This window comes from Canis lupus, chromosome 13, assembly GCF_003254725.2.
Source record: "Canis lupus dingo isolate Sandy chromosome 13, ASM325472v2, whole genome shotgun sequence".
NCBI lineage: Eukaryota > Metazoa > Chordata > Mammalia > Carnivora > Canidae > Canis > Canis lupus.
In genome coordinates, this window is record NC_064255.1 from 22,353,698 (window position 1) to 22,570,407 (window position 216,710).

Here is a 216,710-nt window from a genome sequence, read left to right on the forward strand (position 1 = left end):
TAGCCACCTCTAGCATATATGTTACATGGTGCCTTACTTAAGTGGTAGCGGGGATGACACATTAATATACTGAAAAGAGCCAGCCTTTATGAGTGTTCATTACCTCCCAAGGTCCTTTAATTCTTGCAATTAAGCTACAAGTTAATGGATCAAACTCCTTTAACAGATGAGAAAATTGAAACCCAGAAATATCAAGAAACTTGTCAATGTTAAAAAACAACAACAACAACACAAAAGACAAGTAAGTCCTGGAGCCAGGTTAGAGCCCTCATCCCCAGGTATGTTTGGTGCCAAAGCTGACATTCGTGACCAACACACACACCTGCACTGCACCTATGGGGCTTTGCATCTATGGAGGTGGGGGTGGCTGGGAAACATAGGTGAAGTCTTTGCCTTCACAAAGTTTATAGTCTAACATGGGACACAGCATTATTAATTATAATATTTTGTCTCAGAGACAGCATTGACTTTTTTCCCACCAGGCATCTTCTACGAGATTTATAAAAATCATCTTTAATTTCTCAGCTTAGCTATGCAATGAATTTTAAGTCCCATTTTACAGATAAGAAAACTTAGACTAGGAAAGACACCACAAATTGCTAAGCATTCTGTAGTTAATAAGTATTAGAGCCTTGATTCAGTCCAGGGTCATAGTCATTGTTGTCAAGTTCAAAATACATAAGTAAATAAAATGCTATGGGACTCCAAAGGGAGAAGCCTGTAAAGTGGAAAGCTAATTACACTAAATCCTTAGAACTGACTTCAGTAGATTTTCCTGCCAGCCCCAATGATGTAGAACAGTCAGTGTGTGAAATTGGAGGCAGCATGGTGCAATTAAAATAGAGAATGAGAGTCAGAGAGCCGGGGTAACATATTTCTCTTCTTTGCTGTGAACTTGGTGGTCACTGTAACTGAAGAGAACACCTTGGTTCTTTCTTCTGCGTCGTGCCTGCTGTTACTGAAAGGGGCTCTCAAATGTGATTTATTTTTAAGAGGTCATTTTTGTTTTATTGCTTGTCTCAGAAAGGATGCCCATAGATGCGAACGAAGACTGAGGAAGCTATAAAATATTCTGAAAAATCTCAAAGCTCTTGAATTTCACTGAAATAACAAGAACCAAAACAAACAAACAAACAAACAAAAAACAAAGAACTAAAAAAAAAAAAAAAAGAAATAACAAGAGCTAGTTCATTTCCCTCACATCTTCTTCATAGGAATATTTATGTAATTATTCATCAGTGAATTTATTTTTAATATTGCAAAAGTCTGCTCCTTCTAGTTCAAAGTTCCCAAGAGAAAGAAAAGCCAAGAGGTATTTTCAGTTTAGCCAGCTCTGTCTCCCTTGTGAGTCTCCAGCTCAGCTTTTTTTCTTTGAGCTTGTGGCCAAGTGAAAAAGAGCATTGATCTGGCTGTCAGGCTGACTGTTTCTTAGCTATGTGATTTGGACAGATCTTCTCCTTTCTTGGGCTCTGTTTCTCTCTCTCTCTCTCTCTCTCTCTCTCTCTCTCTCTCTTAAACCAGGGAGTTGAACTAAGGCTTTGGTTTACACATCAAGCTGTGCACTCCAGGGAAAGGCAGCCAGGGGCTGTGAGTTGTGGGAGAGGATCTAAGGACCACATGTTGGACAAGTCTGAGGGCTGGATAAAATCATACCTCACATATATCTGTTACATGTGTATATGAGGATGCTGTTGTAAGTAATAAAGAGGAATTTAAAGTGTTGTTGAATTTTTACTAATTTTGGTCATTATGCTTTTCTTAATTAAAATGCAATTAAAACGGTTATTGAATCACTAAGTTTGATCATCAAGATTTCCTTAATTAAAATGTAATTTAAAATGTTAGTGAAATTTTGCTAATTTTGTCCATTATGATGTTCCTAATCAACAGATACTAAATGTTAATATGGGGAAGGTCTGAATATATCATTGATATTAAGAATGGGTCTTACAGTTGTAAAGGTTGAGAATTACAGGTCCAGTTGATTTCTTGGGTTCTTTCTAGGTCTGACATTTTGGAATTCTAAACTAAAGTGTCCAAGACAATAGCCATTAGTCACTTGTGGTTAAAAAAAATCCATTCAGGTAAGCTAGCCACATTTCAAATGTTCAGGAGTAGTCAGATGGGTTAGGCTACCATATTGATCAGTAGAGATGATGGAACATTTCATCATCACAGAAAGTTCTATTAGACAGCCAGATGAACAAAATGATTTTATTAATGTGTTTTCCTTGAGATGAGATAGTCTTACCATATAATTCTCGGAAAAAATATAAGTTTGAAGCTGAAGGCATTTAGCCTTTAGTCCTGTCACTGAAGAGAGTGGGAGGGTGATTGGCTAAGAAGCCTAATATACTGACCCACTCTTCTTGCGACAGTTTGCCTTTGCACCTTTGATTATAGTAGGTAACATGATGCTCAGAACAGCCATGCACACCAATGAGTGTTGATTCAGCCACACCCCCAAATAGTTTCACCCACTAGATTACTGTGAAACTCAGAAACTTGTGTCCAGGATCTGGATACAGCCAGACACCAGGATTTTGCTAGTTCCTAGGCCAGAGGAGCCGCTAAGAAGAGGAAGAATGGAGAAGCCGTCCAAAGCCAAGTAACATATTTCCTTCTCCTAACAGGAAGGCTTCTCTGGGTGTGGCTGGAGCCAAAGGGCTGGGAGCTGGGGGTAAGGGTCTCCCTTCAAAAATCCCCAAGGGTTGTTAACTGAGACTTAAGGTTTAAGTAGGCAAAGGTCATGAGCCAGGAAGAAGGATATGCTTAAGAGATGCACTTTTCCCTCCTGATGAGAAAATATGTACTACTCAATGTTGAAATTTTAGACAATACAGGAGCTATGGAGATTTAAAGAATCCCTCATAATACAACTGGAAATAACCCTTATTAACATTTAAGACAATTTCCTTAATTCCTTGAGCTGGACTATAAACAGTTAATGTTAAATGCTTTTATTTTCTGAAGCCAGAGCCTGTCCTTACTTAATTACACTGGCCATTAAGCCAACTGAAGTCTGGTTTCATTTCTCTCTCTGGCCATCTCCTTCTGCTCCAGACTCTCTTCTCTCTGTTTGTAAATAACAGGCGAGGTCTTTTTAGTCATTTTGCAAGAATGATGTCCACTGGCCTCATTTGTAGACTTGCTGAGGGAGCGCCTCTGGGATTCAAACTGTATCCTGGTGACCATGGTGGCCTTGGGGGTTAGTTGTGTGGTTCAGAGCAGGCCTTGGCCCTTCATTTTGTTTGGGGTTAGATAAAAAGGGTCTGGGCACATTTGTATTTTTCATCTGCAAAGTGATTTGGTATAATGACATGAGCTCATTGGCTCAGACTGGGGACAGGTTTGGGGTTCTGGTATAGGACTGCTGCTGAATCATTTTAAAAATTCAATCATTTGATAAATATATCTGTTTTGAGAATAGTGCTTTCCTAGGCATGGGCTCACAAAAATGCATCTAAACAGATCATTCTCTCAGAGTGCTTACAGATAAGTATATTGAACAATAACAACGTAGGTGATTGTGACTGAGGTGTTATAGGTATTAGGGTAGGGGTCTGCTCAGGGTCCTGTGGGGGCCCAGGTAGGGAAAAATATATCATCCATTTGAGGAGATAAAGGAAGGCATCTTAGAAAAAGTACATCTAAGCTGAAAAATGAAGGATGAATAGGAAAGAACATGCCTGAATGTGGAAGTAGAAGTGAAGGTGAAGGAGAATCTTCCAGATAGAAGGAACAGCTCGAGTAAAGGTTGGGACATGAGAAAGCATGACGCATTTGGAAATGACACGGTCAGTAAAGTGTCTACAATGTCCATGTTGTATATTTTGCTGGCAAATGTCTTGGACAATAGTGTTTCCTTCAAGACTGGTCTGTGTTGATCTCTAATGGCACATTTCCCTTCCTCCCCAAGTGCAAATGCCACTGGTATTCTGAAGACCAAGGTCAAGGCCACTTTCCTCAGGAAAACTTCTTGGATTTCCTCTGTTGTTAAAAAACTCTCACTCCTCTGAGGGAGAAATTCCACAGAATTCTTATCCTCTCTGAACTTCACACTTTATACCTTACTGATGCTTCTCCTTCTGCCTTGACTATGAACAGATTGAGATCAGGGACAGTCTTCTTGCCTTCCAGAACCTTACCTGGTGCGGAGAGCAAAAATGTACTTAAACAACATGTGTGTCTTCTGAGAATTCTGGGTTCCTGACTAGAATTGGTCTTTTGTGTTGTGTCTCATGCATTGTTTTTGAGATTTTAGCGCATTTTCTCCCTCATTGCAATTATTTTATTTTGCTCCAAGCACCTACCCTGATACCCTACCGTGGTTAGGCTCAGGATAATTTTCAAAAGAAAATAGTGGCATTTGATTTTGTTTATTCATGCAGATTGGATTCATTAGGATGAAGGTTTTAAGTGGCATTACAAATAGTGCCTGGAGGGCTCTCCTATGAGTGGACAGAGAAGAGAATTTCTCACGTGAGTAGCAAGACTTCTAGTGTTGTAGAGGGGTTGTAGCAAGGCTTATAACCAACCATTATGCCCTTGTAAGGCTGCATTTGTTGTCAAATAATGAAATGGTTCCATATCAGTAGTTGAGTAGCTCTTACCTTGAGTCCACTGAGTGCCCTTCTGCCACCCAGGACCCACTCACATCCAGCAATTAATGGGTTACTGCTTGGCATAGTGGGTGGTCTCCAGGATCCTGTACTAAGTGCCATGATTGGTGATGTTTTGATAGGTCAATTCCCAAGCAGCTGATATTTTGACTATAACTCCCGATGATCATCGAGTATATGTCTCAGTGATTTTGAAGTATTTCCTCCTGAAGAAAACAGATTCTGGGGGGTATTTTGGACAAAAGAGAGCTGATTAGGAAACCATATAGGGTAATGATTCCAAACACTGACTTCATCATTTATTCACTATATCACATTGGCACGTTACTTCACCTCTGCTTCTCTATTTTCTTGTCTATAAAAAAGGAAAAGAGGGGATCCCTGGGTAGCGCAGCGGTTTAGCGCCTGCCTTTGGCCCAGGGCGCAATCCTGGAGACCCGGGATCGAATCCCACGTTGGGCTCCCGGTGCATGGAGCCTGCTTCTCCCTCTGCCTATGTCTCTGCCTCTCTCTCTCTCTCTCATAATAAATAAATAAATAATAAATAATAATAATAATAATAAATAATAAATAAATAAAAATTTAAAAAAAAGATTTTAAAAAAAAAAAAGGAAAAGAATACATTTTATTGGGATGCCTGGGTGCTCAGTGGTTTAGAGCTTGCCTTTGGCCCAGGGCATGATCCTGGAGTCCTGGGATCGGGTCCCACATCGGGCTCCCTGCATGGAGCCTGCTTCTCCCTCTGCCTGTGTCTCTGCCTCTCTCTGTGTGTGTCTGTCATGAATAAATAAATAAAAAATCTTAAAAAATAATACATTTTATCCATCCACCCATCCATCCAACCATCCACTCATTTATTCATCCAACAAACAACTGTGCCAACCCTAACCTGGAAATGTTGCCTAATGGTGACCAGAGAGACACTTAGGGACTTCTGTCTGGGGGACTAGTCACACAACTAGTTTTGAAGGTCAGATGAGACATTGAAAGAGAAAGCCTTTTAAACTGTACAGGAAAAAAAACTGTACAGAACTTCATTAATGTGTGTTGTCACATCAATAGCAGTATCAGTTCCTTGGTGCGTACTCAGAGAATGGGCTAGGGCATGTGTGTGCAATATAACATTTGTAAGGCCCTTTGGTTCTTCACTTTATTCATGGCATTTGTAAAAATCCTGCAAAGTTCTAAAAGGACTGTGCACCAATTTCCATTTACTGGTATTTGATGAGAGACCCCTTGTTCCACATGCTAGTTTTCTCCAAAACAAAAAGAGCTTTGCAGTTTTGGCTGAATGAAAAATAATATACAACCTTTATATAAAGGAAAGACAATATAGGAAAGGCTATAACAAAAGTAAAATGAATGCTAAATCCTACCTGACAATCTTTTTGATGAAAAATCCCTTCAGGGATCTTTCTATGCATTTTTTTACATAAACTGTATCATATTATACATCCTGTTCTGTAGCCTACTTCACTCTGAACATCATCAGTATACACTGAGAGCTGTCTTACCAGGTGGGTGACTGAAAAGTGTTTAGCATTAAAAAGTGCTATGACCCCTGTGGTTCGTTCCATCACAGCATTCTAGAATCCTGTGGGTTGAATCCTTTTCTTGCATTTTTCTCCCTGAACTACTAGAGCTTATGTTTAGGTCTCATCTGGTGGTATTTTCTCAGTTCAACAAATAAATACTTGTGCTGTCATTGTTGATGAGCACAAGGGATCTCATAGTATGTACAAAGTTTGTTTAGTCCACAGTTGATGGGTTTTTGAATTATTTCCCATTTTTGACTAAAGTAGTAATTTCGTAATAAATATCCTTCTATACTCAACTGTGCCCATTTGCAAATTTTTGCAATCCCACCTTCAGGATAAATTCCTATAAATGAGAAGGCTGGGGTCAAATCTAAGTTCTAATTCATATTTGTATTGGGGTCTATTAAGGAACAAGAGGAGTGTACGTTGTGGACGCTGGAGGTTCAGCTGGGGTGGTGTGAACGCTCACGACATAACCTGAGGACAGACTATAAAAAGTGTTTAGCAGAGAGTTGAAGAGTGAATGCTGTTGAGTGAAGGGGTCACTGACCATTGAAAGCAGTTTCTGAGAAAGTGAAGGGACCTTGCTTTGGAGTCCCTGAAAATACACAATGAGTGTATCCCTAAGAGAGAGCCCTGCCTAAAAGCAGAGAGGGGGACTAGCTTCTTTTCAGCTCAACAAATATTTCAAGAGCGCCCCTTCAGTGCCGGGCATGGGATAAGGCCTGGGCATGAAGGGGCTCTCATTCAGGGCAGGACACATGGTGACTAACAGGAGTGGCAGTTCAGAGTGGATGTGTTCCAGTGGGATCCTGCTCAAGAGTCAGTGCGATGACCCTGGGTGGACAGAGGGGGCCATGCAGATGGAAAGAACACTTCTCATTAGAGCTGAGGGTTGAAGGATGAGCAGGGACTCCTCAGGCAACCAGGGAGGGCCCCCAAAACTCTCAGCTGTGTAGATGCTGGAGACTGGGAGAGTGTGTGGGGCACCGTGGTACACTCCGGCAGGAGCACAAAGCACAGAAAGGAAGGTTGGTCCTTAGAGGCTATTTTCCACACCTGGAACCACCTATCTTATCTTATCCTCTGGACTCACTTCCTTCCTTTATCCCGCCAGGCTGGGCTTCCTTGTGGGGAGGATTTCTTTTGCATCTATTCTTTATGTAAAGTAATAGTGTCCAAGCAGCATATGGTAACTGTCAATTGTAGAACCTGGCTCTGTTTCAAGAGCAGTCAAGCACTTGCCATTTGAATAGGTCAAATACAATTGAATACAAACAACTTCATATTCTTCAGCTTAATACCAAGGTTCCCCAAGGTCTGGGAAAAGAGTGCAGAAAAGATGAATTATGATTATGAGAAGCCTAATCCACTATTTTATATTCTTTTTAAAGTCAGATATCTCAGCATAATAATGATGATGGTGGTGAGGATGATGGTGGTGATAATGATGGTGATAGTGGTGGTGGTGAGGGTATTGATGATCATGGTGACAATGAGAGCTGCTAACTCTTGTGGAACACTTAACACATGCTAGGTACTATGCTAAGCACTGCCCATGCATTGCTGCATTTAATCCTCCCAACTATAAGGTATGAAGTAGTATCATCCCCATTTTACAGATGAGGAAACTTAAATTTGAGATTAAGAAAGTGAAAGCATTCAGTTAATCAGAATGTTCAATTGATCAAGACATGCAACCAGACAACCATGAGAGAATGAAGTCCTGGTGCTCAGAGGCAGCCATCATGTATAAAGCATTTTTTCTGCTATGCATCTACCATGGTACTAGTTATATATCATCCCCGTGAGAATTGAAAACATCACACATCACACAAATAATTTTTTGTATCTCATGGATTTGGTGATGAACACTGAACAAGAAAGACAGCTAGATAGTGCAGGTACCTACCTGTTCTTTCCTCAGTTCTCTGTCCCATTCTAACTGTTCTCTCACTATGAAGAACTGTCAAAATTGGATGAATTGTGTGATATGGTGCTTTTTAGGTTGTTTCTTTCTTTCTTTCTTTCTTTTCTTTCTTTTCTTTCTTCTTTCTTCTTCTTCTTCTTCTTCTTCTTCTTCTTCTTCTTCTTCTTCTTCTTCTTCTTTCTTCTTCATGCCTATTTGTATAAGATAAACTTTTGACTCCGATTTAAAATTCAGTGAGATGTCTAAAATTCAGTTCTCTCAAAGTAAAATCCTTAGGTCCATTACTGTTACTTGTTATTAATAAATTCTATTCCTGTTTTAAGGTACTAATATATTATTTAGGATATTGGTTTGGCTGTGTGTAATAGACACTAAGAATGGTGGCTAATATAGATAGAAATGGACTTCTCTTACATGGAATAGTCAGGGGGGAGGCAGTCCAGGACTAAGATGGCAGCTCTGCTCCATGAGGGTTCCCAGGGACCCTGTTTTTGTCTCCCTTGTAGTTCTGACATCCTGACAGTGTTTCACTCATCTGCAGGGTCTGCTGAATAATTCATTAACTAAGTAGCAGAATGCAGGAAAAGACAGGGCATAGCGTGACCGCTGTCTTTAAGGATGGAGCCGGGTTACAACATCACATTCATGACCCTCCTATTGGCTAAAGTTATTACATAGCCGTATTCAGCTTTAAGGCAACAGGTTGCAAGGGATGCTGGGAAATATAATTTTGTAACTTCTATGGCTATAACCCTAGCTAAAAATCAATTCTATTACTATGAAACAGAAGAAAAGAATAGCAGGAGACAGTATTCAAAAATAGAGCTGAACAATGATGAGAAAAAATATATAAATAGAAGTTTTATTATTTTTTTTTTCTGCACTGCAATGGATGGTTTGCCCAAACCCTGGAGTGTATTTCCTCTTCCTTGGAAACCATTGTCCTATGGGATTGTCTGATTTTCCAACACATTGGAATGCCCTCTCTGAAAATAATAGAATGCTGTTCTTAGGATCACAAGCTCCAGGACCAGGTACATTATTTGTGGGGTATAATGCAAAAGAAAATATAGGATCTCTTGTTCAAAAATGATTAAGAATTTCAAGATGGCAAAACCGGAGCAATAAAGTTAGCATGGGGATCGTCTGAGAGTATGGCACTTAGTACAATTACACAGGTCACATATCCATGATAAAGCTGGCCCTGCTCAGCTCTAATGGGGGAGGTGGTGGCAGAAAAGGTGTTAAAGTTCCAACTGACTTCTTGCCATTGCCACATAAGTTCTGGCCGTCAGGAGTTACAACACAACATGGTGTAAATCAACACTCAGAGTAGGACTTCAACAGCTAAGTGTTAGAGTTTGCTAGACTGGTGGGGTGACCACTGGTGGAAGCTTTGGGATGCCAGTCATACATTTCTGTAATTTAGAGAGAATGTCTTGTGACTTCATTAAATGTTCTTTGCGTGACTTCCACCTGAAGGTAGGTTAGTACTATGTTTAGTAATCTAGATGACCTACTTTCCTCCAGGTTCTGGGACAAAGACTCTGTCCATATGCCTTGGAAATTGTCGGCCCATTCATTTTACCTGCTTCTGGGCCTGGTGACCAGAATGTACACTGCAGGAGTGTTGAATTGGGGCCAGCTCTGGGAAGTCATCACAAGGAGGGCTAGACTGGTGGGATGTAAGTTCAGGTTATGGCCAGGGAGGGAAGTCTTGCCAACTATTAGGTCAAGGCTGTAAAAGGCAATACAGGGATAGATCAAAAACCCAAGAGATCTGGAAGACTTTAGGCAGTGGAACAGATATGGAATAAGGCAAACGGTACAGAATAGAAAGTGTAAGTAGTTACAACCTGGCTCACAGTACTGTATTCACATCCCTAAATCCATACAGTTCTGAAATCTGACAGTTTTATCTAGGTTTGGCCCAGAGTCTTTTGTTGTAGAACTTGACATGAGGCTATTGCTTATTATCTTTATCCCAGTTAATATGAATGGCCACATATTTTACTATAGAAATTTTAATAAATTTAATTATGGAATGCCGGCCCAGACTCTAATGGGAAATTATTTAATACTCTCTTTCTTTCTAAAATCAGAAACATTTTGAATTTATGAGGGATAAAGACCCCCCCACACACACTGCGATCTCAAGATTTGGGGCTTATAATATATAACATTTGTTGAACATATGTTATGATATATAACATTTGTTGAATATATATTGTGCCAGACACTGTTCTGAGCACTTTATATGTCTTAATTTCTTTAATACTCATGGTGCTCTATGAGATAGATAACCAATATTTTCTCCATTTGACTGGAAAGAAATATGGAGCCCAAATAAGTTTTGTAATCTGCCTATAGTCATTGATAATTGGTAAATGGTAAGCAGTGAGAAAGGTGAGTGTCTGGGGGCCCTAGTTTTATATCATGGAGGTGAGTCACATGGGGCTCATCTGGGGGCAAGATGGCTTGGCTGAATGATTGGGCAAATCAGTCCCAATAGTGAATCTATTTGTTGGGTGACTTATGAAGCTTAATGAAAAAGTGTTCTTTCTATTATTTCAGCAGCAGTCAGACCTGTACTAGTCCTTTGGGAAAATCAAGTGACCTTTGAGTGGGTAAGACTTCATTGATAGAAGTCATACTTCTTTATTTAAATATCCAAAGGGCAACCCAAGTTTTATTTGTTAAACTGGATTTTTGGCTTTGATTGTAATAGATATACTGTGTTTAAAAAATCTTTGCATTGGCTTTTGTGAAAGCACTATTTGTCTTAGTAGAAATCTTACTTTAATCCTTTTCTCAAAAATTGTACTTCTGGTTAAGAGCTGGGTGGGCTGACTGATAGCATCTTACTTTACTGAGGCCCACATTATTCAAGGCAGAATCCCAAACCCTGACAAAATAAAAATAGATGACATTTATTGTTTCTTCTAGATGTTTCACATTTGTCTTGGTAAGAGAGCTGAATTAGATTAGTTTGACAGGATTTGTTCTTTAGGAACCTTTATGGACTGCTCTTTTATACCTCTATACATCATCGTGTTTCTACCCAAAGTTTTTGTCTGATAATTTCTTTTCACTTTTCTTTCTTTCTAGAAATGGATGCAATGTGTGTATCATAAATAGTGATAGTGGATGGCTTTATTATATAATTGTTACAAATGATGATAGAAGTTAGACAGGAGTATTAATTCTTCCATCAGTACTTGAATATGAATCAAGGATTTTGTTGATAAGTAAATTACCTTTTTTTTAAAAAAAGATTTTATTTATTTATTCATGAGAGACACAGAGAGAGGCAGAGACACAGGTAGAGGGAGAAGCAGGCTCCATTCAGGGAGCCCGACGTGGGACTCGATCCCAGGTCTTCAGGATCATGCCCTGGGCTGAAGGTGGCGCGAAACCACTGAGCCACCAGGGCTGCCCAAGTAAATTACCTTTTAATGAAATCTGAAGAAAATTTCTTATCATAGTTTCTCGACAGATTCTTAACAAATCCTTACTTTTGCTTACAAAAGCACTAATATTCCAAGATGTTTAATGTTTTGAAACAAAAACGACTCTTGGATTAACTGATATCACAGTAGCCTGGTAATGATTAATCGGAATTACTTTTTAATGCTGATAGAATGGGACTTTTTCTTTTTTGATTACATCTGCATCTTTAAACTTCCTTTCTCGTTTGTAAATTCTTCCCAAGTAAAAACCATAAATTTGCCTTCCCAGCTTCTCTTGGCAGCTAGGATGCAAGCATGTGACCAGGCTGTACCAGTCAGGTGCTTGCATTTGAGGTTCTGAACTGAACGTTAGTGATATGAATAAACAGGTGTGGCATAGAACCATTTTGGTGTGGAAAAGGGCAAATGGGTCTGTTTACTCAGAGAGGGCAATACTGGCAGTGCCCTCTTGTTTCCAGTGTGACAGATGAGCTGAAGTATCTGGGTCCAGAGGTGGGGTCTCCTAGGGGCCGTCTGTGGTGTGAGATGGGCATAGTTCCTTGCTTTTTTGTCTTCAAATCTGGTTCCCTGAAAATCTGGAAAGTGTCATTCCATTCCTATTTAATCTAGTGGGCGAAGGGGGTTCTATAATTTGCAACTAAGAAATGTAATTGATATAGCTGTGATATGAGGATAATGACAAGGAAATGGGATTCTTTTATGTGTATCTCCTTTCAGCTGTTAAACAAGACAATTTGGCAGGCCATTCTTACTGCAGTCATCATTCATTTGAACTCATTCACTGTTAAGAACAGCAAGCTGGAGAGAGTGATGCATATGCAGGCAAAGTGTTTCTGAGGAAAATGGAGGATGACTTAATGCCAGTGCAATGATTGTCTATGAATCTGGAATTTACCTTTGGCCTTGGGAAAAAGAGTTAAAAGATGAGCCATGAAGAGGTCCTGGATAGAGATCTTCTGGAATGTTCCAGGGTCTTGGCTTCAGATGCATTAAGAGCTGGTTGGAACAAAGAATACATTTCACTAGAGGCCCATGATTTGATTTTTCCATTTGCTTATTCAACACGAATTTAATAAGCACTCTGCACTCTGCACATACAAAGTATTGGGAGACAGTGGTGAATTAGGACAGAGCCAGACACATCTTTGTTTGGTAGGTACTCTGGGAGTTTCAAGTGCCCTCATACAGACATGAGGAAGGATAACAGGCTTTGTTACTATTTGTAACCCAAGACACTGGACACTGGAGAGCTTAAGTGATTTATCCACAACCACACACAGTAAGTAGTGGAACTAAGAACTGAGTTTGAGATCCTGTATTTTTTCTAGGATGCCAGCTACTTCTCACCTACCAGAGTTCATATCAACTCTGTGAGATAGGTATCAAAATATGACTACTTCTTTCCACTTCTAGGAAGGAAGCCAGAGTCAAAGAGGGCTTAAACTGGCTAATAAAAAGGTGGATCTCCACTTTCTAGGGCTTGTAGTCCCTTTACCATCCCTCATTTTTACTAACTCAGGCTGTCCTGTCATTTATATGTGGATTGGGAACATGTATCGAGAACTGTTCTTGTTGGATGATATGCAGGAAAGGGAAAATATCAATAGTACATCAGACATCTTGAGATGAGGGTCGAGTACCATAGAATATAATCAAATGTGGGAAGTGGGGAGTGGGTGGTAGAAGAAAGGAAACTCTACATACTTGGCCATTTTTTCCCTGATGGCTGTGGTATTATAAAAGACACAGTCCCCACCCCTACTTGATACCACAATCTAGTGGGCAAGATAAGTATGTACACAGCTGAGTTATCCCTATCATTAGACCTGTGCCTCTTGTATTACATTTATCCTACTAGATGGCATGAGTTTCTTTTTGTTTAACTGAATATTTTATTGAGATGATTCTAGGTGATAGAGAAATGTAGAGAACACACAGGTGTAAAAAATAATACAGAGATCTCCTGTACCTTTTACCCAGTTTCTTCAATGGTAACATTTTGCAGAACAATAGTACAATATCACAACCAGGGTATGGACATTGATAACATCCACTGATCTTATTCAGATTTCCCAAATTTTACTTGTCCTCATTGCACTTGTGTGTATGTGCATATGCATGTGTGTATATTTAGTTCTACAAAGTCTTATCACCAGTGTTGGTTTGCAAACCCAATACCATAGCCAAGGTACATACAGAACACAAGGATCCCATGTATTGCCCTTTAAAAAAAAAAGGTTTTATTTATTTATTTATTCATGAGAGACACACACAGAGAGAGAGAGAGAGAGAGAGAGAGAGGCTGAGACACAGGCAGAAGAAGAAGCAGGCTCCATGCAGGGAGCCCGATGTGGGACTCGGTCCCGGGTCTCCATGATCACGCCCTGGGCTGAAGGCAGGCGCCAAACCACTGAGACACCCAGGGATCCCCTACCCTTTTATATTTTTATGACCACACTTCCATCCCTCCCTAGTTTTATTTATTTTGTCTCATGTGTCCTTGGTATCTATAAAGTTACTTAATTTGTATCATATGAATAAAGCAACTAACAGTACCATAAGAGATTAACATACATAAATAACATCCACTGGAGGGGAGGGGAAAGAGCTATTCATTTGACCTGGACCTTATAGACAGAGAAGGAGGAGAAGCAGAGTGTAACAGTGAGTGTGCTGGCAGCACTGTGGTTAATTTTGAGAGGGAGTACCTGGGTTGGAATTTCCCTTCTACCACATAATGTCCCACCTAGACCTCTTCAGTTTTCTTACCTTTTTTTTTTTTTTAAAGAGGGAGGTGGGGGAGGGGCAGAGGGAGAGAGAGAGAATCTTACGGAATCTTACGCAGGCTCTACACCCAGTGCGGAGCCCAACTCGGAACTTGATCTCCCACCTGAGATCATGACATGAGCTGAAATCAAGAGTTGGACACTTAACTGACTGAGCTACCCAGGGATCAAATTTTCTTATCTTTAAAATAGGGATGACACTAGTGGCCACCTCAAGGGTTGCTTTGGGATGAAGGCAATAGCAGGTGTACCATCTTTGCCAGGGCCTGGCATATAGTGAGACTTACCTCAATAAACAGATGCTGCTCTGGATAGTCTTGGTTCTAGTTGTTTGAGAGGAGTCTTCACTGACCTTGAGTGGAGGTCTTATCTCATTCTGCCGTGAGGACACATGGACTGAAATCTTCTCCTCGAGGCTGCTATGGGAGAAGGGTCACTCAGCTAGTGGCCAAGCATAGCTGATACCCAGCCACGACCCCACTGTGGTTCTGTCATCCTTGCCCCTGTGGTCATTCCTACTGAGGCTCCAGAGACACTACTTGCACTTTTCACATATTTTATTATGTTTTATGGGTGAAATAATATATCAACCAGCAGTTGTGAATCTGTGGATTAGTGAAGGTTCTGGGAAGGACAGTGTTCTCCTGAATAATCAAAATCTGGAGTACCAAAAGCCCTACCAAAACTTTGCACAATCAGTGGATGAGCTTTATCCCAGTCTGAGCTGTTCCTAAGAGATGTATAGGAAATCATTTATAAGAATCAGCTTCCCTTTCCTTCAACTTCCTCTTTGTGAGATTGAGGGAGGGTATTTACTGTGGGTCAGATCTGCGGTGTTTGGACCTCTCTTGGGTCCACTGTAACTCCCTCACTGTTCACACACCTGTTATGAAAAAATAAATCCCTGCAGGTTACAAGGATGAAGGCAGTTAGAGCAAGATCCAAGTTAAGAAACCTTCACAAATCCCCCTGACAACTATCAAACCCCCTGCAACAGGCCACTGCAGCAAAGGCCTGTCCGGAGGGCTGCAGAGACTATATGGTTTTTTCTTTTTCAAGACTGAGGTTGAACAGAGCCTGACAAAGTTCCTTCCATCCACAAATTTCTTTTCAAGTGGTGCCATCATCAAAATGTATTGTGTGGTATCAAATATTACTATCTCCATCTTTATTTGGAGATTTTAAAAAGATTTTTATTTATTTATTCATGAGAGACACAGAGAGAGAGAAGCACAGACAGAGGCAGAGGGAGAAGCAGGCTCCATGCAGGGAGCCTGACGTGGGATTCGATCCTGGGTCTCCAGGATCATGTCCTAGGCTGAAGGTGGCAGTAAACTGCTGAGCCACTCGGGCTGCCCTATTTGGAGCTTTTTATAATCTCAACAGGCCAGGGATTTAACACGTTACATATGAGCAGTGCAGGGTGGGGTGTATAGTGAACTCTTTCCTAATTAACAAACGTAGGCCTTACACTGCTGTTCCCATAGGCAATGGTTCTACAGGGCAGGGGACACGACACTAAATAATATTGGGTCATGAAGAAAGCTATTCTCTTTAAAATTATCTTCCATTTCCACTTTTGTCAAAGAAAATGTCCTTAACAGCTCCCTGAAAATTGCCAATTCTTTTTTAAAATGAGAACAAGTCTTATACTCAGAATTAGTTACAACTATGATTTAGCAATAGTGTTTCTCTCACAAAATTTATTTTATTTATTTTTTAAATTAACATATACTGTATTATTAATTTCAGAGATAGAATTTAGTGATTCATCAGTTGCATATAGCTCTCAGTGCTCATTATATCAAGTGCCCTCCTTATTGCCTGTTTCCCAGTAACCCCATCTCTTACCCATCTCCCTCTAGCAACCCTCAGTTTGTTGCCTATAGTTGAGTCTCTTATGGTTTGCCTTCCTCTCTGTTTTTGTCTTATTTTATTGTTCCTTCCCTTTCCCTATGTTCATCTGTAAAACTTATCACACTCAACACCCAAAAAACCCCCAAAAAATCCAGTGAAGAAATGGGCAGAAGATATGAACAGACGTTTCCAAAGAAGACATACAAATGGCCAACAGATACATGAAGAAATGCTCAGCGTCACTTAGCATCAGGGAAATACAGATCAAAACCACAATGAGATACCACCTCACACTGGTCAGAGAGGCTAAAATTAACAAGATAGGAAACAACAGATGCTGGTGAGGATGCAGAGAAAAGTGAACCCTCTTACACTGTTGGTGGGAATGCAAACTTCTGCAGCCACTTGGGAAAATAGTATGAAGATTCCTCAAAAAGTTAAAAATAGAGCTACCCTGTGACCCAACAATTACACTACTAGGTATTTATCCAAAGGATACAAACATAGTGATTCGAAGGGACACATGCACCCCAGTGTTTATATCAGCAATGTCCACAATAGCCAAACTATGGAAAGAGCTCATCCAGTTTATTTTTGAAGTTACTTTGTGTGAAGGCATCTGTTACTAGCTTACCACTTAAAATAAAACATAGAGTTTTATTTTATTATAAATTTATTTGACTAACAAATGGCAAGTTAATTTTAAAAACTCAGTTAATGATAAAGGAGAGATGTGGTTTTGGCATTTTCTGAATGTGGTGTTCCAATAGCTGAAAGTGGGAAAACATTAGTGGTAGGACTCCTGAGAGGAGAACTGATTTTAGAATTAGGTCCTTCAGGGTATAATAGGACCTTGGGCAACTGACAGTTTTGCTAGGCTTCCATTCCTTTATCTTTATCAGTTAGATAAAATGGGTTAGAGTCTCTGAAACATATTATCAAACACTTGTTGTCTGCAAAATGTTGTGCTTATGAGTGTGAAGCTACTATGATGAAAATAGGATGAATCTTGCCCTGGAGGAGTTTACAGACCAAAACAAAACACAGCATAAGTTAATGTATTAGTGGAGGAGGCAAATAGCCAACTATCAAGGAAAGTGGGATATGGCTGAGTTCTGGCCCTGGATCTGTCACTTATGACCTGATTTCCACCCATCATTCAACTTCTCTGAGCCCCAGGTTCTTTGTGATTAAACCAAAGGCCGTCCTACACCTGCTCTGGCAGAGGTTTACTTTTTTGTAAGGAAGAGGAGCATCTCCCAGCAAAGGGTGTAGGTCTGGCTGCCCCAGCCTGTTGACTTGGAGGTCTCTGGACAACTCTGAAGCCCATCACCAAAGGTTGTCCCCAGAGCCAATAATGGATCCTGTAAACACAGTATCCCAAACCAGAGCACAAAGTACTTTCTCCTCTTGTCAAAGTCTTTCAGTCCTTCAAAACAACATGAATTTCCATGGCTTTGGAGAAGCCTACTTTCTCCTCTGTGTTCTATTCTGATTGCTTGATCACTCTATCATGACATGTCATGTTGTATTATATCACATCATATCATATCTGTGTGTGTGAGCTTCGCACTGACCTATGAACTGCCAGTGCGAGGGACCAGATTTTCACTCCTTCTGTCTCTGTAGCACATAACTCAGTGTCTGGCACATAGTAGGCAATACTCAGCTCTTATGTGAATATGTGCACCTGTGCATGTGTGTGTGTGTGTGTGTGTGTGTATGAATGTACTGGTGGTAAAAAGAGAGTCATAAAGTTTGGAAGATAGTTGAATAAAGATGTTTTTTTAAAATCAACTTCTTATAGAACAACATGAGGAAGAGTACACAAAGCAAAAATAACAACTCAATAAATGATCACTCAGTCTGTAAATAACACTCAGATCTAGAGCTAGAACATTGTGTGCTCTGCCCGCCTCCTTTCCTCTCAATCTTATCCAAATGCAATTGCTTTCTTCACTTCTTTTTTCAGTTTTTTTCCTGTAAATTTTTATTTCAAAAAATTTCAAGCCTACAGAAGAGTTTTAAGAACAATGTAATAAACACAGACACTTTACTTTGATAGGGTACTTAACATTTTGCCACCTGTTTTCTTTTTTCAGTTGTAGTTTCTGCCTTTTTTCCTCTTGGAACTATTTGGGAGTTAGTCGTAGACATCATGACGCATAACCATGAAATAATTTATCATTCAACATTTCCTAAGGGAAAAGGTACTCTTTTACTCAACCACAATACAACCACTACACTCAGGAAATTGATACAGCACTACTGACACTATTGATATAATACTATTGTCCAATATGCTACAAGTTCAGATTTCTGCAGTTGTCCCAACAATGCCCTTTATATCTATTAGAGGCCTTTTGGTGGTGGTGGGGTGGGAGTAGAATGTAGACAAGGAGTCTCACACATTGCACTTAGTCATGAAGTGTCAGTCTAAGTTTAGCATAGGGTGGTTTCCTGACCTTTTTTATTTTGTCTTTATGAAACTGACATTCATAAAGACCAATTATTCTGCATATTTTTCTCAATTTATACTTGTCTGATTACTTCTTCATGATTAGATGCAGGCTGGACTTTCTTTTCTCAGAGGAGTACACAGATGATGTGTTCTCAGTGTATCACTGGGGAAGGCACGTTGTGATATCCATTGGCTCATTATTTTTGGTAAGTGCAGTTGGTTTAGTGATGTCCACCAGATTCCTCCTAAAAAGCCTTTCATCCAATGGTTTTATCCTCCATGGATGATTCTCAGCTAATTAAGGATCACTATAGGGATTGCAAAATGGTGATTAATGATCTTTTTTTTCTAATATTACCTCTGTATAAAGAGAGATTTCCCTCTTCCTCTTTTCTCTTCTAAACCCCTCCCCCTCTTTAGCATCAGTATGGGTTTATGGATTACTTATTTAATGTGCTATGATACATCCTTGGGTTATTTATTTTGATACTCAAATTTTCCCATATTTTGCCAGAGGGAGTTCCTTCAGGTCAGCTCCTGTGTCTTTTTGACATGTTCCCATCAGCTTTTGAGCACTTTCTTCCTTTCTGGCATAGTAAGATTGTCCAGGTTCACTATAAGAGAGGAATTGGACTGCCTATCTAACTTCTTATAATTAAGATGTTAGAAAAAACAGAAAGGTGAAAATCAATGTTCAACTTCAACACTTGCAAATATAGCCTTGAACTTTGACAAAAACCAATAGGTTCTAGACTGGTCTTACTGATCACTGAAGTTCCAGAAATGGGTTATGGGAAAGGCAGTTGTCTGTGAGAAGCTACGGGGTATAGACCCTGTTGGTGATGGGTAGGCCCATGGGCTCATCCAAGTACAGTTTCATGAACGCCTAGTCAGCACAGTTCCTTGAGTGTATCCATGGTAATTGGAGATAGGAACCATATGGTGATTAAAATGACAAGTAATTTTAACTCTTGCTTCATGAACAATATGAGAGCAGCAAACCAATTATGAAATTATCTATTTGCTTTGCATCAATTTTAAGTTCACTTGCCCTCTCATCTATAGAGATGAGGATGCTCAGCAAAAGGGGCCAATACAAGAAAAATGGAGGTGATGAGGTTAAAGATCCTCCAAACTGGCTGATGCAAAAAACAAACAAACAAACAAACAAACAAACAAACAAACAAAACACCAGATGTGAAAATGATCCACCAAAACAGAGACACTTAGGGTCAGGGACTTCTAGATGGCTTGCATTTCACTTGGCAGGTATCCCTTAAACAACTGTGCAATGCCAGATGAGTATGTGAAAAGAATTAAATATACCTATGTATTAGAAGGGGAAAAAAAATAACCTCTTGGTTAGAGGTGGTCATTGGCCACATCGCCAGGATCCTGATATCACAATAGGATAAATACCACTAGGGATGTCCCCAGTAAACTATCCACATGCTTTAAGGTTGTTCTGCATCCACCCAGTTATTTTAAGTACAGAACTCCAGAAGAGAGCCTACACTCCTTATGGGGCAAGTTCAATGAGAAGACCACATCCTGGAGATGATTTGAGGAGCAGCTGATTTCTATCCCACAGTGTGTTGCCCTACTTTTTCACCATAGATTTTCCAGGTCCTTCAGTATTATTTACTGAGTTAATTAAGATGTTGCCCTCTGAGTTTGGAAAGTGCATTGATATTTTTAGATAAAAGATGGTTGCAGGCTGACCTTTTAAATAAACAGCGCTGAATTTTCTAAGGCAAAATAAGAGTACTGTGATATCTCATCCACTTGCACCCAACCACCCAGCATTTTCTGGTCTTCTGCTTGTTAAGAGAAGAGGGTGGTTATTAAAACAGAGGTGTAGTAGTCAAACTTTAAAAAGTGAACTTCCAGGGAATATTCAGGCACTGAGTCAGTGAATGCACATACCACTGTTCTCTACCCATTGCAGACGTAGATAATGTACTCCAGCTTCAAAAACTTCTGAATCACTTGTCTAGGGAGCCACTGGCAATTGATGAGAGCTTAAATTTAATGTAACCAGACCAGAGATGAGCTCCAAAGTATTCCCTTACCCTTTCTTATACCTGCTCATTGTTGGTTGAAATGATGGCCCTGGTACAAGATTCGTATCTGTCATAGGACATTTGTTAATGTTCACTCTATCCTAATTGACTGAACCAAGAAATAGTCTAATCCAAATAACAATTTTTAAAAAACACTCTTCCATTCAAGAAAAAAGACCATATGATCAAGTAGAAGCAGTGCTAGATTGACAGGCAAGGGTCTTGGGGTCCACTCCAAGTCTGATCCAAGTTTGATCTGTGTGACTGGGGCTGACCTGGCCCTCAGCTTTCCTGCAGAGGGAAGGCGTTGGACTGAATTGCTAAGCTTTCTCCAGTGTACATTCTGCATTTTAAAAAATTTTCAGTGCATGCTGTATATTATTAATTGGATACTTACACTGGATGGGATGATGGGGGCAAGAAAAATTAACTGTATCTTGTCTGTCTCCAGGAACTTTCTGGGTGCTTGGGAAGACATTGAGGGTGATGGTGATGGTAATCCTTTCAGATGTGCCCTCAGTCTATCAGAATATTATAGGCACTTGGGATTGAAATCATCTACTTTTTGCTGTGCAGCAATAGTTGCATGAGGGTGTCCTGTTTCTCTGGATCTTTCACAAAATGACAGTACTTTCCAAAAAGAAACTTGTCCTGCAGCCAGTTTTTGTGATGATTCTCCTGTGTGGTTCAGTGTTAGTGTGATTTGGGTTCTTTGAGATTGCACAGACCAAAATAACATGCAGGTTAGCCCCCCCAGTAAGGGAATTTTATTCTATGGATACACTAAATATGGGAGAATGAAACAAGGAAGTGTGGAAGTTAAGAGCAAAGGTATGGGGGGCACATCTTGGCTCCATCACCTGTAGGGTGGTTGATTCCAGATAAATCACTTAACTTCTCTGTATCTGTTTCCTTGTCTGTAAAACAGGGATAATAGTAGCTACCTTACAGAGTTGTTTTGAGGATGAAATAAAATAAGAATATAAAAATGTCACGGTTCCTGGCATCTCATTAATGTTCAAATTAATAATTACCATTCTGATTATGATTATTGTTACATGTGGAATGGATTCCAGCAGGTAGCCTTGTAGGTGAGCAGAAACCTTAGTATAGCTCCACTCTTGGGATGGGAACATTGTTTAGGAACTGGTATACTGTTCTGAATTCAACTGGTATACTACTCAAGAGGTCCGATTATCCCAGAATCCCCCTGAGTACCAGGCATCCTTTCATTCTTTCTTGCTTGGTCATATGTAGACTCAGCCCCTTTGTCTCTTCTTTGACTACTGCTACCACTACCAATTAATTTCTTTCTACTCCTTTACTAAATTGTGACTTCTATTGATTCATAGCTTTTGAAGCCCTATTGCTATTCCCTCCTTGTGGCCTCAGCAGGCTGTCTTTCCCTGTGTGAGTTTGGCCTTCTGCCCCTGCTACGAGCATCTCAACTCTGACTTGAATTTAAATCCTTTCATCCATCACTTTTATGACAAGTCACCTTCCAGATTGCTGAGCGACTAAGGGTTGAGGTCACATGGTTCTGGAATGTCCTGACCCCTGAGAGAAGGCCTATGAGGGTCACAGGCAAGCTCAGCCCAGGCTTTCCAACTCTGTGGGCACAAAGATGAGCAGATACTACCAAAGCTACAGCGCCCTTGCCACCCAAGTTGGGAAATAGATAGGAAGCAGTGTTATATGTGTTAATACATGTATTCATATAAATGTTAATAGATGTTAATGATGTTTTAATCATTAACATTTATAATACTGTAATTGTATATATATAATATAGCTTTATTAATGCTTTTCATTTTTCCTTCTAGAATATTAGCAACTTTAGGAAAGGCATTTAATTCTTTCTGGTTCTTTTGTGTCTGCTTATGGCCCAATCTGGATAACTGATCAGTAATACAAGACTAATATAACTGCCCTTTCAACAAATATTTAGTAATAATGAATTTGCCTTACTTTTCCTGTTTTAAAAAATTTTTTCTACTATCAAATTATTTTAAAGGTCTTGTTGAAAAGTTACAGAGGGGAACTTTTGGAAACTTCTTATGGGAAAGAAGAAAAGAACTAAGAGATGACAGAAACATAATTCTAAGAGATGTTAAGAAATGTCACTTGCAATGCCTATGATCTTGAGCTTACCTTCCCTGGGCCTCTGTTTCTTCATCTAAAAAGAAATTGGTAATAGTCCTACTTACCTCCAAGATTAGGAGGGTTAAATGACACATTCATAAGGTGCCTGCTATGGTATTTGTCTATTACCTAGTGGGTGACAAAAAAAAGCAATTGGTTCCCCCCACTGCATCTTACCAAGAACATGTTTTCATTACTGTACATCTCAAAGAGGGAGAAGAAGGAAAACCTGTGAAGTTAAAGATTGAATCTCATATAGACTCATTTTTAGGTCTCTTGCCCCTGAAGTGACCTCAGTTTACTCTTTCAAGTGACTCTCATCTAGCTGTTTACACAAGGAACACCTCCTTGGTACACAGAAATGCATTTTTCCACTAAGCTTCAAACATGCTGAGCTTTCCCAGTACCAGGAATTTTATAGAAAAGCTGTAGAACAATTTGTATCATGGATTGTTCCCTTTTCATACAAGTATTGAATCACAAAAGTCCAACCACTGATTTTTGACATTGAGTGGAATCCTTTTCATGTGAATTCACTAAGAAATGCCTGCAGTAATAATAGGTCCAATATTAAAACCTGTAGACAATTAGTATCCATTGCTTATGTTTCAAAGCTTTTCATTTTACCCACCTCTTGAAGTTAAACCTATTTTCAATCATTAAAATCAGGATGCCTGGGTGGCTCAGTGGTTGAGCTTCTTTCTGCCTTTGGCTCAGATAGTGATCCTGGGGACCTAGGATCGAGTCCCACAATAGGCTCCTTGTGGAGAGCCTGTTTCTCTCTCTGCTTGTGTCTCATGAATAAATAAAATAAAAAATATAAAATTATATAATTAATTAAAATCAGACCATTTCTAAAAACAGGAATAGAGCTTTAATGTAGAGGATAATTAATTTCCTATTCTTCCAAGGAAGATTACATCATTTGAGGGTTGCCTGGGTGGCTTTTTCGGCCTATTTTTTACAGTATTATTGCACATATATTTGAGAGTAGCAAAAGAAAAGAGATCAAACCACCATTTTGAGGCTTTTTAGCAATGCCAAGGAAAGAAGGTATTTATTTGTTGGAGAATGGGGCTTAACAGCATTTCCCAAATTGTGGTCTGTGGAAAACCAACATTCTAGTCTCTAATTTGGGAGAACTGGATAAAAATTCTTGTCAAATCAATTTGAGAGTCACTAGATTCTGTGGTACTTTGTACTTTTGAGGAGTCAAATACACACTAGTATTTTGTTGAATCTAGGAAGTTGGGTAAAACTGGGTTTACTCCCGTACTTTCCAAATGTATTTTATTCTTTTTTTTTTAAAGATTTTATTTATTTATTCATTAGAGATAGAGATAGAGAGAGAGAGAGAGAGAGAGAGAGAAAGAGGCAGAGACACAGGCAGAGGGAGAAGCAGGCTCCATGAAGCCTGACATGGGACTCAATCCCGGGTCTCCAGGATCACACCCTGGGCTGAAGGCGGTGCTAAACCGCTGAGCCACCCGAGCTGCCCTCCAAATGTATTTTAAAATGAAATCTTTATCGGTGGAGGTCCATTTGTGAATAACAAGGTCTGGATTCAAGTTCTGGTAGGCTGGGTCCTCCAGAAAGCAGATTCCAAGATAGCATTGGCCTGCTCAAGATTTATTTGAAGAAATACACGGGAAGGATCAAGAGGTAGGAGTAGGAGGAAGCAAGGTCTTTGGACCACGATACAGGTGTGACATCTGTGACAGCAGAAAGGAAGGGAAATTGGAGGGAGAATCTTCTTGTGGCCCAAGTCATCCACTGGAAGAGTTCTGAGTCCTGCAGAAAGGGCCTGAATTAGTTTTCTCATTGTGATTAGTCATTAGCTGGGAGTAGTCCATAGGCAGTGTGGCCTCAGTGTGGCACAACTGGTGCTGTCAGTTAACATCACCTCCTACTGCTGGAGCTCTGAGTGGCACTTTTTCACGACTGCCACGATTTCTAGTTGTGCTCCTTGTTAGCCAAGCAACCTTGAGTGAATCAGTCAAGGCCTCTGGAACCTAATGGGTTAATCTACTAAATGAGGCGGGGGATGACAGATCTGTCCTTCTGCCTCAAAGAGCTGCTGTCACACATAGCCACATATGAAAGCTGTTTCCATTCTATGAAGTATTCTAGAAATAGAGAAGATATTTATTATTATTATTTATTATGGCTAATAAATATTAATATATTTATTAGCTGTAAGCTTTTCAAGTATATTAGTTGCTAGATTGTCATTGTCTTGCCATCACTGATCTGAAATTCCCACAAGCCTACTACCATGCTGGGCATCCTCAATAGATACTGAGTAAATGTTTGTTGAATCACGATAACGAGTGTTGTGAGTTCTCCAAGGAAACAGTCCATGACTCTGACTGTACGTGGGATAATGATTGCAGACACGGCAATGTATTTCCTCTGGCAACAGACCACATGGCAGAAGGCAGAGCATGCGGGAGGGTGGGGGATGATTCCTGTTGATCTGATCTGTGCTTATATCTGGAACCAATAATAGCAGCTTCATGATCAGGGTTCTATTCTTCCCAGAGTGGAGAGGGCTGGAAGAGAGTTGCTCAACCTTCTTGCTTGGCAACATATTCTCTCTTTTGCATTTCTAAAATAACTCTGAAGCTAATTGAATTGTGAAGATAATTCCCCGACTTCATTCTAGATAATTGTACAGCATCACTCCCCTGAAGTTCATTTCCCAGGACTGTTTACCAGTGACATTAGTGACTGCTTTGAGTTTGGCCAACTCATCCTGTGGCAAAGTACTGGTCAGGCCTAAATGGTTAAGAAGCAAGCACAGGAAAGAGGGTAAGTGAGGTAGCAAAGGTGATTTCTTACTGGGTAATTTCTTAGAGTCGACCGTAGCTCATCTGTTTGACTCCCCTCTCCTAGGGCTGCTGGTGGTTTTCTCTATTCCTTCTTTGCACATTTCCTTTCACTGGCTCAGCATTTTGCTCATTAAATGTTTATGGAGTGAAGCAATGAATGAATTACATGTGTGTACTGTATGCAAGGTGCTGGGGAGAACATGGTGAAGCAGCTAGACAGAGTTCCAACCCTAATGGGACCTTTTATCTAATGACAGTGATAAACACTAATGAAAACGAATCACATAAAAGTAAAATTAGAAACAAGGATACGTTATGAAAAGAAAAAGCACTAAGAACCCGGGGATCTGCTGAACCTGGGGAAAGGCCTCTGACAAAGTGACATTGTGACCCTGGAGGAGGGGACAATGTGAAACCAACAGAGGTGAGTGAAGGCATGTGGATGACAGATATGAGAGGAGCAGGTGCAAAGATCCAGAGGGAGAGGCGTGGTCCCATCAAGTCACTGAGGGAAGATGGTGTGGCTGGGGCAGACAGCAAGCAGCCGGAGATGCAGCGGAGAAATGAGGCTGCGAGCATGGGTGTTGACTTGGCATCTCCCTGCAATGAGCAACCAGCCTACCTTTGCTGCGGAGAGTCTCCTGTGCAGCCAGATGGTGTCTGCTGTCACGATGTGCTCTGCTATCCGAGTGAGACACAAGCGCCTCAGGGAGAGGGTATCACTCTGTAAACAAGGAGAGATAAGTGTAAATTTTAGGAGAAGGGATGTGAACTTCAGCTGGAGCATGCTTTGGGCTCAGGGCTGCTTAGCTCTGCTGAGAGCTGCCGCAGGATCTTTGTGAGAGGGGATCAGATGAGAGGAGGAGGTTTGGTCCCTTTGGAAGGATTAGGGGTCTAGAGACAGGTTCCAGTTCTTTTTTAAAGATTTATTTATTTATTTATTTATTTATTTATTTATTTATTTATTTATGATAGACATAGAGAGAGAGAGAGAGAGAGAGGCAGAGACACAGGCAGAGGGAGAAGCAGGCTCCATGCCAGGAACCCGATGTGGGACTCGATCCCAGGACTCCAGGATTGCACCCTGGGCCAAAGACAGGCGCTAAATCGCTGAGCCACCCAGGGATCTCCCAGGTCCAGTTCTGACAGGGCCATGACTAGCGGTGCCACCTCAGACGACTTCAGCTTTGTGGCCTTGGCTTTCCCCATCTGTGGCATGTGAGGCTGGGACTCACTGCCTTCTGATGACCGACCTTTGCTTCTGATTGGGATCAGATCTCCCATGATCCAAAATGGATGGGAGAGCTGCTCTCTGTGAGTCCCCAAGCCAAGGCTCATTTCTTTGGGGACAATGAGCCCTCAGTTGCACATTTTGAATGATGCTGCCTTGTGAGCTCCTATTTAACCTGCTTAACCCTCACCCCCTGCCCCATATTAGGGATGGCCTTCTTCCCTCGGTGTCCACACCTTAAAGGCTCTTACACCACTGGATCGCCCACAGGCCCTAACGTCCCAGCCCTCGCCATTACGTGCTCGGTGGAGTGAGCCAACATCCCTTCCTTTCCCCTGGTGCTGATATGCAAAAGAAGAAGTGACAAAGAGTAGGGTGCCGGTTTCCTAGGGCTGCCATAACAAATGGCCACACACTTGGAGGCTGAAAACTATAGAAATCTATCTTCTCACAGGTCTGGAGGCCAGAGGTCTAAAATCAAGGTGTTGATGGGACCGTGCTCCCTCTGAAGGCTCCAGGGAAGGATCCTTCCTTGCCTCTCTCTACTTCCTGTGGCGCCAAGTTCCTTGCCTTGTGTCCACATCATTCCCATCTCTGTCTCTGTTTCCACATGGCCTTCTCCGTGTGTCTTTTCTGCTTCTTGTGAGGAAAGTTTTCTTACTGAATTTAGGCACCACTCAGATAACCCAAAATGGCCTCCTCTCAAGATCTTTAACTTAATTTACATCTGCAAAGATTCTTTTTTGCAAATAAGGGCATATTCACATTTTCTACAATGTGGGTATGTCTTTTGGGGCGCCAACATTCAACCCACTAAAGGCAAAGGTTCCAAGGCATTTGACACCAAAATTTCTTCTTTTTTAATTTTATTCATTTTTCTCCTTTATAAACTTGACCTCTCTGAAATAGCATCGGGACACAAGTCCCAGTGAAATGCCACAGAGGCAGCAAGCCAGTAGGCCTGAGAGCACAGGCTCTGAGTCAGGGTGGCTTCAGTTCAAATCCTGGGAACTACCGACCACTCCGTGGCTCAGTTTTGCCATCCACACATTGGACACAATAACAGTTTCTACCTGAGGGCTGTTGTGGGTCTTAAATAGGTTAATATTTGTAAAGGCATCTAGAACTAGCCCTAAGTAAAGTATTTAATAAATGTTAACTATTATTCTTATATTAAGTGAACAACGGATGTATTATAAGTGAGCAGGGGGTAGTGTGAAAGATTAAAAGGCCAGGCTGGTTGGCTGGATGGTGGCTGGAAGGGACTCAGGGCTTTGGCACCGTCTGGAGCTGGAGTTCTTCTGAGTCCTGTTCCATCTGGGCTACCTGACTTGGAACAAAACACGTCAATGGCCCCTCCTCTCAGGACCTGCTTTGAGCTGCTGTGTTTGCTGATCAGAGTCTTGGGCTCTGGCAGCCAAGCCTTAAGGAGGGCCTGAAGTTCAAACAGAGATAGGGAGCTGCTGGTGGACACACGTGGAAAGACATTTCCCAGGAGGCACCTGCCCCTCACAATGGGGCAGCCTTGTGCCTACTTGCCTTGGTCGCTGCATTCTAGAGAGAAGCTTCCGTCTTCCCAAAACTAGTGCTGGACACTGTGCCTCGTGCCCCACTGAACTGCCTCGGTTCCAAGAAGTTAGTGAGTACGAGTGCTTCTGGGCACTATTAGGAGCCCTCGCTGGTCAAGGTGAGGCTTGGGTTCTTATTGCTGAGCTTCACTACACCCTCTGCTGGATTCGAGCCTCTGGAAGCCCACAGGGATGCCACTGTTGTTGCTCCTCTGCTTGTTCTTAGAGAGTTGAGCCGCCAGAGGGGAGGCCCCAAACTGAGAGGGGAGAGCTCAGAGCATGAGCTTTGGTGACAAGACTGCTATGTGGCTGTAGGCAAGTTACCAAACCTCTCTGAGCTGTGATGTTCGGCATCTGGGAGGTGAGGATTGCACAATATTTACCTCTTATTCAGTGCTTGAAAAACTGTGGCTCTGACTGATATTTGGGAGGTAGCATAGAGTGGAGGTCGGCCAGGCCAGAATTCAATTGCAGCTTATGGCTGTGGGATCTAAGGGATACTTAACCTTTAGATTGCTTAACCTTTTAGACTTCAATTTCTGCATCCCAAAGGGAGATTGAATCCTTCTATCAGATGGTTGTTGGGAAGACTAAATTTAAAAAACTGTATATAGAACCTTAACCCAATGCCTGGCTTATTCTACATACCTAAGGGACAATAGCTATTCTGACTGTTCCAGAACACTTGGAATAATGATAATAAAATGGATGAGTACACTGAATAAATTATACCTTATACAATGGGTAACCAAATATTGGCTCAATCTCGTTGTGGTCTAGAAAGAAAAGCATTCAGCTAGCCATGAAGAGATAGTCTTAGAATAGCCTTAGCTCCTTTCTGTCCAATATGATACATCTTTGAAGACAGCCTAAGAACCTCCAGTGAATTTTTAGGGAGCTTTCTGTATCTATGCTCTGTCTGTCCATCTGTCCATCCATGTGTCCAAGGGTCATCAAGCCCTACTCTGTACCAGGCATTATGCTGATCACTGAAGGTACAGACATAAACTAGACATGGTTACTGGCTTCGGAATCTCAGCACGTAATGAGAGAGAATGATCTTTTTCAAGTAACTATTATGACCCATGTGATAAAGGCAATAATAAGGATAAAAACAAAGTGCTGGAAATCCAGAGGACTGAGTGACTTGTTCCTCCTTGCGAAACTGGAGAACCCATTATATAAAAGTAGGTCGCTAAGCTGGGCCTGAAAGATATGGTGTTGGTAGGTAGGTAGGTGAGAGAAGTCATCTGCAATGGGTGGCCTGAATGTAAGAAAGTTTCATGGGCAAGAGTGTGATGAATTCAGAAAGTCATTTGGGCTAATGGACAGAGTTTGGGGGTGTCAAGTGCTGAATTGGCGGGCTGAGCCTGTATTGTGGAGAGCTATGGGATATTCATAGAATGTAGATCTTGTTTTTTAATTTAATTAGCATGTGCAAGTCATAGCACCTCAGGCAGAATGTTGCATTTTTTATATTATTTGATCATGACAGCCCTGTAAGAAGAGTGTAACTTATTTTATTTACAAGAGGCATCTTACAGATGAAGAAACTGAGGTGCAGAACAATTAAGGATTTGCTCGAGGTCACATGTAATTAGTAAGTGGCTGAGTTGATTCCCAAAGCGAGGATTTTGGGTCCTTCCTTGAATCAATGCTTTTTAAAAGTTAAACATTTTGTTGGAACATGACATATACACAAAAACACAAGTGAATCATAAATGTCTAACTCAAAAAATTTCACAAAGTGGAAATAATAAATAAACATCTCCAAATCAAGTTGGGGAAGTTTGACATCTTTCCAGTATTGCATTTTCTAGTCCATGAGTATGGAATATCCTTCAATTTATCTTTTTTTTTTTTTTTTTGTAATTTCCAGTGTAGGGGTCAATTTTTAATGTTTATTTAATTAAAAAAATGTTTTAATTTTACTTAAAATTTTTTTAACAAACACTCTTTTATTAGTTTCAGGTGTACAATATAGTGATTCAACAATTCCACACAGAGGTCAATTTTTTAAAAAAGATTTTATTTATTTGTGAGAGAGAACAGAAGAGAGAAAGAGAGCACAAGTGGTGGGGAGTGGGAGAGGGAGAAGGAGAAGTAGACTCCCCACTGAGTAGGATCCCAGGATTCCCTAGATCATGACCTGAGCTGAAGGCAGATGGCTTAACTGACTGAACCACCCAGGTTCCCCCACAGGTCAATTTTTTTTGTTTTGTTTTTTGTTTTCTGTTTTTTTTTTTTTAATTTTGTCTTTAATCATATATTTCAAACACTATCAAGGGAAAGGGATTTGGAGTCTTTTAGGTGGTGAACCCCCAGAGGTCAATTTTTTTAGAATGATTCCTAAGTTGTAAATTTTTGATACTGTTATAATACTTTTTATTTACAGTTTTAGTTTATAATTCTTTGTTTTTGGTGCAGAGAGGTACACTTGACTTTTTTTTTTTTATTTACCTTGTTTCTAGATACTCTGCTAAATTCGCTTAGTAATTCAGAGTCAAACTTTATTGACCTAGTAAAGGCCTCCAGCACAACATTGAATAGAAAGGGTGTTAGTGAACATCCTTGTCTCATTTTTTTCTTTAAATCTTAGGGAGAAGTCTGTCAATATTTGCTATTGATAGGACATGAACTCTAGGGGGTTTTGGAGGTTTTCTTTATCATGTTAAGAAAGCTCTCTGCTCTTCTGTTTTGCAAAGGTGGCTATAGAATGGAGACTAGTTTGCAGGAAGGAGAGAGAATAGAAACAGGAAGACTGGTTAGCTGCTGCTCTACAACAGGAAACATATGAATGGATGCAGAGAAGGGATGTGCTAGGCTCTCCTGTTTCCTCAGTGGTTCTTACTTAACCACTGCTCACCTCATAAGAGTTTCAAAAGAGAAGAGAGCACCAAAGATTGCCAAGGCTCTCTTTCTTTAGGTGTTGCACAGAGTATTCTTTAAGATGTTATTAGGTGTTTTGTGATAAGGGTGTGGTCAAGTCAATTTAGGAAAATCTTAATGCTGTGCCATCTCCTTGGAGAGTCACAATGAACATCAGTATTATTAAAGGCTCCGAGACCCTACAGCAAAGACAGCTATTTAATATAGCACCCATCCTTCTGTCTTCAATGTCTGTGACACCAAAAAATGAGGTTCAGAAGGAATTTCTTAGGTCAGTTTCTTTACCCATCATGGAATTAATGACTCTCATTTGTGACAATATCGTTAAACGTTACTGTATTGGCATCCCTGAGGTTATAACCAAGCCCTTCTCTTTCCCTGTTATATTCAAAACCCATTGAGACATAGGCTTACACATCAAATAGGGATCAGAATATTACACCTATTGCTGGTAAAGCTAGATTGAAGGAAGCTGTATGGACTGGAGTCCAGATAGGTTTCCAGATCTTTGACTGAAAATCAAATGAAGTCACTGTCTAGCTGCAGGGAGGAGAAGCCCTGCATCAGTGACTTCTTCCACTTGACATTAGGGGCAGAAAGTAGAATAAAATATTCTGTGACAAGGTAAACCCAAGACCACATGGGAATAGGAATTCTGGACCTTAACCCAACCCAAGAGAGGAAACTCAAAGAATAGATGCCATACTCTGACCATTCTGCCCAAAGGTAATCAAGTAATATATGGAAAGAGGAAGGTTCTGGAAATAAAGATAAAGAGAAAGCCTGGGAAGAGTAAGCGTTCGAAGACTCCTTAATGCTGAGACACAGGGAAAGAGAGAGAGAGCTGCTTGTTCCAAATGTTGGGAAGCTGCAAGTAGTCTATTTTTGGATTAGAAGTTGATTCTTTTATCTTTAGGAGAACTGAGATCAGGGCTCTAATTAGCCTGGATATAAAGAGGATGGAATAAGACAAATGAACATTTTCATTTTCATAGGGGCCCAGGCAAGAGAAAGTTTGGGGCTGGGAAGAATTCTGCAGCTCTAACTGTACCACCTGCCAATATTTATTTCTGTGCTTCCCTGGCACTCTAACCAGGCTGGTCATGCTGATCTCAGCTATAGAGGAGGAGGAGGAGAGGTTGGAGGCCAGTGGCCACAGATTGAAAAAGGTGTCAGTATTGGGCCCTGTTGGCATGTTGCAATCGAGATGCATTTGAGGGAAAAGTCCCCTTTTCCTGGGGGCAGTCCTACCATCTTTCTACCACCTTGCCCTTAAACATTTGGCAAAGCTGTCTGAAGGGCTGTCAGAGGCTGGCTGAACCAGTTCAGCTCTACAGGATGTGGCTCCTAATTATCCCTGAGTCATCCTTGGTCCAGAGAAACCACAGGAGGAGGGATTCATTAGCATCTTTGGAGGTGCATTTCCTAGACTCAGCTGATTCTTGCAGGTGCAATATTGAGGTTCTCAGGGACTGACTGTGGAGTCAGTAATATTTGAATCTCCTTATGATGGCCACTGAGGCTGGAATGTACAAAGCAGGGCTTAACAGAGAAACATTCATTTACTGCTGCAACGAGGTGAAAGATTGCAAATCGCAGTAGGCCAGAGCAAACTGGTTCCTGTGAGATTGAGAGCTAGGCTCAATCTATTGAGGCCATTGTCTGGGACACTTTGGACCCCAATAGAGAACTGATCCTATGCATAATAGAGAAGGCTACCAATTTGGTGGGCTAATTGCCAGGTTGAATGGAAGAGGAGCTGGGGTAGGATGATAAAGTCCAACCTACCAAATATATTCACCAAGTGCTCTGGTGAATTTCCTAAGCTTCACCACTCTCCTTTGGGTAAAAACTTGTCTTTGAACTTCCTTTGAAAACCATACACCTTCTCTTTGGGAGGAGAGCTCTTTGGCACTAATTACTTAAGCAGAGGGATTTGCAACACTGCTGCACACTAGAATGACCTTGAGAGTCTGAAAATTACCAAGCACTGGCCTCACTGCTGACCAGGGAAATCAGACTCTCTGGGTGTAGGATCTAGACCACAGTGTGGGAGACAGTTTTAGAAAGTGCCCCATGTGAGTCCGATGTACGAGCCAAAGTTGAGCATCATTGCCTAAAGAAATAGGGGGTAAGTACATCCTAAAGATATAGGGCAGGTAAATTGTGATTGAAAGTTAATGGGGAGAGAGGAAGAACCATTTCAGTCTTGGCAAGTCAGGAGGCCACATGGGTTTATATTTTAACAATCTTTAGTCAAAACCCACATTAAGGCTATTTTTATATTTGATTGTTTGCCTTTACTGAGTATACCTGAGTCTTAAAAGTAAGATGAGAACAAAGATCAGATAGTCCTTAGTGGGCAGCTGGAATTTATCCAAGGCTCTCTGATGAATAACCTCAGAATGATGGTAAAGCTTGTTTTTACTTTATCTTTGAGGTAGTCCCGATTATATACAAATCCATACTTTTAAGAAGAAATTTTCAAGTTTTAAGAGTTTACCATCTAAATAAATTCACAAATTGAATTTTTTTTTTTGTTTTTTGTTTTTCCCCACACTGGATGTCATGATTCTAGGTTTAGAGGTTCAAGTGTACGGATGACCTGCATTCCGTGCCCTTTTAGGTGGGAGGAGAATTGCAGAGGCTAGTCCTGGTCACACCCATCAACTCAGTTAACTTAGTGTTTAGCTGCTTGGCCTGAGCTGCTTCTATTCCACACTGAAGGTAGAAAAAGTGATTCTAGAAGGGGAATTTTGTGAGGCGACTGGAAAACCATGTGGAGACCCTAATTGTGAGTCATTTCTTAATCCTAGCTCCAGTGAGCCATGGGCATGAGATGAAATTAGTTATTTGTAGAACTCCTAACAGTTCGGCATGAGCACTCAGTGAGGTCATATATATAACATCCCATGAGAAAAGCAGAGTTAACTTTATTGCCACTTTCTGCAGAAGAGGAGCCCAAAGCTCCGAGAAGTCCCATGGCCAGCCCCACTGGCATAGTTAGAGATGGCAGAGATGACACCCAAACTCTAGTTGTCGAGCCCTTCTTTCTATGTGCCCGGCTGGCTGCCTCCTGTGGGGCTTCCTGGAGTGACGTCACCTGGAACAGATGTGCTAAAGCGAGCCTAACACATGCACTGTTTAACACTCTCATTGTTTGGATACAGATATCGGAGTCATGGTAGCTTTCACCCTGAGGAAACCAGGTTGGTATGGGGGTTTCTGTGTGTCTTGACTTATCTTGGGGTGGCCCTGGGAGGATATTCAAGTGATCTGAAACCAGAGAGCCCCATTCTTTTTATGAAGTGAGAGGGGTTCCCATGCTGGAATCCTCAGAGCACTGAGTAGGGGAAAGGGGTTTGATGGCCTCTGCCCTGGAAACTTCCTTCCTAATTTATTGGCTGATCCCAATATACTGGCTAGAAACCCCTTGACAACCTCTCATTTGTAAAAATGGGAAATAACAGCGTCTGCATGATGGTATGTTATGAGAATCCTGGGAGGTAGCATGTGTCAAGTGGTGCTCCTGGCACATAGAGAGTTAATACAGTTTAAAAAATATTAAACTAAAAAAAGTATTAAACTTAGGGGACTATTGTAGCACATTTCCTTATCATCAATGTTGTAATACAGCAGCTTGTAGCATGTTTTATACTTCCAAGCCTTGTTTCCTGCTTTGATGCTTCCCTCTGAATTGGGTAAGAAATGCCCTCGTATCACATGGTAATGAAACATGCTCATCTGGGTTAAGTATCCGGTCCTAAATTCGAGACCTAGCAAGTGGTACAAGCAGGCCTGTGAGCTATCTTCTCTCGTCAGCTCACTCTCTGCTGCCCAATCTGCCAGTGGCACGGTTATTCTGGGCTAGTGAGCCATGCCTTCTCTCTACTGCAGATGTCACGGGGCTGAGGAGGAAAAATCAATTTTCATCAAGAGGCTTTTCATGCTGGGAATCATGCTGGGAGTGCCCTTGATGACTGACTCAGGGTTTCAGGCAAACAACCTTGTGTGTTTGTGGAACAAATATCAACCCATCCAGGAGAGCTGAGCTGGTGGTAAATCCATTGGGCATTACTGGAAGGCTCTCTGGCTTCCTTGGTAGCTGAGTCTGAGCTGTGCCTACGGCAGGGATTCTCAGCACTGGTTCTTCTCCAAAGCAATTACAAATCTCTGAAAATGGTTCCAGACACCAGCATCTTTTAAACTCCCTGAGTGCCCCTAATGGTCAGCAGGACAGAGGTCCCGGTTCCAGAGAGGCAAGGGTACCCAGTTTTCTCTCTGCCTCTGCCCTCACCAGTAACCTGTTACTGGCTGTTCAATGGGAGACTCAGAATGCTGAGGCCATCCCACAAAATTCATGGCATGGAGCCTTTGGACACTACAATGGCAAGTCAGGGTTTGGAAGGTTCTGGACTTGGCCTTCTGTTTGGTAACGGTCTTTTCAAAAAAGGAAAGTTACTGGAAGCTGCCTTTAAGAAATTTCAGAAGAGGGAAATCCTCCTTGTGTATGTTCTCCTGAGATTCTTGGGAAACTTAGAATGATTTGCATCACAGATGATGGCAAATCAGAGGGGGAAATGGTACCTCCAGAAAGGACACATTCCAGCACTTTCTATATATTAGGAACTGCCTTCAGGGCTTTGCTTACTTCACCTCATTTTATCCTCATAATTCTGTAAACTAGGTACCTTATTATTTATTTCCATAGATTTATACCCATGGGGAAACTAAGGCTCAAGGAGTACTGTGCTTTGCCTAATCCATCCATGTCTGGGGGCTTCCAGAGCCCATTATTTCCATTCTACAGTATCTTGGAGTTTTAAAAGATTTCCAAGATCTCATAAGCCAGTCCCCATCTTCTGATGTTTGTTTTCTCTACAACATCCTTTTCCCAGTGGTCCCCAAGCCTTGCTTGTACACCTCCAGGAACAGAGAGCTCACTCCCACTCAATGCAATCCATTTCACTGTTCAGACAATACCAATGTGGAGGGCTCCTTAATTCCTCAGTTGAATTAAGGCAGGACATAAAAAGAATAAGTCAACAGATAAGGAAAGAAAGAAATGGAGTGAACTTCTGTCACCTAGTAGCTTCCACTCATTGGTCCTAATCTTACCCTTTACAATACTAACAAGAATAACTAACATTTATTGAGCAACCAGTGTGTTCCAGCTACTGTGCTAAATGCTTTACATTTCTTATCTCATCTTATGTGTGAAGACCCTAACATGCAGAAGGTTAAGTCTGCATAGTTAGTACTGGGACCAGAGCCCAGATAGACTGCTATGGAGTCCCCTGGTCTTAGCCCTTCATGAGTCGTATATCTGTAGACACCCTGGATAAGTTCGATGGCCTTCCACACTTCCCTCACATTGTTCCGGGACTGCAGAAAGTTCCTGGGGAGGGTTTGCTGCCCTCCCCTCTGCTCTGTCCTTGTTCTTCCTTCTCCATTCTCCAAGGGCCAGCTCACCAGCTGCCTGACTCAAGGCCAGGACTTTCTTCTGTACTGGGTCCATCCATCCTTCCATCCAATGTTCAGTCCCTCAACTCCAGAAAAGGATTCTCTCAGGAGGAGTGTCCAGAATGCTTCTGTTGTCTGTCAAGACAGAGGAGCAAGGCCCTTTCCTGGGGTAGAAGGAGGCCCCAAGTAGCTTTAATGACAATAATAGTAGTAGTTGATATTCTGGGCACATACCATGTGTCAGCTGAGCAGTGCACTTGTGGGTCCTCAGTAAGTCCCAGGGTCTCTTGACCTTAGAAGTGGTCTGAGAGCCTGGCTCTAGAGAGGGTGTTCACTCCGCTCACAGGAACCTACTCAGGGCGTCCAGTGATTAGAGCCTAGGTTCCTGTGGTAGTTAGTTCTGATATTCAGAGCTGTGGGACCTCAGAAACACTACCTACCCTCTCTGGGTCTTGCCTTTTTATCTATATGATGGGTAAAAGAGGGTTGTTGTGCTGATTAAGTGATGTCATTAATTTTGAGTACCTGGTACAGGTAAGTGAGAAGAAAGAGCAAAATTCTAGCTGGAGCTATTTGTATTCATATTCTGGCCCATTTAAGTTCTAGGTGGGCCCCATGATTTCTGGTGGGGCTTTATGGTTTCTGCCAATGCAGAGCTATCTAAAGAGTTTGTTGGGTCATCCTGACTCTTGTCTTTTGATCCCCATCCAGGGTGGAAGAGGAGGCTGGTCAGCTTCCAGGAGAACTCAGAGAGAGAGAGAGAGAGAGAGAGATGTGTGTGTGTGTGTGTGTGTGTGTGTGTGTGTTTATTTTCTCCTTCTATCTCTGAATGACTCAAAGTTACTATTACAGTATTGTTTAGTTTTCTTCTTCTTTTCAGAAAAGGGATGTTTGGGCTCAAGCTGAAGAAGAGGAAGAAGAAAGCAGAGAAGGGGTTAATCCTAGCAAATAAGGCTGCCCAAGGTGAGGCTTTGGGGGTGGGGATAATCACTACCCTGGGGCCTACAGGTCTCACAGAGCTAACCCCTCTTTGGCTGAGAATGGAGCTGTCCCTCTGTGGGAGTGAAGTGGGAAGTGTGCTGCCTGCTGGGTCTTCAGGGCCTGATGGTCACAGGTACAGCACCCGCCCCAGTGCAGCTGGTCACCTGGTCACTGGACCCAATAGGAGTGGGGTGGATACCTGGTGGGCCATGGAAGAGGACCTCAAGGGAAGGCAGTGGCAAGGTTCAAGCTCCCGTTTCTGTCCTAATTTGCTTGGGGTCCAGGATAGTCACAACACAGTTGTGATTCTCAGCTTCTCCCTCTGTCAAGTGGGCATGATGGGAGTTTCTGGGCTAACCTCAACCTGCCACAGAGAGGATCCAGTGAGATTTTAAAAGATAAGAGTGAGGACAGCAGCTGCTACAGGAGAGGCTTTACATTTATTGTCTCATTTGATCCCACCATCATCCTACCAGTGGGTGTTTTTGCAAGTGAGTTTGCTGAGATACAGAAAGAGTAAGTAAAGGGTGGGAAGGACAGCTGCCAAATTAGCAGGGCACAGTGAAAAATGAAAATGCAAAGCCATTGTTATGAAATTATTAAATTTCTGGATGGCAATAGCAGAGTATTGAGCCAAGTGCAGTGAAGTCCTTTAGATCGCAGGACCCTGTATGGCTACATGGACCCAGAATCCCCCCCCAAGACTGGGAGCACAGAGCCAGAGGCAGTGGCATTGGGATGTGAGCCCTGGATGTCTGACTTTTTGCCCTCAGAATGGGCTACTTGCTTCTTCAAAAGAGCAAATGAATCCCCAAGTTACAGTGTGAACTGTGTCAGTGGGGCTAGGCCTGGCATCAGGTAGACACACCTGTTTGTTGAGTCAAATAGGATTAACCACTCCCGATGGGCAGTTTTGTAGTGGTCTTCTAGAGGCTTCTGCTGAGTGGCTCTGACAACAACCAGTTCAAGGCCAGCTTTCTGAACCACTTCTAAACCAAAATGGTGCAGTGGGTTTGCTTTATCTTCACCCTTCTTGTCTTCTTGCCTCCTCCACTTTTCACTGCTGTCACTATGGGTGTCTTGTAGTTACATGTCTATCTCCCCCAACTCCACTTCCTGCCCTCACAAATAACCTAGTATTACAACAAAAACCTGTGGAAACTTAGTCATACTAAAGTGTTGGTAATAACGATGAAGACATCCTTGGATGGGCTGAGAGAGGCATTTTAAGTGAGGACAAGGCTTAAAGCTTAATAGAAGTACTTGTCTGTTCAGTCAGATTGAAGGTATCAGGGAGTAATTGGGAAAGGCTTTTTAGGTCTTTTCTGGCATCCTTGAAATTAGGGGGATCCCTGGGTGGCGCAGTGGTTTGGCGCCTGCCTTTGGCCCAGGGCGCGATCCTGGAGACCCGGGATCGAATCCCACATCGGGCTCCTGGTGCATGGAGCCTGCTTCTCCCTCTGACTGTGTCTCTGCCTCTCTCTCTCTCTCTCTCTGTGACTATCATAAATAAATAAAAATTAAAAAAAAAAGAAATTAGGCCACTGGAGTAGATCCTGGGCACAAGTTTGAATAAGACAGTCCTTTACTTTCAGGATGTCATGAAAAATGATGTTTATGACACACTTAATAAGTCCCTGCTACTTTTTAGTTGACATGCATCACTCATGACTCTGAAATGTAGGATCCTTTGCCCCTGTTTTACAGTAGAGGTGCAGAGAGGTTGAGTGCTTGCCCAAAGTCACTTAGCTAGTAAGTGGAGAAAGTGGCTCCTGAGCAGAAGTCAATCTTACACAAGAGCCTGAGTTTTCCTACTCCATGGGTCAGCCTCCAGTTAGGAGCCTCTAGTGACCACACAGAGGAGGAGAGTACAAGCTGGTGGAAATTTAGATCAGTCAACCTGAGGCATTTCAGAAAAGCTGGTTCCCATGGCTCATTCTGATTAGTCTTTAGCCCACAAGGCAAACAGGGCAGAGGGGAATCAGGCCCCTCCTAGAAAGTAAATAGCATTCATCCTGCTGGCCAGGGATTTCCACTGTAAGAGACTGACAAAACAAAGTCAATAGAACTGAGTACACTTTGGTCTCTCCTTTTTGGCCTGGCTTGGGAAGTTAAGGCTTTGCTGGACGAAGCATTTGGAGACTCTCAAAGTGGCTCTCATATCCACGTATCTGAGGCATAGTGGCTATGTCTTAATTTCATAAAATCCCAATGGTCCTAACCCATCCATTAATTAGTTACCTAACAAAGTTATTGGGTATCTCCCAAGATCAGCCATTCATTCATTTACTCAACAAATGCTGATGGACTGTCCACTGAGTACTGGGTCCTGTGCTAGATTCTGGTATATAATGAACTCAGGTAGTTTAGAGGGAGGATAGCCCTGTGTAGAACTCTTCCGTTTGCCTTTCCAAATCAATTCTCCACTCTTTTCCACCTGTTCTTGGTCCCAGGAGGCTGACCTGTATTGACACAAAACCCAAGTCCTTTCCCCAGGGAGGACCCCCCAGCAGGAAGTATGAGGGAGGGAGGAGTGTGAGGTCAGGTCCAGTGGTTGGATATGTCCTTCCACTGAAGGGTGGTTGCTGCTCTTCGTAAGGAAACCAAATGAACCTGACTTCCTCTCTTCCCAGGTTCTGGTAACTGCTTTCTCACCTCATTTTGGAGGCCTCCAAACAGAAACAGCTTGGCTGCTGTGAGCCCTGGAAAGCTAGCTGCACAACCCTTTGTGATTTTCTGGCATCCACACCTTTTTAAAAAGTCCTCAGGGGCACTTGGGTGGTGTAGTCGGTTAAGCCTCTGACTCTTGATTTTTGTTCAGGTCATGATCTCAGGGTCAGGGGGTTGAGCCCTGCATCAGGCTCTGTACTCAGCAGGGAGCCTGCTTGAGAGATTCTCTCTCCCTCTCTCTTTGCCTCTCCCCACTTTCTTTTAATCAAAAAAAAAAAAAAAAAAAGGGCTTCAAATCATCCTGTTCTGGCAGGAGCATCTTTTATCTCTGCATTACAGGTTGAGAAAAGTGCCATAAAGAAAATAGGCAATAGAAAGATAACACCTCTGTGAGGTAGGTGACATTGGCTTTGCCTGGCTTTATTGATGAGGACAACAAGGCTGAGAAGTTAAGTAACTTGCCCCAAGCCATAAAGCGGCAGAACTGGGATTCCCCCCTAACTTTTGGAGTCAGAGTTTTGAGCTGTACCATGCAGTCTCTTAGGTCATAAGAGTATTCCACTCCCTCTTTGGTTTTTGGCAAAAACCTGACCGAGAAATGCTTCTTAGGCCTTGCTACACATTAGAATCACCTGGGGAATTTAAAAAAAAACTGACATCCAGGTGAAATCCCAGATCAATTAAATCAGGATCCCTCAGTAGAGGAAGAGGAGGTCTAAAGAATATGTTTACTATCCATTCATTTAAATTTTCTAGACACTAGTGCATTCATTTCCTGTGGCTGCCATAATAAATGGCTACAAAATAACCCACATTAATTTTCTCAGTAATGGAGACCGGAAATTCATAATCAGTATCACCGGGCCAAAATCAAAATATCAGCAGGGCTCCAGCCTTCAAGAGTATCTGATTCCTGCCTCTTCCATCTTCTGATGGCTGTGGTGGCATCTGTCCCATCTCCATCTTGTGATCACATTGCATTCTTCTGTTCTCTGCCTCCCTCTTCTAATGATACATATGATTGCAACTAGGACCCACCTATATAATCCAGGATAATCTCCTCATTGTAAATCCTTAATTTAATTACATCTGCAAAGACCCTTTTCCAAAGTAACATTTACAGGTTCTAGGGACTAGGACCCAAGGTCTTTGGCGAATATAATTCAACCTAGGTGTCCTAGGTTTTACTCAAAATTGGCCCTCAAACAATCAGGAACAGACCTACATGGGACATTGCTATTAGAAATGCAGATTCTTTGAGCTTCACCCCAGACCTACTGAATCAGAATCTGCATTTCAACAACTTCCCAGGTGATTCTTTTTTTCTTAATATTTTATTTATTTATTCATGAGAGACATAGAGAGAGAGAGAGAGAGGCAAAGACACAAGCAGAGGGAGAAGCAGGCTCCATGCAGGGAGCCCGATGTGGGACTCGATCCTGAGTCTCCAGGATCACGCCCTGAGCTGAAGGTCAATGCTCAACCACTGAGCCACCCAGGTGTCCCTTCCCAGGTGATTCTTATGCCCATTAAATTTTACCGATGAGGTTCAGAGGTAATAAATGACTTATCTCAAGGTCCACTGTGGCAAGGTCATAACTTGAAAGCCTGTCTTTAAACTCCTAATCCAGTTTTCTTTCCACAATACCATGCATATAAGTCTACTTTTCTTTGGAAGCAGAAGATGATTTTTTTAAAGAAAAATTAAAGTATGTGCCTGTCTTTTCTGCCAGTGAGATATTAAGTTTCATGCTGGCAGGATCATGGCATAGTGCTGGACAGTTGAGGCCCAGATCATCACTGTATATCATAATTGACAGAGTTTTCTTCCTGTGTTTGCTTCTCTAGATGGCGAAGGTGAAGCAGAGGCACCACAGGAGGGGCCTTCTCACCAGGAAGGAGGAGATTTTATTTGTGATCATGAATCTGCCACTTCTATCCCTTCAGCTCCTCCAAAGAGAAGGTACAGTGTTGCTGCATGCAGCCAGCACACATTACTGAGCACCTCCCTTGTGAAGATACCCTGTGGGATCTGAGGAATAGAGAGTAAAACCTGGTCATTGTCTGCAAGGAGCCAAAGATGGGAAGACAGAAGTCTGTGTTTACTCAGTTTCCTCTATGGCAGTGCTGGCCCCTAGATACTGGTCAGCCTCCAGCAGGCCAGGGGCCCAGCTCTACCAGCTTCTGGTCTTAAATATCCTGAGTTAAGGTCCTCTTGTGCCTCATAATTCAAGAATGACAGCAACACCAGGAGACAGACTCAACACCTGTCCCTCACCTGCTCTTTCATTCATCAAGGTGCCAGATATCTCAGCTTTGTGTTTGTTCAAAATGTTGATACTACCCAACAAAAAGTTGGAATAGACTGGCCTTATGCATGTGATTTGCTGTTATTTACCAGTGCTTGATGTGTAACAAGCCCAAAATCAGAGGCTTAATACAAGAATGTATTATTACTTATGAATCTATGAGTTAGTGGGTTAGTTTTATTGGTTCCAGACAGTTATAGACCCATCACTCATGTGTGTGTCTGGTCATTTGGTAACTATACTGATTTTAGTTTGAGGGTTGGCTGGTGGTAGGCTGGTCTAGGATTGCTCCAGTTGGAACCACTGCACTCTCCTCCATATGACATCAGATCCTCTAGCAGGCTAGTCCAAGCTTATTCCAATGGCAGTGATGGCAGAGTTCCAAGAGAAGGAAGAAGGAGTGGAAGTATACAAAGTCTCTTGAGCCTATGCTTGGAACTAGCAAAAGTCATTTCTGCTGCATTCTATTGGCCATTGCAAGTCAGAAGTCCAGCCCATGCCAGAATGAGAGACTGCAAGTTACAAGGCAAAGAGCATGGATCCAAGGAAGCTAATAGTTGTGGCTAGCAATGCCTCCAGTCCACCATATTTGTTTATGTCAATTTCTTACTCATGGTAATTCCTCATTCACTCCCTTCTATTTCCACTCAGAATCTTACTATCAATAAAGCAAATTAGTGCTTCCCTGTGTGGCAGACCCTGAATTGTTATAACTGGGCTGCGACAGGATGGTACATAGTAGATATGTGTAAGGGGCAGAGGACTTGAGAAAGACCTGGAAATCAGAGATCGTGATAGCTGAGAGGTTGCCTCTTAAAAGGAGACATAAATTTGTATGCATATACTCACTGCAGTATCCCTTCCCCCTATACTGCACCATGACAATCATGGCCCCCGAAGTCCCCTGAATCAGGATTTCAATTATTTTTAAATATCCTTAAAAGGATCCCTTGTGATTATCTCACCAGAATAACAGCACTGAATGGAGGAAGGCAGGAGAAAAAAAGGAGTAGACTTTTTATTTTTCATTCTGCATCAGTTGAAATTCTACCCACCAACTAATGCTCATGACATCCTGATCACTCATAACATCCAATCTCTGCAGTAAAGTCTGTTGCTTACCTGGATCTCAGGAATGTCTCTCTTCTTTGAACCTGTATCACATTTTTTTCTACAACACATTTTACATTTTCTAGTTCTTTCTTGATATGCTTTGGTCCTCTCTCTTTGGGTTGGGTCCTCTCTCTTTGGGTTGCTAGGTTTATAAGGGCCAGGTTCCTGGCCATTCATCTGTACTTCCTCTGAGAACACAGGGCTTTCTCTGTGTAAAATGGTCAGTATGAATTTGCCATTTTATTAATGGATATATATACCTTTTGAAATCTACACTTCCCTAGAAGCATTATCTCCTTTAATCCTTAGAGCAACCCTATATGGTAGGAATTGTTATTTCCACTTTCAGATGAAGAAATTAAGGGTAATATCATGAAATTGGGAAAAATATTTTAATTTTTAATATTAAAATATTTTAATTTTATTTTAATTCAGTCTGACTCCAAAGCTTTGAGATTTTTTTACTAGCTTACTCTGTTCTCCACTAGACTCAATTATAATCAGAAATGGAATGAAGTCAAATTGCAAGATGGTATTGTCAGAAGGCAAGAGAATAAAATTCAATAGGAATGCAAGCTCATTTATTTCCCACCCATTGCTGCCTTGATGATGACAGAAATTCTTTACCTCTTTTTACTACTACCCAGTTTTTAAATACCCAGGTGTTGCACATCTGTTTCCAATTACTTATGATAGTTCAGATAAATGAAATCCCCTGGAATGTGAAATCTCACCGAGATGGTATCTTGGTCATTCTTTCCAATTTTCTCTTTTACTAATTTTTTTCATAAGCAATCACAAAACTCAGGGTTATTATATCTACTAGAAATGGCAAAGGAGGGCAGCCCGGGTGGCTCAGCGGTTTAGCGCCGCCTTCAGCCCAGGGCATGATCCTGGAGTCCCGGGATCGAGTCCCATGTTGGGCTCCCTGCATGGATCCCGCTTCTCCCTCTGCCTGTGTCTCTGCCTCTTTCTCTCTCTCTATGTCTCTCATGAATAAATAAACAAAATCTTAAAAAAAAAAAAAAAAGAAATGGCAAAGGAGTCTTGCAAATAGGATGAGACAAGACATAAGGGAGATCTTTATATAGACCTAGCTCTGCCACTGACTTTCTGAGGCATCTCAGTTTCTCATTCTGTAAAATAAAAAATAAATGATACTGATAATCATACTCACCATACGACTTGACGTTTATTCTTGCTAAGCAGTGGGTTAAAACTTTACATGCATTATATCATTCAATTGTACCAATTACCTCATGTGGTAAATGCTATTATTAGCTCCATTTTGAGGATTGAAAAACTGAGTCATAGAGAGGTTAAGTCACTTGCTCATTTACATTTATTTCCTCTAGAGATGGAGAGAGAATATATGATACAGTATAAATAAAAGCACTTAGATGTGGGATGCCTGGGATGTGGTTCAGTGGTTGAGCGTCTGCCTTTGGCTCAGGGCATGATCCCAGGTCCGGGGATGGAGTCCCACATCTGGCTCCCTGTGAGGAGCCTGGTTCTCTCTCTGCCTATGTCTCTGCCTCTGTCTCTCTGTCATGAATAAATAAATAAATAACTCTTAAAAAAAAAAAAAAGCACTTAGATATACCCGGGAAAATATTATCATGGCTTATTGGATCTAAAACATGTTCTTACTTAATGAAACAAATATGTTAAATTTTCTTTTAATAGATCAAAACTGTTGACTAAGATCCATGATGGGGAAGTCAGATCCCAAAACTATCAAGTAAGTGAATGATTCCTCCTGCCCAACCTCCCCCGTTCTTGTGTGAATGAGCAGCAAAGTCCATAGTGCACACATGCTGCTTTGTGTTGCAGATTGCCATTACCATCACTGAGGCTCGACAGCTGGTGGGTGAGAACATTGATCCAGTTGTGATCATTGAGGTCGGGGATGAAAAGAAGCAAAGCACAGTGAAAGAAGGAACCAACAGCCCATTTTACAATGAAGTAAGTTGTAGAGGCCACTAAAATCCTCTGAACCAACACTCTCTCCTGTGGTATTCTTCAGCCAAATAGAAAAGCTGTGGGCTCCTCACTGCTTCCCAACTCTCATCTAAGCCTGGGCAAACTCTCTGAGCCTCCTTACAAACAACTCCACAGAGTTTCACAAAAAGATAAAGAAAAGTAGAGGTGATGAATTCCTACTGATTTTGAATTCATTGCTGTGTTTTCAATATACTCATTTTCCTAATTCTCGTATGCTCATCTTCATCCATTATAAGCTCTGTTTTTATATTCAATAAATGTATTCAGTGTTGGTTATGAAGAAGATAAACATCTTTTTCATGAAAGAGACACTAGAAATTTCATCATTAATTTTAAAATAGGCATGTTGCATTGGAAAGTAAAGCCGGTGTATTTTTTTAAGCAGTAAAGAAGTTGTGAACATCAAAGAGAGGAAAACATCAGACAGGAAGCTTTTAAATGTTATACACACGAAGTTCTCTTTTTAAATAAAAAATTACAGAGTAAAAAATAGTAAAAGATACAAAGAATATAAAATGATATATGATGAAAATTATGTGTCCCTCTGATCTTTGATCCCTAAGCCCTCACCGCCCCCCTAACCAGTTCTCACTAGGCATTTGTATATCCTTCCAGAGATATCCTAGGTATGTACAAGAGTACAAATAAATATTATAACCAAATAGTAGCATTCTGTCCATACTGTCTTAGATCTTGATCTTTTCACAAAACAATGTATCTTAGAGATTAGTCTGTGTCAAGATATATAGTTCAATCTCATTTCCCCCTCATTGGTGTAGTTTCCCATTGCATTAATACACCATAATTTACTAAACCAGTCAATATCTCATTGATGGATATTAATTTTTCATCTTTTGGCTACTGTTTATAGTAATATGGAATAACTGGGGCAAAGAGTATGTGGACTAAAAATTTTGATATCACAAAATTGTCCTCTAAAGAGGTAACAATTTGTACTCCAAATAGTAGTGTATAAGAATGCTTGTTTCCCCACAGGCACTTTGACACCATGAATTATCAAGAAATGCAGCAAACTCTTAATTATTTTTCTAATGGGAGTAGTAATTGAAAAGGGAGACCACATAATGAAATCAACAGAAAATAACAAAATCCCATTTGAACTGTAAACTCCTTTCCTCATTATCCATCACTTCTGCCTCTGAACCTTTTACCATGAGTTTTTTCCTTCCTGTCCTACCCTTACCTCCATAACAACTTTTAGCATGGATGCAATATGAAATATTGTGATGAAATGCTTTAAAACTGCAAAGATCTACAGATTTGTTAAGTGCTGTAATTAGTATTTTCTTTATGCAAACAAGTCCTGGATCTAAATGACATGACACTGGGCCCATGTGTCATCAGTAGGCACTCAAGAAAAAAAAAAAAAACATAGAAGTTGAACTGAAAACCTTTATTACAGCTTTTGATTTTAATTTTCAAGCTCTGGGACAGTCAGGTGTTGAAGGAACCAGTTAATAGGGGCTGGGGAATATTTTCCAGCTACAAAAATGTTTTGGGCTCAAAGGTCTAGGGAGTGTGAGGCAATTGAGTTTGAAATCTGAAACTCAGCAGAAAGCAGTAGACCTTGCAACTAATTTATTGGTCCAAGGAACCCACAGCATCTCATGTATCAGGATAAGGAATTTTATGTGAGTTTTCCACATAAAAGAAATTCTGAACAACAAAACTCTTTAAAAGTTTGAACATATACATGAAAAACTTCCTGAAATGTCATGCCAATTTTCTCATTTTCTTAAACAGAAGACAATGAATGTAAAGTGGCTTCTCATTGATACCTAGGGATTGACATTTTGAAGGTTTCTTTATTATGATGTATAATGGCATCTTTTAATTTCCACATTTTGGTTTTTCAGTTTTGCCCTCTAAAAGCAGGATGTGAGCAGTCAGTTCTCCCTTTCCGCACTGCTGTCCTGTCATCTCTAAGGTCCCTTTGTTGTTCCTCCACCTGAAGCTCAAAAACAAATCCAGGAAGCAACTTCCTGATCCTGCCTCCCCCATCCCCACCAGTCCTCCCCAAGACACAACCCACAACAAAACACCACTCCAGTGTTTTACATCTTAGGAAAATATAACTTCACATTTGTAGAATATAGAGACTGGTCTAGAGAATATCTTCAAGTCTAAAATTCAATTCAATTTTGATTTTCTCAAAAATCCTGAGAAAACTAGATTTTAATCGAGTTCACCCTGAATTAAAACGCTGAGATATGATTTTCACCCATCAATATTAATAGCGAAAAAAATTAAAGAAATTGACAATATCAAGGGTTGGCAGGGATATAGAGAAATGTTTTTCTAGTGTGCTGCCAGTGAGGATGTAAAATGGCTTAGCCTCTTTGGAAAGAAATTTTGCTGTACCTACTAGAAATTTACATGCACATAAGCCATAACCCAATAATTCCACGTTTTATATTCATTTTAGAGGAAAATTCACATATATCTTAGTGCAAAGATGGAGATAACAGCATTTTTTTTTTTTGCATTTGAAAAAATTGGAAAGAACTTAGGTGACCCTAAATAGGGGATGGCCAATTGATTGACGGTATATCAATGCCACCGAGGACCATGCAGCATTTGGTTAAAATGATAGAAATCTACAACTAGTCCAGTAATAAGGTTCTTAGATGGAAGCCTGTAATTTACGGTCAGAATGAATTTTATGTTTTTTAGTACTTTGTCTTTGACTTCATTGGACCCCAACTAGCATCTTTTTGACAAGATCATCAAAATCTCAGTAAGTATATCATTGATGATGGGAGTGGGAAGTGATGGGAGAGATTCTAGGTATTGGGAACTCCCTAAAACAACTCAGCCTGCTGAGGGGTGAATAGGTTGGGAGGGTGAGTGTCAGATGGTGAGTTTAAAACCAACAGGTTGGAACATGAAATAACTAGTGCAGAGGAATTTGGGAAAGGAAACCTCCTCAAAGAAATCTGTGCTTCCTGGAAACAAATCATAAGCTACTCTCAAGCCATCATGAATTGAATCATGGAGTTTACTAATGTGGGAATGTGCAACATGTGCTTCAAATGCCATCTTGACAGATTGCCATTTTGAGTTGATTTATTTATTTTTATGAGATGAAATGTGTTTCTCTTTTGGGATGATATCCACACTAATGATAATTAATTACATGGCTCACTCCTTCTAGTTGGTAATAAATAGAGAAGTAGAAAAAGGCACCAGGAGGAACCAAATATATCAGTAATGCTGTATCAGAGAATGTGATTCGGAGCAAGTGGTTGCCATTTGGTCTCTTTATCGCTGCCTCTGAGTGCAGCCTTTGGACCTGCTCATGGGGGGTTGTGTCTGCTGCATAAACCCTTCCTCAGTCCTGCAGGTGAATTCTTGTCTCTACAGATCATGTCTGAATAGTAGAGACAGAGAAGCTTCTTGGTCTAGACAGGTTGTCTTATCTGGGTTGCCCACCATGTAGAGGATAGGAACAAGGAGGGGAAATGCCCATACTGAAGCTGTACTAGCCCAAAGAGAGAGGATGGGGGCCAGACAGGAGTGATATCAAACTTACATCACTCAGTAAAAGCACAGAGAGACCAGTGGGTGACAGACTGCGTTTATTTCACCAATCTGGGAACTCACTCTTTCTCCCATGAAGAGGGTAGCGTGGCTATGCATGCCTGAGAGAGGTGGAGTGGGTGGTGGAGGGTAAGTGTTCTTCTCTTAATTGTTCTAAAAAGACAGACTCCGTACTTCATGTGCCAATATAAGACATGTGGAGAATGAGAAAATGTTTTCCTCAGCAGTGACACTAACTCTAATTAGAATTTTGAATATGGAAAAATTTGTCTTGGAGACTTCCTTACCTGCTCTTATCACCCACCCATTTCTGTTATATTAATTATATATCTTATATTACATATGTACATAGTAATATATATTATATATAATATATAGATCCTGCATTAAGTCCTAGGCAATAGTGTAATTTTTATATTCTCTTTCTCAAGGTCATTTGAAGAATGTGACTCTTGAAGAATGAGAAGGTTATCAAGAGTCAAACATTCTTTAAAAAAAAAAGAGCCATTCTTCCTTTCTTTTCTTTTCTTTCTTTCTTTTCTTTCTTCTTCCTTCCTTCCTTCCTTCTTCCTTCTTCCTTCCTTCCTTCCTTCCTTCTTCTTTCTTTCTTTTCTTTCTTTCTTTCTTTCTTTCTTTCTTTCTTTCTTTCTTTCTTTCTTCCTTCCTTCCTTCCTTCCTTCCTTCCTTCCTTCCTTCCTTCCTTCCTTTCAAAAGAGAATCTTAAGCAGACTCCATACTCAGCATGGAGCCCATTGCAGGGCTTAATCTCACAACCTGAGATCATGACCTGAGATCAAGAGTCGGATGCTTAACTGACTGAGCCACCCAGGCGCCCTGAGCCAAACATTCTTAATTTGAATTTCAGGCATGATGACAAGTGGTACAGAAGGTATTTTGGGACCTGGGGCATCGTCTAGGACTTTGTTACATTGCATAGCTCTGGCAACCATCTGTTTATGAGATGGGCAGTGTAGTTGAGTCCTAAGGAACTGTCTAGATTTCAGACAGTTAATAGCTAGATTTTTACACTGTAGCATAGACAAATGTCATGACTCTCTGGACAGTGGATTTTTAAACTGAGGACCAGAGCTGGTATTGCCTATCTTTCTTCCTCTAACTTGTAAAAAGAGAACAGTTTGGGCTTTCCAAATGACCCTTAGGGGCAGAGACCAAAGATTTTAAAGGGAAAATTCCTTTGGAGGGAAATGTTTATTTATTTTTTTAAGATTTTATTTATTTATTTATGAGCGACAGAGAGAGAGAAAGAGAGGGGCAGAGACACAGGCAGAGGGAGAAGCAGGCTCCATGCAGGGAGCCTGATGCGGGACTCAATCCTGGGTCTCTAGGATCATGCCCTGGGCTGCAGGTGGCGCTAAACTGCTGCACCACTGGGGCTGCACTGGAGAGAAGTGTTTAATACAAGTTTTCTGATGGTCCATGAACTAAAAGTCAATGTGCCCCAAATAAATTCAACATGGGATAAGAAGGGGGGAATACAGCAAGCAGATGCTATTAGGATAGCAAAGCTGTAGCAGAGTTTGGTGGTGCCAATGATGGTGGTACTATCTCCCCTTGACAGTGGCCACAGGCATGCAGGGCCCCTAGCTCTCTGAGTGTCATCTCCCTGAAGTTCCTATGATCAAATGCTTGCCCACACCAGAGTTACCTGGCTCTCAGACTGTGTGGATGGATGATTTGAGGAGGCCTCTTGTTTTATTTAAAGCTCAAATGGGCTCTTACCCCATCATGCCCACAGGGATCCAGATGCCTTTGACCTGAGAAGAGAGCCTGAGTCAGGCTTGTGTTCTTGCTGGGGCCTTTGGGAAGCCACCTTAGCAGCCACAAGCATGAGGAGGTTTGGAGTGAGCTTTGTATGCATGGCCTTAAATAACTCCTCACCTCAAGGCAAGCTGTCCTTACTTGCCCTCAGTTCTCTTAACTCCCTTGCAAAATTTGGGCAAGGGAGTAAGGGTAGATAGGGAAATGCAAAGGGCTGTCATTTCTTCATTTCCTAAAGTCAATTGAATTTATTTTTACTGATTGCCCCCGCCAAAAAAAGCTATTTATAAACCACAAAAGCCTCCCCTTCATCCATCATTCAATCAACCAATCATTCATTAATTCACTGAATGTCTATTGAATACCTATTCTGAACAAGGCCATGCATGTGGTGGGTAGAAGAAAGTAGGAAACTGTCTTTGATTCAAGGAACTCATATAACGTCATAGAAGGAAGCCCAGAGACCCTCTAGTCTAACTTCCAGCTGGTGCTGGAATCCCTGTCACCACCTTCATGACATGGAGTTTTGGTGCACTGCTTGGTTATATCCAGTGATGGAAGGTTACTATCTCTAGAAAAGTCTATTCTTTGCTGGGAAGTTCTGTTATAAAACCTGTCCTTATAGTAAGTCTCTCTTCCTGTGACTTGGATCCATACAGGGAACTTACTCCTTCTTGTACATGGCAGTGTTTCCAAGATTGGAAAACACTTAAGTTACCATTATCCCTCCTCCACACACCTAGTGTTCTCCTTTCTGAGTTAAGGGTTAAATCACTCCTGCTCCTTCAGCAATCTCATACAGTGCACCTTCTGGACCCAGTGCCAGCTCTGATGCTTTCCTTTAGAACTTCCTCGATAGCATTGCATTAAAGTGTGTTGCTATCACCAGCCAGGCACTTTGCTGAAGACTTCTAATCACACAAAATATTGGGGATGACCACCTCCCTTGTTGTGACTATTGTACATTCCCAAACTGCTCAAAGCCATATGTGATGAGTCCTCTGGGTAACTTGTGAGCAGAGTGTTGTGGAAGTTTAGGAAAGAAAGGGGACTTTCAGCTGCAGGGGGCTCAGGAAAGGCTGCTTGGAGGAAGTAACATTTGCTTTAGACATTGACAGATGGGTAGAGTTTCAATAAGTAAAGATGAGTGTTGAAGGGTGGTCTGTCCTAGAGCTCACTTTGGCTTAAAAAGGTAGTTTTTCAGACAGTGAAATATGTTAGATGTCCTTCAATAGCTGAAAACCTGCTAGGAGGAAGAGACACAGGTGAGATACTTCTGGTTGCCCTTTCACTTGATGACTAAATGTCATTGTGCTCTAGACAAGAGTGAAGGGCAGACAAGCATCAAGGTTTAGAATCCTTGCTGAGGTGTCATAAACCCATTTCACAGATTTATCCTCAAAGAGAAATCTAGTGCAGCCAGATTCACTGTTCCATCTCTCCTCAGGTTTTTCACCACAAGCTGATAGGCAGCATACTGATTGGCTCCTTCAAAGTAGACCTGGGGACTGTATATAACCAGCCTGGTAAGAAATCATCACTTCCCAATCTCCCTTACTGATCCCTAGTTTGCCACACCTGGAGGTCACCTCATTCATTTACCCATCCACTTACCCACTCATTCAATAATATGAGCATCAACTACACAATTGGAGCAACACCTGGCTCGTTTCCTCAAAATTTACAATCTAATGACAAAGTTATCTTCTATGTCCATAATTCTGAGCAGTTTTTTTTCTCCCAACAAATTTTGTCTATAATTTAGTGCTGTGACGCTGTGAGACACAGGCAAGAAAGGTTGCCTAGCAGTTGCACATATGGATTCCAGAGCCAGCTTGCCTGGCTTCAAATTCCACCCTGCTCTTTCCTGTTATACAATCTTGGGCAAATCATTTGACTTCTCTGCGCCTCAGTTTCTTCATCCGAAAAAAATGAGATAAAATAGTATCTCCTTTCCATGGTTGTTGGAAGATTAAGTTGATAATTATATATATAAAGTGCTTCATATAGAACCCAGCACAGAGTAATGACTGTGGCATGCCATCTTAGGGTTTGCTGTGATAATTCTTATTATCCCTGATATATAGGAAAGTGAAACTCAGAGAAGGCAGGTAATTTGTCCAAGGTCAGGAGCTGATGAGGAAGAGGGCCATCAACAAATATAGGTCTCCTCAGGAAAAGCTCCTTCTCTTCTAAGCAATTCTAACTTGCATGAGTCCAGGGGACCAGGCCATGGGCATAACTGAGCACTGTGGGTGGGGTTGATACACTGAGTGGTGCTGCAGGCTGTGGGGAACAGAAGAGCTCATAACCCACATGAAAGGAGCAGTGGCTACTCAGCTCCTTTGCTACTTGCTGATGGGTGGAAATGTGCATCCTGTATTGGCAGATCTAATAATTTTTTGGGGGGGTAAGCCAGAGGTCTAGATTTTCTAAGACCTTTTAAAGTTTGGACTGATTCACTTGACGGGTTGAGCACTGGGTGTTATGCTATAAGTTGGCAAATTGAACTCCAATTAAAAAAGGAAATAAAGTTTGGACTGACAGAAAGATCCATGAGCCCCATTGACAGCCTGTGAAATAGTATGTGACATCTCTACTCCATTAATGTCCTTCCAAGCTGCCAAAGCTAAGAACCTGTCTAGGTGATTAGAACTGGGTTGAAGGCTTTCCAAACACCTGTGGCAGTTTGGAGAAGACTGAGAAGAGGGTGGAAATGAAAGCAGAGGAGGGAAAGAGGGGAGGAGCTGCCGCCTCCTAGGGAGCAGAGCACAGGAAGCCTGGGGTGTGGGACAGAACTGGGTGCACCTGCTAGATCCAGCTGTGCAGGGGATCTGAGCTGTCAGGACACTTTTACAGGTCATCAGTTCTGTGACAAGTGGGCCCTGCTCACAGACCCTGGCGACATCAGGACTGGCGCGAAGGGGTATCTGAAATGTGACATCAGCGTGATTGGGAAAGGCGACGTCTTGAAGTCCAGCCCCAAAACTCCTGATGCTGAGGAGCAAATAGAAAAGTGAGACAGGCCCATCCAGGGTCATGCAAGAGAAATGATATCTCCCAGGTTCTATGTCTCTTTCCTCTCTCTCCTCTTTCTTCCTCCCTTTCCTGTGGGTACATGAGAACTGCCAAATTCATGACTTGTCTACCTGGGACTCTGCTCTATCAGAGGCACCAAGATGTGTCTTATCCAAGGTGTCACAAGCCTTTGGGAGGTCAGCTCCTAGGACAAGGACAGCCTGTCTCCCTATAACAACACAAAATAGATAAGCTGTTCTTGAGCTTATCCTATTTATCTGAACTTGGCTGATTTTTCTTTGAAGGAATTATAATTTCAACCACTGGTTTGTGAAATGAGAAGACTTAATGCACTTCTTTTAAGGTGCAGAGTGGGAGACAGTGTTTATTCTATAATTCAAGGACTTGAATGAATTTGCATTCAGTGTTATTCATACCCCTCACTGCCATTTACACCACAAAGAAAACTCATTTTAGCAATGAATCCTAATCTTTTCAGCCTTTTCCTCCTATATTAGGATCCTCTTTCTGTCTCCAAACTGCTTCTACCTTTTCTTTCTTCTTTCAAATGAGAGAGCTTTTTTATTTTTTATTTCTTGTTCCCTCTCAAGGAACCTTTTGATCCCTCAAGGGTTTCCATCAGAGAGACCCTGGGCCAGATTCTATGTGAGACTCTACAAAGCAGAGGGGTTGCCCAAAATGAACTCCAGCATCATGGCAAATGTCACGAAAGCATTTGTGGGTGACAGTAAGGACCTCGTGGACCCCTTCGTGGAGGTGTCTTTTGCTGGGCAGATGGTAAGGAATGTCATCACTACCAATAATGGGCCAGAATGCTGCTCTTTACCAGGGACATTTCTAATCAAATGATATCAAGCTAAAATAAAAATTAGGAAGTACCTGAGAGAGAAAGCTTTTCAGAAAAGCTGTTGAGTCACAAGCAGGAAAGTGGGGGTGATGGTGTCCCACTCACTCTCCTTTTGAGATCATGGAGAAGAGCTATGGGGTATTGGGATTTAGGACTCAGGCAGACGGCCTCCTTCCTCACCTCTGGCTACTTCTCTGAGCTGTTACCTAGTTCTTAGGCTCTGTAGCATTGCCACCTGCCTCCTGACCTGCTCCCCAGGCTCCCCACTTGACCCTTGTCCTGTGTACCTTGGACATCTCTGTTCCCTGGTCAAGAGCCATTGGAAGTACCAGGGCCTGGGCACATGGTCACAGCTTAATCCTGATTGGATGGACTTGGAAGCTTCAGCTAACGCATATTGTCTCTGCCCTTACAATGTATATGCTACTCTAACTCCTCCTCTTGGCAGAGGGAACGCTGGAGTATTTTTTACTTGGACTCCTTGAGTCAGATAGAACATCAACTCCATTTTATCCTATTTATCTGAACTTGGCTGATTTTACTTTGAAGGAATTATAATTTCAACCACTGGTTTGTGAAATGAGAAGAACTTAATGCACTTCTTTTAAGGTGCAGAGTGGGAGACCGTGTTTATTCTATAATTCAAGGACTTGAATGAATTTGCATTTGGTGTTATTCATACCCCTCGCTTCCATTTACACCACAAAGAAAACTCATTTTATCAATGAATTCTGATCTTTTCAGTTTTTTCCTCCTATAGTAGAATCCTCTTTCTGTCTCCAAATTGCTTCTACCTTCTGCTTCTACCCCATGAAGCTGGGGTCCAGACGACGGAAGTGATTTGCCTAAGGCCCTACTTTTATAAGACACAAACTCAAGGTCTAACTATATCTGCTGTATTCCTGGAGATGCATGAAACAACTCATGTCCACAACATGCATGTTGTGTGATTATGAGAACTTCCTGAGGGCAAGACTCATCAGTTACTCACCTTGTCCCTGTTGCCTGGCATGGTGTCTGGTGCAGAGCAGGCTGTTAGTATAGTATTCCTCCCTTATTTGTTGTTTTGCTATGGTTTCAGTTATTCATGATCTACTATGGCCTGAAATTATTAAATGGGAAATTCTAGAAATAAACAATCAATGACTTTTAAATTACACATTGTTCCAACTAGCAGGATGAAATCTCACACTATCTTGCTTCATTCTACCTACATGTGAATCATCCCTTTGTCCAGCATATGGGTACGGCCAGTGGTTAGTCACTTAGTAGTTGCCTGGGTTATCAGGTGCGCTGTGGTGCTATGGCAGTCCTTGTGTTCAAGTGACCCTTAATTTACTTGATAATGTCCTCTAGATGCAGGAGCAGTGGTCCTGGCAATTTGGGTACACCAAAGAGAAGCTATAAAATGCTTCCTTTAAGTAAAAAGGTGAAAGTTCTCAATGAGAAAGGGAAAAAAAAATATACACTGAGGTTGCTAAGATCCATGGTACTTTTATTACAGTATATTGTTTTAATTATTCTATTTTATCATTAGTTATTGTTGGTAATCTCTTACTGTGCCTTATTTATAAATCAAACTTTATCATAGGTAAGTATGTGTAGGAAAAAACAGAGTATATGTAAGGTTATTACTATCTGTGGGCTCAGGCATCCACTGGTATCTTGGGATACATTCCCTGCAAATAAAGGGGGGCGGTTACTGTAATGTTCTTGGGTGCAACAGATTTCTATTTGTATTGGGTGGAAATAGGTTCATTACTTCTGGCAATTTACTTTCTATTTCCAGCTGGTTTGAAGAATTATCTTTAGTCAGGTCAAGGCACCTCTTCTTTCTTTCAACAGCTCACGTCTTGTTGGCTTTGTTTTTAGGGGCGAACCGCAGTGCAGAAAAACTGTGCTGATCCTGTATGGAATGAACAGGTGGTCTTCAAGGAAATGTTCCCTCCTTTGTGTCGGAGAGTGAAAATCCAGGTGTGGGACGAAGGCAGCGTGAATGATGTAGCACTGGCCACCCACTTCATCGACCTAAAGAAAATCTCCAATGAACAGGATGGAGATAAAGGTAAAGCTTCATGTGTCTGACTTGGAGATGGGGTCACAAAATGACTGATTTGAAGCCCTCATTTTTTAGAATGAGAAGATGGAGCAATGTGTTGCTCCACACATTTCCATGCTCTGTGTGGTTTGTGGTTTGGGTTGGTTCAGGGCAGTGGGTGGAGCCGGCCCCTGAGAGCTGGGAGGCTTTGTTCTGGTCCCAGGTCTTCCATGAACATTGCTGGGTTCTTGAGGTAGTCACTATCCCTTTCTGGGCCTTAGGTTTTTAAATGAAAAACAAAGAGTTTAGATTATATCAGACATTGATAGGCTATGGTCCATGGGCCACATCCAGCTGGCCAAATATGTTTGTATGGCTCATAAGCCAAGAATGGTTTTTACATGTTTAAATGGTCCAGAAAATATTGTGCCCCAACTCATTGTGAGGAGCACGTGGTCCTGAGTATTGCACGATGTGCTGCTGACTGTGCATTCAGAGAGCCAGGGAGGGAATGAGGAGTCCCAGCTAATCCACCAGTCAGGGGAAAGAGCTTTTATTCTTTCTTTATTTGAAAAACCTAAATTACCAGGTGATAACTTTCTAAATATTCCAACAAACCCTCCTTCTTTAAAAATCCCAACACAATTTTTCTCTGCACTACAAATTGGTGTTAATTGACAAATATATTTATGAATGTATGTGTGTGTATGTACATATACTGAAGGCTTAGCTTAAGCAGAAGACAAGATTTACATATTTTTATGCCTCTCACAGTCTGACACCACAGAAAGATCTCAATAAACACTTATTGTTTAAGTCTTTATATAAATTGTGGAAGGGTTTGCCACAGGATTGCCTTATACAGAACACACACTCCATTCACCCTCAGAATTTCTCAACTTGATGTAAGCATGTTTTACCCCAACTTTTCAGGAACATTTTGATGGTGTTCAAAGAAATGTAGAAACGAGTTTTAAAAGTTAGATGTCATGGGGCATAAAATCTTTTTATCTCCTTTAACATAATATCCCTGCTTCTTAAAATTGATGCTCCTTTGGGACAAACTCTCTCTCTGCCTGACTCCTCTCCATGCCTCCTCAACTTGTTTTTTTTTTTTTTTTTTTTTCTGCAGCATAAGGCAAATCTCCTGCGTAGCACTTAAAATGTAAATATTTACTTGTTTAATGTTTGCTTCTGCTTCATTCGCCACTGGGCTCCATGTTTAATGTCTAGAGCAATACTAGAAGCATTAGATGTCAATAAACATTAGACGAACAGACAAGGATGCACGTCGGCATTCATAGTATCATCACAGCTGTGAACAAGTGTAAATGTGTGCATGCAAGAAGGACTGGAAGGAAACACAGCAAATATAGCAAAATGGCAATTCTGGCTCTTTTGGGGATGGACTATTTTGTAAATATTTTTTCTTGTCTTTTCTGTATATTTTACATTTTAAATGAATGTGAGCAATTTTCATAAAGCTAGAAATAATCAACTTGGAAATGTTACTGGGCAACTAAAACTTGGGGCTTTTGCAGGCTTTCTACCAACCTTTGGACCTGCCTGGATTAACCTGTATGGCTCACCCAGGAACCACAGTCTGATGGATGACTACCAGGAACTGAATGAAGGCTTTGGAGAAGGTGTGTCATTCAGGGGAAGAATCTTGGTGGAAATTGCTGTGGAGATCCTTTCAGGAGGGGCACAGGAATCTAAATTTTCCAAGGCACTCAAGGAACTCAAGTTGTCTTCGAAAGACAAAGACTCCAAATCTTCCAAAGGCTCCAGTAAAGACAAGGGTGACAAAACTGATGATGGAAGATCCCAGCAGGCTTCAGACAAGACCAACTCAACGGAGGTTGAAGTGGAACGCTTCGATGTGCCCCCTGAGGTAGGTCTGAGCACTGTTCCACAGCCCCTGCCAGGCAAGCCCAGAGTGGAGGCAGCACCTGCCAGCCCAGCTCCCACAGGCTCCCACAGGTATGCAAAGGTCTTATTCCCCCTGCAAAATGTGTGTTGGCCCAGCCCTGTATTCTGGGCTGACCTGCTGCCTCTTCCTGACATCACAGCCATCTGTTCATGATAAATCCCTCCAGTGTCACCCCAAAACACAAAGTCCCATGAGAACCAAAGTAAAAGGAAAATAAAAGTGTTCCAGGGGAGCTAGTGGAAGTGAGTGGTGGGGGATAGACTGAGCTCTGTGTCCTAATTTTGTTTAGCTTTATTAGCTTAGTGTATGTTCTGGATGTAAGGTAATGTGGGATGAGGAATAAAGAGGGGCAAGAGAAGGTGACACACTGAGATGAAAGAATGTGAGAACATTCCCCTGTCCAAGCCTGAGGGGAAATCACAATTCAAAGGAATGCCTATCACTCAACATAAAACATGTTAGCATTTTTCTAGCCCAGTTCTTCTGTGTGATGGAAAAGAAATCCAGGTCTCCGAGATGGATACAAGCTGTGAATATCCCCTCAACTGTTTGTTTGAGAGAGAGAGAGAGAGAGAGAGAGAACATGAACGTGACTGGGGGAGGGGCAGAGAGCAAGTGAGAGAATCCTAAGCAGGTTCCACACTCAGTGCCCAATGCGGGACTCAATCTCAGACCCTGAGATCATGACCTGAGCCAAAATCAAGAGTCAGAACTCAACTAACTAAGCCACCCAAGCGCCCCCCACATCCCAACTGTTTAGATTAGCAAGACTGCTTTGTAGTTAAGCAAATGAAGGAACCTGTGTTTTGTTAGTAACAGAAGTGAGTGGATTCTGGCTCTTAACTTAGATGATTCTGCCTCTGGGAGTGTGTTTCCTCAGGTCAACCAGACAATCATTTGGGGTGGGAGGTGATGGCTGGTCTGGGTCACCTTATAGTCTTGGTAGAGCCACTTATTTTTACTGATTAAGAAACAGTGTGGGGGAGAGGTGGGAGCTCTGTTTCCAAGGGCTGGAAATCTTGAGGGTTGGTTCTATTCATGGCTCTGATACTAATACCTCTCCATGTTTTAGTTTACTCATCAACAGAATGGGGGTAGTAATAGTCTCTTTGTCATAGGCATCTCCTGGGGGAAAATGAGGGAATGCCTATTAAATAGGCATTCTTTGCACATTCATGGTAGTTAGGCAGTACATTTGCTGTTGCTATGACTGGCTGTTGCTATAATTTATTCGGAATTCTCCACTCTATGTTTTGGACCTACTTTGGATATTTTGTGGACCTCCTCAGCTCTCCTCTATGAACTTGTATATTGGGAAATATTCTCTGGAAATGTGTACTGCCAATTTGTTATGGTTAGAATTGACATTGCTTTGATGTGATTGTATTTATGTGTATTTTTTCAGAATATATGCTAACTTTGGAAACATTTTTTGGACTTTGCCAGGTACCTTAAGTAGCCACCTATGCTAATAGCTGACTGTATCTGATTCTATAGCAATCTTTCCTACTGTCAAAACAATCCAATCTTTTCTAGACAGGAATTAGCCAAGTAGAAAGGGCCTAATAGAAGATTTTATTAACTCATGTTAATATCTTCAAGATATTTTGCTGAGGCCCCTTGAAAAAAAAATTCTAGCAGAAAGCAAGGGTAGTTGGGAATATATGTAGAGTGTACATTTCTTTTTCTTTCTTTCTTTCTTTTTTTTTTTTTTTTTTTAGAGTGTACATTTCTTACAAGACCAAGGGCCCATCTTGGCTCTTGGATAGAAGGTGGTAGGAGAGGAAAAATGCATGTCTCATTCAAACCTTTATTTCTCCTTCTTTGTCTCTTCGTCTTGGATTCTTGTTTGTGGTCAGTTTCTTGCTGAGCTTATTAGTTATCTATTGCTCTATAACAATTACCCCCAAATTTAGCAACTTAAAATTACAACTGATTATTTTTTCTGTGGTTGAGGAATTTGGGAATACCTAGCTTGGTGGTTCTGGCTCAGAATTTTCCATGGTATTTTTTTTTTAAGATTTTATTTATTTATTCATGAGAGAGACACACACAGAGAGAGAGAGAGAGAGGGAGAGAGAGAGAGAGGCAGAGACACAGGCAGAGGGAGAAGCAGGCTGCATGCAGGGAGCCCGATGTGGGACTCTATCCCGGGACTCCAGGATCACACCCTGGGCTGAAGGCAGGCACTAAACTGCTGAGCCACCCAGGCATCCCATCCATACGGTTTAATTAAGATGTTGGTAGAGGCTGTAGTCATCTGACAACTTGACTGGAACTCTGGGATCTACTTCCAAGATGGTGCACTGTTATGGCTATTGCCAGGAGGACTTGGTTCCTCACCACACGGACCTTTGCTTAGTATCTTCATGGCAGTTGGCTTCTCCCTGAATGGAGTGGGTGATCCAAGAGAGAATAAGGCAGAAACTTCAATGTCTTTTACGACCAAACCCTTAGTAGTCACATACTGATATTTATGCCACATTCTAATTGTTAGAAGTGAGTGACTAAGCCCAGTCCACATTGAAAGGGAGGAGTATTAGGCTTCATCTTTTGAGGGAGGTTTTTCCAAGGATTTGTGGACATATTTTAAAACCACCACCCTGGACTTCTACCTTCTTCAGTGCCTCAACAGCTCAGACCTCACCCTTACCAATATGGTAATGGTAATATCTATCCTTGCAGCATCTTCTTTTTTAGCTCTTCGGGGTCCTGAGCTCCTATCTCCCTTGCTGCAGCCATGTTTAATTGCATCCCTAGACAAGTGAGATCCCGTGACATTGGCTTTTCCAACTCACACCATCACCACTGTCAAAGCTTATCTTGCTATGCCGAGCTTTCACAGAGCATAGCCAATCTAGTAGATGTGTTCATTTTCAGATTCTGTGAACATGTACTGACCAGCTTCTTTTTTAAACATCATCCTCAATATTGGTAGGAATACAAATAGAGTCTGACTCCATGGAAATTATGATATAGAAAGGGAGGTAAGTCATACAAAATAAATGTGCAGGAAGTAAAAAGTGGTATGTACAATAAGGAGCTACAGATAAAGACTAATATTTCCTGGAGTGGGTGAAATATTATGATTAAAATGTTCTCAAGTAAGACAGCTGGATTTTAGATGTGGCAGTGGTTACTGCCCAGCCTATAGAGAGACATTGCCTCTGGGTCTTAGGGCAAGTGACATAAGCTCCTTACACTTATTTCCAATAATAATCTCTGCTTCATAGGCTCACAGTGAGAATTTAATTAATTAACATACACAAAGTGCTAAGAACGGAGCCTGGCACATATTAGGCTTATTTAGTAACTTTGGACAGATGTTTTAAATTTTCACAATTTGCATTGTCCTCATCTTTTAAAAGGTAGAATAAAAGCATCTCCCTTCTAGGGTAGTTTTGAGAATTACATGAGATAAAGTAGGTAAAGGTCTTAATACCACATCTGACGCATAATAAGGGCTCAGGAAACATTATCATCATAATTTCTCCAACTCAGGAAGTCAAAGTATGCTTCCAAAAGAAAAGGCCATTTGAGTTAGACTGCAAAGGATGGGTAGAATTAAGAGATTAATTTTATCCATTGAAATACTTGCCACAACTACCATTCTTGTGACATTTGTATGTGTAGGCTTTATATGAGGTGCTCCACGTGGATGGTCTCATTATTCCCCCCTGTAGGCCCTGCAACAATGTTTATTTCACAGACAGGGAAAGTGACACCCAGAGAGTGGACATGATTTTCCTTAAGTCAACCAGCTTGGAAGTAGCAGCACTAGGGTTTGAAGAAAGGTTTATCTGGCTAGGAAATCTGACATCTCTCTTCCTATTTACATTGACCATATTCCCACCAGGTCTCCAAATACTTTTTGACCTCCTCCCAGAGAGTAAACTTGGCCCCAAGAAGGCAAGATAAGTGGCTTTACAGCCAGTGGATACCGTGGCAGCAGGTGGGAAGGGTGTGTGCTCTGTGACTAAGAGCTAGCCCTGGGGCCCCACCCTGTCGAATATCTTCTGATCAATAGAAACATTTCCTGCTGCTGTCAAAGGCAAGGAGGCTACTGTGTGAAGGAAACGTCACCTTTTTGAGATCTGTTGGCTCTCTGAGGGATAGGATTCAGAGCTCTTGATTGAATGGGGCCCTTAGCTCTAAAGCCACAACTACTTATTTTCCTTAAACCAACCTTATTGCTTCTCCATGGAATTTAATAAATCCAACTGGGAAACCAGGAAGCATAGACTATATGTAGCTCATTAAGCCTCTTTGCTCAGAAATGTGATGCTGTGTCAGTGTGTCAGCTACATTTCAGCTATATCTGCTCCCTGGACTATCATCAACCTGTTTCACATCAATAGGAGTCACCTACAAATAGTAGTCCTGTCTTCCACAATGTAAGCTACTTGAGAGGGCAGCCAAGCCTCAAATCTTGGCTGATTTCAACATGCTTTGTGACCTGGGGTAGCCCCTTAGTCTCCCTGAGCTTTAGTTTATTCAGATAGAAGGAAGTTGAAGCAGAGGAACTCCAAGACCCTTTTCAGTGTAAAAACAGATGTGATCCTGAGACCCTACATACTTATAGCTCATCCTGGATGCACTGGATTGGCTGATGTTCATGCAAGTGCCTAGCCCTCCTGTCTCTTTTATCCAGGCTTGCATTGTTTCAGGAAGCAAGATCTGTCTTTGAGCAGCAGCAAGGTGTTGGGTTATGACGTAGGAGCCCAAAGAGCACCGGCGTGTAGTCAGAATATTTAGGAAAGTTACTAAACTCAACCTTAAGTTTAGTTTCCTTAGCTCCCTTCCCTGTAAAATGGGAATGGTCCAGATTTGACCTCTTAAGGTTTTTGAGGAACAGATATAATGGATGTGACCATCCTGTATAATCCATAAAATAATGCTCCAATATAAGGGTTTGATCCTGTGACTGTGTTTTCTAAATGCCTGCTCACCTGAAGGCCATTCCAGACCTGTGTTTTGCTGGTAGTACCATAGAAGCATACACATGCCAACCTTTGTCTTTAAAATAAATTAAAAAAAAAAAAAGATTTTAATTGCAAGGTAGAAACTCGGAAGATTGAGATTACATCATTCTAGATAAATGGCTGAATCTAGATTTGTAATTTGTAGGTCCTGGTTCCTGCCTGCCTGATTGATTAATGGGGAAATGATGTGCCATTCTAGGCTGACACCAAAACTCCAGTGCCCATAAATCATCCTGCACCAGTTAACATCACTAATTCAGCTTCCTGGTAATAAATTAAAAAAAAAAATAGAGCCAGGCTTGTCTAATATTTTCTTTCTTCTATAGATTATACCAGAAAAATATGAGGAATTTTTACTCTTTGGAACATTTTTTGAAGCTACCATGATTGACCGGAAGATTGGAGATAAACCCATTAGCTTTGAAGTTTCTATTGGTAAGTGCAAACAAGCACAGTACTTGGCATATGGCATTGGCTTTACACCTGTTTCTTGAATGAATAAGTTAGTGTCTTCCATAGAAGTGATAGCATTCTGGCAGAGAGTTGCACCTCAGAAAGAAATGAACAATTCTTTGTTCACTTTAGTGTTAATATATGAAGGATAGATTTATTTTCATACTTCATGAAAATAGTGGTAACTCCTCATAGAGTTATTGCAAGAATGTAATGAGTTAATGCATGTGAGGTCTTGTGCATATTATAAATGCTGTTATTATAACTCCCAAAAATCTTCCTGAGCTGTTGTATGACTGGGAAAACCTTTCCAAGAAATAGCATTCCATTAGAGAAGATCTTGATTCACATCAGGAGAGTGCCTAAGGAGCAAAGGAAGTAGAGATGGAATCCAGTTAATTTGTGACTTAAATAGTTTTTACATAAGAGAACATAAGAGGTATGTAGATGATGGCTCACCATCATTGTCAATCTTATTACTTTGGTTTGATGATCACATTTCCCATCTTCATACTGAGGTCTTATTTCTCTGCCCTGGGAGGATATGACCTTGGATCCCTACTGCCAAATAGCCAGATTCTGCTTGTTGACACCTACCTGGCCTCTCTCCCCTTGCTGTGATCTCTATAGGTAATTTTGGGAACCTGCTTGATGGAGGTTCCCATCATGGAAGTAAGAAGAAGTCAGCTGAATCAGCTGAAGAAGACAATCTCCCACTCCTGCAGGAAGGAGAAGGGGATACAGCCCACAGTGTTGCCATCCCTATGCTCTCCACCACTCACCCAAAGAAACCACTCGTGACAGAAGGGAACAGGTAGGAGACACAGGAGGGGAGAACAGCCAGGGTTTTGACAGTGAGAGTCTGATCTGTTTCTGGGACTGTTTGATTCAGATCTTCCCTAAAACAAAAAACATCATTTTTTAATCTCAGTTATGGGAGCAAGGCATGAACAGGGGCAACATGGTCAGTGACACTCTACTGAATCCTAAGTGACAAGTTGACAACTCTCCAAATGTCACATCCGGTTATTCATCTAAGGGCAGACCAATGATGATGGCTATTATTACCATATCTATAACTTTGAACATAACAAGGTAGGAAGGTCAGAATTTAACATTTCAATCCAAGCCCTATTAACAGTTGCTATATTCATCTGAGCTCTGTGCCGTTATGTAAATGGGATTATTGGATACATCATTTCTTATCTTGTTTTTGCTGCAAACTAAAGAACTCAAAAAACAACTGTCAGCCAGTGGAAAAGACCATTTTGGGAAAAATCTGGGGTACCTCCATGCACACTCACTTATCCTTAACCTACATGAACTTTCAACATCCAAAGAAAAGTAAAATTCTAGACCTCTGTTGTAAGAAATTGATATTGAGCATCAACCACGTGATTTACAAGAAGAAGGCAAAGCCACACACAGGGAGAGTTTTCTGTAATCTGAGCTTTGTGCTATGAGAAAAACCTTTATCTTCTCATTAGGTTCTCATAAGAGAACATAGTTCTCCCCCTTTGTATGTGAGGAGATTGGAACTACACTGCTGGTGCTCTTCACTCTCTCCACTCTTCCTGACCTAGACACTCTCTCTGGGCACAGGCCCATAGCTTACTGAGCACTGTCAGGATAATAAGGACTCCCAAACACGTTTCCCCAGAAAGCCCTCTTCTCTGAGCAGCAGATGCAAACACCCCTATTGGATGTCCCAAGGTTGTAGCAGGTTCATCGTCTCCATAGACAACTTTGCTCCTCTTTCTATCTTTCCCATCTCATGGACTGGCCCTACCATTCTCTGTGTCCTCTGAACCACATACCAGAAAGCTGGCAGCTGCCCTCTTTTCCCTTCCTTCCCACATCCAGTCAACAATGAAGTCTGGTCAATTTTGGTTCTCAACTATTTCTCATATTGATTGCCATTTCTTTATTTCTGGCCATTGGCATCTTTGAACTGGATTATTCTAAAAACTTCCTATCTGACTCAGATCTTCTTCAAGAAATTCACCAAACTATCTATCAGAGCCAGTTACTCTGAAATCATTCATTGGCTGCCTGTGGCTTTCAGGATTATTTTTAAAGGCCACACCTTGTTGTCTCCATCCCCATTTACTTCTCTACCGTCGTCTCCAGTCACTCCCCACACTCCGCCATCCCTTCAGACACTCAATGTCTCTAGTGGTTCTCCAAATGTGTCCTGCTATTTGCTGCTTCTGGGCCTTTGACTATGCTCTTCCCTCTGCCAGTCAACAAGCCTCCTTGTCAGAACTTCTGGTTCCCATCACCCTTCAAGGTTAAGCTTACATTCTTTTCCTTGAATCCCAAGTCTGATTGGACTTCTGGACTCCCCTCCACCAAGTACCAATCACACTGCATTAGGATGTTTTTATTTGTCTGTCTCCTATGAGACTCTGAGCACTCTGAGTACAGGGACTGTGTCTTATTAACCTGTGTATCTGTTCTTCTCTAAGCCTGGAATGTAATAGGTCCTCATAGATGTTTTTGAATGAGTTAAGGAATTACCATAACTGGATTTGGAACAGGGTACTATAGGGACGGAGAGAGGAGGCGAGTAACTTACTTTCCCTGGGGAGGAGGTGAGGAATTGAGAAAGGTTACGGAAAAAGTAATATCCTAAAGGATGGGAAGGGGTTTAAGCAGTGGAAAGAGAGTGTTTGGGACAAAGTATGAAGGAGTGAGTAAAAATAATCTTAGCTGTTTATTAGCTCATTTTTGAGTGTGTCCTATATTTTCTAAATCCTGTCCCTCCCATAGACCACCTTCCTTGAGATGTTTTTTTGCTCCCTGGAAGGCATATTGTTGTCCATTCTTGTTTCCACACCCAACAAGGAAACCAAACTTCCAAGTCTTTTGATGGTTTCTTTGTCTATTCTCAAAACTGAGTTGATCAATGAGTCAACTTATTACAGATCAATAAGTTGATCTTATCACTGGATGTGAAAACTCAGGGATACTTTTCTGAGACAACTCAGAGATACTGTTCATCCTTTTATTGGGACCAGGCAGGGAAAACCTCCCCTCCCTTGTTGGACTAGCCCATTTTTGATGATGGTTGAAAATGTCAGATCTAGTGTGGGAATGTTTTGGGGAGGAAATCAGAAATATCAAAGCACTCCTGGATGGACCTCATATTAGTGTTGGCCAGCTGGCTCAAGGAGACCAAGATTAATCATGCTGTTTCTTGGACTTTCTGTCTCTCAGGAATATTTCTCAGTCACTATATTGAGGTTCTGTTGACATAGTGGCAAACCAGAGTGGCAGGAGCTGCATTGGAAGATCCTATGTCTATGATAGACACATGTGTGCATGGATACATGGACACACAGAAGCATGCACATTCATGCACACACACATTCACGCATATAATTGAGTTGTGTGTTGCCTTCATTAAAATGCTTCCTTGAGTTTGTTCTAGGCTTTACAGTTTTACAAAGCACATGCATTCACATATGATTTATGTGTTGGGCTGGAGTTCAGAATGAGATGAAGCACAGAACACTCATAGCAGTTCATCATTTCATTCTCAGGACTCTAGGGCTACCCTTGCCCAAAGTCACAAGGCTGGTCTTGTGTCAGGGCAGCCATTCAAACTGGCAGCCTTCTTTTCCCACTGGCAGCACAGTGCCCTCATGGTGTACTCCCATCTGCTGTGCTCCATCTGTAGTGAGTTTGCCTGAGACCCACAGCATCCCAGTCCCAGATCCAGTATGACTAGGAGAACTCTGGGAATCCAAAAGACAGAGTCCCTGAACATCATTAGCACAAAATAATCTGAACCATAGAAACCTTAGAACAAAAGACAATTTTGGGCCAAAATGTATCTTGTTGGGTTCTCAGTACAATAATTTTAAAAGAAATGGAAGCACAGTTTGATTTCTAACTTACTTATTTATTTATTTATTTATTTATTTATTTATTTATTTATTGTTTCCTGCTATAATAACAACCTCAGGTTCTGCCAAGAATTTATTTGGCTTCTCTTCTAAATGGATGCTTCCTGATTTATTTTTTGCAGAATAGACTATAGGACACCTTTGCTAACTTTATGGTCCCCAGAAGAAATTTGGGTTGGAGAGCTAAAAAGAACAACCACCCATTCTTTCAGGCTGAACTTCTCCTTAGTTTTCTGGAATGAAAACAAAGCTTTTCTCTCCCTCTGCCTCTCCTTTCTCTGCCTCTACATATATGTGACTCCAAACACCATCCACATTAATAGAGCCACACATCTCACAGTGCCCATTCAAAGAACTTTGCCTTGGCTTTCCTTCCCTGTTTCTCTTCTCAGTCCCAGCTGTTTGTAGGAAAATTACAGGAGGCTTGAGGAAAACCTAGTCAAGGATATAGCTGTCATTTGACAGAGAACTTCAACTTTTTGCCACACTTCTCCCACTTTACTGTCTCACCCCATTCCCTTTTTCCTGGGGGAGCAAAACTGATGAATTAATTCCTTCTTTTGTGTCTTTAATCTCACCATGTTGACTATCTTTTTCTCATCAGCTTTTAAGCATATCCAACCGTCATCCTCAAATGTTTCTTTTGGCTCCAAATCTCCCCTTTAGCTATGTTGCCATCCCTTTTGTCTCTTCTTAGCCAAGTGTGTCACCTGCATTATCAGCCCCAAAGCCTGGCAGCGGTAAATTTTGGATACATGCATGAATGGATGGATGGATAGATGGATGAATGGATGGACGGATAGATGCATGGATGGACAGAGGACAAATAGATGAGTGATGGATGGAGGGATGCATGGATGCATGGATGCATGCATGCCTAGATGGCAGCATGGTTGCTCCAGTTTAGATTGCGGAACATGCTTCATCATCATTAATAATATGTGACGCTCTTAAAGTTCATTCACATGTTATCTCAATTGATTTTCACACAGTGTGTATCTTGTAGACATTAAAGGGAAAATGTTAGTTTTTCTCCTTCTCTTCTCTTTTCAACCGGAAAGAAAAGTTCCTCCTTGCAGAAGGTTTGCCTGATAAACCCTGCCCCCTGGTGCTCAGCTCTAGGCTTTGCCTTGGGTCTGATGACTGTAGCTGTTAGTATCTCACCATTATCACTACATATCTATTCATTGTTTATTGTTCGTAGGTCCCCAGTTAGAAAGGAGTTAATAGTTTGATTGTTTTGCCACCGCCTCCTTCATCCCATTCAGAATGTAAAAAACATGAACATGTGGCTGGAATTGCCTGAAAAATACCAGTTGCCAACTAATGTCCAGACCAAACTTGTTTTCACAGGAATTACAACTATTTGCCTTTTGAAGCCAAGAAGCCCTGTGTCTATTTCATCAGTTCTTGGGGAGACCAGACCTTTAGGCTGCACTGGTCCAACATGCTGGAGAAAATGGCAGACCTACTGGTAGGTGACTCTCAAAGGTGATGGATTTGAACACTGGGTGGATGGAGGCAAGGAGAGGGTGCCTCCTTTTCACTTAGGAGAGGGCTTTGACCTCAATTTAAATACAAATAAATTGCAGCTGCTGCATTGGAAGGCACAGAGTTCCTACCCTGTGGATGTAGGGGAATGAGAATACATTTTTACTTTAAATAGAAATATCTGGATTAGAATCCCTGCTCTACTTCTTAACGTTATAGGACCTAGGGATAGGCTGTTTTCCTTATCTTCAAAAGGCAGGAGATTGACAACTTTCTCACAAAATTGTTAGATCAAGGCTTCAACTCATAAAAAATTCTAAGTCCTTAACATGGAGAATCGCCTACACGGTGAAGTCCCGCCACCTCTCCAGTCCTGCCTCTCACATACTCTCTCTTTTGTCCCAAGCACGTTGGACTTTTAGTTTCTTGAAGAACGAAGTTTCTGCATGCCTGATTTCCACCTCCATGCTGTTCCCTCATCTTGAGCTACTTTTCCCCTCCACGCTTCTCCCATATCACCCATCCACCTCCACAGCTCAGTTTCAACTACTTCCTCAGAAAAGACTTCTGGCTTCTCCCCCTTTTCCTCTCTTGCAATACTCTGCGCTTTACCTTCAGAGCTCTCTGTACTTTACAATTGATTTGTGTGTTTATTTGTTCAATAACCATTTCCCACTCTTCTTTGGCAACTGGCATAAGACCTGACACCTGAAAAGGGCCGAGAGTTATTTGAGGGATTGAATGTTTGGGAGTATTTATGACAGAGCCAATATGCAGTGACTGCTGGCTTGTTCTACTCAACCCTGGGGAGGAAGGCACTCCTGGGAACTCTGCTTCTTTGGGCTCTTGAGCCTGCCTTTTGCGGCTCTGCCTCTCTCACATTTCTCTTAGTGCATACACAGCTCCAAGGAGCGCCCTCTACTTTCTGTCCCGCCATGCCTCACCAGGTGACCCTCTCATTCCATGACAACCTATTCTAAGGAAAGAACAAATTTCTCTCTCTCATTTGCTTTGTCATTCTGTCTTTAGTTGTGTGAAACAGAGAATCGCTGCTGGCCTTGGGGAATCCAGGCATCATGGAGGTAGAGCCTAAAGGGGGTAGAGGACCTCCACATTATGTGGAGGTGTAGACTCGCTTTGTAAGGCTGATTTTGCTTCTCCTTCAGGCAAAAGAGAGAGTTTATTTCTAAAAGTCCTGACAAAACAAAGCAGAATATTTCCCTAGAGACCACAACTGCCTTTTCATTCATTTCTAATTCCTTTCTCAGTGCCAGGATCCCTGCCACACTTGGCATATCGTGGCTAACGTGATTGAATGTTTACTAAGCACTAAGTAGTGTTTGAAGAAGTCCACACCTCTCTATGGTGCTATAGGTAGCCGCTATTATTATCTGATTTTATGGGAAACTGGGCATAAGGGGGTTAGTTCACTTGTAAGAATAGAGCCTGGATTTGAACAGAGGTAGTTTGACCTACACATAAATTTTTAACCACTCTGCATTTTGCCTTGGGGAAAAAGGGAAATGTGTGTCTCCAGACATCAAACTTTGATGTGTAGTAGATAATGTGGTTTTTGTAAATTTTAGAAAAGCATTGATAACATACATATTTCCTTTTAAGTGTCCTATCCCTCCAAGCCACTAAATGGAATACAGCCTTTAGGCCTAAAAAAGAAAAGTATGATTATTAAATACACAAGCATATAGCAATTATCATATGCAACCTGTCCTCCTCCTCTATAACACTTCACCCCCTGCTCAAACCCCTATAATCAGAAGAATTGATAACCCTTGAAATTCAGGATTATTCAGTATTACTATATTCCTATATAACCAATCAACTTAAACACTGCTTTTGAAGTTTTTTTTTTTTTAAATAATTGTATCTAATTTACTCTATTTTGTTAGGTATTTCCTGACATGAGGTTTCCCCACAGGATAGACTAAGTAAATGGTTCCCCATTAGGAAATGATCTGGATAGACATTATGAATTTGAACAACACAGGAGATGACTTGTATTTGGAACGATTCCAGTTAAGAAAAACAAGGTTCAAAGTTAGAATGCAGTAGCATTTCCCAGATAGGGCATAAGAAAATGAGGAAACTCTTCATTCATTTCTAAAACACAAAATCAGCAGAATAGTATGTCTGAGATAGTACAATCAGTGTCTCTGCTAGAGTGTCTCCTTCTGCCTCTCATCCCTCCACCTCTATGATTTGTTTTCAGGAAGAGAGTATAGAAGAAGCAAGAGAATTGATCAAGATTTCAGAGACAGCATCAGAAGAGAAAATGAAGACAGTGCTTAGTGACTTCATCAGTCAAAGCAGGTACTGGGAGAAACAGCTGGCATATGAGTTGCTGAGCTTATATGGAATCAGCTTTTAATTACCTTAGAAAAGAGTTGATTTTCTATGCATTCAGATGGCCATTTTATAGAGCTCTATCCATCTTTACTTTGTTCAGTAATTTAGTGGCACTTCTGGCTTCACTGTTGCTTCCTGACATTTAACTAAAGCATAAAGCAAAGGGGGAAAAAAAAAGAGAGAGAAGAAAAGAAAGACTCACTGCAGAGACTTTTAAATGAAACAAGAAAAATGCTAGGAGTGTTATGCCCAGCATGCTTCCTAACATTTGGTAGCTACTCAGCAGCTATTTGACAATTAGATGGATAAGTTATATCAAATACCATTTTTTAAAAGATTTATTTATTTATTTATTTATTTATTTATTTATTTATTTATTTATGAGATATACACAGAGAGAGGCAGAGACATAGGCAGAGGGAGAAGCAGGCTCCCTGCAGGGAGCCCTATGTGGGACTCCATCCCAGGACCCCGGGATCATGCCCTGAGCTGAAGGCAGACACTGAACCACTGAGCCACCCAGAAGTCCCTCAAATGCCATTTAATAGAATTTTTTATATAGCACAATAAGCACCACATAAGGACTCTGATTCCAGGTGGCAAACAATATAACAGAAGATTTAAAAATAGAGTATATTAAATGCTTTTTAGAAAGTAACAAATAATTCCCAATTTTAGTGGCTTAACATAGTATTGATCTGAGTTTGTGTGAGTCAGGAGTCCAGGTGTGGCTTAGCTGGGTCACTTGCTGAGACCCTCTCAGAAACTCCTACAGTCAAGGCATTGACTGAGGGAGGCTGCAGTTACCTTGAGGCTCCAGTGGGCAGGATTCACTGCCAAGACCACTCATATGGTTATTTGCAGAATTCAGTTCTTCACGGGCTGTTGGGTTGAGGACTTTCAGTTCCCTGCTGGCTATTGGTTGGAAGTTAGCCTCAATTCTTTACCATGTGGGCTACCTCTCATGACATGGCAGCTGACTTCATCAGAGTGAGCAAACTGAAAGAGTCAGAGAGAACATGTCAGCAAGATGGAAATCATGGTCTTGTATAACCTAATCTTGGAAGTGACATCTCATCACTCTTACATACTCTACTATGAGCAAGTCACTAGGTCCAGTGCACATTCAAAGAGAGGGAACTGCCCAATGGCATGAAGAGCAGAAGAAGGAGGTCACTGGGGGCCATTGTAGGAGCTGCCTATCACATAAAGAAATGACCTAGACTAACACTTGAAATTAATTAGCTCAAGACTTAAGCAAAAATGAGAATTTGTCATAATGGCAGCAATGAAGTGGCAGAGATTTATTTGATGGAAGGCAAAAACTAGTAGATAAGGGGTAGCTAAGTAGATAAATGCTAGTGTTCTGCTTTATAAGTTCTATCCTTCCTAATTTCTCAATTACCTGTCATTTTTTGCTTTAAAAAGGATAAAAACCAAATAAATATATATATTTTCTTTCTATCAATCTTACTTTTTCATTTCTCATTATAGAAGCAATGTGTATCGGTGCTATTCCTGCTGTGAGCTAAATGCCACCTGCAATTCTCTTTAAGCATCTTTGAAAAGCTTCATGATCTCATATTTTTAGAAACCATTTGTGGGCAAATTATAGCTCAATAATTTCTATATTAGGGGGTTATTTAGGATGATAATCATTGCCCCTTTTTTTCAAGTTTACAAGCAACTGTCAACATATTTATGAGGGTCACACAGAGCTCAAAATGTTAGTTTTATATTTGGTAAACTTGGATTTGAGAAAGCATCTTGGATCTGAGGTCAAGGTGGTCTTCCTGTTCCCTCCCCACATTTGTGGTTAACCACATTTGTGGTTGAGCAGCTGGACTTCTGAGTCCCTCCACCCTCGCCACTGCCTCAGAGGAGACAGGCCACTTGCCACATGAAGGTGAAGAGGCTGTCCACAGGCCACAGCAGGCTGAAAGATGAAGAATGAACAGAAACAGGTGTCATGGTCATTTACTCTGATTCTGATGAGGAAATCAATGATTTCTCCCCCTGTGAGAAAGGGAGAGAAATCAGAAATCAGAAGTGCCTACCTTGTCTCCTTGAGCTGGTCCATCCTGGGAGTGGAATGGGATTTCTTGCAGCTCTCAGAAAGGTAGACATGTGGCAACAAGATGCCTGCCTCAAAATAGAATCCATTTTATTCTTTTTAAAAATTAAGAGAAAATATAACTTGACCAGTATGTCCACAGAGGATTTCAGGTAAGGTTTCTAATTGCTCTGACATAGGACCCCTCACTGTGAGGTCTGGCATCTTAGACTTCCCCTTTTGTTTCCTTGTTTGCTTTCATTTCTCTTTGATTTTCCTCATCACAGTATTAAATGTTCATCTTACAAAAAAAAAAGTAAGAATATATAAAGAAAAAGTATTCTCAATTCTCTCTCTAATCCCACTCTCCAGAGACAAGTGATTTGTCATCCTGGATTTTTTTCCTGTGCATTTGCAAACCCACACATTCCTAAAAACACTACATTTTTTCACAAATATTACACACTTTGTTCAGCAAGTTGCTTTCCCACTATACAGCCTATCACTGGCATATTCCTACAGTAGTCATGATAGTGCTCAGTATTTAATTGTGTGATATGTATGACATATTTAACTGGTCCCTGATATATTAGTTACTTCTATTTATTTTCCTACTATAAACAATGCTACAATAAACATTACTATATGAACATCTTCTTGCAAAATTTTTCAATTGTTTTTGAAGGACAGAATTCTAGTTTAATTTATGGATCAAATTATTTTGATAATAATTCATCTTTAAGGGCTGCCCAGGTGGCTCAGCGGTTTAGCACCTGCCTTCAGCCCAGGGCATGATCCTGGAGTCTCGGGATCAAGTCCCACGTCAGGCTCCCTGCATAGAGCCTGCTTCTCCCTCTGCCTGTGTCTCTGCCTCTCTCTGTCTCTCTCTCTCAAGAATAAATAAATAAAATCTTAAAAAAAATAATAGTTCACTTTTAAGACATTTAAATTTTGGCAAGTACTATCAAATTGTCTCTTGAACATTGTAACAATGATTGGAGGAGAGTGACTATTTCCCCCACCAGCCTTGAATATTATCCCGTTTTTAATAAGTGAAAATGGTATTGATTTTAATTTGCATTTAAGTTATCACTAATGAAGGCAATATATTATTTTCCCAAGTTCTAAAGCCATTATATTTCTTCTTCAATTGCATTTATAACTTTTATCATTTTCTTATTGAGCACATTTTAAACATCATCCCTCAAAATGTTACTAATCAGTCTTTTGTAGGACTGTGAGGACATATCTCAGGATTGAGTAAAAATATTTTTTACATACTACTTTTCAGGAAACTCTTGCTGTGTGTTAAATGTGTAAAATGATGAAAAACTGTTTTATTTTGTGTTTGTTGTTATGATCTTGGATAGCAATCATAATATATATGTATATGAAAGAAAGTAGGAAAACAAGCATCTATTCCTCCAAACTAATATAAAGTCTGGGCATCATTTCCAATCCTCACTTTGTCTCTTAGAAAAGTTAGCACACCATTTCTTAATTCTAAATGAGAAATCTTGGTTCTGCAGCTTTATCAACTTTCCCATTGTATTGCAGAAAGTATATTTGCAAATCTCTGGAATTCCATAAATGGATTTTCACTAAGTAGATTTCAGAATTGTTATTCTTCTCTTATAGTGCCTTTATCTCTGAAGCAGAGAAGAAACCCAAGATGTTGAACCAAACCACTTTAGATAAGAAACGACTTACGCTCTGTTGGCAGGAGCTGGTATGTGAAAATCTATTTATACTTTGAACAGAATTAAAACATGTGCTTTAAAAATAAACCTCACAGATGAGGCATAGGTCATAGACCAGATGAGGATAAGGTTCTAAAAGTTATACATTTGCATGATGTAGAAGCATGAGTGAGAAGGGTAAGCTGGAAAGGAACAGCATTTATTGACCATTTATAAGAATGATCTAGAAGCCCACCAGTCCTACATCTTATTCTGATGGATTTCTCCCTTGCCCATTTTCTCGACATCTGTATTTTGTCAAAGACTATATACTCCTTGACTTGACCTTTGCCTGACAAATGGAGGGACCAGAAAAATAACTGTTCTCTTGCGTTTCCTTCCATTAAGGATTCTGTTTTTAAAAAATTAAGAGAAAATTTAACTTGACTAGTATGTCCACAGAGAATTTCTGGTGAGGTTTCTAATTATTCTGACATAGGACCCCTCATTGGGAGGTATGGCATCTTAGACTTCCCCTTTTGTTTCCTCTGTAATTGATTTTCTTCATCAGAGTATTAAATGCTTATCTTACAAAAACAGGGCAGGAGTGCTGTGTCCTGGAGAACCCACACAGCAATGCATGCCTCACAGATCCTCAGTCCCTGTTGAATGAGTGATGGCTGAGAAATACCAGACCAAGTCAGACTCTGGATTATCTTACCTCAAAGCTTTAGTTCCAGCTGTGGCACCAAGGGATGCTTTGTATGAGGCCATGATAATTCCACAAAGAAAAATTACTCAGTGTTTGACTGGTCAGGGACATTTAAAAGATGTGAATGGGTCCCAGAGAAATTAAATGATTTTTTTAAAGGTCACGGTTAATTAATCATAGTCTAGACACTAAAACCCAAGTCTCTAAAGTGGTTTACCTTTCTTTCCAGGATAATAAACAAAGGTTTGTGTATTCCTCCTCTGAACTCCAAGGGAGGCCAGATTTTCACTATATAGAAGATCTCCCTCCTATTTCATTTCTTCTTTAGCATCTCTGACTGCCCTTCCCTGCTTCTACAACATCCATATACTACATATTGCCCTCAGAATGCTAATGTCTTCTCAGAATCCAGCAGTCCTTGGCCCTGAACAAGTCCATGAATTTGATATCTTGTAGTGGCCCACCTTTCCCTCCTCATCTCTGGACCTCTACTTCCACCTTTCCAATGGACACGTCACTGCTTGTCTCACAGCACCTCCAACTCAACCCATCCTATTAAACCCATCAGCTTCCAATCTAACCTTATTCCACATCCTGGATTAGCACCACTAGCTATACTTGCTGCTCCAACCAGAAGCGGAACTCAACTTTGAATCTTCATTCTTAACCCTCAACAGTCAATTCAACCACTGGCTCTATTGATTCTTCCCCTTAAAGACTCTGGAACTTGCTCCACTTCTTCATCCCCAGAATTGTTGCCTATACTGAGTTCCATAGCACCCACTAGGCTTAGACTACTGCCGTAGGCTTCCTCCAACCCATCTTCCATACTATAACAAAATGGTCTTTCAAAAACACAAACCCGATTAGATCACTATTGCTTCAAAAGTCACTGGCATCTGTCAGCCCTACATACCCTCCATCCGTAACTGTTTCCTCTGTCTGGACTGTCTTATTTCTTCTTATTATCTGATGAATTCTGTTCATTGTTTAAGACTCAGCTCAAATGTCATGTCATCTATAAAACCTAGCTCTGCCTCTCTCTGGTCCCCTGGTATTTTGTACATATGTTGCTTTCAGCTCACCAAGCTATCGGAGTCTCAGGGGGAGGAAGCCTGTGTCTTACTCTGTCCTAGGCCTTGGCTCCTAGTACAGTGCCTGCTACATAACAGGTATTCAGTCCTCCCAGTCAACACATACATAGGGCATCCTATGTGCCAGGCCCTATGCTAGGTCCTGGGAACGCAGAACCATGAGGACTTGGCACTTGCCCTTGAGGAATTTATTAATTGACTGGCTTGTTCATTCCACAAACATTTGTTCAACACCTGCTATGTGCCAGGAACTCTGCCAGACACTGAGAATATAAGAACAAAGTAAGACCAAGTCAGAGGAGGTCCCTCTCCAGTGAAGTTTATATATTTGTTACCTTTGGAAAGGTATGCAACAAATAAACAAAAAATGATTACAGATTATGATTGTGAAGGAAATTTTGTAAGGCTACAGTGATCAGGAGAATGTGGGGGACTTGGTGTGGTAGTGACATTTAAGCTGAGTGTTGAGAAGGAATGATCCATGCAAAGTCCAAGAAAGAATGTTTGAGCAAGAGGAAAGCCCATGCACACCAGTCTTGAGGATGGACTGAGAGAGGCATGTTTTGGGTCCCCTTGAGGACCCATGTGTCAGGGACCCAGCCTAGGAAGCAATATGAGATGAGGCAGAGAATAGGCCAGGGGCACTCATGCCATTGTCTCAGAAATCACTGGAAAGAGTTTGGGGGCTTCCTAAGCACAAAAATGTGGCTGAATGAATGAATTCAAATAAACACTTTCAGATGTTCCAAACACTTGTATGGAGCTCACTGGCAACGTTTCTCAAATAATGCCAGCTTGGTCTGGAAGCAACCCCCAAGCCTCTAGAAGAGGTAGTAAGAGCAGTGAGGAAGGACATTGGTTCTGGACCCTGCTGGGGCTCCACTCCAGCTCAGCCTCTCAGTACTGCATTACTCTCCTTCCTCTGCTATGGTACCCACCTGTCAAACAAAGGTGAGAGGACTTTCACTGCCTCCAGATGCCTATGAAATTTCTGTTAAATGGACAGCATGCACACTGGCAGATCCTGACTCAGGCTCATGAGTGGCTCAGGGTGGAACTTACAAGCCCCTTCAGGATCCTCCAGCAATAAGATAGTCCTTGTCCAGATTTCTAGAAAGATCTACACTGACCCTTATCTTGTTTCAGGAAGCAATGGCCAAGGAGGCCAAGGGAATCATTCAGCAGCAGAAGAAAAAGTTATCTCTTGATGAAATCATCCACGAAGCAGAGAACTTTGTGGAAAAAATACGCTTCCTTGTTGATGAGGTAATCAACTCTAAAGGCAAACTTCCTTTGGGAGATTAAACCAAATGTATTCCTAGTGAGGTTTGAATGTTTGATAAGAGTGCCTGAGCTAAGCAGGCACTATTAGTTTAGGGGTGGAAAGGAGATTTTTAAATTAAGCCAAATATGTACAGCTTTGTTGATTTTTAAATGAAGTCTGCGTATTCAGCAGAAATAAAAAGCACATTCCTTAATGGAATCAAGAAAAGTCAAAATAAGTATGGGACCTTTGATAAGCTTTCAACTGTCAAAGGATTTAAACTCATATTCAGCAAAAGTCAAAACAGCTTCTCATTTTAAAGTTAGTTGTAAACAGTATCTTCTGTGACTTCTAGAATGATCTAAAAAGATCCTCCTATTTGCTTCTGTTAGATACCGGGTTTTGTGTCGGAAGGTTTCAAGGAGAGGTACATACCTACTGCTTCTGTCAGTCTCAAAAGTTGTATTTCTTGGTGCAAATCTATCACTCCCTGGGGACCAAATAAGCAGTGAGATAGGAAGTCATGTCAACAGAGGCAGGAATTTTATTAAGCACCTAGAAGGTTCAAACCAAGCATCAGGACTTTAGGTCTGTGCCTGACTGACCCTCTAGGAAACCTCCTCACTGATATTTCTGTTTCCATATCAAGAGAGAAGGCATGTCCTTTTTGGGAACAAAGGACACTAGAGGATTATAGGGTTAAAAGATAGAACACCTGCTTTGAGCCTAGGAAAGTCAAAGCATAGTTTATGACAATGTACCTCCCTTTTGCTTTGGGCCAGCTATGCTGGCTCAGAAATATGCATTTCAAACACTCACATCCTAATGGGCCTCTTGGCAGGGAATTCTGTAATTCCTATCTCTATTAGCTCAATTTTAAAGTAGAATTTTATGTGCAATTTAGTCAAGTTTCTCCTGAAGAACCACCTAAAATGGAGCTAAAATACTTAGCAGCCATATTTTAGGTCATAAGTCCCTTGTAGAATTGTTTTTTCCTTCCTTGACAGTAAACAGAAAGACATTCAAAGACATTCATGGATTTTTATTTCTGCTTTTTCATTTGAATATTCTGGAATGTTACCTGGCTCTACGGAGCACCCATGTTTGAGGATAAAACATTATTATATGATTACAAAAAAAAGCAAAAACAAAGGGGAAGATGTTTTATTTTATAGGCAGACATAAGTAGGCCACCAGGGGTGCCAAATCGTGGGTACGCCTTGCATATCAGTAAAGCACAATAGCACAATTGGGTATATGGGGTTTGCACTGTACTTGTAAGTCATGATATAAGACTTTCTCAAAGAAGCTGCACTTCACTTGCTTGCTTTCATAGATGGGTAAGTGTCTAGATGGTTTAAGTCACAGAATTTGTTTTACAGAGGGGGACTGTTTCAGGATAGGGGAAATCTGGAAGGGTACCTGTTAAACACCAACTCATCAGATCCATTCCCCTTCATTCCCACAGCCACAGCACACCATTCCCGACGTCTTCATCTGGATGCTTAGCAACAACAAGAAAGTGGCATATGCCCGCATTGCCTCCAAAGACCTGCTCTATTCCCCCATCAGGGAGCAGATGGGCAAACACTGTGGGAAGATCAAAACTCATTTCCTCAAAGTAAGTCTGCACTATTTTTGACTCAAAGACAGGAAATCTCCATTTTTCCCAAGTCTCTCAGTATTCCTAGTGTGTGTCTATATATCTGACTCTTCCCCCAAACTTTCAAATGTCTGAGAACAGACAGCAGAAACACCTAGTCCCCTCTTGATTCAAACTGTGATTCGGTAGATCATCTTGAGGCTGAATATTTTTCAGTTTTCCAATTACTATGTCAACAGACATATATAAAGGTTTTTTTTTTTAACCTAGGGGGTGTACCTCAAGATTGCTTTAATTTTTATTTCTTTGATCACTAGGAGAAAGAAACATTTTTTCTGTTAGTTTTTTATCTTTTCTCTTGTGCAATTTGTCTGTGTCACGGTTTCATGTGAGTTCATCTATATTTTAAAAATAAATTACAAGAGAAAAGATTCGTATTTCACAGAACTGGTAGCTTAGGATTCCTGTGGCCTTCAGTTGTTAAATTCATCTTGGGTCCATGCACCCTTCATGAAGACAGGTCACTTAATGCCTCATGAGTGGACAATCATAGATACAATCTCTGGATGGATGCTGCTGCTGACTCTAAATCAAAATTTGAGCTTTCTTAGAGACCCTGCGTAATTTATCTCTACTACAAATTTATATCCCAGAAGTAGACTTGAGCAAATCTGGAGAAAGAGTGGTCCAGAGGCTTACCACTCACCACTGATTGACAAGAATGTGTAATTTGGCTGATTAGCTCTTCCTAACTCATCATAGACTTTCCTAGCAATTCCAGTTCTGATTTCTTGCTAGAGGGAGGGTGAGAAGGCTCATGAACCATGCCATATGAAGAATGGGTGAAGAGAAGACTGCTTGACTGAGAAGAGTCTTGATGGCATGAGAGAGTTTTGAAGTGATTGTAGGGCTACCACATGCTGATGAGTTGAGTGTGTGTGTGTGTGTGTGTGTGTGTGTGTGTGTGTTTCCATAGGATAGAAGCTGGCACCATGATAGCTGTTGTAGGGAAATAGCTCCCTATACAGAGGTCCATATTTGTTCTTTGTCCCCTTGATATAAATACAGCAATGGGCAGCTAGGTTAGATAGCCTCTAAGCACCATCCAAACGTTAGAGTCTACCTTAGATGTGATTGTTAAATGTTGCAGACAGAAGAGGCAATAGGGATAATGGTTTAATGCTTGGGCTTTAAAACAAGGTGAATCTGGGTTGAAACTTGAATTAGTTGGTCAGGGCTGCTATAACAAAGGACCACTGAGTGGTTTAAACAACAGAAACATCTCTCAATTCTGAAGGTTGGAAATCTGAGATTAAGATATCAGGCAGAGCCATGCTCCCTCTGAAAGTGCTAAGGAAGCACCTGTTCTAGCTTCTGGTAGTCCCTTGGCTGGTGGAAGCATAACTCCAATCTCTGCATTATGTTCTCTCTTTGGTGTGTATCTCTTCATATGAAGTCCTTTTTGTAAGAATCATATTCCAGTTAGACTTCATGTCAACTATATCTGCCATGACCCTATTTCCAAATAAGATATCGGGGATTATGACTTTAATGTATGAATTTTAGGGAGATACAGTCTAAACTACTACAGAATTCTGGGGCTAATATTTATAAGGTGTGTGACCTTGAGCAAGTCACTTAACATCTTTGTCTTTCCTATTCTTCACCCATCGAATGGAGATGGTACTGAGGGTTAAGTGGGTAATTGCTCATAAAGAAGGCAGAGTGGAGTCATCCTGAATAATCACTCAATAAATGTTGGCATTCAAACAAATGGCATCTAACATCTAGAGAACGTTTCTGGAATCGTGTTCCCGTTCATATCTGGTGAAGTACCTGTGGCTCTGTATGTTATTTTCTATCATGTGTGTCTCATGATTCTGAAACTGATCCCTGTAAAATTGTAACGGAAAAAAAACATTCACTCTAGTTATTTACCACAAATGTCAGGGTTTCTCTTCAAATTTCTCCATCCAAGGAATTCTGGGGTCACAAGAAACATTTGTCTTAAAAATAGCAAATTGTTTCAGACGGCTCTATGCTAAAAATACTAGAAAATCAGTGTAAAGTTCCTCCCTCCTAAATATTGTGATGTATGCTGTCTTTATTTAAAATTAGAACAAAGAACAGCTGTCACATGAAGCCCAAGGATGGACATAACAGAATTTAGAAGCTTCACCCTGTGGCCTTGGCTTACGTCTGTCTGTATTTTCCTTTTGCTGTTGGAATTACTTTGGGTGATAGCTTTTTAAATTTTGTTGAATTCAATTGCACCGACTTGATGAGACATCTTGATAAGATGACTCAGCAAAACTATTTTCATATCAGTTTTGATTGTCACCCTTTCTTTTCCTTTCCTCTCTCCACTTCTCTTTATGTCCCTTTCTCCTCACTGAAATGGTAAATCTGAGAAAAGCAAGAGTGGCACCAGGGAGGGCAAAGTGTTTACCCACCTACCAGTTGCTCTGGTTTCTTAGCTGGGAATTAAAAATGCAGGAAGACAGAGCAGAGAATGCAAAAATTTCCAAAATCTCCAGAACAGAGTTTCCTCAAAATTTATGCTGTGGAACAGTTAACCTTTGAGTGGCTCCATGAGCTTCCATGGTCAAATTCATCTAGGAGGTTGCAAGTGCCCACTAGCCAGTAGAGGGCTCCCAGAAGTTCTGCTGTCAGGAAACATCTCTAACTTTTAAGACCCACGCTTGCCAACATTATTCATCTAGAATAGTTATTTACAAATGTTAGGAAACTACTTTTACTAGGGGCCCAGTTTGGGGAATATTAATCTAGAGGAAACCAAAGTGCCTCATCTGAAGGCACATGGCCAAATAAATAGTAACAGTAAATCATGGTCCCTAGTTCCATGGTCTTTCTTGTTTTCTAATTTAAATATGTTCATAATGCTTTAGTGAACAGGATAAAACTGCTGGAACAAAATTTTCTGAGCTCAGCCCCGTCCATCCTCCAAAGGAGCAGAGCTTTCCTGTTTGGCTTAGGTCTTATCACCACTGTAACCACTGTAGCTGTAGGATAGAAAAAGACATTCATGACCAAAAGGAAACTACTTGTGGGAGGAGATAGATGCAATCAGAACCCAGATAGAGGGTGGCATTTCACCTTCCTTTTCTCTTCACCTGTGTGAAGTCACCACTCCGTGTGAGTCCACCCCAGCTGGACTCTAGGGAGCCCCTCCTCCATCTCGCCTCCATCTGAATCCCATCTCCTGAGTCCAGTCAACTTCTCAGGACCCCAGCCTTCAATCCAGCCTTCCCTAGGATGCAGCACCAAGTGGTGGCTGGGTCCTGCCACAGACTGAAATCTCTACAAGGCAAGCACACCCTCTCTTTCTAGTACCAGTTGCCAACTTCAGCACGGTTTGTGTGAATTACCATGTCTTGTCCACATAATGAGCAAGATTCCTCAGCCTTGTCTGTGTCATTCTCTTTCTCCTCGAAGGCTTTTAGCAAATCCCTTCTTGGCCCAGAGTAAGCACTCATTAAATGTTAGCCTGTATCACCACTGTTAGTTCCCAGCCTTGTATCTTGGTTCTCGCCTTCCCTCTTCCTGGGATGCCGTCTCTCTACTGGTCCAACTCCTGAAGTATCCATTAAAGCCCAGTGAAATATTTGACTCACAAAGAAAAGATGGAAATACCTGCTACTACTTCTCTGCTCTCTTAGCATTTTCTCCCTTACACCTGACCTTCCACTTGAATAAATGAACGAAAGTCGGCCTCCTTGTCTAGATGTGAGCTAATGACAGGGGGCCTGGAAGTGTGTCTTGGTCATTGTGTTGCCCTCCCCACCCCACTGCCTCGGGAAGGCCTAGTGGCACTTCAGGTAGTTACTAAATTCAGTTGCTGAAAATCCATTTAAGAAACCCACAGAGCAAGATAGAAAGGTAAACAACCATGCTCAATTTTGGATTCAGGTGCTCTCCACCGGTGCCCTGAAATCTGTCAGAGCAAACTGTAGCCTCTCATGTAGGATTTTGTGATTCTCTCTGGAAAAGAAGTGGTTTGGAAGGAAGGGGAAAATATGGACAGGAAATCTGAGGAAACACTAAGAGACACTTAGCTGAGTCAACAAGATCTGGAGAGATAGCTACTCTCAGAATGAAAGTCTTGCCATCAATCCTAAACACAGCTGAGTCTGGGGTTTGGGAGTCCTTAGTTGGGGGAAGGAGTCCCCTAACCCTGGTGACTAGGAAATAAAGAAGCCATACTGCATTGAGTTATATCCTCCACACCTTGAGAGCACATGCACCTGCATATGCACATCTGTATGTGCAGACACATACTATTTACACTAAGACACACAGATTCAAACAAACATAAATAGAAATCCAAATCAGAGTACATTCAAAGGAGAGCATGCAGGGTAAAAAGTGAACTTGAAACCACGCTGCATCAGGAAGGGATGAAGAGACTAGAGATGGTTAAGAAAGGACAACAGTAGACAGGTAGGTCTCTTCAAGCACAAGGAGGCCTGACTTTTGGAAGAAGCACATGAGTCCTTCTGAATGAAGCAAAAAGGTAGAGAAGCTGTGGTTGGAATTCCAGGTGCCCAGAAGTTCTGGGAAAGGAAGTTTCAACTCAGTGTTGGAAGAGGCAAGCAATGGGGGTACAGAAACCAGCACCTTGCTCTGGAACTGTCTCTGGTCGAGAAGCCAGCACCTGGCTCTGGAATTATCTCCCCTGGATTTGGGTGCTGGCTTTGTCACTTGAAAGCTGAGCGATCTTAGGGAACTTCTTAAACCCCTCTGAGCCTGAGTTTCCTCAAATATAAAACAAGGGGCAATAATCATACCCTCATGTTAGATTTAAATGATCTAGGGCTTGGAAATACCTACTTGAACTTCAGGCCCCACTAAACCTGGATCCTCCTCTGGAATGGTACATGGTGGCAACTGGGGTCACTGGTCTCATTTTGATATAAGATTAGGTCCTGAAAACTGTTCTCTGAATACCTACCCTGGGTGTGTCCCCAGATCCACAGAACCTTTTTTTCTCAAAGAGAGGCTCCTACTAATGAAGGGGTCTTCCTTGTAACCTTTCCCCAGCTTCCTGGAAAACGGCCAGCTGGTTGGTCAGTGCAAGCAAAAGTCGATGTGTACCTTTGGCTGGGCTCCACCAGACACTCCAGTGCCATGTTGGACAACTTGCCGGTAGGCTATGAAGCAGAAATGTCCTCCAAAGTGGCTGGCGCTAATCAACCCCCAGACAACCTGCTCTACCAAGGTATGATGTCCACTGGGGGTCATTAGGTGTCTCTGGTGGACTTCTGAGAAAACGGTGAGGAGGGTGGCATGTGTGAGCTGTTTGTACATTATTTTTGGATCAATTTATTAATCTTTTCAAAACACAGTTTCTAAATTTTCTTCCTTACTTTCCAATGTCCCATCTCAAAAGAACAAAGTGAAGCCGTTAAATACATCTGAAGTAAAATTTGTTTTTCTGCTGATAGAACGCAATTTGGGTTTCTTCCTTGGCAGATTATATAGATTGAGCTTACATTTGAAGCAGAAGATGTCTTTTAAAAACACATTGTAAGTTCTTGCTCTGATATGACATGTGGAGTTCCTTTTCAATAGAACTAGGATTTTGACCTATAAACAGCATTTACATTTAACAGTAATGACCTAGTGGGAACTGGTATCACTGGGATCATTTGTGTTTCTTTAGCTTGGGTCTTGATTGGCTTTAGAAATTCAGCATCCTTTTGTAATCCTTTCTTCTATGTAGATATTTTCTACTAGTGCTGTTATTTACATTTTCACATAATTTTGGATTATAAATATAATAAACTGCCTTACAGTTGCAATTTGCATTGTTTCCAAATGGCTTCAATTTGCAGGATCTTCAGACATAGTAGACTGCAGTTTCACCTTCACTTCAACTGAAGATAAATTTTGAACTGAGCCGGTGCTGGAAGCATAGGAGAGCTTCCACAAATCCAGGTTTTCTGTGTTACACAAGGCTCCTCTGATGTTGGTTGACCTTGACTGCCAGTGGAATTTAAGTGGCTCACTAGTTGGAGAAGACAAGGTTCTAGGGATATTTATCCAGTGGTTCAGCTCATGGCTTCCATGCCCAGTGTCAATGCATAAAAGCAAGGAAAGCTCACCCCTGTCCTTTTGGAAAGTGCATAACCCTTACCATGTGCCAACCGTTGTGTCCTCTGCTTTATACATTAGATTGAATTTATTTGTCACATCAACCCTGGGTAGTTTCTTCATTTTACAGAGAGAAAGAGGATGTATCAGAAATGCTTAGAAATTGCCCAAGATCACATAGTTAGTAAACGTTGAAGTGCACTTCTCCCAACCCTGCTTTATTTGCACTGCTTTCCATCCTTTCTTTAAAGAGTTTTCATCTTTGAATGAAAGATACCCACATCAAGTTATCTTGTTATTTCTGTAGATACTATCTCTAGAGATCTAAGCTACCTGGACATCCATTGCTGTCCCAGCTACTAACAACTTAAAGGAGAGGAAAGATTTTTTCCAAAGCTTTCTGACCCTCTGCAGTGTGTTATTTTCATGGAGTGACCTAATAAACTTTCTCGTCTGTGCACTGACTTTGATGGCTTTGGCGGCCTTCCAAGCCCACTGGAGAATTTTGCTTCTTCACTTATTTTTGTGCTTCAGAAAATATCCATCCAACCAATAATTAATTTGCACCTACATATGGCAGGCGCGGTGGGAAAACTAGCAGGGGATGCACAGATGAGACAGGGGTCGTTCTGCCGTCTAGTGGGGGCGATCAGACTTGTCTCTACTAACCACAAGTGTGAAAAGTGAACTATAACGGTGGGTCACCAAATCGTAAGAGTGAAGAGGAAACTGAATTTATTAGTCTAAGGGGCAGAGCTGATAAGGGGTTTTAGAAAAACAAAAACCTCAATTAAATAAACTGGGTCCCCTTAGAGTTGTGCGTTGTACTGCCTATGTGGCTGCAGCTGGGGGCTCTGAGGGACACCCAGGTGGTCCCCCAACTGTTATTATCACAGATAATGAGTAATAGTAACAGCCACACCACTAATAAAGTTCTTCCCATATGCCAGGCATCAAATTCTTAGTCCTTTGATCTATCAATTTGACTAGCTCTACTTAGTTAAATTAATAATAGTTCTTCATAGTGTTATTATCCCCATTTTGTAGGTGAGGAAATAAAGGCACAGAGAGGGGTAGTTACTTTGTATGAGTCCATGTATAGACCTGTGTGACATAAGTCTAGGAGTGGCATGGTCGGGGGAGGGTATTTGCACCCTTAATTTAACTAAGTAGAGCTAGTCAAATTAGTATATGAGGGTTCCTGTATCCCAGTCCCCACATCAACACAAAACACTCATATCCTGAGCACAGTATAATGTTGCCTTTGGGGAGATGGGGAACAGGAATAGGGAAGGGGATAAGAAGAAGCAAATGGACTGTAAAAAACAAGAGGGGCCTTACAAAGTCCCATGAACCTAGGAATATAAGCCAACTCTCACTTGGGACTCCACCACCAAACTCTGGTCTGCCCTCACCTGCAGCCCTCTCTCTGCTCCTGTCCTGTCAACAAATGTGCTCACTTCTGCGTTTCACATCCATGTCCTCTGCCTGCATTTCTCACAGGATGTGAGTCCCTGGCCTCCTGTCACTGGAGTGTAGGTGCTTGTCTTATCTTCTCCCCCCTCCCTGGCACTCCCTGATGGCAGGGGCTGGCTTGGCCACTTCAGAATCCTGAGACCAGACTGTACCTGGTATACAGTAGGCACTCAAGATGACATTGGGTGGCTGAATGGAAGAATGGATCAGTGGCTGACCCAAGAGTTTATTGAAGCAAAAGCTATTAGCAGGACAGCCCCTTCCTTAAATATACACACATGAGTGAGCGCATGCGCCAATGGAAACAGCAAGATCACAAAAACATAAAATGTGGTATTTTGGAAAGAGAAGGTGAGTTTGGAATCTGATAGAAGTGAAATCCAGGTTCAGGCATTTGATAGTTCTGCAAACTTGGAAGACTTCTATCACCTTTTTGTGAGCCATTTTCCTTGTACATATATGGGGATGATTATATATGTAATCACAGGGATGTTATGAAGATTAAAACCCATGACATGGTAAAGGTGCCAATGACAATGCCTGGCTCTGAGGTACTCATAAATGCCCCCTCCTCCTTTCTTCACTGCTTCCACTCCAGTTTCAGAGGCCGATGATTCTCCTAGTCTTTGCCTCTGGACACACCCACAGATGCACATGGCACAGACACCTACTTCCCCCCCTCAATGTTGGGAAAAGCCCACTGATGCCTGTCCCTTTCCACTATTTGTCCCCAGACCGGCATGTCTTTCAGCTGAGAGCACACATGTACCAAGCCCGGGGCCTCATCGCAGCCGACAGCAGTGGACTCTCAGATCCTTTTGCCAAGGTCACGTTCCTTTCCCACTGCCAGACCACAAAGGTAACCAGGGAAGCTCACCTGTCTTCTTCCGGTAGCCCACAGCTGGTCCACAGCAGAGCCCAGCAAAGGAAAAAGCAAGGGCATGTTGCAAATATCTGCATCTCTGGGTATGCAGGTTTTCAGATTCCAAAGCACATGTGCAAGGAAGAGTTGGCATAGGGAAGGCCTCTTGTTCCAATGTGACCCATTGTCCTGCAGCTGAGAAAGCAAGTACCTGAGGTGAAGGAAGCGTGTGGGGAAAGAAGGATGAGGAGAAGAAGTGAGACCTGGCACATCTCAAGGCTTATGATCCAACCTTTGTGACAGGTCTTAACGGGGAGGAACATTTTCCAGCTTTGCAGTTAGGAAGCTCTAGACTTTGTACTGTTGCTTTCTACTTACCAGCTGCGGAGCTTTGCACACTTTTAACTGTACAATGTGGTGTCTCACTCTGTAAAATACAACTTCCTAATGGGTGTTGTAAGGATTAAAGCAAATGGGTCTACACCAGTTTCCTCTGGGCTTTTCCCTCTTCCTATACACTGAGTGCTGAAAAGTAGAAGGGTCTCTGATCAGCAGGTGTCCAATTGGATATTTTTCCCATTAGATCATATTCTCCAAGGATTGACTGTTCTCTGAGGATTCGGTGTTCTGAGAGGGAAGAGTTCACAAGGGATTCACCATCTCTGGTTGTTAAGACAAACACCGAGGACTCAAAGAGACCTGAGTAGCTCATCTATTCTCTGGCCACGCTTACTCGCTAAACCTCAATCTGTTGTCTAAAAATAGGGCTGTTGTAAAGAAGCACAAAATTAAGTGTATAAAGTGATTGATGAATGGTGGTCATTACATAGGCTGATGTTACAAAGGCTGACATGTCTCTCCAAAGAGAGGCCCATGCCCTGGGAAATTGCATTTGATTTGTGACACACCGACCTAGATCATAATATGAATCATCATCTCGTCCATTTCTCCAGCACCTGCAGGCTCCTTGCTCTATGATGGGTCCCATGCTGGGCTCATGGGCTTCACCCTGGAAAACCCCATACTGCGGGGCTAGACAAAGTCTTCCAAGAGCCCTGGAGAGGAAGATTAGTTCTGTCTAAGGGGGGGAGATGCGAGAGACCTCAGAAGGAAAGTGACTGCATCTTCACTTAGTGAAGGAGCATGAAAACATATGAGGCATGTAGACTCCAGACTACTTTCTCTTCCCTGTGTTTTGAGAGTTAGTGCATAGCTCAGTGATTAAGAGTATAGACTCTGGAGCCACATTGTTTGAGTTCTGATCCAAACTCTTGAAGCAAAGCCCTCATGATGATGATATCTTATACACTTCCCAGAGAATAAACCACTCAGGACAGTGCCTTGCTTGTAACAGTTTCTATGTGACTCCTTGTTATTATTGTCATCAAGGCTTCCCATCAGAAGCGAGGAAGATTCTCAAAGAATCCCTTGAAGCATTCCTCCACTTGCCACAAAACTGTGGGATGCTAAGCCCTGGTGATCCTGGAGCCCTGGATGGGGAAGGAGTTTGAATGAGCCCACTGGGCTGTAATTATCTTCCTATTTTGCATCTCTATCCAGTACCTCCATTTGATTTGGACTACTATCTCAAAGGAATAAATGGTATTTATCAAATAATCATTTGAATGGGAAAACAGCTCCTGTTGAGCTCTGGACTTTGCCTCCATACTTTTGAACCAATTACTTAATTTTTGTTAGTTATAATAGCTGCCATTTATTAAGAGCTTCCCACGTGCCAGGCATAATGCTAAGCATTTTATACATGTTGTTTACTATATCTCACTAGAGCCTAAAGTGGATGTTATTAGTGTTGTATTCTGCAGATGAGAAGGTAAGGCTTAGGGGCTATATAGGTAGAAGGTGGTAGAGCCAAGATGGAAACCCACGTTGGTCCAGTTCCAAAGCCACTTTGCTTAACTACTCTGTTTCCCTTTTGGTAAGCAGAGGTTCTGGTTTCCCTGCTGTTTCAGTGCTGTGCTGCCTCAGAGCATGTGTGGGATATGCCCCACCTTCACACTCTTCATGATGAGGAAAGCTGAGCCTGGGGTCCCTGCGATCATGTTTGAGCTCCACTGTTCACCTGGTAGCACCTGCCTGAACCAACGACATGGAGCAGAGAAAGAGTCTCAGCAGGGTTGGTCCTGCAGCCAGTCCTTTTTAAAGTGACATCATGATATGAAATATCTAAGAAGGGGAATCCAGTTATTCTGGTGACCAAAGGATCAAGGGAAAGGGAGACAGCTCCTCAAAGAGAAAGGCTTTGGAGACAAAAGGGCAAAGGGACCAAGTGGCTGAGAGGAGCTTTAGAGGACAGGAGAGGACATCACGGGGGTGGGGGTGGGGATAGTGCAGAAGCTGATATTTTAAGGAATCAGAGTCCTGAAGACACAGACTGTCTCCTATTAGACAAGAGTACCCAATACACAGACTGCATGTGGGAGATGTTCAGTATCTGCTTATTGATAAATAGTGTGGTGGGGGTGGAGTCAGGTGGACAACAAGCACTTACTGAGCACTGACTGTGTACTAGGCACTTAATACACTTTATCTCAGACAGTGGTCATCACAACTCTACAACATTGGCACTAACCCCATTTACATGAGGGAAGCGATGGTTCACAGGGGTTAAATCACCTGCCCAAGTTGAGGCAGGCGATGGAACTAAAGTTCTATCCCAGGGATATATGATTCAAAAGCCATGCTCCATCCATAGTATCTCATTCCTTCTTCAAAGTGTCAGCTAAGTACTACCAGAATCTCCCAGATGGCAGCAAACACAGTCATAATGCATAACTCCTCAAGGAAGCCCTGAAGAAGAGAAGCTAGTCATGAGCACTTTGGCAGAGAAGTGCGAGAATGTATTTTTGTTTGGGTGAGCCTTTTAGTACCTTCACCTTTAGTGAAGGTGGCCACAGGGCCCTTATACTCATGGGAACAACTCTGAGGACAGGCCAGTGTCATTCATTTATTCTTGCAAATAGTGATTGAGCATGCCATGTTGGTGCCTAATACTGTGCCTAGCACATTGTTTGTTGAATGTGCTAAGAAGTATATGTTGAGTAGATGAATGCCGGTATCTGGAATCTTATTAAGTGGTATTTATAGCCCAAGGTGTCAAGAAAGCCATCAGAATATTTCTATATGAAAGATGCTGTAAGGATCATAAATCACTTTGGTATCACGTGTTGCATGCATACTGTGAAAGACTTCACATTTCTATTTTTAAAACCAACGTAAAAACCCATGTTTCTTTGTGATGTCAGACACCCACTTAGGGTCAATTTTCCCTGCAACTATGTAACTTCTGTTTGTAAGTTGGTTGAAGCCATTTTTTTCCTGTCCAAAAAGTTCAAAAAATTTTTTTCTGAGATTCGTGTCAAAAACATCACTGTGTCTGAAGCATAAAGTACTCTAAAAGCAAAAAGCAAGAAAGGAAGTGAAATGAGTCAGTCGGAGAAGGACAAACATTATATGTTCTCATACATTTGGGGAATATAAATAATAGTGAAAGGGAATATAAAGGAAGGGAGAAGAAATGTGTGGGAAATATCAGAAAGGGAGACAGAACATAGACTCCTAACTCTGGGAAACGAACTAGGGGTGGTGGAAGGGGAGGAGGGCGGGGGGTGGGAGTGAATGGGTGATGGGCACTGAGGGTGGCACTTGACAGGATGAGCACTGGGTGTTATTCTGTATGTTGGCAAATTGAATACCAATAAAAAATAAATTTATTATTAAAAAAAGGAAGGAAATGGTGAAACGCATAGTATTTTTATGACTCACATGAAGAAAAACAATAAAAAATTCTCTCCTGACCACAGTGCAAACGGTTTAATGGTGTGACTAGAGATGCCTCCTGATGTAAAACTCCTAGATGCCATTTTGATTTGTTCTTTGAAGTCCAGGAAGTAGATCCAGGCTGGATCCCTCTCTGACCACCTCCCCCCATCCCACATGCAGAGTGAGAAGCAAGGGTCTAGTTCAGAGGGGGTGTGGAAATTCCCCATGTCCCAGCACCTCTGTGCTGTGACATCACCCATTTGTCTGCACAGCCTGGAAGAGAGGGAAATGTGACTCTGTGGCCTCTTTCCAGGACTAGCCTCACACATTGACAGGCCAGTTTCGTGCCAGGTACAGAATCCACCCATCCTGCAGACAACCCCAGTGTTCAGCTCTGTGAAACTGGCAGATGTCCAAACATCTAATTGACTAGAGTAGAGGAGGCAAGACTGATAACATGCCCCCTTCTGAGGGTAGCCGTTGAATGGCCTGACAGAGGGGCTGTGAACCACTTCCAGGTGAAACACTCATGGTTCTAAACCAATAATGCAGACTGTTGTCCTCGGTTCTTTGGTTTATCCATCTGTGTGATGGACACAGCCAATAACCAATGTTATTTTCTTTGCTATCGCAGAGAAAAAGATGTCATGCAAAATGGTGAAGGTTAGTTTGGAGACTCTGATTAGTTCAACGCAGTCAAATAAATATCCACAGAACATTGGAATTCCACAGAAGGAATATTAGAGTTAAATCCCACTTTTGAGTATTTAATGACAAAATTTTATTTGTTCATACATGAAGAACCACTAGATCTTCCTCATCCTCAGTGTGCCCTTCCATAAAATAATAGCATCTACTTGGTGAGAGTGGATGAAGTTAGCAGCCTAGGCTTTGGCGCCAGAAGATTCAAGTTGAGTCCCAGTTCAGCCACTTGCTGGCTCCAGATACGTGAGCCCTGGTTTCCTGATCTATAATATATGAGCAGGTAACTGTCTACCTCTCAGAGTGGTTGTGAAGTTTGAAGGAGACCGCAAAGTGGGACAGCTGGTATACAGTGCTCAACAAAGGGTAGCTTATGTTACCTGCAGAGCCCTTCTGGGAGGCTTGAGTTGAAATTAGGTATGCAAATACGATGTTAATCATTACAGAGGGCTCTACTCAGGAACCTATGTAAGCTCTTCAGGACAAGGAATCTGCAACCCCTAGCATCTAGCATGCTGTGGCTTGGATGTTAAATGACTGAAGGGGGATGACTGGAGTGGGTTCTCTTTGTCCTCCACCAGGAACTGTTGAGTGAATGCACCCCTCCCCCTCCAGCCCTCTCCAATGATCTTTTGCTTTTCTTTTGGCCTCACCGTCCAGGTCATTTCCCAGACCCTCTCCCCTACTTGGAACCAGATGCTGCTGTTCAATGACCTGGTGTTGCATGGAGACCAGAAAGAGCTAGCAGAGTCCCCGCCTTCGGTGGTGGTGGAGCTCTATGACAGTGACGCAGTGGTGAGTGTCCCAGGAGGTGCTGACTGGACTGCAGCCCATTGACCTCCTTTGTCTAGCCAGCCTGTGAATGCTCAGGACCTACAGGCGCCCACAAGCCATTCTGACCTGGGAAAACAATGAATTACAGAACCAGGAAAATGGGTGGTGGTCATTTGCTTTACTAAGGGCTTTTTCACTTAGATTTCCCATTCGATTGCACTTAGAATAGGATCCTGGCCACAAAACTTCAGTCCATACATGCTTCTTCAGGAATAAGATACTTGTATGAAGTCACCTGCAGCTGTACCCAATCTCCAGCTATGTCCCTATTGCTGCTCAGTAAAAATGCTCAATAAGTATGTCCAGGCCTCAGGGTGCCTGGGTGGGTCTGTATGTTGAGGGTCTGCCTTTGGCTCAGGTCATGATCCTAGGGTCCTGGGATCCAGTCCTGAATTGGGCTCCCTGCCCAGCAGGGAGTCTGCTTCTCCCTCTGTCCCTCCCCCTGCTTGTGCTCTCCTCTCTCTCTGTCTCTTTGTCTGTCTCTAAAGTAAATAAATAAAATATTCAAAAAAATGTCCAGGCCTCCTGAAAACTGCAGGTGTTTACTGACCTCACTTGCAGGGAGAGAACTGGGTGGGGACTGTCACCAGTTCAGCCCTTGTAGCTGGGTCTCTTTTTCCTCTTGGATTTGATTCCAAGCTCAGCAACAACACATTTGTCTCCATCCCATTTCTGTTATGATGTTAACCAAAACTTTTCCTCTCCAACGATGTTTGTGCTCCATACTAAGTAGATTCAAAAGCTTACTGGAAGATTTTTTTTAATTACTAAGACAAACCTTCTTTTTTTATTTTATTTTTCTTCTCTTTTAAATTAAAAAAAAGTCTAAGATAAGAGGCAAAGGCTTATTTCTTTTCTTTGATGTCATGGCCCCCTTGGGAAGTTGACAAAGCACAGAAATATTAAGAACAACAGTTGTTCCAGGAAGCCTTCCTATGTCTCCTCAGCTCCTCAAGCATGCTGGCAGCTCTGATCTTGGTGCAAGGTCAGGAGGAAATTAGCATGGGAGAATTGTAGAGGATGAGCAGGGACCTTGAAGAGTATGAACCCCTCTTGCTTCCTGGATAAGGAACCAGAGACCCAGGAAAGTCAAATGCCTTGTTTAAGGTCACAGGTAGCAGGAGGCTGAGCCAGAACTTGAACCTAGCCTCTTGTGTCCATCCTTTCCTGCAAATGTGGGAGTAGCTGGTATGGCTATACCCCTTTAGACACACACATTCTGTTTTTCCATGTCACTCTCTCTGTACCTTATTCCTCCAGCTGTAAATTGTATATATTTATGGAACACGAGTTCTACTCTTACGAATATAGTATAGATTTTCTGTATAGACAGCCACAAAATCGATACCTTTTCAATTTTGTTGCTAACAACACGATTCCAGGGACGCCTGGGTGGCTCAGTGGTTGAGCGTTTGCCCTCAGCTCAGGGCGTGATCCCAGGGTCCTGGGATGGAGTTCTGCATCAGGCTCCCCAGAGGAGCCTGCTTTTCCCTCTACCTATGTCTCTGCCTCTCTGTGTGTGTCTCTCATGAATAAATAAATAAAAATCTTTAAAAACAAAATGAAACAATGTGATTCCAGTCCTAAGTATTTTTTTAATTTGAAAATCAGTAACCATAATCAAGCATCTTTGCCAACTCCTAAACCAACCTACTGTACTACGTGGATTTTCCTTTGCTGTCCCTTTGCTTTTCGGACCCCTTCTTGATCTCCATTCTATGTTTGCCCTCCTGGGCCCCACCTGAACCAGACCCTTCACAGAAAAACAAAGCCTACATTTTTACCCCAAAACCAAAAGAAAACATAGGAGAGAAAAAAAATATATGAGAAGTGTATTTTCTTCCTGGAGAGATACACGTAGACATGTAGAAGGTTCTGTTTACACCTGTGGGCTGCAGCTACACCCAGGCCCGCAGCCTTCTAGTGGTGATCAGATGATTACATTCCAACTCTGCCAGAATGTGCCTCCAGTCTAAAACTTTCTCTCATTACCCAGTGGCTTGTACCCTCATTAGGGCCCGCTGCTTCTCTAAGCAATGTGTTTTTATTTGGCAAATTAGCTCAGGTTTAAGTTTGCTCTTTTGTTCCAAGGCAATTTTACTTAATTATTCCCAGTTAGGGTCATGGATGAAATAGAGAGCAGACCACTTGCATCCAGTTGCCATAACTCCATCCTACGAGGGACAGTTCTGAACCCACCAGTGGATACAAGTAGGGAGCTTTGTTTGTTTTAAAGTCAAAATAATCATCTAAAATAATCATCAAATCATCAAATAATCATTAGTTTAAACTAAACCCCATTTCCCCCTCAACCAAGTTTCTTACTATAGCCAGGAATGCTAGTGCTGGTTTGAGTCCCAAGGGAATGAAACAGAGCAGCTGAAGCCCTGTGCTGAATGCGGGTGCTGTCCCTGTCCCTTCAAAGTCATTAATCCAACAGCTTTCACTCAATAAATGTAATGAGTGCCTGCCCTGTGCTGGGGGACACAGCAGTGAGTAAAACAGGCAATGCTGCTACATGGAGTTTACATTCCAGCCATTCCTGAGATAAATAGCAAGGCAGCCCCATGCTCTAGCCCCATGCTGCTCCTGGAGGAAGGACATGGTGCCCTCCCATAGTTCCTAAAGAATCTCGAGGCCCACATACATACATACAAAAATGCTTCAATGGCCTCTTATTACCAAGAAAAATGGGCAGAACTGCTCTATCACTTGAATATACTGACCTTCATCACCATCATCGTCATCATCATCATCTTACCATGTATTGAGCACTCACTGTATACCAGTCACTGTGCAAAGCCCATGTATTATTAAGTCAATCTTCACAGCCCCATTAACAGGTATTATTTTGAATCCCTTTTAAGGCGTGAGACTCAAAAAAGTTGAGTAAATGGCCCAAGGCCATAGAGTTAGAAAGTACCTCATGGACTCAGGGTTTGCCTGGACTCCAAAGCTTGTGTTCCTGACCTCAGTGGTATTCTGCTCTGGAGAGCTTTTGGAATGTTTGGTGCCACCTATTTCTTCTTTTCCCCTTCAAGTCTACCTAGATGATTATTTAACTTAATCCACTGAGCCCCCTTTGTTGAGAAGAGAGATAATCCCTAAAAGCCTTGTGCCCAGAAGTTTTCCCTGGGAGCCCAAATGGATTCCCCTGACCTCCTGGCCTTGGTAAGGGATAAAAGGTTCTTGGCGGAAGAAGAGAGTGACTTAGTAGCAAGAGGGAGACACTGAGGCTGACAGTTTTTTTTTAAAAGTGCATTGATGCAGGTCAGAACTAGGTAGGTAACCATCAGGGACAAATTCCTTTCTTTTCTGCCTTAGGGGAAGCCAGAATATTTGGGTGCCACAGTGGCTGCTCCTGTTGTGAAACTAGCTGACCAGGACTATGAGCCACCCAGACTATGCTATCACCCCATCTTTTGTGGAAGCCTCTCTGGAGGGGACCTCCTTGCTGTATTTGAACTGCTACAGGTATGTGAACTGAAAGTGTCATCTGCACTGGAAATCTACTTTGTCTTCCTGGCCAGAGAAGCTGTGCTAGATCACTGGTCCTGGGTCTGAAAGTGTCTCCTTCTTGGGATCTGGGAACTGCCACTTAAGAGTTCAGGTAATACAGGCTACATCTAGAGCCCCTATAGGTCAGAGTCCCAGGATGAAACATCCTTATGGGTTTGGCCAGCACTGCTCGAGCAGCCCTATATGCAAGTCCTGGAGCTCATACAGACCATGAGAGAATAAGGGGGAAGAAGGGAGCAAACCTGTGGGCACTCACCACATGTGATGATTGCTGCCTCACATAACTTTCATCACATAGACTTCACTCAACCCTGTTGAGGTATTATGAGTCCCATTTTCCAGAATATAAGCCCAGGATTGTTGCAGTTGACTGGCCAAACTCATCATGCAGCTAAGAGCTGAACTGAGACCTTTAAAGCCTCTTGCTTCTACACTGCATCACATAGTTTCCTGAGGACAGGGAAATCTTAATCAGTCCCACTAAGACATAGGGGAATTTATGAACATGTGCCTCAGAAGACTTTTCCAGAAAGCAGAGGCAGGATACTGGGGAGGGAAGCTGAGATCTTAGGTCTGACTGCCCAATGGAAAACCAAATGGGACATGGAGAAGACCTGGAAAAGAAGTGACCAGGGTAGGGCCTCTATCAGAGACCATTGCATTCATTGAGGCAGGTGGCTCTTTACCCTTGGGTCTGACCAATTCCTCTAGAGGTAAGCCTGTTTTTCAGAAATCCCATTTTTAAAAATTCACTTGGTAGAAAAACTATAAAGCAAGTACTCCTCACACATAGAGACCAGGGAGAGGAAAGGTGATAGAGTCAGATCCCATGGGTATGGATCTCATTTCCACCACGGAGTAGTGTGTGACCTTGGGTAAGCTACTTAATCTCTTTGTTTCACCTGCAAAACGGGGACGATGATCAGTCTTCCAAAAGTGACTGGCATGGAACTAATGCTCAACAAATACCACCTATTTTATTAGTAGTAGTAGTATGCCACAGAATATTAAAGCAAAATGTCTAGTTCCACCTATTTATTTCATGTGAAGAAATTGAGCTGGTAATAGAGGGGTAAAGACTTGCTTAACATGGCAGGTCAGGGCCTAGAATCTGGCTATACTGATGGACTCCTTGATTGCTGAGAGGCTGGAAAGTATAATGGGGCAGAGAACACCTGAAAGTGCCTTTTAAAAAGATGAATGTTACCGATAGGAACATTTCCCAAAGTGTGCTTCTTGGAACACCGGTCCAAATACAGTGAAAGGAAAGTTTAAGAAATGCTTCACGTTGTATATTACAATAACCTGTTTTGTTTTCATTGGTTTCCTTTTTAAAGTTGCTTTTCATTTGTGGTAAGTGGTTCTTTTTAACTTAGCAACACAAAGTTCCCTTTTTCAAAGCAGAATGATACCTCATGAAAATGTTCACTGGATAGTAACACATGTGGTAAAAGTGGCAGAGGATCAGCCGGCTTGGGAAAACTAGATCTGGTGCAAAGCCCCCATTTCACGTGTCAAGAAGCTGAGGCTCAGGTTAACTGGGATTCAGTCAGCTGCTTTTTAAGGACTGGAAGCTGCTTGTACTGCTCTGAGCCTGAATCCCCTAATCCCTCCATGAGGGGCTGGGTGACTGGTACCTACAGGCTTCCTGAAGGATGCTCTCTGGGTTCCATGGTCTTCCCTCCCTCCATGCTGAGGGCCCCCTTTCCTCTCGCTCCCTCCCTCCATGGTGAGGGTACCCCTCCCCTCTTCCTCCCTCCTTCCCTTCATGCTGAGTGTCTCCCCTCCCTTCATTCAAGCTGAGAGGCCCCCCTTCCTCCCACTAAGCCTACAGTCCCCCCTCCAGTCTTCCCTCCCTCCACTGCTGAGCTGAGGGTCTGGGGGTGGAGGGGAGGGGGAGATCCTGCTGCTTCCTGACAGCTGCATTAATTGTCAGAGGTGAACAGCCTAGGAGATCCAATTCATTAGGGCTTCATTAGGACTTCTCATTTGATTGCTTGTTCAAAAAGTAATTTGATCATCAGCGTGACAATCTTAGTATGTGGATTTCGTACGTGCTGAGAAGACGAGCTGGAAAATGCCTTCATTTGTCACCAGCTGCTCTCAGTTTTCATCTGTGGGTGGTTTGCTTCAGCCTTTCCACTTTCATTACTGAAATGCTTCCCTGTCTCAGGAAAGATTTGGTAACTCGGCTTTTCCATGTCTAGGCCTGAATGCACTGGCTCTACTTCCCTCCCCGACCCAAGCCAGCAGCCACCTATCTGCGCAGTCCTGGCACATGGCCCCACTATTCGCCACTGTTCTCTGCCTTGACAACTCAGACTCAGACTTAATTCTTCCTTCTGGGTCCGCACTCTTGGCCAGACCAAGCCTGTCCGTGAACGGTTACCATCTTCCCAGCTGCCATGTAACTCTTCTCTTCGTGTTTCCTGGTCTTCTAGCTTCTTATCCTTTTCTTGTTCACATCATCCTCAACATTCCTTCCAGAAGACAGGTTGGCCCATTCCATTCTCCTCTTCAGAAATCATCAATGGCTCCCCACTTCTTACCTCCAGAAACATGTCTCAAAGTCTGTTTTGTGGAACACCAAATACAGTCTCTCTAGATACAATGAAGAGAACGTTTGAGAAATGCCTCATATTATATCCCTCCTGAGGACTTGGAATGCCCACTACCTTGGTCAACACCCTGAGAAGATCTGAAATTTCCCAAATGTTGTGACTATGAAACTTTCTGTGTGTGTGATTTTCACATCTCATGAAAAGAAAGCCTAGCCCATAGGAGAATGTCAGATTTCTGCAGCTTAGCATCCAAGCTCTCCTAAAAACTCATCTTCAAACTGCTTCTTCAGCCTCATATTTCCTCATATTACTCTGCATACTCTCTGGCCTGTGTGTGCCAGCCTGCTCCAGGTTTCCTGACTTCACCACATAGATGTGCAACTCTGCTTTTAGTCCTGCATTAGCCCATTCTGAAATGTCTCCCCACTGCACCCATCCCAACCTCCATGCTGCACTTACCTGTCTAGGATAATGGCCATCATCAAAGTTCAGAACAAGAGATGCCTCTTCCAAGAAGCTCTCCCAACCCTCACTTTGGTTAAATGAAATGTTTTCTCTTCTTCTATCCTGTAGTACATTACCTCTTTTTCTTTTTAATTCTGGCTGCAGTAAGGTCAATTGTTTACAGGCTTATGTCCATTGATTTGTAAGCTTTTTGAAGGCAAGACTATTTCACTCATTCATTCATGCAATCAAACAAATATTAAAGAGTATCTGCTTTGTGTCAGGCATGTTCTTAATAATTCATCAGTGAATAAAACAGGCAAAACTACCTGCTCTCATTAAGACTTATATTCTAAGGGGAAGGGGAGATAATGTAGGGTACTACATAAATTATAATGTAACAGCAGCATGATGATAAATGCTAAGAAGAAAAGGTAATGCACCATGAGGTGTGGAGTGGACATGTGTGTGTTGGGGGAGGGGGAAGTTTGAAATTTTAGGCATCCACGGAGGTCTCACTGAGAAAGTGATATTCAAGTCAAGACCTGAAGAGGAGGAGCTAGTGGGCCATGCAGGTATCTGGGCAAAGAGCATTCAATGGAGAGGGAGCAGCAAATGCCAGCCCCTAAAGATTAAGTGTGCCTGGCATGTTCAAGGACCAGCAAGGACACCAGTGTGACTGGAATGGAATGTAGATGAAGTCAGAGGAAAAAGATTGTGTAGAGCACTGTAAGGAGTTTGTCTTTTATTCTATAAAAAATGAGAAGCCAAGAGAAGATTTTGAGCCTAATGTCTGATTTATGTTGAAAACTATGGATGCTAGATTGAGTATGTGCTGAAGGGGCGCAGGGGAAAACAAGGAGGCCAACTGAGAAGCTCTTCAGGGAATCCAGGTTGGAGAACTGGGGACTTGTATCAAGAGTGTAGCCACGAAAAAGGAAGATTCTGGTAGAGTCTACAGATTAGGAGATGGATTGGAAGTGGAGTGTGAGATTCATCTCCATGTCACACATGGAAGCCAATAATAAGCGTATAGTAGACTCTCAGTACAATATCTTCAAACATGCCTCACTCATTCACAAAGATATGTAGAGAAAATCTGAGTGTAGAGTGATAATACTTTCCTTGCAAGAGGATTTAAATTTGTTTCTGAGGTAGTCTGGGGCACTAGTAATCCTAGATCACCTGAATCCAAGATTAAGACGGTGTGAAGCCAAGTTTACACCTTTGTTGTTTCCAGTTGACCCATACTCCTAGGGAACTTACATGTGTTGGAAGGTGTGCCTGGTGCCTTGCATGCTGTCTCACCCATTCTTCACAGCAATCTATGAATTAGATATCATGATCTTCACTTTACTAATGACAGAACTGAGACTCAGAGACACTGGGCGACTTTTCCAAGTTCACACAGCCAACAAGCGATGGGGCTCTGGGCTGTGCTATCCATGGCACCAAAGAAGAGGGGGTTACGCAAGTATAAATGATGGGCTAAGGCACATAGAGGATACAGAAAGTCTTCTGAGCAGCAGTGACTTTTCAGATGAGCAGGGTTGGGACCAAGGTCATACATGACCCTGAGAGTGGCACCTCCCTAAATTTTGCAGACTGTGTCCTCATCCTAGTCCTGCATCTGGACCTCTTTTGAGGTTCCAATATATTATCTCCACTGGGATATTAGAGCAATCAGCTTTTGGATCAGCCTATTCAACCCACCTCTGATGCTTACCATCCTGCCTTTGTAACCATTCTTTAACCTTCCTCTGGCCCCACGCACCTTGTAAACTACACACCATGCAGTACTTTTATAAAAGCCCAGGCAGGGGCACCATCCTCTGCCACCACCACAGCTGTTTTGTGGCTTTCCCTCCAGAGCTGAAGAAACACTTAGCTTTCCCAGGGAGGTGAGGTTTTGCAAGCTGAATCACTCAGGCTGGGCGGTACTGGGCGGGTGTCCTCATGGCTTCCAGCACCTTTATCTGGTCTGGTTCTGCAGCTTCATTGTCTCCAGCCTACTTGGCGCCCACAGTGTCTGCTGTCTTCTTTGTCTGAGCTTTCTTATAATTAGCTTAACCACATCTGCCGTTGCCAGCTAGAATATGCCTGTGAAGAAGAAATGGTGATATGTTTGTGCTTTGTCTGTTTTGATGAGCAATTAAGCTTTTTTGAGCATATGGAGCTAATGTTTCTGTCAGTCAATAAACATTTATCAAGGACCCACTGGATGTGGAGCACTGCTTCAGGGGCTTAGCGGATGGAATGAAGTAAACAGAGGCTTCCTCTTGGCCAAGTCAGATGAACATGCCCAGTGCATCTGGCTCTCAAGGGGCTTGGAGGGCCATCTGGCCCAATATCTGAGGCCCAGAGAGGGGAAAGGCCACAAAGCGGGGCCTGGCTTCCAGGCTCAGTTCACTAATTTCTGCACAAAGCTTCCACAGAAGACACACTGCATTCCAAGAACTGAAAGGTAGGAGAATCACCACAGTGACTGGATCCCTTCAAATCAGGGACAGCTTTTTGGAAGACATAGCCATGGAGCCAGGTTTGGAAGGCAATGTGGGGTGGCCTTCATAGACTTGGCAAGCCCTTTGTGTGAGATCACAGTGAAGCACAGGGATTATCCTCCTGCAGCTTCTGTATCTTCAGATGCACAGGAAAAGATGCCTTTTCTTCCTGAGGTTTGTCTTCAAAAGTCTTTATTCCTGTTTCACTGATGAAGATGTAGTCTCTTTTTGACTAAATAGGAATCTCTTCCATAGACTTGAGTAATGGAGGGGTGTGTGTGTGTGTGTGTGTGTGTGTGTGTGTGTGTGTGTGTGTAGCCAAGTCTCAGAGCTCAGAAGCGGACCAGAGCCCTTCTCCACCCCTGTGCTGTCTGTCATTCTAGTGTTATTCCATCAGCTCATGAGGACACACTTGTCTTTTCTTCTCCCCTCTGTATCATGAGCTTATCGAAAACTTATTAACCTATTAACTTCACGGCACATTGTAAGTGGTCACTAAATGTTGGCCACCCTTGTGAAGATGTCAATGAATAAATATTTGTCAATTAATAAATAATTAAGTGTGGTAAAAGATACTGTCTTGTCTACACTTTAAGCTGGAAATACTACTTTTGTTAAGTTAGGGTCACGTGGACGAGGTGGTTGTGTGGCAGTGCTGGTCTTCCTCGACTCTCTCCAACCTTCTAACCAGCAATTGTTCTGTGTCGTAGGTCCCTTCGTCTGGGCTGCAAGGGCTCCCTCCCGTTGATCCACCAGATGTCGCCCAGATCTACCCAGTTCCCACCAGCATCCGGCCAGTGCTGAGTAAATACCGAGTGGAGGTATGGTGCAGGAGAGGACTGAGTTGTTCTTTGGGGCTAAGGGCAGTGATGCACTGCTGTACCTGCCTGCCTTGTCTGAGGGGATTGTGGGGTGGATATGAGGCATAGCTGATAGGATGGGACCCTCTGGAAGCTGTAAGAACGTACTTTAGTTCCCAGGTAGCACATCTGGCTTCCCATGCCCAGGACAGGGCCTGCATGCCAGCTCTTCCCGGGGTCTCTAAGTGACAGCTCTGCTGGTCCTCTTGTCAGGTCCTCTTCTGGGGAGTCCGAGAAATGAAGAAGGTGCAGCTACTCTCTGTGGATCGCCCTCAGGTCCTCATAGAGTGTGGGGGACGAGGAGTCAAGTCCTGCGTGATCCAGAGCTACAAGAACAACCCAAACTTCAGCGTCCAGGCAGACGCTTTCGAAGTGGTACAGCCTCTCCTTCTCCTGCCCACTCATTCCCTTCATTTCCACGGATGGGACCCTCTCCTTCATTAACTTGGCCTTGATGAGATGCTTTGGAGTTTGGGTATCTACCGCCTACAAGGGAGAACAGTCTAATTTAGTGAAAAGCAAGAATCTCAGAATAGGATATAGACTTTTGTTATTGCTGTTGTGTCAGTTTTGCTTTTAAAGGTTCAGTAAATCAAAGCAGGTTGACAGTGGTTCCCAAAGTGTGCATCCCCTGGGAACTTGTTAGAAATGCAGATTCTCAGGTCCTGCCCCAGTTCTGCCCAATCAGAAAGTGCTGGGGGTCGGGGCCCAGAGCCTTCTGGCTTAACAAAGCTCTCTGGTGACTCTGATGCATGCTAAAGTTTGTGAACCACTGGCCTAGAAGATTCCTTAATGAAACGTATATTAGTAGTTAGATTTTTTTTTGAATTATTTGTATGTAGCATGTCAGTGGTTTGCATGCGAACTTATGCTTCTAAAGTAATGTATTTTGATGCCCGAGCTTCTGTTTATTTCAACACACATTTTATGCTTTTATCTTGAACTAACTGTGAAGAAAGTTTACTTTGCACAACACAATCAGCTCCAATGGACACATCTAAATTAGCAGAGAGTGGAATTAGAGAAAGTGCACGGTGGGTAATGATTCCCTGGCTAAGAAGGCAAAGCTCCAGACTTCTGGCCAGCTGCAGGGGTGACCTGGAGGGACAGAATGACAAGGCAGGGGCAGAGGGGGATGGACGCCTGGCTTGCTTTGATCCTGTCCCTGAACACGTCAGCAGGGCGCCAGAGCTGGGCTCAGCCCAGGTAGTGCTCCCTACTTCACCCTCGTCTCTCCTAGGAGCTGCCTGAGAATGAGCTTCTACACCCACCTCTGAGCATCTGTGTGGTGGACTGGAGAGCTTTTGGGAGGAGCACCCTGGTGGGCACCTACACCATCAACTGCTTGAAGCAGTTTTTGTGTAAATCCAAGGAGCCACTGGCCCTCAGCTCACAAGTAGATGGAACCCAAGTTGAGCAAGGTAGGAAGCATCTTCTAGATTCTGGAGCTTCAGACTACAAAGCTGTAGTGCCTGCAAGAGCCTGCTAAGGGACCCCACATGAAGAGGTGCCCCACAGTCAAGTGGAGCTTTCTGAAGAATTTGCTGCTACAGTGCCCTCAGCTTCTTTAGCTGCCAGACTATGACTCTAGGACTGACATCCAGGTCAGCTCCTCTAAGTTGGCTTCCACCAATGTGACTCTAGCTCCTTCTACCTCCACTCGCTGACATTTTTCTATGTTTGATGTTAACTTTGATTTGTTCCATTTTGGATCTCAGGTGCCGAGTTAACTTCTCTGTTCATGCTGTGCAGTCATCACTGGTCTGGTCAAGGCTTCTGGCTTATGCCCCCGCCCTTCTGTACCTCATTCCCCATTCCCATGCCTGGCCCCCTCCCCACTGTAGACCCCACACTGCCCTTCTTTGTAAAATCTCAATCCATTTCAGGGACATATATAATATGACACTGTAATCTTTATCTGGTTTCCAACTTTTTTGCTCAAAGCTATGCTCTTAGATCTAACCCTATTGCTGGGTGTACACTACCTACTGATCTATCCCACTTTGCTTTTCCTTTTCCTTTATATTAGAACCCTAGACTGCCTCCAACTCCTCACTTCCACAAATGATACTGTTAGGAATATCCTTGCGAGTGCTGCCAAAGGGAGAATCCTGCAAGGGATTTTCTTTGCCATATACTGGCTCACCAGGAATGTGCACATGTAATTCCACTGAGTATTGCTAAAGGGTGCTCTAGAGAGCTTTACTGGTTCATACCAGTCTACACCAGTCTATACCAGTCTATACCTGTTTACATTCCTACCATTACAGCATCTGGAGTACCCTCTTCTTCTTCCTCCATACCACATGCTATTATCCAACTTCCTGAATTTTTGTTTTGTTTTGGTTCTTGCCACTCTGCCACATATAAAGTAGTATCTCATTTTTGTTTTAGCTTGGTTGTCTCTGATTACTATTGAATTTACACATCTCTTCGCATGCTTGTGCCATCTAGATGTCCCTCCTGTGATTTGCCTGCTCGTATCACTTCTCCATGTTTTATGTGTTTCTTTTTAAATTTTCTTTGTCTTTTCTTCTAGACATCCTGTAGATTGTATCTTCTCCTAGTCTGATAACTGCTAACCTGTCTGTGATCCCCATCTTTGAACAGAAATTCTTAATTTTAATGTAATCGTATCCATTTGAATTTTAAACTTAATGGTTTGTTCTTTCAGAATTTTGTTAGAAAACCCTTTCTCAATTCTTGGCCACAAAAATGTTGTTTTATATTTTTTTCTATAAGTGTTATGTTTTTAACTTTTACATTTAGATCTGCCATTTTTCTGTGTTTATATGTGATTTAAGATAGGGATCCTACTACATTTTCTCCATAGAGAACATCATTTTCCCCCTAAAGAGTCTATTTTCCCTATTGTTTTGTGCTATGAGAGTTTTCATAAATCAAGTAGCTTACATCCCTAGTCTACTTTTGAGCTTTCTATTCTGACCCCCGATCTTCTCATCTCTGTGCTAAGCACAGAAAATGCCTATTGAGTGTATATATGAAGCTGAATTTGCTGTTGAAAACAAACTCTGGAGGCCATGCACCCATGGAGGCTCCCAGCTGGGAAATGTTTCGAAGTACTGGATTCTACAGCACAAAATGGAGAGAAGAGGACCCTTGGCAAGAGAGGGCAGTGTTATGATGTTTTTACTGAATCAACAATCCAGTCAAATATATCACAAAGTCCAGGAACCTACCCCTGCTTCGTGACAAGCATATGTCATATGTACCCAGAGTCTAGCCTGGAGTTGGGAGCTCATAGACCTCTGGAGCCTCCAAAGTTTCCCTGAGTTAACTGGGACTGGGAAAAGACAATCCATGCAGTGGACCTGTGCTCTAAACCTTGATATGCATTTTCCTTATGACCAGTTTTAAAATGGCTCTCAAGGATCAATAATAAGTACAACAATTTATTGATTCCTGATTATGGACCAGCTGCCTTATATCATGATCTCATTTATCTCCCAATGAGATGGGTTTTTTTTTTTTTTTGCTGTCATTTTATAAATAAGGAAAATGAGGGTCAGAGATGTTAGGAACTTGCCATATTTGAATCCAGATCTGTCTGATTCCCAGTACTGGGTGTTTGAAATGACCTCCCTGTTTTGCAGCCCTGTTTCCTGACCTGATGTACTTCCATTTTAGCTCTTTCAGATTCACCAGTAGCCACTGAGCCCTCTGGATCCCTCAGCTCCTCCCAGGAGCCATCAACAGATCATATCTATGTGGATGTGGAGCCACCTCCCACAGTGGTACCTGACTCTGCTCAGATTCAACTAACCAGCATGGTTGATGTCCCTGACTCATCTCCTATGCTTGAGCCTGAACCCAAACCTGCAGGCCAGGAGCCACCAAAAGGTGGTAAAGCTAAGGTCAGAATTTAATCCTCCTTCATATTCACAAGGCTTTGCACTGAAAGCTGTAGATACTAATCCTGCCACCTACTAAGCTGTGTGACCATGAGCAAGCAACTTCATGTTTCTAAAACTTAGTTTCCTCATCTGTAGAATGAGTATACTGATACCCACTTCACTTCATCTGTAGAATGAGTATACTGATGCAGAGTTATAAAATTCTGCATTTCTGTAGAATCAGATAAGCCAATATACATGAAATTCAAGTGTTAGATAACTGTGGCAGTCATATTTAATTGAACAGAAACTCTTCTTAATTTATTAGCTTGGAAAGACAATTGTTTCTTTATTTAGATCTATCCCACAAATATTTCGAATCTACTTTGCACAAGGACAAGTAAGACAAAAAAAAAAAAAAGTATTCTCTAGAACCTAAAGAGAAATGAGACTTCTCATCCTCAGCTGAGATTCTGGAAGACAAGATGGACAAGTACACAAAGATCCATAAAGCATAAATGTGATGAATCTAAGTCATAAATTCGAGTGCAAAATCCTGGTGTATCAACCCATTGAAGAACCAGCCAACTTTTTAAAAGTCCTGAGGGATTGCCTACCAGCACATGGTAAAGGCTGAAATAAAAAGTGGAGTAAGACAGAGTTTTATTTGTTTATTTAAGAGATAGAGAGAGCAGGAGTGATAGGGAAGGATAGAGGGAGAAGCAGACTCCTCACTGAGCAAGGAGCACAAGACATGGGGCTTGATCCCAGGACTCTGAGATCAGGACCTGAGCTAAAGGTAGACTGTTAACCAACTGGGCCACCCAGGTGCCCTATGAGTTAGACAGATTAATGGATATTTGCTCAGGCTGCTCCTATGTTATGTATGCTCAGTGTGACCCTCCATGGCTCAAGGGGTTCTCTGCATCCCGCCAGCAGTGAATTTGCCACTTCATGTTAGAATTACCAGTTTAAGTGTATTTACCACCATAAAATTGTGAGCCCCATCAGATCACAGATGATTTTTTAAAGATCTCTGTATCTCCTGTTCTTAATAGAGTGCCTGGCACATTGTAGGTACTCCAGAGATGTCTAAGAGCAGACAGATGATGAGTCTGTCATGGGACCACTGTCTTCTCCCAAAATGCCTCCTCTCTGTTGTCCATGTATCATTGCCACTCCTGTCTCTCCATCCCTTATGTTGTTGGTGTCATTGATTTGTACCCATTCAAATCAGAAATGATGCTAAAAGGAAATTGTCTACATTACATCACTTAATCCTGCAACAGTGAAGTAGGCAGATATGATTGCCCCCACTTGAGGAAACTGAGAATTACAAAATTTATATTAATTGTTTGTCAACTAATGCCTTGTCTGCCAAAGCACACTGTATCATGCAGCCTGCCTATCTTCTCTACTGAACTAACCTTCCCAAATTCAGGGATTGTTTCTCATTCTCCTTACATCCCCAGTGTCAGGCACAATATCTCACATCTGTGTGTTTAAATAATAATGAATATTTTCTGAATAAATGAGTGAATGGGTGGATGGATGACTAACATGTCATTTATTGAAATGATACAGAGAGCTGCAGCCACAAAAGCTGCCCATACCCTCATTTGCTTCCAAAGGGATCTATGTGTTCCCTTCCTCAGGATACCAGCCAGCCACCAGCAGGCAGATCCATGAGGCCTCATTAATAATGCATCTCTCATCCCTTGCCAGGATGCCAGGAAACCTACTCGAAGGTCAACCAAAAAGAAAAAGAGAACCATAGCAGATGAATCTGCTGAAAACGTCATTGACTGGTGGTCCAAATATTATGCCTCCCTCAAGAAAGCACAGAAGGTAGAGTCTTTCCTGGCTATGACAGCCAAGGGATTTGATAAGAAAACACAGCACTTTTCACAACACCACCTCCCATCTCACATTATCCCCTTCTAGATTCTACTATAGGTAGGCCCTTCTCAGGTGCTGTTCTGTTAACTGCAGAAAGATTCAAATCCTGGAAGGACCAGGGATCCAGAATTGCAAAATCCTCACCCTCTGGCTAAGGCTGACACTAGGACATGGCTCTGTTGTAAGTGTTGGAAGGATGTTCAGTTCAGCATAGCATCATAGAGATCTGCCCCCCAGTCAGACACAGAAAGGTCCATCCATGAGAAAAGGTGTCTCTGGATAGATGGGCATAACAATGAGGGCTTCAGGTGTACCTGGAGATATCTAGATTGAAGGGCCCCAGGTCTCCAGCAGGATTCTAAGTTTGTACGGGAAGCTATCAAAGTAAAGGCAGAGGAGTTGGCCTTAGCAAATGGGAGTTATCAACAGGTTGCCAGAGCAGGGCCTCATGCACATGAAACAAAAAAGGATTGAGTTATAAAACTTGAGACCCACTGGAAAGTGGGTCAAGAGATTCAGGAAAAAGCTCAGTGGTTGAAATTAGTAAAACTTCTGATCCTTGAGTAAAACAAAGAAAGGAAAATTAGTTGTATGTTATCATCACATTCAATTGAATAGAAACTCTTCTGATTATTTCATTTGGAAAGAACATAGTTTCTTCATCTAGGAATAGCCATGAATATTGACATATAGTTAAAGAAACAAACCTAACAGTGATATCTGCCTCCAAACTCCCTCCTGTTGCTGCAGTGGACACTTCCATTCCTAGTGATGGTTCAGCTCTTTCCCCTTGCTCTTCTAACCTCCCAGTCCCTGGGACCAAACCAAAGATCCAATGACCTTTCATGACAGCAGATAGAACTCATGGTGCCAACTAGGTGATGCTCCGGGGAGGTGGGAAAATAGGGGAGAGAGGTAGTGGCCAAGAGGGGGCTGTGCACACAGGGCAGGGAAGTCTGCTGCTTGCTGACACTTTTCTTGGACACATGGGAGCCTCTTCTGTAGGGCCAGGCATTTTGCTGATAGTCCCCGGTCAATCAGCAAGGCTTCACTTGGGGGCTTTCTGGGCACAGTTTGCAGTCTTTTAAAATGGCATCTCCAAGAATGATGAAGCCTGAGATAATGGAATTGGGACTATTGGCTGTCAGGACTCATATATGAGGCATAGTAGGGCCAATAATCTTATCTCCCTCTTTTCTCCAAGGAAAAAGAGAGCAATTCCAAGGAGAAAAGAAGCGATGCAGGTAAGTTATTTGGGCATGGAAACAGACCATTTGGCAGAGAAAATACTAAAAGGAAGTGGTGGGAGGCACGCTAGGTCTCCCCTCCCTCATTTCCCATATGAGAAACAATATCACGAACATGACAACATTCTAAAAAGATCACATAGATGATTTAAGCTGGACTGGGACCAGATCCCAGGTCTCCTGAACCCAGTTCAATGCTGGAACTGCCCCTCTGGCTCATGGCCTAATGTAGAAAGAGCAGAGCAAAAGCAGGAGGAAGATGGCATGATGGCCCAGATCCAGGGTGGTGAACTTTAATTTAGGTGACCTGGATTTTAGGTTCCTGACTTGATTTATAAGATTAGGTAGATCTGGCTTGGCAGAAGTTCAAATGGAAGAGGCCAGGGATTTGAAGTGACCACAAACTCAATTCAGGCCAACGGTAGGTCTTGACCTAAAATCAACAGTGACCACTAGTGGCCGGTACTGTTTCAGGTGAGAAGTAGGAAAACCAGAACCAGGCACTCAGTTCCTTGGATCACTCCTAATTGGCAGGCTTAATCCCAAAACCAGCCCCATGACATTAGCAACAGTATCTTCCTTCACTTTGCAGATGGTGAAACAGAGGTACAAAGAGATTGAGTAGTTACCTCAAGTTTACATAGCTGGAAATGAGCAGAGCTAGAGGTCTGTCTCAGATGGCATTTTCCTAGAAGCTGCTGGAAAACTCCTAAGCAATCTCTCTAACTGCATTTGTGAATTGGTGCAAGACCCTTAACATATCTGAGCCTCAGTTTCCTGAACTAGATGAATCTCAAGTCCCTAAGCATATCCAAGAGGAAATGTAACTAAAAGCTTCAGAGTCTGTCCATCTTGGGTCTGTTCTTGGCTAGTTGGATGACAAGGCAACTTCCTTCCTTCCATCTCTGGGCCTAGTTTAATGAATTCTTACATATCCCAGGACAGGCTAGCACATTGCCTGGCCCTGGGGATCTGCTGTCATTGCATTGCTCTGTGAGCTGGATCTCTACCATCCTGCAGCACACAGACTATACAGGGCTGTATGTAGCAACCCTGTGGGGAAGTGTTACTATTTCTTTTTGAAAATAAAAGTCCTAACATGTGATGGAGCAGAGGGAAACAAGGAGCTTGACTTTGTTTCTTCTCATCTGAATGACACTGAGGAGTCTAACAGTTTCCACTATCCATCCACAGAGGGGAAACCAGATGAGGTGGTGGTAAATATAGAAGATGGGCCAAAGAAGAAGAAGGACAAGATGCTCAAGAAGAAACCCAAAGAAGATGAAATCCCCAACCTGGCTGTCTTACAGGTGTGTGGACAAGGCCATCTTGACCATGGATGGGGTGGGAAGTTCTGGAGGCAGATTCTATTAGTGCCTCAGTCAACCCTAGTAATGCCTCTGTCTGAACAAACTTACTTTGTCTTCATTATGATCATCGATGCAGAGAAATGAACCTTAACAAGCATGCAGGCCCAGACAATGAAGCTTGCTAATTTTCTATTTTCCATGTCCTCATACTGAGAAGGGGCAGAGCTTACATTGGTTAGCCTGGATCCAGCAAGGTAATTTGCAGTGGATGAGTTCCCCTTGGCTCACCTCTCAGAACTTGTCCTCAGCATCTCAAAATATGATCAAAATAGCAGGAGTTTTGCTTTTTTAAACAAGATATATTTATTTGTTTTTAAGAGAGAGCGTGAGTGCAGGGAGGGGCAGAGGGAAAGAGAATCCTCAGGCAGACTTCCAGCTGAATGTGGAGCCCAACACTGGGTTTCATCCCAGGACCTGAGATCATGACCTGAGCCAAAATCAAGAGCTGGCTACTTAACTGACAAAGCCACCCAGGTGTCCCCAAAATAGTTGGAGTTTGAACTCTCACTGAAGTCAGCTCCATCACACAATCTTAACATTAGTCAGAGGCTATTAGCTAGAGGCATATTTATGGGTATGAAAATTGAGATTATGAAACTTACATATAAGAAATTTAGATAAGTAATTTTGATAGGAAATTTGCATAAGTGATTTAATTATATTACCAAACCTGAAACTCAATTCGATTTTGCATTTCTCAAGTATACATACATATATAACTATGCACTTGGAAAATTCATGTCTATATGCATGATAATAAAAATAAATTATCCATAATTTCATATGTGTTAAGAATTAGATGCTTAATGGACATTTATTGATTTGAATGTTCTCAGAATATTATAGATTGGACCCAACAACCAAATGATATCAATTGCTATAAAAAGTTTCCTCATAGTTATAATCATATATATATATTTTAATTTTGGTTTAACTATACTTCTTGGAACTTCAAAGTTTATCCAAAAGACTTTATAAATTTCCAAGTGGTAGCTAGTTCTAGAGGTACTGAGTCAATCATATTCCTTATTTTGCTAAAAATAAATGAACCATGCCTCTTAGATTTTTCCGATGGGCATATATCAAGGCTGGTTTTGAGAATCTTGGCATTCTTCTTGGTCCTTCCTTCCTTTGAGCACTGTCTTCTCTTTTTTCCCTAAAGATATACGATGGTGATCTCGAGAGTGAATTCAACAATTTTGAAGACTGGGTGAAAACCTTTGAGCTCTTCAGAGGCAAGTCTACAGAGGATGACCATGGCCTCGATGGGGACCGAGTCATAGGGAAGTTTAAGGCAAGTTCCAAAGTTAACCCTTTTATTTGGCTCTCTGGTCTTTAAATGCCAGATATGACTCAATTCCATTAATGATATTGTAGTGTAGGATGTATATAAGAAAATTCCCTAGTCTTTACACAAGAGCCTCTCTAGAACCCCACAAGGCATAGCCCTGGTCTTTTGAGATATATGGTTTGTGGCCAGTGAAGTGGGTTGGAACTCAGTCTGATGGGATATAAGGAGACAGAGTTGTTACCTAAAAGGATCACTGAATTTTAATTTGCGTCTCCCATCTCTGACCTACGAAATATATGATCTTATCTGTACAGACCTACCAATTGGATGATTAAACTAATCAAACAACAGTAACCCTTCATCCCGGCAGAGTCGTGGTGTCAGCATCACAAAGCGGTAGTTGGCACTTGACTCTGAACTGTGCACTGGGCCATTTGGTGCAGGGCAGTGTGTTGGAAATAGCACAAGGACTGAAACTCACCACTCAATGATATTGTAATACTAACTAGCTTCCTAATCTTGTACTTGACCTCCCTGAGACTCACAGGCAGCATCTGAAAATAGGAATACTGCAGTCAGGCTAGAAGGAGATACTGGGGAAAAAGCACCAGCTCAGCTTCCTGTGTATTAAAGGTACTCAGTATCCCATCTGATGCTCCTATCTACATCCTCCCCTAACAGCCCTGTGAGGAGGCTGTTACTCTACCAACACAGATTCATGGACACATCGTAAAGAAGCTCAGATGCAAGCAAGTTATGTGAACTGCCTGAGGACACCCAGACACAAGGGTAGTGCCACAAGGGTAGTGCCAAGTCCTGCTGGGTCCCAGGCTATGATCAGTTTCCTAGCACTATGCCCTCCCTGGCTTTTGGTAGAGCATATGACTGTATTGTTTCACTGGGTTGTGCTTTGTGGTTCCAGGGCTCCTTCTGCATCTACAAAAGCCCCCAGGATTCTGGCATTGAGGACAGTGGGCAGCTGAGAATCCAGCAAGGGGTTCCACCCAACCACCCGGTCAAAGTCCTGATTAGGGTGTACATTGTTGCGGTAAGCCATCCTTGTTTTCTCTGAGGAATTGTCTTGGTCTGCTCAGGTTGTTTAATCTGGGTGACAAACAACAGACTTGTATTTCCTCACTGTTCTGGAGGCTGGAAGTCCATGATCCAGGTGCCAGCAGAGTTGGTTTCTGGTGAGGCCCCTCTTCCTGTCTTGTCAGTGACCACCTTCTTACCATGTACTCACATGGCCTTTTCTCTGTGAGCACACATGCACTTGTACACACACACACACCAAGAGTGTGTGAATGAACAGAAGAGAAAGAGAGAGAGAGAGAGAGAGACAGGGAGGGGGAAAGCTTGTGTATCTTCCTCTTATTTTTTTTAAGATTTTATTTATTTATTCATGAGAGACAGAGAGAGAGAGTCAGAGACACAGACAGAGGGAGAAGCAGGCTCCATGCAGAAAGCCTGATGTGGGACTTGATCCCAGGACCCCAAGATCACGCCCTGGGCTGAAGGCAGGCGCTAAACCCCTGAGCCACCTGGGGATCCCCTCTTCCTCTTCTTATAAGGACACCAGTCCTTTTGGATTAAGGCATCACCCTTATGACCTCATTTAACCTTAATCTAGCACCCTAAAAGCCTTGTCTCCAAATACAGTCAATTAGGGTTAAGGGCTTAGACATAGAATTCTGAAAATGCACACTGCAGTCCATAGCAGGAGGTATGAAGTTTGGTTGATAACATGCATATTTGCTGGCTTTTCACTTAAGAAAAATACTTCCCAGGCATATTAGACTGCTCTGGGTAGCTTCATTTGCTGTCTTGTGGTTGCCTGATAGCTGGAAAGAAAACCAAATAGGACTAGAGCAGGAAGCTCACTGGCAAAAGAGAAAAACCAGGGCAGAACAGGGCAGGGATCACTGTGAAATCCCCCCCTGTGGCTCTGCCTCTGCATTGTCACAGTCAGAAATTTCATTTCAAATGTATTTCCAAGAAAAATCTTGCTTTTGTTCTAAGCTTCCTACTTTCTGATGAGAGCACTACACTTTTTTCTTTTTTTTTAAGTTTTTGTTTCAATTCCAGTTAGTTTTGTTTTAATTCCAGTTAGTTATACAATGTGATATTGTTTCAGGTGCACAACATAGTGATCTAACACTTCCATACATCACCAGGTGCTCATCACAACAGGTGCATCCTTTTTAAAAAAAATTTTATTTATTCATGAAAGACAGAGAGAGAGAGAGGAAGAGACATAAGCAGAGGGAGAGGCAGGCTCCCTGTGGGGAGCCTGATGTGGGACTCAAGGCCAGGACCCCAGGATCATGACCTGAACCAAAGGCAGATGCTCAACCACTGAGCCACCCAGGTGCCCCACAATAAGTGCATCCTTAATCCCAATCACCTATTTCCCCCATCCCTCCACCCACCTGCACTCTTATAGTTAAGAGTCTGATACTTGGTTGAGAGCACTACACTTTAATGTTGAAACTTTTTGGCCTGATTGCTTGGAAGCTTGTGTCCAAATCTGATGTTCAGTCAAAGCAAATCTCTGCCAAACCTTTATGGTTCATGTATTTGTTCTCAGTATACTGCCCTTGGAGTTGATTTTCATATCCTATTTGATTGCAGTAATCTTATTTTATACAAAGTTCCTTGTTTAAATTGCCTATATCTGTATCTTTGTGGTAAATCCCCAGCAGTGCAATTTCTGGGTCGTAGGGCAGGTCTATTTTTCACTCTTTGAGGAACCTCCACACAGTTTTCCAGAGTGGCTGCACCAGTTCCCATTCCCACCAACAGTGTAAGAGGGTTCCCTTTTCTCCGCATCCTCTCCAACATTTGTTGGCAAATTGAACAGCAATAAAAAATAAATTTATTATAAAAAATAAAAAAATAAATAAATTGCCTATATCATTTTTTAGAAACATAATGAAGCATAAAGCAAAGATGAATTATTCTTTAATACTCAGGGAAAATTAAAATGTTCCCATTCCATGATGCAATTTCCATGTGTCCTGAGCAGCAGCATCGCCCCTACCACCATGGTCCTGGCATGTTATAATCGCCAGGGATGTGATGATGAAAAAAAGTAGTTTCTGCCCTCAAGAAAGTGGCCATCTAGTTGGAATTACAAGTGCTTATAAAGAATCACTGGCAGTTCCAGGTAACCTATATTAAACACCCACTCAGGGCACTTGGGTGGTACAGTCCGTTAAGCATCCCACTGTTAGTTTTTGGCTCAGGTCATGATCTCAGGATTGTGATCTCAGGGTTATGGGATCGAGCCCTGCATCGGGCTCCACACTCTGCATGGAGTCTGTTTAAGATTCTCTCTCCTTCTCCTTCTGTCCCTCCCCATTGTGTGCTCTCTCCATTTTCTCTCTCTCAACTAAAGAAATAAACCTTTAAAAAATCCTACCCAACCACAGGATAGTTTAGACTACTTTTTTCAAAATTTTGTCCAAGAGGTCATTCATGTCATGGGAGAGACCATTAATAGGCATTCCTCAGGAAGTGGACCATGTGTTCAAATACATTTGAGAAATAGTGCATATAATATATTTTTTTCTCTTTACTAGCCTCTGGGATTCACAAAGCTCTTTAGCACATCATGGTGTGAGAATTCCAGAAGCAAAGAAACCTATTTAACTGTGGAATCTTTAACAGCATTTTCTAAACTTCTTGCCCATACCTTTCTCCCCACCATCTACAGAAAACCTTGCAGAACTATGGCTCTTTGGGACATACTTTAAAGGAACCCAGAAATAGAGGGTATGAACAGCAGGAAGGAGGTTGGAGACAATTACTATTTATTTGCTCATTCAGCAAATATCTACAACACACCTTTGATGTGTCTGGGATCCTTTCCACAAAGGCCAGGAATACAAATTGCGCTCCTGCTCAGAAAGTGGGGGAGGTGGGAGGACTGCTCCAACAAATGACGATTCAGTGGGTGGCAGCCCTGGTTGTGGAGAGGATAGGCTCCCTGTCATTCGGGACAGGTGGCACCTTGCATCGACATTTCCAGTAATAGTGATTGTAATGCTCTCTCATGCTAAGATGTAACCAATTGACTAAATAATGAGTTATTTTTAAAAATCTTTTAATTTAATAGAACATCCAAAAATGTAAAAAAAAAAAAAATACTACTACTTAAAAGTTGTTCCAAGAAAGAAATAAAATCTCCCTGCCTCTACAATTCTATCCCCAGAAATGACTCATTTTTCTTAAGAATATATACATACATCCATATCTATAGTTGACTATTGAACAATGATGTGGGGGTGAGCGGTGTCAACCCCCCTCAGTTGAAAGTCCATGTCTAACGTTTGACTCCCCCCAAACTTAACTATTACTAGCTTACTGTTGATTTGAAGCCTTACTGATATCATACCCAGTTGATTAACACATATTTGCTGTATTATATGTATTATACACTGTGTTCTTAGTAAAACAAGCTAGAGAACAGAAAATGTCATTAAGAAAATCCTAAGGAAAATACATTTATAGTACAGTATCATATTTATTGAAAAAAAAAACATATAGAAGGGGACTTGCAGAGTTGAAATCTATGTTTTCAAAAGTCAGCTGTATTTACACTTGTCTACAACTACATCTAAGTAGTTATTTAATGCATCTTGCTTCATGCATTACATATTGATCTCTTTTTTTCTTACTTAGTATAACTTGGACATTTTCCAGGTCAATACACGTGGGTGTTCCCTTCTTTGTAGTAGACACCTAGTGTTTTATTTAATTAATGTAGTACCCATTTATTCATTTGTTCAACAAATATCAAGAAGACCCTGTTCTAGGTCTGGAGATAATGTAATGAATAATATAGACAGCACTCTTGCTCTGATGGGGATCCCATACTAGCCAGGGGTGATGTGGAGATCAAGAAAGGACAAAAATAAGCAGAGGAACAGATCAATGAGATGAATGTCAGAGATAACTGCTATGTCAGGGATTAAAATTGAGGGATGAAGGATGCCTGGGGGGCTCAGTGGTTGAGCATCTGCCTTTGGCTCAGGTCATGATCCTGGGGTCCTGGGATTGAGTCCCACATCAGGCTCCTCAAAGGGAGCCTGCTTCTCCCTCTGCCTATGTCTCTGCCTCTCTCTGTGTCTCTCATGAATAAATGCACAAAATTTTTAAAAAACTAAGTGATGAGATGAGAACCAATGGGGAAAGGATCTTTTGGATTCAGTTTCTAAGTAATTGACAGGTTATTTACAAATTTGCTATTAAACAATGATCTGATGAGCATCCTTAAAAACAGAGCCTTGTGTGCTTATGAATTCCATTTGGAGGACAGAATATTAAAAATAGCATAGTTTCTTACCCAGCTGTCATTTCTGCAGTTTCTCTGTCTTATCATTCCTCACCAGCCCCCTACCTGGGACATCACCTAGAAAGCCTGTCTTTGGGGTGGGTTAAGCCAGGTTCTCTGGAAGCAGACCTCACGCTGAGACACAGACCATTACTCAGGTGGCCAGTGCTAAATGCCAGCCTTATGGAGTCATGGATTCAGAGCCCATCAGGTGTGGGATAGGCTTTCAGGTCCCCCACCCCGTGATTTTACAGATAGATCTCAGAGAGGAGACACAGCATGCCCCAGATCACATAAGACATAGGACTAGAATCCAAAGTCATGCCTTCTGGCTCATGTCCAACTCAGTGCTCACTGCTCTGTGCCAAGTGCTGCTTTCCCCTGAGGACATGACTTCAGAGAAAGTTCAACCTAAGATGATAACTTTTCTTTCAGCATCAAAATGGACAGGCTGAAGGGGTGGTTCTTAACCTTGGCTGCACCATGGAATCATCTAGGGAGCTTCTAAAAGTCCCAAAGCTCGGAGCCAATTTAAATTAGAATCTGGGGATGGAACTCAGGCATCCATATATTTTTTTAAATCCCAGGTGATCTGAGTGTGCAGCCAATGTTGGGAACCACTGGACCAAAAGGATTTTCTTTCTCCTCTCCAGGCATTTAATCTCAGCCCTGCTGATCCGGATGGCAAAGCGGATCCCTACATTGTGGTCAAGCTTGGCCAAACGGAAATCAAAGACCGGGACAAATACATCCCCAAACAACTGAACCCAGTATTTGGAAGGTCAGTGGCCATGTGGGTCATGAGATGCTGTCCTGTGTGTGTTTGCTCCTGCTGTGTTTCCATGGAGGGGCTGGTGTTTGTGCGTGTGTGTCTGAGTGAATGTGGCAGAAAGTTAAGAGCTGGACTCTGCCTGTGGTAATAGCCAATCAAACCTTCATGGAGAGCACCTGGGTGGCTCAGCTGGCCACAGGCCTGCCTTCACCTTGGGTCATGATCTCAGAATCTGGGATCAAGCCCTGTGTCAGGCTTCCTGCTCAGCAGGGAGACTGCTTCTGGCTTTGCCACTCCCCCCACTAGCTCACTCTCTCTCAAATAAATAAATAACATCTTAAAAAACCAAAAACTAAGCAAAATTAACCTTCATGGAGAAGCGCTAAGTTCTTTCCTTGGTCCCTTCAGGAATTTGGTGGTACATGGTGATTTTCATGCCCATAGTTTTCCAAGAATGATTTTCTTTGGTCTTAAATTTAAAATAGTCATCTTCAGCCTCCTGCCTTGAACAGAGAGATTTCCTTCTTATAAACAAGGCAAGTGCCACCCAGAGAGGTTGAGAAACTTATTTAAGTTCACATAGCTCATGATTGGGGGAGAAGGGGCCATACCTTTGGTCTTTTGTCTCCCATCAAAGGGGTTTTTCCATCAGATCATTTTGCAGCTCATTTGAGGTGACCCCTGAAGTAAACAAATTGAATTGTGTCCTCTGCTTGTGTTTTGCAGAGTGTTTCAACACACATTGCATTTGTGCATGTTTAGGTGCATGAGGTGTTCTCCAGCTCACAGCAACCTTGTGGGCCCCCCTGGTCCTCTAACACATTTGTGTTCCCTGCTTGGGGTTGTGTACGTGGTAGCTGTTGACTTTGGAGTCTGTTAAACATGGGTTACATTCTGCTACAAGTAAGCTGTGTAGCTTTATGAAGGTGGCTTAATGGCTCTGATCCCAGTTTTTCTACCAAACAATAATAACCCTTGACTCTAAGTGGCCTTTAAAAGAGTAAACACACAGCACTTGGCACATGGTCTACGCAAGCATGTAGTTGACACTCAGAACACATTCGCTTCCTCCCTCTCCCCCATGATAACCATTTTAGCAATGGAGATGTCCTAAATGTATTTAATTTCTTTTTTTTTTTTTTTCTGGAGTAACAAGAAGCATACGAGAGGAACTCTCCATCGGCCTCATTTAAATTCATTTACACTTTCGTGATCACTGTGGACCCTCTGACATTTGATCAGAATGAACCTCTTAACACTTTATAGCTCCGAGGGAAATGAAGCAATAAGTGATCTTGCCTGTTCAGATTAATGAGAATGATTAAAACAATGGTGCCAGGGAGACTTACCCTTGCTTCCCTCATCCAGAGATGACCTTTATTATTGCTTGCCATTTATATAACTGGCACTTCATTTTGCCAAGTGCTTTGTAGTCACTTTTTATTAGGTACTTCCACCGCAGTGCCATGATTTAGACTGGTTTTATTACCTCCTGTATGGCTATGGTAAACAAAAGAAGAGGATGATGGAATATTCCCTCCAGCTTCTAGCATCGTAGAGCTTCTGCTAGAAGCCTTCCGTATGTAGATGCTTTCTTCAGGGTGTTTTTAATTGTTACTCAGGGACAGAATTTGCTGGCTCAATCCTTCATGTTCTAGTAGGCAAAGTAGAGGGCTCCAGTCCCCAAGCAGGGGTCTGGGGAATCCCTCTCTGAGACATCATTGTATGAGGATGCCCTGATGTCCCTGTCCTTGCCTGCTATTAATCTTCCTTGCTTCTGACATAAATTGATACATTTCTTTGTTTATTGGCTGTCTCTCATCTCCCCACAAGAAGCTAAGCTCCCTTTGAGCAGGAACTTGGTCTAGTATGTCCAATGCTGCATCCTCAGAACCTACAACAAGGCCTGGCACAGAGCAGAAAGATGCTCAGCAAGTATTTGTAGAGTGAATGAATGAAAAAATGGATAAACAAACCTGTCAATTTCCAGGCAGATTTAATGGGGCTCTGTCACTCTGCATCATCCTGAGGTGGTATATGTCCATAGACTTTGGCATTTCCTCATTTTCTTAATTCACAGCACCTGGCACACAGAAAATGTATAATAAATGTCATATAAACAAATGAATACATAAAAGAATGAATGAATGAACAAAGAAACAATAAGACATCTTGGCTCTGAATCTTAGAGGTACTGAGTGTGTCAACAAGGCTCAATTTTAACCATTTCATGATGCTTTCTTTCTCTTTTTAAAAGTAATCTCTACATTCAACATGGGGCTCAAACTCACAATCCCAAGATCAAGAGTCGTATGCTCTACTGACCTAGCTCGCCAAACTCCCCAATGCTTTCTTTTTCTCAACCATCATTGTATTTAGAGGTAGTATCCCACTGACTCCCAAGTTGGTATAAGCCTACTGTCTCCCTAAGTGACTGGAAGTCCAACAATGGTGAACTGTTTCTGGTAGTTCTTTTATGATGGCTCCAGTGAAAATCAGGAGAGGTTCATTTGTGAACACTCCTCTTGGGAAGATGGACCAAAGCAACTGAGTCTTCTCTCACAGTTGCCAGAGTAGTTAAGCACTTAATAAATCCTTCTTCGGTGACAGCAGCCTTGTGATGGCCAACCTCAGAGATAGTGGATGGAGGCTTCCTTGTGAAACACCTCCAGAATATTAAGCCCTGGTTTGGAATCTACATCTTGGAGCTCTAAGCAATACTATGCCGTCTGATGGAAGACACACAGATTTATTCCCCACACAGGCCATATCTCCAGCCTGTTAGAGGTGCTTCAGTCCATTCGTTACAGGCAGTGGAGCTGTGGTGCCTCTCTGCCTCTCCCTCGGGAGGTTTAATTGACTGGGGGGCTGTGCTGGGATGTCAGAGGCTGCCACACTGGATAGTGAAAACCAAGGCTAGTGAATCTGACCACAAGGGCAGCAAACCAGACAGGCCTGTGGACACAGAGGGAAATAATGGGCATTCCATTCTCCCTTTCTTCCCACCTCCTCTTGGTCCCTCCATCACTAACTGCACCTGTCCCAGGGCAGCCAGAGTTGGGAACAGCTGGAGAACCCTGGTGTGTTTTTTATTTTGTTTTCAAGACACTTCCCTAAATTCACTCCAAATTTACTTCTTTTTTCTTTTCCACCAACTTTTAATTTAAATTCTGGCAAGCTAACATACAGTGCAATATTAGCTTCAGGTATAGAATACAGTGATTCGTCCCTTATATACAACACTCAGTACTCATCAGTGCAAGTACCCTCCTTAATTATCTTTTGTAATGCTCATCAGCATGGATAATGCATCATTCCCAGGAAATCCCACGGCACTGCTTTTCCTTTGAACACATCTCATTGGTGTGGTATCATGGAAAGAGCTCAGAACTAGTCATCAAGGAACTGGTCCTGACCCTACTGTGACCTGACTTATGGTCTAGGAAAGTCACTTCCGTTCTCTGGATTTCAATTTCCTTATCTGTAAAATGAAGGGATTGGATATGGTGATTCCTGAGATCCCTTCCTGTTCCAGAAGACATTTATTGCTTACTCTCTGCAGTTGAAGCCAGGCCTCTCAGCAATGCAGAGATGGAGGAAGGTCCTGTGTCTCAGAATTTTGCAGAGATGGCATTGCAGTCCTGCGATTCTGTTTTCAGAATTTTCCATCTTCAAAAGCCTTTTTGTTTAAAACAAACTCAGCTGGAATTGCTTCATGAAGCAATAATGGAGGGGAAAAGAAATGGCAATTCATTGGGTACCAGTTGAATACCTGCAAGCTAAATGTGCACTTTGTATAAACAGTATCACATTTAATGACTATGGTATATTATAAAGAAGATATATTGATCCCCATTTACACATAGCGAGGCCAAGAGGGATGAAATAATTTTCCCAACATTTTACACCTGGGAGGTTGCAGATTCAAATCTAAAAATGGAAATCAGTTCTGTTTGAGACTAAACCCCCAGGTTTTTCATGCCCATCTTGCTGTCACCCAAAACAAAGACTGTAGGACATGACCCATGGAAAGGAAGATTATTGGCTGCTGGAAATTCATGGTGGAATTGGAAACTGATTAAGTCTCAATGAAACATTAAACCAAATAAATACCTACTGAGTATTCGCTGAGTTGCTGAGTGTTTAGTGAGTTCCTATGAACCACAGGCTAGCTAGGAGCAAAGCGGGGAGACGTCCCCTATATAGCCAGATGTTGTTGGACTCCTAATGCCTTTCCTTGGACCACAGGTCATTTGAGATCCAGGCCACATTCCCAAAGGACTCCCTGCTCTCCATCCTGATCTACGACCATGACATGATAGGGACAGATGACCTAATTGGGGAGACCAAGATTGACCTGGAAAACCGTTTCTACAGCAGACACCGAGCCATTTGTGGCTTGCAGAGCCAGTATGAGATGTAAGTTCTTCCTGCAAGGGGCAGGGGAGGGGGACACAGCTGGGTCCGGCCAAAGCTCAGCTTGAATGTCTCAGAGGGGTTCCACCTCAGCAGAGCTGGTTTGGGAAACCATGTGCTGCCCTTGAGGGTGGTTGGGGCTGGGGAGGCAGCACTGATTTAGAACCCAGGGGAGGTTCTTCAAGAGTCAAGAGCTGAATCAACATGTTCACTCAATCAGCTGGGCCTGGTGGGCAGAGTTGCAGGTGAAGAATGATATTAGAGGAAGAATAATAGAACACAAATGCCAATATCCCAGTTAAGTGTAACGAACATTCATGAGTGCTTATGATATACCAGACACTGTATCTCATTCAGTTCTCTCAAAGCCCATTGAGGTGTTATCCCTACCTTACCATTAGGGAGGAATGGACCAGCTCTCACTCTTTACAATGATTTTAGACTCTACTTCATTAAAAATTTTTTTTTCAAAAAATTTTATTCACATATTTGAGAGAGAGAGAGAGATTGAAAGAGAGAGCATGCACATGAGCAAAAGGAAAGGCAGAGGGAAAGGGAGAAGCAGACTCACCACTGAGCAGGGAGCCCAATGAAGGACCCTCAGATCAGGACCTGAGCCAGACACTTAACCGACTGAGCCATCCAGGTGCCTCTCTGCTTTATTTTATTTTATTTTATTTTATTTTATTTTATTTTATTTTATTTATTTATATATTTTTAAGATAGATTTATTTATTTATTTATTTATTTATTTATTTATTTATTTATGAGAGACAGAGAGAGAGAGAGAGGCAGAGATATAGACAGAGGGAGAAGCAGGCTCCATGCAGGGAGCCTGACGTGGGACTCAATCCCAGGTCTCCAGGATCACGCCCTGGGCTGAAGGCGGCACTAAACCACTGGGCCACCCGGGCTGTCCTGCTTTATTTTAAAATACAGACTACGAGCTTAATTTTTTAAGTGTGTTTTATCTTAAGAAAAATCTTAAGAATTTCAGCCAGAAAAATATAAGAACATTCATTAGATTTCCATGGTGTAATTTTAGAAATGTTTTTCTTGAATGTAAAATAATATATATTCATTGCAGAAAATTGAGAAAATACTGAAAGTACAAAATTATGCTCAAATTATTCCACCCAGACATAATTTATGTAAAAAATTAACTATTTCATTTTAGTATCTTTCCTATGTTGTTTTTCCCTGAAGTTGGCCTCACACTATCCATGTCATTTTATAAGCTGCTAGTGGCATCTACTCTTGTATCTTAAGCATTCTGTAGGGTCTTTAACTATTTTTTAAAATCATTATTTTTTTAATATTTAATGTATTTATTCATGAGAGACACAGAGAGAGAGAGAGGTAGAAACGCAGGCAGAGGGAGAAGCAGGCTCCATACAGGGAGCCTGACGTGGGACTCGATCCCGGGTCTTCAGGATCATGTCCTGGGCTGGAGGCAGGCACCAAACTGCTGAGCCACCCAGGGACCCCCGAAATCATTATTTTGATAGCCTAGAAATCCAGTTCAGTTTTGGGCCCTTGTAAACCCTGAGGTATTTACAATCCCAAGTACCTGAAAAGGTGCCATTCAGAGAATGATTAGTTGTTCTCCCTCTGAAATCAGGAAAGGAAGCCACAGGCCAAGATGGTGCCTCTTCTGTTCCTGACAGTGGAACCACCAAGAAGCAGAAGAGATGGCTCTTCTGTAAGGGACAGAACAAAAGTACACAAGAACCTCGTGCAAAGAAATCCAAACAGAATGCAGATGGCTGACTGCCAAAGCGTAGTTTGGGAGGGGAAGCAAGGAGCAACTACTTAATGAGGACAGGGTTTTCTTTTCGGGTGATGAAAAGTTTGGGGAACTAGGTAGGGGTAGTGGTAGTACAAGATTATGAATGTACTACATGCCACTGAATTGGTCCATTTTATATTTATGTGAATGCCACTTCAGTTTTTTTTAAGGTACATGTCTTAAAAAACACAACCAAACAAAAACTATCTGCAAAGGATTTTTATGTCAAGCTGCTCAGAAGTCCTGCCTTTCATACAAGTATGCAAATGCAGAGGTATGAACCAGAAAAGAGAGAAAACAAAACAACGAATATTACCCCAAGTGCATAGAATATGGCAAGAAATCTGAAGGAAACCACAGATCATACTTAGGTGGTCTTTTTACTAGATACTTTGAGTATGTCCTCCCAGGAGAAGGCAGGCCTCGCCCTACCCATCCTTCCCCTTCTTTTCAGAGAAGGATACAACGCCTGGAGAGACACATCCAAACCCACTGAAATCCTCACAAAGCTCTGCAAAGACAACCAACTGGATGGACCCTACTTTTGTCCTGGGAAGATACAGATAGGAAATCAGGTCTTTTCTGGAAAAACAGTCTTCATGGAGGAGGATACTGGTAACTCCCACAATGTATCCTGCTGACATGCTCTTCTTTCGAAATGCCTGTTTCTGGTGGTATTTGTGGCTGGGGATAGTGGCCATCTATTGTAAACTAATCACGCTCATGGGTAGGAACTTCGGAAAAGTAAGGAGGATAAAGAAAATCACTCAGAATCCCCAAATTCGGAGATAAGCATGCTGCATGCTGGTGTATTTCCACAGTCTGTGTGTGTGTGTCTGATATTTTCATAGACTTGGAAGTGTACCATATATAGTTCTGTATCCTGCCTTTTCTATTTCCAATAGATTGTGATGCTTTTCCTTTGTTCTTTGAGACTGTCATTGATAATACTCCTTTTTATGGTTGTGTCATTTAGTTGCATTCTGTCCATTGTTTTTTGTAGTGACACGATGCCACCTTGAACTTCCTTATACATATTTTTGCATATTTCTGAAATTTCTATAGCATATATCACACAAATGGGATTGTCGTGTTCAAAGGTAGGCAGTAACCTTAAAATGAATATTATATAAAAATAAATAATTGGACACATACCAAATTACCCCAAGAAATAGTATACCGACAACTCTCTTATTTCAGCACCAGGAAGCAGATTTTCCATATAAGCATCAGGGGGATATACCAGGAAGATCCCAGAGAGGCTTTCATAAATTTAGGATGAGAAAAAAAGCCACCTTTACTTTACTTAATGATACAAAACAATTCTCGTAATAACATTCCCGTCCATTTGATGCAAATCAGTAAGTGCAGACCTATAAATATGCAAAACATAGGTTCAGAATTTCTGATGCAAAGCACCCAATTAAGGACATATCACTGGGTGTTTTCACAGTGTTATGGTGATCCCACCACTTTGATGCCTAAATTTCTTTCACCTTGTTATTTTGACCCTAAGAACCTCTTGAAGGTTTTTGCATGTAGAGTAATTGACATTTAGATAAGATATTAATGACCTATTAATGAATTTATCTTGAGAAAAATATTTTTTCACAATATACTTTCTTAGGCCAATTTAATTCCTTGGTCAGTATTCTACATTTCATGATGAAACCATATATATATATATATATATATATATATATATTTTTTTTTTTTTTTTTTTTTTTTTTTGCCCAACAAAAATCTGAAATGATGTTCCTTTCAGTTGGTCAAGAACCAATTAAACTTTATGTTCACAGATTATGTTTACAGATTTTAGTTCACAGATCATGTGTTTATCCCCATCAACTTTTACTGATTGTAATTATTGCTATTGGGAGATTGTGTGTGTGTGTGTGTGTGTGTGTGTGTGTCCTTTTAAAAAAACTGAATTCAACTTCCCTGTGTCAAATTTGGCCATTCTAAACTTTATCAAAAAGATTTGATTTTTTTCCAACATCTTTTGTGTTATTTTTGCAAGTACTTTTTCTATCAGTAGTTTTTATTATGTGTCACCTTCTTTGGTAAGATAACCAATTCGAGAATCTTCCCTATGAGTAGGTGTGTTGGTGGGAAGACCTCCACGAACAGATACTGTGCGAACTTCACTACCTTATTCAGGACCACCCTGGTCCACAATGCCCTCTCCTACTATGGTGTTAGCAGTCTTATAACTCCAGGAAATATATCCTTTCTAGTACCTCAAAGCCAAGCTTGCAGTTCTTAGGCTCTTTAGGAATGAGATTCAAGGGGCAGATGGAGCCCTGAACTCAGACCTTGACTGCTCTCTGGTCTTCTTGTCTCACTTTCAGCTCTCTAAACCTCCTGTCTCCTTCTCATCCTCTCCCCCTACCTCTTTCCATTTTCTTTTTGCCCTTTTTGTCTTTTTTCAGTTTTAATCTCTCCCTGTGCCTCGGTTCATTTAAATTAAACCTTTAAGGGAGCATTTAAAAGTGTGCCTGACAGACCATCACTGTTCCATTACGGGAACCTATATCTGACAAATGTCTTTATTTTTTCTCTTCCCTGCAGAGCAGATGGTGGAGTCTTATGAGCACCTGGCCCTCAGGGTTTTACACTCATGGGAGGATATGCCAGAGGTTGGGTGTAGACTGGTTCCTGAGCACATAGAAAGTCGGCCGCTGTACCACAAGGATAAGCCAGGAATGGAGCAGGTAGTGGCCGAGATGGTTCTGGATCCAGTAGGAGTGTTCATCCCCAAGGAACAGGACTTTATCCCTAAAAGTTAATCTCATGTGCCCTAGAATAGTGGTTCTCAACCAGAGACAATTTTGCCTCCCTGCCCCCGACTTTAGCAATGGCTGGAAATATTTTTGGTTGTCTCAAGTGTGTGGGGGGTGCTACTGGTGTCTAGTGGGTAGAAGTCAGACATACAACCAAACATCCCTTACTGCACAGACAGCCTCCCACACCAAAGAATTATTTAGCCCAAAATGTCAGTAATGTTGAGATTGAGAAATTCTGCCCTAAAGCAAGAGTTGGGTTTAGTGCTTTTTGCCTTTTTAATGGATTTGAGTTATCACACTCTTTTGAAAGAATGCTGATATTTGAGAAACTTCAAAACCCATCTGACATGCCCCAGACCTTGTCCAAAATCTATCAGTAACCCCACAGCCCATTAGTTTCCCCAGAGAAGCAATAGATGGTGACTTATTTTGAAGAACTGGCAAGAGGAAGCTCTGTGGAAAAAAAACCAGAGATCCGGGTTATGAGTTAGAAGGGAAGATCAACTTTATTAAGAGCCTTCCTGATACATACTTATTAATTATATTACATAATTAATAGTATGTAATATTATTCATCTTAATATAATTAATATGCAATATTAATAATATGTACTAGACTCTTTATGTAGGTTATCTCACCTAGTTAGGATCACTATAAATTTGTTTATCCAAATGATGGCCATTTTGAGAATGAAAGAGGTTGCTGTTAATAACTAAGCTGGTACAAAGGGCACCACCAGAATTTTCCTAGACAAAGAGGCGTGTATGGGTCACCTTACCTTTATTTCCTTATACAGCCTCATTGTGTACTTACTATGATCCTTCTAAGATGAAGAAATTGAGGTTCAAAGAATTAAAGTAACTTGCTCAAAGTTACTCAGCTATTAAGTAGTAGAGCAGGATTTCACCCAGGCTGTTTGAGTCTTAGTCCTATCCCAGCTCTGGACTCATTCACTGTGTTGCTTGGGCAAAACACATGAGCTTGACTTTGATGGAGCAGGAACACCCACACTGCCATCTCAGCAGTGGTGGGCTATAAAACTAGTGATAGCATGTGTGGGAGAGTGCCTTGAAAGAATAAGCTTTTATCAGATATAGAAGCCTGTGATTGGTTCCTGAAGTTTACTACCAGATGTTTAAAATCATTTGGTTACTGGTATCCATCATTTTGCCATGTGGCTCTTTGGTTACAAGTGAACGTTAAGGTCTCCTTAGAGACCCTAGAATTGTAACCTCCATTAATTGGTTCTTCTCTTCCCAAATACTAAACGTTTTGCTTACATTGTCCCTTCCCCAAGAAAGCCATTTTCTTTTCTAGCCAAAGCCACTCCTTTACCCAATCCTACAGATCCTCCCTTCTCTGTTGAAAATGCCACTTCCTTCATAGGAAATCTCCCCTTACCATCCCAGCCCTCTTGATCACTCACCTTTGTCCGAGCTGATAGAATACTGAGAATGTATATAACACAGCTGAGCATTAAATCCACTGGGCCTTCTCCCCACATGGGCACTCAGATCCCTTACAACAAGGTAAATTCTGATGTATGGAGTTCAAAGCAATGGATGGGAGGCCTCATTCTGCTACTAATTAGCCACAGGACTCATATCATTTCTTTGCCTGCTCTAAGCCTTGGATTTTTTTTTTAATGTTTAATACAGAAATGTAGCTGGGGTAAGCATGTATGGAGATAATGATGTTAAAGCACAATGGAAACAATGACGCACGATACCTCTGACAGACAGCATTATCTTTTTAATCCTTAGGAGTTTATAGAAAAAGCAGAGTCTCTGGAGTCAACAGACAAGGGTTCAATCCAGACTCTGCTACATATTGCCTCTGTAAGCACGGGCAAGATGTTTCCTCATCTGTCAAGTAGAAATAATAACATCTACCCATTGGGGATATTGGAAGAATTCATGTAATGTTTTGTCGAGTGCATTGCACTGTGTCTACCCATAGTAGGTGCTCAATAAGGATTTGCCTGCCCTTCACCTGCTCTTAACATATGCTCTAATTCTTAATAAAAATGTAAGTTTTATTTTTGTCAACAAATATCCTAAGCATGTATAATAAGAACAATATACATATGATAAGATATGATATATAATTAACATTTATTTCTAGTAAAGGGATCTGTTAAAACCATGAATGAGAAGTTGCCCATATGACACCCCACCAAAGTTAAAGGATATCTTCTTTTTTTAACAAGGGCCGCCTGCAGATGTGGGTGGACATGTTTCCCAAAGATATGCCTCAACCTGGACCACCTGTTGACATTTCACCAAGGCAACCAAGAGGGTACGTCAGCTGCAACCCAGCTTTCAAGGAAAGAGACTATGGTAGCCTACCAAAAGATCTTGACATTTGATAAATTATATTGATTGTTGTGTTGTAACAGCAGTTACATTGATCAGTCAACACTTGATAATCACATTTCACTTTCCATCTGGCTATTTACCACAGGGATGAGTGGTAATAATGGTAGCAGTGGTGATGGTTGAAATGCTGGCCTCTGCTTTACATAGGGGTCACTGTGCCTCAGCATTTTCCAACATTCTGAAAACTTTCAGCTAATGGAAGCAATTTCTGCTCAGAAAACTTCATGTCCTTGGTGATTCCAGCTGGGACACTTGGTTTTGATGGAACCAAGATCCTGAGTGTTGATATTTTTGAACTTGGTCAAGTTGAGGAGGCCTATTGACTCACAGTAATACCAGAATCCCATAGACACCAGCTGACTCGGCTTTCAAGGTCGTCAACCTAATGCTGCCTTCTCTTATCCCAGGTACGAACTGAGAGTAACCATCTGGAACACTGAAGATGTCATTTTAGAGGATGAGAATATCTTCACAGGACAAAAATCAAGTGATATTTATGTTAAAGGGTAAGGTCATCAACATCTCCCCTCCTCCCCTCTTTGACCCCTAGCCAAACGTATGCCTCATGGAAGATACTCCACCCACTTCCTACAGAAAGAGTCCATCTAGTCACCTTATTAGATAAAGTCACTTCCTTTTTTTTATTTTTTTTTATTTTTTTATTTATGATAGGCACACAGTGAGAGAGAGAGAGAGGCAGAGACACAGGCAGAGGGAGAAGCAGGCTCCATGCACCGGGAGCCTGACGTGGGATTCGATCCCAGGTCTCCAGGATCGCGCCCTGGGCCAAAGGCAGGCACTAAACCTCTGCGCCACCCAGGGATCCCGATAAAGTCACTTCCTTTGTCAAATACTATTCAGTCATTTTGCTAAGAATTATTATCTTATGAAAATATTTTTGTGAGAAAATCGTACTTTTTAAAAGATTTTATTTATTTATTCATAAGAGACAAAGAGAGCAAGAAGCAGAGACATAGGCAAAGGGAGAAGCAGGCTCCCTGCAAGGAACCCGATGAGGGACTGATCCCAGACTCCAGGATCACGCCCTGAGCCTAAGGCAGATGCTCAACTGCTGAGCCACCCAGGCATCCCTGTGAGGAAATCTTATTTTTTTTTTTTTTTTTTTTTGGGGGTTCTAGATTTATTAATGTTGGTGATAAGGAGTAAGACCTATTTACACTCCTCTCCCTGGCATTTATTTATTTATTTATTTATTTATTTATTTTTTTTTTTTTATTGGTGTTCAATTTACTAACATACAGAATAACACCCAGTGCCCGTCACCCATTCACTCCCACCCCCGGCCCTCCTCCCCTTCTACCACCCCTAGTTCGTTTCCCAGAGTTAGCAGTCTTTACGTTCTGTCTCCCGAGGAAATCTTATTATGTAAACATCTCTTTCAGTTAAATGTATACCTAAGCTTCTTGAGTGACATTCAAAATACCTTTACACCTGAAGCATGTAGAGACATAGTGTAACTGATGAGAGATTCATTAAGAAGATTATAAGGCTAATACAAAGCTAAAAGTTGCACCTTCCCCTTTGCTAGTTTTACTGATAGGAAAGATGCCAACCTAGGACTCAGGAAACTACACGTGCTTGTGCTCTCTCTCTCTCTCTTTCTCCCTCTCTCAGCTGTGACACAAATGCCTTGGTAAGCTTCCCTCAAGCCCCTAGGCATGGAGGCAGATGAGGTGGTAGAGAATCAGAAGCGAAAGTGATTCAAAGATGTCCCGGGGTAAAACCCATTTCAGAAGTAGTGAGCTCATCTCAGCCTCATTTTAGTATCTCTTTGCCTTCCCCAAACAAGGAACCTTCTTCACTGGCTCCATTTCTAATATGCCATTGATTCTTGTCCATTTTGCTTCCCAAATAGCTGTCATCACTGTCCCTTTCCATCCTCACCATTCCGCCACCATAGTCTTTCTCTCCATCATTTCTTGCTGAGGCCACTGAAGTACCAATACCATGTGGATCGGCCTCTTTGTATTCACTCTTGCCTCCTACAACTTGTTCTTTACGCTGAAACATGGGTTATCCTTTCAAAATACAATCTGATCAAGTAAGTCCTGTACTTTAAACCTTTAATGACATCCTATTTTCTCTGGACACAGATTCAGATCCCTAATATATTCTAAAATATCCCATCTGACTGTCCCCTCCTAGCTCTCCAGCTCCATTTCACTCCTTGTTTTGTGCTCTCTAGTCATGCTAAGCTTCTTTCTCTCATTATAATATGCCACCACAGGGCCTTTGCACATGTCTTCTGGTGACTTCTACCACCTCCTCATCTCTCCATCCCCTGTCTTCTGTGGTAGTATCTCTATGAAGGCAAGGACCATCTCTGTGTGCTTCCATTACTCCTCTAGCAACTAGCTCACTCCTTGCCTCATAACAGATACCACATATATATTGGTTGAGCGAGCACCATCTTTACCTAAATAATTGCATCTGTACGCTAAGTGGTACCACTCCTCTGGGATGAAGAAGGTCTTTATCCTTCCGTGACCTGTGGGGAAGGGATATCTGCTTTCAGAAAACAAGTGGTTTGGAATTACCAGTTAGTTTGAATTAAAAGCACCTATCTTCTCAATAATTCACCAGGGATAAAGTGCTAGGGGAAGATGTATTAATGGTAGCTTACTTTATACTGGAGATGGAGGAGGATAACTAGGTAATACTAAAAGGAAATAACATTATATGTAACTTGGAGTACACAAAGCCCTTTGCAGCTATTACCTCTTGTAATTCTTCAGAGCAACCCTATCAACTAGGTCCTGTCATGGCCTCCATTTGCCAGATGAAATAAAGTCATAGGGCTTCTCCAGGGCTTTCTAGTTAGTAATGACAGAGCCAGGATTACAATCCAGGTGGGTGCAGACAGGCTTATACCCTCCATGCCACTTCGATGCAGGCCTGCTGGGTTTTGAGATACACTCTCAGAACCAGAGAGGAGGGAGCCAACCATAGACTTGAGACTGAGAGTCTAAACCAGGCCAATTGTAGAGGCCCCAGGCTAGTGGGTATCGAGGTGGCCCCAGGGAGAGAGGAAACTGATTACTTTCTCTTCACATTTCCTGAGTCTTCCCTCTTTACTACATGGGGGTTCAGGTCTACCCCAGAACAACTGGAGACATCTCTCGAACCTGGCTTAGAATTAGTCTTGTTTCTGTTTCAGACCCTTTGATTCCTGTTTCTCTCTTTCAGATTCAATGGAAAGAAAGTTCCATCTGAATCTAACTGTATCATAATTTAAAAACTACAATCTGTGACCACACTGAAATGAGTCAAATCACTCTTGATTATAGTGATGCTTGAATAATGTACTCAGGGACTCGGGATGTCTAATTCTTTTTTTGTTTTTTAAGATTTTATTTATTTATTCATGAGAGAGGCACAGAGAGAGGCAGGACATAGGCAGAGGGAGAAGCAGGCTCCCCATAGGGAACCTGATGTAGGACTTGATCCCAGGACCAGGATCATGCCCTGAGGCAGACACTCAACCCCTGAGCCACCCAGGCGCCCTCTAATTCTTTCTCCATCTTTATTCAGGTGGATAAAGGGTCTGGAGGATGACAAGCAGGAAACAGACGTGCATTACAACAGCCTGACTGGTGAGGGGAACTTCAACTGGCGCTTCCTGTTTCCGTTTCAGTATCTCCCAGCTGAGAAGCAAATGGTCATTACCAAGAGGGAGAACATCTTTTCCTTAGAGAAGATGGAGTGTAAGACACCAGCTGTCCTAGTGCTCCAGGTTTGGGATTTTGAAAGGCTGTCCTCGGATGACTTCCTGGGTAAGCCAGTGGCTTCATAAAGTTCATATTAATGTTAGGATTTTGTCCCAGTTTTTGGAGAGCTTGGTCTGATTTAGTTACAAAGATAATAATTTCAGTGCTATTTATGAATAGCAAAAAATTAGAAACACTTCAAACAGCCATTAGTAGGGGATTGGCTGAATAAGTTACGGCGTATCCTTATAGTGGAAGACACATTTTCAAATAGACTTAAATTCATCTTTGCTCTACTGCTAAAAAGCTGTTAAATTGTGAGCTAGTTACTAGTCCCCTCTATGCCTCATTTTTCTTCAGTTATAAAACAGAGATAGTAATATTACATACCTCAGAGAGTGTTTGGAGCTGTACATTTAAAGTACAGCTTCAAATCTAATATAATTTTAAAATTTAACTTAATATAATTAAATATAAAATTAATATAACTTAATATAAAATATAATTTGATTTAATAATTTAAAAATATAAAGTAAAAACACACATAACACTCAATAATGATAGTCCTGTAGCCATTAAAAATATTTGAATATTTAATAAGTTGGATAGTTGTACAGGATGCAATTAAGTGAAAAAAAGAGTATAGAAAAAAAATCCCCTTTCTGCAAAATACATGTTTATATGTATCAGAGTCAGAGATAGAGACAGGTAAAAAAAACAATAACTGACAGGATAAGAACTAATGTGTCGAGCAGTGGACAACTTTTGGGGGATGGCATTATGGAAAACTTTTCCATTAATTTCTGGTTTCTGTACATGTTCTAAATGCTCACTACTAACAAACTATTCTGTAATAGGAAAAGGTTATTAAAGAGAGAGAGATAAAATAAATACTCTCATAGTGTTCTCTTATTCTCCATAATAGTCACTCATTGGAAATACTTTGTTGAGAGCCCACTAAGGTCTTGGAGAGTAACTATGAAGACAGTAAGACTTAGTCCTCCAACTGGAAATGCTTAGGGGACTCAAAGAGAGAGGTGAGTTGGGGGAGAAGCAGGTCCATGATAAGGCACAGGAAAGCTCAGAGAATAGGCACAGAATCCCCGTGCACTCAGGGAGTTCACAAGATGCCCAATAGTGACAACACCTGAAACTGAGGCTTGGAGGTTATATCTTGTAGCCCTGCCCTGTCTTCTACCTGCTACCACACTGGGTACCTTGAGGGCACCAAACATATCTTGGTCATATTGTATCCCTCAAATCCTAGTACATACTAATGATCCAATGTGGTGCTGGTTGAAGGACTAATGAATGAATGAATGAATGAACAGGTGGGTGAATGATTGGTGGTGATGGATACTGAAGCTCTTCCATAACTGTCAAGGGTATCTCTTCACAGGCTCCTTGGAAATGAACCTCAATAGTTTCCCCCGAGCAGCCAAGTCTGCCAAAGATTGCCAACTCACCAAGTTTGAAAATGCAAGTGAGGAGAGCAAGATCTCCATATTCCAGCAAAAGCGTGTGCGGGGCTGGTGGCCTTTTGCTAAAAGCAAGGAACTCACGGTAAGTGGCTGCTGTAGGAGACAGGGCTTGGGGGGGGGTGGGGGGGAAGGTTAGGCAGGCAGGGGACATCATGCTCTTTAAATGAGTCACTTTGTAAACGTCAAGTCAAGTGCCTTGAAGTGACACAGAGCACTTTAGGGCAAAAGTTCTGTTGAGAAGCAAGAATTTTGAAAATGTTATAAATGCATTAAGCTTCTGTGTTTCAGCGTGCTTGATTTAATAGCCATGTCAGGGTGGTTTTCTAACCTCTGGCTTGAATTTGTGCCCTTGGCATTATTTTTTTCCCACATTTCTTGAAATTATGCATTAGGTCTTCACTAATGTACAATTTTAATGGAGCCACTTCATCCCTTCACCCTCAAATGCGGGACTCAATTTTGAAAGTGATCCAGACTTTAAAACTTGGAGAGAGCCATTTCCCCTTCCCCCGCATCGCCAGCCTGGTCTGTACTTTGTGGCACCTGCTGTGGGCGCTCAGTCCTTTTGCAAACATTAGGAAGGAAATTATGCAGCCTTCTGAATATCCCTCCATAAAGGAGGGTGGATGACCCACATGATAGGCAGGGTTGAGGAAAGGGAGTGCATTGGTGGCACCTTTCCATGCTATGTCCTCCGCTTGGTAGAGAGCATATTGTCCCCTCTGCTCCTGCATCCAGTGGCAAAAGCACACCTGGATTGGAACCTTCTGGCCACACCTGGTTCTCTCTCGCTGCTGTAGGGGCCTAATGTATGTGAAAGGCAGGGATTCCTTTTGCACCTGATTGGCCTGACTCCATGGCATCTAGTTTTATTATGTTTTCTGGAAGATTTTCCCTTCTCGTCATTCTCACTTGCACCCCCTCTGATGGACAAGGTTTGGTCGAGAATGAGGCTGCAGGCCTCACAGGCTTAGTACATAACAGCAGCTCAGTCAGTGAATTGATTGATGAATGAATGAACTCAGAAATGAAGTAAGCATGGCCTCTCCCCTCAACCAGCTCAGAGTCCAGTGAGAGGGACAGATGTGTCAACAACCCTGTTGCATGCATCCAATAGTCAACGTATAAGTGACACAGGGAGGAAACAAGAGGAGGGAGAAACCTAATTCTCTCTGAGGGTGTTGAGGAGTCAAGTAGAGCAGAGCAGCATTTTTTCAAGAGCAAAGGATGACAAAAAAAGCATTTTCTAGATGAAGAAGAGGGTGGCTATCTACTTCAAGTAGAAAGAACCCTGAGAGCACAGCATGGAGGCATGATGCATCCCTAAGAGAAGGGCTGATGGCCCGCTGGTCAGAGTTGCCAGAGTTCAGCATGAGGTCAAGAAATGGGGACTGCCAAGTCCTAAAATCCAAATTCATGTCTTTTGACATAATTCCTGTTTCTATAAATTTGACAGTAATTATGTATGCATGATGACATACTGGCAGCCATCATTTATTACATTTTTATAGCCCTTTAGAGTCTGCCAACTATGTTCAGACTTCTGTTTTTTCATTTGATCTTAGTTGACCCTTTATTTCTGTCACATTTCTTTCTTCATTTCATACAACAAATATTTATTGAGCATCCATTAAGTGATAGGCCCTGGGAATAAAATTTGAGTTGTAAGAGACATACGTCTCTGCCAGCATGGAACTTACAGTCCAGCTTCAAAGACAGACAAGTGCAAATGCAGAATCACACATGCACACCAAGAACCCAAATACTTAAAACAAGGGCTGGGGAGGAAACAACGTGCTGAATTAAAGCATATCCAGTGCAGATATTCTCACTCCATAGGGTGGTGGGAGGCCTTTCTGTGACTGTGGAACTTTTGAGTCCTGAAGAATGAGAAGTAGGGAGCCATCAGAGAGAGACAAGAGGAAGTGTGTCACCAAGCAAACACTACAGGCAAAGGCCCTTGGGTAGGGGAGGAATGAAAATACAACGCCCCCTACAACAAGCACATGATGAATGAGGGTGATGCCAATGAAGTGGAAAGGAAACTAGAGCCAAATCACACAGCCCACAGACTCCATGTTGAAGAGTTTGGATTTTATCCTCAAAGCAAGGAAGCCACTGAATGGTCTCCAGCAGGGAGGTGAGGGGATCTGACTCACATAGGAAACACAATCCCTCATTGCTTATGTGGACAATGAGTGGGAGAGGGTCACAATAGAAGAAGGGGAAGAACTAGGTAGAAATGTGGGAAGAAAATGATTAAAATGTGTCTGAAACATAAACCTAGAGAAGAGTATCTTTGGAGAAGGACAGTTGGGTCACTGTGTCAGATGCCCCTGAGTGGTCATAAAAGAAGCAGAGAAGTGTCCTTTGGATTTAGCAATATGGAGGTGACCTTTTGAAAAGTAGTATTGCAAAGGCTCATAGCAGCACTATTCATTAGTGCTGCTATTCACTATTCACTATTCATTCATTCAATAGCAGCACTATCTCCCAAAGTGGAAAATCCAAATATCCATCAACTGATAAATGGATAAATAAAAGATGATATATCCATACGACGGAATATAATTCAGCCATAAAAAGGAATAAAGTGCTGATACAGGCTCCATCATGGATGGACCTTGAAAACATTCAAGTGAAAGAAGCCAGTCACAAAAGACCACATACTATATGATTCCATTTATAGGAAATGTCCAAAATAGGCAACCCCCCAGAAAGTAGATTGGTGGTTGCCAGGTGCTAGAGGGAAGGGAGATGGGGAGTGACTCCTAACAAGTACAGGATGCCTTTTTGGAGTGATAAAAGTCTTCTGGAATTAGACAGTGCTGATGACTGTACAACTTTGTGGATATACTGAAATCTATTGTGCACTGTAAAAGGAGGGACTTTTTTAAAAGATTTTATTTATTTATTCATGATAGACACACACACACACACACACACACACACAGACAGAGACAGAGACACAGGCAGAGGGAGAAACAGGCTCCACACAGGGAGCCCAACATGGGACCCAATCCCGGGACCCCACGATCATGCCCTGGGCCAAAGGCAGGTGCCAAACTGCTGAGCCCCCAGGGATCCCTAAAAGGAGGGACTTTATGTATGGGAATTGTATCTCAATATTTAAAAAGCAGTTCAAAGGGATGGTGAAGACAGGCATAGGCTAGCATACACTGCAAAGTGAGTGGGGAATAAGCTAGTAGAGACATGTGTAGACGCTAAAAGCCTTCATGGTTCCGCCTTTCATTCCTCCTCTCAAACCACACTAGCCATCCTTAGCTATTCTTATCCCCAGCCACTCCCTGTTCCATCCCACACCCCTGCTTTTCCATGGACTGGTACTTCTGCCTGGAATGCCTTGACTCCCATCTTCTCTGGGAAAACTCCTCCCCCTTAAGTATTTTGAGATTCTTTTCAGCAGTCACCTGAATCCTCCCTGATACCGTAGTCTGGATAGGCTGGCTTGCCTTCATGCTTCCATAGCTCTAGTCATACTGATTTATAATTGTCTGTATATGTCATGGTTCTGCTGTGAGTGACCTGAGTCCAGAGAGTGCACTTTCTCTTTCAGTTCCTTTTCTGAATTTTTAGTATCTAACATGGTGTCTGGCACATAGTACATGCTCAATAAATTTTTACTGAATGGCTCATTAAATTCAGGGACAATTAAGACATTGACCCTACCATCAAAGAGATTATATGATTTCCTTCTCTTTTTATTCGGTGTACTGAGCACATAGGAAGTGTCCAACAAATATTCTTTAAGAACAAACACATCAGCACACATTTATTTATAAGACTGTGTCATGGTAGAAACCAGAGAACAACATGCCAAAGAAATAAGAGAGGGGACAAATAGATTTTAATGGTGGGAGATTCATAGGATACACAGGTTGTTTGGGGACATTTTAAAAAAGATTTTATTTATTTATTCATGAGAGAACAGAAAGAGAGGCGGGGGCAGCCCCAGTGGCACAGCAGTTTAGCACTGCCTGCAGCCCGGGATGTGATCCTGGAGACCCGGGATTGAGTCCTGCGTCGGGCTCCCTTTGTGAAGCCTGCTTCTCCCTCTGCCTGTATCTCTGCCTCTGTGTGTGTGTGTGTGTGTCTATGAATAAATAAAAATAAAAAATAAAAAATAAACTTTATTAAGAAAAAGGAGAGAAAGAGGCAGGGGCATAGGCAGAGGGAGAAGCAGACTCCCTGTGGGGAACCTGATGCGGGACTCGATCCTAGAACCCCAGGATCACAACCTGAGCCAAAGACAGATGCTCAACCACTCAGCCACCCGGGTGCCCCATTTTTTTTAATCAAAAAGAGTATTTTAATAAATCACATGAGCAAGGGTTGTACTTGTTCAACAGAATATTAAATTGATACAACCATGTTAACACATCTTCATACATAATTATCTCTTATACCAAGTCACTATAACCATGTGAGCAAAGTAGTAGACAGCCAATCAAAATACAAAAGCTGGGGATCCCTGGGTGGCGCAGCGGTTTGGCGCCTGCCTTTGGCCCAGGGCGCGATCCTGGAGACCCGGGATCGAATCCCACATCAGGCTCCCGGTGCATGGAGCCTGCTTCTCCCTCTGCCTGTGTCTCTGCCTCTCTCTCTCTCACTGTGTGCCTATCATAAATAAATAAAAAAAATTAAAAAAAAATACAAAAGCTGTAAAACCACAGATGCCTGAACATTAACGTGAATTCACTTTATAATTAGCTCACGGTAAGTATATTTAGCATAGCACATAGTGTGCTTTCCTAGACTGCATTAAGTATTAGGCAGTGGTTAAAACCAAAGGATGTAGACGTAGACAGCTTGGGTTTGAACCCTGTCCTCTCCCGATGAACGGTGTGACATGAAGCAAGTTTCTTAGCCTCTCTGTGCCTCAGTTTCCATATCTATAAAACGGGGATTGATAATAGATACGTATCTTACCAAGTTTTAGCACATAGATGAGTTAATATATGTTAAGTGTTTAGGATCATGAAAGGAAATGAAGACCACCTAGATGCCAACAGGCTGTTTATTTAGAGCTTGCTATGACAAGAGGGTCAGCTGCCATCACTCGGTAGAGATTCAAAGACAGGGGAGTAGGGAAGCTTTATAAAGAAAAAACAAAGAGAAGACTTCAGGTTTGTTCTGATTGGAGGTTGTTGGCAGGCAGAGTAACTAGAGGGGGGCATCCGAAGTGACTGGTTAAGGGAGAGTACTGGAATACTGGGGCGAGGAGCACACAAAATTAGGGACTCAGCCTCAGATAGGCAGCTTGGAGTCCGGCACCCACAGAAACTGGGAGAGAGGGGTGGTCTCTCTCTGGTTGCTTACGTTGCAAAGAGATGGCTCCTGGGTCTTTGGGAAAGGTGGGTCCTGGGTATTGAGACAAAGGACCTATCTAGTATTCAAAGGGATTTAAATGCTCTTCAAAGAGAAACCAAAGGGTTTACGATTACATTTTCTAAAGTGTCCACTCTTACAGAAAGGAGATGGAAATCTCTTCCTTTATTTGCCACCAGAAAAGTTAAGCCTCTTGTTTTTAATCTGGTTTTGTCCTTACACATCCTAAAGGGAAAATGAGAATTTACTTCATCCCCAACTACCTGGCAACCCCCGAATCCCTGGTTTGGCCTGCAGCAGCAGGGGTATAACCCAGCTGACCCTCGTCCATCCTCCTTCTCCTGCCCAAAGGAAGCAGTAACTGCACCAGGGAAGCCAAACCAGTAGCCTTCTCTGGGCTGGCAGCGAGAGGATGAGTTGGATGAGCCAGGAGTAAAGTAGTGTAACGTGAAACCTCAGTCAGGGTCCACCACCTCCTAGTCCTGCCATCTCCAAGTCTCAGTTTCCATGTCTGTATAAGGAATGGGTTGGACTGGGTGCCCCCAAGGTGCCTTTCCAGCACGGACACCCTCTGCTTCCGAGCTCCCACACCGTCCTTCCTGAAGCCAGTAGTCAAGAGGTCACCATCCTGTTCCAGGCACCAGCTGGCCAGCAGGGATTTGCTTACAGCCACTGCTATGTGCCAGGCTTCTATTTAAAGCTGCTTATCTGTACACCCAGGCAGTGCAGTTTAGACATCTGGATCACAGAGCTCCTAGTGTGGAATGTGGCTGGGCTTACAGTCAGTGGAAAATAGCTCCAGGTGAGATTTGCAAAGAACGGGTACCCTCGGGGACAAAGGGAATGTGTATTGAGCAGGTGCTTCATGGGACACATTGCACTTTGCATTTTATATGTATTACCCTATGAAAAGCAACCCTTTAAAGATCACTGCTTTAGAAGATGAAGAACCAGAGGTTTCCTTCACAGGTGAATCCCATAAATTGACTGTTATATAGTCCAGCTAAGTCTCCAGAACATCAGCAACTAAAATTAAAAGGGAAGTTTCTTTTTAACATTTTTAAATTAAAAAAAAATTTTATTGGAGTTCAATTTGCCAACACTTAGCATAACACCCAGTGCACATCCCGCAAAGTGCCCCCTTCAGTGCCCATCACCAGGTCACCCCAACCCCCCACCCACCTCCCTTTCCACTACCCCTTGTTCATTTCCCAGAGTTAGGTGTCTCTCATGTTTTGTCACCCTCACTGATATTTTCACTCATTTTCTCTCCTATCCCTTTATTCCTTTCACTAATTTTTATAATCCCCAAATGAATGAGACCATATAATGTTTGTCCTTCTCCGATTGACTTATTTCACTCAGCATAATACCCTCCAGTTCCATCCACGTTGAAGCAAATGGTGGGTATTTGTCGTTTCTAATGGCTGAGTAATATTCCATTGTATACATAAACCACAGCTTCTTTATCCATTCATCTTTCGATGGACACCGAAGCTCCTTCCACAGTTTGGCTATTGTGGACATTGCCGCTATAAACATCGGGGTGCAGGTGTCCCGGCGTTTCGTTGCATCTGTATCTTTGGGGTAAATCCCCAAAAGTGCAATTGCTGGGTCATAGGGCAGGTCTATTTTTAACTCTTTGAGGAACCTGCACACACTTTTCCAGAGTGGCTGCACCAGTTCCCATTCCCACCAACAGTGCAAGAGGGTTCCCCTTTCTCCATATCCTCTGCAACATTTATTGTTTCCTGCCTTGTTAATTTTCCCCATTCTCACTGGTGTGAGGTGATATCTCATTGTGGTTTTGATTTGTATTTCCCTGATGGCTAGTGATGCGGAGCATTTTCTCATGTGCTTGTTGGCCATGTCTATGTCTTCCTCTGTGAAATTTCTGTTCATGTCTTTTGCCCATTTCATGATTGGATTGTTTGTTTCTTTGGTGTTGAGTTTATTTTTTTTTTTTTGAGAAGAAAGTGATTTTATTTTATTTATTTATTTATTTTAATTTATTTTTTTTTTGTTTTTGTTTTTTTTTCTTTTTCTTTTTTTATTGGTGTTCAATTTACTAACATACAGAATAACACCCAGTGCCCGTCACCCATTCACTCCCACCCCCCGCCCTCCTCCCCTTCTACCACCCCTAGTTCGTTTCCCAGAGTTAGCAGTCTTTACGTTCTGTCTCCCTTTCTGATATTTCCCACACATTTCTTCTCCCTTCCCTTATTTTCCCTTTCACTATTATTTATATTCCCCAAATGAATGAGAACATATAATGTTTGTCCTTCTCCGACTGACTTACTTCACTCAGCATAATACCCTCCGGTTCCATCCACGTTGAAGCAAATGGTGGGTATTTGTCATTTCTAATGGCTGAGTAATATTCCATTGTATACATAAACCACATCTTCTTTATCCATTCATCTTTCGTTGGACACCGAGGCTCCTTCCACAGTTTGGCTATCGTGGCCATTGCTGCTAGAAACATCGGGGTGCAGGTGTCCCGGCGTTTCATTGCATTTGTATCTTTGGGGTAAATCCCCAACAGTGCAATTGCTGGGTCGTAGGGCAGGTCTATTTTTAACTGTTTGAGGAACCTCCACACAGTTTTCCAGAGTGGCTGCACCAGTTCACAGTCCCACCAACAGTGTAAGAGGGTTCCCTTTTCTCCGCATCCTCTCCAACATTTGTTGTTTCCTGCCTTGTTAATTTTCCCCATTCTCACTGGTGTGAGGTGGTATCTCATTGTAGTTTTGATTTGTATTTCCCTGATGGCAAGTGATGCAGAGCATTTTCTCATATGCATGTTGGCCATGTCTATGTCTTCCTCTGTGAGATTTCTCTTCATGTCTTTTGCCCATTTCATGATTGGATTGTTTGTTTCTTTGGTGTTGAGTTTAATAAGTTCTTTATAGATCTTGGAAACTAGCCCTTTATCTGATATGTCATTTGCAAATATATTCTCCCATTCTGTAGGTTGTCTTTGAGTTTTGTTGACTGTATCCTTTGCTGTGCAAAAGCTTCTTATCTTGATGAAGTCCCAATAGTTCATTTTTGCTTTTGTTTCTTTTGCCTTCGTGGATGTATCTTGCAAGAAGTTACTATGGCCGAGTTCAAAAAGGGTGTTGCCTGTGTTCTTCTCTAGGATTTTGATGGAATCTTGTCTCACATTTAGATCTTTCATCCATTTTGAGTTTATCTTTGTGTATGGTGAAAGAGAGTGGTCTAGTTTCATTCTTCTGCATGTGGATGTCCAATTTTCCCAGCACCATTTATTGAAGAGACTGTCTTTCTTCCAATGGATAGTCTTTCCTCCTTTATTGAATATTAGTTGCCCATAAAGTTCAGGGTCCACTTCTGGATTCTCTATTCTGTTCCACTGGTCTATGTGTCTGTTTTTGTGCCAGTACCACACTGTCTTGATGACCACAGCTTTGTAGTACAACCTGAAATCTGGCATTGTGATGCCCCCAGATATGGTTTTCTTTTTTAAAATTCCCCTGGCTATTCGGGGTCTTTTCTGATTCCACACAAATCTTAAAATAATTTGTTCTAACTCTCTGAAGAAAGTCCATGGTATTTTGATAGGGATTGCATTAAACGTGTATATTGCCCTGGGTAACATTGACATTTTCACAATATTAATTCTGCCAATCCATGAGCATGGAATATTTTTCCATCTCTTTGTGTCTTCCTCAATTTCTTTCAGAAGTGTTCTATAGTTTTGAGGGTATAGATCCTTTACATCTTTGGTGAGGTTTATTCCTAGGTATCTTATGCTTTTGGGTGCAATTGTAAATGGGATTGACTCCTTAATTTCTCTTTCTTCAGTCTCATTGTTAGTGTATAGAAATGCCACTGACTTCTGGGCATTGATTTTGTATCCTGCCACGCTACCGAATTGCTGTATGAGTTCTAGCAATCTTGGGGTGGAGACTTTTGGGTTTTCTATGTAGAGTTCATGTCATCGGCGAAGAGGGAGAGTTTGACTTCTTCTTTGCCAATTTGAATGCCTTTAATGTCTTTTTGTTGTCTGATTGCTGAGGCTAGGACTTCCAGTACTATGTTGAACAGCAGTGGTGAGAGTGGACATCCCTGTCTTGTTCCTGATCTTAGGGGAAAGGCTCCTAGTGCTTCCCCATTGAGAATGATATTTGCTGTGGGCTTTTCATAGATGGCTTTTAAGATGTCGAGGAATGTTCCCTCTATCCCTACACTCTGAAGAGTTTTGATCAGGAATGGATGCTGTATTTTGTCAAATGCTTTCTCTGCATCCAATGAGAGGATCATATGGTTCTTGGTTTTTCTCTTGCTGATATGATGAATCACATTGATTGTTTTACGGGTGTTGAACCAGCCTTGTGTCCCAGGGATAAATCCTACTTGGTCATGGTGAATAATTTTCTTAATGTACTCTTGGATCCTATTGGCCAGTATCTTGTTGAGAATTTTTGCATCCATGTTCATCAGGGATATTGGTCTGTAATTCTCCTTTTTGGCGGGGTCTTTGTCTGGCTTTGGAATTAAGGTGATGCTGGCTTCATAGAACGAATTTGGAAGTACTCCATCTCTTTCTATCTTTCCAAACAGCTTTAGGAGAATAGGTATGGTTTCTTCTTTAAACGTTTGATAAAATTCCCCTGGGAAGCCATCTGGCCCTGGACTCTTGTGTCTTGGGAGGTTTTTGATGACTGCTTCAATTTCCTCCCTGGTTATTGGTCTGTTCAGGTTTTCTATTTCTTCCTGTTCCAGTTTTGGTAGTTTGTGGCTTTCCAGGAATGCGTCCATTTCTTCCAGATTGCCTAATTTATTGGCGTATAGCTGTTCATAATATGTTTTTAAAATCGTTTGTATTTGGTGTTGGTAGTGATCTCTCCTTTCTCATTCATGATTTTATTAATTTGAGTCTTCTCTCTCTTCTTTTTAATAAGGCTGGCTAATGGTTTATCTATCTTGTTAATTCTTTCAAAGAACCAACTCCTGGTTTTGTTGATCTGTTCCACAGTTCTTCTGGTCTCGATTTCGTTGAGTTCTGCTCGAATCTTTATTAACTCCCTTCTTCTCTTGGGTGTAGGATCTATTTGCTGTTTTTTCTCTAGCTCCTTTATGTGTAAGGTGAGCTTTTGTATTTGAGTTCTTTCCTGTTTTTGAATGGATGCTTGTATTGCGATGTATTTCCCCCTTAGGACTGCTTTTGCTGCATCCCAAAGATTTTGAACGGTTGTATCTTCATTCTCATTAGTTTCCATGAATCTTTTTAATTCTTCCTTAATTTCCTGGTTGACCCTTTTATCTTTTAGCAGGATGGTCCTTAACCTCCATGTGTTTGAGGTCCTTCCAAACTTCTTGTTGTGATTTAGTTCTAATTTCAAGGCATTATGGTCTGAGAATATGCAGGGGACAATCCCAATCTTTTGGTATCGGTTCAGACCCGATTTGTGACCCAATATGTGGTCTATTCTGGAGAAAGTTCCATGTGCGCTTGAGAAGAATGTGTATTCAGTTGAGTTTGGATGTAAAGTTCTGTAGATATCTGTGAAATCCATCTGGTCCAGTGTATCATTTAAAGCTCTCGTTTCTTTGGAGATGTTTTGCTTAGAAGACCTATCGAGCATAGAAAGAGCTAGATTGAAGTCACCAAGTATAAGTGTATTATTATCTAAGTATTTCTTCACTATGGTTAATAATTGATTTATATATTTGGCAGCTCCCACATTCGGAGCATATATATTGAGGATTGTTAAGTCCTCTTGTTGAATAGATCCTTTAAGTATGATATAGTGTCCCTCTTCATCTCTCACTACAGTCTTTGGGGTAAATTTTAGTTTATCTGATATAAGGATGGCTACCCCTGCTTTCTTTTGAGGACCATTCGAATGGTAAATGGTTCTCCAACCTTTTATTTTCAGGCTGTAGGTGTCCTTCTGTCTAAAATGAGTCTCTTGTAGACAGCAAATAGATGGGTCCTGCTTTTTTATCCAGTCTGAAACCCTGCGCCTTTTGATGGGGTCATTAAGCCCGTTCACATTCAGAGTTACTATTGAGAGATATGAGTTTAGTGTCATCATGATATCTATTCAGTCTTTGTTTTTGTGGACTATTCCACTGAACTTCTTCTTAAAGGGGAATTTTAGGAGTCCCCCTTAAAATTTCTTGCAGAGCTGGTTTGGAGGTCACATATTCTTTTAGTTGCTGCCTGTCTTGGAAGCTCTTTATCTCTCCTTCCATTTTGAATGAGAGCCTTGCTGGATAAAGTATTCTTGGTTGCATGTTCTTCTCCTTTAGGACCCTGAATATATCCTGCCAGCCCTTTCTGGCCTGCCAGGTCTCTGTGGAGAGGTCTGCTGTTACCCTAATACTCCTCCCCATAAAAGTCAGGGATTTCTTGTCTCTTGCTGCTTTAAGGATCTTCTTATCTTTGGAATTTGCAAGCTTCACAATTAAATGTCGAGGTGTTGAACGGTTTTTATTGATTTTAGGAGGGGATCTCTCTATTTCCTGGATCTGAATGCCTGTTTCCCTTCCCAGATTAGGAAAGTTTTCAGCTAGAATTTGTTCAAATACATATTCTGGCCCTCTGTCCCTTTCGGCGCCCTCGGGAACCCCAATTAAACGTAGGTTTTTCTTCCTCAGGCTGTCGTTTATTTCCCTTAATCTATCTTCATGGTCTTTTAATTGTTTGTCTCTTTTTTCCTCAGTTTCCCTCTTTGCTATCAACTTGTCTTCTAGGTCACTCACTCGTTCTTCCACCTCGTTAACCCTCGTCGTTAGGACTTCTAGTTTGGATTGCATCTCATTCAATTGATTTTTAATTTCTGCCTGATTAGCTCTAAATTCTGCAGTCATGAAGTCTCTTGAGTCCTTTATACTTTTTTCTAGAGCCACCAGTAGCTGTATAATAGTGCTTCTGAATTGGCTTTCTGACATTGAATTGTAATCCAGATTTTGTAACTCTGTGGGAGAGAGGACTGTTTCTGATTCTTTCTTTTGAGGTGAGGTTTTCCTTCTAGTCATTTTGCTCAGTGCAGAGTGGCCAAAAGCAAGTTGTATTGGGAAAAAGAGAAAAAGAGAGGAGAGAAAGAAGGAAAGAAAAGAGAAAGAGAAGAAAAAAAAAAAGGGAAGAAAAAGAGAAAAAAAAACGGGAAAAAAAAAAGAAGAAAAAGAGAAAGAAAAAGAAAGGAGAAAAAAAGGGGGTGGGGGAAGGAAACAAATCAAAAAGCAAAACAAAACAAAAACAAAAAACAAACAAACAAACAAAAAAAGAACCACCGGGGAGTATCTTCTGATTCTGTGTACTTTAAGTCCCTTGGCTTCTCCTGGAAGTTGTCCGTCTAGCTGGTGTTCTGGGGGAGGGGCCTGCTGTGCTGATTTTCAGGTGTTAGCAGTTGGGGGAGCTGCTGTGCCCCTGCCTGGTGCAGGGCTCGGTGGGGGTTGTTAACCCCGTGAGGCCGCAGGAGGAACAGCCCCAGTGGCGGGGCAGCTCTGGAAACCTGGATTCAGCTCCGGCAGGAACTCCGTCTGCAGGGCCTGGAGGCTCCGGGGCGGGGCCGCTGATCTGCTCACCTGGGTCAGGAGCGTCCTCGCTGTCCTGGGCCCTCCCGGCCTCTGCCTGTCCCGGGGGAGGCGGGATCCTGGGCTGTGTCCCGGCGCCCTGTGCTCCGGGGCCTGCGCTGGTGGATTCGCGCTCCCGAGCCGCGCAGCCCCCTCCGCGGAGCCGCCGCCCAAGCCCCTCCGAGCTGCTCCGGGTCCCGCCGTGCGCGCTGCAGCCCTTAGGGAGCTCGGCACACTCTCCTGGGCGCGCAGTTGCTCTGTTACTGTCCCAGGGAGCCCGAGGAGATCCTCGCCCTCCTGGGTCCTGCTCCAACTCCCCACGAGCCCCTTTCCCCCCCGGAAGGTCGGTGCAGCTCCTGCTCCTCCGGGACGGGGCTCTCCTGTCCTGGGGACACTCGCCCCGGCCTCAGCCCGGCTCCTCGCGGGGCCCCTCCCCCTTGGAGGCCTTTGTGTCTTTATTTCTTTTTCCCCGTCTTCCTACCTTGATAGAAGCGCGAACTCTTCTCTCTGTAGCATTCCAGCTGGTCTCTCTTTAAATCTCAGGCCGAATTCATAGATTTTCAGGATAATTTGAAGGTTTTCTAGGTAGTTTGGTGGAGACAGGTGATTTGGGGACCCTACTCTTCCGCCATCTTGCTCCTCCCTCCTAATTTATTTTTTTTATTGATGTTCAATTTACTAACATACAGAATAACCCCCAGTGCCCGTCACCCATTCACTCCCACCCCCCGCCCTCCTCCCCTTCTACCACCCCTAGTTCGTTTCCCAGAGTTAGCAGTCTTTACGTTCTGTCTCCCTTTCTGATATTTTTATGCTGAGTGAAGTAAGTCAGTCGGAGAAGGACAAACATTATATGTTCTCATTCATTTGGGGAATATAAATAATAGTCAAAGGGAATATAAGAGAAGGGAGAAGAAATGTGTGGTGTTGAGTTTAATAAGTTCTTTATAGATCTTGGATACTAGCCCTTTATCTGATAGATCATTTGCAAATATCTTCTCCCATTCTGTAGGTTGTCTTTGAGTTTTGTTGACTGTTTCTTTTGCCGTGCAGAAGCTTCTTATCTTGATGAAGTTCCAATAATTCATTTTTGCTTTTGTTTCTCTTGCCTTCGTGGATGTATCTTGCAAGAAATTACTGTGGCCAAGTTCAAAAAGGGTGTTGCCTGTGTTCTCCTCTAGGATTTTGAAGGAATCTTGTCTGACATTTAGATCTTTCATCCATTTTGAGTTTATCTTTGTGTATGGTGAAAGAGAATAGTCTAGTTTCATTCTTCTGCATGCGGATGTCCAATTTTCCCAGCACATTTATTGAAGAGACTGTCTTTTTTCCAGTGGATAGTCTTTCCTGCTTTGTCGAATATTAGTTGACCATAAAATTGAAGGTCCACTTCTGGATTCTCTATTCTGTTCCATTGATCTATGTGTCTGTTTTGCGTCAGTACCACACGGTCTTGATGACCACAGCTTTGTAGTACAACCTGAAATCTGGCATTATGATGCCCCCAGCTATGCTTTTCTTTTTCAATATTCCCCTGGCTATTCGGGGTCTTTTCTGATTCCACACAAATCCTAAGATGATTTGTTCCATCTCTCTGAAGAAAGCCCATTGTATTTTGATAAGGATTGCATTAATTGTGTAAATTGCCCTGGGTAACATTGACATTTTCTCAATATTAATTAAAAGGGAGGTTTCTGTGCTTCCAGTTTAATGTGAAAAACAGTCATCAGTAGCTACTGTGGCTACACACTCATACACCAGGCAGTAAAGTTTTAACAGTGAATAAGACAAATTTCTGGCATGAAGAAGTTCACAGCTTAGCTGAGGACATAGATGGTCTAAATAGTAAGTACGTGGCAAATTCAGATTCTCTAGGAGCAGAGTGGGTAAGTATTTTCACGTGAAGATTATTTAAAGAAAGTGTAGGTAATATACATTTACAGGAAATTAAAAAGACACAAGATTATAGAAGGAAAGAAATAGCACCCACATGCGTACCACCCAAAGCAAACCATTGCTAATGTTTTGGTTATGCCCAATTTGCATAAATTTTGGTTAATTTTGCATAGTAGTGATCATTCCATATTAAACATAGTGCTTCTGTGTGTGGGGGGGTGTTCTAAAGAGCATTTCCCTGTGTTATGTTATCAATGTTATTATCAATCTTTGTATTCTCAAAACAGAAATGCCAGTTTAATCATCGTTTTGTTCCTTAAACATTTATTCACTTAAAAAAGTTAAGATGGAAAAGTTGAAAGAATAGGACAATGGTCAACCATTTTCCACCGTCTAGATTCAACACTTGTTAATATTTTGCTATACTGATTTTGTCTATATATGTGAGTATATGGTCTCACCTCCCCCTGCACACATACTCATTGGCTGAACTGTTTAAGAGTAAACTGTACACAGTCTAAATACTATACCTTGCTAAAAAATAAAAAAGTAATTTTGAGTAAATTTGAGGATCTAATTGGCTTTATTAAACAATTCATGAATAGGGTAGCATCCCATCTAGCAAGTAAAGGGGAACTCCCCCAAGGTAAACAAAAGGAAAGCTTTTAAAGGCAAAAAGAGGGCATAAAGAAAAGAATTTATTAGCAAGGAATGCATTATTTGGGCAAGGTGCTCTCCTAAGAGGAATGAAAGGGTGCCTATATGTAAATTTCCAGGTTGAAATTCCATGTTCGCTGCCTAAAGGTTAAATTAGGGTAGTAGGTATTAAATCTTGGTTTGTTGACATGAGGCCTTAACCTGAGTAACTCCATCATGAGCCTGTGGTCTTCTTTTTAACAATTTCTGAATACTTTAGCACGCATCTCCTAAGAATATGGACACTCTTGTACATAACAACAGAGCCATCATCACATATAAGAATTTAATAATGATTACCTAATCTGATATCCCTACCATATTCATTTCTCATCTATAAGAACGGTACCCTATTACCCTCATATAAAAATATTTTTTTAATTTATTTTTTATTGGTGTTCAATTTACTAACACACAGAATAACCCCCAGTGCCCGTCACCCATTCACTCCCACCCCCCGCCCTCCTCCCCTTCTACCACCCCTAGTTCGTTTCCCAGAGTTAGCAGTCTTTACGTTCTGTCTCCCTTTCTGATATTGCCCACACATTTCTTCTCCCTTCCCTTATATTCCCTTTCACTATTATTTATACTCCCCAAATGAATGAGAACATATAATGTCTGTCCTTCTCCGACTGACTTACTTCACTCAGCATAATACCCTCCAGTTCCATCCACGTTGAAGCAAATGGTGGGTATTTGTCATTTCTAATGGCTGAGTAATATTCCATTGTATACATAAACCACATCTTCTTTATCCATTCATCTTTCGTTGGACACCGAGGCTCCTTCCACAGTTTGGCTATCGTGGCCATTGCTGCTATAAACATCGGGGTGCAGGTGTCCCGGCATTTCACTGCATCTGTATCTTTGGGGTAAATCCCCAGCAGTGCAATTGCTGGGTCGTAGGGCAGGTCTATTTTTAACTCTTTGAGGAACCTCCACACACTTTTCCAGTGTGACTGCACCAGTTCACATTCCCACCAACAGTGTATGAGGGTTCCCTTTTCTCCGCATCCTCTCCAACATTTGTTGTTTCCTGCCTTGTTAATTTGCCCCATTCTCACTGGTGTGAGGTGGTATCTCATTGTGGTTTTGATTTGTATTTCCCTGATGGCAAGTGATGCAGAGCATTTTCTCATATGCATGTTGGCCATGTCTATGTCTTCCTCTGTGAGATTTCTCTTCATGTCTTTTGCCCATTTCATGATTGGATGGTTTGTTTCTTTGGTGTTGAGTTTAATAAGTTCTTTATAGATCTTGGAAACTAGCCCTTTATCTGATATGTCATTTGCAAATATCTTCTCCCATTCTGTAGGTTGTCTTTTAGTTTTGTTGACTGTATCCTTTGCTGTGCAAAAGCTTCTTATCTTGATGAAGTCCCAATAGTTCATTTTTGCTTTTGTTTCTTTTGCCTTCGTGGATGTATCTTGCAAGAAGTTACTGTGGCCGAGTTCAAAAAGGGTGTTGCCTGTGTTCTTCTCTAGGATTTTGATGGAATCTTGTCTCACATTTAGATCTTTCATCCATTTTGAGTTTATCTTTGTGTATGGTGAAAGAGAGTGGTCTAGTTTCATTCCTCTGCATGTGGATGTCCAATTTTCCCAGCACCATTTATTGAAGAGACTGTCTTTCTTCCAATAGATAGTCTTTCCTCCTTTATCGAATATTAGTTGACCATAAAGTTCAGGGTCCACTTCTGGATTCTCTATTCTGTTCCACTGATCTATGTGTCTGTTTTTGTGCCAGTACCACACTGTCTTGATGACCACAGCTTTGTAGTACAACCTGAAATCTGGCATTGTGATGCCCCCAGATATGGTTTTCTTTTTTAAAATTCCCCTGGCTATTCGGGGTCTTTTCTGATTCCACACAAATCTTAAAATAATTTGTTCTAACTCTCTGAAGAAAGTCCATGGTATTTTGATAGGGTTTGCATTAAACGTGTATATGTGCCCTGGGTAACATTGACATTTTCACAATATTAATTCTGCCAATCCATGAGCATGGAATATTTTCCATCTCTTTGTGTCTTCCTCAATTTCTTTCAAGAAGTGTTCTATAGTTTTGAGGGTGTGGATCTTTACATCTTGGTTAGGTTTATTTAGGAATCTTATGCTTTTGAGTGCAATGAAATGGGATTGACTCCTTAATTTCTGCTTTCTTCAGTCTCATTGTTAGTGTATAGAAATGCCACTGATTTCTGGGCATTGAATTGACTTTGCCATATTAATTAAAGGGAGGTTTCTGTGCTTCCAGTTTAATGTGAAAAACAGTCATCGTAGCTACTGTGGCTACACACTCATACACCAGGCAGTAAAGTTTTAACAGTGAATAAGACAAATTTCTGGCATGAAGAAGTTCACAGCTTAGCTGAGGACATGAATGGTCTAAATAGTAAGTACGTGGCAAATTCAGATTCTCTAGGAGCAGAGTGGGTAAGTATTTTCACGTGAAGATTATTTAAAGAAAGTGTAGGTAATATACATTTACAGGAAATTAAAAAAACAAGATTATAGAAGGAAGAGAATAGCACCCACTGCGTACCACCCAAAGCAAACCATTGCTAATGTTTTGGTTATGCCCAATTTGCATAAATTTTGGTTAATTTTGCATAGTAGTGATCATTCCATATTAAACATAGTGCTTCTGTGTGTGGGGGGGGTGTTCTAAAGAGCATTCCCTGTGTTATGTTATCAATGTATTATCAATCTTTGTATTCTCAAAACAGAAATGCCAGTTTAATCATCGTTTGTTCCTAAACATTTATTCACTTAAAAAAGTTAAGATGGAAAAGTTGAAAGAATAGGACAATGGTCAACCATTTCCACCGTCTAGATTCAACACGTGTTCTTTCCTCCTTTATCGAATATTAGTTGACCATAAAGTTCAGGGTCCACTTCTGGATTCTCTATTCTGTTCCACTGATCTATGTGTCTGTTTTTGTGCCAGTACCACACTGTCTTGATGACCACAGCTTTGTAGTACAACCTGAAATCTGGCATTGTGATGCCCCCAGATATGGTTTTCTTTTTTAAAATTCCCCTGGCTATTCGGGGTCTTTTCTGATTCCACACAAATCTTAAAATAATTTGTTCTAACTCTCTGAAGAAAGTCCATGGTATTTTGATAGGGATTGCATTAAACGTGTATATTGCCCTGGGTAACATTGACATTTTCACAATATTAATTCTGCCAATCCATGAGCATGGAATATTTTTCCATCTCTTTGTGTCTTCCTCAATTTCTTTCAGAAGTGTTCTATAGTTTTGAGGGTATAGATCCTTTACATCTTTGGTTAGGTTTATTCCTAGGTATCTTATGCTTTTGAGTGCAATTGTAAATGGGATTGACTCCTTAATTTCTCTTTCTTCAGTCTCATTGTTAGTGTATAGAAATGCCACTGATTTCTGGGCATTGATTTTGTATCCTGCCACGCTACCAAATTGCTGTAGGGATAGAGGGAACATTCCTCGACATCTTAAAAGCCATCTATGAAAAGCCCACAGCAAATATCATTCTCGATGGGGAAGCATTGGGAGCCTTTCCCCTAAGATCAGGAACAAGACAGGGATGTCCACTCTCACCACTGCTATTCAACATAGTACTGGAAGTCCTAGCCTCAGCAATCAGACAACAAAAAGACATTAAAGGCATTCAAATTGGCAAAGAAGAAGTCAAACTCTCCCTCTTCGCCGATGACATGATACTCTACATAGAAAACCCAAAAGTCTCCACCCCAAGATTGCTAGAACTAATACAGCAATTCGGTAGCATGGCAGGATACAAAAATGTATTTTATAGCTGTTTCTTTTTTTCAAAACAAGATTCCGTCATATAGTTCATGAGTTACCTTTGGTTATTTTGTCTCTTTGGTCTATTTTGTTTTAGAATGGTCTTCCACCATTTTTCCCCCTATGATAATACCTATCTGATGAAACTAGCCTGAATTGTCCAGTTGTTTTCTCATGATGTAGCTTATCTATTCTCTGGACCCTGTATTTCTTGTGAACTAGAAGTTAGGTATAACAACATTATCAGGATCAGTTAAGCAGTTTTGGTAAGAATACTTAAGACCTGATCCTGTTTCTTTCATATTGAATTATGGCAGGAGGCACATGCCCTCAGACAGCCTCACTAGGGTGATGCTGTATTTACTCACTTGATCATGTCGGTGACCATGAGGTCTCTTCATTGTAGAGGCACATTTTCCTCTTTGTAATTAACAAGTAACCAGTGGGTGACACTTTGGCACTCTGGGAAATTCCTATCCTGCGACCACTTTTTACCTAATGGTGATCATTAATTATTTCATTGGTGTTGCAAAATGATTTTTCTAATCATTTCTTCCTTCTTTACCTATTCCTCTGTCCTTCTTTCCTGCCATCCATCTATCTCTATCCATTTATCTGCCTGTCATCTAGCTAGCAAGCTATCCATCCATCCATTCATCTATCTATATATCCCCATCATCTATGTCTATCATTCTTTCTCCATCTATTAATAAGAATTTATCGGTTAAAAAGAGCTTCCTCTCAACAAATGGAAATAAATTATGGTCACCATCTCCTCAAAAAAAAAAAAAAGACAAGATAAATGTCTAATTCTCTCTATCAATTACCGCACTGTAGAATCAAGAATGGGTATGAGAGATACCTCCAATGGTGGTAAATGAGATTTTTTTTCTCTTGCATTTTTTCCACAGTATCACTATGGACTTATGGATTTAAAAAATATTTTTTCTAGCTCTGTTCACTGAAAGGACCTAGAAGTAAAAATCACCAAGTAGCAAGAAGACTCCTAGCATCTGGATCCTTATATCTAAATACCGATCTCTCCTGAAAGAACCAAGTGTCTTTGGCTGACTCCAGGTCTAGGACAGATAGAACCCAAGATAAACCTGGGACCTATCATTGTGACAAATAAGACAATTTGAACATCTGACAGAATGACTGATTTGCATATTAAGCTTTCTATGAATTTTGAATTATTTCCTTAATTTATCTGCTCAGAAATGGCATGTCTAGGTCATGCCTAGGTCTAGAGTATAAAAGGTAATACACATACACTTACATGGACATTATGTGTATGCATGCATAATATGTGCGCATATACCTATGTGTGTCCCTCCTCCTAAAAGACTTTGCCAGGGATCCCTGGGTGGCACAGCGGTTTAGCGCCTGCCTTTGGCCCAGGGCGCGATCCTGGAGACCCGGCATCGAATCCCACGTCGGGCTCCCGGTGCATGGAGCCTGCTTCTCCCTCTGCCTGTGTCTCTGCCTCTCTCTCTCTCTCTCTCTCTCTCTCTCTGTGACTATCATAAATAAATTTAAAAAAAAATTTTAAAGACTTTGCCAGCACATATCCCTACCATTGATGTATGAGAATACCTTATACCAGTGAGAGTTGTGTTTTAATAAGCAATAATTATCTCTGAAGGAGGCATATCTGACCTAAAGGACCTATACCCCTCCCCAGAGATCCACTCTCTGAGCATAGTGATGTTCGAAGCCCATTAATAACACACTTAGTGGGGATCCCTGGGTGGCGCAGCAGTTTGGCGCCTGCCTTTGGCCCAGGGCGTGATCCTGGAGACTCGGGATCGAATCCCACATCGGGCTCCCGGTGCATGGAGCCTGCTTCTCCCTCTGCCTGTGTCTCTGCCTCTCTCTCTCTCTCTCTGTGTGTGACTATCATAAAAAAAAAAAAAATAATAACACACTTAGTGCAACAAATCTAGTTCTTTCAGGACCTTCCCTGGTCATTTTCTTCCATCCACAGATGTCATCAGGTTAATAGATAGTCTCTCAAACTGTCCGGGTTTTTTTCTTCTAGCTCTGATTTAATATTACATTTGGAGGATATTATTAGCTTTAAGACCTCACCTTGGTGCTTGGTTGAATATCAATAATTAAAATAAAGCTAGAAACCCTCTGTGTGGAGAGAGATGGAGAGAGGAGTGGTATTTATCAGAATATGTCAGTAAACATTTCCTTGCTGCTGCCTGAGTGCTATCAGAAAAACTGCTTTGCAACCACTCAAGCAAGGCAGTGAGGTAGGGGCAAGGCTCTTCATGGTAATAATCAATGACTCCTGTGCCTAGGGTGGAATTAATTTCATATTCTCTGCTTCCCTTTACTTTGTTTTTTTTTTTTTTTTTTTTTTTTCCTGTGGGAAGTGGGTTTTCCCTGGGTATTTTCTATATGGGCAGATTTTTCCTATCAAATTATGTGTTTCCATCCATGAAATAGTGTGGAAGGTAGCAACTATAAACTCTTAAGACTTTACTATTTACCAGGCACCAGGCTGAGCACTGTATATATGTTATTTTATTTATTTGTCAAAGCAAATCTGTGGGGTGCATGCTATTAACATCTCCAGGACAGAAAGACTGAGGTAACTCACCCAAGGCCACACAGTTAGTAAGAAGTAAAGCCCAGTTTCAAATGCAGATCTTTCTGCACCAAATCCTATTCACCTGACTCTTACCCTATGCTATGCTACATGATAGCAATCCATAAGCTACCCTTGGATGAAAGCCAAAAACATATTATACTGCCAGGGCCATGGCAAGGATTTTGGAGCTTCTCTTGAACATTTCAAAAAAGGTGCATTTCCTCACTGTTAAATGTATAGCTTGCTTCTTTTCTTCCACAAAGACGGGCACCCTGAGTACAGTGAATAGCAGACGATGCGGTTTGGTGTCATAGTATCTCAATACAAATCCTGGTTTTGTAATACAAGTTGGCTAACATCTTCAAGCCTTGTTTTCCTCAGCTATAAAATGGGAATAAAAGTATTGTCCATTTTGCTGGTTGTCAGAAGGTTTAAATGGAATGATGTATGTGTGAAGCACATGCAAGTTGTACAGAACTGTGGCTGAGCTTATTGTCAAGGAGTGGACAACAAAGAAGCAGCTGTGATCCTCTTACTCTGGTCCTAACTTTTGTCCTCTAACATTCTCGAGCTCAGCAATTGGTTAGCAGCCCTTCAGATGGCTTTTTTAAATACAAAGGATTTGGATGAGACTGCTAGCTTATAAATATACTACTCAGTAGAGATTAGGTTATCTCTGGAAGACCTCTGGGAATAAGCCCTTTTTGCATATTGGAAGCCCCTCTGCCATGAGTTGTAGGCTGCCTCTTGGGTTTCTTCCATCCCTCAAGCTTTGCAGGATCTCCTGCCTTTCATGAAACCTAGAAGTTATAGCCATAAGTTGCCTTAAAGCACATCTGACCATTTAACAGGTATGGAATCTGAGGCGAAAGAAGACAAATGCCTTCAAGTGTTAATTATGATGACAATAAGCCAATCATCTCATGTTAGAGTTAGGAAGGTCCTTGCAAATCTTCTAATCTGACTATCTGGCAAATGCATGAATGAGTTGGGAGGCAGCCCGCTATCATGGAAAGAGCATGAGCTTTGGCATCACACAGACCTCAGTTCAAGTTCCAGTTGGATGGCTTACTCCCTGTGTGACCCTGGGGAAGTTATTTAACTTCCCCTCCTTCATTTTTCCATCAAAAAGAGGTGACCTAACTTGCTTGTCGCTATGATTTATTGATAGGTCAATTGAAGGAATGTAGGCAAAGCAGGCATTCAATAAATATTGCAGTTACAGTTAGAGTTATAGTACTGTGACTCCACTGTTGGTAGAGGTGGAGTGGAGTGGACAACAGCTTTATATTCCTTCTTTCCTGATTTCCAAATATTTACTGAGTACTTATATATGTAAGTCATTACCCATAGGGCCAAGATTTGTCAATAGGAATAAGAGACTATATATATATATATATATATATATATATATATATATATATATAAACATTTCTTTAAAAATATGTGTGTAGGGGATCCCTGGTGGCTCAGCGGTTTGGCGCCTGCCTTTGGCCCAGGGTGCGATCCTGGAGTCCCGGGATCGAGTCCCGCGTCGGGCTCCCGGCATGGAGCCTGCTTCTCCCTCCTCCTGTGTTTCTGCCTCTCTCTCTCTCTCTGTGTGTCTATCATAAATAAATAAATAAATCTTAAAAAAATAACAAATAAAAATATGTGTGTATATTTGTGTATGGATAAAATAGAAATAAGAGACTATATATATATATTTTTTAAAAGAATGTTTCTAGACCATAGGACATGTAATGCATTCTTAATTGGGCCAGAATTGTAGTCTAAAGAATGGATGGGACTCCCTAGATTTGAACTCATGACTTCACTGCATTGTAGTAATAAGCCCACTGTATTTCTTTACTAATTCAGACAACCATGCCACTGCGTCTATTCTCTGGCTTCAACCACACCCCAGATACACTGCTCTTTTTCACTTTCTCCCATAATTACATTTTCATGGTTGCCAGCAACCATCTTCTTGTTAAGAAGTCCTAGCTTTTGGGGCATGAATGGATAAGTTAACACAGGCCCATTGGTTCATCAGAACCTTTCATCTTTTCACCAGGATAGGAAATCAGATTATGCCCCATCCACATGTAATTTTAAAAGACAAGCTTTAATGACAATCATCAGTCTAAAATACTTCCGTGATGCTCTAGTCCTCCACCGGTTCTATCCCTCTCCTATTACCTCGAATCTCAATCCATAAAACCAAAGAAGCAGAGAGAGGGCCTTCTTCACCAAGAACTTGAGCTCCAGGAGATCAAGGATCCCATTTTTCTTAATCATTAAGTCCCCAGGATCTAGAATAGTACCCAGCATATAGGGGGTCTCCAAAAGTAGTGAATGAGTGAATGAACAAGAAACAGCAACCCTTACCTTTTGCAGTGGTCCTGTCTCCCCCTTTGAAACCCCAAGGCTTACATCAGTGCTAATAACTGGCACAGCACTCTGAAGAAGCACATGACACCATTTTCAAACCAGAGGGGCTGCTGCTTATTGAAGGAGAAGGAAAGAGGAAGTGCAAGAATAGAAGAATAATTTTGAAGCAATTTGTGGAGACAACAGAAACAAAGAAGGGTGACAGAAAAGCCATTTGGCAAATGTAGGGCCCCACCTACCAATTTCCTCTGGAGAATCACTGGCAGAGAAAAAAGACTGTAGCAGATTCAAAAGGGTTCTATCACTCAGGTAATTAGTACCTTTTCTAATTGCTATTGAGTTTCTATATAATCAGGTTTTGATTGAACGAGTACAGACAAAATAGCACAGGCAACCAAGGACATGTGTGTCTACATATGAGACCTCTTCCTTCATAAAACTCAACAGCAACATCATTTCAGAGCTTTTACAATTGGTCATAAAAAATGGCTTCTCCCAGAACCAAAAAGGTAACAGTTTTTCTCAAAATAAAGCAGCAGGATAGCCAAAATACTCCCTGGCATTCCCCCACACTGTACACTTCTAGAAGGTTAGCATTGCTCCCAGCAGGTCTTCATGACTTAGAAACGGAAACTTTTGTCTTTGTACAGGGCAAGGTTGAAGCCGAGTTCCACTTAGTGACAGCAGAAGAAGCGGAGAAAAATCCTGTTGGAAAAGCCCGGAAAGAGCCAGAGCCCCTGGCCAAGCCCAAGTGAGTGGGGTTGTGGGTAAAAGCATGGGAAAGGCCCTTTGTAGTCGCCGTAGCAGAGGACAGGTTATTTGTCTAGAGGGCCCCTCTGGGAGAACTGAGTCACAAGGAGGCAGCTAGCAGGTACATTCCAATCCAGGTAGCTTTTTGTTGCTAGAATTGAGAAATATTCTCAAAACAATATAGACTGTTTGGAAAATGGAGGGAGGGATCCCTGGGTGGCGCAGCGGTTTGGCGCCTGCCTTAGGCCAAGGGCGCGATCCTGGAGGCCCAGGATCGAATCCCACATCAGGCTCCCGGTGCATGGAGCCTGCTTCTCCCTCTGCCTGTGTCTCTGCCTCTCTCTCTCTCTGTGACTATCATAAATAAATAAAAATTAAAAAAAAGAAAGAAAATGGAGGGAGTACTTTTCTGCAACTGCCACATGAGCATTTCTAGAATAATTTTGTATATTTTCTCTACTTTTTTTTATGTGAATATGAATTCCACGGGAATTTTTCCTACTTGTTTTTGTATCATGCATACAGGATTGTCTTAATGTTTCATTTATCCTGTGCTGCCAAGTTTTGCTTTGTTGCCACAGTGGTCATAATTAGGATTTTTTAAATACCTGTGGAATATTCCATAGACTTGGTGCCCAGAATTGACTTGCTCACCACACTAGAACTGGATATTTAATTTACCTCTACCTTTTTCCATTATTGCAATATGATGAAAATATTTCTCTTTTCTAAGTTATTTATTTATTTATTTATTTATTTATTTATTTAAGATTTTATTTATTTATTCATGAAAGACAAAGAGAGAGAGAGAGACAGAGACATAGGCAGAGGGAGAAGCAGGCTCCATGCAGAGAGCTCGATGTGGGACTCCATCCCGGGTCTCCAGGATCACTCCCTGAGCCAAAGGCAGACACTTAACCTCTGAGCCACCCAGGTGTCCCTAGAAGTTATTACTTTAAAATAAATTCCCAGAAGTAGAATTACTAGAAGAAAGGGTTGCCCAAATCAGCTTAATCTATGGTTATATAAAAATTAAAAAGTAAATATATGTGGATATGAAGTATGTATACAAAATACTCCTTCAAATTGTGTTGGTCTTATCCTTCCTGAGATCCCAAATGTCTCAAGATGAGTGGTCCCTTCTCTACCTACTTTTCAACTAGTGTTAGAAACATAATGGAGGGACACCTGGGTGGCTCAGTGGTTAAGTGTCTGCCTTCAGCACAGACTATGATCCCGGTGTCCTAGAATCCAGTCCCACATCGGGCTCCCCACAGGGGGCCTGCTTCTCCCTCTGCCTTTGTCTCTGCCTCTCTCTCTGTGTCTCTCATGAATAAATAAATAAAGAACCTTAAAAAAAAAAAAGGAACATAATGGATACTGACTTATTCATTATTTCAAAATTACTCGTTAAGCTCCTACAATGTGAACCTACTTAAAAAACAACTACAACACTTTGAAGAACACTGAAGAACTTGTAAGATACAAGTTCTATCTTCTAAGAGCTTCCAATCTGTTTAGGGAAAACACAGACTCATAAAACAGTTAACAGAATATGGAAGACCAGCATGTTAGGTTCAAAAGGGAGCTAACGTCAAGTGATAGATGAGATAGGAACTTGGAAGGAGGGGGATCTTTATGGGCAAGGTGGTCAAGAACGAATTCATGGAAGGAGTGAGGCTTGAGGTGGTCAGGGTTGGACTAACATAGAGCAGTCAGACTCTTGCCCTCCTCCAGACCAAGCTTTAAAATGGTGTAGGAGTCATCACCCAAAATGTTGGATCGCTTCTGCTTCAAGGCAACATGGACTTCTCCCATTCCCAGGCATCCCCTTGTGGGCCTCTAGAAAGAGGGAATAGAAATATTTCCTGAGGTCTGAAGAATCCCATAGATTGGAATCATGGTCCCTTTCCTGATTTTCTCTCGCTTCCCTTGTAGCCGCCCAGATACCTCCTTCTCCTGGTTCGTGAGCCCCTTCAAGTGCCTGTACCACCTCATCTGGAAGAATTACAAAAAATACATCATCATTGGTTTCATTCTGATCATCCTCATCATCTTCCTGGTCCTCTTCATCTATACCTTGCCCGGAGCCATCAGCCGAAAGATCGTCGTGGGCTCCTAAAGAATCATGGAGGACCCAGGCCCCTCCCTGTTCCACTTATTCTCTCTTCTTCCTCATCTCTAAATATTTAAGAGCATGTGCTGTGTGCAGGCACTGTGCTGGGTCCTAAGGAGATGAGCCCAAAAGGTTGAAGAACCAGCCCCTCTAAGGACAGAGCAACCCTTCTTGGAGGAAATGGAAAAGGAGCCTCACCAACCTGCCCCAAACCCTGCCACCACCTTTCAAACTCAAAAGCCTTAAGCCATGTTTTCACCCATGGACAGCATGAAATGATGACTCCTTTGCCTCAGAGTAATCAATGGTGACCTCAAATTGACTTAGGTGAATGTTTTCTTTATGTAATCGGTTTTATTCTGAGAGGTCTAATTCTTGGTCTGAGATTTATTGGAAGCACTTTCTTTTAAATAAAATTTGTACAGCAAATAAACTGAAAACATTTTAGCAAATTGCTAGACATTCAACCTGCCCCATATATTTTAACCTTGTTTAAGCCTTACAGTTTAGAGAACACACTCACTTATTCAGGCTGTGAAACTGGTTTGAAGGAAATTTTTATCACCTAAAATACATCTTTTTGTTGGTTTTCCATTAAAGTCACCACTTATAGAGCATGTTCAATAATAGTAATGAGTTCTGGAGAAATCCATTTGGATTTATGCTCATTAATATAATTCCCAAGTGGGAATTTTATAAATATGAAATATAATTTGTGTATGTGTGTATTAGGGGGGACCCCCATGATACCAGTAGGAACTCTCTTTACCCAGATATGTAAGCCCCACTAAATATGGTGTTCCCATAGATCATGCTATGAATGACCACCATCCTTAGCACAATTCAGCACTTAGCCTTACCACCGTATGTAGTAGGTACTATCATAACTCTTAAGCACAAATTAATGTAAAAAGCAGTCCCAGAAATAATAACCTATGTACTTGTCAGATGGGGTCAAGTTTTTTGTTTTTTGTTTTTTTTTTTTTGTGAAAACCTTTGATTTCAAAGTACACTATCTAGATCCTCCTCCCCATCTAAAGCAGAGAGTGGAAGTGAGGGCTGGTGTTCTCAGTCAAAATAAGAAAACAAAAGAATTAGAGTGTGTGGTCTCATACACAAATAAATATGGCAACCATTTGTTCTTTCAAACATGAGGGGTCATTGGGCAGTATTGAGGAGACTGGGTTGGGGTTCCCTTCTCAACACCAGAAGTACCTGGGCAACGGCTTTCTTTAGATCATCTTGCACATATATAACTCCTCTAAAATGAAGGATATTTACTTTCACATGGAAAGTCATTCTAGAATGTTCCTCGCTGATCAAAATAAGATTGAAGCATGTTCTGTGTGATTTTAGACTCAGTGTTGTTCATTGAATTCTGGTCCTAGGTACTCACTGCCTCGTAACTATAATGCCCTATTTTCCTGAAGTGATGAAAAATAGAGCATTTTTTGGCATTGGCCACGTTCCTAGCAGGATTAGTTACATAAACTGTGCTTATTCTTGCTGTAGAATAACACAGGCACCAGTAATGGTGGAGTCAAAATCACTTGATGGCATGAAATGTATACATTGAGTTCACTGTAAGTAAAAAAATACATGCTAGAAAACTGTATGTACAGCATGATATAAAAAGAAAATATGTATACATGCATAGGTAAAGCCTGGGGGGATATGCCAAAATGTTAATAGTGATTATCTCCAGATAGCAGTATCTTTTTTTTTCTTGTTTTTCCTAAAACTTCTAAAATAAATATGTTATTTTTAATGTAAGAATTTAATAAACATAGATTTAAATGTGTTCATTTAAAAATTTTTATCGAGTGTCTCTTATGTATTGGGCAGTGGGGATGCAGCAGAGATAAGACAAACCTAGCCCCTTCTCCATGGATTTTACATGCTCCTCAAGGTATGGTTTTTACGTTTATTTATGGGGCATCCAAGAAGGGCACTGAGTAAGAAATGTGTTTCATGCATGAGGTTTAAGAAAAAGGACAACATACATCTGTGGTGTCATTTAAGAGGAGATGAACACCATTATTTTAGGATAGAATTAGAAATAAGGTATTATACTTTCTGCTGGATTCTGAATAGTAAAATGATAAATTTTGACAAAATAATGCATTTTGTTCAAATCCACACACACACAAAAAAGCTAAAAATTGAAAATCCTTCAAAGTTAAATAGAATTCATCGACTTTGCTTTGGTTCCAAAAGATGTCCGAATGCTGAAAAGCCTTTAGCAGAAGTATTTGAAACACTTTCAGATCAGATGGCATCATACGAAATGTGTGAGAAGAAGTGGCAAGCAAGGATAATTTTGGAATCAGCTATGTCTGGTGTTCTATACATAGGTTATCACTTATGGTCCGTCCTGCATGTAAAAAAATAAATAAAATAATGTTCTGGGCCTAATTTTGCAGTCTTGTCCCTAAAGATAATACAGACTAAAAACTTTTTTAAATTAAAAAGCAAAAACCCATTTCCCAAGTTGCTGTGAGTCCCTACTCATGTTCTTGAAAAATATTAAATTTGTTCATTGACAGGTTAGAGTTTTTCTTCCAGCTTAAATCTGTTTCAGAGCAGTTTTATTGTTATTATTATTATTTTACAATATTTGAATCCTTTCCTCCAAACTAAGCAAAAAAAGTCAATACCAGCAACACCACCATCACCAAACGAACAACCCAGAGGAAGATATCCAATTCCATGTCTCCAGTAGTTAAAACATTTGGTAACTTCCTTGCTCTTTCCCTTAAAACACATAACTGGAAATTAAGGGATTGACTTCACAGCTGGGGTCATTGGTATTTATTCATCCAAAGGATAATTATTGAGCTCCAAAGGATATCCAAAGGATAATTATTGATAATTATGAGGAATTATCCTCATTCCTGGTGCTGTGATCAACACTGGCTACACAAAAGTACACAATCATATAAAGTAAATCCCTGCTGTAGTAGAGCGTAGAGTTTCATGAAGAGAAGACATTGATCAAATAATCACATACATAGATAATTACTGACTGAGGAAAGTGTTGGGAATAGAAAGAGCATCTCATGGAGGGCCCACACTCAGTTTGGCAGTCAGGGGGACTTCCTGGGGAAGGAATGGCTGGAGGGAGAAGAAGGATAAGGAAAATGGAAAAGAAGAGCAGTCCTGACAGAGAAGATAGCACATGCAAAGGCCCTGAGGTGTCAGAGAGTGAGGCACAGGAAGGAGTCTGAAAGAGGGTGGGTCTTATAGTAAGAGACAGAGGGTGCAGTGGTGGGGCTGTAAAGTCATGTAAGGTCACATCCTTAAGAGTCTGGGTCTTTGTTTTAAAAGCAATGGGTGGCAAAGGATTTTTAAGCAGTGGAGAGACGTGATTGGATTTTTTTTTTCATGTGAAGTGCAAATTGGAGGTACTCTAGTCCTTCCTACAAGACAGGATAGCTGTTTTCACTCAGTAATGAACTCAGAGGAGGGAAGTGGAGGGATCAAAGATTAGCTCTTTAAAGCTCTAGGGTGGTCTACTAGGGAATTTGAAGTCTAGTATTGACTCAGCTTCATACAAGCTGTGTGACCTGAGGCAGATAACTTCACATCCTTTTCTGTCATGATGGCATTTGTATATACAGTGATGAAAAGGCCATGGCATATTCTGGTGCAAAATTAACATGTTGGTGGATCTGTTCTGTAGAGAGCTTGAAGGGATGGGTTGACCTCAGAGCCAGATTGTGAGGGACTTTGAATGCCGTGCTAAGAAGCTGAACTTTATGTAGCACAAAGTGGGGTCCTCAAGGAGGGTTTGGGCAGAGAAGTCTCAAGAACAGGTCTGCATATTAGAGAAGTTATTCCGTATATGGTGCATTGGATGGATTCATGAGGATGAGATCCAGGGGTGAGGGGGATGTCTTAGGAAGCAGTGGCCAAAACCCTGGAGGAAGGCAAGAACCCGTGCCAGAGATAAGTCCAAGGAGTTGGAGAGGAAAAGCCAAATTATCTAGTATGTTGGTGAGAATCTGTCTACCACCCAGGTGCCTGCCAGAGAGGACAAGGAATTTTGAATACTAGATGCACCATTTCTATCTGGGCAGTTCACTCTGAGTCCTAATTTCTCACCTAATACAAAGGAATCACCACTATTTGACAAGAACCATGAAGTTTGCAGGAAAGGTATGTGAAGACTGTCTCACATGTGCCTGGCATGAAGCCAGTTCTCAAAAGGATTACCCCTAGGGGAACAGGCATCATTTCTATGGGTAGAATCAACAGAATGTGGAGTCTAATTGGATATGGGAAGTGAGGGAAGAGGATCAGACCTATGCTTTAGGAATGTTCTTGCACATAGGCTAAGACACTTCTCAGCCAGGAATACTCCTGAGTGTCTTTGTTTCCTATTGCTGCTGTAACCAATTATAACAAACTCCATGGATTGAATGTATCAGACAGTTCTATCAGTCAGAAGTTCAGAACGGATCACTGAACAAAAAAATCAGAGCTGCCTTCCCTCCTGGAGGCTTTGTGGGGGCGGGGGGGGGGTCCATCTTTCTCCTCGCCTCCTCCCGCTTCTAGAGGCTGTCTGCACTCCTTGGCTCGTGGCTCCTTCTTCCACCTTCAATGTTACATCTCTGTTACATCAGTCTTTCTCCTGTAGTCACAGGCCCCTCTGACTATAGCTGGGCAGGTTCTTGCTTTTGTTTTGTTTTGGTTTTTTTTAGATTTTATTTATTTATTCATGAGAGACACAGAAAGAGAGAGGCAGAGGCACAGGCAGAGGGAGAAGCAGGCTCCCTACAGGGAGCCGGATATGGGACCCGATCCCAGCACTCCAGGATCACGTCCTGAGCGAAAGGCACATGTGCTCAACCACTGCACCATCCAGGCGGCCCAAGGTTCTAGCTTTGAAAGATGCATGAGATTACACTGGACTCACCCAGGCAATCCAGGAAAATCTCCCCCCATCTCAAGGTCCTTAACCACATCTGCAAAGACCCTTTCGCCTTGTAAAGTAACATATTCCCAGGCTCTGGGGATGAGGACGTGAACTTTGTTTTGGGAGTGGGAGGCCTTATTTTGGCTACCACATGAGCATCAGCCAGGCATTGTGATTCGGCCCAATTTGGAAGCCATTTCAGCAGAGCTTTGAAAGCTGGGATGATTACTAATTATGGTACATGAAAGAAGGAGGCTCCGCAGACACTATTCTCTCTGGAACAAGATGTTTCCATTTGTTGTTTAGCCTCTCAAGTGACAAGTGTCTCAGGGAAAAGGAAGGACTGTGCTCCATCCTTCCCTGACTCATTAAAATCCTCTCAAGCATGGTGGATGGATGAAGGGCATTCAGAGCTGGTAGGGGAAAGACTCCCAGTTCCTCCTCCACGATTGCCCTAGGAGTTTCTAGACCGGCCTCTGAAGTTCAGCTTTCCTTGAAGGCAGCACTAGCTCCTCCCAAATTGAGAGATAACACGTGTCTCTGCTCTTCCTCATTTATGAAGGGCCATTTGAGAAAAAAGCATCCTATTTTTCTCTGAATCTCACCAGAAGAAAGAAAATGGGCTTTGGAGGCTGAGATAGTGGCATAGAAGCCAGAGCACAGACATTAGCTGTGTGACCTTGGCCGAGTTGCTCAACAACTCTGAATCTCCTATGTATAAGATGAAGATGATGTCCATCTTGTAGGATTGTGGGAGTTTGGGCAGTGCAGAGTGGTGGCTGGTGGGCCTCTAATGGGGATGAAACTGAGCAGAACATTTTTTTAAGTCCAGTATTTTCTTCTATATCATAGTATCCAAATGAATCATCACTTACTACATGAGTAACAAACACCGAATGTTCCCTGAGTGCTCTTACAGATTACAAAGTAATACATCTGCTTACCCACTCACTCTCCCAAAGGTCCCATTGGGCAGACAAGGAAACAGCTCCAGGGGCTTCGGAGATGACCAAGCTCCTTTGTAGCAGGTCTAAACTCCAAAGCCTCCCCACCTCCCTCCTGTCCCTGTGCACTGTGCTCTCCTAGAGAGGCTGCCTAATGATTGACTCAAGGCGAGTGAGACTGACCCTAGTCAGAAAATTTTTTGATGATTTTTTTAAGGTTCAAACATGCCCCGGGGGTTCAGCCACAACCCCTGAAATATTTCTAGTGTATTTTGCATAACATCATGGATGCAGGTTGGAGTCTCTTTTTCTGCTTACTTAAAGCACTGAGTTTGATGGTGAGAGAATATAAAGGCAGCTCTCCTTCATGCTACCCCAGATCTTTCCCATGTTCTTGTCTCATCTTGCTGCTTCTTGTGGTGAGAATCCCCACACCCCCAATGCAGAAAACGATGCAGACATTTAACTGAGCTCTTTCTAAGTCAGGCATAGAACTTATTTGGAGGTTAGGGATGTGAAGAAACAAGCAGGGTAGAAACTGCTAGCTGCATACCAAATATCCATTTTCTGCTTCCTTTTTGGTAACCGAAGGCCAGCTGTCTGAGGGCAGCAATGTGCTAAGCTCAAGCAGCATGTCATGCCTTGCTCTTAGCGGTAGCCTCGGCTATGTGAGCATAGCTCAGTGGGAAGAGCATACAGGAAATCTCACTAAAGGGAGTTGACTCAGCTGACAAACCCATTGTGCCTTTTCTTCCTCCTTCATCCCACCTGAACTGTAGATGTGATGGCTGGGGCTCCACCAGTTATCTAGGATCTTGAGGCAACCTTGACAGTGGAAGCTGCCATAGGTAGTAGGGCAGAAAGATAGAAGGGGTACAGATCCCTGCTGATTGTGGAGTCACCAAACCATTCCCACAGGGACTATCTCCTAGACCTTTCTACATGAAAGCAAAACTAACCTCTATCTTTCTAAAGCCACAGTTATTTGGGGGTGGTAGTTGTTGCTTTCACCGTTTTATGTCGCTGAACCGAATCCTGATCGAGACAGAGATGCTTTTCTGGACCTTACAGAATTGGCATGTTTTTTTTTTTTTCCCAGTCCCTTATCTGAATCTCTCCACCTCTGGCCAGTGAAGGACCAGGCATCACAAGTCCCTTTGTAAGGATGTATCTTCCTTCAGGTTGGACCTGAAACCCAGGGAGAATTTCATGCCTTGACAAGGCCTCTGCATTTGAGAACCAAATCAAGCAGTGAGCATCTCCAGATGCAAGTTCTCTATTTTCCTTCCTGAGGTCACTTAAATCTCTCTTTTAAAAAACTTTTTCTTATTTTTAATATCAGTGAAACACACATAACCTAAAATTTACCATTTTAACCATTTTTAAGTGGACAGTTTTGTGGCATTAAGTACATTCACCTTGTTCTACAATAATCACCATCCTCTATCTTCAGAACATTTTTCATCTTGCAAAGCTAAAACTCTGTCCCCTTTACCGGATAACTTCCCATGCCCTTCTGCTACCTCCAGCAACCACCATTCTACTTTCTATGAATCTGACAACTCTAAGTACCTCATATGGGTGGAATCATACAGTATGTGCCTTTTGTTTCACTTAGAGTAATGTCTGCAAGGCTCATCCATGTTGTAGCATGTGCCAGGATTCCCTTCCTCTATGAGGCCGAATAACACCCCATTGGATGTGTGCACCACTTTTTGTTTATCCATTCATGGACACTCAGGTTGATTTCACCTGTTGGCTATTGCGAACAATCGCTGCTATAAATGAGTATACAAATATCTCTTCGAGACCTCTTTGAGACCCTACTTTCAATTTTTTTTTTTGAAGAGATAGACACAGTGATGGAATTGTTGGATCATATAGTAATGCAATGTTTAATTTTTTTGAGGAATTACCATACCACTTTCCATAAGGACTGCACCATTTTATCTTCCCACCAGCTGTGGGCAAAGGCTCTACTTTCTCCATATCCTCAACAGTACTTGTTACTTTTCTGTTTCTTTTTTTCTTCCTAAAAGCCAACCTAGTGGGTGTGAAGTGGTATCTCACAGTTTTGATTTGCATTTCCTTAATGATTAGTGATGTTGAGTATCTTTTTGATGCAGGGAGGCCAGTGTGAGGACCCAGAGTGGGGTCCTGCGGGACCGCCAACAGGGTCCGTGGCTTTGCGTGAGGTAGAAAGCAAACACAAGCCAGAGAAAGTGAAAGCAGAGTTTATAGAGTAGCATGCATAACAGCAAATAGTAGACAGAATGTCTGGGAGACTCAGAAAGGAAAAGAGAACAAGTCTCGTCATTGCTTGGGTTTAGGAGTTTATGTTGGAAAGGGGTCCAGGGAACGTGTTCTTTCCGGAAGCCAGGATAGGGCCCAATCAAAGAGGAGAGATGGGTGAGTAATAGGTGTTATTTTATAAATCACTGAAGTAGTGGGTATTGATGCCAGTGTCAACCGAGGTTTGTTCAAAGCTAAATGTCCCAGAACATGTTTGGGATCCGGTTCTTAGACGTTATCAGGTATTCGGGGATCTAGGAGAAACTCAAAGAATGATTAACTCTCTTGCCTCCCCCTTAGATTTTACTCTGATGTAAAATACAGGACATGAGTAAATGAGGGCTAGCAGAGAAACAGCAGAGATGGAATCTTTCTAAACTGGAGTCCCTCTGGCTTTTCTACCTCATTTCACGTGCTTATTGGTCCTTCGTGTATTTTCTTTGGAGAAATGCCTGTTCACATTCTGTGCTCGTTTTTAAGCTGGGTTGTTTGGTTTTTGTTGTTGTTGGGTTTTAGACATCCTCTATACATTCTCGGTATGAATCCTTTATCCGATAGTGACTTGCAATAGTTTCTCTCATTCTGTGGCTTGCCTTTTCACTCTGTTGATGGGATCCTTTGCTAAACAATTTTTAACATTTGATGAAGTCTAACTTGCCTTGCTTTTCTTTTGTTGCCCATGCCTTTGGTGTCATATCCAAGAAATCACAATCATATCCAGTGCCGTGAAGATTTCCACTGAATTTTCTCCTGGGAGTTTTATAGTTGCAGCTCTTATATTTAGGGCTCTGCTACATGTGCAGTTAACTTTTGTATATGGTGTTAGGTAAGGGATTACCATCATTCTTTTGCATGTGGATATCCAGTTTCCCAGCACCATGTGTAGTAATTCTTTCTACATGTGGCTATGATTATTCCCAATTCACAGATCAGAAATTGAGGTGTCATAGAAATTCTATCTGGCTTTAAAACCATCTTCTCTTTCTGTTCCCAGTACAGCCAGGAGTCTGCTGGCTGGCCTTTTCGAAATGCTGTGCTTTACATGACAAAAGCTGTGGCACAGCTTTTTCCCTTTATCCTATTCCCTGATTCCTTCTTGGAATATAGATGTGATGCTTGGAGGTACTGGCACTCATCTCTAGACATAAGGACTGAAGCCAAGGCCAATGCAATGATAGTGCATCAAGAAGCCTTAGTGCCTCACTGCTCCCCTTCAGACTTCCTGCTACACGGGAGAAAACAACCCCCAACCTGTTAGGTTTTCTGTTGCTTGGCAATCAGTAGCAATCCTAACTAGTAGAGATTGGCAAGGTACATGTCTCCAAAACTACAGGGGAAAACACACCCATCTGATTCAAAATGGTGGAGGAAGGGCAGGGCAAGAGGCAGGGACAGGTCAGATTCAGGTGCAGAGTCAGCACAGAAGTCCACAAAAACATAGACTGTGGTGGCCCACGTTCATGAACAACCCCTCTCCCCGTCCCCACCACCAGTACCACTCACATATAAGCAGAGGCCAGGGCCGGGGCAGGAATAAGAGAGAAACTAAAACTTCATGAAAACTCAGGAATTCAGTGACTTGGTCATTTGGCGAATTGGCTTTTAGTAAATTAGCTTTCAGAGAATGGATTTTCATCAAAGTGACTTACAACCTGTGTTTTCAGCTAGAACCACTGTCATTCCCAGGGCTGCCATGCCTTTCACGATAGCCAGAGCTGAGAGGCACAGTGCCCTCCCCCACTGACTGATGCTCAGGAAGGGTCTGGCTGAGGGCTGCTCTGTCCCAGAGCCCTCCGGGCGTCCCAGCCCTGCAGCAACTTTACCTCCCCAGGGTGGGGCACAGATGCAACCCATGTGGGTTTTGCTCATACCCAGCCTCTCCTCGGAGGACTGGAGTTTTGATGCTGGCCAAGCTCAGGGTGCCTGTTCCTCCTCATCCAGTATTAATTCTCTCCCAGAAGGCTCCGCTCCAAAGTCCTCTTAGGAAGAACCCTGTGTAGGTATGAGCCACAATTTTCCAGACAGGCCTCATATGACTGACGCCTAGCTGAGGCTCGAGCTGAGTTCCCAGGTTTCCAGGGCTTGTCTTGCATGTGACAGGAGGTCAGTAGACACTTGTCCAATAAATGATTATAATAATTATTGCCCTCTATGGAGAGCCTACTCTGTGCCTTGGCACTGAGCCAGATTCTTCATTTATATATACCTCAGTTCCCTGAAACTACAGGGAGCCCTCCTTCTAGAAAAAGCAGGAATAAGGGGAATAAAACTGACCTTCAAGAACTATACTATGAGATCATCCTCTGGAGGAAACGGGCCAGTGTGAGAAGCAGGTCAGCTTCAGCTAAAGCTTAGAAATAGGGGGGGAATCCCTGGGATGAAACAAAATAATGTCAATCTTTACCCAAGGCATGGTGTAACGTGGTCATAGTCACCTATTGCTGTTTTTATCCACTCAGGATCACTTGCTTTAGGGGACTATGTCTTTCCCACTTTCAGTCCAGGTGTTCTTAGGTGGGTATAACTACCTCCCTTCCTCAGATATGTATCCCAGATTCAGCCCGTAAGTGTTCAAGCCCAAGGGTGCAGAGATTCAGTGAGTCATTCAGGGTTGCTCATGGAACCCATGCCAAGTGAAGAAGAGTCTTTCCTAGGAATATCACAGCCCCTCACTATATTTGTGTAACAGGGAGGAAAATTTATTGGTAAGTGCCTGCCTGAGGATAAAATCAGCCCTAGAAGAAGGCATCTCAGAGAAGAGAGAGAAAGAGGGAGAAAAAAAAGCAAGCTGGATCCAGCCATGCCTGAAGCACACACCTAACTCTGAGCTTCCTAGTTATTTTAGCCAATATATTTTATATTAAGCTAGTTTGAACTGGATATGAGGACCCAGAGAATTCTTTAGGGAGAAGACATGTTCATGGACTTCACAGACTCTGATCCCACTAGCACAGTCTCTTCTGTGCTTAACAGCTATCACACAGAATCTCTGATTTCCTGGTTCTCCAACCTCAGATCTATCCATCTCCCAGTTTCCTCAACTAGATAAATCCATGTACACATTTGCTAAAATCCTGAGAGCTGTCACTGATTATACTCTTTCCCATATCCACCTAGTTCCATTTATCAGTGATTGTCAATATGGGATAGACACCAAAATGCTCCACACCCTTCTACTCTTCTCTGATTCTTCTACCACCATCATGGCTGGCCTGACTACTGTAAAACCCTCTCAACTGGTGTCCATGTGGCAGCTCTGCACCCTCTGGCCCTGCAGCCTGGGAGACCTTCCCCTGGCCCCTCATACCCCTGCTCATCTGCTTGGGCTTCCCGGCTTCCTTCCTGTTCCTTGACCTTGCCCAGGGTCCCGCAGCCTTTGCCCTTGCAGCTCTGTCTTCCTAGAATATTTGTCTCCTGGCTTCCCCCATGCTTGGTTCATTCTCATTTCTCTGGTCTCAGCTCCTCAGTCATGTCTCTCCTCAGAGGGACTCTTTGGCTTACTTGCTTTGGGCTTGTTTCCGTCGTGGGAATGGCAGCTCCAGGAGGGTAAATGCTACCCCACCCCCACAGTCTCTACAGCAGTGTCTGGCATTGCATGAGTCAGCTCCAGCTCTACCACAAATACCACGGACGGGGGGCTGAACAACAGGAATTAGTTTTCTCACAGTTCTAGAGGCTGGACTTCTGAGAGCAAGATGTCAGCAGGCTGGCAGGGCTGTTTTCGTCTGAGGCCTCTCCCCTTGGCTTGCAGATGGCCATCTTCTCCCTGTGTCCTCATGTGGTCTTCCCTCTATGTCCATCTGTGTCTAAATCTCCTTATAAGGACACAAGTCACACTGGATGAGGGCCACCCAAATGGCCTCATGTTAGCTTAATTACTTACCTCTTTAAAGGCTCTGTCTCCAAATAGAGTCCCACTCTCAGTTCCTGGGGGTTAGGACTTCAACATACGAATTTTGGGGGAAACGATTCAGCCCATAGCAGGCATACAGTATTTATTATGATGTATTTATTACATTAGTGCAAAGTCGGTTTTCTCTGCTTCGCATTCCCTCCAGTAATCTCTTGTTGGAGATTTGGCTTCCTGAGTGACTTGTTGATCCTATCAAATGTGAGCCTTCCAGTCCATGTGACAAATCTATTTTTCATTGTAAACTAATACATCAGAATTCTGGTGTTTGGCTCTGTCTACTGTGCACTTTAATCAGTGTCAGGCAGTCTCCAAGGCCTCTTTACCCTGGCACCAATGACTCCATCCTCAGCCTTCAAAACCAACACTCAAGTCCTGGGATGCAGTGGATGATGGTGGTACCACTGGTGCGGTCTTCCCTGGCTTCATCCCCACCCCTCTTCCCTCATTACTTCTATTTTACAGATGGTCAGAGAGGTTAGGTAAACTATACAGAGTGGCCCAGCTAGACAGTGGTGATAGAATCAGAGTTCCCATCTGGTCTTCTCTGGCCCCAAAGCCTGTGCCTTGTCAAGGTTCTTCCTTCTGCAAATGAATATGCAAACACAAGTGGCTATTGATCACCCAGTTCCCCGGGGTCGCTGATGTCATTCCTCGGTGGGGAAACACTTGCTTCCTTGAAAACAAGAGAGGGAGGATGGCAACAGTGAAACCTGAACAGCCCGACAGAAGCAAGGAGCAGATGGCACCATGGAGCAGTGTCTGGTGGGGCTTCAACTCCAGCCACCCTCCTCACATCTGGGGCCTGAGCCACAGGACCCCAATCTTGACAGCCATACTTTGGCACTCTCCCCAGACCTGGATCTTGCCAGCCAGAGATTCCAGAAAAGAATGAATAAAGAACAGAGAACAGGAGACCATAGGGTCAAATCCTTCTGAAGCAGCTCTTGCCACTTCCCCTGGCCTTCGGCTCCACCGTTGGACCAGGTTTCTATCTCCTCCCATGTTTAGTCTCATTTTGTTGCTTTGCCTCATAAGCCCTGCCAGGACCAGACCCTGGGCCCATGAGGGGGGGATCATACAGCCCCATGATTAAGAAGAAGCCTGGGCATTGACATCACAGAAATCTGACCGAAATCCAGATTCAAGCACTTGCCTTCCTGGTGAGATGTAAGATGGGGTCAGTTGTGTAGGCCAGCTGTGAAGACAAATGTGATCAGAAAGTCAAATTCTTGGGCACCTGGGTAGCTCAGTGGTTGAGAATCTACCTTTGGCTCAGGGCATGACCAGGGTCCCAGGATTGAGTCCTGTATCAGGCTCCTGCAGGGAGCCTGCTTCTCCTTCACCTGTGTCTCTACCTCTTTCACGGTGTCTCTCATGAATAAATAAATAAAAATCTTTTTCAAAAATAAAGTCAAATTCTTGGTACACGGTGATTGCTCAATAAAGAATATTAAAACCTAGACTTGTGGCTTGGGTCTTGTATAATGATCTCTTGGATATTGATAGCTACTTTCAGGAGTTTAATACTCACATGTCTTCCTTCCTTCCTTCCTTCCTTCCTTCCTTCCTTCCTTCCTTCCTTCCTTCCCTCCCTCCCTCCCTTCCTCCCTCCCTTCTTTCTTTTTTTAAGAATATAAGACATTTGTAGACAAGGGTTTGAATTCCAGCTTAACTGCCAACTGCCTTATGTGACCTTGGACAGTGACTTTACCTCTTAAAGATTCAATTTTTTTTTCTGAAAAATAGAAGTAAGAGCTATTATTTAATGAGCCACACACTCTGCTGGAGGGGGCAGGCATTGTATGTAATTTGATTTTCTTAACCCAATTGAGATGAAGATGTTTTTTCCTGATTTAGAGATGAGAGGCTCAGAGCCGGAGGTTACTCCACTAGTATAGAAGAGCTCAGTCAGGATTTGAATCCTGAACTTCCAGGCTTCAAAAGTGCTGCTCTTTTGCCTGTCTCCCCCTCTTCCCCAGGAGGCTGACCATGCTGTCCCTCCCACATGGCTCTGGTGTGAACACAGAGACAGGGGAGGTAATACTGCTTTCTGTATCGTAGAAAGGCAAAGAAAATGCCAGTTGTTATTCCATCTCAGAGGCTGGCTTCACATCCCTTTGGGACCTGTCTCTGAACCCACAACATCTTCAGTGGGAGGAAATTGCCTGTAAAGCCTACTGCACTGTCCCTCAACAGCTTCCTCCTCTGAACCCAGGGATGGTTGCCTTGGGAACCAAGCAATTTTCTTGCTGTCTGCTCTGAAGACAGACTCACTGAGAAAGCTGCCAGAGATGGGCTTCTGTCGGATTATCTGGTGCAGGGGCTATTGACTTTGCTGGTCTAAGACACCTGCTGCTTGGGCAAAAGCCAGGAGGTGTGGGGTGGAAAAAAAGACTTGTAGAAACTCGGGTAGGGACCAAAACTGAAGTCAGGAAGACCATCCAACTGAATCCTGAATCTGAAGGTTACCCAGGGAGAAAAGGAGATGAGAATATGGAATATAGGGAGACCAGAAAGAGGAAGGAGGGTCGAAGAAGTTTAGAGTGGGAGTCGAAATCCAGGGAAATCACTACTATTCTTCAAGGAGGGTAGGAACCATGGGTAGAAGCAGAAGGAGCTGTCAGGATCCTGAGCCTCCCCAGATGGGCAGGTTCAATCTGTCCTTGCCTTTTGTCTCACAACTCTGAGGGAAGGAACTGCAGGATAGGTCAGTTTTCCTTGTTTTTTATAGACTTTATGTTTTTAAAGAGCAATTTTGTGTTCATAGTAGAATCAAGTGGGAAATACGGAATTCTCATGTACCCCTGACTTCACACAGGAACAGCCGCTCCTCCTATCAACACCCCCACCACATTTATTACAACCAATGAACCTTTGCTGACATATCAGTTATCACTCAGAATCCATAGTTTATATTAAGGATTGTTCTTGGTGTTGTACGTTCTACAGGTTTAGACAAATATAGTGACAAATATATTTAGACAAATATAAGTGACATGTCTCCATCATTATAGTATCATATGGAATAGCTTCACTGCCCTAAAAACCCTCTGTGCTCCACTAGTCATCCCATAGAACCACTGCTTTTTTTTTTTTTTACTGTCTTCATGGTTTTGCCTCTTCCAGAATATCATATGGCTGCAATTATAAAGTATATAGCCTTTTCAGCCTTTCCATTCATATAGTAACATGTTTTTAAGGTTCCTCCTTGTCTTTTCATGGCTTAATAGCTCATTTCCTTTTAGCACCAAATAATATTCCATTATCTGGATGTACCACAATTTATTTATCTGTTCACTAACTGAAGGACATCTTTGTTGTCTCCAAGCTTTGGCCATTACAAATAAAGATGCTATAAACCTCCGTGTGTAGGTTTTTGTGCAGATAGGAGCAAATACCAAAGGACACAATAGCTGAATCATATGGTAAGGATATGTTTAGTTTTGTAAGAAACTGCCAGAAATGAGTCAATTTTGATGGTAGGAGTAGACATGAGGGAGCTCCTCAAAAGATGGTGCCTGGTGTCTAGATAAATGGTAGGGTAAAGGAAGGATGGTGGAATCAGAGATGCAAAAGAAGGGCAAGTAGAACATGAAGACAGTAAAGATTGATAAACCTGCTTCACAATTGCCAAGGCTGGGTGTAGTTAGAGACCTCTTCTTTGCCTGACCTTGATTCAGCCTTCACTGAGCCAGAGCTGCCAACTTGAGTCACACCTGCCCTTAGGAAATTCACCAACTGGTTGTAAGAATCACAAATCATTATTCTAATTCACTGCTTTTCCATTTGGCCTCCTCAACAAAGAAAAATGTTTCTTGTATTTCCTATTTCACAGTGACCAACACACCCTGTTCATACTCAGGAATACCAGCTGTGGGTAATAATACAATGAACCAAATTATGCTAAAGGCCATCCTCGCATTCACACCCAAAACTCTGGACTTTTCCTTACTTTAAAGGGATCCATCTGCCAAAGCACTGGTATGCTTGGAGATTGGGACTATAAATTACTCATTTGTGGGGGCACCTGGGTGGCTCAGTCAGTTAAGGGTCCTGAGATCAAGCCCCATGGCAAGCTCCCTGCTGAGTGAGGAGTCTGCTTCTCCCTCTCCCTCTGCTCCTCCCCACAACTCATTCTCTCTCTCTCTCTCTCTCTCTCTCCTCTCTCTAATAACAAATAAAATCTTAAAAAAATTACTCATTTGCCTCCCTTCCAGGCTATAACCAGTTGACGGTAGATGCAAGGATTCATAGACCAGAGAATCAGCTTTATCAATGGCAACAATGTCCCTTTAACTCAGTCTTCTAGTATACCATCCCCTGCCCTTGTCCTGCATGGAAGGTCTATGGACCAGCAGAACAGGACTAACTTATTAATCAATCCACCACTTTGCTTTTTTGCTTTGGGTTCTGCTAAGGAAGACAGAGAATGATGAGCTCATGAGGCTTACTGTGTCTGGGCACAAATCCAACAAGACACAAGAGCCCTGCCATGAATGAGCAGTGACTTGAACACATTAACTTTGCCCAAAAGAGCAATGGCTGAGTGTCAGCCTCTCACCAGCCCTCCAGTGGATGAGTCAGTAATCTTCCTTTCTGCTACTGGGACTGAAGCATTGCCATCATGTGGGATTTTTAATGCTAAAATCAGGAAGTCCCTGGCAAATCAGTTGGTCACATTATATCCTCCTCAAGCCTTAGCATATGTGTTCTCTCTTAACAAGGAACAACAATGGAACAACCATGCGGAGAGAGGAAGAGGAGGGTTTTTCCCTACAGTGGCTCTAGCAGAACCCCCAGGCTGATAAGAACTGGTGTTGTTAGTGCACTACTATGGAGTAGGGGTGAAATTTGGGATGTAAATACAACACCCCCTTACCAGCACTGCTCTCTTGTGTGGTGAGACTACAGGTGATTTTTATGTTCTTTATGGTTTTCTATTTGTTCCAAACTTTCTGCAATAACCATCAGTAGCATGGGAATCAGAAAAAAAAAAGAATTAAATTATAATAGAGCAATAGGAATAAAAAGAGAAAACCAGTAATGTAAATAATAAAACCATTTTTAAAGTGTGACCTTTTGATCATTTTCTCCTGCACCCAGATGGGGTATGTTCTGAGAAGCAAAGATACACTGATCAACTGGAGCAGAACAATGAGGAAAATGAGAAATGTGTTCCAAGTTTACTCAGGATGACCTTAGATTATCCAGTGGTCATATTGCAATTTTTAGGAAGTTTCTGTTCCCCTATTCTTCCCTTCTCAATCATAATCAACTGTAAGTACTGGATTCTCCCAAAACACAAACTATATTACCCTATTCCTCCCCAGATACCTTCTCTAAACTGAAATTGCGATTTAACCCTATGCTCTGTTTAAATAACATTTCGCCTTTTAAGCAAGTATGGCTGAAGATACAAATTTGCTCTATTAGAGATGGATAAGTAGATGGATTTTTGGTCTCAATTCAATTACTTCCTGAATGTATAGCCTTATGTGTCCCCAAGACTCGGGTTTTTCATCCAAAGAGCGTAGCTGGAAGGCACTTTTCTCCCAAGCTTGCATGCCTCTGGGGATCTCCATCAAAATCTATGAGCACAGAATTGCTCTATATACTGCAGAATAGTGTCCAAAGATTTGCAACTACATATCAAGGGATTGACCTTTTTGCCTTAGGGGCCAGGAAACATAGAAACCAATTCAAATGGAAAAGAAAACCATTCATTCATTCATCCATCCATCCATCCATCCATCCATCCATCCATCCAAAAAGCAGTTCCTAATCACCTCTGTGCTTTAGAGACCTAAAGATGAATAGGTCATCTCTAGCCAGGGACCAAGTCTGAGAGGTATACTATTCAGTGGTGCTGTAGGATTCCACACCACCTTCTACCCACTTATCTTCAGCCCTGGAGCCATAATGAGGCCATAATGGGACCATAAGGAGACAAATCTCATTGAAAAGCAAAGCTTCCAACCACATCTCCACTGATGACTGATAGAAACTCGTGTTTTTCTTTCCTTTTACCCAAAGGGAAAAATAAACACTTTAAAAATGATGAAAGCCAAAAAAAAAGAAAATGATGAAAGCCCTTTAATCAGGAGCCTGGACTCAGACCTAGAAAAACCAGACAATTAACACTTGAATTAGCAGAGAGAAAAGATCTTTCCTAAAAAGCTTCCATGGGGCATGCACTGGAGAAGTTGAAAATAAACCCTTTGAAAAACAGAACAGGTGGGTCTCAGCCCCTTCATAACAGTTTATTGCAAACTCTATTTCAAGCTCTATCTTGGAGCAAAGAAGTAATTAAACACACAAAAGTAGATTCACTCAGACGGAGGAACGCCCACTCCCAGAGTACTAGGCCGAGGGCAGACAAGGATGGCTTGCTTTCCCTGGACCAGATCTGCTTCACCATTAGGCAACACTCCATGTAATAAGGTGGCTATTGGAAGCCACCCAGCTCCCCAAATACCACATCCCACTCCAACTTCCTTACGGGTATCTAAAACTCCACCCCACTGTAATTGCATCCTTTTAGGTTAAAATAGTGTCCAATAGTGTCCCTGTTATACAACCAACACCAGGTGTTGGTAAAAGTGGGCAAAATCAGGCAAGTCCAGTTCTAGATATTTGTAGGAAGAAAGGAGGTAGCTGTAAGTTGTTCGAAATGGAGAAGGTTTCTCCAGGATGCCTATAAAGAAAATGCTCAAGCTTGTAGGTTCTCAAACTTTAGTGTGCCTCAGAACCACCTGAAAGGCTTGTAAAACAGACTGTTACCCCATTTACCCCATGCCCCACATATACTTGGCTAGATAAAGAATTCCAGATTCAGGGTGCCTGGGTGGCTCAGTCGGTTAAGCATCTGCCTTCGGCTCGGTTCATGATCTAAGGTCCTGGGATCCAGCACCTCATGGGGCTCCCTGCTCAGTGGGGAGTCTGCTTTTCCCTTTGCCCACTCTTGAGCATGCTTTTCCCTTTGCCCACTCTTGAGCATGCACGCACGTGCGCGCGCGCGCACACACACACACCCTCTTTTTCTCTCTCTCTCTCAAATAAATAAAATCTAAAATCTTAAAAAAAAAAAAGAACTCCAGGTTCAAAGGCACATATCCTTGACACTTTGAGGCTGACCCTCTATTATCTGCTGGTATCTGATGTGGCTGAGATTTCTTTTATTCTAGTATGCTGTTACATAATTTTCTTTTTGATTTTTATTAATTCTATGTGATTGTGACTATTTTTAAAGTATTTTTTAGGGGATCCCTGGGTGGCTCAGTGGTATAGCACCTGCCTTCGGCCCAGGGCGGGATCCTGGAGTCCCTGGATCGAATCCCACATCGGGCTCCTTGCACAGAGCCTGCCTCTCCCTCTACCTCTGTCTCTCTCTCTCTCTCTCAATCTGTGTCTCTCATGAATAAATGAATAAAATCTTTTAAAAAATAATAAAGTATTTTTTTATTATTTCTATGTCTTTTGAAATGAGGGTCATTTTTTTTCCATGCTCAATCTATCATCTTGAGTGAGAAGTCTGAGCACGTGTTTTCAATCCTTTTCAATTCCAGGAAACCAGCCCCAGCACATCTCCAAAAGCCCAGAGATCAATTTGTAAAACTCACATTGTTCAATCTTAGAGAAATAGTTACCATTTCTGGTATCTCTCTGTATTCAGGAAGCATCATATATATGTGGTTTGTCTAGATGCTTCCTGATTCACTTGGCTCAACTTAATATTTAAAGAAGAAAAGAAGGGGAAACAAAGCCACCTGCTTAGGTTCTGATCTGAGGGGAATAATGTATACATTTCCCACTTATCAACCGTACTGTAGCATATGTGTCCCAGGAAAATCAAATCCGTAGCTTACCACCTAGTCTGTTGTTTCATAGGAGCAGGTTGTCATGTCATTTGTAGCTGTATCCTTTGTACCTAGCACAGTGCCTGATATAGAGGGCCATATGCGATCTGTTTATTAACTGAATGAATAACCATAAGGAGTAAGTAGGATGTATGTGATTAAAACTATATCTCACTTGGAAAACTGGGAGTCAGAGTCACAGCCAGGCACCAGAGTTAGGACAAGAACCTTGAATTTCTGACATTAACCCAATTCAGCACATCCCAGGAGAAACAACACAACTTTGCTGATGATTTACTGACTAAACATTTCTCCAAAATGTGTGTTGTTCATATGCGCTCATATGAACACATAAAAGATACTCAATAAGATGCTTGTTAGATTATTATGATGAAATGAATTAGTATAATTAAGTATTCATTTGTTTATTAATAGTTTTGCACTCATGGAACATCCTAGAATTGAATAACAGCATTACAAAACCTCTCTCTGGAAAAATGCACACCTGTACACAAGCACACAAACACGTGAAATTTTGCACCAATTTCAAAAGATTCCCAGAGCTCCTAAGGCTGAGTTAAACCTTAAAAGTCCCTTTCAAAATCTTGAAATATTAGGGCTTAGAAGGGGCTTACAGATGATTGATTTCAATGCCCTCACTTTACAAACACAGAACTGAAGACTAGAGACAGGGAATTTTTGGTAGATTGACTTCAGAGTGCCTTAAGGAAAGGCATTGGGTGTCTCCTGTGCAGAAGTCTCCCTAGGAGCTAGCTGGGGAAAGACAAATACCACCTCCCTTACCTCCCTGAGCTTCCTGGAGGCAGAAGTAACTTACTTTAAGCTTCATAGCCAGTTAGGAAAAGCCCTGAGACCAGAATTTCCCTCCCATTGCCCTTTCTATGACTAGTGCTGCCCCCACAAAGTCTCTTGCTGTGTTTTCCTCTTCATTTTCATTTTCTAAAAAAAAAAAAAAAAAAAAAAGTATTTATTTATTTATTATTTATTTATTTATTTATTTATTTATTTATTTTAGAGGGAGAGAGAGATTGAGCAGGGTTGGTTGGGGGGGCAGATGGCAGAGGGAGAAGGGGAGAGAGAGAGAATCTCAAGTAGACTCCCTGCTGAGTGCAGGGCTCAATCCCAGGGCTCTGAGATCATGACCTGAGCTGAAACCAAGAAGGACGCTCAAAGGACTGAGCTACCCAAGTGCCCCTCCTCTTCTTTTTCTTTTAATTGAAGTCTAGTTGACATACCACATTATATTCGTTTCAGGGGTATAATAGAATGATTCACTATTTGTACATATTGCAAAGTGATCACCATGAAGTCTAGTTAACATCTGTCACCATATCTAGTTACAGAGATTTTTCTTTCGTTGAGATGAGAACTTTTAAGATGTGTTCTCTTAGCAACAGCAGAGTCCCGTCCAACCTTTTCCTCTACCCTCCCAGCCACCTGTTCTCCTCCCATCCTTCCCTCTGGGCTCTGTTCTCATTGACTGCTTTCTTGTATTACATTCTTCTTCTTCTTCTTCTTCTTCTTCTTCTTCTTCTTCTTCTTCTTCTTCTCCTCCTCCTCCTTCTTCTTTTTCTTCCTCTTCTTCTTCTTCTTTTTTTTAAATTTTTATTTATTTATGATAGTCACAGAGAGAGAGAGAGAGAGGCGGAGACATAGGCAGAGAGAGAAGCAGGCTCCATGCACCAGGAGCCCGATATGGGATTTGATCCCGGGTCTCCAGGATCGCGCCCTGGGCCAAAGGCAGGCGCTAAACCACTGTGCCACCCAGGGATCCCTCTTCTTCTTCTTCTTCTTCTTCTTCTCTTCTTCTTCTTCTTCTTCTTCTTCTTCTTCTTCTTCTTCTTCTTCTTCTTCTTCTTCTTCTTCTTCTTCTTCTTCTTCTTCTTCTTCTTCTTCTTCTTCTTCTTCTTCTTCTTCTTCTTCTTTTCTTCTTCTTCTTCTTCTTCTTCTTCTTCTTCTTCTTCTTCTTCTTCTTCAAGATTTTATTTATTTATTCATGAGAGATACAGAGAGAGAGAAGCAGAGACATAGGAAGAGGGAGAAGCAGGCTCTCTATGGGAGACCAAGGCTGGACTGTATCTCAGGACCCCAGGATCATGACCTGAGCCAAAGGCAGCTGCTCAACCACTGAGCCACCCAGGCACCCCACATCCTTCTTTTTTTAACTAAAAATTTCAGCCTATAAAGTGATAGTTACATTAGGATGATCGAAACCAAAAATTACTTGTGTATGTACAGTGTGAGGTTCTCCAACCAAACTCTTTAAATATCAACCAATTAATCAATCGTGAATCTCACTCCTTCCAACCCTGGGGAAACAGCATCATAAATATAACAAGTGGATAGGGCAAGATAAAAGGTGACATAAAATTGTGTACCGAAATGTCATGAGAAGCTTGAGTAAAACTTTATTATACTAAAAAAAATAAATAAAAAAATAAAAAAATAAATGAGATCTGTGGAGAGAGATGGGACCTGAGCAGAACTGAGTTTTGTTGTTGATACCACACTGTGATTAAACCAAATGAATTGACCCTTCTAGATAATAAAAATTGTTAACTGCTTCAGAAATTTAATTACATAATGACTGATGAAACAGATTCATTGCACAGAATTGAAAAAAATCAAATGACAAAAACAAACTCTTATCAGGGTTAACCCCTGCAAGACCCTCCAGAACATACAAAAAACAGATATTTCTGAGTGTTTGGCCATCAGTGGAACCTAGATCTCAGGGCAGGGCAGTAAATTACCAAATTATACCAGCAGTAAGTCATACAGGCTAGATTTCCAGATAATGTATGATGTCTATGAACTGGGTTTTTTAAAATAAATATTAATGGTAAGTTTTGTTTTCAGCAAAACTGACTAGGTTGTGTTGGACCAACCATCCTGCTGAGGACCATAAGAAAACCCAGACAAAATATAAAGAATGCCTATTTGACGGCATCAGGAAGCTACCACGTCAGAGAATTTAGGGCCAAAGTCTGGCCAAGTCAAGGGAAGTGAAGTGAGGAAATAGAGCTCCTTTACTACTCAGTTCAATTGTTCCAAAAATAAAAGCTGCACTTAAGAGCCTGAGCAGAGCTTTTGAGATTCTCATAAGACTAGAGGGAAACAAAATGGCATTCTCAGTGCTTCAAAAAGGAGGGGTTTTAAAAAATATGCAAGGTTTTTCAATGGACAGTAGGAAGGGTACCTCCTAGGAGTAATAAATAAAAGTGAAAGGGAATAGAGGGGAAGGGAGAAGAAATGGGTAGGAAATATCAGAAAGGGAGACAGAACATGGAAGACTCCTAACTCTGGGAAACGAACTAGAGGTGGTGGAAGGGGAGGAGGATGGGGGGTGGGAGTGACTGGGTGGCAGGCACTGAGGGGAGCACTTGACGGGATGAGCACTGGGTGTTATTCTGTATGTTGGCAAATTGAACACCAATAAAAAAGAAATTTATTATTAAAAAAATAAGTGAGAAATAGAATGTCCCTTCCAAGGTTGGAGGCTTCTAATAATCTCAATCCCTGATTTGATAAGGGGATCTGCCCTTAGTTTATTTAGGTCAGTTTAGGAAAGTTCTGAGGAACAACAAAAATATGACAAAGAGAAAACAAATAGCAAAATGTCAGACTTTAACACAGTCATATAAATAATTATATTAAATAAAAATGGATTGAACACTGCAATTAAAAAGCAGGTATAGTCAAACTGGATTACAAAGCAAGATCCACAGGGTGCCTGAGTGGCTCAGATGGTTAAGCCTCCAACTCTTGATCTCAGTTCAGGTCTTGATCTCAGAGTCAGGGTTCAAGCCCTGTGGTGGGCTCCACACTGGGTGTAGAGCTTACTTTAAAAGAATGTCTTAAAAGCAATATCCTATGTGCTGTCTATAGAGATGTATTTTAATACAAAGGCACAGATAAATAAGCAAAAGATAGAAGAAATACACTATGAAAAAACTAAGCTACATTTTTGAAAAGTGTGAATGTGTGATAGAATCACAAGCTTGCAAATACCTCTACAAGTTAGTAATTATTGACACTTCAATTGACCAGTTTATATCTTTCTCAAAAGTGAAGTTAACATTAATTTTTTCAAAGTGTAACAATAGGCAGACTTCTCAGAGAAGAGGAATCATAACATCCCAGAACTAGGAGCTCTGGCATTTACATTTTAGCTTTGGATTTTATATATAGCATATTATATTTATATTATAGATTAGATAGATAGATGATATATAGATACTATATGATATCTATGATTAGATAGATTATATTAGGATCTTTTTTAAGATTTATTTATTTTATTTGAGAGAGAGAGCACGCATGCACAAGTTCGAGCAGGGGGAGGGGCAGAGGGAGATTGAGATTGAGAGTTGACTCTGCACTGAGTACCCAGGAGCCCCAGGATCTTTTTTACTCTTAAAACATATATGTCAGGACACTGGGGTGGCTCAGTGGTTGAACATCTGCCTTTGGCTCAAGTCATGATCTAGGGTCCTGGGATTGAGTCCTGCATTGGGCTCCCAGTAGGGAGCCTGCTTCTCCCTCTACCTATGTCTCTGCCTCTCTCTCTGCATCTTTCATGAATGAATAAATAAAATTTTTTTAAAAAGTATATGTCAAAGTTGAAATTTTATATATATAAATTATATGTCTAATGTATATTTATATATAAATAAATTATATATGTATGTGTATACATAAAATTTCAACTGACATGCAAATTTTTCTATTTTATTTTTTAAATTCAAGTATAATTAACGTACAGTGTTATATTTCAAACCTATATTATAATGATTCAACAATCATATGTTATTCAGTACAAAACGAACAATGATAAAAAACACCACATATCAAAATGTGTGAGATGCAGCTAAAACAGTGTGTAGGGAAAAATATATACAGCTTTAAATACTTGTATTAAGAAAAAGGAGAAGGAAATTAACTCAAAGGGGATTAGAGATGTAAGCCTAAGACCTGATACATAAAAATCCTAGAATAAAACACAGAGAAGAAGCTCCTTGACATTAGTCTTGGCAATGCTATTTTGGATATGACACCAAAAGTAGAAACAATAGAAGCAAAAATCAACAAGTGGGACATCAAACTAAAAAGCCTCTGCACAGCAAAAGAAAAGATGTACAAAATAAAAAGGCAATCTACATAAACTGGATATGTGGTTAATACCTAAAGACCTCATCCACCTCAATAAACAAAAACAACAACACACAACTCTAAGTAAATCTACTAGTATCTAAGATAAATTTTAATTTGGGGCACCTGGGTGGCTCAGTGGGTTAAGTGTCTGACTTCAGCTCAGGTCATCTCAGGATCCTGAGATCCAGCCCTGCATAGGCTCTGCACTCATCAGGGAGTCTCTCTCTCTCTCTCTCTCTCTCTCTCTCTCTCTGTCCCTCTGCCCCTCCCCCCAGGTCCCCACTCACACACTCTCAAATAAATAAACAAATCTTTAAAAAAAATAATAAAATAAAATACTTTAATTAAAAAAAATAAAAAGATTCTGATTAAACAATGGGCAAAGGAACTAAACACCTTTTTCCAAAAAAGACATCCAAATGGCCAGCAGGTTCATAGAAAGATGCTCACCATCACTAATCATCAGGAAAATGCAAGTCTAACCTGCAATGAGGTATCAGCTCACACCTGTTAGAATGACTACCATGAAAAAGCCAAGAGCCAAGAGACAAGTGTTGGCTAGGATGTGGAGAAGAGAGAACCCCAATACGCTGTTCGTGGGAATGCAAACTGGTGCAGCCACCATGGGAAGTGGTATGAAATTATGTCAAAAAATAAAAAATAAGGGCAGCCCGGGTGGCTCAGTGGTTTAGCACCTGCCTTCAGCCCAGGCCGTGATCCTGGAGACCCAGGATCGAGTCCCACGTTGGGCTCCCTGCATGGAGCCTGCTTCTCCCTCTGCCTGTGTCTCTGCCTCTCTCTCTCTCTGTGTCTCATGAATAAATAAATAAAATCTTTAAAAAAATTAAATTAAAAAATAAAAAATAGAGCTACCATGTGATCTAGCAATCTCACTTCTAGGTACAGATCCAGAGATATATATAGGATAAAAAACAAGGTATTAAAAAGATATTGCATTTTCATGTTTACTGCAGCATTATTGGTAATAATCAAGATATTGACATGACTTCAGTGTTCATCAATGATGAATAGAGATATGTACATATATCAGAAGGTATTATTTAACTATGAGAATAAAGGAAATCCTGCACTTGGCAACAACATGGATGGCCCTTGAGTGCTTTATACTAGGTGAGCTAAGTCAGACAGAGAAAGACAAATACTGTATGATACCACTTTTGGTGGAATATAAAAAAGTCAAATTTGTAAAAAACCCCATGATGGTGGTTACTGGGGCTGGAGGGATGAGAGAATTTGGAGATGTTGTTTAAGGGTAGTATAAACTGGCAACTAGTAGATAAGTAAGCCTTGGGAGACCTAATCCACAATAACAATAATCATATTATAATAACTATAAAGTTGCTAAGAGACTAGAACTTAATTGTTCACATAAAAAAAGAAATAACAATTATGTAATGTGAAAGAAGTGTTAGCTAATGCTATGGTCTCAATTATATTGCAACATATAAATGTATCAAAATGTTGTACTCTTTAAATTTACATAATGTTACATATCAATTATATTTCAATTTAAAAAAAGGAGACGGTTTAAAATAAATCATCCCAATTCCACCTTAAAAAGTAAAAAGATGTAAAAGCAATTAAACTCAATGTACAAGGAAGGGAAATAAAAGGCCAGAAATCAATGAAATATTTAACAACAAGGAAAATAAATGACAGAAAAATTAACAAAACCAAAAATAGTAAAGAAAAAGCCAGGAAAACAAAGTTGCTAATATTAGGAATAAAAGAGCACCATAACTACATATCCTACAGATATTAGGAGGATAATAAGTCAATAACATAAACAACTTGGGCAGTAATTTTGGCACCTAGACAAATTCTTTGGGCAACACGACTGCCAGAAATGAACAAGAGAAGAATGACTCAAATACTGCTACATCTATTTTTAAAATTGAATTCATAATCAAAAGAAATGTCTTCACAAAGTCAGATAGGGTCACTGGTAAATTCCATCAAGCACTTAAGTAAGAAACAACAGCAGAGTATGTCAACAGATGAAGGGTCAGCATCTCAGCAGCAGGTCACCGACCTTGGTTGCTGGTGCTACCATGCACATGAGTCCCAATCTCTGTCCTTTTCTTCTGAATTTCAAATTCCAGGGAAGAAATTTAATTAGTTTGGCATGGGCAGGTAGACACGACTAGAAAAACCAAATTGTTGATGGCCAGTACGGGTGGGGATCATGGGTACTTATATAGTACTGACCAGGGCACAGGGACTGACTCAGTTCTGATCATGCTCTTCGAAAAGAGGGGATCTTCCCCAGTCAATCACCCCAGAGCACCTACTGCCCGACTGCAGCCCAGGGTGAGAGATACCCAACTCCTGCAACTGGACAAACATAGTATTGGAAAAAACAACTAGTATCCAAACTCCATACATTCATTGTGTTGTCATCTGAAAAACCAGTCCCAGTCACCGTGAGGCTTCAGGCACAGATAGTATTGATCTAGTAACACATGAGAAGATCAAGTAGTGAAATAAGCCCAAGGAGTACAACCCATAAGGTTGTACCAGGTTTTCTTAACCAGTCCCTAAGCTTATACAATCCTAAAACAAGCAAACAACGTCCTCCCAACCCCTACTGCAACCAAAAAAAATTAACAACAAAACCACTCCCCCCAAAAAAAACCCAATGATCCTTTGGGATCACTACAGAAGTATCTATATTATAATCCCCACTTTCCAGATGGGAAAGGTCACAGTTAGAAAGGGGCAGAGGCCTGACCTCTCTTGCTATAACATCCTGCTATATTGTACCGTATGACTTCTGCCTGCATAGTTTTACTCCTTAAAAGATAATTTTGAGCCCCCTGTGATTTATGTTGGTCTAATCTGGGTGCCATCTGGATGAGAAAGCAATGGGGTGTAGCCAAAGACCAAGAGGTTCCTGCTTTTCCTGTGTTCTTTCATTCCTGGATCCCCCAGATTTTCCTGCTTTGCCTGCCTCCCCATTTTGTTGAGATTTGTTGCATTTACTAATGTTGAAACAAGAACAAAGATCATAAAGCAGAATCGCTGTTCAGTTTGCAAAAGGTGACAGAAAAGGGCAAAAATACATATTTAAAGAGGCTCCTTTTTTAAAAAGTTGAGTGATTATTTCCTCTCAGAATAAAATTATGTAAAATCATTCTCTGCAAGGAGGGGGAAAGACGGCCTTTGGAGAATTAAGCTAAACTAATTTTAGCTCAATTTGCATTTCTAGTACATTAACAACTTCAATTTGGAGTGTGGAGGGGAGGAGAGAGGCTGACCCAATTATGCATCTTAAGAGGGGCCAGACAGAGCTATGCCTGCAGATGCTTACTCAGGCCAGCTGACCTGGGCACAGGGCACAGCATACCTGCATATCTGAATCCAGGTATGCTTCCGGTGCACAGCTTGCAGACGGGTGACATTCCTCCCTCCTCTTCACCCCTCAACTCTGGAGCCAGCTAACCTTCAACTTGAATGCCATGAAGACTCACTTGAGCAGCATGATTCGGTGGACAGAGTGAGGGACTATTCCTTGCCTTGGGCAAGTCACAGCCTCTTTGCTTCCTATTCTTTTCTGTGAAATGGAAACAACTGGTGGTTCTTGTGGAGATTCTGGGTAATCATGTATGCAAAGCACCTGGCACAAGTAGACTTTCAAGAAAGGTAGTATGAGATCATAGAAGATACATACTGATCTCTGCATTCACAGAGCTCTGGAAACCCTTGTCATTTCCTAAGTGATAGAAGCACAAGAAAAATCTTTTGTCCTAATATTTGATCTTTGACTCAGCTTCCTGACACAGGGCTCTTAAAACCCTCACCATATTCTGGGTAATAGGAGTGTCTTTTGTTCTATGAAGTGACTCTAGGTGGACTCTTGGATGGGGCTGATCAGCAGGAAGACAAAGCCATAATTATAGGTTTGGAATTTTCAGCCCTGTCTCTCATTCTCTTAGTAGGGAGAAGGGCTGAAAATGGAAATAATGATCTATCATACCTACGTGATGAAGCCTCCCTTAAAATCCTGAAAGTGGGGTGCCTGGGTGGTTCTGTGGTTGAGCATCTGCCTTTGGCTCAGGGCATGATCCTGGGGCCCTGATGGAGTCCCACATCTAGCTCCCTGCAGAGAGCCTGCATCTCCCTCTGCCTATGTCTCTGCCTCTCTCTGTGTCTCTCATGAATAAATAAATAAAATCTTTAAAAAATAAAATAAAATCCTAAAAGTATGGTGTACCGAGAGCCTCCAGGTTGGTGAACACATTCACATACTGGGAGGTGATGCACCCCCACTGCATGGGGACAAGGCACCTATGCTCAGGACCCTCCCAGGCCTCACCCTGTATATCTTTTTATCTGGCTGTTCACACAGAAGCTGTCAGTAACTGTGACACCCGGGTGGCTCAGCGGTTGAATGCCTGCCTTTGGCTCAGGTGGTAATCCCGGTGTTCAGGATCGAGTCCCATGTCGGGCTCCCTGCAAGGAGCCTGTTTCTTCCTCTGCCTATGTCTCTGCCTCCCTCGCTCTCTCTGTGTCTCTCATGAATAAATAAAATAAAATAAAATAAAATAAAATAAAATAAAATAAAATAAAATAAAATAAAAAGAAGCTGTAGGTAGCCTAGGGACCCACTACTTGCAATTGACATCTGAGGTGGGGTGGGAGCAGTCTTTTGGAACTGAACCCTTAACCTGTAGGATTTGATGCTATTTCCAGGTAAATAGTATCTGAATTGAGTTAAATTATAGGACACCACGTTGGCAGCATGAAGGATTGCTTGGTGCGGGAAAAATTCCTCATACTTGGTGAGCAGAAATGTCAGATGTTAAGTGTTTTCTGTGAGTAGTAAAGAAAAACTCACAGGAGGAAACTGTAGGTATTCCCCTATACAGGTAGTTCTGACTATAGCTGAGCCCTACTCATCATCCCATTATCCATCCATCCATCCATCCATCCATCCATCCATCCATCCATCCAGAGATATTGTCAATGGGAAGTGGTTTGAAACAGATGACAGGTATAACCTGAAGTTCTAGAAGTTGATGGGTTCCTGGAAAGTCTTTCTTACTCCCAAGTTGTGTAAATCAAGGGAAATGCAAGATGCACCTGGTACTCTTGCTATTTGTAAAAAGATACATAAAGAAAACCATAAAGCAAAGACTTGGCTCTTCAAATCTCTGATTTATAAGCAGGCTTTCACACAGAATAAAAGGCCCTCAAGATGGAAAGGAACTCAGTGCTCTGTTCTCCTGAGAGGCTGTGGATGCAGAGGAAAAAATATACCCGTTATGTGGTTTCACATAGACTGAAATGAGACAAATAAATACCCCTCATTTTTTTACCCCTAGTTTTTATGAATCCCTTCTACCTTTTTAATAGTGAACTTTGTCAAAGTGATTTAAAACTATGCACAACACCAAAAATCAATTATTAGGGGAAAGTTTTCCTCCTTCAAAATTTATTTCTTCCTTATTTCTAATCTTTAGCATAACATTTTTCCTCTCTGGGTCTAATAACCAAACGTATGATATAACGCAAACTCAAAAGATGGGAAAATCTGAATCGGATTCCCAGCTCCACTATTTAACTTCTCTGGCCTTTATTTTCCTATCTACAGAACGGGGGACCTAATCCCACATAGTTGGTGGTGCTGTTGGTGTAACTGGTGTGCCAAGCAAGCATGATGGTGCACTGTGATCAAAAGGCACTTGGTTATTCTTACACCCTTTAAACTTGATTCCCAGGGCTAGGGGTGGGGTGAGGGGGAGAGACGGTGCTGTCCCCCACATGTGACTGACAAATCCCACAGGCCCAGGCCTACTTTGCTCACACTTAGTTGACAGTCTAAAGGCTATGAATAGAGCTGCAATTCAGCAATGACACAGTGCAGTTCTTTTTAATGATCCAGAACTCTGAATGTGACTTAGCTTTGCATCTTCCCTTTCCAAGCTCAGGCCTACTTCCATGAACAGTGGGGAGGGAAAGGCTGTCTTTCTGCTCTTTCTTCTCTCCCAGTTCACCTACTCAGGAGCTGCTCTTTGGGATCTGCTGGGCAGGTTCGGAGAAGGGCAAGTGGAACCTAGGTAAGAGAAGAGGACAGTTCTCACTTAGCACGTGACTTTGCACTCCAGCCCTGGAGGTGGGTAAGACATCAGGAAAAATATCCTGAAGGTCTAAGAGTCCCTCTACACCCTCCTCATTAGGCTTGAGGCTAGAAGGTGACATCCCACTCTCTTTATGAATCTTCTATCAATTTTTCATAATTTCAAACCAGATAAGGGGGCTGGTAGACATAGAATAGGTTCTCCTTCATTCCTTTTTACATCCTGGATGTCCAGAAATCTCTCTCACACTGGCTCATAACCAGCATATGGATACCTTTGAAAACTGCACCAAAAGAGTCTCCTTTTAACATCTTGTCAAGTAAAGATAAAAATAATATGTCTCACATGTACGGTTTATAGTAGGTGCTCAATAAATTATTGACAATGTAGAATCCTTATTAATAAATTATTTCTCACATCTGGCAGATGAGAAGGGACTTTCTGGGAAAATCTCAACAGGTGCCTATTTTCGGTGTATCAGAATGCTTCTCTAAAAATGCTCTGTATCAACCAATTTACATTTCCCAAAGCCAAATTCTTGTTAATTATTCAACGTTTTAATATATGCCACAAGTAAAACCACACGCTTTAGAATTAAAAACTCTGTTCAAAAACATCCTGGGGTTGGCACATCCAATGGTTGTTGGTAATGTTCCAGAACCAGAATTAAAACAAAACACTCCACTGTGGGTTTGAGGTTCCTTTAAAAAAAAAAAATGTCACTTTCTCAAGCTTGAAAATATTTATTCTGCAGATTTAAATAATGGTTCAGAAATCCCACTGAAAATCTACCTCCATCAGCTCTTTGGAAAAATATAGTATAGATATAATTCTGGTTTTATCACCTTTGAGCTTGGCAGAAAAACAAGCTGGACTATTTTTCCAGGCAACCAAATCAATCAAAAAACATGAACCTTCCAGGAAACCTGAGACTTCTAATTACCCAGACCCCGTGTTTGTGCATATACCATGTGTGCGTGGTTTGTTTGCATCCTGCCCTCTGTGAGCTGTGGGCATTGAGGTTCCCCTGCTGAGAAAGCTGGATGTTATGTTTTTCTCCTGGCAACTTCATGCAATCAAAGCCCATTGCAATCTGGCTGACTCCCACAGAAAACAGCACCTCTTCCAAAGCTGGAGGCCGCTTCAGTAGTCAAAGGGAACTGAGATGCAAATGCCTTTTTCTCAGCTGAGCAGGACCCTTTTGTTAACCCTCTGAGGACTTGGGTAATTCCCTTAGGTTATTTGGCTCTGAAACTCACTTTCCTATGTCAGGTCAACTGCAACCTCAGCCCCCTCCTCCGCCCCTGCCCCCTCTCCCTGCTTCCTTACCCCCATCTCCAGCGGTGCTCTTTGCTCCTTGTCTGACACACTTGGCAGGCTCCTTGGCCTCTGCCTGTTCTCACTGATCTTGCCAGCACCACCCCACTCCACCACCAATACTAGCTATTTTCTAAACTACTGAAGCCCTCATTCCCCTCCCTACCCCCACCAACTTCCCATCACTGCAGGATTCAAGCAGAGACTAGGTGACTACTTAAAGGGATTGTCACACAGAAAGGAGTTGCTTAAAGCGTCATGGAGAATCTGTGTATTGAGTGATGAATGCCTGCACCATGAGGCTCAAAGAGATGGATTAATTTGCCTCAATGAACATGGCTAGGACAAAGCCCTCTGACCCAGCTTTCCTGCCTTGGGCAAGTGCTCTTCATTCTGTGTATCACCAGCCTAGGAGTCAAGAGGGTCTCCTTCACATGGGTCATTTCTCCCCTAAGCAGCTTTTACATGCATCTATCACTACTGTTCTCAAGGGGACCTTCTAGACTAGACTGGGTGCCCTCACATCCTTCCATCAGAACTCACTCTGAAGTAGACCCTCACGGAAGAAACCTAGTAATGTTGGGTGAAGAAACATAAGGAGGGTGCCAAAAAATACACAGAGGCTGATCCTACTCCAGTGCATCCCAGAGAATGCACATCAGATTACTAGTAGCAGGTACTCTTCAGATATAGTGCTATGATATGTAGAGGAAGGCGTGTTTAACTCTTACTTTTTGCAATTCCATTATTTAATTTTTTTTAATTTAGTGGTTACTCTAGACTTTACAATATGCATTTATAACCAATCTCAGTCCATCTTCAAATAACACAATATTGCTATCAATACCGTATAACAAAATATTGCCAATACCTTCCTCTGATCCCTTATAATACTGCTGTTATTCATTTCACTTATCCACATGCTATAATCATCCAATACATTGTTGCTACTATTACATTAAACAGTTATCTCTAGCTCAATTAAGGATAATAAAATATTTTATTTTAATCTTTATTGTTTCTCTGATGCTCTACTTTTCTTGATGCAGACCCAAACTTCTGACCTGAATAATTTTCTTTCTCCCTGAAGGATTTCTTTTAACATTTCTTACAGGCCGTTCCAGTGGTGATTAATTCCCCAGTATTTTTGTTTGTCTGTAAGCCTTTATTTCTCTTTCACTTTTGAAGGATAATCTTGCTGGGTATATAATTCCAGGTTGGTGGGATTTTTTTTCTCAAGACTAGATATTTCAATACATTCTCTTTTCTATTGCATGGTTGCATCGTTTCTGATGAGAAGTCTACTGTAATTTTTATTCTTGTCCCTTTATAAGTAAGAGGTGTCCCTCTCCTGGCTTGTTTCAAGAATTTCTTTCTGAAAAAAAAAATTCTTTTTGTCCTTGGTCATTTGAAGTTTGAACATGATAGCATTAATAATGTAGATATCTCTTCTCCAGGTATTCCAGTTATGTGTTATCTGGCATATCCAATTAGGTCGTGTCTTTTGATATCCTGCAATTTTAAGGTGTTCTGTGAGGGTTATTTTTTCCCTCTTTCTGCTATTTTTCTCCTTGCATTTCAGTTTGGGAAATTTTTATTAACCTATATTTGAGTTCACTGATTCTTTTCTCAACCATATCTAATTGGTTAAAGTTATTCAAAGCGTTCTTCATTACTATTACGGTTGTTTTTTTCTTACATTTCATTTGATTATTTCTTAGGATTTCCATCTCTCTGCTTACCTTACCCATCTGTTCTTGTACGTTGTCTACTTTTTCCATTACAACCTCTAACATATTAATCATAGTTATTTTAAATTGGTGCTTTGATAATTCCAACATCTGTAACATATCTGAATCTGGTTCTGATGATTACTTTGGCTCTGCAGACTGTGTTTTTCTCTTGACTTTTGTCATGCCTGACTATTTTTTTTGTCAAAGGCTGGACATGATGTATTGAGTAATAGGAATGGAAGGAAAATAGGGTTTTAGTGTGATGTTTTACATTAATCTGTCTAGGAATTGGCCTCTGTTTAATATTTGTTGTAGCAATAAGTGCCAGAACCTTCAAACTCCTCTAGGGTCCCTGTGCTTGTCTTTAGGTTTCCCTAAAAACTCCTCCTTTAAAAAAAAAAAAAAAAAAAAAAAAAAAAACTCCTCCTTTAATTGAATCCATATGTTGCCATTCTTTCAGATGTATTTCACTGTCATTATACTGGGATCGTGTTAATGAGGCAGTAAGATGTGGTAAGGATGCGGTAAAGAAGGGAAGCATTCTAATCTTATAATTAAATTTCAGTCATTTAGCAAGCCCTTATCCCTGGACTGTGACCTTCACAGTGCTTCTTAGTCTCTTTCCATCCCCCCACCACCCTGAATAACATAGCAAGGCTACAGCAAGCTGGAGGCTAAAAATGACCTTCCCTCAGGTGGAATAAGGGCCTGGTAAAGTCTATTTCCTTTTTGTGTAGGCCTTTATGATGCAGGATACTCTGGCATATTTCTAAATGGTTACTTTTCTCCTCCCCCTGCCAGAGCTACAAGGAGATAATTCTTGGATTTTCACTGAGAGAAGCTGCTGGAGTTACTAGAGGTAAGACCCATGAAAATGTGACACTCCACCAAAACTCTGGACACCAGGAGTTTCTCTCTCTCTCTCTTTTAAGATTTTATTCATTTACTCATAAAAGACACAGATAGAGAGTGAGGCAGAGACAGAGGCAGAGGGAGAAGAAGCAGGCTCCTCTTCTTTTAAGATTTTATTCATTTACTCATAAGAGACACAGATAGAGAGTGAGGCAGAGACAGAGGCAGAGGGAGAAGAAGCAGGCTTCATGCAGGGAGCCCGATGTGGGACTCGATCCCAGGTCTCCAAGATCATGCCCTGGGCTGAAGGCAGGTGCTAAACTGCTGAGCCACCCAGGGATCCCAGAGTTTCTCACTCTCAAACTACCCCACATTCAGCTGTCAGAAATAAATCAAAATTACCATTTAATGTTCTCATTAGTTTTTAGCCACAGGGGGTTTCCTGCTTCAGGTAAATAGATCTTGGCTCTGACTCTGAATTTATCTGTCTCTCTACATTTTAGGGCGGCCATTTGCCTTGTGACCTCAATTTTCTAGTGGGGCCAGGAAAAATCATTGATTTCAGTTTGTGTAGCTTTTATCCTATCATAAAGATGGGAACAACAACCTCTCAGTTCTTTACATGTTGGAGCTGAAGCTGGAAGTCTATTATATAATTTTTAACAAAGAGTTTCACTGTTGTAATTAAAGAAAAAACTTGAAAAATAAGACATCCTTTTTTAGGGTTCTATCTTTGGCCTTGAGTAATTTTCTTCTTAGTTTAGCAAGGAGTTATACCTGCAAACCTTTTTATTTTATTTTTTAAACCTTTTTAATCCTAATAGAAATTACCAATAAAATCATTGTCTCACATAGGAGTAAAGACTATCCTCCTTTCTAAGCCCTGGGGCAGCCAAATCTAGCCTTAGACAAGCTTCCTGCATACAGTTGGCAAGCCAACATGAAGGCAAGAGATTATAGAAATTCAAGAAATGTCTCCCAATCTTCCCTTCTCCCGGGAGATCCCAATCCCTATAATGGGGGACATGGTCCTTCCTAATAGGACAGCTATGATTTCATTTCCAAGGCTCATGGATGAGAGAGCTCAGTGACAAGTCTACACTGAGGTATAAATGGTTGATAGTGGATATCTTCCTAAAAGCAGTCTCTTCTAAGATGGAAGAAGAGCTGTGCAAGCATGGAGGGCTTGCATAAAGAGGGGTGATGCAGTCACATGGAGGTCAGGAGAGGGAGAAAACCACAGCACCTTCCCCTACCCCTATCCTACTGCTAGCTCTGAGGACTCCACTCTTCCCTCTCTCTGAGCTAAACTTGGCCAAGGCCAGCAAAATAGTACAGATTACATGACAGTACACTGAGAATGGTCATATAGCACTAGGGTACTGTAACAGTTGTGACACTTGGGAAACTTCTTGGTGCTGCTGGGTATGGGCATCCTGGTGGGGGTACTGGGTGCCTCTATACAACTGGATGAGTGTGGAAGTCTAAGCATCTCACTTGACCTTGCTATTGGCAGTGGGTCTGCAGTTTTCTCTGTCATGTTTAGCTGGAATAGAGAAGCTGCTGTCTAAAAGTTTTCTGTCTTGCTAGGCTCCCACCCCTCTGGTGCCTAGGTCTTCCTTGGGGCTTTTGATGTCTATGTCCAGTGATGTTTCCAAATTGCTGATCTCATCAGCTCAAGTCTGGGATGTATGAGGCAAACAAAACAAAACTCTAGGGGACTCTCTACCCAGCCTATTCCTTGGGTCCTAAGGTTCCTAGTCAGTCTGCCTTCTTCTCTCCATTTTTTAGGAGTTTTTTAGAAGTCTTTCTAGGCTGGTTTTATGTACCATATCTAGGGGTTTTAATTGTATTTAATGGGAGAAATAAGCAAAGTGTATCTATTCCATCCTCTCAAAGGCAGAACTCTGCCCTCTTTGTTTTGTCACCTGCTTTCAATGCAACATCTTTTCATGCAAATAAATATATTTCATATTATCATTTTGATGGTGGTGTCTTATTCCATGGCACCGATATATATTGTTTTAATTAAGTCAACTATCTGTGGTTGGACTTGCAGAGTTTCTGCTCCCCTAACACATTTCTTCTATATGAATAGCACCAAGTAGCTAAACATTTGTCCTTATTCTTAACTATTCCCATTGGCTAAATTTCTGAGCACTGGCACTGTAGCCTAAAGTGTACATACATGTTAACACTTCTAAAAAGTGCAACTGATTCTCTCCAGAGAGCAGAAAGTTTACAGCAGATTATGCAACTGTTTGTACCTGGTTTGTATATGTAGCCCTCCATACCTTCAATATCACTGAGTATTATTTTTTTAATTGGCAATCCAGTAAGTTATAAATGGTGTATCACATTTCAAAAATTACCTTTATTTAGTTACTTGTGAGATTTGAGAGCAATAAAGGTGTCTATTGGTACATCTCTAGGCAGTATGAGGAAAGATTGAAAGCTTAAAAGGGTTCCTTAAAAGGGTAGAGTCAAGTCAGGGCAGCTTGTGAACACCACTGCAGTGTAGCAGCCAGTGGGCAGGACCAGTGACCAGGCCAAATTGAGAGAGGCAGAGGATAGGGAAGTAGGAGGACAGCTCTCATTTGATAGGACAACAGAACAGGTTTTCTCTGTAATTCAAGAGGTCATTTAATTTCTCAGGAATTCTTGGGCCTGTTTCCTAATGACCTGCCATCTATCAGAAATGGATAGTTGTTATCACAGTGAATGGATTGAAAGCCCGATGTAATTGTTGCTCTGTAACTACTGGCCTTATAATCTATAAATGAGTACAAGCACACACGCACACACACACAGCCCTGGCCTGTTTTAAACCTGGTCTTCCGATCCATGCCACATTTAGTCTCTATCAGACTATAATTAGCTTATGTTACAGTTGGGCTGTAATGACAGTCACATAGTATGAGTGCAAGATGATAGGGTTTGAGCCTGATAGAAAGAGGGAGAGCTTTCTTCTTAGCAGGTCTCAAAAACTGCTTAGATTTCACCAGTGATCATTCTGCTGCTCAATAACTGAATGTGAACAATAGTGATTTGCATTTGTTTGCAAGGGATTTTTTTTTTTTTTTTTTTGAGAGAGAGAGAGAAAGAGCTGGGGGATGATCAGTTGACTGCCAGAGCCTTCTGTTTCAGTTCAGAGTTGATGAGGAGCCCAAACTGGCAGATTTAGCACTCCGATCCCTTGTATTTAATTATTCTTTTATTTCTGTAGGTAATTATGGCCTTTTCCCCCTGAGGAAAAGAAAAAAAAGAATTATGGCCTTTTCCCCTGAGGGAGAGAGAATCCCAAGCAGACTCCTTGTCCAGTGCAGAGCCTGACTTGGGGCTGGATCCAATGACTCCGAGATCACCACCTGAGCCGAAACCAAGAGTAGGCCACCCAACCAACTGTGCTGCCCAGGCACCCCTGTTTGCAAGATATTTCTAACTGTAAGTCCTTAAAGGCAGGAACTCTGCAGATACCCTACTTGCCAAAATCTGAACTAATGACCACCTCATGTCACTGCTCCATTTCAATTTGCTGAATTGGTATACACTGAATTGTATTTCATTAAGTTGATTTGTCTAGAATCTGGCAGAAAGGAGACCCCCTGTGCTGGTGATGGAAGGCATCCCAGGATAACTAGTACCCAGTGCCTTAAAAGCACACTTGCTTCTTCAGGCTGTTTCATCTGGAGCCATAGGATTTCATCAAATGGATTAGGTCTGGCATGCTGAGGGGCAATCTGATACTTAGGAGTACAGAACATGAGACTTCACACAAAGATGCACTCACTCCTCAACTTACTGCCACAGAATTGGATCCCGCACACACAGACATTTTCATTAATTCCATTTTGTCCAATTCCCATAAATAAAAGGGAAAGGTGCATTTATAGTTGTATGCATTGCATCATATAGTTTATTCCTGACAGGAAATACTTCCATTTTGATGAGGCAATAATGAAAACGGAATATGACAGGTACAATCACACCGTTGATGACACCTTTGGAGTAATTGTACACAGAGTAGTTTCTGGTAGCTTCTGGCTTGGTTTCAAAGCTCCTTTACCACTCACACACTGCCAGTGCCAAGCACAGGAATGCATGTTCCTATAATGATACACCCTCTAGCTCTGCCTCTCTGTGTCTCTGCAGCTGAGCTGGCACAGGGCCAGCTGAAGGATTCCTGAAGGCATTGTGACCTGCTTTTCAAAGCTGGCACCTAGGTGCAGTGGGAGCTCATGTTTCCTGATTCCTGCCCAAACAAGGCCAGCCATGGGACCCAGAATATCCATTCTGCAAGCAAAGTATGCAGGACACTGAGGTATGCAGCCCCACCCTATTCGTCATCCTAGAAGTTACCAGAGATTTGCACTTGGGGTTGCTGATCACTGCTCAGCTGTCATTTCTAAAGCTGGCACTGGAACCCCAGAACCCAGATGAGGGGGAAATAGATTCTTTATCCCATGACCTCCACCTTCACCAGGTATTGATCATTTTACAGCTATGGACACTAAGTTCAGCGGGATCTAGCTCACAGTGGCACAGCCAGTGAATGTCAGAGGAGGGAACTAGGTATAGGCATTTGCCACTGTGGTCCCCCCAACTCCCTTGTCTGCACCTTGACAATTTTTCACGTTACCAGCCCTGCCATTCCCAAACTTCTCACATTACTACATTCCTTTCCAGCTAATGGCACACATGGGACTCAGATCCCACCACCTGGATGCACACAAGCCTAGATTCAGAAGTGCATGCACTAAGAAGTCCTCAAGCCAATGTGTGGGCACTGCAATGGTGAACATTCTGGGGTCTCGTCCTGAGTGAGGGTAGCGTGGTTGTGGTGCTTTCACTGTGGCAGCTCCTTGGTGCTGATCTGGACTGTGCAGCTTCAGAGCTTGCTGAGACTTTCCAGATTCTGGAACCCACCTAATACCTTTAAATAAATTCTTTTCTTGCTTAAAATAGCAAGAGTTTACTTCGTTATTTGCAACAAGAAACCCAAGATTTATGATTCCCAAAGTCAGAGCTTTTTTTCTTGATGCATAATCAGGTATTAACTTTAAAGTCACAGCTTATTAACCCTCTCCCTTTTTCCATACATAACCGAAAGTAAAGAACAGAGGGCACCTGGAAAGAGAAGCTTGGATCCTGGGACTGTCAGAATGGATAGCGGCAGGTGGGTGACAGAAAAGTCCAGGGGACTGCATCCCACAAAGGGGAAGCAGGAGAGGTGGAAAGCCAAACAGAATCGGGAGGGGCAACAGACAAGAATACACATTTACTGAGCAACAACTTTGTGCCAGGACACATTATCAACACAGCAAAATCAAAAACAAGTATCTAAGATAGGTATTCACACCATTTCTTATCTCCTGCTTTCTAAGGAGGGTTCTTTGAATTCTTCAGCTCCTAAGTTCTTTTTGTGGGAACAGGTCTAATGAAAAAGCCAAAGAAATGCCTCAGAGTTACGCGTGGAAGAAAGAAGAGGTACAGAAAGGGAAAGGAGCAGATTACAGGCTGGTAGTAGGAGGGAGGGCAACAGAAGTGAGAAGTTAAAGAGAGAAGTACCATGATGAGGGAGACGCTGGGAGAAGGTGACATTTTAGGAAGGTTAGGGCAGATTTGCTCCCCTTGTCTGATATAAAACCCCTTCCCTTGCTCTTTCTTTCAAGAGCCTTCAGAAAGTCTCCCACTACTCTTCAAGAGTTTTAGTATGCATTTGCTACTCTTTTGGAAGCATTGCTATTTTGGGGCCAGTCTTAAGAAGTAACAGATGCATTTTCTCATGTGACCTTCATTAATAGCCTGTGAGAGGAACACTATTATTATTTTATTTCTCAGCTCCAGAACCTGAAGATCAGAGAGGTTGTATGGCTTACGCAGAGTCACATAGCTCTCTAAGTGGTAAGACTGGGATTTGAATCCAGACCAAAAGGATTCCAATACTCTTGCAGAGAGGAAGGTGGAAGTGACAATATGTTGACATCACAATCCGTCCATTTGCTTGCTGGGGCTGGTCACATGGATTTGGGAATTCCTGCACTAATATAGGGGTCTGCCAATTACTTAGATCCATAACGTTAAATAAACCCAAAAAACTATGAAATCCTACACAACAACTATTCCCACAGCCTAAGGACAAGCCTAAATTATTCAGAAAATAGAAATTAATTAAATAGCAAGGATATGGGGATCCCTGGGTGGCTCAGCAGTTTGGCGCCTGCCTTTGGCACAGGGCACGATCCTGAAGTCCCAGGATCGAGTCCCACGTCAGGCTCATGGCATGGAGCCTGCTTCTCCCTCCTCCTGTGTCTCTGCCTCTCTCTCTCTCTCTCTCTCTCTCTCTCTCTCTCTCTATCATATATAAATAAATAAATCTTTTAAATAAATAAATAAATAAATAAATAATAAAAATAAACAGCAAGGATAAAACATGTATGCTATACCCCCTTGGTCTGCTAGGAATACAACTCATTTCTGAAGATAATTCAGTTAGTATGCACTTTTAAAAAGTTTAAATGCAATTACCACATGCTTGTTTATATCCATACAGACCACAAATTGATGACACGGCAGGAAAGTCACCATTGTGTCATAATTTTCATCTAATGTGCTAGTACCAGGCCTGGGAGAAACTAATTGCTTTGCACTGTGTAAGAGCATCACAGAGCCTTGCTTTTATCCTGGCCACACCCCTAAGAGGTGAATACCATTAGTCACAGCTTATAAATGATTCACTGGGGCTGCAGATGTGTAAGTGATCAGCTCACTCACTCAACTTTTGGTTTTAGTGAGGAGACCATAGGTTCCAGCCCTAAAGATGGGCTCAGTTTATACTTGTTATTGCAGAGGAACTAATTAAAGTGCCTCCCTTCATTCTCATAATTCTCCCCTTTTATGTGACAATTTGTAAGGTCAGTAGTGGCAACACTGCAGTGAACCCAGGTCAGACTGACCATGGCTCGTGGTCACGGGGCTCTACAGGTCGACATAGGGCACATTTCCATGAAGCAGGGCCTGACCATATAGACCCTTACTCAGTGAGTCTCGAGTGGTCCCAAAAGTCCATTTTAACTGAGATCCCCCAGGTGATTCCATTGCTGATGGTTGGAGGGCTGTGTTTTGTGAGAGACTCTCCTTTTATCTTATAGATTACTTTGTGGGGGCTGCCATAACAAGATACTACAGACTGGTTGGCTTCAACAACAGAGGTTTATTTTCTCAGTTTCCGATGCTGGAAGTCCAAGACCAAGGTGTTGGCAGGGTTGAGTCTTCTGAGACCTCTCTTCTTAGCTTGCAGATGGCCTTCTCACCATGTCCTTACGTGGCCTTTCCTCTGTGCATCAGCATCCCTGGTGTCTCTCTGTGTCCAAATTTCCTTTTCTTATGAGGACACCAGACTGATTGGATTAGAGCCCACCCCAAAGGCCTATTTTTAACTTCATGACTTCTTAAAGTCCCCATCTCTAAATATACTCACATTCTGAGGTCCTGGGAGTTTGGACTTCAACATACAAGTTTAGGGGGAGACAATTCATCCCATAACACCTTACTAGGTACAGAAAATGGTAATGGAGGAAAACTGTAAAATCTTCTTTTCTGGGGGCCTTTAGAAGTAAAGCAAAATCACACCTGTGAGAAACAGGTATGAGCCAGGTACAAGGAGAGACCCTGTTAATTCCATCACTGCCACTGGTTTGAAACAGCATCTGAAGCTGTGAACATACTTTGGCCAACTAGTGTGAGTTCTAGAGGCAGCTGGGAAGAGATTTTTTTTTTTTTTTTTTTTGGCCCTGACCACCAGCACCCTGCCTTCCTCATCCCCAACTGGGTAAAACAGAGTAGGAAAATCGACTTCCAATGCTAGAAGGTGTGAATGGGTGGCAAGTCAGATGCAATTTGGATTAGCCTGCATGGCAGACAATGCTATTTTTGTACTCCAATGAGATTTCAACTCTTCCTTCCTGACGGAGGTTACCAGAACTACAAAGGCAAGAGACCTCTTGTGTAGTTGGGATCTGGGCAAACAGCTGAATTCTGGTCAACAGGAAACAAAGAGAAATGTGTTAGCTGGTTTCTGGAAAAGAATTCCTCTGGTTAACACAGAATATTAAATAGAAGCCCCATGCTGCCTGCCTAGGACATGATTATCTGTAGATGCAATGCATGGCACTATGGCTGCCATCTGTGACCTCAGGAAGAAGTGCCCTCAAGAGGCTGACCCGGAGCCCTCACCCGTGAACCAACACTGGAATCACCCACCTCCAGACTTACCAGGTGAAGCAGTGAATAGTCCAGTTGCTGAACATCTTTTAGTAGCGTTTCTGCTACTTGTAAGCAAACTCTCTTATCTGATACAAGGAAAAGGACTCCAGACTTTATGTTTTAAAGTGATAATAGTTATTTGAAAATTAGCATATATTGCGTTTATGACAAAAACCATAAGCAGAGATAAAACTGTATACAGAAATCAATCTTAGAAGATTGTACTCAATATAACTATTTTTAATAATCCCGGTTTATGTTCTAGTTTATATCCTTTTTCCAGGCATATATACATATATGTATTCTACAAAAATGGCATCATATTCTGCTCCTTGTTTCTTAATCTGTTTTGTGTCTGTGCCTAATAGTATATGATGATGTTCTTTTCACATTTTTGATGGTGGCAAAGCATTGCATGTATGTACCATAATTTAAGTGATCTTACAAGGACATCATTTATAGTTTTGTTTTTTTTTAGATTTATTTTTTATTGGTGTTCAATTTACTAACATACAGAATAACACCCAGTGCCCGTCACCCATTCACTCCCACCCCCCGCCCTCCTCCCCTTCCAACACCCCTAGTTCGTTTCCCAGAGTTAGCAGTCTTTACGTTCTGTCTCCCTTTCTGATATTTCCCACACATTTCTTCCCCCTTCCCTTATATTCCCTTTCACTATTATTTATATTCCCCAAATGAATGAGAACATATAATGTTTGTCCTTCTCCGACTGACTTACTTCACTCAGCATAATACCCTCCAGTTCCATCCACGTTGAAGCAAATGGTGGGTATTTGTCATTTCTAATAGCTGAGTAATATTCCATTGTATACATAAACCACATCTTCTTTATCCATTCATCTTTCGTTGGACACCGAGGCTCCTTCCACAGTTTGGCTATTGTGGCCATTGCTGCTATATAACTGCTACTATAAATATTATGATAAATGTCTTAGGTATATAAATTTGCTCATTTGACTGAGTACTTTCATAGGATAAATTCAGAAAATGCTACCTGAATCAAAAGGTACCATATAATACCTTTAAGGATTTGGGTCTGAATTATAAAATTGTTCTCCAGGAAGGCTGTAGCACTGTCTTCTCTCACAAAATAAGACACCTTCTCCAATGTGGGATGCTATTCTTTGAAGTACTGCCAATCTGATAAACCGAAAAAGAAAATTTATCTGATTTTTTGGTAGGCTTTTGATTGCCAAATAAAGGTGGACATTTTGGCTTCTTGTTGAATGCTTGGCTATCTCACAGCAAAGGAAATTTCTTTCTATTTTAGTCAAACACAGGCTCAAGAGGCCCCTGAGCACCTGCCATGACAGCCAGCAGCCCTCACTCACTCTCCCCAGTTGATTACAGGACTCAGTATGTCTGGTGGAGGAAATTCTCCTAGTCTCCCTTGGTGACAGCCCATTATTCAAGCAATAGCGTGGCCCCACCCCGGCCTCTTTTTAAACATAGCAACTTGTCCTCCATTGGCTAATTTCAACCCTGGCTGCACATCAGAATTATCTAGGCAGGTGGTTTTTTTTTTTTTTTTCTTTTTTTACTTTAATATACATTTTATTTTCCTTCATAAGTAGGTAACATATGACTCACAACAAAAAAATTCAAAGGGGTATTCAGTTAAGTCTTCCTCTGTAGCCCGAGACACTCTGTTATCTTACCCAGGTGCAACCCATGTCACGAGATTTTTGTGGATGCTTCCAGAGATATGAGTAGATTTTAAGAAGCACCCCTTCTGGGTCCCCATGCAAGGTATTCTTTATCAGAATTTCCAGGATGGAGACTCTGAAAACTTAAAATTCTCTCTTTAAACCCTGCAACATTGTTGGGTTATAGTCAGCATTTAAAACGACTACCTTGGGCAGCCCTGGTGGCGCAGCGTTTAGTGCCACCTGCAGCCTGGGGCGTGATCCTGGACCCGGGATTGAGTCCCACATCAGGCTCCCTGCATGGAGCCTGCTTCTCCCTCTGCCTGTGTCTCTGCCTTTCTCTTTCTGTGTCTCTATGAATAAATAAAATAAAAAATCTTTAAAAAATAAATAAATAAAACCACTACATTAATATGTCATTTGTTCATTCATTGAACACATTTATTGAGCATGCTTTTTTTTGTCACACTATGCTTGGTGCCCAGGGACAGCAGTGAACCAAAGTCATTACTCTTGTGGAGCTTAGATAATAATATGGGAGAAAGACAGAAATTATCAGAATTATCTGTAATTATCAGAAAATGAGACATTCCATGATGAAAACAAGTCTTCTAATGGCTTGTATCTCAACCTGAACCTCCTTTGTCCCCTTGGAGATTTTTCTTAGTCTCTCCACTGGAAAGCAGGGAGAAGATAGGAAGAAAAAGGAAGCAAAATGTGTCAGGCAACTCAATTACTCCCAGAGCCCAAATTCTGAATGAGCTTGAAGCTTCTGCCCAAAGTCCTTCCTGTGTATGTTCACTTCCCTTCATGAGCACAGGACATTGAATTCCTCATAAAGGCTTAGAAATAATTCTGAGAAATGTTAACTTGCCCATTACTCCAAAATAAAAAGTCTGATTCCTTCTTTTTTCTTGCAATCCACTAAGGCCTACACTAAAGCATTGCAGAGCCCCCACACAGCCAGCTGACTTCTGAGAACTGGGGATGTCTCTTTCAGAGCTAGAGTAATACCAAATGCCTCTCAAAGAGAAAGATGGTTAGAAGTCTCCTTGACCTTGACACTTAAAATATTCAGTTCAGTTCAAAAACAAAAAAATTCTGTTATTGACATGTTCCATGTCTTGTGGTAGGTACCATCATTATCCTGTTTAAAATACAAGGAAGAAGGGACACCAGGGTGGCTCAGCAGTTGGGCACCTGCCTTGGGCTCAGATCATTGATCTTGGGATCTGGGATCGAGTCCTGCATTGGATGGGCCCCCAGCGAGGAGCCTGGCCTGCTTCTCCCTCTGCCTGTGTCTCTTTCTCTCTCTCTCAGTCTGTGTCTCTCATGAATAGATAAATAAATCTTTAAAAAATAAAATAAAATAAAATATAGGGGAGAAACCCAGGCTCAGAGAGGTTAGGTAACTTACCAAAGTCACCTTGAATTCAGATCTAGGTTTGCTGATGTCAGAACTTGGTATGTTCCCCAAAGGTTTACCTCAGAAGTTAAATGAGTTGATCCATGAGCACCTGGCTGGCTCAGTTAGGAGACCATATGCCTCGATTTTCGGGTTGTGAGTTCAAGCCCCATGTTGGGGGTAGATTTATTTAAAAAAAATCACAAAGCCTCATTTCAAATCTCTGTATTCTGTACCACCCCACAGTACCTACACCTAAAAGGGAATAAATCTTTAAAAAAAATTGAATAAGATGATCCATATATTGTGTTTGACATAATATCTGATAAATGGTTAAGACCTATTTCATTCTGTGGAAGCTACTTCCTTCTTCTTTTTCTTTTTCTTCTTCTTCTCCCCACCCTCCTACCTCCCTCCTTCTCCTCCTTGTTAATTGACTAGACTCTTCACGATGGCAGCTATGGGCTCAAGTCCACCATATTTTTTTTGAACCAAACTAATGAGAAGGAATGAGGCAGGGAAGAATGAAAACACATGGTTGGGGCTGGAATTCACCTGCCTGCTGCAAGCTGAGGATTCAAAGAACCTTTCTGGTACCCTGGAGCCATATCATGAGAAGTTCCTGATTCAGCCTGCATTATTGGTGCCTCAAAAACCTGCATTTTCTCCTCCAATTGACCATGAAGCACTGGAGGACTTACTCCTATTTGTATTCTGAGTACCTGGAATGATGTCTGGCTCATAGCAGGTACTATAAATTGAATAAAGAAACAACTGGATGAGCTGCTTGACTATCCAGCTTCCTCTTCTCCAAATCTGGACTCAATCCTTGTGTCTTCAGTCACTATTCATTTTGCATTTTTCCCTGCCAGATGCTGTATTGGATGTTTTTAGACTTATTTTTGTCCTTAATTCTCACACTAGTCATTGAGGTTGGAAATATTACCCTCACTTTACACCTGTGGAAAGTGAGGCTCGTGGTGTGTAAGTGGCGGTAACACTGTTCTGAAGCACTGAGGCAGCTCTGGTTTTGCTCCATCTTCTTAACCCCACATGTCCCTTTTTCTCTCAAATAGCATGAAATAAGCAAAGGCTGAGCACTGTGCCAGGCAAAGCTTAGCACATGGAGAAGTCATGAGGCCCTTGTCCTTATGGGGTTTATAGTCCTATGAATAACAGAGAACAGTGAGCAGTTAAATTGCAGGGTGCTGGGTCCTGAGTGTAAGAAGAAACATGCAGGGACTATAGGAGACAGAGGATGGGCACCCAACTCACTGGTGGATCATAAGGCCTCCCGGAGGAAGTGGCATCCAGGCAGAGTCCTGAAGGATGCTCATTACCAGGATGGAAAGGGGAAAGGGCATTCCTAACAGAGGGAACAATGTATTCAACAATATTCAAAAGGTCAGGCAGAAAGGTGTCAGGACTTGCATGGGGCTTTGGTGGGGCTCATAGTGTGCTAGGGTGGGTAGAAGGGAGTAAGCAACACAGCTACCAAATAACTGGGCCAGATTGTGAAGGGCCCTGCAGACCAAGATAGTTAAAGACTGGGGGCTCTAATTTGTAGAGAAGCCCTGCTTAAAATGGGAACAAGGTTATGTGATTTGATTTGCACTTTAAAAAATTATCTCTAGACTATGTAGACAATGAATCAGAGGGGAGCAAGGATGGGTGCTTGAGAGGGTTAATGTACATGCACAGTGGGGGAGATGGTGGACTGCATTAAGGTAATAGAACACCATGGGATGAAGAATGGATGGATTTCAGAGGCCTGTGCAAGCTCCTGCCAACGGGACTTAATCATTGAGTGGGATGTGGTGGGTGGGTGGGAGTGTCTGGGTGGAGCAGTGCAAGGGGCAAGGGTGGGAAGCCTGTGCTCAGAAAGGGAGTATGTGCTATTAACATAGTGCTGGAAAGGCATTTTCTTACCCTGTTTTTTGTGCAGCATCCCCAGCTGTGCCTTATAACTGTACCTCTGCTATTTCTTTCTCCCTGAGCCACTGATGCCTAAACCTTCATACCCCATTAAGCAATTACGATGCTAATCGTGTGCTAATATTTGGTTGTGCATCTAGTTCCTCCAGTTGGGCTGTGGGGTTCTCAAGGCAGGGATGTGGCCTGGGGGAAGTGCTATTCCAGTAATCACTAACCATGGTCTTGAGACCACTGGAATTAGAGGCACTGGGGGCTTATAATTGAACAAACAAATTCTGGGACCCAACTCCAGACTTCCAGAATCCATAACCTCTTGGAGGCAGAACCGGGGTATTTGCCTTTCAATCAACTTAAATGTATCCAATGTCCACTGAAGTGTAAGAACCCTTGGACTATAAAGTTGAGATATAGTCAAGAGGACAATCTCTAGAGTCAGAAGTCTGAGACCTAATTCAGGTCTTCATTGAAACTCGGTGTTCTTTTCTCTACAATAGAAAAAATAGAATAGAATAGTGTTCTTTTCTCTACCTGTTTACTCCTCAGGGATGAGGGAGATGGTGTCTATAACACACAAATATGGAGTGTGACAAAGGCACTCACTCCATGAACATTGGTTGAATAAACTTGCAAAATTTGCATGCAACATGCAAGCCTCTCAAAATCTTGCTATTTCATAGTCACTGAATGCCCCTTTGACATTAACTGCAGCTACACTCTAATAGCAAAAAGCAATGGAGTGTTTGTTCTCAGGAACCTAGGACTCCACTGGTTCTGATAAAAATGAAACTGTGATAAATTGATGACCACAAGGACATTTCCCTGTTCCCATAAGAAGACTCATCTAAATCAAGTGGCACCTTATTCTTTGCCTGAATAAGAAGAGTAGCTTCCACATTATTTCTTATTCAATGTGTGTCTTCCCATTTGGCCTCTTTGAAAAACCATCACTCCATTTTTCCAGAATGAAAATGATTGCTTCTCAGAATCTTAAGTGCTATTTCTCTGTGGCAGTGGGCTTGGGAGTCAGCAGGAGGCCTGGGTTGGAAGGCCAGCTCCAGCCCTTCCCAGTTGAGCAACCTGAACTCTTCAGAGCCTCAGTGATAACCTCCGTAAAGTGGGTATGATAGTGGTTCCTACGTTGGAGACTATTGTGAGGATTAATTCTTACAAACCCCTTTGACCAATAATCAGTCCTGGATCAACATGTGGGTTGGCTGCTCTCAAATGTTTCCAGCAGCAAATATTTGGCTGGCACCTGATCCTCTGCTTTTTAGTCTTACACACTTTCTAAGTCCACTCAGTGAGGTCTATCTCTCTCTCCTGGGTCCAGTGTTTCCTTATTTGATTGATAACCTACAGCAGAAAGAGAAGAGAAAATGTATCCCTTGTCTGGTTGACAGAAAGTAGCTTTTCCTCTGACTTCTTCTGGAAGGATTTGTAGTTTCTGGAAACTTCAAGAAATATTTGTAGCTCTGTGCCTAAAACTTACCTAAATCCTGCCTGACATACCCCCATGGGTCAGCTAACTCAAGACCTCAATAGGAAGCTTTTAAACATTGGAAAATGGATCTACTGACTGGGTATAGTGGACAATGGCAGAAGTAGAAGGAACATTCCTTCATTCCAAGTCTCTGCCTGTGCTTTAGGGCAAGGTGGTACAGGCGTTCTGCAAAATGGTGGTGGCTAGTGGCAAAAGGCACTTTAGTGGTCCAGCTGGACTAGTGCAAGAATGTGCTGAGTGTCTCCAATGAGACGTCTGAAGTTCTCAGCCGGATCACAATATGCCGTAATGACTGATAAGCCAACAATATGCTGGGCCTCTTCTCCTGGACTTGTCTCTTTAGAAGCATCTGGGGAGCTTCAAAAAATCCTAATGTCAGACCACCTTCCAGACCAATTACTTTAAACTTTCAGGAGTAGGACTCAGGCACCAACATTATGGCAATGCTTCTCAAATGTTAAAAGTGCATTTGAATTACCTGGAAACTTATTAAAACATGGGTCTGGAGTGAAGCCTGAGATTTTGCATTGCTAACAAACTTAGTAGTGTAGGTCATGCCTACACTTCTGGATGAAGAACCAGAATTGGGGTAGCAGAGTCTTAGGCTGTTCCTCCTCCCATCCCTCTTGCCCATCAAAATCAGTGCCTGACCCTCACTGATCTCTTTTCCTCAAGGTTGAAACACCAGAAATGCAGGCTTTCTTCTAGCTAGTTTATTTACTTCTGGAAGCTGGTCTGAGGAAAGGGAGCTAATTATTATTGATTCACCTACATTATCTTGTTTAAGGAGAACATGCTTAGAAAAGATCTGATCTTGTGGTCAGATCTTTCTGACCAAGGCAATGTGGTCATCTTCACTCTTCCTGCCATGGGACTTTCAGTTTTGAATAGCCTCACAGGGTTTCTCTCTCCCTCCAACTCTCAGTTCTAGCAATTTTCTTTAGGGACATGCACACACAGGATGAGGCAGATGGTGCAGCTGTTTGTTCAGAGCCGATAGGCCTGGATTTGTATTCTGGCTCTACCACCTAGTGGCTGTGTGACCTTGGACAATTTATTTAGCCACTCTGTGCCTCAGCTCTCCCACCTATAAGTTGGCAATTATAAAAAAATATCTACAAATAATGGCTTACTCCTGTTGTTAGAAGCTTATATGAATTTACCTTTAGTCCTTATAATGAGCCAGCCTCCTGTATCATCCCATTTTGTGGTTGGGTTGAGGTCACACAGCTAGTAGTTAGTGTCAGGGGCAAGATGTGAACACAGGTAGACTGGCTCCAATGGTCATTGTCTTGACCACCATAGTAAACTACCTCTCACTTGCATGTGCTAGAAGTCTAACAGAGGATGGAGGCCTGTTGACCCCAGTCATGGCTCTAGGGTAGGGCCATGCTGCCATTGTTTGCCACGGTCAGCCACAAGCTCTCAGCCCCTCAGTCTCTCTGCAGCCTCTTGTGCAACTGAGGCCCTGATGCCTATGTACCCAGTGTGCCAAAACCATTCTATCTTGAGGCTGGCAACCAGAATACTGCAAGCAAGCTTTTCTGCATTGATCAATTCAGCAAATCATGCACACACAGTCCTTCACTTCTGGAGCACCTTCTGAGCTCTGAATCTACCTCCTGTGTTAGGCTCTGGAGCTTTGTAAAAAGATAAAAGCCAGCTCTGCTCTACAAGAGCTCACAAGGGGCCACATGGAGGAGACAGACCTGTGAGAGATGATGTGATAACTTGCAGGAAGTGCTCAAAAAGAGGAATGAGCAAAGAGAGGAAAGCTCTTACTGGGGACACCAAGGAAAGCTTCTAAGAGGAGATGGTATTTCAGCTCAGAAATGAATCAGGTGGATTAATGAATTAATCATTTCGCTGACAACACTGTGCTGAGTGCTAAAGATGTAAGAGTGTACTGGATAATTTCCGTTTCCTCCTACATATCCCCTGGCCACCTTCTCTCTGCCTGCTCTGTGCCCTAAGAGGTGGACACATATTGATTGCCTCAACAGGCTGCTTTGCCCTCTGGTGTCTGGTTGGGTTTGGCCAGTGAGAAGCACCAAGGGGAGATTAACAGGTAGATGAAGAATGAGCTCAGATATTTTTTTTTTTTTTTTGCCACAGCAATGGCTATTTAAGTCAGTTCTGGCTTCTATAACAACATACCATAAAGTGAGTGGCTTATAAACCATAGAAATGTAATGCGGCTCTGGAGGCTGGAAGTCTGAGAGCAGGGTGACTGCTGAGAAGCAGAGCTTCTGCTGAGAGCCCTAATCCAGGTTGCAAGTTACCACCTGTCATTGTCCTCATATGGTGGAATAACAGAATGGAAGCAAGCTCTCTCCTGACTCTTACAAGGGCACTAACCCCATTGTGAGGCCCCACTCACAATGACCTCATCTATCCCTAATCACCTCCCAAAGGCCCACCTCCTAACACCACTGCATTAGAGGTCAGGATTTCAATGTATGAATTTGGCCAAGGTGGGGGGACACAAACACCAGCCCATACAATGTCCCTGTGAGGTTGCCTCTGATTGATTTCATCCCTCCACCAAAGATCGTGGTTCCTGCAGGTGGCTCCCTCCACATGGCTCTCCCTTTGAGTTCCAGATACCTTCACTTGTCCTTTCAGGCCCAATTGGATAGAAAGGCTTCCCAGGCACAGCACTATTCCTCGCTAGCTCCCCTAAATCCTGCCCATGCCTGGCAAATAGTCTCTTTATTAAACTCACTCCAAGCCACTTTATTTGACTGTGCCATCCATTCCTGCCAGAACACTGAGCAATGTGTAGGATAAACAAGAAAGACTTGGTCCCCACTTTCAGGGAGCTTAGGTATGTTGAAGAAGATGGGAGATATTTTGGATAGAGGCAATGCAGCTTGGCATAGATTAAGAGTCTCTGGGGTTTTGAGAATGGTGGGACCTCCAGTGCAGACAGCACAGGGTATGGGGGTGAGAATAGCAGCAGAAGAGGCAGAGAAGGGTTC

At 41.9% G+C, this 216,710-nt stretch overlaps 1 protein-coding gene and 3 long non-coding RNA genes across 5 annotated transcripts; 2 read left to right on the forward strand and 2 right to left on the reverse strand.

Moving 5' to 3' along the window:
- Positions 1–2,515: 2,515 nt before the first annotated feature.
- FER1L6 (fer-1 like family member 6) lies at positions 2,516–165,668 on the forward strand. The gene is given in 43 exon segments (XM_035697460.2): positions 2,516–2,608; positions 34,559–34,597; positions 37,732–37,814; positions 42,351–42,465; positions 45,611–45,665; positions 45,758–45,889; positions 48,623–48,655; positions 48,657–48,686; positions 52,716–52,794; positions 54,128–54,284; positions 54,898–55,084; positions 57,027–57,219; positions 58,734–59,086; positions 64,434–64,542; positions 65,191–65,374; positions 69,825–69,945; positions 72,190–72,290; positions 76,018–76,108; positions 79,011–79,130; positions 80,597–80,749; positions 85,793–85,970; positions 89,056–89,180; positions 94,326–94,460; positions 97,824–97,973; positions 104,235–104,345; positions 104,598–104,759; positions 105,625–105,805; positions 108,033–108,259; positions 109,964–110,086; positions 111,342–111,381; positions 112,579–112,694; positions 113,917–114,048; positions 114,968–115,093; positions 120,034–120,161; positions 124,401–124,571; positions 126,812–126,972; positions 128,929–129,071; positions 131,354–131,442; positions 131,930–132,028; positions 135,075–135,316; positions 136,650–136,813; positions 161,640–161,740; positions 163,678–165,668. Coding segments are annotated over 43 exon segments (5,646 nt in total). The 5' UTR covers positions 2,516–2,585; the 3' UTR covers positions 163,862–165,668.
- On the reverse strand, positions 61,167–74,217 carry LOC125752324 (uncharacterized). Its single transcript, XR_007401539.1, has 2 exons — positions 73,134–74,217; positions 61,167–61,512 (listed from the first exon to the last, which is right to left on the reverse strand). It is a non-coding gene; the product is annotated as an uncharacterized LOC125752324 (long non-coding RNA).
- LOC118350387 (uncharacterized) lies at positions 74,224–123,971 on the reverse strand. 2 transcript variants are annotated; one of them, XR_007401541.1, is made up of 5 exons: positions 123,706–123,971; positions 122,129–122,235; positions 89,199–103,123; positions 74,384–74,472; positions 74,224–74,262 (listed from the first exon to the last, which is right to left on the reverse strand). It is a non-coding gene; the product is annotated as an uncharacterized LOC118350387 (long non-coding RNA). The 2 variants fall into 2 exon arrangements; XR_007401540.1 differs by having other exon boundaries at positions 74,384–74,468; positions 123,706–123,969.
- A 37,362-nt stretch (positions 165,669–203,030) lies between the features above and the next one.
- On the forward strand, positions 203,031–203,920 carry LOC125752325 (uncharacterized). The gene is made up of 2 exons (XR_007401542.1): positions 203,031–203,277; positions 203,643–203,920. It is a non-coding gene; the product is annotated as an uncharacterized LOC125752325 (long non-coding RNA).
- Positions 203,921–216,710: the final 12,790 nt, after the last annotated feature.